Source organism: Phytophthora ramorum (assembly GCF_020800215.1).
Source record: "Phytophthora ramorum isolate Pr-102 chromosome Unknown Phyram_PR-102_s0011, whole genome shotgun sequence".
In the NCBI taxonomy this organism is placed as follows: Eukaryota; Oomycota; class Peronosporomycetes; order Peronosporales; family Peronosporaceae; genus Phytophthora; species Phytophthora ramorum.
The window spans coordinates 198,839-433,236 of NW_027150657.1; the positions used below are offsets into that span (position 1 = coordinate 198,839).

The 234,398-nt window shown below is 55.3% G+C and overlaps 81 protein-coding genes across 81 annotated transcripts; 39 read left to right on the top strand and 42 right to left on the bottom strand.

Annotated features, from left to right (window-relative positions):
• Positions 1-10,080: 10,080 nt before the first annotated feature.
• KRP23_10855 (uncharacterized protein) lies at positions 10,081-11,534 on the top strand (the record flags this gene model as incomplete). The annotated part of the gene is made up of 2 exons (XM_067881344.1): positions 10,081-10,291; positions 11,266-11,534. The coding sequence occupies 2 exons, from the start codon at positions 10,081-10,083 to the stop codon at positions 11,532-11,534; spliced, it is 480 nt and encodes a 159-aa protein (XP_067740663.1).
• Positions 11,535-24,004: 12,470 nt separating this feature from the next.
• KRP23_10856 (WW domain-binding protein 2) lies at positions 24,005-24,776 on the bottom strand (the record flags this gene model as incomplete). Its single annotated transcript, XM_067881345.1, has 4 exons — positions 24,005-24,229; positions 24,295-24,377; positions 24,435-24,604; positions 24,670-24,776. 4 exons carry the CDS (start codon positions 24,774-24,776, stop codon positions 24,005-24,007), a joined length of 585 nt encoding a protein of 194 aa, XP_067740664.1.
• Positions 24,777-24,869: 93 nt separating this feature from the next.
• KRP23_10857 (RING finger protein B) lies at positions 24,870-26,915 on the top strand (the record flags this gene model as incomplete). Its single annotated transcript, XM_067881346.1, has 5 exons — positions 24,870-24,891; positions 24,965-25,075; positions 25,138-25,638; positions 25,736-26,209; positions 26,293-26,915. The coding sequence occupies 5 exons, from the start codon at positions 24,870-24,872 to the stop codon at positions 26,913-26,915; spliced, it is 1,731 nt and encodes a 576-aa protein (XP_067740665.1).
• Positions 26,916-27,136: 221 nt separating this feature from the next.
• KRP23_10858 (Transcriptional activator Myb) lies at positions 27,137-29,762 on the bottom strand (the record flags this gene model as incomplete). Its single annotated transcript, XM_067881347.1, has 3 exons — positions 27,137-29,346; positions 29,425-29,666; positions 29,737-29,762. 3 exons carry the CDS (start codon positions 29,760-29,762, stop codon positions 27,137-27,139), a joined length of 2,478 nt encoding a protein of 825 aa, XP_067740666.1.
• An 803-nt stretch (positions 29,763-30,565) lies between these two features.
• Positions 30,566-31,597, bottom strand: KRP23_10859 (NFU1 iron-sulfur cluster scaffold-like protein, mitochondrial; the record flags this gene model as incomplete). Its single annotated transcript, XM_067881348.1, has 4 exons — positions 30,566-30,907; positions 30,990-31,073; positions 31,140-31,274; positions 31,337-31,597. 4 exons carry the CDS (start codon positions 31,595-31,597, stop codon positions 30,566-30,568), a joined length of 822 nt encoding a protein of 273 aa, XP_067740667.1.
• Positions 31,598-31,752: 155 nt separating this feature from the next.
• KRP23_10860 (Synaptotagmin-1) lies at positions 31,753-34,337 on the bottom strand (the record flags this gene model as incomplete). Its single annotated transcript, XM_067881350.1, has 8 exons — positions 31,753-31,852; positions 31,909-31,980; positions 32,050-32,396; positions 32,466-32,496; positions 32,561-32,625; positions 32,692-32,794; positions 33,803-33,991; positions 34,063-34,337. 8 exons carry the CDS (start codon positions 34,335-34,337, stop codon positions 31,753-31,755), a joined length of 1,182 nt encoding a protein of 393 aa, XP_067740668.1.
• A 410-nt stretch (positions 34,338-34,747) lies between these two features.
• On the top strand, positions 34,748-37,462 carry KRP23_10861 (Protein Hook-like protein 1; the record flags this gene model as incomplete). Its single annotated transcript, XM_067881351.1, has 5 exons — positions 34,748-34,783; positions 34,880-34,977; positions 35,059-36,898; positions 36,978-37,271; positions 37,337-37,462. 5 exons carry the CDS (start codon positions 34,748-34,750, stop codon positions 37,460-37,462), a joined length of 2,394 nt encoding a protein of 797 aa, XP_067740669.1.
• A 241-nt stretch (positions 37,463-37,703) lies between these two features.
• On the bottom strand, positions 37,704-38,952 carry KRP23_10862 (Vacuolar protein 8; the record flags this gene model as incomplete). Its single annotated transcript, XM_067881352.1, has 7 exons — positions 37,704-37,837; positions 37,911-38,033; positions 38,112-38,234; positions 38,307-38,429; positions 38,502-38,624; positions 38,705-38,824; positions 38,886-38,952. 7 exons carry the CDS (start codon positions 38,950-38,952, stop codon positions 37,704-37,706), a joined length of 813 nt encoding a protein of 270 aa, XP_067740670.1.
• Positions 38,953-39,061: 109 nt separating this feature from the next.
• Positions 39,062-39,742, bottom strand: KRP23_10863 (Ankyrin repeat family A protein 2; the record flags this gene model as incomplete). The annotated part of the gene is made up of 1 exon (XM_067881353.1): positions 39,062-39,742. One exon carries the CDS (start codon positions 39,740-39,742, stop codon positions 39,062-39,064), a length of 681 nt encoding a protein of 226 aa, XP_067740671.1.
• A 2,127-nt stretch (positions 39,743-41,869) lies between these two features.
• On the bottom strand, positions 41,870-42,355 carry KRP23_10864 (Coiled-coil domain-containing protein 86; the record flags this gene model as incomplete). Its single annotated transcript, XM_067881354.1, has 2 exons — positions 41,870-41,983; positions 42,047-42,355. The coding sequence occupies 2 exons, from the start codon at positions 42,353-42,355 to the stop codon at positions 41,870-41,872; spliced, it is 423 nt and encodes a 140-aa protein (XP_067740672.1).
• Positions 42,356-42,493: 138 nt separating this feature from the next.
• Positions 42,494-42,929, top strand: KRP23_10865 (uncharacterized protein; the record flags this gene model as incomplete). The annotated part of the gene is made up of 2 exons (XM_067881355.1): positions 42,494-42,742; positions 42,810-42,929. 2 exons carry the CDS (start codon positions 42,494-42,496, stop codon positions 42,927-42,929), a joined length of 369 nt encoding a protein of 122 aa, XP_067740673.1.
• Positions 42,930-43,001: 72 nt separating this feature from the next.
• On the bottom strand, positions 43,002-43,651 carry KRP23_10866 (Histone RNA hairpin-binding protein; the record flags this gene model as incomplete). The annotated part of the gene is made up of 2 exons (XM_067881356.1): positions 43,002-43,501; positions 43,606-43,651. The coding sequence occupies 2 exons, from the start codon at positions 43,649-43,651 to the stop codon at positions 43,002-43,004; spliced, it is 546 nt and encodes a 181-aa protein (XP_067740674.1).
• Positions 43,652-43,976: 325 nt separating this feature from the next.
• On the bottom strand, positions 43,977-44,766 carry KRP23_10867 (uncharacterized protein; the record flags this gene model as incomplete). Its single annotated transcript, XM_067881357.1, has 3 exons — positions 43,977-44,120; positions 44,185-44,633; positions 44,712-44,766. 3 exons carry the CDS (start codon positions 44,764-44,766, stop codon positions 43,977-43,979), a joined length of 648 nt encoding a protein of 215 aa, XP_067740675.1.
• A 1,166-nt stretch (positions 44,767-45,932) lies between these two features.
• On the top strand, positions 45,933-47,202 carry KRP23_10868 (uncharacterized protein; the record flags this gene model as incomplete). Its single annotated transcript, XM_067881358.1, has 3 exons — positions 45,933-46,187; positions 46,269-46,985; positions 47,059-47,202. The coding sequence occupies 3 exons, from the start codon at positions 45,933-45,935 to the stop codon at positions 47,200-47,202; spliced, it is 1,116 nt and encodes a 371-aa protein (XP_067740676.1).
• A 4,601-nt stretch (positions 47,203-51,803) lies between these two features.
• Positions 51,804-52,073, bottom strand: KRP23_10869 (uncharacterized protein; the record flags this gene model as incomplete). The annotated part of the gene is made up of 1 exon (XM_067881359.1): positions 51,804-52,073. One exon carries the CDS (start codon positions 52,071-52,073, stop codon positions 51,804-51,806), a length of 270 nt encoding a protein of 89 aa, XP_067740677.1.
• A 7,405-nt stretch (positions 52,074-59,478) lies between these two features.
• KRP23_10870 (Leucine-rich repeat-containing protein 40) lies at positions 59,479-60,924 on the top strand (the record flags this gene model as incomplete). Its single annotated transcript, XM_067881361.1, has 1 exon — positions 59,479-60,924. The coding sequence occupies one exon, from the start codon at positions 59,479-59,481 to the stop codon at positions 60,922-60,924; it is 1,446 nt and encodes a 481-aa protein (XP_067740678.1).
• A 200-nt stretch (positions 60,925-61,124) lies between these two features.
• Positions 61,125-62,692, bottom strand: KRP23_10871 (Tumor susceptibility gene 101 protein; the record flags this gene model as incomplete). The annotated part of the gene is made up of 5 exons (XM_067881362.1): positions 61,125-61,341; positions 61,417-62,182; positions 62,250-62,402; positions 62,474-62,552; positions 62,633-62,692. 5 exons carry the CDS (start codon positions 62,690-62,692, stop codon positions 61,125-61,127), a joined length of 1,275 nt encoding a protein of 424 aa, XP_067740679.1.
• Positions 62,693-62,827: 135 nt separating this feature from the next.
• KRP23_10872 (uncharacterized protein) lies at positions 62,828-65,710 on the bottom strand (the record flags this gene model as incomplete). The annotated part of the gene is made up of 1 exon (XM_067881363.1): positions 62,828-65,710. One exon carries the CDS (start codon positions 65,708-65,710, stop codon positions 62,828-62,830), a length of 2,883 nt encoding a protein of 960 aa, XP_067740680.1.
• Positions 65,711-66,025: 315 nt separating this feature from the next.
• Positions 66,026-68,899, bottom strand: KRP23_10873 (H(+)/Cl(-) exchange transporter 7; the record flags this gene model as incomplete). Its single annotated transcript, XM_067881364.1, has 1 exon — positions 66,026-68,899. The coding sequence occupies one exon, from the start codon at positions 68,897-68,899 to the stop codon at positions 66,026-66,028; it is 2,874 nt and encodes a 957-aa protein (XP_067740681.1).
• Positions 68,900-72,101: 3,202 nt separating this feature from the next.
• KRP23_10874 (uncharacterized protein) lies at positions 72,102-72,935 on the top strand (the record flags this gene model as incomplete). Its single annotated transcript, XM_067881365.1, has 1 exon — positions 72,102-72,935. The coding sequence occupies one exon, from the start codon at positions 72,102-72,104 to the stop codon at positions 72,933-72,935; it is 834 nt and encodes a 277-aa protein (XP_067740682.1).
• A 499-nt stretch (positions 72,936-73,434) lies between these two features.
• Positions 73,435-74,356, top strand: KRP23_10875 (uncharacterized protein; the record flags this gene model as incomplete). Its single annotated transcript, XM_067881366.1, has 3 exons — positions 73,435-73,839; positions 73,942-74,002; positions 74,112-74,356. 3 exons carry the CDS (start codon positions 73,435-73,437, stop codon positions 74,354-74,356), a joined length of 711 nt encoding a protein of 236 aa, XP_067740683.1.
• Positions 74,357-75,656: 1,300 nt separating this feature from the next.
• KRP23_10876 (uncharacterized protein) lies at positions 75,657-79,129 on the bottom strand (the record flags this gene model as incomplete). Its single annotated transcript, XM_067881367.1, has 4 exons — positions 75,657-77,918; positions 77,995-78,100; positions 78,167-78,357; positions 78,425-79,129. 4 exons carry the CDS (start codon positions 79,127-79,129, stop codon positions 75,657-75,659), a joined length of 3,264 nt encoding a protein of 1,087 aa, XP_067740684.1.
• A 471-nt stretch (positions 79,130-79,600) lies between these two features.
• Positions 79,601-81,045, top strand: KRP23_10877 (Potassium voltage-gated channel subfamily A member 3; the record flags this gene model as incomplete). Its single annotated transcript, XM_067881368.1, has 3 exons — positions 79,601-80,039; positions 80,117-80,144; positions 80,208-81,045. The coding sequence occupies 3 exons, from the start codon at positions 79,601-79,603 to the stop codon at positions 81,043-81,045; spliced, it is 1,305 nt and encodes a 434-aa protein (XP_067740685.1).
• A 300-nt stretch (positions 81,046-81,345) lies between these two features.
• On the bottom strand, positions 81,346-82,101 carry KRP23_10878 (uncharacterized protein; the record flags this gene model as incomplete). The annotated part of the gene is made up of 1 exon (XM_067881369.1): positions 81,346-82,101. The coding sequence occupies one exon, from the start codon at positions 82,099-82,101 to the stop codon at positions 81,346-81,348; it is 756 nt and encodes a 251-aa protein (XP_067740686.1).
• A 2,347-nt stretch (positions 82,102-84,448) lies between these two features.
• KRP23_10879 (Serine/threonine-protein kinase TOUSLED) lies at positions 84,449-86,638 on the top strand (the record flags this gene model as incomplete). The annotated part of the gene is made up of 7 exons (XM_067881370.1): positions 84,449-85,066; positions 85,128-85,222; positions 85,299-85,452; positions 85,539-85,769; positions 85,841-85,963; positions 86,037-86,117; positions 86,192-86,638. 7 exons carry the CDS (start codon positions 84,449-84,451, stop codon positions 86,636-86,638), a joined length of 1,749 nt encoding a protein of 582 aa, XP_067740687.1.
• A 225-nt stretch (positions 86,639-86,863) lies between these two features.
• Positions 86,864-88,081, bottom strand: KRP23_10880 (Ribosomal large subunit pseudouridine synthase C; the record flags this gene model as incomplete). Its single annotated transcript, XM_067881372.1, has 2 exons — positions 86,864-87,215; positions 87,297-88,081. The coding sequence occupies 2 exons, from the start codon at positions 88,079-88,081 to the stop codon at positions 86,864-86,866; spliced, it is 1,137 nt and encodes a 378-aa protein (XP_067740688.1).
• A 1,798-nt stretch (positions 88,082-89,879) lies between these two features.
• Positions 89,880-90,563, top strand: KRP23_10881 (26S proteasome non-ATPase regulatory subunit 10; the record flags this gene model as incomplete). The annotated part of the gene is made up of 1 exon (XM_067881373.1): positions 89,880-90,563. One exon carries the CDS (start codon positions 89,880-89,882, stop codon positions 90,561-90,563), a length of 684 nt encoding a protein of 227 aa, XP_067740689.1.
• Positions 90,564-91,963: 1,400 nt separating this feature from the next.
• KRP23_10882 (uncharacterized protein) lies at positions 91,964-92,602 on the top strand (the record flags this gene model as incomplete). The annotated part of the gene is made up of 1 exon (XM_067881374.1): positions 91,964-92,602. The coding sequence occupies one exon, from the start codon at positions 91,964-91,966 to the stop codon at positions 92,600-92,602; it is 639 nt and encodes a 212-aa protein (XP_067740690.1).
• A 1,733-nt stretch (positions 92,603-94,335) lies between these two features.
• Positions 94,336-95,019, bottom strand: KRP23_10883 (26S proteasome non-ATPase regulatory subunit 10; the record flags this gene model as incomplete). The annotated part of the gene is made up of 1 exon (XM_067881375.1): positions 94,336-95,019. The coding sequence occupies one exon, from the start codon at positions 95,017-95,019 to the stop codon at positions 94,336-94,338; it is 684 nt and encodes a 227-aa protein (XP_067740691.1).
• A 3,638-nt stretch (positions 95,020-98,657) lies between these two features.
• Positions 98,658-99,378, top strand: KRP23_10884 (uncharacterized protein; the record flags this gene model as incomplete). Its single annotated transcript, XM_067881376.1, has 2 exons — positions 98,658-98,882; positions 98,965-99,378. The coding sequence occupies 2 exons, from the start codon at positions 98,658-98,660 to the stop codon at positions 99,376-99,378; spliced, it is 639 nt and encodes a 212-aa protein (XP_067740692.1).
• A 105-nt stretch (positions 99,379-99,483) lies between these two features.
• On the bottom strand, positions 99,484-100,300 carry KRP23_10885 (Phosphatidylethanolamine-binding protein-like protein F40A3.3; the record flags this gene model as incomplete). The annotated part of the gene is made up of 2 exons (XM_067881377.1): positions 99,484-99,885; positions 99,965-100,300. 2 exons carry the CDS (start codon positions 100,298-100,300, stop codon positions 99,484-99,486), a joined length of 738 nt encoding a protein of 245 aa, XP_067740693.1.
• A 118-nt stretch (positions 100,301-100,418) lies between these two features.
• On the bottom strand, positions 100,419-101,729 carry KRP23_10886 (uncharacterized protein; the record flags this gene model as incomplete). Its single annotated transcript, XM_067881378.1, has 1 exon — positions 100,419-101,729. The coding sequence occupies one exon, from the start codon at positions 101,727-101,729 to the stop codon at positions 100,419-100,421; it is 1,311 nt and encodes a 436-aa protein (XP_067740694.1).
• Positions 101,730-102,828: 1,099 nt separating this feature from the next.
• Positions 102,829-104,514, top strand: KRP23_10887 (DnaJ protein ERDJ2B; the record flags this gene model as incomplete). The annotated part of the gene is made up of 3 exons (XM_067881379.1): positions 102,829-104,214; positions 104,289-104,349; positions 104,423-104,514. 3 exons carry the CDS (start codon positions 102,829-102,831, stop codon positions 104,512-104,514), a joined length of 1,539 nt encoding a protein of 512 aa, XP_067740695.1.
• A 200-nt stretch (positions 104,515-104,714) lies between these two features.
• On the top strand, positions 104,715-105,491 carry KRP23_10888 (ADP-sugar pyrophosphatase; the record flags this gene model as incomplete). Its single annotated transcript, XM_067881380.1, has 1 exon — positions 104,715-105,491. One exon carries the CDS (start codon positions 104,715-104,717, stop codon positions 105,489-105,491), a length of 777 nt encoding a protein of 258 aa, XP_067740696.1.
• A 75-nt stretch (positions 105,492-105,566) lies between these two features.
• Positions 105,567-106,295, bottom strand: KRP23_10889 (Chaperone protein DnaJ 2; the record flags this gene model as incomplete). The annotated part of the gene is made up of 3 exons (XM_067881381.1): positions 105,567-106,072; positions 106,142-106,185; positions 106,255-106,295. The coding sequence occupies 3 exons, from the start codon at positions 106,293-106,295 to the stop codon at positions 105,567-105,569; spliced, it is 591 nt and encodes a 196-aa protein (XP_067740697.1).
• Positions 106,296-106,519: 224 nt separating this feature from the next.
• Positions 106,520-108,811, bottom strand: KRP23_10890 (Elongation factor G-2, mitochondrial; the record flags this gene model as incomplete). Its single annotated transcript, XM_067881383.1, has 1 exon — positions 106,520-108,811. One exon carries the CDS (start codon positions 108,809-108,811, stop codon positions 106,520-106,522), a length of 2,292 nt encoding a protein of 763 aa, XP_067740698.1.
• A 1,172-nt stretch (positions 108,812-109,983) lies between these two features.
• Positions 109,984-110,910, bottom strand: KRP23_10891 (uncharacterized protein; the record flags this gene model as incomplete). The annotated part of the gene is made up of 1 exon (XM_067881384.1): positions 109,984-110,910. The coding sequence occupies one exon, from the start codon at positions 110,908-110,910 to the stop codon at positions 109,984-109,986; it is 927 nt and encodes a 308-aa protein (XP_067740699.1).
• Positions 110,911-111,167: 257 nt separating this feature from the next.
• KRP23_10892 (Vacuolar protein sorting-associated protein 27) lies at positions 111,168-113,432 on the bottom strand (the record flags this gene model as incomplete). The annotated part of the gene is made up of 1 exon (XM_067881385.1): positions 111,168-113,432. The coding sequence occupies one exon, from the start codon at positions 113,430-113,432 to the stop codon at positions 111,168-111,170; it is 2,265 nt and encodes a 754-aa protein (XP_067740700.1).
• A 515-nt stretch (positions 113,433-113,947) lies between these two features.
• KRP23_10893 (P-loop NTPase domain-containing protein LPA1) lies at positions 113,948-116,243 on the top strand (the record flags this gene model as incomplete). The annotated part of the gene is made up of 2 exons (XM_067881386.1): positions 113,948-116,090; positions 116,167-116,243. 2 exons carry the CDS (start codon positions 113,948-113,950, stop codon positions 116,241-116,243), a joined length of 2,220 nt encoding a protein of 739 aa, XP_067740701.1.
• Positions 116,244-116,337: 94 nt separating this feature from the next.
• On the bottom strand, positions 116,338-117,573 carry KRP23_10894 (UDP-N-acetylglucosamine transporter UGNT1; the record flags this gene model as incomplete). Its single annotated transcript, XM_067881387.1, has 4 exons — positions 116,338-116,864; positions 116,965-116,998; positions 117,071-117,137; positions 117,206-117,573. 4 exons carry the CDS (start codon positions 117,571-117,573, stop codon positions 116,338-116,340), a joined length of 996 nt encoding a protein of 331 aa, XP_067740702.1.
• Positions 117,574-118,906: 1,333 nt separating this feature from the next.
• KRP23_10895 (Long-chain-fatty-acid--CoA ligase ACSBG2) lies at positions 118,907-121,106 on the top strand (the record flags this gene model as incomplete). Its single annotated transcript, XM_067881388.1, has 3 exons — positions 118,907-119,035; positions 119,111-119,259; positions 119,333-121,106. The coding sequence occupies 3 exons, from the start codon at positions 118,907-118,909 to the stop codon at positions 121,104-121,106; spliced, it is 2,052 nt and encodes a 683-aa protein (XP_067740703.1).
• Positions 121,107-121,397: 291 nt separating this feature from the next.
• Positions 121,398-121,957, bottom strand: KRP23_10896 (uncharacterized protein; the record flags this gene model as incomplete). Its single annotated transcript, XM_067881389.1, has 4 exons — positions 121,398-121,546; positions 121,606-121,644; positions 121,730-121,777; positions 121,846-121,957. The coding sequence occupies 4 exons, from the start codon at positions 121,955-121,957 to the stop codon at positions 121,398-121,400; spliced, it is 348 nt and encodes a 115-aa protein (XP_067740704.1).
• Positions 121,958-122,204: 247 nt separating this feature from the next.
• Positions 122,205-122,570, top strand: KRP23_10897 (uncharacterized protein; the record flags this gene model as incomplete). Its single annotated transcript, XM_067881390.1, has 1 exon — positions 122,205-122,570. One exon carries the CDS (start codon positions 122,205-122,207, stop codon positions 122,568-122,570), a length of 366 nt encoding a protein of 121 aa, XP_067740705.1.
• Positions 122,571-123,697: 1,127 nt separating this feature from the next.
• On the top strand, positions 123,698-126,994 carry KRP23_10898 (uncharacterized protein; the record flags this gene model as incomplete). The annotated part of the gene is made up of 1 exon (XM_067881391.1): positions 123,698-126,994. The coding sequence occupies one exon, from the start codon at positions 123,698-123,700 to the stop codon at positions 126,992-126,994; it is 3,297 nt and encodes a 1,098-aa protein (XP_067740706.1).
• Positions 126,995-127,345: 351 nt separating this feature from the next.
• On the bottom strand, positions 127,346-131,266 carry KRP23_10899 (Calcium-binding mitochondrial carrier protein SCaMC-1; the record flags this gene model as incomplete). Its single annotated transcript, XM_067881392.1, has 1 exon — positions 127,346-131,266. One exon carries the CDS (start codon positions 131,264-131,266, stop codon positions 127,346-127,348), a length of 3,921 nt encoding a protein of 1,306 aa, XP_067740707.1.
• An 844-nt stretch (positions 131,267-132,110) lies between these two features.
• Positions 132,111-132,684, top strand: KRP23_10900 (uncharacterized protein; the record flags this gene model as incomplete). The annotated part of the gene is made up of 2 exons (XM_067881394.1): positions 132,111-132,242; positions 132,328-132,684. 2 exons carry the CDS (start codon positions 132,111-132,113, stop codon positions 132,682-132,684), a joined length of 489 nt encoding a protein of 162 aa, XP_067740708.1.
• Positions 132,685-132,991: 307 nt separating this feature from the next.
• Positions 132,992-134,182, top strand: KRP23_10901 (putative protein phosphatase 2C 59; the record flags this gene model as incomplete). The annotated part of the gene is made up of 4 exons (XM_067881395.1): positions 132,992-133,317; positions 133,387-133,489; positions 133,559-134,067; positions 134,149-134,182. 4 exons carry the CDS (start codon positions 132,992-132,994, stop codon positions 134,180-134,182), a joined length of 972 nt encoding a protein of 323 aa, XP_067740709.1.
• A 262-nt stretch (positions 134,183-134,444) lies between these two features.
• On the bottom strand, positions 134,445-134,975 carry KRP23_10902 (uncharacterized protein; the record flags this gene model as incomplete). The annotated part of the gene is made up of 1 exon (XM_067881396.1): positions 134,445-134,975. The coding sequence occupies one exon, from the start codon at positions 134,973-134,975 to the stop codon at positions 134,445-134,447; it is 531 nt and encodes a 176-aa protein (XP_067740710.1).
• Positions 134,976-135,995: 1,020 nt separating this feature from the next.
• On the top strand, positions 135,996-137,273 carry KRP23_10903 (uncharacterized protein; the record flags this gene model as incomplete). The annotated part of the gene is made up of 2 exons (XM_067881397.1): positions 135,996-136,018; positions 136,142-137,273. 2 exons carry the CDS (start codon positions 135,996-135,998, stop codon positions 137,271-137,273), a joined length of 1,155 nt encoding a protein of 384 aa, XP_067740711.1.
• A 1,410-nt stretch (positions 137,274-138,683) lies between these two features.
• Positions 138,684-141,815, top strand: KRP23_10904 (Tubulin glycylase 3B; the record flags this gene model as incomplete). The annotated part of the gene is made up of 4 exons (XM_067881398.1): positions 138,684-139,795; positions 139,864-139,969; positions 140,037-140,238; positions 141,226-141,815. 4 exons carry the CDS (start codon positions 138,684-138,686, stop codon positions 141,813-141,815), a joined length of 2,010 nt encoding a protein of 669 aa, XP_067740712.1.
• Positions 141,816-146,795: 4,980 nt separating this feature from the next.
• KRP23_10905 (uncharacterized protein) lies at positions 146,796-147,376 on the top strand (the record flags this gene model as incomplete). Its single annotated transcript, XM_067881399.1, has 2 exons — positions 146,796-146,919; positions 147,009-147,376. The coding sequence occupies 2 exons, from the start codon at positions 146,796-146,798 to the stop codon at positions 147,374-147,376; spliced, it is 492 nt and encodes a 163-aa protein (XP_067740713.1).
• A 1,304-nt stretch (positions 147,377-148,680) lies between these two features.
• Positions 148,681-150,834, bottom strand: KRP23_10906 (Coiled-coil domain-containing protein 22-like protein; the record flags this gene model as incomplete). The annotated part of the gene is made up of 3 exons (XM_067881400.1): positions 148,681-150,414; positions 150,476-150,680; positions 150,785-150,834. The coding sequence occupies 3 exons, from the start codon at positions 150,832-150,834 to the stop codon at positions 148,681-148,683; spliced, it is 1,989 nt and encodes a 662-aa protein (XP_067740714.1).
• Positions 150,835-151,068: 234 nt separating this feature from the next.
• KRP23_10907 (Transcriptional activator Myb) lies at positions 151,069-152,295 on the top strand (the record flags this gene model as incomplete). The annotated part of the gene is made up of 1 exon (XM_067881401.1): positions 151,069-152,295. The coding sequence occupies one exon, from the start codon at positions 151,069-151,071 to the stop codon at positions 152,293-152,295; it is 1,227 nt and encodes a 408-aa protein (XP_067740715.1).
• Positions 152,296-152,487: 192 nt separating this feature from the next.
• On the top strand, positions 152,488-153,855 carry KRP23_10908 (putative tubulin polyglutamylase TTLL1; the record flags this gene model as incomplete). The annotated part of the gene is made up of 1 exon (XM_067881402.1): positions 152,488-153,855. The coding sequence occupies one exon, from the start codon at positions 152,488-152,490 to the stop codon at positions 153,853-153,855; it is 1,368 nt and encodes a 455-aa protein (XP_067740716.1).
• Positions 153,856-154,109: 254 nt separating this feature from the next.
• On the top strand, positions 154,110-155,565 carry KRP23_10909 (Potassium voltage-gated channel subfamily B member 2; the record flags this gene model as incomplete). The annotated part of the gene is made up of 2 exons (XM_067881403.1): positions 154,110-154,585; positions 154,647-155,565. 2 exons carry the CDS (start codon positions 154,110-154,112, stop codon positions 155,563-155,565), a joined length of 1,395 nt encoding a protein of 464 aa, XP_067740717.1.
• Positions 155,566-155,824: 259 nt separating this feature from the next.
• KRP23_10910 (Chloride channel protein 2) lies at positions 155,825-158,591 on the bottom strand (the record flags this gene model as incomplete). The annotated part of the gene is made up of 10 exons (XM_067881405.1): positions 155,825-155,989; positions 156,050-156,118; positions 156,183-156,332; positions 156,393-156,458; positions 156,552-156,614; positions 156,690-157,430; positions 157,508-157,758; positions 157,829-158,241; positions 158,311-158,494; positions 158,576-158,591. The coding sequence occupies 10 exons, from the start codon at positions 158,589-158,591 to the stop codon at positions 155,825-155,827; spliced, it is 2,118 nt and encodes a 705-aa protein (XP_067740718.1).
• Positions 158,592-159,162: 571 nt separating this feature from the next.
• KRP23_10911 (uncharacterized protein) lies at positions 159,163-160,875 on the top strand (the record flags this gene model as incomplete). The annotated part of the gene is made up of 2 exons (XM_067881406.1): positions 159,163-159,754; positions 160,730-160,875. The coding sequence occupies 2 exons, from the start codon at positions 159,163-159,165 to the stop codon at positions 160,873-160,875; spliced, it is 738 nt and encodes a 245-aa protein (XP_067740719.1).
• Positions 160,876-160,992: 117 nt separating this feature from the next.
• KRP23_10912 (uncharacterized protein) lies at positions 160,993-162,217 on the bottom strand (the record flags this gene model as incomplete). Its single annotated transcript, XM_067881407.1, has 2 exons — positions 160,993-162,022; positions 162,099-162,217. 2 exons carry the CDS (start codon positions 162,215-162,217, stop codon positions 160,993-160,995), a joined length of 1,149 nt encoding a protein of 382 aa, XP_067740720.1.
• Positions 162,218-163,209: 992 nt separating this feature from the next.
• On the top strand, positions 163,210-164,583 carry KRP23_10913 (Protein cereblon; the record flags this gene model as incomplete). Its single annotated transcript, XM_067881408.1, has 2 exons — positions 163,210-163,347; positions 163,399-164,583. 2 exons carry the CDS (start codon positions 163,210-163,212, stop codon positions 164,581-164,583), a joined length of 1,323 nt encoding a protein of 440 aa, XP_067740721.1.
• A 108-nt stretch (positions 164,584-164,691) lies between these two features.
• On the bottom strand, positions 164,692-165,363 carry KRP23_10914 (Nucleoside diphosphate kinase, mitochondrial; the record flags this gene model as incomplete). The annotated part of the gene is made up of 1 exon (XM_067881409.1): positions 164,692-165,363. The coding sequence occupies one exon, from the start codon at positions 165,361-165,363 to the stop codon at positions 164,692-164,694; it is 672 nt and encodes a 223-aa protein (XP_067740722.1).
• Positions 165,364-165,599: 236 nt separating this feature from the next.
• On the top strand, positions 165,600-165,962 carry KRP23_10915 (Huntingtin-interacting protein K; the record flags this gene model as incomplete). Its single annotated transcript, XM_067881410.1, has 1 exon — positions 165,600-165,962. One exon carries the CDS (start codon positions 165,600-165,602, stop codon positions 165,960-165,962), a length of 363 nt encoding a protein of 120 aa, XP_067740723.1.
• A 173-nt stretch (positions 165,963-166,135) lies between these two features.
• On the bottom strand, positions 166,136-167,821 carry KRP23_10916 (Regulator of G-protein signaling rgs-2; the record flags this gene model as incomplete). Its single annotated transcript, XM_067881411.1, has 1 exon — positions 166,136-167,821. The coding sequence occupies one exon, from the start codon at positions 167,819-167,821 to the stop codon at positions 166,136-166,138; it is 1,686 nt and encodes a 561-aa protein (XP_067740724.1).
• Positions 167,822-170,866: 3,045 nt separating this feature from the next.
• Positions 170,867-174,546, top strand: KRP23_10917 (Sodium channel protein 60E; the record flags this gene model as incomplete). Its single annotated transcript, XM_067881412.1, has 7 exons — positions 170,867-170,953; positions 171,030-171,107; positions 171,169-171,309; positions 171,378-171,783; positions 172,798-174,081; positions 174,147-174,229; positions 174,289-174,546. 7 exons carry the CDS (start codon positions 170,867-170,869, stop codon positions 174,544-174,546), a joined length of 2,337 nt encoding a protein of 778 aa, XP_067740725.1.
• Positions 174,547-174,622: 76 nt separating this feature from the next.
• On the bottom strand, positions 174,623-175,102 carry KRP23_10918 (RNA-binding protein 8A; the record flags this gene model as incomplete). Its single annotated transcript, XM_067881413.1, has 1 exon — positions 174,623-175,102. One exon carries the CDS (start codon positions 175,100-175,102, stop codon positions 174,623-174,625), a length of 480 nt encoding a protein of 159 aa, XP_067740726.1.
• A 194-nt stretch (positions 175,103-175,296) lies between these two features.
• On the bottom strand, positions 175,297-176,454 carry KRP23_10919 (Protein DlpA; the record flags this gene model as incomplete). The annotated part of the gene is made up of 1 exon (XM_067881414.1): positions 175,297-176,454. The coding sequence occupies one exon, from the start codon at positions 176,452-176,454 to the stop codon at positions 175,297-175,299; it is 1,158 nt and encodes a 385-aa protein (XP_067740727.1).
• A 257-nt stretch (positions 176,455-176,711) lies between these two features.
• On the top strand, positions 176,712-177,386 carry KRP23_10920 (Protein DlpA; the record flags this gene model as incomplete). Its single annotated transcript, XM_067881416.1, has 1 exon — positions 176,712-177,386. One exon carries the CDS (start codon positions 176,712-176,714, stop codon positions 177,384-177,386), a length of 675 nt encoding a protein of 224 aa, XP_067740728.1.
• Positions 177,387-177,603: 217 nt separating this feature from the next.
• On the bottom strand, positions 177,604-179,268 carry KRP23_10921 (uncharacterized protein; the record flags this gene model as incomplete). Its single annotated transcript, XM_067881417.1, has 1 exon — positions 177,604-179,268. The coding sequence occupies one exon, from the start codon at positions 179,266-179,268 to the stop codon at positions 177,604-177,606; it is 1,665 nt and encodes a 554-aa protein (XP_067740729.1).
• A 195-nt stretch (positions 179,269-179,463) lies between these two features.
• Positions 179,464-180,899, top strand: KRP23_10922 (uncharacterized protein; the record flags this gene model as incomplete). The annotated part of the gene is made up of 4 exons (XM_067881418.1): positions 179,464-179,625; positions 179,691-179,835; positions 179,906-180,488; positions 180,893-180,899. The coding sequence occupies 4 exons, from the start codon at positions 179,464-179,466 to the stop codon at positions 180,897-180,899; spliced, it is 897 nt and encodes a 298-aa protein (XP_067740730.1).
• A 7,357-nt stretch (positions 180,900-188,256) lies between these two features.
• On the top strand, positions 188,257-191,762 carry KRP23_10923 (WD repeat and FYVE domain-containing protein 3; the record flags this gene model as incomplete). The annotated part of the gene is made up of 4 exons (XM_067881419.1): positions 188,257-190,813; positions 190,880-190,956; positions 191,025-191,258; positions 191,322-191,762. The coding sequence occupies 4 exons, from the start codon at positions 188,257-188,259 to the stop codon at positions 191,760-191,762; spliced, it is 3,309 nt and encodes a 1,102-aa protein (XP_067740731.1).
• Positions 191,763-192,258: 496 nt separating this feature from the next.
• Positions 192,259-193,601, top strand: KRP23_10924 (Leishmanolysin; the record flags this gene model as incomplete). The annotated part of the gene is made up of 3 exons (XM_067881420.1): positions 192,259-192,320; positions 192,402-193,484; positions 193,556-193,601. 3 exons carry the CDS (start codon positions 192,259-192,261, stop codon positions 193,599-193,601), a joined length of 1,191 nt encoding a protein of 396 aa, XP_067740732.1.
• Positions 193,602-198,332: 4,731 nt separating this feature from the next.
• KRP23_10925 (uncharacterized protein) lies at positions 198,333-198,722 on the bottom strand (the record flags this gene model as incomplete). Its single annotated transcript, XM_067881421.1, has 3 exons — positions 198,333-198,430; positions 198,502-198,594; positions 198,674-198,722. 3 exons carry the CDS (start codon positions 198,720-198,722, stop codon positions 198,333-198,335), a joined length of 240 nt encoding a protein of 79 aa, XP_067740733.1.
• Positions 198,723-199,347: 625 nt separating this feature from the next.
• KRP23_10926 (uncharacterized protein) lies at positions 199,348-201,114 on the top strand (the record flags this gene model as incomplete). Its single annotated transcript, XM_067881422.1, has 1 exon — positions 199,348-201,114. One exon carries the CDS (start codon positions 199,348-199,350, stop codon positions 201,112-201,114), a length of 1,767 nt encoding a protein of 588 aa, XP_067740734.1.
• A 158-nt stretch (positions 201,115-201,272) lies between these two features.
• KRP23_10927 (Inversin) lies at positions 201,273-204,050 on the bottom strand (the record flags this gene model as incomplete). The annotated part of the gene is made up of 2 exons (XM_067881423.1): positions 201,273-203,516; positions 203,595-204,050. The coding sequence occupies 2 exons, from the start codon at positions 204,048-204,050 to the stop codon at positions 201,273-201,275; spliced, it is 2,700 nt and encodes an 899-aa protein (XP_067740735.1).
• A 2,965-nt stretch (positions 204,051-207,015) lies between these two features.
• Positions 207,016-210,291, bottom strand: KRP23_10928 (uncharacterized protein; the record flags this gene model as incomplete). The annotated part of the gene is made up of 1 exon (XM_067881424.1): positions 207,016-210,291. The coding sequence occupies one exon, from the start codon at positions 210,289-210,291 to the stop codon at positions 207,016-207,018; it is 3,276 nt and encodes a 1,091-aa protein (XP_067740736.1).
• Positions 210,292-211,396: 1,105 nt separating this feature from the next.
• KRP23_10929 (putative vacuolar membrane protein) lies at positions 211,397-214,222 on the top strand (the record flags this gene model as incomplete). Its single annotated transcript, XM_067881425.1, has 1 exon — positions 211,397-214,222. One exon carries the CDS (start codon positions 211,397-211,399, stop codon positions 214,220-214,222), a length of 2,826 nt encoding a protein of 941 aa, XP_067740737.1.
• Positions 214,223-214,814: 592 nt separating this feature from the next.
• Positions 214,815-216,353, bottom strand: KRP23_10930 (putative E3 ubiquitin ligase SUD1; the record flags this gene model as incomplete). The annotated part of the gene is made up of 2 exons (XM_067881427.1): positions 214,815-216,207; positions 216,277-216,353. 2 exons carry the CDS (start codon positions 216,351-216,353, stop codon positions 214,815-214,817), a joined length of 1,470 nt encoding a protein of 489 aa, XP_067740738.1.
• A 1,968-nt stretch (positions 216,354-218,321) lies between these two features.
• On the top strand, positions 218,322-221,666 carry KRP23_10931 (uncharacterized protein; the record flags this gene model as incomplete). The annotated part of the gene is made up of 1 exon (XM_067881428.1): positions 218,322-221,666. One exon carries the CDS (start codon positions 218,322-218,324, stop codon positions 221,664-221,666), a length of 3,345 nt encoding a protein of 1,114 aa, XP_067740739.1.
• Positions 221,667-222,309: 643 nt separating this feature from the next.
• On the bottom strand, positions 222,310-224,631 carry KRP23_10932 (uncharacterized protein; the record flags this gene model as incomplete). Its single annotated transcript, XM_067881429.1, has 1 exon — positions 222,310-224,631. One exon carries the CDS (start codon positions 224,629-224,631, stop codon positions 222,310-222,312), a length of 2,322 nt encoding a protein of 773 aa, XP_067740740.1.
• A 715-nt stretch (positions 224,632-225,346) lies between these two features.
• On the bottom strand, positions 225,347-225,583 carry KRP23_10933 (uncharacterized protein; the record flags this gene model as incomplete). Its single annotated transcript, XM_067881430.1, has 1 exon — positions 225,347-225,583. The coding sequence occupies one exon, from the start codon at positions 225,581-225,583 to the stop codon at positions 225,347-225,349; it is 237 nt and encodes a 78-aa protein (XP_067740741.1).
• Positions 225,584-225,826: 243 nt separating this feature from the next.
• On the top strand, positions 225,827-226,527 carry KRP23_10934 (uncharacterized protein; the record flags this gene model as incomplete). The annotated part of the gene is made up of 5 exons (XM_067881431.1): positions 225,827-225,847; positions 225,927-225,957; positions 226,064-226,116; positions 226,228-226,421; positions 226,509-226,527. The coding sequence occupies 5 exons, from the start codon at positions 225,827-225,829 to the stop codon at positions 226,525-226,527; spliced, it is 318 nt and encodes a 105-aa protein (XP_067740742.1).
• A 4,485-nt stretch (positions 226,528-231,012) lies between these two features.
• KRP23_10935 (uncharacterized protein) lies at positions 231,013-233,298 on the bottom strand (the record flags this gene model as incomplete). The annotated part of the gene is made up of 1 exon (XM_067881432.1): positions 231,013-233,298. The coding sequence occupies one exon, from the start codon at positions 233,296-233,298 to the stop codon at positions 231,013-231,015; it is 2,286 nt and encodes a 761-aa protein (XP_067740743.1).
• Positions 233,299-234,398: the final 1,100 nt, after the last annotated feature.

The following is a 234,398-nucleotide window of genomic DNA, read 5'->3' on the forward strand; positions in this document are numbered from 1 at the left end:
CTTCTTGCTTCCCCAGCTCACAGGCGCACTCATCAGCATGAACGCGTAGCCTGAAGTGGACTTGCGGTCCGCGAGGTCGCCGGCCCAGTCCGCGTCCGAGTAGCCACGAAAGTCGATCTTGTCGCCCGGCTTGAAGCAGATGCCATGCGTCTTGGTGCCTTGCAGGTAGCGAAAGATGCGCTTGACCGCAACCCAGTGTTCCTCTTGGGGGTTCTCCATGAAGCGCGACACATAGCCAACGGCGTACGCGATGTCCGGGCGCGTGGCGGTCATCAGGTGCATCAGCGCACCAACAGCTTCGCGAAACGGAGCGTTCACCTTGGTCGCCGCGTCGCTTGGAACCAGTCGAGTGCTCATGTCCACCGGACTCACCACAGCCTTGCACTCGTCCATGGCGAAGCGTTTCAGGATGTCGTCCACGTAGCGACGCTGGCACATGGTCACGCTGCCGTCCGGGCCGTCCACCAGCTCGATCCCAAGAACAAACGCGCACTTGCCGCTGTCGGTCATCTCGAAGCGCGTCTTCAGGTCCGTCTTCGTGCGTGCGATCAGCTCGAGCGAACTCCCGGTAATCAGCACGTCGTCCACGTACACCAGCACGAGCACGCACTGACCGTCCACCACCTTGATGTAGAGGCACGGATCGAAGGCCGACACTTGGAAGCCGATAGAGCACATGAACTCGTCGAAGGTCTCGTTCCACACGCGCGAAGCTTGCTTGAGACCGTAGATGGCCTTCACCAGTTCCAGGCAGTCGAAGCCACCATCCAGTTCGACGCCTTCGGGAACCACGCAGAACACCACCTCCTTCATGACCCCGTACAGGAACGCTGTCACGACGTCGAGTTGGTCGAGGGGCCAGCCGAAGTACTTGGCGATCGCGATGATCATGCGCAGCGTCACGTACTTGACCACGGGCGAGAACGTCTCCGTGTAGTCGATGCCGTACTTCTGCTTGAAGCCCTTGGCCACGAGGCGCGCCTTGTACTTCTCGATCGAGCCGTCCGCTTTGCGCTTGATCTTGAACACCCACTTGGTGCCGATGGCGCGCTGGCCGCTGGGCAACTTGGCAGCTCGAAACACACCACGCAGTCGCATCGACTTGAGCTCCGCGCGGATCGCCTTGCGCCAGTGCACTTGATCAGGACCGTTCACAGCCTCTTGGAACGTCGTCGGCTCCGATAGATCGGCTGCTGCTTCCACAGCGTTGGCACTGGCACGCCAAAACACTGGAGGCGTCGAGTCGTCGTCTTCATCTTGGTCCCCAGACTTTTCTTCTTCGTCGGGTTCAGCTCGGCGCGACGAGGATACGTCCGGCGCACTTGCTTCTTCTAAGCCAGCTCGGTGGCGAACGGGGCGCGATCTTCTGGCAGTGTCGTCGTCGCCACTCGGTCGGCTCTTGCGCTTCCCCGCCTGCTTGAAGCTCGTTTGGCGCGGTCCATCGTTGTCGTCCAGGTCCAGCGCGTCCAGGTCCAGCGCAGCATCATCGACGTCTTCATCCGAAGTATGCGCCGAAAGTCCAAAGGCCGACTCATCGAAGTTGACATCGCGACTGACAACCACCTGCCCCGCCTCGATGTCATAAAGTCGATACGCCTTGGACACTTCTTCGTAGCCGAGGAACAGTCCGGCGCGAGCCTTGGGGTCCCACTTGCGCCGCTTTTCCTTCGGCGTCAGGATGTACGTCTGGCATCCGAACACACGCATGTGCTTGACACTTGGCTTGGACTTGTACACGATCTCGAATGGAGTCTTGTGCTCCACCTTGGGTGACGGCAGGCGGTTCTTCACGTAGATGGCCGTCATGGCCGCCTCAGCCCAGAAACACTTGTCCAACTTGGCGTGATGCAGCATGCTGCGGCCGATCGTGACGATGGTCCGGATGGCGCGTTCTGCCGTGCCGTTGGTCTGGTGCGCGTACGGAACCGTGGTTTGCTGCTCGATGCCTTCGACTTCGTAGAAGGCCTTGAGCGAGTTGGTCGCGAACTCACGAGCTCCGTCGTGCCGCACAAACTTGACCTTCTTGCCGAACTGCGTCTGCACCTTCGTGACGTACGTCTTGATGCAGTCTTCGCTCTCCGACTTGGCACGCAGGCAGAACCCCTTCATGCATCCGCTGGCTTCGTCCACGATCAGCAGCAGATACTTGCTGCCACCCAGTGACTCTTCTTCCATGGGGCCGCAGATGTCGAAGTGGAGCAGCTCGAACGTGTCGTAGCGACGCTTGTCACGGTTGCTTGGGAACGGCTTCTGGACCATTTTCCCTTGCTGGCAGCCGCGACACACGCTTGGTCCACTCGACTTGGAAGGTGCCTTCGCGTCCTTGATCATGTCGTTGTCGACCATCTTGCGAAGCACCTCCACCGGAGCGTGACCCATACGCGCGTGCAGGTCGACCGTCTTCCCACTGGTCGCTGCATTCGCCGATCGCTGAGGCGTCTGGAGCCAGTAGAGGCCATCCACGAGGTTCGCCGCCGCCACCACTTGCTTGGAGGCCTTGTGCGCAACGCGCATCTGGGCTGCCGTCGAACACGACTTGGAACAGACCACTCTTGTTGATCTGTGGCACGGAGAGCAGATTCTTGCTCATGCTCGGCACGTACAGCGCGTTCTTGATCTCGATGTCGCGCTCGTCGCCGTTGGGCAGAACCACTCGTTCCACGATGGTCCCCACACCCATGATGGCCGCCTTGTTGCCGTCGGCCACCGAAAGTTCGCCCTCGTTTCGCTCAATCAAATGGGCGAACTTGGCCTTGTCGTTGCAGATGTGGTGCGTTGCGCCGCTGTCGACCGCCCACATGCCGAGCATATCCTTGCCCGTCGAAATGCCACACTCCAGTGAGACCGCGAACGCCACTCGATCATAGCCGTAGCCGTAGTCGTAGCTGGCGTCGTCGTTCCTCCACTGGGCATTGTTGGCCCCGCGTCCACGGCCATTGCCATTGCCGCCGCGTCTTGGGCCCCGATTCTCGTCCTTCTGCTTGGTCCAGCACTTGTCGATCGTGTGCCCCAATTTCCCGCAGTACGTGCACTGGCGAGACTCTCGGTCGGTGTTGAACGCCTTGGCCGCGTCCTCCGTCTTCACCGTCGCCGTCTTCTCGCCTTGCCGCTTGATGTGCTCATTCGTCAGCACCTTCACGACGTCTTGCGATCGCAGCTCAGCGCTGCTCATCTCCAAGTTCAGCACGACGTTCTCGTAGCTCTTGGGGAGACTGCGCAACAGGCAGATCGCCACGTCCTCGTCCTCCATCTTGGCGCCGATGCTGCTGAGCTTGGCGCTGATGTTGAGGACCTCGTTGCAGTGATGCAACACGTTCCCGCCTTCCGACATCTCCATGCTGAAGAGTTGGCGCTTCAGGTAGATGCGACCAGCCTTCTGCGAACCACCGTACAGCGTCTTCAGGCGCGTCCACGCAACCCACGCTTCCTCGCAGTCGTCGACCACATGGTGGTAGTCCGCGTCCATGTGGAGCAACATCAGTCCGAACGCGATGTTGCTCGACTTGACGTACTCGTCCTTGGGCCGCGAGTCCGTGAAGCTCGGCGTCGTCTCTCGGTTCACGACATGCCACACCGACTTGGTCAGGAACACGCCACGCATGTAGCGGTTCCACGTCGCGTAGTTGTCTCCGTTGAACTTGTCGATGGAGACCTTGGTGGAGGCGTCGTGGGCAGAGGACATGGTGCTTGGGCTCATAACCTGATGGAAGGTATGGATCTTGACACCGGAAGCTTGACGGAGCGGAGGGAGGGCAGCACTCTGGGCGAGACCGGAGCGGAGACTGGAAACCACTTGAGGGGTAGAACGAAGATTCGAAAGTGATTGATTGAGGTCTTTAGCTCGCTAGCCTTCTCGCTACTCTAGACCTACTGGATACACACTACTTGATTCTTTACTGGATACTGAGTTACTTCAGCCAATGAGAGAGCGCCACGTCGAAGCCCATCTTGTACCTACAATCTTGTACCCACAGGTGGCGTAATCGACAGTGGCGTAATCGTCGGTGGCGTAATCGGCGTGGGTTCGGATTGGACCGGTTCGGGTTAACCGGTTCACGGTCAACAACCGATACCAAACCGGTAACCCTCCATACCCTCAATAGATACGCTAGCGGGGCTTGTTAGCAAGTACGTCGGGCTTGAAGTTGCCAAAGGAAGCGAAAGAAAGACTAAAAGTTTAGCTGAAGAAGCCAGCGCTAACATGTGTGCCTCACAAATAGTTTCCGAGGCTGTTACACGCAGATCACTACACGGAGAAGTGCTGTCATCGAGTGAATCGTCTATCGACAGTGACGGGGATGATGCATCCGTGACCTCCACGCCGTCTGTCAGCACTACGTCTACAGCATCCACACGGTAAATGGCTCATGTCGTAAAAGTGTCTTTCAGACTGAAGTTGATAGGCAAGAAAAGCGCATACGCGCAGATATGAAGATGCGACAGGAGCAGTATCTAATAGAATCTTCGCCAGAGAGTTGTTCACCACCTCCATCACCATGGTTCGCATACACACTTGCTTGTTAAATGTCACCACCCCGATAGTTTGTCGGGCAACAGTCGGGCTTGTTAGCCGAAGTCTCGGATGCTTCGCCCTACGTCACACTCATTATCCAACGTTTTTCTTCTCATTTTATCTCTTCTTGGGTATCCCTCACTTTGTATCTTGATCTCTCTCCTTTTCATTTCCCGTCATTTTTAAACCTTTTATCCGTCTTCGTCTGGACATTCACCCGTGCCCATAAACACGTATTCTCCTTCGATCGAGAGCTCGGCTAACTGTGGCAGCTGGATAGGGAACAATCCAATTCAGTTGGCTACTGCCAGTTTAAATGGGCGTTGAAGGAGTTTGCAGTTCGGGGGTTAGACCTTTCTTGTCGATCTTGTCTCGGACTGTGTTGGTGGGTTCTTGGAATACCTCACACTGTCCAGCGTCGTGCATTTGTTTGGTGTTTAGATCTCTAGCGACAATAGTGGGTGGACTGAGAAAGCGCCACATAGTCCGTATTGTCCCAGTCGTTCATCGCGAGCTCCTCGGTTGGTATTGGCTGTTCCCATCGAGGTTATCACTCCTGTTACCCACCTGAGTGTCGGTTATCACGACCGGAATCTGGGTTGGGTTCATCACCCTCGTTCCTGGCCCATCCAGGCAGTTTCTGTAGTCAGGGATATACTCTTTGTCGTTCCGCTTAGTAACGCCCGGGATCGATTCGATTCGACGATTTGAAAACTACGCACGAGTGAGCAATCAAAACCTCCGCGGAAAGGAGACGTGCGAAGTTGGCTCGGCGAGAAGCAGTGCGCGGGGTGAGGCCGTGAAAAGTAGGTAAGGACGTAGACCAGTGCTGCACAAGGTATTTCGAGCGGTGTGTCCCTTCTTCAGGACGGTGACGCCGTTGATGGTTTATGCACACTACTTTATATACCGGATATTCTTTATTATGGGATACACCCCACCGGAGAAGATACTACGCCGCTCCGTTTATGTACACAAAGACGACCGTGACTTGAACACATCTTCACTTTAGTAATATTACTAAAATGACCATATTTGCTCATCGTCTTCTTCATCTACTTCTTCTTCGGCATCTTCGTCCTCTTGATCTTCGTCTTCCTCGCCCTCATCGAAGTTTCTGTCGGGTCTGATTTCTCCGACGTCCTTGTCGATGGAGCCCAAAACAGCCAACGCACGCACTAAATCAGTAGCAAGGTCGGGCTCAGGATAAATGTCTAAGCCGCACTTACGATACCCGCCTGAAACGATGAAAGGTGGCATATCTCGCCACGCGGTACTGACCCAGCTGCAATTCGTGGCTCGTGTAGGTGGTTTGAGCTCAAACTTGATCGTAGTGTCTCGCGTCAAAAGCTGCTCGTGCAAGTTTCCCACCCAAGCGTACTCAATCGAGCTTTAAAGGGGCCATTCCACGTTGCATCAGCCGGTTGACAAACTGATGTGGCCCCTGGAGAAACTTTCAACAGCTCCACCTTGAGCTCTTTAGCACATTGGATGACTTCTTCGGACCGATGTCCTGAGAAGTCATCCCAAAGCAGCAGCACGGGCACGTTCATATCCTCTCTTGATCCAAAATTATACCGTAAAAACTCTGTAGAAAGATAGGAGTTCCACCAGCCAACACCACATTATTAGCAACTAATAAAATATTTAAAAAAACAATTGTTGCAATACCTTTCGTATTCCCGTGGACTTGGACGTCGTTGCTTTGCTGCGAAGGTCTGATTTCCCTCCACACCGTTACACCAAATCCATGGCGTAGTCGTGTGTTAGCGTCACGCCTCTCAGGGATTGTTGAGGATTTGGATTTGAATGTCATGAAAGGGGAAACTTGCGGCCATTTGAATCACCCAAAAGCATAACAGTAGCTCTTTCCTTGGTTTTCCCTGTTCGATCTAACGTTTTACTTGGTAGGAACTATAAAACGCGGCTGCAAATAACAAAACAATAGCATCCAGTTAATATAATGAGATAAAACATATCCGTTTTTACCAACATTCACCTGTTTGATCTGCGTTATATATAACAGACACCCCTAGCTCGGCTGCTTTAGCCTGGACCTTAGCAGAAACCTCTACTGCAACCTGAGCGTGCTCTTCGGGGGGAACTCGACCTTGTCTAGTGCGCGACCGGAGAGATGGCCGGTGGCGACGTTTAAATCGACGCTGCCAGTTGGGAGATGCTCGAAAACCTTGAATACCAAGCTCCTCCGCGGCGTCTAACGCCTTCAGTTTCAGCATTAAGGCAGTGACAGGGACATCTTCTGCTCGGAGGTCGTTTATCCAGCACAAAAGCTCTTTCTCCATGTCGGCGGGTAGGATCGTAGATGACCCACCTGCACGCGCCTTCTTCTTCAAGCGGCCGCCTGGTGAAGCACAGTTAGCGGCAATCTTGTCGAAATTGCGAGCCCACTTTAGCACGAGGACCCGTCTTCCTGGTTATTTAGTTTAAGGTAAATCAGGGGGAAAAAATCTATCGAGTGCCGCATTTTCCGATGCAGCCTTAAGTGCTCAACAACAGCTTTCTTCGTAGCAGCAGTGTACGACCGGAGGACGTGCTTCTTCTCCCTTCTTCCCTTGCCTCCAGGCAAGCGGGGGCGACCGACTGGTGGCGCACGCGCCATTGAAGAAATGAAAAATTGTAGCCGCTGTATCCCTTAACAAAGAAAGCATAGCGTATTGATTTCCTGACCTGTGGTTGGCTAACCTGAACCTGTATCCCATAACACAGAATATCCGGTAAGCGCCTATACCGCGAGGCCCTAGCTTTGCCGGCCGGCCAATCAGTCGTGAATTCCGTAGATTCTTTATCCTATTCTACGATTTTTCTACTCAACCGCCCAGTTCTTCCTAACGTGGCAGACGCAGCTGCTGAGCCCGAAGTGGGGTAAGTACATGGCAGAATAGAGGTCCGAACAAGATGGCGGAGCATGCAATGAATTGTGGTGTGTGTGGTTAGTTGTGATTTTGGAAGGTTGTTTAGTAATGTTTTGAATAAGGAAGGGACGTAATAGGTTGAAAGCAAAATGTAATCGCAAGGTGATCGAATTGCGGCTTGCAGCGATGCGTTAGCACGTCAGAATTCTGGCACGAGATCCTCCCACTACCAAGAGCGAGGGCTTTTCCCTGCTCTGTTATCCAGCCTGGGGCAGTTCACCATTCCTTAGTGACCTCGGTACAGTGTCTTACGACAATGTCCCAATGTCGACTCCTGGTTTGAGATGGACGCGCCTTCCACATCCTGGGGATAGTGACAACACAACGCATGCCACAACCCTCACACCTTACTACCCGAGCAGAAGCATACCCGTTACAAGTTGGCGCCACCCAACCCAGCGATTGGAATACCACATGCAGCACATACTTAAACTTCACATGGGACAGACTTCCAGAACCACTTTGCTCCCTGGAAACAGCACTACTATAGGTGTCTGGCCATTAAGGCAGCTGACGGACACCATACGCTGTCGCTGTCAAAGAGATGAGATTTGAAAGTCTGTACATGAAAACAAATCATATATCAACGGCGACAGCATCTCCATACCCCCAAGAATGGGCGTGGGTTGCACCGCGCAAAGCTTCGTGCATCAGCGCGCTAACTACCTATATCCCTCACTCACTCACGCACGCACTGACACTCACCCACTCACTCATTTACTCATTTACTGGACTGATTCTTGTAGCAATTTTCAGATATATTTTTCTGGCATCGTGTACAGCGCGTTGTTTGTGTGTATACATTCGAACTTGATGGCCAATGTTGCAGGCACCATAGTAAACCCAAGTTAATTTGGTTTTAGACACAATTCGAGACAGCCAATAAATCGTCGCGGGGAATCGGGCCACTCATTTACGCATTTACTGCTCCACTCACTCACGCATTCCTTGGCAAAGCTGCATATTCATGTTTTGGTTATGTTTATATAGTATCGTCCATTCATCCTTTGTATGTGATACGATGGCCGAGCGGTCTAAGGCGCTGGTTTTAGGCACCAGTCTTCGGGCGTGGGTTCGAATCCCACTCGTGTCAATTTTTCTCTCGGTTTTGCTCCGGCGTCCCTCTCTCGTCTCTTTATTGAAAGAGTTGCCGACAGACCGTGCTCTCATCGGCTACATCTCCACACTCCAATCTGCGCTATGCATCTGCATAGTAATGAAAACAGGAACGTGATTGCGTATTGAGTGATTGTCCACCAACGCGGGATTGCTAGTGGCTTTACGTATACAGTCACACCTCCCTAACTGAACCTCTCTACCTGACTACGCGTTCTTTATCTGGTTGTCGTCTCTGTGTGCAAAAGAGTTTATATGACTTTCACTATAAAAGTTCTCTAACTGACTAAAACCCTCATTATTCTCTAACTGACAGCCCCGGAGGGTCGGGGAACTCCCTAAATGGACGCCAAATCGGGTAAGCTTTCTGATATATTTGGCTAACTAGCCGATGACATCCGCTATTTTTACTCTTTGTCGTGGGTTATTTGGTGGCTGTACCACATTTCTCATAGGTATGGGGCGACCGTGCACCATCGGGAATGGCAAGCGCCGGAAACAGTACAAGCGAGTCGCTGTCGCGTACGGCGACAAAAAGCCTGAATCGACTACATAGAGAAGGTACATGCTGTGAATGATTGCATTAAGCATTTCTGTGGTGTGCTGCCCAGAAAACTGTGCTAATCAAGTTAATGAAACCTAATTTACCCAGAAAACTGTGCTAGCAGTACAGTTAATCAGAAGATGACCTACATTTGAGTAGTTCACCAAATCCGGCAGGAACCCATAGAAAGTGACCTACATCGCGGTTCATCAGGCGCAATTCATCTCTTCATACTTGCCGTACTTGTCGCGGTCGTTCACCTGAGCTTGTTCAGGTACAGTGAGCAGAGCACTCCACAGCGCAAAGTCGTACGTTGGTCCGCGCAGTCTCCGTAAATTCGCGTCACCAGCTACTAGTAGGTAGCGCGACAAAACCTCCGACATCATGCTCGCAATAAGAGCCACACTTCAGTCATGAACGTCCAGTCCACCATGCGGAACGGTGAGGTCAGCACCCAACCGCCGAGACAGCAAATCACAGTGGTGCAGTGGACCGGCAGCAATTCGGGGTCCACGTAGAGTTCTATTCAGTAGCTCAACAGCCCAATCATCGCCTTCCCACTTGTAAACCTCGAAGCAGCAGCGAAACTGTCTCGTAGTCCCTCTCCTAGCACCATGAGATCACTTCAACTCTCCAGCTCGCGTAAAAAAATCCTTCGCCTTGGGTCACAACGTATCCATTACTGGCGTTCCTGTCAGCGCAATGCAGGCAGGAAGTGACCAAGTAGCACCTCCGTGGTGCCGGCGGGTCGCACGTCGTCAGTCGTCAGTTGGGAGAAGTTCTTGAATGTGGTCGAAGACTGCCGTCTGATCCTTTTCGCAGTTCTTGTCACTTCACATCAACCGTACCCTTCGGGACCAAACACTACTACCATTTTCTTTTGGTTTCACATCGAGAACGACTTTAATCCCCCAACCCACCTCTCCTAGCGTCGAGCACCAAACTGACAGCAATGACCAGACAGTCAAAGGTCCATGAGCAGAGACTACCTCGTCGAGCGCATCGCGGCGCTAGTGAAGATGGGGCGGGACCTGAACGCGGGAGAGCTCACTTCAGCCGCTGCGCGTTACGTGATTCAGGTGTTCTGGGCAAAGATGCTCTCAGTTCTTGTCGTGAACAAGTTCTCCACGGGCATGCAGTACTTGGGCGCCGTGGCGTACGCCCATATCGAGGACGACCCTGCTGGTGCGGCGAAAGCGTCCGAAGGCGTAGTGTCGCTACTTTCGGCTCCATCTCAACAATGAGAAGGTAGCCAGGCCCCGGATCACCATGCCTTCTCCGAATTGACCAAGCGTGCCAACAACCCCGACGTCAAGCCAAGCCTACCGGTCGTAAGGTCAAGAAGCAGAAGACCGAAGCTCCGGCCCCTGACCAGCAGGCATTACTCAAGTCGGCGGTGGACTTCCCCTATTCACGTCGTGCACCTCCAAGCGTCATCTTTGACATGGAGCGAGTGTACGAAGGAGCGGCCAGCCCCGGTCAATTTCTCGAGCGGACAACGTACTCTTGCGAAGGCCAGTGTTTGTGGTACGACCCGAAGGAGTCCCCGAAGGTTCATTTAGCGCACTGGCGCTTCTACATGTGTTGTCGCTATATGGCGGCTGTTACTGAGCAATTAAGTTTCGTCAGCTTGTGCATCGAGACATGGGGGTACTATAGTTTCCTCCATCTTCTGGAATCCAGCGGCCACCGAAATGTGTTCTGGTGGGGCGATCAGCCGCCAGGCAAGGCCCGCTTTGACAAGAAGTACCAGCACCCTGTCGTCGAGAATTTGGGTGTGCTCTTTCGCCGCGACAAGCAAGCGTACATCCGGAAGATGCAGGGAGCTACGAAGCCGTTCAAATTGGACGAGAATGGCTTCAAGAATGTCACCGAGTTACTCGAGTACACGGAGGCCCTTGACCCAGACCAGCCCAAGGCCGAAAACCGACTCAGCGACTGCACCTTGTCCAAGATCCTCGTGGGCATCTCTTGACCCCTGCACACCGCTACACACTGGGTCAGCCACATGACCAGTAAGGTGTAGAAGACACTCTGTCGTAACGCTCATATTCACGATTTGCATGTCAGGATCATCCGAGAGACATCCGACGAGGTCCAGCAGGGACCAAGCGTTCCCGAGTTCGACCCAAAGGGGGCTGACTTACACGCCGTTTCAGATGAACGACGGCGCTTCCACTGTCCTGCTACCCGCACATGTGATTCCGCCGAGAGGGGCGTCGACGGCCCGGCTGAGACTGTCGAGGTCGAGGACGAGGTGACCAAATCTGCCGAAGAGGAGGACGAAGAGGAGGCCCTCGAGCGGGACAACGAAGAGGGCAGCGAAGCGACCATCTCACCCGATGCCACGCCGTCGCGAGGCTCCTCACCCCGTTTCACTAAGTCATCGCCCAAGTTGGCCAGCAAATCCTCGTCCAAGTCGAAGTAGGGAGCCACCTTAGTTGTAACCGGGTACACCGACGTGTACCCATGTTACATAATGAGTGACGGGATGTCTCTCTTTTGTGCCCATGGTACGTGGTACCGGTTGGCGGTGAGCCAACCATTGGGCACTTGTATAGCTTTTACTATAGTTGACTTAGAGTTTGTAAGGATCAAGCTTGGCTCACCTATAAAATATATTCAGTCTTTAAACCTACCGTCTAAGTCGTAGTCGGTTCCCATTTCGTACGCCGCCGGAGCGGTTGCCAACTCTCTGTGAGAGAGCATCGGCAATGGTCTGCATAGACCTTGCTGTCAGGTTCACATACCTGAACGGCTGCGACCCGTACGTGGTCGTGGACACGTACGGCGTCCGCTTGGGTGTGCCGTGTCATGGACGCACGCACCCTGAATCAATTGGTGTCGGAAAGCCATCGAGGCTAGCCGGCACCCAGCTTCTGGCAGAGCATTGGTGAGTCATGACCCCACGTCTGCCAGAACACACGGTATCCGAAAGGATTACCTGGACGCAATGGCGTCCGCCGACTTCTGGAAGTTGTCGCCGTGATCGGCGACTCCGTCGGAGTAGTTGCAGCGGAAGCTGCAACAGGTGTTGAGACACCGTCCACTGCGGACAATGGACCGCCACAGGCAATGCCGGTGGAGGACTAATAGTCCAGCGAGGGGAGCTGCAACGCCAGCAGCACCCACCGCTCCTGATCGTGGCACCATACGGGTCTCGACTGTATCGGCGCCAGGGGATGCAAGTCTCCCCAGTAGAACAAGTCCACCTGAGGCCAAGACGGTCGAGACCGTGACCAGGGCTGAGGTTGCCGAGAGCACCTCCTGTGTGGGTAACAATGTGCCACACGGAGTCGATGAGATTCCCGACTCTGCCCTTGAGTCACCACCGGCCGTGGGTAATGAAGAACCACGCCGGGGTAGGCATTGACGACGTCGTTGCCGCCGTAAGCCGAGTCTGTTGAAATAGACTGGAGTCGCCACGAGCGACTCGGAGTAATCAATGCCCCTCAGGCACGGCCGGCCGAAGATGCAATCACATCTTCGACGGCGAGGCCTGTTGTCAGGTCAAGGCGGGGGTCATAAGTTTGACCGCTCTGCTGGAGGTGTCAGAGTTTCTGAACCTCGAGGAAATGTCGCTGTACGACTTCCTGGTCAGACTGAAGGCTGGAGAGATGATACTCCTGTGATCGTAGACCTCTCCTGAAGAGTTGAACTCTTCTTCTGTTATGGACGGGAATGTCCTGGAAGAGTTCCGTTGACGTAGTTACACATAACTGCGTAACAGGTCGCAAGACCATGTCCATCGCGGGTAACCCTCGTGGGCCGCCAAAGGCTTAGCCGATGCACAGGGCGTCTTGCCCAGCATGTGCGGCTACAATATATCATAGCAGTCATCACCGAGAAGTCGTCGCGCCGTACGGGCTTCGATTTCAGTAGTGCCGAGCGGCACTACCGGACCGGTGGTTTAAGTCCACGGCCGAGATCGTGTCCAGCTGGAGGTTGCTATAAGGACCTCATGTGTGGGTAACCAAGTTCCACACGGAGTCAATAAAACTCTTGGTACCGCCACCAAGACGTGGGTAACTTAGCTCAACGTGCTAATGACCGCTGACGACACTGTCGCCGCCGAAAGTCGGGTCTGGGCACCTAGTCGCAATGAGCGACTCGGAGTTATGCTCATCAGACACGGTCGGCTCGATGGTGCAGCCGGTTATCAGCTGCTACCACAGGCCGAGGTGTCAGCATTGCTGACCCTTGTATGCTGAAGCGCAAGCTGCGCTTGGGTTCCAAAGAACCCAGTGTTTCACTTCACGGCATGAGTCATACAGTTGACGTCGTGCCTGGCGCAATGTATATTGCGCCTGGTCGCCCAGACCTTAACTGAAGAGGAAGACGCGGGTTGCGCTTCCTGTGTGGGTAACATAGTTCCACACACCAGTCATGGAAGAGGCGAGCTGTAATGGGGCCACGCTGGCCTACACCGTTGCCGAGCAAAAGAACTTGTGAAAGGGGGAGACCCATTGTTCTTCGGTGTGGTTCACACTGGTCACCTTAAGTACGAGTACGTACTTCACACGAGTTGGTGTGTGGCACTCGGCAGCACGTTAAGTACGATGGTGTACATCACACTAGGTACGGAGTCGGACTTACCGTAGCGGATCAAATGGGGGCCACCCATTTGGAAGATCGTCAGTTTAGACAGGAGTTCAGTATGCAGATAGTTTACAGTAGTTAGAACCTTACAAGTGAGATTAATACAGACAGTTTAACTCTAACCTGGAAGTTCGCAAGTCGTTTGGTACTCGGTACCCGGAAACGACTGGAAGGCAAGCTTACAACAGAGACGCCAGGCGTCTGTTGTGGTTAGCGCGTTAACGCTTCCTCTAAGGCTAAGGTGCGTGTGACCCCCCGTCTTACCTGGTAGCACTTGTAGTCACTCCCGCGACCGGCGCGGATCGCTACAATCAAGATCTCCCTGAGTATGGAAGACTCAGAGAGCAGGCTGCCGTCCCGGCAGGACTTTCCTCATCTTTCAGATGCCCACTGGGCTACACTGGAAAAGATGGTCAGTCTCCTGGGCGAAGCAGCGTTTGCTGGATTCCCCAACCTTCCTGCAGAGCAGCAGAGGTCACGCGTGGAACGCTTCGACAAGTACGAGTCGTCGCTGATTGCTCACGTGAGTGCTGCAGCACAGGAAGCTGCTCGCACGACGATGCGAGCTGAGGCGCAGAGTGTGGCGCAGGCGAACCCCTCGGGTCCTGCTTCGTACGCCGCACGGCAAGGAACTACGAAGCCCGTCAGGATGTCGGTACCGACGTTCGACGGCAAAGAAGCAGACAGTCTTGTCTTCTGGATTCGTGAGATCGAGATAGCGCTGAGCGCTGGGCAGATCTACGAGTCAAGAGCCCAAGTTGCCTTCGCGCTTTCCAATCTGGGAGGGCGTGCACGCGCATGGGCGATGGCACGAGAGACTTCGTCTCCGGGGTATTTCACCTCGTGGGCGTTCATGGAACAAGAACTGCGTTCGACTTTCCTCCTGGCCAATGTGGCCTACCGTTACCGGTCACTCTTTTTGCGGTGCAAGCAAGGAACGCGCACGCTTCAAGACTACGTCATGGAGCTGCAGAATCTCGAGGCTGCCATGGCAGGTGCTCCCCTCTCTGAGGACGTTAAGGTGACGGTCTTCATGGATGGCGTCCGTCCGGGTCCGGTTCGGACTGAGCTCTTCCGCAGACAGCCAACGACGTTCAACGATGCCGTGCACATCGCCATGCTGGAAGATCATTGCGTGCGCTCGGCGCAGGGTTACGCGGGTCGCGCAGAGGCGACGGAAGGTCCCACTCCTATGGAGATCTCGTCGGCCGAGTCGGCTCGTCCCCAGCGCAATCAACGCGCGAGTGGTCGCTGCTTTGGCTGTAATCAGCTTGGTCATTTCCGCCGGAACTGCCCAACGAATCCGTGGAAGACGGGCCGCGGCAAGGCCGCTCCGTCACTCAATGTGATCGAGTCTGCGGTTTCGGAAAACGGCGACTCCCAGTAGGTGCGGGACGCCCTGCTGAGAGACATCGCTCCTCCTCGAGGTCGGTAGCTCTGCCACCTCCACCTCCTGGGGAGCAAGTCCCAGGGACGACACTTCTGTGTCTCTCCGTGGCCGCCGCGCGGTCCAACCTCGTGGTTGTCACAGCCAGCGTTAAGGGATATGACGAGCCGTTGAAGGTCCTGATTGATTCGGGAGCGTCCTACAACTTCGCGACGAAGTCCAGTGTGGCTAGGAACAGTGCATTGTATGCTGGTGTTTTGGAAGCATCTAAGCGAAATACAAACGTATCTGTTCGCCTGGCGACTGGATCCATCGTGTCTACACGGAAGGTTCTACTATCTCTAAACGTCAAGTTTGACGACTTCAATTCGGTCGAACCGTTCATTGTCCTCGACATGGACGATCGGTACGATCTTATCCTAGGCATGCCTTGGCTTACTAAGCATGAGCCATGGATTGATTGGCGAAGTCGCACCATCGGTGCTAGTCACAAGCCCCTCGCGGACAGAGCCCTGGCGGGTCATGTCCCCTCCTCTTCCCGAGACGGGTTTGTGCACGAACATCGTGTGCCACGCGGCGAACGGCACTTTGCAGGTACTTCGGAAGTACTTGGACTGCCTTCGGCTATGCCGACCGCGAGTTCTACATCCTCGAGAGCTCATGTGCCTTCGGTGGGTGTGGGAGAAGCTATGGGATTTTTGTGTGCTCCTCAGGATGAGGCTCATGGAACTCTCAAGAACGAGAATGTCGCCTTTGCCCACGGGGCGGGTGGCATACAAAGCGTTCGAGCTGCGGCAGCTCACGCAAGAGAAGACGCTAGAGCTGGGGCTCGCGCAACCGAGAGTGGTCGAGCGGGGTCTCCCACTACGCAAAGCGTTCGAGCTGCGGCAGCTCACGCAAGAGAAGACGCTAGAGCTGGCACAACTACAGCGGGACTACGTCCAGGCGTAGTACGCCGCATTGCAGACCCCTCGGATAGGATGGTCGGACCAACGGTATTGGACGTGCTCACGGGCGAGTACAAGGACGGCGGGAAGTTAGCTGTTCTGCCCGCGGTAGCAGAGCTACTGGAACTCGAAGAGCTCTCGTATGTCGAGTTTCTCGACTCTCTGAAGGCGGGCGAGCTCGAGGAGATGGTCCTGATCCGACGCGAATTCGATTCGATCGAGCTCAACACCTCCTCGGTCATGGACCCCGAGGTGTTGGAGGACGAGAGGACCTCCTCGCGGCAGAAACGATATGGCGCGGCCATTTTGAAAGACCCGTCGGATCCGTACTACCCCCTTTTGAAGGAGTTCTCGGATGTGGTCAGCGATAACCCACCGTCGGTGTTACCTCCAGATCGAGGTGTGCGACACGAGATCGATTTGGTGCCGGGCACCAAATATTGCACCACGCGCCAATGGCCACTATCGAAGGAGCAAGTCGATGTGATCGACGCATTCTTCGCGGCGAAATATGCCGCGGGCATGGTGCGCGAGTCGAAGTCGCCGCACTCGTCTCCGACGTTTTGCGTGCGTAAACCCAATGGGAAGTGGCGTATGGTACATGCGTTCAACAAGTTGAATGCAGCAACCATCCCGGCGTCCACGCCAATCCCTCGCAAGGACGTGTTACAGAACAACATGGCGGGCTGCACCATCTTCAGTGCACTCGACATGGTCGATGGCTACTATCAGCTGCTGGTGCGGGAATCAGACGTCCCGCTCACAGCGGTGAGCACACCCAGCGGGATGCTGTGGGAATGGCTCGTGATGCCCCAAGGGTTGTCGAACGCACCATCCACGTTCAATCGATTGGTGACTCAACTCTTCCGGCCGATGCGGCAGTTCGTACAGACGTACTTTGATGATATCTTCGTGCACAGTCGTGCCTCAGGAGACAAGACGGCTGTCGAAGTGCACGTTAACCACCTCCGCGAGGTATTGATGTGCATGCGCGAGAATCGCTTGTATGCGAACATCAACAAGTGTATCTTCGGAGCCGAGGAGATTCCCTTCTTGGGATGTTTCCTTGGCAAGGATGGTGTCCGTGCGGACCCTGAGAAGATATGCGCGATCGCACAATGACCAGTGCCAGTATCCCAGAAGGACTTGCGCAAGTGGCTTGGCCTTGCCAACTACTTACACAAGTACAGCGCCAACTACGTTGAGATGGCACGGCCACTGACGAACCTCTTAAAGAAGGAGGCGGAATGGTCGTGGAACGATGAAGCCCAGCAGGCTTTCGAGGCAATCAAAAGCAGCCTGCAGAGCGCTCCGATTTTGGCTTTGCCCGACGATGATCGTCCTTTCAGTGTGGTATGCGACGCATCCGACTTTGCCATAGGCTGTGCCCTGCTGCAGGTCGATGCCGATGGCAGAGAACGGGTAGTATCTTTCCAGTCGCGCCAACTCAAGGCGGCTGAAAAGAACTACCCTGTCCATGACAAGGAGCTTCTGGCGATGAAGTACGCGCTCGTAAAGTTTGGGTACACCTGCTTGGCAGCGAACCCTTTGTGATCTACACAGATCATGCGTCTTTGCGGACAGCGACGTCGTCGCCCCACCTCTCCCAGCGTATGGCGAGGTGGCTCTCCTTCTTTGCGGAGTATAACTTCACGGTGGAGTACAAACCAGGGAAGCAGAACGTCCTCGCGGACGCGTTGTCCCGGCGCCCGGACTATGAGCTGGCGCACGTTGCGTATCTCGAGTCCCCACTCTATGAGCTGCTACGCGAGGCGTACACAGAGGATGGCGATCTCGCCGATCTCGTAGCTTCACTGAAGGTGCCTGAAAAGGCTGTGAAACTCACAGCTCGGCAGCGCTCACGGTTGCACCGCTACTCACTAGCGGACGGTCTCCTCTACTATCAGGTAGACGAAAGCGACGAGCCCCGTATCGTGGTTCCCAACGACGAGAACTTACGTCATCGAGTCCTCTACGAGGCACACGACACGCCGCTCAGCGGTCATCTTGGCCGAGAGAAGACGTATACGTCTGTGGCGCGCAACTTCTGGTGGCCACATATGTATAAGTGGGTGCGCACGTACGTGCAGACGTGTGAGACGTGCCAACGCGTGAAGCCCGCCCCATCGTCGTCGGCTCCATTGATGAGCTTGTCGGTGCCGGCTGACTGTTGGCGCTCGGTGAGCATGGATTTCATCTTTGAGCTTCCGGCGGACACGCGCGGCCACACTGGCATCTTGGTCTTCGTCTGCCGACTGAGCAAGATGGTGCGGCTTGTCGCGGTGAAGAAGAGCGTGACGGCGCCGCAAGCGGCACAGCTCTTCGTCGATAATGTCTTTCGACACCATGGCCTCCCGGAGGCGTTCGTGAGTGATCGAGATCCGCGCTTTGTGTCACACTTTTGGACGCACTTGTTCCGTCTTCTCGGTACGAGATTGGACATGTCCACAGCGGACCATCCACAGACCGATGGTCAGACGGAGCGCGTGAACCGAGTGTTGGAAGACGTACTGCGCAGCATCTGCACTGAAGACCCCACCAAGTGGAGCACGCTGCTACCCCAAGTGGAGTTTGCGCTGAATAATGCTGTGCATTCGTCGACAGGTTTCACCCCATTTTACGTAAATGGCTTGCGGCATCCGCGTACGCCGCTATCGTTGCCACCGGCTTCGAGTTTGGGTGGGGGAGAGGCTATCGCCGAAGATTCGCGTGGCCTTCAAGGCCTCCGTTCGTCCGTCAAACGGAACCTCCTCACGTTCATCGAGACAAGTGAAGCAGTACGACAGCGCGTCCGGGACGCTATGGCGGCTACTCAAGACACGCAAAAGGAACACAGTGACAGGCAAGGGCGTAAGAACACGCACGTGTTTAAACTTGGGGACCAAGTCCTCTTAAACGCTAAGAATCTCCCTATCCAGGCAGTCACTGCGGTGGGCAGCACCAAGCTTCGGCCACGATTCGTGGGGCCGTTCACGGTCATTGGGGTCCACGGCAACGCGTACACGCTGGACCTGCCATCGGCCATGGCCACGCATCCAACGTTCTACGTGGGCTTGATCAAGCCTTATCGCCCGGCTGAGGCAGACGACTCTGAGAGTCCGACGAGTTCGAATACTGCCGAAGGACGCTCGCCATCATCTGCATCAAGTCAGCTTGGGGTGGGGCTGGAACAGCCGGCGGAGCAGCGGCCCTCTGAGGGGTCTGATCCTCCAGTGCGCCCACGCGGGCATAGAGCTGTCGGATCCAGTGAAGATGATCCCGAAGGGCACCGCGGTCCTCCTGAAGGGCTCGTTCGCTCTCCGAGCAGCGGTGAGCGACCTGACGAAGCTCCTGCTCGAGGCCATCAACCCGCTGTTGCAGATCATGCGCTCCGCGCTCGAGACGACCTAAATCGTGAGGGACGTCCCGTCTTGACTCAACAGTCGACTCGACAAGATGCACGCGACCGCGTAGGGACACAAGATCCGTCCGTTGCATCTCCAGCAGCCTCTGGCAGCCCTCCACAGCAGTCAGGAGGCTCCCCCGGGCCGACGAGACGTCTTTCGTCGAGGTGTACGACACCGACGAGTGACGCGAGGCGTCCGGGTCCGTCGACACGTCCGTGGCGTCCCCCGCCCCCACTGATTGGTAATGAGGGCGCTCTCTACTATCATGTCGAGAGGATACTGAAGCGCTGCGGGCGTATCGGTCACTACCAGTATCTGGTGAAGTGGCGCGGTTATCCAGAGGATCAAAACACGTGGGAGTCTTGGAAGCCGCCTCTCGGAGGACTGCGCCGACCTCGTGGACGCTTATGAGCGTTCCCACGGAGCCGGTCGGCGTTAACCCGGCCAAGAACACTTCGAGGTTCTATCGGCTGGGACTGCCAGGACTTCTGGACCTTCTGAAGGACCTCCTCGAGGATGACCCCCGGGGTGGGCAGGTTGCGGTCGAAGCTGCGGGTGCGCCACTGGCCGTCGACGACCATCTTCGCCATACGAAACCGAAGACGTCGCTGGGCGAGCCAATCGAGGCGATACGGAGAATCCGGAAAATCAGGCATGGGATATCCCAAGTGGCGGAGCCACTGCGTGAACTCAAGTTCGTTGGATTGACGGGCCAGGCCCGTGTCGTCGTACAAGACGACCGGACACTCGTCGTAGTGCGGCAACCTGTGCCCGGGTTCCCGACTCCGCCGGAGATACTCGCTGTAGTCTCGGAAGGACCAGTATCGCAATGCGAGAAGTTGCTCTCGCGTTCGAGGAGTCGCAGACTCGTGATCGCGCTTCGAGTCTCGGCGCTGCTCGATGGCGACCTTCACATCTCGAGCGCGCTCGCTGAGATGTTGTCGGTTGTCGCGCTGCAGCAGCTCAAGCGGGACGTCGTCTTCACTACAGACGTTGGTGATGACTTGCGGTTCCCGCTCGGTCGATGGGATTCGACGCGCAGGCTCGGCCTTCGCTCGCTCCGTGTTGCGCTCAACGGCAGCCTTGCTGCGAGGAGTCATGGGACTTCCTGGATGGAGAGCGCGTTGCTGCTCCGTGAGCTTGGGGGAAGCATTGGGGTCGTTGACCTCCCCTTGCTCGAGTCCCTTCTCGGAGTCCGACTCGTCGTAGTCGACCTCGTTCGAGACGTCCTCCGGAGGCGAACGCTTCGCGTCCCGAATCGGGCCTTGATCAACCTCCATCTCCGTGACGGACGAAGTCCGATCGGCGGCAGCCTGCCCATCGTCCGCAGGTTGCGAATCAGGGGCGTCGTGCGCTGTGTGAGCCTCTCCTTCGTTTGTCGAGTCCCGCGGGGCACCCGGCTGGGTTTCATCAGGCGTAGAGGCCCGCCACTAGCTCTTGTAGTTTCCTTGCCGCTGGCCGAGGTCGTTGGAGGCGTTGCCGTAGATGCCGACGGCGTATGCTGGTCGTCCGCTCCTGGAGCCTCCTCCATGTCGACATCCGGGCTATCCTCGTCGCCAAGAATGAGCCCAGGGTTCGTACAGTCGGTGTCCGACTCGCTGCTGCTGCTGGCCTCCTGCGGACCGGGCTGCTGCACCGCTGTGCGCTTGCTGCTGGATCGGGACTTGGTCTTGGCAGGCTTGGCTCGAGAGGGCGGATCGCCCAGCTTCTTGGAAGCGGACTTTGCTCTCGGGTGTTTGGGAGGCTTCTGCGCCTGGGCGGCATCGCCTTTCTTCTTGGCATCGGCAGCGCTACGCGCTTTGGCTCCGCCTGTCTTCGCCATCCCGGATGTGGGCGTCTCGGTCGCGTGCCCGTTGGGCCTGGTGTGTCCTCGGTGCGTGTTCACTCGGGCGCAAAATGCGGAATGAGGCAGGGCCTTCTTCGTCGCTGGATTCCCCCTGGGACAGGTGCTTCCCGTTTGGGTGTGGGAGGGTGTAATGGAGCCACGCTGACCTACACCGTTGCCAGCAAAAGAACTTGTGAAAGGGGGAGACCCATTGTTCTTCGGTGTGGTTCACACTGGTCACCTTAAGTACGAGTACGTACTTCACACGAGTTGGTGTGTGGCACTCGGCAGCACGTTAAGTACGATGGTGTACATCACACTAGGTACGGAGTCGGACTTACCGTAGCGGATCAAATGGGGGCCACCCATTTGGAAGATCGTCAGTTTAGACAGGAGTTCAGTATGCAGATAGTTTACAGTAGTTAGAACCTTACAAGTGAGATTAATACAGACAGTTTAACTCTAACCTGGAAGTTCGCAAGTCGTTTGGTACTCGGTACCCGGAAACGACTGGAAGGCAAGCTTACAACAGAGACGCCAGGCGTCTGTTGTGGTTAGCGCGTTAACGCTTCCTCTAAGGCTAAGGTGCGTGTGACCCCCCGTCTCACGAGCCCATGGTGGCTTCACCCGACGTGGGTAATATCGTTCCCACGTCAAGTTGCACAGACTCAAACTGTTCCCGGGCTGGAAGAATTCCACCCGCGGTCGACCCGGTCATCCCGGAGGGGGATCGATCGTAAGAGGGGGGAGGGGTTCGGAAATACGTCTCCTCCCAAATCTCTAGGGAGACTAACTTCCTCACGGAAGCTGTTGTTGGCATGAGCCAACAACTGTACCAGCATCAGTGCTGCACGCTTGCGGCACTTGAGGCAGCCGTGGTACATTGAGCACGCGGCGTACCTCTGGCGTACAGCCCCGTACGCCGACGCGGTCACATGGTGATGAGTGCCGTGCATGCTTGCACGCATTCGGAACATCTCAATGTTCTAGTGGCAGCCGTAGTACACGGCGAACCATTGACGTATGGGCTCACAGGCCCGTACGCCGTCGTGGTCATGAAAAAGACCGAGTGTCGTGCAGGCTTGCACACACTCCGACCGTGCCCTGATCTTGGCGATGCACGGAGCAATCGCCGGCACCAGAGTGAAGGTGGTAGAGAGTGCAGGTAACTCTCCATCATGCTTCAAGTACCGATGGGTACCTCGGTGTCGATGCCCGACACCGAAGCGTCTATGGTACGACGACCTAGACGCGGGGTGGAGCTTACTGCTCTACCCGAAATGCTCTTAGTGATGAGTAGGCTGCTAATGGCAACCGTCGTATCACTACGACGAAGCACGATGCTTAGTGCTTTGGTCAACGAATGACCTGAGCGCGTGTACGGCGCCGATGCTCCACGCGCTCAACCATGACTAGCGTGGCCCATGCAGGTCCGCTATCATGGCAGGAGGTGAGCTGCGAGCTCCATTCACTCTTGGGCTATGTGATGCCCGGGATGGTGTCGACCCACACGGGAGACACAAGACACACGAAGTGTCAGGGAGGGCCCACGGCTCCTCCCAAGTGAACTGCAGATGGTCAACGAGAACCACCGCAAGTTTGGATGCAGTAGCATCCCGTGCCGAAGCACTGTGCGCTTGCTAGTGCTGCAACGCGAGTTGCTAAGGACGTCGGCTTCGCGGCCGACATCGTCCTTTGTGCAAGGAAGCACCTCGCAGCGATCGCCACGGACACAAGTTACTGCGTGACTGTCGAGAGGGCGCGCCAGCCGTGCTGTGGCTGTGCCCGGGAATTCCCAATTTGGGAGTTCCAAATTCTGACTGAAGAATAAGGTGTGATTCTCAGATATGTGGGGGAGGATGTAACGGGGTACACCGACGTGTACCCATGTTACATAATGAGTGACGGGATGTCTCTCTTTTGTGCTCATGGTACGTGGTACCGGTTGGCGGTGAGCCAACCATTGGGCACTTGTTTAGCTTTTACTATAGTTGACTTAGAGTTTGTAAGGATCAAGCTTGGCTCACCTATAAAATATATTCAGTCTTTAAACCTACCGTCTAAGTCGTAGTCGGTTCCCTTAGACCGGGAACCGTGAACTTGTTGTTCACCGAGAGCTTACGCTCTCTAGCACTTCCTCTGTGCAAGGTACTGTGTGCCCCGTCACACCTCTGATAGCGTACCCGATACGTTGTCTTCATGTATTCCTCTAGACCCCCCCCCCAGCCCTCCTCATGAGTTGAACTGCGTCCTCTGGAGAGGCGCTGCTTTCGTTTCCTCGTTGTCATCCGGCGGGATACGAGGAGGAGGCCCATCTGGACGGCCATACTTGACTGTGACGTGTGGCTGCTCGCATTGGACGTCTCTTGCTGAATCCACCCACTCTTCATCAGAATAAAGTATAATCAGGTCTAGGGTAGGTTAAAATATGATCCCAGTTGCACTTATTAATAACACTCTCTTTTGCCAATGTCAAGAAATTAGCAGAAGGCCCCTCCATACCAAATCCCAAGCCATATTTGATTTCGCGTATGGCCTCGGTCAAAGCTGTGGTCACTGGAAAATAACAGTGTTGGTACGGTAGAAGATGACTTGCTCTGTGGCTGAACAGGCTCTTCTTGGAAGTTGTCCATGGAATAGATTAGGCGCATATTTAGGTGAAGATGCTCGGATGCTCTAAACATTTCGTAGGAACTAAATACGAAGGCAATTTGAATTCAACTCAGCTGACTTCGCTGCATGGTTGTACGAAAGTCAATCATCCTTGCGACTTGCGGGAGCTCTATCAATTATAAACAGAGTCATAGGGTCGTCGGCGGAGCAGTACGCCAGGCGTCGAGAGCTTCCATCGTATTCCTGTAGTTTTCCTGGCACCATCAGCACCGATGGAGTCGTCAGGTCACGGAACTGGCGGTGCAGGGCTCTCGAGTTTTCTAGCAATGGCAAAAGATGGTTGCGAAACTCGTCGAAGCCAACGCTCTAAGAAAACACTTGAGTTAGCAATTGAGACGCCGATCACCAACAGGCCACCGCACGACACTCACCAGGAACTCCATCGTGAACCTTCCGGTCCCCACCAACCCGCCGCCTGGGACTTGATTGATATGGCCCTTCCAGCTCTTCGCACCTGCAGCCATCGCGTCAATCAACGAACCAAAACCCATACTTGCGATGATCTCCGTACCGAATAAACTCACGTCGAAGCTCCAGTCGCGGATGGCGTAAAGTGGCAGTGAGAAGGACTGGTACGCGCTGTTCTCCTGTGCATGGTCCGACACGAAGACGAGACGGTACTGCGAGACGTAGCAGCGGCCTTCGCCCCCATAGAAGCAGCCTCCCTGCCCCGGATAACCACTACAACACCCAGCTACAGCGTGAGAACCAGCACCGACCCGCCTATTGGCTACATCCAGACGCACTTGCCGCTCTCCACTGCGAGCTTCACGTGGTGGATGAGGAAGAAGAAGGTCTCGCACGGGGACACGAGGTACGGCACCGCTCCGTGGAGCTGCACGTTGATGCTCATTCCGAACTGACAAAAATGGGTAAAAGAGGGAAGTACAAGTACGCACGTTTTGTCAAATGATCGTTGGCGCGCAAAACCAAGTTTGTCCGAAAGATGCCGCTGCTGTCGTACGAAGGTGCGTAGATAACTACATGTAGCTGCCCCCCGTGAGTCCAACCGACGCAGCACTGACACCCGATTGCTGCCAGGTGTGGAGGTGGATCTGCCCGCGGATTTGGCAGGTATCCGCTTCGAATTCGCCGCGGGGTCGCTCACGATTCGCTGCCGCAACTTCACGGGGGACGTCGTGCTCTCCAAGCGTACGTTCAAGCCTAACGCCCATTTCAGCACTGCGGCTTAACGGATAGGTCTCCACTGATAGATGCAGGAGAAACATTGAGCCAAGCGGCCGCCTCTCCGAGCAAGAAGCGCACCATTGACTTGAGTGCCAGTGACGACGACGACGAAGCAGACTCCAAGCGGCCGCGACCCAGCTTCCTCAATGAGGTAGAGCAGTCCCTGCTGCTTGCCCAGTTGAACGGCAGTAGTCAGAAGCCGAAGGGGAAAGGAAAGAAGGTCAAGGCAGATGCTGTCGAGGTGAAGAGTGACCAGTCGGTCGCTTCAGCTGATGAAGCGGAATCTGCATCGACTGCTAGTGGAAAAACGGGCAAGAAGACGCCTAGCAAGAAGAACAAGAAGGCAAGTGGTACGAAGGGACTTGCAGGCGCCTTCTTCTCGCCGGAACCGAAGCAGTCGACGTCACGCAAGGCGACGCCCGAATCCAGCAAGAAGCGCAGTCAAACACCCAAGTCACGATCGAAGCCTTCGCCGGGTAAGTCAATCAAGGACATGATTAGCGCACCGCCGAAGCCAAAGCCAGCAGGTGCGTTTATGCGGAAACGATTACATTCACGTTTTATCTTGGAAGTGCAGCAGGCGATGAGCTTAACGGGGGCTGTGGTTTGTTTGCTTACTTGCAGTTGCCATGAAGTGGGAAATGGTAGAAGCTTTGGGTAGCATCCCATCTGAACGCTGGGGTCATACCGCGACGAAAATTTCGGAAGACCGTGTAGTAGTATACGGTGGCTCTGACGACGATGAACGCACGCTAGGTGACTTGCACGTGTTTGACTTGAAGACACACCGCTGGACAACACCACTCAACTGTGAAACGATCACGCGTACTTGGCATGACTCAGTGTACCTGGCCTCGAAGAATTTAGTGCTTGTGTTTGGGGGCGAGCGCAATGCGGTTGCCGAAGGCGATCTCGATATCTTGTCGGATATCGTGGTGCTAGACACCGAGTGCTTCCTTTGGTACCCGCCTGCCGTTCGTGGATCACCACCTTCTGCAAGAAGTGGCCATACCTGCACTGCTATTGGAAACGAAGTAGTGGTGTTTGGCGGCAGTGGAGGGCGAAACCGGCAGAGTTCGGTTCACATCTTGGACAGTGGTAAGCTGTCGAGATCACGTATTACATACGGAACGACTCGAGCAAATAGACTTACTCGGAATCGTCTTGTTCATTTACTGCAGATGATTGGAATTGGAAGACAGTGAAAGTGGAGGGAAAACCGCCCAGTGCACGCACATACCACAGCGCTGTGGCCGTAGGCGACGACAAGATCATCTACTTTGGAGGCAATGACTCGTCCAAAAGTTTCAACGCGGTGCATGTGCTGCAGAAAGAGGAGAGTAAGGGAAGCGATGCTGTGTGGACGTGGTTCCACCCTTCCGTGGCTGGGGAGCCTCCGCAGGAACGCACTGGTCACTCGGCGACGGTTTTGAGCGACGGCAAGGTTCTCATTTTCGGTGGCTGGGACCCGCAGCGCGATGACGCTAATGCACCTACCAGTGTGTTCAGCGATGCATTCTTGTTGGACACGCACATATGGGAGTGGCAATCCGCTGCCTTCGCGGATAATGGAGAGGCTGAAATCGAGTCGCGAGGGCGTGTGGGACATGGCGCTGTGCTAGGTAGCAATGGCTGTGTGCACCTTTTTGGAGGACAGAATGGAGCCGAGCACCGACTCAAAGACATCTGCACAATCACAATCTCGGAGAAGCTGGATGAGCAGCCACAGGAGTCGAACCACGAAGATCAGGTCTCCAGCAGCGGTGGCGCAACAGCGAGCATATTAGAGACGAACTCCCAGTAGGACAACGTGCTTGTGCTCATGGACATAACGACCTACACATTCCTCTCCTGTGCTAGGTTTTCTAGACGGTGTGATTCATTTTTTCTCTCCTAGTGCTAGGTTTTCTTTTTTTTCTGTCTCCTTGTGCTAGGGTTTCTAGACGGGCAGTTCACGTAGTGGGGCGTCGCAGCTTCACTGTCACCAAATAGTAGAGGAACCAAGAGGAAGGCATAGATATTCATTTACTCCATGATGTCGTCCAGTTCGAGAGCGACACTGTCAAGGAAGCTGTTCATGTTTTCGTCGTCCATGGGGACTGTCACGTCAGGCGCAGCGCCAGCCTCAGGTACTTCAGTTGACGTTTGCAGCACGAGATCATCTTGCTCGAGTTTTTCTTCTTTGAAGTGTTGGCCGTCATCTTGGTCACTACCTGATGTGCACTTTACGCGAGGTGTCATAACCACGGATGTATCCTGCTGACTGGGGAGAGTAGCAGTAAATGGGAAAACCGGCGTGGTGACAGCTTCACCACTGGCGGAGGCACTTGACGCATTATGGAAACTACGGCCAGCACCAGGTGAAGAATTGACCCCAGGGGGAGGGGGGAAGAGCGAGTTGAGTGGGGGCGGTACGAAAGCTGTTGGCGGTAGCGAGCATATCGAGTCACCTTTTCCACCTTCAGAGGCTTTGCCCTGATGGCGCTGCTGCTGCATGGATTGCCCACTCACCGGTAACGCTGAACGAAAACTGGGATGAGAATTGTCGACACTGCTGGGTAATAATGATGGGTTTCCTGGCAGTGCATAGTTCTGGACAAAGCTTTGGCGTCCCTGGGACGACACGACCTTGTGCGGGTAGTACTCCTCCATCTGCACTCCTAACGTAGCAGTTTTTGCACTTGGGGCCGAACGTGGCAGTGGTACTACCTTTCCGTTACCACCGTATGGCATGCCGTTGACGCTGTACATGGGCTCTTCTTCGGAGGTTGAGGATAGCTGCAATGCCACATTTTGCTGCTGTTGAAATTGAACGTGTGCTGACACTTGTGCCTCATTCTGAGCCGAGGACGTGGACGGTGACTTGTTGGCTTGGTTCATTAGCCACTTGCGACGGGCTGCCGAGTTGAACCGGTTCTTGACGGCATTTTCCGTACGCCCAGGGAGCAGCTTCGCGATCTCACTCCACTTATTGCCCAGCTTTTGCTGCCAGCGAAACACCATATCATCTTCCTCAGGGGTCCACTGTCCCTTGCGAATGCGCGAATCGAGGTGGTTGCACCAGCGTTCGCGGCATTGTTTCCCAATGCGCCCCGGCAAATGAAGCGCAAGATCACACCAGCGAATTTTGCCTACACCATAGCGCGTGATGAGGCTCGTCAGGATACGATCCTCCTCCGGTGTCCAGGGCCCCTTGATCAAGCCAGGTTTGAGCACTTTGTTCCAACGGTGAAGACATTGGACGTCTGTGCGGCCATTGCCCAACGTCTCTGCGATCATTTTCCAGTTCTTGCCGCCAAAGCGTGCCACAGCTACACGAAGCCGCTCGTCTTCATCACGCAGCCATTTTGTGGTCACTTGAGTTCCACCGGTGCCCTTATTTTGAACCGTTTTGTCCAGGGCTGCCCGTGGCGTACTTTGGTGTTGCTGGTCTCTTGGGAAGTACCCCGTCTCCTTCTGGTTCTGGACTGGATGCAAGTGAGGAGCTTGCGCCTGGCCAAACACTGGTGCACGATGCACATCCTGGTTACTTCGGTTATAACTGACATCGCGGCTCAGTCCGAACGGACCATGCGACGACGAAGGAAATGGCAGGTGGGATAAACCCGTCAACTCGGGCAGCCTGGACGAGTGTTGATAATGGTGCGGATTTTGATGCATAGCACCACGAATATCAGCCTCAAGCTCGTTGAAGGACATCTTGAGCTCCGTATCTGCATCTGAGATAGCTGCGCCATGACTTGATGAGCTGTGCTCTCGGTTATTGTTGCTGCTATCATCGCTGAAGCAGTCGTCCAATTCGTCCTTACTTGGTGGCGGCGTACCGTGCAGCTTAAACCCGCTGGGGCCAAAGGCTTGGACAAGATATTCTTCCCGTGGAGAACATTCGCTACCCGATGAGCGATGGAGTAAAGCGTTATGGTCGAAGTGCTTCACTGTGAGCGTGCCATAATCACGCTTCGGCCTGTTCTCCAGCGCATCGTGGGGCTCCTGAGACACCAAGTTGGGCGCGGAAAAGCTGCCGCTGTCCTTGTACTCGTGAAAACTACCATAGTTGGCATTGAGCTCATTGTTGAAATCGTCAGAGTGTTCTTCATCATAGTTGTTGTCCTCCTCGTCCGAATCACTCGAGTTTTGCTGATCAATCGCCTGAGGTTGGTTGGAAGACGCCTGAGTGTACCGATACCCAAACGACGACGACGCTGGTGGAACTAGATGGCCACTTGAGCTGTTCTCTACAGCGCGGGACATTAAATACGTGGGTGAACACAAGCTGTCCTCGCACGACGAAATAGAATATAGAAAGCACTTACTTTCGCTGAATGGGGGGAGCTCGGGGCGCCGCAACGCCCCAGGGTAGGAAGCCGGGGGCGGTGTGTAGTCGTGACGAGAGGGGGAGGATGATGCCTCAAAGTTGGTCGCCGCAAAGTTGTTATCGTTGTTCAGGCTCTGGTGGCGTTTGCGATTCGGGTGAGTACGCGCGTTGTCGCTGCCATGAAATAGACCCTCCAGGTCGTCCAGACCTGCACACGAAAGGCTTCTCTTGGGCGACGGCCTGCGAACAAATGGCATGCGTTAGCCTTCACCGCGCTGTAGCCAAACAAAGAGGCCCGGACAAACCATACCTGCTGAGCGCGGAATGTGGGTGCATGCCAGACAGGATGCGAAACGAGCGGACTCGCGGAGGGTGGGGCGGATTGGGACGTACGCAGATGTCGAAAGCTACTTGCAGAACTCACCAAGACGAAGAATACCACCGGCCATATCCTTGGCAGCCGTGTGCACCCTCGCGTTAGCTCTGGCAAGTTGAGTTGAACAGCTCTCGTGCTCTCCTCGCTTGCGAATGCGCTTTGGAGCTTGAGAGGAGGCTGTTGTCGCTTTTCTTCATCGTCGCACAACTCCCAAAACAAACGAAGCATAAAACACCAGCCAACGCAAGGGCCCGTACAAAAATAGTGGCGAAACAGCGGGCCCAACAGCTCTTCAATCAGGATTTCTCCGCCACCCAGTCCAGACAATTATCATTAGCGCAGAGGGCTTCGGAAATCTGACAGACAAGGCAGCCATCGACATTGCTCGCTGCCTCAGTCGTAGGATTAGTGCTGCTATACATGAAGGCCACCTATCTATCCACGCCAACCAGCAAGCTTAAACTGGCATCGACAAAAGAACCAAAGCAGCCTTCTTCTTTCCGTACCCTGCAACCATATACCCCTGCAAGACAAATCACAGCATCTTCAAGTACTCGCACCTTCATTCTTTTTCAGACTTTGCAGTGGCTGGGCGATTCCTTGCACACCGCTCTTCCTGTGCGATACCTGTCTCCCTCCGTCCTGCAGCGGTTGTGCTCTATGCAGTTGGAGTAATATCGCTCCGACAACGCAGGCGCCGACACGATGGTCCATATCCAGGACTCCCGCCTCTCAGTCTGCTATCCACACCCTGAAACTCTGCTTACTCGCTGGGAATGCCAACAGAGCGCAGCTTCTCCTCGAGCGTTCGGAACTCCTTATCATTCACGGCATTGAGCTCCTCGTCAACCCACTCCTCGATGCCGCGCACCTCGGGGATGTAGTGCTTCAGCATGTTCTCCACGCCGTGCTTGAGCGTCACGGAGGAGCTCGGGCAGCCTGCGCAGGAACCCGCGAGCTGGACCATGACCACGCCCGTCTTCTCATCGAACCCCTTGTAGAAAATGTCGCCGCCGTCGTCCTGCACCGAGGGTCGGATGCGCTGCTCCAGCAGCTCCTTGATCATAGCCACCACCTCGTCATCCTCCGGCAGGATCGTCGTGTCCTACAGCACGGTGCAAAAGCAACAACCCCATCAGCTCAGAACCCCCAACCATTAACAGCAAAGTCCCCGCCTCTCATCTCACCGTGACGACCGGCTCGTCGGACATCACTTCCTCGTTCGACGCGAAAAAGTCCATGATCGTCGCGAAGATCTCGGCGTTCAAAGCCTGTCATCATCAGCAGGATCAGTACCATCTCTCAGCTACAGCCACCTCAACAACAAGTCGACGTACATCCCAGTCCTCGTCCTCCGTCTTGGTGACCGAGATGAAATCCTTGCCGAAGAACACGCGCGTCACGCCCTCGATCTGGAAGAGTTTTTTGGCCAGTGGCGAGCGACGCACCTCCTCCGAGCTGAGCGTAAAGTCCTGCGCACAAAACATCCATTAGCCATTTACAAGACGCGCTATTGACGCCTAAAACAACGCACCACGCCCGTCGTGAAGCGCTCGTCCAGCACCGTGCGGCCAGGGAGGAACTTGACGCTCAGCGGGTTGGGCGTCGGCTCCGTCTGGATAAACATGGAGCGTAGCGCGCCGCCGCGAGCCAAAAACGGAGACGTGGAGCGACACTTCGGCGCGGAGAACGCGCGGCCGGCAAGCGGCTGCGAGTGCACCAAGCGCGTGGTCAAGGACGCCGCGGCACTGCGACGCGCCAGAGCGCGCAGGAGCTGGCGGCTGCGTGGGAACATGGTGGTGAGCTGCTTGCTGCGACCTGCGGTGGAGATTACGAACTGATAGGACTGTGGACGGATTGGCCGCCGTTATCAGCCAGTAAACAGTGGGAAAAATGTTATTGCCACTTGGTTCTGCTATTGCCACTGATCGAGGCACTGATTGTGGTTGTCTATTGTACGGGGTGTCCGTGCTCGTCCCAGAGCGGAATGTCGACCACGTTGGGCCACACGAAGTAGTCGATGAGCAGGTCGTACAGGAATGTGTGCAGCCTGGTGAGAAGTGTCAGATCGCTAAGTGAAATTGGTGCAGATTGAAGCAGACGTACCACTCGGAGACGAACGGGACGTTGGCGATGTTGATCTTCGCTGCGGTGAGTGAGAAGTCGAAGAACGGCCGGCTGCACGCACGTGGAATACGCATAAGGAAAATAGTCGGGTGTGCGGAGCCAGACAAAGTGTAGACTTACGTGGTGAACGACAGGCTGAGCCCACGGAAGCACGGCCAGTACTTGGCCAGCGGGTTGAGCGTGATCCGCAGCGTGCCGACGAGGAGAAGCTCGCGCAATGACAAACACACGGCTGCTCCAAGATGTGAAACCATCTTGAGGTCAGCAACAAAGCTCTTCTTGTCCATGACGACGCGAACCTCCACGTCCAGCGTCACTTCGTCTGTTAGAGTATTGGCGGAAACAAACTTGACACTGGAAATCTGCGGCGCCTTGGAGCCCAGATCCAAACGAACGAGCGACAGTGAGTTCATGAAGGCTGGCTTCTGCGCGTCCAGGACTGGGTTCAAACTTCCACACACCGAATTCTACACAGCGAAACCTGTCGTGGTCAGAGCGAGCAGATCACTCGCAAACGCAACAGAGGCCACACTCACCTCAATAGCTGTCTTGAGGTACGGCCAGCCACTGGACGCAGGTGAGGCAGAGGAGTTAGCTGGGCCAATTTCAAAGCAACTGGTGAGCAACGTACGTGGTAAACACTTTGTTGAGCCACTCGACTCGATCCACGTCCGGGTGTCGTATCCAGTTCGGGACCTAGCATCCAAGTCAAAGACAAAGTCTTCAGTACGAAACAAGTCAAGTATGATCATGGACACGCACTGCCAGAAACCTCGAAGTGAGTGATCTCGGGGCACGCTTGGCTTTCTGGAGTATCTCGAAATTCAACGAGAGCTCTTCGCTGCCAACGCCGTCGTCGCTGGGTCTTGAAGTCAGCGTATCCCCACATGTAAATGAAAACACTCGCAGTACCGATGCCAAATAGTAAATTGCAGGTACTGGCCAGATACACTGCTACGGAAGTGAGAGTCCATGATGAAAATGACTGCTGGTTGTAGAAGTGTGCAAGAGCCCCTGCCAACGCAAGAGGAAGGAAGACGGACGCATCCGACACACCAGCAATAGTAGCTACGCCAAGCATCACCGTCAGGACAAAAAGCGCTACGGGCTCTGGGTCTCCCACCAACTCTAGCGAGTTATTCTGCTGGTGGGTGCTAGTAGCGTCGATCCACTTGGACCTGGCTGCGTATCTACAGCAGTAGGTTTCATCTCGTCGTGTGTTTTAGTCGGACCAGTGCTCTTGACTGGCGAAACAGCGGTGGCCGTGGCTGTACTGCTGAGGCTGAGGGCTGCAGTGGGGCTCATAGCGCGAAAAGAACGAGATCGGGAGGACTCAACACTGCAAGTTGTGTCAGATGATACATCTGCAGGTGCTTTGGTAGAGCGCTTCCAGGGACTCGGCTTTGGAGACGCGGGATTGGATTCTACGGGCGACGAGGGTGTCTCTGTCGCCGTACTGCTCATGGGGCTTCGTGTGTGTTGCTGCTTGTCGTGTGAAAACATGAAGCTCCAGCGATTTAGCGCCGATGGCTGTCGCTCCCCAGTCACACTGGATGAGCGGGTCGGTGTCAGCATAGTTCGTCCAGCGATAGCAATTCGGGCTGCTGGATCGATCACAAGACGCTGAGTAAGTTTATCACGAGCTGCTGCAAATGCTGAGCTGGACGTAGGACTTGAACCGGGGCTAGTAGCATTGGATGCACATGCCCGATCGTCACCCGAGATAGCAGCAGCAGCGAGTGCAGCGCGCATTTCATCACTGTCGCTGAAGCGCCGGAGAGGCTCAACCGATGATGATGTCGTGGGGCTCCGGAATAACTCGCTATCTAACGTGGTGGCTCGCTTGATAGCCATGTGGATACACTTCACCCACAGCATGCGAGTTTGGTTCTCCTCGAAGAAAATAAAGCCTTGGGGCTGCAAGCGGACGGTGTTTTTCTTCTTCCAAGTTCTCACCTCCACACAGAAGCATTTTTCCATGACGATGTTGGCGTTGTCCGACTCGAAACTCAGCACCGCATCTGCCAGCGACAACAAGTACACGAGTTCCGTGCGGTCATTGCTGTAAGCAGGTGCACGACAGTTGTTAGCACCCGCACCCGTGATATTTGACGACAGCAGCCACGGACTCACTTGTAAATCTCGAGCGCGTGCTTCGTGGAGTTGGCCACCACGTAGTGCGCCGATTTGGACAGCAGAAAGCGCTGCCGCTGCTTTTTCTTGCGGTGCACGACCATGAGGCCTTCGATGGAGTCGTGGTCGAGCGAAGACGTGTTCTTGGCCGTTGTAGGAATCCTCACGGACCGAAGTCCATTGTTGTCTCCATCACCCGCGGCTTCAGTAGTTGGAGCCTGCGACTCGGAGCAGGTGGAGACCTCCGCCGTGGATGCAGCCGGCGAGAGCGACATTCCGACAGAAAAACACTGCACTGTAGGACGGAGCGTGAAGAGAAAAAGAGGGGCGCCACATTACTGCAGAGACTCCGCATATAGGCGGCGGTTGAAACAGCCAAGCAAGCCAATCCAAGCTTTCCTGCTGTGGATTTCTACCAGGTTATTGCAGCAAGCTCAATGATTAAAAGGCCAAGTCGGAGCTCGAGCGAGCGCCCGTGAATCACCCCAAGCAACTTGGCTTTGCGTTTGCTAGGAACCTTATCCGTAGTTGAAGTGATTCATTATGTGTCCTACATACTATTATGTGGTAGACACCACATATATTTCAGGCCCCCTCATACAAACGCAAAGAAGCGAGAGATACCGAGCAGCGCCGACGCTCTTAACTCACTCTCTCTCTCCGTCCCTTCGACTCCTCGAACGCCATGGACGATACCGCCCAGCGCAGTCTGCTCCTATGGGTACGCGCATCACAGCCACGTCTCGCTCTCCCCACAACCAGGGGATCCACCCCAAATTTCAACCATTCAAACCTTTTTTTTCTATTGCGAGTGTAGGTGCAGAGCTTCCACGAGAAGCTGGCGACGGACGTGCAGGTCTCAATCATGGAGGATCTATGCGATGGCGTCTTCCTGTCCAAGATCATGCACCACATGTGCGTGCTCCTGCCACCATCTGCATTGTTAGGCAAACGCACTGACTGACGCGATTGCTGCCCTTCTCTCTCTGTGCCCAGTGACTCGGAGTACGTGAACTTGGAGCAGATCAATGAGCAGCCGGGAGCCAACTGGGCGCTCAAGTCCAACAACCTCAAGACGCTGCTGCGAGCGGTGGAGCAGTTTTACATGGACGAGCTGGGCCAGATATGCCGTGCTGACGAGCTGGTGGACCCGCTGCTCATCGCCAAGGAGAACGATGTGCACGAGGTGGCCAAGTTCACGGAGCTGCTGTTGGGCTGCGCTGTGCAGTGCCCGAACAAGTCCGAATACATCCACCCCATCATGCAGATGGGCCCGTCCGAGCAGGCCAGCCTGATGCACGCGATCGAGAACCTCATGCACCGTTTCCAGCCCACATCTCCTGGCGGAGCGTCGAACCCTAGCCGTCGCAACTCCATGGCCCACGGTACGTCCTTTGACGAGATGGCTTCTCCTTCGTCGATGTCGTCGGTATCAGCCGCGACTTTGGCGGCGGGAAGCTCTACAGAAGCACTAGCTGCGCAGTTGGCGCAGGCACTGGAGCGCAGCTCGTCCATGGAGCTCAGGTATCTGGATATGGAACGGGACAAGCGAGAGTTGACGGAGCGCTTCGAGCGTACTTTGACAGAGCACCGGGAGCTTGCCGATAAATACACAGCCCTCGAAGGTGAACGCGACCAACTTCGCAGCGAGCGCCAGAATACTCTCACTCGTGACAACAAGAAGATCCAACAGATCGTGGACAATGAAGTTCACGCGCTCCAAATGCAGCTGGAGGAGAAGGATCTCGAGCTGAACCGTGTGAAACGCGAGTCTGGGGAACGTCTCATGATGCTGGAGAACGAAGTCCGTCGTCAGGCTGACGAACTCGATATTTCACGCTCCAAACTGGGGACGCTGAACAAACTTGAGGCTAGCGTGACCAAGTACAAGAAGAAATTGGAAGAGATGAACTCGATGCGTGCTCAGGTACGCGAACTGGAGACCCTCAACGCACAGTATTTGGACAAGGTGGTGGACCTAGAAAGCACCATCAAGACCATGCCCGGACTAAAGAACCTGGTGGAGAGGTACAAGAACCAGGTTGTAGAGCTTGAGACGGCCAATGTTCAGGCTAGTTCCAACGTCAATGTCAAAGAACAGAAGATTCGGAGACTGCAGGAAGAACTCGATAGTGCGCTGGGTGGCAAGGAGTTTCTCGAGTCGCAAGTGGAGGAGCTCCGAACACAACTCGCTAGTATCCAGTACCGCGAAGGCAACGATGACGGAATGGCAGCGGGTGAAAGTAGCGCAGTTAACGGAGGGGGTTTAAGTGCCGACTTGCTGCTAGGTCGCGACTCTATCAGTGGCTTGAGGGAGCGTGTTGCTCGTTTGGAGCGTGAAAATACCGAGCTGAAGAATGGCAATGCTGACGCAGGGCAGGCCGAGTTGGCAAATGATCTCGACATGGCAGTGAAGGCCAAGGAGGCGCTCCAAGTATCTCTATTTCAGATGCAGAAGCAGAACGACCAGTTTTCCGAAGATCTGCGCAACGCACGAATTCAAAACGAACAGCAACAGATGCTGTCGCAAATTCAACAAAATCAGACCCATCCTCATCAACTGCAGCAGCAATCGCAGCAGCAGTGGCAGACTGCGCCGGATGGATCGGAGCCGATGCAGGTCTCCAACGACTTTGCAGTCAGCGAGGGGGCAGCAGCAGCCGGAACTGCCGGCCTTGCGACGCCTGCCACACTCGAAGCTGGCGTTGCTATGGGCCCTGGTGGAGTTATGCAAGCGCCCGTGCCAACTCCCGGTGGTGCTGTCGTGGTAACGAGCAGCAACAATGCGCTTTCGTCGGCCCAAATCGCAGAGTATCAGGACAAGCTAGAGAAGCTGGTACGTGAGCGGATAGTGAAAAGCGGTGGGTTTGAGATTCGTTGTACTCACAAGTTGGTATGTTGTCCCACCGCAACAGGAAATCGAGGCAGAAGCCGTGGACTCGTTGCGCGCAACGGTGACAGAGCTGACGAAGCGTCTAAAGGAAAAGGAGTCCGTGATCAACGAGCTCTCGGAGCAGCGCGCGAAGCTGGAAAACTACACGAAGAAAACCCTTCACGCTGTGCAGACGAAATATATGGTGGCCGTGAGCTCGCACCGCAACCAGGTCAACGAGAAGCAGGAGCGTGTGGATTTCTTAGAAAAAAAGATGAAGGAGGTCCGCGCCTCATACTCTCGCGAGCAGGCTCTCATGATGTCATCATTCTACGAGGTACGGATGAACCTGGTGGTTGTTGTGGGCGATGTTTTCGATGCTGATGTTTGTTCGCATGACAGATTGGGACAGAAATGCAGCGTCGTACAATGATGCCCCAGGGCCCGGCTGTCGGGGCTCCGGGCGCCGGCTCGTGGCTTGCAAACAAGAGGACAGAAGAGCGCGCCAAAAGGCGGCAAGGAGCATGAGCACGGCAAAACTGCGTTTGCCGTGGCGTCCTTCACTCATAACGGTGAATGGGGCGTGCAGTCGTGCTTCGACGACAATACAGGAAGGGGGGCGCCTTTGTACGAGGTGAAGATATATCAATCCTGAAAGAGATTTGTGTCATGTATCTTGTCGGCTGCGGTCTGCTGTTGTTTCTCTTGCATGCATCGTCCAACTTGCTTACGATTGATGAGATAAGCATAGGAGGTGAGCTTTCTGTTGCTAGTCGACCACGTTCACGCCTAGGTTCACAAGCGCGCGAGTGGCCTGTTGGCATATCCGGTCGTTGGTGGAGCGCACGAGTGACTGAAGAGCCTCCACGCCGCCCAGCTCTACAATCGCTTGCTTGTTTTCCGCTGCAGACACAGATCGCGACTGTCAACCAATGTGCAACAAAGACAGCAATTGATCTGTGCTGTTTTGACGTACGATTGACCGACAGATTGCGTAGTGCGCGGGCCACTTGAGATTGCAACTCCACAGACTCTGAGTGCGCTCCGTCAATGATAGGCTTCAAGCCGCCTTTACGTGCAATCTCCACCTCATTGGCATCTATTGCTCACACACACAGCGATACCCCACGTCAGAAACAGAGCCAACAACGGAGGTCTTCGTATTGTCGCTCGCTACCATTGACGGCCAAATTTGCAAGCGCTGCGATGGCTTCTACAGCGACACCAATCTGGCGGGAGTTGGCCAAGTCAATGAGCGGCTTGATGCCGCCTGCCTTGGCAATCCGCTCCTTATTGTCCACTGTAGCAGCAAACAAGGCACCCGTCACTACCCGTATCAAGCGAATTCACCACTAAAAAATGGAGTTCGAACCGTTCACGCCGAGATTGGCGAGTGCCTTGGCAGCCTGCCGCTGCACGTGTTCGTTCGTGCTGCCCAGGAGGTCAATGAGCATGTCGATGCCTCCTTCCGTCGCCATCTTGGACTGGTTCTCAGCTGCACAACGCAACAAGCAAGTCCCTCAATTGCAGCACCAACCTAGCTAGCTACCCAAACGCTCCAGCTTACAGTTGACCGAGAGGTTGGCGAGTGCGTGCGCCGCCAGACGCTGCACCTCCGTATCCTTGGACTTGGTGAGCGGCAGCAGCAGCTCCAGCCCGTCCAGCTCCACAATTTGCACCTGTCGATCCGCTGCACCAGCACGAAGACCACCATGCCATCGATCAATAGTTTATCCCCATAGTTTATCCCATAGCTATCCTGCTACCCACGTTTCACGGCCTCGTTGGCCAACTTCTCGGCGACTTCTCGCTGCAGCGCCGTGTCCGCCGAGCGCGCGTACACGATCAGTCGCTGCAGATTCACGCGCAGCGCCTCGGTGAAGGCCTCATCTGGACGGACGCAAGAGCTCGTTAGACTCGCGACTGGAGGCGGAGACTCGGGCCCACGCACCGTCGGCTTCGTCGAACGTGAACTCGTCCTTGCTGCCCTTGGTGCCCTTGGCTCCGGCGTTCCCCATGATTAAGGAGGGGCTTGCAGTTTGGCGAGTGAGCCGACGCGTCGTCGGCAAAGTATCTTGGCCGATACATTGGTCCGGTTAAGTACGAGAATGACATGTATTAGCATTTTCATCGTTCGGAGATGCAGGGATACGGCCGAAGGGGTCTGAGTACATTGGATCTGTGTTGGCTGGCCGGTTGGGTCACGGGCGTCGGGAACAGCGTGTCTTGCGGCAGCTTGGTGCTGCCCGACAGTCTCAGATTGAACATTGACAACACGCCGATAGAACGCTGTGACCAACGCTGCCCTTGTTCGGACGACGTTGAGCTTCTCAGCTCGTGCCGTCGAAGGATTGCAAGGACCTTGTAGTGGCCCGCACTCGCAGCGAGACGTTCAGCATTCCACCCGAAGGCATCTCGGATTGAGGTGTTGGCGCCGCGCTTGAGAAGGAGGCGCACGAGTTTCGCGCCGCCGTTGGCAGCCGCTCGAAGAAGAGGCGTCTTGCCGGAGCTGTCGAGTGCGTTCACAGACGCGCCGTGCTCCAAGAGCAGTCGAGCGACCTCGTGTCTCCCCCAGGAGGCTGCGAAATGGAGAGCCGTCGCCCCGTAGCCGTTTCGAACGTCCACCGACGCGTTGTTCTCCAGAAGGAAGCGCACGGTTTTGACGTCTCCGTCTCGAGCTGCAAACAGCAGCAAGGTGTAGCCGTACGCGTCGGTCGCGTTGACGTCCTGGTCCGGGACAAGCTGCCGTTCGGACTCATTTGCCGACGTCGATCGCAGTGGTGCCATGGACCGGTTGATGTTCCCCATCGCTTGGCCCGTTGCGTCGATTGCACGAATGAGCCGCTACGTAGCGATGACCCATTTTCGTACGGGACGGAGTCGCGTAACGCACAGCATGCTGTGGACAGTAATAGTGGACAGTAACTCGACTAAGAGTTCAACGTTGGGGAGTGTGAACCCGCTGCACCACAGTAGGCAGCATTGGGAACGCGAAAAACGTAGGAGCTTTACTGAAAAGATAGTTGAGCGAGACTTCAATCCGAAAGTTGAAGTTCGCGGTCCCGGCCGTATCACATATGGCTACATTTACATGGCTACACCTAGACGTACCTAACCGAGGTTCTGAGAGAACACTTTGAGGAGCTTCATGACGGCGGGCTTGAGACCGCTGCCGGGCGTTTCGACAGCCGTGCACGCCGCGTTCCCCCGCTGACGGCTATCCCGCAGGTGGTGGAAGCGATCAGCTCGCTGCTGGACTATTCCGCGCTCTGGAACCTCGAAGACGCGAGCTCGATCGGCGATTTGCGTCTCGTGAAGCGCATCGCGGCCCACGACCAGCGCCGCTTGGCGATTGTGGACCCTCCGCCGTCGGATTTGGCTCGTCGCGCCGCGTTCACTGCTGCCGTTGCAGAGGCAGCAGAGGAGGGGCATCTTGCCATCTTCCAGTGGCTTGTGACGCACTATGCAGCCAGCCATTGGGACATCACGGACGCTATGATCCGTGCGTCGAGGCACGGCCGCCTGCACGTCTTGCAGTGGGTGCAGAGTCACGAAGAGCTTACGAACTTCCGCTGGACGACCAAGATGATGGTCGTGGCAGCTATTGAAGGCCACTTTGACATTGTGCGCTGGCTCCACGAACACTCGTCGGCGCCCGGGTCACCTCACGTGATGGACTGTGCAGCCGAAGCTCTGGATCTGCCCATGCTGGAGTGGCTACATGTAAACAGATCGGAAGGCTGCACACCCTACGCTATGGACAACGCTGCACGCAAAGGCAGCTTGGAAATTGTGCAGTGGCTGCACGACCATAGAACGGAAGGATGCACGACCGGTGCGATGACCGGTGCGGCAATGAACGGCCATCTGGAGGTGCTCAAGTGGCTGCACGCTAACCGCCACGAAGGCTGTGATACCTCAGCGTTGCACTGTGCTGCTGTGAATGGCCATGCAGATGTCGTGCGATGGCTAGACGAGAATATTACAGTGGGCAATCGACGTCGTGCATTCGCGTCTGCCGTGCGCTGGGGCCACCTCGAAGTGGTGAAGGTGCTAGCGAAGTACTGCGATATCGATGCCAGTGCCGACAGTAAGAGAACTGGCGACCGCTCGTCGCCGAGCTGAGACGGAGCTGCGTATCCCAGACAATGTCACCTTGCTTCGGGCGAGGAGGGATCGCATGCTGTACTCGCAGCGGATTTTGGATGGCCCTGCCGAAGAGATCGCCGTGTGGTACGACAGGTTGGAGGTGCTCCAGTTCCTCTTCTCGAATGGAATGGTCTCGAAAAATGGTCGGTCTCGAGCAGAACTGGCGACAACCGCGACGGCAAGAGGTTATGTGAATGTAGCACGGTGGCTCCTAGACTTTACGACCGATGCATGAGCTCACAAGCCTGCAAGCTTTGTATTTCCACAAATGTATTACTGTTTTTGATGTTGGCTGTCCTCTAGCGAAGGTACTCTCAAAGACCCTGTGGTGAAATGCAAAAATATATGCCAACACTCGATTCATGAGCGTTATGGACGCACTCCAGGCATGACTGCCTTTCAGAGCTTTGATTGACAACTGGCGGAACGGAGGCAAAGATCTCATTTTCAGCCTGTCGAACATGAAAAGATGATAGGAGCAACGAGGAAGAGTTGTCGCGGCGCTCGAGCAGCTACTCGGTTGACATCAAGGCCGAGGGGGGCATCACTGCGTTGGGAACTACAAACCAGAAGCGAAGAGCAGAGGCTGCGTTGAAGACGGAGCGCCGCGACGATCCCTAAAGTGCACGGAATGAAACTCGTGCATGACCCGCACAGTGATATACATTTGAACAGCACCACAGCAGTAAAATTCAACTCAACCAACGTAGCGTCAAAAATATGTTCAATATAACGTCTGCCTTTCGTTCCGTGCAGCGGCACTTCTGCAGCACCTGTCGCCAATCTCTACTTGGAGTACACGGGCACGTACTCGACCACGCCCTGCTTGTTCACAATGGTCTTCTTGACGTTGCGCAACTGCTTCTTGCTCATCGTCTTGATTCTGTGCGTGCGCGAGATCTATAAACAATCATTATTAGCACAGCACACAAAAGCTCCTACAGCAGCAGCCAGCGAACGCACCACTTGGACAGCGGCCGACTTGAGCTCGTTCTCCTTCCGGCGCTTCTCCTTATCCTCGCGCGCCTGGCGCTTGGCGTCACGCTCGGCCTGTCGCCGCGCCTTGATCTCCGACTGCAGATCCTTGAGCTCCTTGAGCTTGGCGCGCTTGAGCATTTTCTCCTCCCACGTGGTGCTCAGCACCTTGGTGCCCTTCAACGTCTGCGCCGAGAAGCGCGTCTTCTGCACCTTCTTCCACACGCGTCCGCTCACGGGGCGGCCTCGAGGCGGCGCCTCCGTCGTCGTCTTGCTGGGCTCCGCTGCGGTCGTCATGTTCTGCTCTGCTGCCTTTGGCGATTGCCTGTTTATTGAGTGGAGCCCGCTTGGCTCGCTACATGTACTTGGAATTTGTATGCGGGACATAACCACGTGCACCTAAGTGCTATGCGAACTTAAGACGCACAGAACACAATGGTGGCGCCGCCAGGCTGCTGCGAGATCTGCCAGATCGCCGAGGTGCTGGCAGACCCGCAGCTGCAGAACCGCTCGGTGCGGATCACGGGCAAATTGGAGGCGTACGACGCGCAGCGAAAGACGGCCGAGGTCTCGTTCCAGAACGTGGCCATGACGGTGGAGACGCAGAGACTGGCGCTCGGGAACCTGCGACTGCAGATCGGCTCCATGTACCAGTTCCTGGGCGAGACGTACAGCAGCAACCAGGTAGAGCGATGACCAGACACACAATGACGGGCTAAGAGGAGCTGACGATATTGTTGGGTGAGAACAGGGAGGACAGACACGAGTTCGACTGGTGGCTCGAGTCGCGCGCTGCGTGTCCACGTTGGACATCGACTTGTTCCTCGAGGCCCTAGCAATGAGGCGGCAATTCTTAGCGTCTCGGGGATAAGTTGAGTAGCTACATTGGTACCAATTGAATTCTATCGTCCTGCTATCGAACGCACCGACAACTTTCATCTATCTACAGCAAGTCGTCGTCCGAGTCCTCTTCGTCAAAATTGTCCTCATCGAAATTCTCATAAATGGAAGGCACTAGTGCCGACAACGATGCAGTTTCCTTCGTCGCTCCTGGCTCCGCTGATGTTGTCGTGGAGGCAGAGCTAGAGGCCATTACCGCTGACGATTTCTCCTTCACATCCGCTTTGGATCTCCCACCAATTGACTCTGGGGGTGTAACTTTTATCACTGTCGTCGTGGCCGCCTCCGCCAGCTCTGGCGGGTCGTATTTGTGCAGAGCCTGCCGCCACTTGCGCACGATCCCGTCGAACACCTTCTTGCCCATCTTCTTCGTCTTGTCTGGTGTCGTTGGGTGTCTGCCTGGCCGCCGCTGGTGCCTCGGGACTTGGGCGCAGTAGAGGTCGTAGCCGATCGTGTTCTTTCCGTAGTCGATCTGCTTCTGACGCTGCGCCAGTCGGTGGGGGTCCGCCTCCTTCTCGTCCGCCAGCGTCCGCACTTCCGCTCCTTTGGCCCCAGCGCCACCGTCGCGATTCGCCCTTCGTCTGCACGCCGCATGCGCTTGTGGTCCTGTTCCGGCCGCTTCCAGCCGCGATTGTCATTGCGCTCACCCCGTGCCGAGTCCCCAGCGTCCATGGCGTCGGCCCCACGCTTCATACTGAGAAAGGCAAAGTATTTTTGGCGGGAACGCTTTATTGACTGGTGCCCCCGATTGGGTATTGGTACAGTTGATACACGAAACACCACAGACCAAGTTGAAGGTGTTAACGAGTGCGTTGCGGCAGTAACAAACAAACGCTGCATTGGAGCTCGCAGTGGTCAAAACATGTTTATCGATGTGTTTATTTGTCGGTGTATGCTTCTACATCGATGCAGCTCGAGTGAGGGCTAGCACAGTTTGCGTCGCTGCTCCCAGCGGAGAGCGTTGGCAGGCAGGATCGTAACAGGAAGGCTAGAAGCGAGGGGATTACAGCGATATAAGTTAGTCGTAATCGTCCTCCTTGGACCACTTGGCGCCTCCTGCGCTCTTGGCGCCGGAGCTCTTTTCGTCGGCGCGACCGGCCCCGCCCTTGGCGCCGCTCTTATCGTCGTCGTCGTCGTCGCTGTTATAGTAGGACTTCTTGGCCTGCGCCCTGTCCTCTGGATGTACTTGTACTCGGCCTTGTTGTGCATGATGATTCATCGCCTACAAAGTAGAAGCTGTCGGAGACCGTGGCGTACGGCTGCGCGACCATGTCGCTGATGAGTTCGTCGTCTAGAGGCGGCATGGCGTAGATGGCCTCCCACGTGTTCACGCTGGATGGGATGCAGAAGCCAAAGTTGAAGTCGTAGCTTTTCACGATCTCGTCGCGGAAGTAGTGGCGCTCGATCATGCGCAGGTTGTGCACCTCATGGGGACCCACCGAGAACTCGAGCTCCGTGGCGATGGCCGGCAGTCGCAGCACGTCCTCGGAGAACTCGTAGCGGATCGTGCGGTAGGCGCCCTCTCCGCGCGCCTGCGAGAGGTCCATCTTGGGCACCGCTTTGCCCGGCCGGTCCTTGCCGATCTCGAAGATCTTGCGCTTGGACTCAAAGTCCGAGATGGAGAAGTGCAGGAACTCGATGCCATACTTGTTGGCGCTCAGCGGGCACAGGAAGGCTGCACAAGAGGGGCAAATGTACGATAATACAGTCAGGATCTTTATCCACAGACTACATTTGAAGAACGGCCACGTACACTCCGTGGGCGCTTCGAGCTCGAGGACGTCTTCGGGTGTGTATCTCTGGGACATGGTGCGTCTCAAGGTGCGATAGGGCGAGTGGGGGTCAGGCAGGTAGCACCGCGAGTGGCTAAGGCAATAACACGCGGACTTCGGTTGCAAGCGCGGAGTTGAGCGGAAGACGCGGGCGGTTATGCGTCTCCTCAGCGCGGCCGATCTTTTTCAGGCATGTGTGTGCCGCACACCAAGGATAACGGCTGAAGTTGAAGTGCCTTAGTTGCAGCAGCACGAGTTCAGGCGAGCTGAAAGCGGTTGCTAATCTCGTGAGCACGGCTGGGCTGTTATGAGCGGCGCAACCTCACACATAACTTATGTGTGGGGCTGCGCCGCTCACGCGTGTCCTCTCACTCATCACACTGGGCAAGCATGGATGCTGTAGAGGAGAGCGTCTGGATCAGCAGCTCACAAGCGGAAGTTTTTTCTGCTCTATAACTGCACAACGTCTTGGGTGAGCCTTTGGTTTGTGTTCGTACCAAGTCGACGGCAACTTGCTTTGATTTTCAAAACCTGCAGTAGTGGCTTGCCGTCTCCTGTGGCCGTGGCGGCATCTTATCCGCGACAGTTCACCAGGGACGACTGCAGCCAGTCATTTGTGCCCTTCCACTTGTTGGTGGTCAGCTCCAATTGATTCCTCGCCGCGGCGTCGGGGCTTCGTGCGACAGCAGCGAGCGACGGAGATATCTCCGTGTTGGACACAGGCCGCGAGCTGCGCTCTGCTTTGCAGGCATAGGCACTCACCATCCTTGCCGCAGCGCAAGATGACGAGTATCCAAGGCAACACACCTCACAAAGCGCCTATTTCGCTGCACGAGCTTAACTTTCGGCTGGCTCGGTTTCCGAACTGCTGAAACGCATGCCGGCGCTTCCGGCCCCATCTCCAGTCCGCCCCGGTGATTCGCCCATTTCCCGTCCAATAGTGTGCATCCATTGGTCAAAAGTCTGTTTTATCAACGGGAGGGGGCCGTTGCGGTCATTTCCACCGAAGCCTCCCATCGAGAAGCTAGCGCTGCGTGTGTGCGTGCCTCGAAGCGCTTAGCGGCAGTCCGCGAGACAGACAGACGGACGCAGGGCCCGACAGGCATGCTGCGCTTCTAGACCGGCGCCTTCCTTCTCTCGTCTCCGCCTCCCAAGAAGCAAGAGAGGAAAGAGCCCTATAGTCCCTATTGTCTCCCTGCTGGATGGCAGACATCGCCATGACTGGAGAAGCCGGCGCCAACCGCACGTTCCGCTCCATCTTCGGCGACCAGGAGCAGCGGCACGACGAGGTGCATAAGCTGGAGCTGGGGCAGAGCGTCAGCAGCAGACCCGTCGTCACCGACTCGGGTGCTGGACTGGCCATGGACGACGACGACGAAGCCATGTGGAGTGACGAGCCGCCGCTGGGCGATGCAATAGCTCAGGATAACAACGACCTGCCGGGGCTCCAGTTCGCGGTGCGTTGTTGGTTGTTGCGAAACGGCTAGGGAGTGCCAACCTTTGAATTGACTTTTGGTGTTTTTGCTTGCGATTCTCAGCAACGCAAGTCCATGGAAGAGTGGGCAGAGGATGATGACGAAGAGGAAAACTGGAAGGATGCACTGCAAGACCGCGTCAACCAGCTGGAGCTTGCGTTCCAACACAACAATGACACCGCTGCAGCAGACTCCCGGCGTCGCTTCGAGCAGCAGCAACTGCTGCAGTTTTCAGCGCCTGAGACGCATCACATCAACTTTGGCCAGACTCTCCCGGTCTCAGCGCGCTTCACCACGACGAACTTGGGCTCGGAGCGCTTGCGACCAGCTAGTCGCCATAAGATGCAGCGCACATCCTCGTCGCATGCATGCATCACTGGCGAGGCTGCCGTTCAAACTGCGTCTGGACGCTCAAACCACCTCTGGAATTTCCAACGCAAGGTAGCGGGAGGGACCACACCGACTCCGATCGCTCAAGATGCACGCAAGCGGTCAACCTCCATAGATTTCGTGGCCCGCAACATTCAGACAGTCGAGCACCATCGCAAGCGCTCCGGTTCTTTGAGTGGGGCATCCAGCAGGACCGATTCGCCTCGACATTCTCAGTCCCGGAAGAATTCCTTGGACAGTAATCACAGCAGCCTCGGCCGAAGTAATAGTAGTAGTCTCCACGGGAACACGGCAGCTGCACCAGCCGACAGCACATCATCAGGCGCGGCGGTATTTAACCTGAGCGACACGGAAGCCATTCGCCGTTTTGTGCTCGACGACGTCAAAACGGTAAGTCACCCCTCTCTGTCTTGGAACGCTTGAGGCTGCGCTCTGACATTGTGCTCTGCTGTGAATAATGCAGATGTCCATGGAGCGACTGGTAGGCGACGCCCAGCGCTTACATTTTTTAGAGGATTTCTACCAGAATCACCACGCACCAGGCCCCGGGCCGGCCGCCGCGGCGCCACCGTCGCCTTCCCCCTCCTCAGCTATGTCCACGTCCTGACCGCACTCTGTTCTATTACATTCCTTTGCCTTGCCTTGCTGTTCGGATGCGATATTTTGCTGCATGCTCTATTTAACGACATTTTAATCTTTGCTGCAACGCACGCCATGTGCGTCTTCATCTCGTTTCTTGGTTTGTGTTATGCTTCATTCCTCTGCGCAGCATCCTAACTACGCTACGTGCAGGCTGCACTGCAGCCTTGGGCTTGGTCACGCCACCTGGGCGCTGACTGAAATCGAAGGAAGCAGCGACCTCAATCGCCCGTACGATTTGGATGCAGCAAGAATCCTTCTCTATACACGGGCAGCGAGGTGTATTCACCTCCAATCTTTCGATCACAAAGCCGATTGATTCATCTACGACAGCTCGGAGGTGACCTCCGCCATCAACCTCCGATACACCGGCCCCTCCTTCTAGTTGGAGGTATGGGTAATGCTGACATCTTAGCTTCGCGTTCTTTTTGACGGACGTGGAGATCACTAACGCGTAACATGCTGACCTGTGTATTGCTTCCCAGGCTCGAATGCTCCTCGAAGGCGCTCTCGCTGTAGAGAAGACAATCAGATTTGCGTCGGCTTGAGAATTACTGCGATGATGTGGAGAGTGGCCAGTTCTCATACGAGAATACTCTCTGTGTAACCACGATATGCATGAAATGTAATGTGACTAGAGCTGTCGTGGTTAACTAACCTCACCTCTAATCGACCACACCTCTACCTCTGGCCTAACCTCTATATCTGTGGCCCACACATTATTATCATACAAAACCCAAGTATAAACTAGTGTTGGCGAACAAAGAACCCCGTCCGCAACGACATTGGCGAGATCAAGCTACTGGAGGCTAAGAGCAAGGAGGATGTCAAGCAAACCAACGAGCTGCCCAAGGGGATGAAGGCGCTGTAGCACAGCGACAAAATGATGGCGCAGTCGATGGCCTTGAGCGGCTGCAGCGAGACCAACTACCGTACCGTACAATCTCCAGACGTGCCAGAGGAAGTTCCTCCACGACATGCATATCTTCATGCAGCTCTGCTCCAAGGTACAGGGGAACTGTCGTACCGACGAGAGCGACGAGTTTGGAAATGCGCAGTGAAGAGACATTCAACTTCGTTGCGGCGGCACTTTAGTAACGCGTATTGACTTGACCAAGTATTTCTCCACTATGGCTAAGTCATCGTCTTCCTACATTCCTATCGTGAATCAACACACTCACACCGCCGTAATCGATCAAGGAACCCCATGCATGCCTTGCCTATCGGGTGAGAGCTCACCTGTTTCGGTTGCCTTCGTCATGCATCCCTGTGAGTTGAGGTCATCCGTGAATATGAATTCGAACGCAGTGCTTGTTCGAAGCAGATCCTCTTGCTCGACATCGGCACGACTTGCTTGCTATCAAGGCGGTATTGATGCCAATAAGGACCGAAGACATGTAGGGCACAAGTGTTGTGAAAATGACTCATGTAGTCCGTAGTTCCGAATCACGAAAGCAATCGTCATATTACACCGCTTTCAATACACGTAGAGTGCCGTTGTCAAACTCTTCGTCGGAGAGATACCAGTAGTTCGGATGAGGAAGCATTTGAACAAATAACCACAGTTGATACTTGTGCTGGCGTCGTGCCGTAAATAACCGCGTGGATCACTATGAAGCCGTGTCCCGGGCTTAGGAATGCTCCAGAAGCGTACAGCTAGGTCTAATTTGGATCGCGTTTGGGTGCGGCTGCAACCTCCGGAAGAGTGGCTGTGGGTCTACTGCTTGATGAGCTGGCAATGACGACATCACTTGCACCTGTCTACTGTTTCTTTAGCTGACAAGGTGAAGAACAGGACTGAGGATGCCGCTGTCGTGTAGGAACACGTCCAAAATATGTATGCACACTCCCACCACCAACACCCACCAAATCCACGAGGATTCAATGAGCTTTGTCGGGCAAATAGAACCCGGAGGCCCTAGTTCTCGCCCTTACACCGGGTTGGATGTTTCCTCTGCGTACTGTGGTTTCCGTAGGCTACTAACCAATATCCAGCACCACTAGCCACGAGCGACGGCTAGGATGCTCTTCTCACACTGAAACCTCGTTGTCCCTCAGAAAGGAAGGGTACGAGCCGGTCAAGGCCTTGTACGAGTGTGCCGGGGCTTAACTCCGGTGGGAAGAATATATGGGACGCACTCAGGCGTTCCCAAGTGCCAACGAGTTCTCGTTGGTCTTCTATCACACGCACGGCCACTCTCTCTCTTTTTCTTGGGCCCTACCAGATAAACACTAGCCCACACAAACTACGTGTTCACCAACATACAGTTCCTACCCTACCGAGCGGGACCAGACGCTCCGGACACTTACCGAAGCCGGACTTGACTCTTGAGTGGTTGAGAGGAAAAGATGTTCTGTTTGTTGTTGCCCAGTGGTCCATTCCTAATGCTATGCTTTCCTATGGTTCCTATACAAATACCTAGTGTAAACGAGTCCGTTACGGATCTTCTCAGTAACCTACGAGGACTCCACCGTCGCCGACGCTTCGGAACAGCCGAACGACGACTCGGACTGGTCGTCGGTTTTGGACCTTGCCTCTAAATACGCTCTGCGCCTCTAAGTACGGATCTCGCCCACTAAGTTCGGTTCACGTACTTAGCTGTTCGCTGATCACCATTCCTCGCCAATGTCCAATTTGTGGCCAATGAGCGAGCGGAGAAGCCTTTTATCAGTTTGACGAGGTTTCCCAAGTCATTCTTCGCAGCAACGCCAGCTTCCAACGGCAGGACCTACGCTGCGGTGAATTCCTACACCACACCGCTGTCGTTTGCTCTGAGAGGTTAGCGTATTGGGGGCTGCACCGTAATTGTTAGCTTGAGGTGTTCTGGAACGGCTGCGTAGCGGGTAGCGACCAGAGGTCGGAGGCAGACTTGAAGATCCAGACGAATCTCCCAGGCGCAGCCTAGGCTCCGAACGAAACCTAGAGTTGAACTGGCCTTTATAGAGCTACTGCGGCTGATGCTGCCGTGCATGGGCGAAGACGCTCCGGTGTGCAGAGAGGTGAGCGCGACATCCGACCGGAGCTCTTCCATTGTCTTCGATCGCGATTCTATTGCTTGTAGCCTTGAACTCAAGGATCCAAACTATGTTTACTTGGATTTGTATGGGTGTTAGCTAGAGGTTAACGCAGGCTTGGAGATCCGTGCAGGTTGTTCGAAAAGTAGTTGTTAAGCAAGTTAAGCAAGTTAAGCTTAACTATGGCGACAGCTCTAAATGTGACAGGTAATCTAACTAAATTGGTGTACAAATGCTGAGGATAGATGTCCAAATAAGAAACCCAGAAGCTGCACGACATGGTTGCCAACGACTACAGCCACAAAAGCAGCAATGATGTTGGTGAAGACGATATTCCAGACTTCGAGGTGGGTTATACTGACGGGGGCGGCAACTAGTGTCGCAGTCCACCTGCATGTGCGTACGCCATTCATCCCATTGAGCCGTAATTCAATTACTTTTTAGCAGCAAACGAGGCTTTCCGATTCACACAGAACAAAACTCAAGTCCACATGCTCCAGCCTCCAGACTGTTTAAATCCGTGGCAGATCAAGTTGAGAAGAACAAAACAACGATTTCCCATTGCTGGTTTCAATAAAATTCATTGCCACTACGTTACGATACAGCGTAAAGTGCAAACATGTCTTCAGGCTGGCCTAAACTAAATAGTAAACCTGGTCACTTGTTCATCAGGGTGGCTTGTCAGGGAATGAGTTAATTTTGTCGTCATCAAGCAGCATGTCACGATATGCGAGCGAAATCCAGGCACGAAGAAAGCCTCGGACGCAAGCACTGCAGCAGAGTAGAAGAGCAAGCGAGTGAACGATCAAAGTGATCAACCGGGAGTAATGAGCCCCTGTCGACCACTGCAAAAGCACATCACACCCGCACCTCACTCGTAGCACACCTGCATCTATAGCTTCAACGAGGGTAATGAGCCCCGGTCTACTGAGCCTGCTGGTGCAACTTCGAGTAAGGCCTACAAAGCCCTAGCCCTCCACGTCTAAAACCCTCCAGAATATTGAGCGACATAGAGAAATGAGTCTGTGACTCACCAAACGGTAGATCTGCCATGTGGGAGTAATGAGTCCCATACCGCGCAACTTCCATATCATATTCCCTCGATAAAAGGGAGACATGAGTGTCCCTCAACGCCACGCCAGCAATTCCCACAACTTGTCACCAATCAAAATCTTCTGCCATCTGGCAGCAGCAGCCATCCGCCATACAGGGGCCCTAGTTCAGGTTTCGTCGAGGACGATTAAGCTGCTGAATGCAGAGAAATCTTCGGCGATGACGATGTGGGCGTTGCCACCGCACACGATCCCCGTGTTTGACTCTTGCAGCATGTCCAAATCGACTTCACATCAGCCGCAGCTCTTTGATATGATCATGGTGGACATGCAACCCCATGGGCTTTTTCACCAGCGTCAAAAGCGACGATGACGAAATCTTGTCGTGGTTCTGGAGCTCGCTGTACTCTCTCCGCTCAGCTTGACTTTCTTCAGTTTCACCATTGTCTCGGTCTGGCCCACCTCCCACTTCCGGGACTTGCGCGCCGGTGTCTTGTGCGTCTCACGGTGTTGCTTGACTTTGGTCTTGGTCTGTGCGAACTGCCTCGCGAGTTTCTCCGTAGCCTTCATGTTCGTTCGGCGAGCTCTCAAGAGGAAGACTGGTCTCTTTGGACAGCGCATGCTCACTGTCCGCAGCCTTATGTTTGACCTTCTCAGTCTTTGCTTCGTACATGGTCCGAAGCTGCTCCACCACCCAGCATTTCTGCTGCTGAACAACCTGCTCACGACATTGGCGCAGATCCACGGCCAGCTCCGTGTTGCGCAGCTCCATTATGTCAATGTCCGGCTTCAACTTCTTCACATTCCGCAAGTACCAACTTGCCTGGATCAGCGCCTGCTCCCTGTCCGCGGCCACTTGGAGGGGTTCAGCGAGTTCACGCTCTACCTTGGGCACTTTGACCCCACATTGCCCTTCAACAACCCCTCAATGACGTTCGCCTCTTCCGTATCGGTCACACTGCTGTAGGTCTGGTACTTATTGATGGGGCCGCTGACGGATCCGCTCTTCTGCGGTTAGGATCCTATCCCGCGCGCGCACGTCCCACGAATAGCAGTAATGAATACAGGAATCATACGGACACTACTACTTGGACGAGCGGCCTTCAAGGAAGCCCAAATTGGCATCGCATAACTCCTTGGCTGATGGGGGATATAACTAGCACTATTTAAGGAGGCTAATGATACTGTAACAGGGCTGCTATTGAAGCGCCCGATGGCACATGCAATGACGGACGAAATGGACGGAATGGACGGAAGGTGGACGGATGGATGATGGACGGATGGCGGTCCGGCGGATCCTTGCGAATGAGCGGCTGGCGTGACGGCAAGGGAACTGAGCGAGTACCTCCGGCGAGCAGCCGGCACGCAAGTGAGCCTCGAGTCGAGTGGCTGGGCGGATGATGGCTGGACGGAGCCCCTCTGTGAGGGCTCACTTTGGAAACGGCGCTGAAGAGTGCAAGTGGTCGTAAAGGACTGCGAATTGGACGGACGGGCGGCCAAGCGAGCTGCTGGTAGCAATTTGTGCACAGGCGGTGCAGCTAGTCGTAGTTGATTGCATTGGCAGGAGACTAAATAAAGTAGGTCGTGTGTCAGTGAGGCACACACCGGCGCAGTGGATCTGAGTTGTCCACTGACGGTCAGACGGACTTTGGCGCAAATCGGCACCGTGTCGACCAACCCCGGCGTGCAGGGGATCATTAAGACACGTTGCAATACAGTAAGCGTGGACTGCATCACGCGGGCACTGACAGCAGCAACCCCAGGCGAGTGACATTGAAGTATGAGGCAGCAACTGCCGGCGGAGCGCCACACCAGACGTATGTGACAATCGATGGGGAACACGGAGAAGATCTCGGGCGGGACAACGCGTCGAGCGGCCATAACGAGGTGCACTACATGGGGCCGGGCGGTTGTGCCAAGTGAAATATGTGTGTGTGACTATGCCCGCAGCGAGAGAGTCCAAGACGTAGAGGACTGCTAGTGGTCTGCGAACAGACGTAGGAGGGCGGCGGGACGGTAGTTAGGATGGTGTAATGTGGGCGGTTGTCGGCCTTGCCTCCCAGTTACAATTTCGGCGGGAAGAGCTTACAGTAAGTAACTATAGCGAAACAGACGCACGAAACGACCCAGGGGTAAGCTGCAGAGCATAACTATCTAGGCTATCGAGGCGGGGTTAATAGACGGGTGGTTGTTTGCGACCACCATGGACAGGGGACTCTGAGGGTCTTCCTGGGTCCGTGTCACGATGTATAGTGAATGGTGAACTCGGATTACCTTGCGGTGAGCGAGCCTACAGACGAACCGAGCGTTGGGGACGCCGATAATGCTCACATCTGTGCCGTCTCCGTGCGTGGTAAGCCCTACCACCTGAGCAGCTGCGTGTATGCGTCGACAACCGGTCGGCCATGCTATCCGATAAGGGACAGGTTTGTGTATTCTACCTCAGTGGCGCTACCGTTGCTATTATACTGTACAATGAACACGACGATTCTATTTTCTCTAGTCGCACCTTGTGTACAGAATGTACTCTCACGTGCAAACCAAATAATCCTTGTAATTTTGCTCATTTAATAACATTAGTTCTCAAAACTAGTATAAATCCTGAGCAAGGTGATATCATATTGAACTGGGTATTTTCGCGTGCTCGGGAGTTTTGAGTCCAGACTCGCTCTTGACACGCGGAAGCATGAGCAAGTGGATGAGCAACGACAACAAGCGCGACCTCATAAGAAAGAGCTTAGAAGCCCCCGAATAAACGCAGACACAGTTGGCAGAGTGGGCGCAGAAAACGTTTCGTCTGCAGAAGGCACCGGCTCGCAACACTGTGTCGGACATCCTCAAGAATCGCAGCGCCATAATGACAGAGGGGTACGGCAAGGGCAAGAGGCGAAAGTCCCTCAAGGTAACTGCTCCTGTTCTCGAATCAAAGCTGGCTGAGTGGGTGGAAAAGGCGGAGGAGAAGGGGCTGTGTCTTAATCGTAAGGTTCTAATTAGAAAGGCACAAAAGCTGCGGTACGAAGTTGGTGGGCCCGCGCTAAACGTGGGCTTATCGGTAGGATGGCTCTCAGCTTTCATGAAGAGGCACACATTGATCTTTCGTGCGAGGCATGGGGAAGCTGGTTCCGCTGAGCACGATATAGTGCGTGAAGGACGGGCTGCGCTGCAAGAGCTGACGGACCTGTACGAGCCCAATGACACGTACAATATGGACGAGACGGGCCTAAACTACAACGCGACAGCATCACGCAGCATTTCCTTGGCCCGGACTCGTGGCGTCAAGGAAGATACGACACGGATCATGCTGGTCCTGACAACCAATGCCGACGGCACGGACACGTTGCCTGCGCTCTTCATCGGGCGAGCTGTCAAGCCACGATACTTTGGCAAGAAGACCGGGGAAGAGAACGGCTTCCTCTATAGGAAGCCAAATAAGGCGTGGATGAACTCGGGCGTGTATCAGCGATGACTGCTCGACCTCGACAAGGAGATGCGAGGGGTGGGGCAGAATATTTTTTCCTGGTTGATAATAATTTCTTCGCATGGGACGGGGAACATTACGCTGACAAATGTGACCGTCGAGCAGCTACCATAACCTACCTACAACCCCTAGATACGGGTATTATTGCGTCTTTCCAGGCCATATCTCGGTCGCTGCAGATTGAGAGAGCGGTTGAGGGGTTTGACGCCGGCGAAAATGTCGATGGACTCTCGGTTTACAAAATTAACCGGCTCCAGGCGATGAAGTGGAGCCAGGAGCTGTGGAACACGACGCCAGCAGCAATAATTGCGCACTACTGGCAGAAGACTGGGCTCACTGTTCCTCTCCGCGGCCTAAAGGAGTACGACGAGGACAAAGAACGCAGCGGAACTGACGAAGATGTAGTTGATTTGATGATGAAGGTGCCTTCAATCCAGCTGTAGACCCTCCAACAGATAATTTTGAACGTAAAAAATGCAAAAGATATGATGTCGGAAGTGAGAGTACATTCTGTATATGGGAGTTGGTGATGGCTTGCTGCAGCATCGGAAATGAGCTACACGTAAGGGAAATGGCCAATTAAGGGCCGTTTCAACAGTCCTCCAGCATATTGATCATATATTTGGATAGGCTTGCTCGAGAAAACAAAACATGGCAGGTACGAAAAGCCCTTGATCTCTGCTTTTTCTTTGTATTTTTTTCCTTGACAGACCAATCAAATGATGCGAGAGCTCTGCAAAGTTGGCTCTCCGTTTTGGCCTCATTGCCAATAATGGGCCGAATTTAATCTTGTCGTTTCTATGAGTGCCAGCATTCACGGTGGACAAGAATATCGAGGTGGTATAGGGATAGGTCCACTGCGATACCTAATATTGTCGTCTTTACATAAAATTAGACAATATATATGAAAGGGGAGTATGAAGCCATTTGCCAATTGTAAATGAGACTTGGTATTCAGTGCTGACAGCTCAGGTCGTTAAAGTGGCCAGCTAATTGAGAGCCTTTCGGGGAGCAGGGTTGTCGCGGGTTCGAGTCCACTCGATGCCGTTAATGCTCCGCACTAAATGGTAAGTCTTGTTCAATTGTTGATTGTGTCTGAATCCATACTAACCTCGTTATTTTCCTTTATACTACGGCTGAACACGCAACATCATGTGGCTCTGTTCCAACCGAAACTGACGTCGTTGCCACAGACTTGACAGATATCATCGGCGCGGTCTTAGCAGGAGTCACTAGAGTCTTGGCACGCTTGGCTCTCTTTGATTTTGAAGTAGATGCAGCTTTCTCCAGCCTGGCACGTGTCAACAGATGTCCACACAATGACACACGCTTGCGCTTCTTAGATTTTTTCGGCCGCGCTGGCAGCGTCGGGATTTCTTTCTCGACTATTGGTTTGACGTGTAGCCATGTTGCAAGATTAACATGACGGGGGGGGGGGGGGGGGGCACCGTTTTTCTTGTATTCTTGCAGCCGGTCGCTCATGTTCACCAGCGAAAGAGGAACAATCCCACACGCTCTAAAGCCGATCTTCATGTTGCGGCCAATCTTACTTGTTGTCCACGCCATACCTGCCAACCGAATTGCCGTGGGCTTGTTAATGGAATAACTGCCTTCAGATCCACCTCCACCATTTCATTAATCAAATTGCACAGCTTTTCCTTCAGAGTTGCAAACACAGCCACATCCAGTGGCTGTAGTAAGTGTGTTGCGTTTGGTGGCAGTAAAACTAGCAGGATATCCAAGCCCGCTGCGGTGTCGACCACACCGGTAGAGTAATGCGATCCACAACCGTTCTGTACGAGCAGCAGTGGGCGCTTCTACCGAAGATGCGAACAAGTGAAGCCATTTCTCAAACAAATAGGTGTTGATGAACCCACTGGGAGATGTGGTGATTGCCGCACCGGGGACGCCACATCCTGCGAGAATGTCCCATTCAGCGGTTTTTCCTGGTAGAATAAACGCCGGTGGTACCACGAAGCCGGCACGCAATAATGGAGAGATGGAAGTAGACTGCACCAAATGTTGCTCGACCCGCGAACAGCTACCACTTTCTTGCTCTTCTTCCTTGTCTGAAAAGCTGTTTCGTTCATGTTAAATACCCGGGAGCTGTCGAGGTTTAGCTCAACCACTAGCTTGGCGAGGGTAGCGAAAAGAGTCGTCATGTCAACGTCAGTAACACTATTTCGCTTCATTGATAGCGATTGGACCGTTCGGTTCGATAGAGTAGGATGTCGCTCAAGAAAACGACGGTACCAGCCGTCACCGACACTTTGGCCGCACACAAGTAGCGCCACCTCCTTAGCCTTGCGCAAAATCTGCCCTCGATCCGCAGGGAATCCAACAAGCCGACGACCGATTATCCAGTCGTATAGACGCCTTTCAGCCTCCTCGGGCAATCGAGGCTTTGGTCCACGCCTAACCGGGGTCAGGGAGTTGCCTTCCTTGGCTGACGGTACCCATTTCCGGATAGTCCGCTCCAGAATTCCTGATGAAGCGGCAACATCTGCAACAGACGCCCCACCTTGAACTTGTTGCACTGCTGATTTCTTCACTTCGGCAGGATACTTGGGCATGTTGCTCGATCTGAAGAATGGCGCCAAATACCCTGTTTCCCGCTATGAATTGATTAAGTCCTGGCAGGTTTCCGCCCAATAAAATTTTGTCCAGTCAAAAGCTCTAATGGATACGACTTCGATAAGATTGGCCATAATTAGTAGCGGCCTCAGACTGGTCGGCGGCCCTTTATTGGCCATTTCTCTTATGAATGGGACAAGGACCGATTATGTTAACTTTATGCATTCCTTGTGTGCAGAGATGGCGGATCCGTTCTCTGACGCGTCCACGCACCAGTGCATCAAGCATGACCTTCAACAATCACATCTTGTTCGCAGTTCATAAGAACTGTCGTTAGGGGGGGGGGGCTAGAAAACTTGCCATCAAACGACATTCAAGCAACATGCAATTCAGTCGCCTTTCTACCAGCACATTGTACTACTACATGTATCCCAGAAACTCGCATCGAGCGGTACAATGTAGCTTCGTACTTAAACAAATACTGAAATACATCAGCCGACACATTTGCTATACTTGCTGTAGAAGCAATGATAATGTCCAGCCGCTCGCTATCAGTTAATAATCGCAAGCGGCAATACTTGCTATCCGTACCTCCGCCGTGAGCGCCGCTGGTGAGAGTAGCGGAGGGTTGAAGCCGTCGGGTTAGCCCGTGGCTTCGTGTCGCATATTTACGGACGAGCTTGTACGCTTGGTATTTCCCGAAGAATCGACTGATGGCAGCCGCCACGAGTGTTATCTTGTGGTTCGACAACCTTGATGTCGAGGGGGGGATTTCACTGGATGCGAAAAACTACATGGCACTGCAACAAACACCTACTACACTTCCGCCACTCTAGCACTTCAGACGCTGGAGCTGTCGGCGACAAGCGGCGAATTCCGGGGAGCAGCTAACTGAAGAGGTAGAAAATGCAGTCTTTGGTGAAAAATGGTGCCCTTCAACTTGCAAATACCTAAACAATAGTAAAATCGATACCTGGTGCACACGAAGCATTACTACTCTTTGTAGCAATTAGTGTTAATATTGAAAGATCGACGTTTGACAGTCAAACTTCGAGCTCCACCGACCCCGTCAGGTCAACAGGCAGCTCAAGGTGCCAACATCGGATGACTACATGTCATCAATGGATCCGAAAAGGGTAACTCTGAACTGCGAATCAAGCGGGCCAACAGCCCGCGAACCAATCATCGTACTATACATGTTAGGTCCAAAGGTTTCCAACGACGATAGCACTGGGATGAACGGAGTTGGCAGAAGACGGTGTAGGTAGTAGTAGTGAAGAGACTTGGACTTGAAGCGGAAAGTTATAGAATGAATTCAAAGTGAACAGGAGTTCTAGTTCGCTAGGCTACATCTAGCTTCTACATGCAAGCCTCATATAGTCACATGCAGCGGGAAGAGGACAATACAAGCGATGGCCTCGATGACGACGAGTGTTCTGGCCGAACTGCTTGGGCGCGAGCTCGACCACGCCGTTGGCGTGACAACGCACGCTACCAGCACACCGCTGCCGAGCTCTGTAGCGTGAAACCTGCCAGACTGATTGGCAACATGGCTTCTTGACGCACTCACCGTCGGTAGCATCCTTACAGTACAGCTTAGGGAGACCCGGCTTGATTTGTCGCTTGGGCGCTTCAACTGCGTAGCTGTGTGGTAAAAATGCTGATCTAATCTGCAGCTTGACTTTGATCATCACAGATGCACCCCCCCCCCCCCCCCCCCCCCCCCCATCGCGCCTCGGGGGGTGATGGAAAGCGTCCGTCCGAGTCATGCAAACTGAATCCAAGAAGACAACGGAGCTGGACAAAACGACGAGCGTCGTAGAGAACAGGAACGGCAGACACATGGGCAAATAAAGAAAGAGGGGTTACTTGCTTTAGGAGAAGCGCACGCTTCAAAACAATTAGAGTTGCGATTTAGGCAGCGCCCCACAGTGACCGTCCCTATCGGCGCTAACATTAGGCTGGAGAGTTCCCTCACTTCCTGTATCGCTGGGGGTGCTCCCCAGTCTAACTTGTATTAATAGCAGCACCTACTGCTCCCCTCAGGACAGGTCTGACGTCGTCTTCAGCTCCTCTTGGCCCAAGGAGCAGATCAACCGACCAACCAAGTGCCCGAGCGACGGCGATGGGTGGTGCCGTTTCTATTGGCAAGAGCAACTCCAAGACGAGCAAGTTTGCAACAACGAGCGTGCTTCCTACCGCTCTAGGTGGCACCAAATTGACTACTCCGCTTCCGAATGGTGGAATGTCCAAGCGCAAGTTGACTATGCGGCATACGGTTCGATTAGACACCGAGCTCGCCCAAAAAGTGCAGACGATAGTGCTGGAGATGTCACGCACTGGTAGAGTGGAGCTCACTTCCACCGTGGATCGCGAAGGTTCGGGGGTGCCATCAGGAACACTGACTCAGCATGGCCTGCTCAGCCTCAACCATGTCCCGGAAATCGTCTTCTCAATGCCCCACCTCACAGAACTCAACTTGAAATGCAACGACATCTCCGAGGTTCCCAAGGAAATCGATGCTCTTGTGGCATTGCAGGTGCTCATCCTGTCAAAGAACAAGCTTGCGGCTCTTCCTGATGCCTTGACGAAGTTGTCCAAGCTTCGCGTTTTGGAGGTCGCGAGTAACCAACTTACGGCACTACCAGAAACCCTCGGCAACATGGAGTCACTCGAAGTGATCTTCGCAAATCGCAACCATCTCACGAAGCTCCCCGAGAGCATTGGCCGGTGCCGCAATCTACGAGTTCTCAACGTGTACAACAACGCACTCACCGAGCTCGAAAAGTCTGTGAGTATCCTTGCAGAGCTGGTGGAGCTCAATGTAAGCAACAACCAGATCACAAAGTTACCAAACGAACTAGTACGGTGGAAGAATTTGCGGCGGTTGCTCCTTCAAGTAAATCGTCTGCAGTCACTGCCAGCACTAGACGCTTTGTGCAACCTCGAGGTCCTGCAGTTGCAGCAAAACGAGCTTGAAGTATTACCGAGCATGAAGAATCTCGTTCACCTGGTAAAACTTGACGCCAACAGTAATACCATCGCTGCTATACCCCTGGAGGTAGCATATATGACGTCTCTCGTGCATCTGAACCTTCGTCGCAACCAGCTCACGGAGGTTCCTCCCCAGCTCACGCGTTGCTTGGCATTGGAAATCCTGGACCTGGGTGCCAACCCAATCTCTTCACCGATACCGTCAGGTTTTGCAGAGCTCTCCAAGCTTCGGACCTTGCTGTTGGATGGATGCAAAGTTTCGGTGCTACCCATCGAACTCATTGGTCTCGGCAACGTGTGCCGCGTGCATCTTGGCGCTTGCTTGAAAATGGATGACCCGGAAACGTGTGAAGTTGTGCTGGGGCTTCGAGACAACTGCTCCCGCAAAGGAGGTTGGCTCAGGACAGGTGACTGGAAAGCCGTCCGGACTGAAAGTATGTCTTCAGACTTCTGGGAGATCTATGACGAACTGGAAGGCCAAATACCTGACGAACCTGCGCGTAGAAGTAGAGTTAAAGGCGGGGAAGGCAGCACCGACATCTTTGCGGGTAGAACCTTAATCGCAAAATGTAAATAGGGCACAGTATTATGATATCAAACCTCACATCAAGGCTCGCCAGTGTGTCTGTCCATAGGCATCCAAACCATGCATACAACGTTAATGAAGAGCCATATAAATATGCATTCAAGCGCTCAGGACACCGCGGTCTGTTGAAGGTATGGTCGGGTGAGTTCGCAATTCTTGATGTTGATGGGTTCTACGACAACTTTTCCGGTCTAGCTTCGGGGACTACTATGGTACGAGGACGCCGCGAGCTCTTGCTGTTTGGCGTGTATTTTCTGCACGAGCGCCGAGCACATGAACTGCTTCCGCGCGAGTTTCCGTACCTCCTTCAGGAAAACAGATAGCTCGATTTCATCGTTGCTCAAAGCGCGATCCATGTAGTAGAGCGCGTCTTCAATCGAATAGTGCTCCGCAAGCGTCTTAATCATTCTGCGCAAGAAACCCCCAGATACAACGGTCAGATCTGTGCTTTTAGCACTTTCAAGCCCACGAAGCAACACGTACTGTTTTGAGAGAGCATCGCCTTCGATCAAAATCGTGTCTGGGTCCACTGTATCTTTACCCTCGTTCTCCTCGAGCCATGCAGTGACCTCTTTATCCTGTGCTTCCACAACACCTTTTGCGCGTGTGATGTCGTCTCGCAGGAAACGGAGCGACTGCAGACCTCGTTCAACATTCTCCCGTGACTGCGTGAGCTGGACTTCATGCTCGAATTGCAGGTCAATATCGTCACGCACGCGTTTGAAGATTTTCTCCAGCTGCACCTGGATCTTGCCTGTAACCTCAGTCTTTAGAGTCGTCGCACGGTCTTCGGGCCGTACCTCTCCCGATGCCCGTCCGACCGGATACACGCCCGAAGATGACAACGACGATGCTCCTCCCACCGAATGTTGACTGCCCCCAAAAAGTGACTCGCCCTCCCGGGGCCCTCCAGACGCCGCCAAGTCCTGTTCTCGCGCATGAGCCTGAAACTGAGCCGAATAGAACGGCGACGGCTGCGGTGGATGGGATTGAGCATAAGACCCCTGCTGGAAGTACCCACCAGTGCCGCTGCCATTAGCTGATGCAGAGCTGCCACTAAGCCTGTTTTGATATGGCGCCAGCCTCGAGTTCGCTGGTCGACGGAAAACCGGCGGCATGTTGCCAAAGATGGAGCACATGTGCGCCACCAGCTCCAGCAGCGTGAAGTCCGAGCGCCAGTCAGACGTGTACGGGATCTTGACGTATCCGTCACTCGTCACGTGCGGGTGTCCAGGCTTCACCATCATATCTGTAGCAACATAATACATCCTATCAGTACCAAAGCTTATAACATGTGCGCATTTCTCTCCCTGTACCAGCAGTAGGGCGCACAAAACACACTGGAGGCGCCAGGGGGTACGTCTCCACGACCCAAAACTCCACAGGGATGTTGTACTGGTTGCTCCTGTAGAAGATGGGGATCGTGCCCTCCAGATTCAGCAGCGTACTAGTCGTTCCGTCATTGTGAGCTGCTCACAAAACCCCGTTACCTTCCTGAAAATTGGTGCCCAGGAGCTCTAAACTGTCGCAGCAAACGCACCGAAAGTGCCGCAATTCGGCTGTAGCGACGGGATCTGCCCCAGGAGGTTGTACACGTCCCCACGCACGCGAGAACTTTGCTGGAGGTGGCAGAACAACACACAGGAGTGAGACATTGGGGCTATAGGACGCTAGAGACGGCGCTAATCATGGGACGCACCGGGTAGCACTGCAGCGACGACAGGATCTGGTCCAAGTTGCTCACGTTGTTGGCGTACATACCGCCAGGCTCTGATACTCTATTGTGCAGAAGCACTGCCTGGCGATTCCCCCTTTTAAGTTGCGCGCGGCGTGCGACACATTCCTCGCAACTTAAAACGGTGCACACTGGATTTTTGTATACTTATATTCGTACTTAGCGCGAGTTCGGACAAGTTGAAGTGAGTGTCTGCAAGATGGCTACACCACCAGAAGTGAAGAGATGGCGGCGATTCCGTTGCCGTGACTCGCTCTCGATAGCCTCGAGCGCTTTACGGCGTAAGAATGGCGTGTCTCGAGGACTGCCGATGACGAATTCGCCGTCCTGCACTTGGTCGTCGCTGTGTGGCACTCGCGTGGCTCGAGGCTTCAGTGTCTCCGATTGGAACTCGACAGCCGCGTAGAACCGCACGAGCTCATGCAAGAGTGCAAGACGCAGCGCAGTGGACACGTAGAAGTTGCCTGGTGGGAGGTTGGGCAGGTAGCGCCGCAGTTCAGCCACCAAACCCGCGGAGAGCGGGATTCCAGCCACCAGGTGCAGCATCACGACCAGTTCCTGCTTCTTAGGTGGCTGCACTTTGCAGACCGACGGGTAGCACGGCGAACCAGGCAGCACATAGCCTTCTAAGCTCTCTGGAGCAATGCGCTGCTCTGCTGGATCAGCCTCCGCCTTTCGCTCTCGGGGCACTGGGATGGCGTCGGTTTGGCAGCTCGCGTCGAGCAACTCCACAGTGTTTTTAGGCTTGTCCTCACGTAAGGCCGAGTGGATGGTCATGGCAGCGGCTACAGCTCTTGTGCGGGTATCTGGGGACGGGAGGATTTTTGCCAACTGCTCGTGGATCGCCTCGATCTGCGTCCTGCCACGTCCGTTGCGCTTAGCGGAGGTTGACATTGCCAAGATGGCTGCACGTAGAAGCGTCTTGAGGGGCGTTGCCGAGTTGAACGGCTGCGTGAAGTCCTCTTCGTGGTCTTCGGCCCCTCTAGCTGGACCAGTGTGCTCACGCAATGCATTGTACAGTACTTTCAGCGACTCCTTGGCATGTTTCAAGCGCTCGCTCCGCCGGGAAAGCTCCGCGTGAAACTTGGTCTGGATCAACCGCAGCAGGCCCTCAATCTCCAAGTGGTGACGCTCGCGCTCAATCGCCTGGCGTCGCCCGTATTGCTCGATAACCAACCTCTTGTATTCTTGCAGTCCGTCCACGTACTGCTGCTTCAGAGCATCGACCTCGTGCCCATACGCTTCTCGCAGCGTGTCCAGTTCCGAGCGAGAGACCATGTTCCCATCAGAGGTGGCAGCCGCAACATGGACAGCGTTTGGTTGGATTTCGCGGAGAGGGGATCGAGCTGGGTCTTCGTACTGAGCGATGCTTTCTTCGAGCGCAGATTCGCTCTCAACTGGTGAAAGGACGGGGAACACAGTGGTGACCACATGCTGCATCGCGCGATTCAATTCTCGCTCGTCCCTTTCCACCTCGTCCATTTCTTCGTCATCACTGTCGCCTGCTTCGCTTTCACTGCTCGACAGGTCGTCATCCTCATTCTTCGCGAAGACCGTTGCAGCAGGAGCAGGCTTTGAGCTCAGCTTGATCACAAGTCCACCTCTTTGCCGCTTGCGAGAGTTCACACCAGGAGCATTTTCACGCAACCTCAATGCAAACGTCGACACGGGGGCACCTGGCTCTTGGCTGCCTTCCTCTTTCGGGGAGAATTTAGATTTGCGAAGCTCCCCAAATCGAGCTTGCAGCTCCCGCATACGCTTCAAGAGCTCTGCGTTCTCCGCGTCTAACTCACGATTGGAGCTCTCAGCCGCTAGTAACGCACCTTCCAGCTCCCGCAGTTTGTCTTCCATTTCCTGTAGGTCCTTATTGCTGCCATCTGCAGTCGCCTTGGTCTTACGCTTCCGCTCGAGAGCCTTCGCTTTTGCTCTCCTAGCTTCGGCCTCGGCCTCGGCAAGCGCGGCAGCCTGCGCTGCAGCTTCAGCTCGACTGCGTGCAGCTTCACTCTCCTTGAAGCGCTCCATTTCTTGAATCTTGGTTTGAAGCACAAAAGTGTGCTTCATGATCTCTTCGCTCTGCGCCCGCACCTTGGCCTCGAGTTCTTGTACCCTTACTTCCGCTGCGGCGGCTGCCTTGGCACTCGCTTGGAATTTATCGCGCCATGATGTCGTTAATGCGTTAGCAGTCTCTGCAGCTTTCTCATTACTCTCGTGAAGCAGACGCAGTTCTTCCGCCTGGGCGCGCAAAGTTCGCTGGGCCTTCGAAAGCTCCAGACTTTGTTGTTCTGATGCCACGCAAGCATCTTGTTGCACACGCAACGCCTCCTGCAGTTGCGCTGCCATTGCTGCGTTTTCACGGTGCAAGGCGTCGATGGTACTCTTCAGCTGCCGCTCTCGAATAATGTGCGGAGAAATTTTACCGTCGTCTACATCATCTTCATCGTCATCTTCGCACGCCATCCCATTCCAACCCACAGAGTGCATTGCCTGCTGGATATGCGCGAGTCGCTGGTGCCGCCGTGCAGCCTGCTCCGCCGCCTCTGTAAACGCGTCTCCCATTTTCTGGGCCCCCGTACCAATCGCCGCGCTCACCTCGGGGTCGTCCCCAAATTCAGCAATGATTGAACGTTCCGTGTGGGTACTCGTGCGAGCTAGTGCGCGATGTGTTGCAAGCAAGACATCTCCTACCCGCCACCTCGCAGGAGCTCTTGCCACCTTATCATCAAAAGTGTCGTCTTCGTCCTCTTTTAGCCCTTCCTGGTCTACAGCAGCGACCGCATCGTCATAGCGGCGCACCAACTCCTCCACTCTCGACTGAATTTCTGCAATCTTTGGATTAGGAAACCCAGGCGCAGCTAGCATCGCAGCACTAGGGTAAGCTGAACTTGAGCCATTGATGACACCTCGGTGTTGGCCGGTAGGACCGCTGTTTGCAGCGGGAACACTGGCCGGCAGGCGCACGGCAACTTGTCTCCTTGGTGATGGCAGGTACCTACCAGGACCTTGGCCTGGCGGCGGCGGGCCACCACTGCTGCGGCTCGTCATGCTTCACGAGAGGAGGACACTGCAAGTAAAAGCAAACATAGCACTGAGAAGTAGGAACACGTCAGCGTTAGACTCGAATATTTATAGGCAAGTTGAGCGAAAGCAAGTATCAACAGCGGGGTATGCACAAGTCACATGGTCATTGCCGAGTGGGAGTAGGGGGTGGTCTGTGGTCTTGGGGTTCTCTGTGAACTTGCCCCGCTTGACTAGTCTGGGTGAGCGGGCGCCAATCTGGTCGAACCGAAGGGCGGGGGTTCATGTATGGAGAACCGCCGATAGCAGCACTCGGCTGGGCTGCTACCGCCGGCCACGGCTTTAAGAGTTGTCGTTGATACTGATCAGCTTCTTCTCCACGTCCTCAAAGCGCTCGGACCCGGATCGGTCGCGGTGGAAGTAACCTTGGATGCGCTGCTTCTCCGTTTCGCTGAGTGACTCGAGGCAGAACTTGAGGTGTGCAGGCGTCAGGTCCTTCCGTGTGATCACGCCACGGACTTCGTTGCGGCGGTTCAGCACAATGAGGTGTCGCAGCCCCAGCGATCGGAACAAACGGAAAGAACGCGGCACCGGGGTCTGCTCCTGCACGGTGTGCGGCGTCGGGTTCATGTATGGCGTCAGGTCCATCCACAAGTCTCGCTCCTCATCATCCAGTTGAATGTCGCTAACGGACGGGTATCGCGGATAGCTGCCCTCCATGTCCCGGTACGACAGCGCGTACTGGTCGTTGTACAACAGCGTCGTGTCGCTCGCAGGAGTGCGCACAAAGGGCTCTGGTTTCTCAATGAAGAAGTCCTTGCGCTGAAGCAGCACGGCCAGGTGGTGGCGGTAGATGATGCCGGCGAAGCGAGGAGATTTACCCTGTACTCCCAGATTCGGTCGGTGGCCGCCGCCTGCAGCATCCTGACTACGGGGAATGACAACTGGGAATCCACCGTGGTTGCAGTTCTTGAGGACATCGTAGATCTCACCAACCTTTGCGATCTGCGGTACGCATCTCGGGGGCGAACTCATGATGTTGAGCGCACGCAGGAAACGGGCGTAATAAGGCGGATCAAACTCGAGGAACGGCAGGTGGTTCAGGTGGATGTGGATGTCGTACAGACCCTCGTTGAAGCTGTTACCAACCCAGCGTGCAGCCATCAGCGACACCATAATAGGGAGACCCCATTCAATCACGCCCGTGCACTCCAGAATGATCACCGTCAGCGAAATCGTCATACGGGCCATGCCGCCAAGCATGCAGGCAGAACCAATAAGCGCAAACATGCCGTCTTGAGCACCCACAGGGAAGCCGAGGTAGTGCACGATCATGACACAGATGCGGCCGTAAGCTGCACCAGCAAGCAAGCTCGGCACGAATAAACCAGAGGGCACGGCAATGCCATACGTCCAGCACGCGAAGACGTAGAACACGACGAAGAACATACACAGCGAGAACGGCGTGAAGCTGCCATCGCCCGTGAAGTGAAGCAGCTGCTTCATACTTGTAGCGTAGTTGACTGTGAACAGCGATGCCAAGTCATTGTACTGACCTTCCGGGCAGTAGAACCGCGAGAGCGAGTCGCTGTAGTCGCCTGCAAGGTCACGGCATGTACCAAAGTGGTAGGACAACCAGAACGAAGCCGTGGCCATGCTAAACGCAATAAGCAGCGCCTCACCGAAACGCAGGAGGCGGTGGGTCACGTAGCGTTTGCGGAACTTGGTCAACACAGTGTTGGCACCATTGAACGCAGCACCAAAGAGCCCACCAACCATGCCCATCAGGATAAACACCGGCACGTCGAGCACCTCATAGGCCTTACTGCCGGCAAACTGGCCAAACGTGAAGGTACCCGTCTGAGTGCCCATCGTCCCGCCAATGAAGACGTGTCCCACGTTAGGCGTCGAGCCATCCGACTCGCTGGCCTCCATGAATGACATGAAGTAGTTGAGCACGAAGGCTGACACCATCGCGCAGAAGAACGTACGCCACGTGAGGTTCTGGTGCCAGAATGACGCGCCTTCCTCCAACGCGAAGAGGACGCCACCGATGGGGGCGCCGAAGGCAGCCGCGACACCAGCAGCCGCACCGCACGAGATGAAGTCGCGCTTCTCCTTGTCGTTGCGGAAGCCCTTGAACTTGGTCCAGCTCGTGTCCACTCCGAAGCTCGAAGACTTGCCCTGAGACAGGCCTGCGCCGATCACCGCGCCGCTGTGGATCATGGGCCCTTCCTTTCCGACTGGTAGTCCTCCAGCCACGCTGAAGAGAATGCCGAACGCCTTGCAAAAGAGCGTTTTAAGCCGCACCACGCGGTGGATCTTGATCCCGTTCAGCGTCGCCTTGATCTCCGAGATGCCGGAACCTCCAGCCACGGGACACAGGATCGCGACGCAGTAACTAGCAACAGCCACGAAGCCCAAGCTCACGAGGGCGTAGACCAAGTAGCCAGTGCCAAAGGCACGGGATCCGTCCATCTCACCCGCCACCAGCGCTGCCATGGTGGCTGTGCGAAACGTGGACAGCAGTGACGTCCAGAACTCGACGAAGCACGCGACGAGCGCTGTGCCCAGCCCCACGCCAAAGGTCATGACCCAGCGCGCGATGTTGAGCGAGCGGATGGCGCTCTCTGTCTGCTCCTGGTCGTGCTGCGTGTTGACGCGGCTCTCGAAGAAGTCGTAGTTGAAGGACTCGCGGTGCTGCGCCTTGGCGCGCTTCTCCTTGTCCTTTTGCTTCTGCTCCTGCTTGCGCGTGGCGGCCGAGAACGGGTTGCGCCCCTTACCCTTGAGCCAGTCCAGCAGCGTCGTGCCATTGCGCTGCCGCAGCGCTTCCTCGATCTCGAAGCGCGAGAAGCGCGCGCCAGAGTACAAGTCGCTCGGGAACGAGTGCGTGCGCTGCACGCCGTAAGTCGCGTACAGGTCCGTGGGGGGCTGCGGCGCTGCGCTGCGGCTGTTGGGCTTCCAGCTGGGGGAGCGCGCACCGTCCAGCACGAAGCGCGGCATAGGAGAGCGCAGGATCGACGACGGTGACCGCAGCGCCGACGCCGTGCGGGCCAGCGCCGGATAGCGGCGCACAGAGTTTTCCACGGCCACGTCCAGGCCCGAGGACAGCGTGTCGCTCTCATCTTCGGACGCGCCCGAGATGGACACGCGCACAGCGGGGGGCGACGGCGCCAGCAGCGCGTCCGTCTCCGAGGGCTCGCGAGGGGACGCCATCAAGTGCGGGCTGCGATGCGAATGGTAGAGTGACTGGTGGGACCAAGGTGTGCGGCAGATATGTCTGTCTGATACCAATGAGTCAAGATCGCGCTTTGCGATATCGGAGATGGCAGGAGGATCGCAAAGCTGATGCGCTGCAAATCGGATCGGAATCATGGAAATAAGGATGGGCTCGGAAGTAAGGGGTTGGGAACGTAACCTGTGGGATATGATTATATACGAGCAAACGGAGTTTAATGGGTGCTGGAGGGTTTTGTGCCAGGTGGTCCACAGCGAAAAAAGCTTGAAATTTGTATCGATATACTTTGCGCGGCAGAGATCGGACCAAAGTATGTGACAGGCAAAACGTGTCGGAGCTGCTCGCAAGCGCGCTGGCAAGGTGAGCTGGCGACGAGCCCGAGGCTGGCGGCGAGCGCGCTTCAGCGTGCTCTGAGGAGATTAGCGCGCCGCCGCGAATATTTGAATATTTGCGGGCTTGCAGAATCGCCTCCAGCTGTGAGCATCCAAACACCGAGACGCTGACGGCAGGAGGCGGCAGCAAAGGGCATGCTAATCAAGCGTTTGGGGGCAGTGTCCGATGTCAGAGCCAGCGAATGCAAGGAAACCCCTGCCGCAATGATATCGGATATACACGAATAGTACCTGCCTCTGCCGGGCGTCGTATACAGCAGCAAGCAGTGCAGCCGGCAGAGACTGCAAGCTCTGCAAAAGAGAAGCCGATCTCGCTGGTCGTAATGTCGCTCGTACCGTAGAATTGAAGGGCAACAACGACAAACGATTGCCTGCGCTGCCGCAGCGATACATTGCAAGGGCAAGAACTTGCAGCACTGTGCTGCCCTGCAGCAATACTTTCACCACATAATGGTAAGCTTATTCTCGGCAGCGAATATGTATTAGTCCATCCAGCTGAAACCTTCTGCAGTGTGCTTCACCGTATTACACCGTTGCAATCGAGCTAAGCGGGTTTCAACGTCTCAGTCGGATAACGCCGGCTAAGCTTGGCCCACAGACGGTTGACGACGCGTTCGCGTCGGGGGAAACCATTTTACTAACGTTACGCACGCGGCAACAGGTAGCGAAGGCGCCGGCAGAATGCAGTTCAGTCAGAACGGCTCTGCAACGGCAACTGCGCACAACAGGGAAATGTATCAAGGCATACGACGGCGCTGCCAGCGCAGTGCACCCGTTTACGGGAAGAAGGCACCACAGCCCGGCCACGGTGATTGCGCAGGGGGCAGCCCAGTCGGAGACCCAACTCTGCTTTCAGGCAGCAGTATTTGCAGCTTCAACACGCGGTGGCGACTGACCTGCTGCTGCGCACGCGACTTGGCTGCACTCGCGCATGCCAGCGGAGAATAAATCGCTGCCACGGAGTCGCCCACCAGCCAACTCGGTTGATCGCGTCGCATATGTTGCTCTGCGGCGCCGCGATCCAAATACGTTCGCCGACTGTCGCTGCGGCCACTAGATCTCTCGGCGGCGCAACGCTGGCGTTCGTCCGCATCTGGGCCGCAGTCTGCTGCAGCTCACGGCTGAGGAGATGCCTGTTGTCGACGTACATGTCGGAAAACAGCGCGCGCCCGGCGCTGCACGCCTTGGTACGTCAGCGTGCAACGGCTGCCGCGCTTCAACCTGTCCAGCTTGATATCCGCTCCAACAGGGACCTCCTGAATCGAATCCATTCGTGGTGCATTTGGAATCGCAGGTGCGCTGGAGCGTCTGCGGACTGGCTGAAAGTCGGCCTTTTCCACCAATCCCGGCCCGTTCATGCCAGGGTGGGTTCGGCGTGTTGCACTCGACTTGCACCCGCAATTGCCTTTGCCTGGGCGAAAAGGCCAGCAAGCGAGGCGCATTAGGGCACCGCCGTGCATCAAAGTTTGGCTTTGATTCAAAACCGACCAGGATGATTTGCGCTCCGCTCTATAGCAGCGAAATGAGCCCGCGATCATCGCGGCGATGCTCTTCGGATACACGCGCAGGATCGTCACCAGTGACCACCACCGTGGTGGTGACCACGATCTTCGTCCCGCCCACCAGGTGGCGGTTCAGCTATTATAATAGTAGCGGATACCGGTGGTTTGCCCCCCACCGAGTGGCAACAATGCGTTGCTGCATGCAATGCATGTACAGCTACAGCAGCACTCTCTTCCAACACTACAGCACTAGCTAGCAATGCTAGCCCAGCTCACGCTTGGATCGACCGACCGCCTTGGCGTAAAATGGGGAATTTGTGCAAGCGCAACGGCGCTCTCGCGGGCCTTCGCCGCGCACTCCCTGGTCCGTGCACGAAAGGCTGGGTGTGCCAGGGGCGTATCACTCCTGGGTTCGTTTACAGCCGCCGCAACCGCCGCCGCTTCAACTCGGATGCTTGCAGGTGTCCGCAATGCCTGAAGACGAGACAGCGCCATCTCGCCAATTTGGCCATGCAAATCGCGGGTCTTGCCGGCCTGCGCTCATACGTTCGATAGCCGGCAGCGCACGTACTGTTGTATGCAGATGATCCGCGACTGGCGTGGCCGCGGCGCTAGCGGCGAGATCCGCACGCCAGGCTGGCGGAGAAGGCGGCAACAGCAGCAAGCAAGGGCTTTCTCGCTCGAGGGCGGTGAACTGTGCGTTGCATCGAGGCGGACACAAGTTGCTGCAGATGAGCCGCCGCGCCCGCTCCGTTTCTTGAATCGGCTGCGTCGATTGTGGCGCAGCAGCAGCGATTGCCGCTGCAAATGCAGAGCTGGGCTCTTGCTTTGCCGTGCAAGTCGGCCGTGGCGCTTGCAGTGCAAGTTGCAGTCGGATCGCTCCTCAGATACAAGCCGTATCGCGGTGGGCGGGCATTTGGTTTGGGAGGGTGTCGAGATGGCCCGTCTGCGCGCACGCACACTTGCCGTTTGTATGAAGCGAGCGGGAGGGAGGCGCGGGTGGAAACGCGGCGCACGCCGGTCGCCACAGTCAAATTTGGAACCACTTCCCTCCTCCTTGACCTTCCCCTGCAATGGCGCCACTGCGGCTCCCTCCTGGCCCAGGCTCCGGCGCTGGCGTCAAAGTCGAATCCGCTCCCCATTCCGCGATCGATTGGGGGCTTGGCGGAGCGCCGGACGGACGCGTAGCACAGTAGACTCAGCAGCAGCAGGCCGACGGACGAGCAGGCACACGCCTCCTCCCACAGCCGTAGGCAGCAGCAACCACAGCAACGCGCCGCGCGTCGATGACCCTCAAGTGCTGGAACGCCGCCTCGTCGCCGCGGAAAGTGCCGGCCGCCATTGACACGAGCGAGTCCCTGCTGACCGCCGCGGGGGGCAACCAGGTCCCCAACCACATGGGCCGCAGTCGCGCGGCGCCCAAGTCGGCACGGTGCCGCGCGCAGTCGAGCAACTGGGACAAGGACGCCGTGGACAACTCGGGTGAGAGCGAAGACGACCGCTTCGACGTGACGGCCGCAACCATCCCGGCGCCGTCGCACCAGATCCACGCCATGCCCGCACTTTGGGTGAGCGGCCGGAGGCGGCACAGCCGGGGGCGATCTCGGCGACGCACCGTCAGCGAGAACTACAACCACGGCAACCACAGCAGCAGCGGCGGCCCCATCGGCTACAGCAACAACAGTACGCCCACGGGCTCCACGTCGTCGACACTCTCGTCGACGCTGCCCTCCAACCTGTCCGGAGGGGATGAGCAGCTCCGAGAGGCGGCGGCGGCCGCCGCGGCCGGAGGGAGCCTCAACCAGCGATTGCGCATTACGTCGCCCGACGGCCCGCGCTTTGCCGGCTGGGTACGCGGCCAAGCCGCCGACGTGCTGTGGGACGCGCTGGACCCGAGCGTGCAGTGCGTGCGGATCGACGTATGCAACGTGGCGTGGACCGTGCCGACCACCATTGCGCACCGCGTGACCAACGACGGCACGTTCCGCTGGCGCCGCGTGTATTGGGGCATGCCCATTGCCGAGGGCTACTATGTGAATATTTACGACGTGACGGAGCAGAAGGACCCGGCCGACATGCTGTTGCTGGCGCAGAGCGAGCGCTTCGCCGTCATCAAGTGAGCAGCGACCCAAGGCACTGGCAGCAACATCAGCGTAGCGACCCGGTTCTCTTCGTCGTGGCGTGGTGCGCCTGTGCGCGAGTGTGCGCGCGGCCCGGTCTCCTATGAGGGCTGCGCGGCCGCACGCCCGCGACAGACACGGACCACCACAGGCTGCGGCTCGTAAAGCCCGCGGAGAGGTATTTAATGAACCCAATGGCAATGGATGAAGTCAAGACTACATGTCGTGTTCGCCGCGCGCATAGCGTAAACCGCACCCTCACCCGCCCTGAGGCTAGCAGCGCCGCTTGTGTCAACCCAAGTAGCAGTAGCAGAGAGCATAGAGACCTATAGATGGAAGAAGAGAACAACAACCTCACCAGCACAGCTTGTATTGTTGGAGCCGGAATGCCGTGCGTGACAAACGGCACCTTGAAGCAGCCCGTGTCTCTGCTCAGTGCCACTACTACCATCGAGAGGAATAAGATTGCGATCCTCCGCCCTTTCACAAGTCGCCGCTAATGCCGACGTCGTCGCTGCTGGACCTGGAGCTCGTACGCGCGGTGCGCCGCGCGGTGGGGCGCGCGCCACGGCCCGCCGACTACGTCGAGGCGCTGGAGGCGTTCGCGGAGCCGCTGGCCGCCATCCCGCTGCCCGTGCAGTGCAATGTGGACACGGCACAGGCCTTCCGCGACGCCACGCGCGAGGAGATGATGCTCAACGGCGTGCGCTTCGTGGGGGACCACCGTACCGAGGCCTTCGTGGCGGCCGTCAAGCGTATCGTGGGCGCGCACGTGGGTGGCGACGCGCACCCGGAGCGCGCGCTGCTGGTGGCCGACCGCGTCATGCGCGGCTGCAGCCGCACGCTCAGCGGCGCCGACTCGTTCTTCGCCGTGCACGAGCTCCTGGCGGCGCCCGAGCTGCTGGTGAGTCAAGAGTCAGATCACGCCCACAATGACCCGTTATCTGACCTGCGTCGGTGCTTCTCTTTGTCTGCTTTGCCGCGTGCTCTATGCTGTGGCCGCAAGATCAAGCCGCGCGGGAGCGGCTCCGTTCCGCTGGACGTGACTCTCGGACGAGACTGCACAGGTACCTCGCGCGCTGGCCCGGCCACTTGCTCGGGGACCGTCTTCGACGCACTTCAACGCCGAGAAGCAGACGGACTCGTCTGACAACCAAATGTGCATGTGCTGTGCAGACCACCGCTTCAAGTGCCGCATCAAGTCCGTCAACTTCTTCGGGCTCTACGCGAACGAAGACATCGCGCTTCTGCTGCAGAGTGACCGCTGCGAGATGGATGCGCCGCTCCTGGCCGTGGACACGATCGTCGTGGAGACTATGGACCTGACGGCCGACAAGTCCAGTCGCCGGCTCACCATCCGCTCGCCAGACGCCAGAAAGACCCCGTCCAAGCTGGAGCTCGAAGCGCGTGAGCTGTTCTAATAGCTACGAAGTGCTAGTCTTGAGGCGAACGTCTCGGGGATCTGGTCGTCACGCTTTTAGCGTGCTGCAGTTTGATGTGTCCTCGGAGCTTCACTAGGCTTCGCTACGCTGGCGCTGGTCCACCGGGCTGCCTGACTATCCCATTCTTGTCGCTCCAATACTACTGATATTCACCGTGTTCGCAGCTGCAAAGCTGAAGTATCTGACAGACCAGACAGTTGGATGCTCGACGCTTTTGCCGAGACTTCAACAGAATCTTCATTGTTGACATGAGAGTCTTAATGCGAACACTGACCTAGACCACCGCAAGTTTTGGTTGTGCAGGCCAATTTCCTTCCAAAGCACACTGCAGTTTGTAAAGCAGTGTAGGATCGAGCGATACGCATTGCATTCCCAATAGTTCTACGACTGCTGCTGTCTCTGGCAATCAGCAGCACATTCCTGGATTTGAGGTCACGGGGCACGCAATCTCGAGCAAAGAGCTGTCGGTGGATTGATAGGTACATGTTGAGCAGAGACCGGAGACCTTTGCTGCTTGAAACATGCCATGAGTTTGACTTCGGCGAGGAAATCGTGGCTTTTTCGCGTGAACACAATCACCGGGTCTTCCCCCATATTCTGCACGCACTAGTCCCGTTAGTTTGCTCGATGGTTCGCTATGACCACCTACGTTCTGTCTATCAACGTCCGATCGATCCGAATTTGCTTTCTTCACGAGGCACCTCGTATAGCCCTGAATGCCAGCAATACCACACAATGTAACCAGCAACGATGCATATTATGGCTTCAGTATTGAGCGTTGACGCTGCTTCTTGCTCGGTCGTCGAGGATGGAGGGGCAATAGCATAGAATTGGAACTGCTGCCTTCAAAGCTCGATGAGAACGCGAGACGACAGAAGCGGTCGTAGCGCGAACGGCTGATGGTACAGGATGGCTCAGCTCCGATTTTGAGATCGTAATGGTGCTCGAATAGTGAATCAACTGCTGCCATCATAACGCGTGAACAGCGCCGCTTATTGAGGCACTGGCCCGCAACGGAGTGCAACTTTCATCCGCCAGGTACAGGGCGCTCTACCCGCTGTAGTTTCCGCCACTGCTTCCTTCTCCACCAAACGAGTCGCGCGCGAGATTGCATCGGATTCGACACTCGTTGGAGGATTGGTTATCGTACAGCTTTTCTTGCTGTGGAGTTTCTTTCATTGGCAAATAGTTATGCTACTCAAGCTGTCAGCTATTGTACCAGTGAATTTCAGGCTTAATGGAAAGCATTAAGGTTTCCACCCTTCTAGCCAGCAGTCAATTACACCTGGAGGTTGGTGAACTGTTCAAGCCGAGTCTCCACGAGTTGTACGAGGAAATGTCGCTGCGTGTTGGTGAGTGAAAAGTGGCGAGCAAAGCGCTTCACCACTTCATGCGGGTCATCGTGAATATTCAAGTAGAGTTGATGAGTTTCCGATGGAGATAAGTGAACGTCGAGGCACAGATCTGCCTCTTGGTAGTCGCTTGAGTCAACATTCTCGTGAATCTTCGCACGCGGATGCACTGGAGTCGGCACCTCTCGCTCTTTTCCCTCTGTTGGCGGGCGCAAGCCTTTCATTACGTGGTCACGGGGCCGATGAGCAGTTTTCGTTCGCTGCTGCTTCAATTCTGTGCTCAAAGACGCTCGGATTTCTGTGGCGAACTGGAACGGGAGCACGATGGTTCGCCCGTCGTTTGCTTTCTTGAACTGAGCAGGTTGGAGCCGCCGCTCCTTCATCTGCTCGTCTAGAGCTTTTATTTCGGTTGCGGTGCGCATGGCATCAATCTTCTTGTGAAAGTCTACAGGGAGTGCGTTGCCTGCGAGTGCGACGTGAAGATTTTCGAGCCGCTCCTCAATTGTCAAACCGTTGACGTAACTCGGGTGCACCCGGGACTCTTGTTTCTCCAGCTCTTCTCGATGCAGCTTAGCTTCCAAGTACTTTTCCACCACGTTGTTCTGGCGCTGGAACGCGTCACTGTAGAGACGTTCAAAAGTCGACACGGTAGCCGATGGTGAAGACTGGCGAGCAGAGCGCAGAGCAGCTACCTCAGATGGCACGGGGTTAATGCATGGGTGAAAGGTGCAGCCCTCAAGCTCCTGCTTCACCTTTGCATCGCGCATTTCGTCAATCTTTTCTTGCAACAATTGTTCTCGTTCACTTAGAAAGTCAGTCTCAGGAGTGCCGTTGTTCCGGATAGGTTTGCCATGCAGCGAATAACGGATTCGTTGTCGTCGGGATGAACTTCGCTGGCTGGTTTGACATTCTTTAGCCCACTTCTGTCCAGCTTTGCTGTCGTTTTGATGAGACTTGAGCTGCGTGTGCTTTCTCGAGTAGTAGTTCGCTCGATACATTCGAAGCAGCATTTGTACTTCGCGCGTTTGAAGACTGGAGGGCTCACCAGTTCGCCCACCAAGGATGACTGAAAACAGGACTCTCTCCAACACCTTCACTGCCAGTTTGGACCCCGGGGCTCCGGTATCATCTCGCGTGAAGGCTGTCCAAGAATGCCAGAGCAAGGTGATTTCACTGTCGTTGTCACCACTGGCGCTGCTTTCCCATGGCGTGTTCAAATCTGGCACAAAGCCGAAGTACAGCAGGGCACAGGAAAACTGGATGAACGTCACGAACAGTGAATCGCCGTCAACTGAGGCTCCTGCATTTGCAGTACGTTTTGAATCGGCACACAACTGTGCGAGTTCCTGCCGAATTCGCGTCTTCATTACTCGCAGCGATCGGCTGCTTATCTTCGGTCGGTTCCGTTGAAATTCAAGATCATGGACATCTTCTTGCAGTCGCTCCTGCTCACGTCTCCTTTGTTCGATTCCACGCTGATATAACGACTCGCAAGCCCTCGAGACTACTGCAGCCGCCTCTCGTTTCCTCTGTTGTTGCCGTTGACGTCGCCTCTTGGATCGTGAATCACTCACCTCAGTATTGGTGCGGTGTTGAGCCAATCTGTGGATCCTTTCGTCTAGCGACTCGGCCCACATCCCGTTTTTGAGTAGAATACGCTCGGAGCCCTTGGCAATGAGCTTGACCGACGACACGCTCTCCGCTTCTTTTTGGTCGTGCTGCTCCCGCTCCTGTTCATACTGTAATTTCTGTGAAAGACGGTGAGAGATGTCTTGCTGCATTCGAGTCGTGAAGTCTTCCTTGTTATGGTTGGAATCGCTCTTGCCGTGGTGGGGACTCTTCCTGTTGATTTTTGGTCGAAAGGTGAGCTCGCTGTCCTCGGGGTTGTACATCTTGCAGCGTACTCTGAGCTTTGAGGGGATATACTGCCGAATACGCACTCGAGGCTTCTTCGAACTGCTGGATTGGCCTGGCTGCTTTGATTTGGACGACTGATTTGACACTTTCATGGACTCACATCGCCTTGCCGGCATTTTTTCCGGGTGAAACGTGGCCCACCCTTGCAGTGGTGATCTCTTTTTCTCCTCGGGTTGCACTGGTGGTAACACCTTCGTATCTATCTGAAGATCAGTTGGTTGGTCGTGTGTGGGGCTGGGAGCTGGCACGGGCGGCCTAGTTTGTTCTCGCATCTGAAATCATTCGCACGACACAACTTCATCAACACTTTCCGAGTTCGAGAAATGGCAGACTATACCATTGGCTTACCTTAGCCAACAGGGGCAGCATATCAATCGTCTTGGACCACTTGATTGTTAAGCTGTGTGGTAAAGCACCAACCTTGTTGTCAAGGGCAACAATGACGAGTTCCAGTCTGTACGTCACAGCAGCACTCAGCATGAATTCAGGCCGTTACGTCAAGACTCATCGCTAAGCTCACCTTTCTTCGCGCGTAGGAGCAAAGGAGTTTACGAAATCTTGATCATAAAGAAGTTCTTCAAGAGAACAAACAGCCTTCGTCAACGAATTCAACGAAGAAATCGACTCGAACTTTTGAGCTTTGCCATCGTGGTCGACAAGACACAGCATGCGACCAGCAGCGTACAAGAGCGATGGCAAGTCCTGCTGCACCTAGAAATTGGTGCACATGTCTTAATGGTTTGCAGTGGCTCAGGAATAGTGAATATTGAACACTTACCTCAGTTGTCTTCGTGTAAATTAGTTTCAGCATGTCGAAGAGATCTGCAGGAACGTTTCCAGGGATGCTGTTATCAGCCTTGGTCGAGGAACATGCATCGTCCTGTTTCACCACTATTTGCTCGTCGGCACGCCTCGAGGCGAAGTCTTTTAGCCCGCTCTTGTGTGGGTTTACTTGTGCTGTTGGTGATGGCGTGGACAAGGCAATCACAGTTTCGCCGCCGTACATTTCCTCGAACAAACTTACAAAGTCGGCGTCGCCATGAGTGGGGCTGGCTGAACGTGATTGATGTTTCAGTTGTTCTTGTTCTTCCAGTGCCATCAAAGCCCACTCAACTTCGCATTCCGTGCTGCGGCTACGATTCTCATCGTTTTGGAGCTCTGCTGTCTTCACGACTTCTGCAATGACCTGAAGTTTCGATTCAGGATAGAGCTCGTCTAGCAGCTCCTCGTCAGAGTATCCACTAGTTGACACTTCCTCCACTTTAGCCGAGTAAGGATCGATTGCTTTTGGTGCTGTCGGGTGGTCTTTTGCTGCAGTGGAAAGTGGAATGGCATCCGTTCCGCCTGATTTGGTAGAATTCGCCTCACCCATGAGCTGCAAAATACTGGCACTCTCACCGTCTGTAAAGTTCCAGTCCACATCGTCGTCAAAGTCCGAGGCATCGGAGCCAAAGTCCTGGAACACGTCGCTCTCGTCCTCCATCTGGACCACTGCTTCCAGTGCGAATATAGACTGAGGAGATCAGTCGTTTCGTGGCAAAGGCATTGATCCCTTTTGTGATCTGAAAGTGACGCAACTTCAGTATCAGCTCAGGATAACTATTAAACAAAAAATTCCACCTTGCTCGCAAAGCAAAGCAAACACCTAAATAACATATCGCCGCTATGACCCACTTCTGCAGTGCAGAATCTGCATTGACAGGTTGGCACATTGCGGCCCTACGGTCGTTTGTCATCCAACTGAAACCTACAGTCGATACAACGTACATGAACCAAAGCGGAGCGTTGGCTTTGCAGAAAGCATTGTTGTTGATAGGTATTCGTGCTGAGTAAGATAGCAAAGCCTCTCGTTATCAGACCAAGTTGAAGTTGCTTCCTCTTCGCGCTCCGATTGGCTCGATTTTGTTTTAGTGGTCCACACAAGCGTGCTGTTGATTGGTCTGATTTTCAACCAATGGCTACAGTCCAGATATCGCCTCCTTACCACAACACGATGCTGACGCACCTGAAGGAGCTCAAGGCCGAGAAGACGAAGGAATCTGGCTATGGCCACGTGGACAGCGCCGTGGACATGAGTCCCGGGGGATTCATGACCACTCCAAGCGGCGCCGACAGCGTGGAATCCGGCAGTGTCCAGCAGCAGCAGAACAACGCGGAGGACGATGAAGACGAGGACGAAGACGCCGACGTGTCCAGCGACAAAATGGAGAGCGACAAGTTGGCCCACGACCCGCGATTCCGCGTGAACGGCATCGTCGTAGACCACGAGGTGAGGGGCGGTGCCAGACAGGGCTGGGAGGGCGTGTACGAGATCATGTTCAAGAGCTCCACGCCCACGGGGCAGCGCGTGGCGCTCGTGCTGCTGGTGATGGTGTCGATGAGCGTCGTGGTTGGTGAGTCACTGCTGCAATTGGAGAGACAGGAGAGAGGCTGACGCTGTGGCGTGCTTTGTGTTGGTTCCATTGGGAAGCTGTGTTGGACAGTGTCGACGACATTCGGTGCGTTTTGCTGCATTGATGGGTGGATTGCGTGTGTCTTTCTGACTTGTTTCTGGGCTGTAGGGATGATATTGGGGACTACTTGTTGGCATTGGAGGCATTCTTTACGGTTGTGTTCTCGGTGGAGTACGCCCTGCGAATGGTGTCGCTTCGCAATCCAAGTAGGTATGCCTTCAGCCTCATGGGATTCGTCGACGTGTGCGCGCTCGTACCGTCGTTCTTGGGCTTCATCCTCCCAGATGCACGACCGTTGCTGCATTTAGCGGTGCTGCGTATTTTCAGAGTGATGCGCGTCTTCCGGCTGCTTCGGCTTGCGCGGTTTGTCGACGCAGGTGCCGCGCTGAGTGACAACATCCAATCGAACAAGCGGCGCATTGCAGTGTTCCTCGTGGCACTCTTCACCATGATTCTTGTCATTGGATGCGCCATGTACCTGATTGAAGGTGACCGACACGACTTCTCCAACATCCCGATCAGTCTTTACTGGACGGTGGTGACCATGACCACCGTGGGGTACGGTGACATCTCGCCGCAGACCATCGTGGGCCGTATGCTCGCTACCGTTGTGATGTTCGTGGGTTACGGAATCATCGCGTGCCCGCTGATTTTGAACCAGGCGGGATCGCAGGACATTTTGACTGAAGTAGTGGAGTGCCCGCGCTGCTTCCGGCGGCTGCACCAAGATGATGCCAATTTCTGCCGAGTGTGTGGTACATCGCTGCGTCAGCCTCGCGCCAAGAATATTAAGGCGCGCCACGACCGCCGTCTCCGCCTCGCGAAGCTGCGACTGCCAATTCCGGAAGACGGTCTGCCGCTGTCTACGACTTCGACAACGAGATCCACCATGCGCTTGCTCTCCGAGGAACCTGACTCGACACGGACAATTGGCCCGAGTTTGTAACAAATCGGCCCGTTGGCATTTTGAAATTGAGCTCTTGCCTCGTGTCGGAAGGCAGAGTGAGCGGCATGTAGGATACCACAGAGCGGAGGAGCGCATGATAGACTGATAATGTATGCGTTTCCCGTCACCTAGACACTCTCAAACCGCAAGATGACCAAACCAAATTTCGCTGTTTATAAAATTGCTCACTTGTTATCAGGAAAATTGGAAATCCTCGCTGAAAATTGCGCTGCAGTACCTGCGTGGCTAGAAATAAGTTATGTACACCCGTGGGCGTGGCAGACACTTGCGGCAGAGTATTCACGACGGCGGTGCGAACGATCCTGGGATGGCCGTGCGGTAGAACCGTCGTCTGCTTTGGCGTCTCGTGGCGCAGGAAGACTGGACGCTGAAGCTGCTGCGGCCGCCGTGCATCAGCATGGCGCTGTTCTGCGCGCAGCAGTGGGTCTCCTCGTTGCTGTAAACCGAGTACGTACCTAAGTACGAGTGGTTACTGATGCTCTGCAGCATCTCTTGGAGCTTCACGAGGTCGTCGTGGGTGGCCGCCACCTGGACGGTGTCTCTCCAGCCGTAGCGGTTCCAGAACTTGATGTTCTTGACCCAGAGCTTCTTGGCCGCATCGTCAGCGGCGGTGAGGATGAGCGAGTCGCTCAGTGTGCTGCTGGAGCTGCCGTCTGGTCGCAAGTGTACCTTGTACGTGTTCACCTGGAAGGAGCAGGGCAGTGACGGCTCGTCCAGCTCCTCGTCCTGGTCCAGCACCTCGATCATGTACCCGCTGAGCTGCAGCAGGCGCTGGCGTTTCCTGGGCTCGTCCTGCGGCTCCAGCTCGTCCTCGGGCTGCTTGGTCTTATGCTCCATCTTCTGAGAAGACACGCGCGTGGTGCAGACTTGGAGTTTGGCCATGCGACGCGGCTCCAGCGGCGGCAGCGAGTGCTCCGCCGACTCGGCGGCCTCTAAGCGATTGTCCACGTCCAGCGCGCACACCAATACGCCCGTGCAGATCTCCACGAAGGCGGGGTGGCTGTTGCCGACCACGAGGAAGCCCGCGCATGTCATGACTCTCACTGAGGAAGATTTGGCGACCCGCTATGCTGCTCTCGACACAGCTCAATATTCAGAATGGCCTCGAGTCGAACGTCGCAATAACGATTCAGCGACTTTGTTCCGTAAAAAAGGGGCGTGCGACTCTTTAAAATAGCAAAAGAAGCCCTATGGAGTGGGCAAGTCATAGAGATAAACAGCTGCAGATGCAATGTGTTGATAAATTACTCGACGTAGCCCGTTGCCGTCAACATGAATAAGATGCCTGGAAGGGTGTTGCTGGGCAACTACATGTATCCCACCGGAGGACACCAGACTAGCTGCCTTCCCTTATCGCGCCAGAGGACACCAAACTAGCTGCCTTCGATTCAATTCGGCGCTTGTGCGACACCCTACGGCTCCTACAATGCATCCGGCGCCCAAAATCTGCCGGATGCATGTCATAGAGTCACTGGACACCATGCGACGTTGCGGCAAAGGTTGCGTCGATCACCTAAAAAGAGTGCTATGTCGCGACAGCACTTGCTTCTCGACGATATCGTTTTCCAACTTTGAACATTCTTCCCGCGCCAACGGCTTATTCCGCTGAGACCCGTTGGGGATTACATGCAGGGCCACTTCAAACGCCGGTCTGTACGTTGGTGAATATAGCTGCTGGTCCAATCTGGAGAGCTGCCTAGCCCAGCAACATGCATTCCTCGTAATCGACCTTTGCATGTCCACCTAAATTGTTGTTGGATCACTCGAAGGCACGTTGGCTGCGACTCTAGAGCTGCGATGCAGTGGACTAGCCATGGCTGTATATACACTGACTGCGTTTAGAGCTTGAACTACGAAGTAGGCTGCTGCAGCTTGCACCACAAGTACATACTCTCGAGTGCATCAACTCAAAGTCGATCGAAGCACGTATGGCAACAGGGCTCATGCACTTGGGTCTCCGTTCCTGCGGGACTTAAGCGACCTGACCACTCCCGAAGCCAGCGTCAGCGCGGAATGAAAGACCATGGAGCTGCCATCGGACAGTGGGCGGAGTTTTGGGCCGGTCAATGACATCGGATACGGACAGATGCTCAGACTCGCACTGTTTCACAAGAGGAGAATCTCATGCGAGCATGTTGGCTGCACGCCGGTAGACTCCAGCAGCGCAAGTTTTATTATTTGTAGCGATACGACGGCTATGGAAGGATTTGGAGGTAATAGCTTAGCAAGTACTGGAGCTTGGCCGAGCTTCAGTTCGTGCACTGTTGATGCCAAGGCAACTTGATGCTGCCAGCTAAGATACGAGACGTGCTGCTTTCTACAAAACGCCCTCGCGGCCCTGTGCGGCGAGGCAGCCTTTACCCACGTCAATGTATCTCCAATTTCTTTAGTGCGACGTTCATCGTGGCTGTCAAAAGCATTCACTTGAGTCAGCTCGCGACTTTCTGTCGCCGTTTCGCGGCCGACCACACAGCCTGACTTGAGCGGTGGTACTGAGACCCTCCGGCACTGCACAAGCAACACCAAGTTGCTAGCAAGCGCTGCTAGCGGCATCTTGCATCAACAGCTTCCTACGACGCCTCGAAGTTGTTCCCCCACACCGTGTCTTCAGCTTGCTCACCCCAATATATCGTCGCCCACGCTTGAAGACACGCTACGCTGCAAAACCGAAGCCCACACGGTCGCAGCCGAGCTCTGGCCAAAGTCTGCCAGCAACAGCCTGCCGAGCCTTATTCTTAGCACTCTTAGCAGCTCCTGCTCTCCGCCATCCCAATCTCAAGTGACAGGAGCTGGACTTCTACTGCGCTTCCTTCAACTGGCCATTGCGCCAACTCGACCTGCGACGTGGGAGCGCGCTCGTTTGGTTGTGACTCGGCCATTGCATCGCATGGCCAAAACTGCGTTGACGGCAAAGGAAACTCCTAGTTGCCTTTTGATCGGCAATGGCCGTCGCACGCCAGTGTGGCTACAGTTTCGAGAAATGACTTGGCTACAGTATGGGTCCTTGAAGTTCTACGGAAAACGCGCTTCAAAGAGCCGCCCAATCACTTTCGCCGCACGGTTTCACAAGGCGGGGCGACATTGTGGCTTGATCTTCGCCTCAGTATGTTTTGGCAAGTGTTCTTCAGCCGCGTCGACCTCCCATCAGATCCCGTTTTCCGTGAGCTCTCACTCGCACTTCTGCGCTATAAGTAGTAGAACGCTCAGCCAGGAAGAAGAGCGGTTGCACGTCCGCGCGTGATCGCATCGCCTCGCCACTCGAGCGCCACGCTCAGGTCGGAAGAAACGGAGAAACGACTTTCAGCGTCACTTGCACTCTCGCCCACCGCCCGCAGGAACTCCGCGCGCCCATTTCCGCTTCCTTTTCGAGCCCTCGCCCGCCATGTTCGGGGGGTTCAGCGCCAACAGCGACTCGGTGCAGTTCGTTGCCGGCAACTACAGCGGCGCCGCGGTCGACTCGGACGACGACATGTTCTGTGACGAGCCCAACGTGGTACTCACGCGCTCGTCGCCTACGCCCAACCTGCTGGCTGTGGCGCCCGTGGCCCGCGTGGCCGAGGTGAAGCAGGAGGCCGCGCCCTACGACGGCACCATGGTGGACGTCGAATACTCGGCTACGGTCAAGACGGTCGTCGTGCCTGCAGCCGCCGCCACCGACGCGGCTGGAGGCTTCTCGTCCATCTCGGACCGCTTCCCGCTCTCCAAGGTGGGTCGAGTCAGCTGCAGCATGACCAAGCACGTCTTCTGCACCCCACAGGAGCCCAAGGTGCAACCCATCCCCATGAGCCGCTTGCTCAACGCCACGCCCGAGATGACGCAGATGGACCAGATGACGGTGCTCGTGGAAGACACGGTGGACGACAATACCATCAAGGCCGAGCCCGAAGGAGCGACGGCCACGACGTTCGTGGCAGGATCCAACCACATGCAACAGACTATGCCGGTCATGAACGACTTGTACCGGTACCAGGCTACTGACGTGGAAGAAAACGAGATGGAGGTGCGTCAGTTGTCTAGCTGTACCCAGGCGTTTGGTTGAAGCTGACCAATTGATTGTGTAGCAACTTCGATGGAACATCCAGGAGCAGGTTTTCCAGCGCTACTTCGAGCAGGGACAGAAGTACGAAGAGTGGGGGAAGCTGGAGGAGCAAGACACGTACGTACACGGTTATAAGAGAAGGAAAGAAGTCGTGGGTTCTAATAGTCGTGACTTGCGTTGCTTACTGCTGCAGTCGCGTATTCTTCATTCCAGGTGGAAGACGGGAAAACATTCTGGCTGAGAAGCGGTTCCACGACAACGCTGTCCGAGACGCAATGGGAAAGGGCAATGCCACTTGGGTCAAGGAACGACGCACTCAGTTCGAAGCGGAGATCCGCCAATTCTACGTGAGTCGCTTGGTTTGCTTGGAGTTTGTTGACTCGAAGACACGAGATCATTGTTTCTGACGTTATTTTCTGATTCGAATGCGCAGCGAGAAGAAACAAGGCACAAGCAGGAACTGATGCTGACGCGCCTTGAAAAGGTGTCTCCGTTCTCCAAGTTCCCGATCCTGGGCAACCGCTTTTTGCTGCTTCGCCTACGAGGAAAGGGGGGCAACGGAGAAGTATGGGACGTCGTTGACTACGCCAACGGCAAGCAGCTTTGCGCTCTCAAACTTTCCACTTCAATTCGACACGCCCAACGCGAACACCACACGCACTCGGTACGCTTTTGCACTTCTCGGTTTGATACATTGTTGGTTCTCTTCCTAACGGCTCTTCTTTGAATCTACAGAAACTCAACCACCCAAACATTGTCCAGGTTGGGGATGTTCCCTTCTTGATTCGATACCAACAGCAGCAGTACACGGCTTTCACTGTGGCAAGCGTTCAATCTGACCTTCAGCAGCTCATCGAGGTATGGTCACTTATTGCTCGAGTTGTTTTGGACACGAGTCGCTGACTCTTGCCGTGTTCTATTTGACTTGCAGATGTTGGAGTACTTGGACGATGACTCTGCGTACAAGGTGCTCTCTCAGCTTCTAAGCGCGCTGAAGTACTTGCACGAGGAGGTACGTCACGATTCACAACGCAACTGATACGCGTGGGAGTAGTGACTGACCTACTCTTTCGGTTTGTCTAATAGATGGGCGTTGCTCACTATGACCTGAAGCCGTCGAACATTCTGATCGACCACGACGGGTGTGTGAAGTTGACCGACTTCGACTTGACGCGCGACGCGAAGGCGGCCACATCTAACTCGACGGTTGGAACTCTGCGGTATCTTCCCCCCGAGTGCTTCCGCCCGAACCGGGGCGATTGCGAGGCCACGGCGGAGAAGGCAGACATGTGGATGGTGGGCATCGTGTACTGCATGATGGTGACCGGAAAACACCCGATTTGCCCCGACAAGTCAACGCAGGCGGAAGTGAAGACGATGATGGCCCAGTACACTGGCGAGCTACGATACGAACGGCCGATTTCCGACCTATCTCGGTGGATCTTGCAGGGATGCCTTCACCCAGACCCCCGGTGCCGACCAACGGCCGCGCAATTGCTGGTGGCGCTCCAGAATGTGGTGCCGCAGCAGTAGAGACCTATGCGTTGAGCAGCCACGTTACAGCGATCAGGCTGCTGTACATACCACGACCCAAGACTCGTCGTATTTTGAGCGTGTACACTAGACGCACAGGTTCGTTGCTCACGGCCTGGCAAGCCGTGGGAGCAACCTGCCACCGTACCATACGAAACACCGATCAATTATTAAGCCAGCGAAGCACGAACTACTTTTCACTATCCGCTTTCTGTCCATGAATGTCTATTGGTCTTGCCGCGCAGCTTGCCGCGTCCAATTCAAGTCGCAATAGTGCCGAAAGCGCGTGAACTTGTGTGGTTCGTCGATACGGAAGCTGCGTCGGTTGCCGACCGCGTCTTCAAACGCCACGCCGACCGAGAACAGGAACAGCCCCATGCCACGCACTACCGCGGGCTGATGCTGCACGCTGTTATCACCCGTTTGATCAATCTCCTCGTGTTCCTCGCTACAAGCATCATGATACAGATCGTCGCCAACGATCGGGTGTCCATATCGTGCTGTATGAATCCGAAGCTGATGCTTGCGCCCTGTAAGCGGCCACAGGTCCACAGTAGATAACCACCCGTACCGCACACTAGATCACATCGTGTCAGCAGATCAATTGACAAGTCAAGCCAATGGCAATAAACGTCATGCAAAACCAAGAAGCACCGACCTTCGCGTCGTGCTCACAACTCGCAAAGCAGTCACGCACAGCCTTCCATCAATGGGACCATCCACGAAGTACAACTCGTCGCGGATCTCCTGCAGAGCCTTAGGTAGACCCATTGGCTCCAGCAACGCACAACTTCCACGGCTCCCCAATATCTTCTCGCTGATATTTCCCACCAAAATCGCGCGGTACTGCTTCGTGACAGAATGCCTTTCCAACTGAGTCGACAGCTCCACTTCCATTCTCCTGGTCTTCGCTACCAATAGCAGTCCGCCTACTCGGTAGTCCAAGCGATGCACCGCGTGCGGCACAGCCAGCTCAAAATCACCATTTGAAACAGCTTGTTGTCGCTGCAGGAGCATTGGCAACGCACGCTCCACCGAGCGTTTGCCTCGGCCTTTCACATGGATACCAACAGGCTTGACCACCACCGCAAATTTGTCGCCTTCGTACACTATTCGAAGCCCTTGTGTCTTACAAACTTTCAGCCACGCGAGAGCTTCTGGGTCGCTAGTGCCTCGATCGGCAACTGATTGCGATTGCTTCTCCGGACTCGAATATGCCAAGACATCGGTCACACCAGCGCAAACGAGAGTAGGCACATGCGCCTGCCCATTAAGTAGCAAATGCCCCGCTTTTCGAGCGCGCTTGGCCTTGGAGACGGTGCCCAGCTCGGGAAACACTCGCGCGGCCACCTGCACCCACTGCTTCGCTCTGGGCCCTTCCAGGAGGTCCTCGGTCGTCACGACGTGCTCGTCTGGCGCACTCGCCATGGGTGAGATCGACATAACGATCGGCCTGACACAAATACAGACCAACGTTGACATCGCGCCATAACGATCGCCCGCACACATTATGGACACAAATCCTGGACCAAATTACGAGCACAATCTGGGAGGACCAAACTGAACGTGGCAACGACGGGCGGACACGCTGCCTGGATCGCTGCCTGCGCTGCCTGCCTGCGCCCTTGTTCCCCCTCCACACTCGACTGATGATGCCCACGGAGTGACAGCGCCCCTTGATGGCACGAACTGTCTGCGCGCAGAGCAGAGAGCGAGACGCACACAGCGGACGGACGAAGAGAGGCGGCGACTGCTTTGGTGAGTCGCCACGGATCATCCGACCCTCGCCGCTGCAGTCTGCAGTCTGCAGGCTCGGGTGCAAATTATAAGAAGAGGAGGACATGGCGGTCTGCTATCGGAGGAGCTGCAATTTACAGCCTGCAAGCCGAACTGGCGGGCTATCCCCGCCTCGGAAGCCATTGGCAGGATGCAATTCAGCCTTGGGGACGCATGGCGGTCTGCTGCATCGCTTGCTGGGTCTCTGGCTGCATGGACGCGAGCATGTCGGCGGTGTGGCGGCTTATCCCTGAGCGCTGACTGTTTTTCCCACGCTTCCCTCAAGGCAAGCATCGTTGCGTGGAGAAGAGAGCAGGCATGCCCAGACCATCGGCCGTGCCTGCCGACTCCGAGCGCGTTGGCCGTGCATTTCGGCGCGCGCGACTGGTGAGTGCGCGGCGCCAGGACCAGCGGACATGAGCCAGGTCGTTGGCGGACTGCAATGCGAGCGAGCGCGAGTACATCCACGGCACGATTGAATGCTCAGGCGGAGCGTCAATCCAGCCCGCAGTGCACTCGCTGAGCAGCGCCTCGACAAGGGAGGCCCCCGCCTCGATCCTCGGTGGCTGCACCCCATCGTTCGCGAGAGTTCGTCCCACACTTTCCGCACCGCGAATTGTCCGCCGCCATTGGCAATATGCGCCACTACGTGCAGGGCAATCGCGCCGCTGCAGATGTGGTTGCAGTTGAAGGCGGCCGACAGCAGTCCATGAAGACGCTCTCGGCTGGGCCCCGTTAAAATTTAGCTGCGATTTCCACCGTGATCGGCAAACGGGTGGGCTCCCTCGGAATTGGAGGCACAGGCAAGGCTCGCATCAGCATGAGTAGCCGCACCTCATGCCGTAGCCGTCCGGATCGGACACGCAGCAGGTGTGGTGCCGCGGAGCAAGCACACTGCCGGTGGCGGCAGTGGACTCGCGGGCGGCCAGCAATCCAAGCGCCAACGCCTTGACTGACGCACTGCCACCGAAATATCGCAGAGCGCGCATGCTCTCCATCTGTCGGGCCGAGCAACGCATCAAACAGCGAGAAAGTCCGGCGTGAAATGCAAGGCGCAACCAACATGCGGGACCCGTATTACGGGTCTTGGTCCAAGCCCAACCCAGCCCGAGAGAGGTTCAATCACCGCTGCGTGTTGACCAGCGCCGGCGATCTGAAGCGCAATGACCAGGTGGCCGCGTCGCTTCAACTTCGAGCGATCCTGATAATTGCCTGCGTCGCCGAGCGCTCGCAGTGCTGCAATCAGGTATAGCAGTGCGAGCGCTGTCCGCGGCGACAAACAGACCGAGCTACGCCTGTCTTGGCTCGCCTGCAAATCCCCCCGTCGTGCGCTACCACTAACTATCACAGTTCGCAGACGCGGGCGCCATCGCCTCCGGCAGGGAGAGCGGCGTGTCAAACTCAGCGGTAACGTCCCCAAGTCACTCGAACAACAGCCGTCAGCCCCGCATCTCGCCACGCAATCATGACGAGCCACGAACCTCACCCGCAGCAGCAACAGCAAGAGGAGTCTCTCCAGGTGGGCGTGGACGAGCTGCACGAGGAGCTGGACACGACGCCCGTGCACGCGGCGGCGCGCGCCGGTCAAGTGGAGGAGTTGCGCGACATCTTGCGGGCCGACGAGGCGCAGGCCGTGGCGCTGGACAAGTACGGACTCACGGCGCTGCACTGGGCTTGCGACCGCGGGGAGACCGCGGCGGCTCAGCTGCTGCTGCAGCACGGCGCAGACGCCGACGCCGTGGAGAAGCGCATGTTCAGGCGGCGGCCGCTGCACTTTGCCGTGCTGGCCAGCTCCGAGGCCACCGTGCGCACGCTGCTGGCGCACCACGCCGACGTGTTGGCCGTGGACTACCGCGGGTGGGCTCCAATCCACGGGGCGGCATACAGCGGGAATGTGGCTGTGCTGACGGCACTGCTGGACGCCGGGGCCAGCGCCTCCACGCAACTGACGAAGCGGCGCGAGACGGCGCTGCACGTCGCAGCCAGCCGAGGGCGCGTGGAGGCGGTTCGCCTGCTGCTGAAGCGCCACCCAGAGGACGAGGGGCTGCTGGGGCTGGAGGACGACGAGGGCTCTTCAGCGGCGCAGGTGGCCGCTCGCAGCGGCTTTGAGGACGTCGCGCGGCTGCTGTCCTTGGCGGGCGGGCATTAAGGCCCGCGACGAACGAGCTTCGGCTCGAGGCCCGTGGTGGTGCGTGGCACAGGAGAATGAGTCCCCGGTAGGATGGGCGAATTGTCATCGCTGACGAAGTGGCCTGCAACCGAACCAGGATATCAGATGGCCGCGCAATGAGTCTTCCGATGGTGCGGTGCGGCACTGCGGCGGCAGGTGTTGCAGTCTGTTTCAACCAGGGACAGCCTGGAAAGCGAGGCTGTTGCTGTTGCTGTTGCGCTGGGAGACAGCACGTCGGGTCGGCAAGCGCTGGCCGGCGTGCAACATGTAGTGAAGTAATCTAAACACGCTGATAAAACATGAAGACGAACGAGAGCGGCATCGTCGAGTATACATGTACATGAGAACAGCTCCCAGAAGCCGATCATCCCCAGCAGTGCCAAGAGAGATTCAACGATCGACAACACAGATACTGGCCGACGCCTTGCAAGCGGCAGCGGTGGCAGATTGAAGCTCGCGTTAAACGCAAGGCATCTGGGCGCACAAGACAGCGACACCGCTGGAATCGCAACAATAGCCAAAAACAAGCTGCCATGTGGCCTTGTGGCCTCCTCCATGCTCAATGTCAACGTATAAGCTGTACGTTAAACTACAACGGAGCTCGTCGAGGAGAATGGTTTGCGCATCGGTCGGGGAAATGGTCACATCGAAAAGGACTAAGATGGTCGACGCCGCCGCGACGACTTTTGTTGTGGGAAAAAGCCAAAAATGCCAAAAATTGCTCTAATTCCGGTCCTGCCTCTGGCAACTTCAACATGCGTTTCGTAAGATCGGCGATTTACGCGATGAATTACATGTATTTTCTAAATCGTGGGTCGTAATATTGCCTCTCTCCAAGCCGCTTGAAGTTGCTGTAGCGCACGAGAAACGCTGGTCGAGCCTGCCGCTATTGCTGGCAGCGCTGCCGTCGCGAGAGCCTCCGTCTCAAGGCCCGGCTTCGACTCGGCCATGCTTTGCCGAGCCCACCCTTCACAGCGGCAAAGCGGGCCATGCCAGCGCGTGTTTATCGCTGCTTGAAGCAAGGACAGAAAAAAGGCAGCAAAGATTTGACGTTTGAGGTCGCGATGGGAGGTCGCCCACACAGCGTTTGTGTGGGGCCGCGCGCGGTGTCTGCCACACATATCAAGTCTCGCGTCGGGCGTTCCAGTTCCTCTGGTTCAAGTTGCGGGAAGAGCCGTGGTTGAATTGGACGACGACCCTAGCCCGGGCGCACCGTCTGCTCCCGTACTTGCCTTGATTCCTCGATACAAAGCGGTGGACGCCGCCTACCTCGCTCATTTCCGCTTTTCTTCTCTGCCAGCGAGGACGCGCAGCGCAATTTGCTGCCGGCGGCCCCACAGCACTTTCAGACAGACAGGAGCAGCGTCGACGTGCATGACATGAAGCGATCTCGAGCATGCGAAGACCTTGTGGCGCTGGCCGCTGAGGCTTGTAACGGAAGCAGCAGCAATGGAGATTCACGCCACGCCTGGACACCCTCGCCCTTCATGGAGGGCCCGACCCACCGCTTTAAGCGCTCGCGCGCCACAATGGACAGCCCCAGCAGCAGCGGCGATGAGGCTGACACCCAGGAAATGCAGGAGCGGCACTCGCTGCAGTTCACGCTGGAGATGAACGACATGGAGTGTCTCAGCGCGGAGGTGACACTGAGCTCTTCGGCGCCGTCGCGCTCGTCCGTGCTGGATGACGACATCTTGCCGCTGCGTCGGAATTCGCGCGAGAATATGCTGCAAAGGAAGAAAAAGCAGCGGCTGGCGGAGATGACCAGCAGCTTCAGTGACTTTGGCATTCACGACGAGGACATGGGAGCCACCGCGAGCCGACTGCGGCATATGGCCAAACCGCAGCCTGTGGTGCTAATGGAGGCGCCCGAGACGCCCGAGCCCCGCATTCTCCGGAGCCTGTGCTTCCCGCGCGAGTCTAGGTGCATCGACCCGCTGGACAAGCGGCAAGCTCAGCCGTTTGACGTGTCAACGTTCATCATGCTGTCCATCTCGCCGCGCGTTCAGTCCAAGTAAAGTAGCCAGACTTCCCCTGCAGTATTAGAGCGGTGGAGTCACGGGCATCAAACAGGACCACACGGGTAGCCGCGACGCAGGAGGCAACTCGTGCAAGCCACCAACGTAGCCTATTCATTATTCCTCGAGCTGCCGCCGTAGTTCGACGCAGTCTCAATACACTATTTATTGGAACCACGGTAACACTCAAACGAAAGAAGCTTTCATGCCCAGACCTCGTTCCTTCTTCTCGATGCGGCGGGTCGTGTGTTCGCGGCTGGATTCTCCTGCGCAGAACTGCAACGCTAGAGCGATGTGTCCTCGGCAAGGCTTGCCCTACGGCAGCCACAGGCTATGGCCCATAGCGCTGCAGGTAGTTCAACCGGGCCATCATTTTCGCGGCAGCTTGGAAGAAGGCGCCCCTCTACATGTAGCTTGCTTTACGAAAACGCTGCCGGTGGTCTGACAGGCGAAGCAGGCACTAGCGCCAGAGGCGGCTGCTTGAAGTTTGCCAGGCCATACTTGGAAATTGGGGCATGAAGCAGAGCTCCCAAAAAAGGCAGAGTTGAAGTTCGAAGACGATCTGGGCTTCTTCGCCAGCAAACGCACGCCTTCGCAGCATTAGCAGCGAAGAAGACGACAGCAGTCGACCCTGTTAGCGTTCCTCCCACGTGTTTAACATGCCTTCAATGCCGCCGCTAGGCATACCAAGAATCTTGGCAAGACGGCGCTGCTGTTTGCCATGTCTGTCTCACCTTTCGGGAGCAGTTCTCGATTGGAAATTCGTCTGCATGTTTCATCAGCGTGTTTAGATTACTTCACTACATGTTGCACGCCGGCCAGCGCTTGCCGACCCGACGTGCTGTCTCCCAGCGCAACAGCAACAGCAACAGCCTCGCTTTCCAGGCTGTCCCTGGTTGAAACAGACTGCAGATGACAACAGTTGCCGCAAGCTGCAGGCATGCAAAGGAACAAAAGAAACGTTAGTCCACGTGATGTGGGGCTGTCCGTGCGCTAAAGCGTGTTGGCAGAAGCTCCTCAGTAACTGGACGGGCAAGCACTGGGCAGGAAAAGACATCGAGCGATTCGTCACTAACTGTGCAAGTCGGACAGCACCGGAGCTCGCACAAGGCATAGCAGACCGCTTCAACCGCGAACATCCAGATGATGCACAGAAGTATGCGGCGATCTGGAAAAGGATATGGCACATACTTTGCAGCGTATGCATCACAACGCTATGGATCCAGCGGAACCGTGTCGTGTTCCAACAAGAGGATGTCACAGAGGAAAGCAGTGTCCAGGAATTCTGGACCACAGGAATGAGGCAGCTCAAGGCGCTCGCTAAACGCGAGCGCCGAAACCCCGACACAGTCATTCAAGGAACGCGGTTGTTTGTGTGCCAGCAAGCACTAGAAGAACAACCACGAGAGCAGTCAGCAAAGACGATAAGCCCCGTACAACCACCGGATCTCCAGGAGACACCGGCGTTGCTAACCAGGCTTAGGCTGTACCAGACATCTAGAAGCTGATAAGGTTAAATAGACCAGTCTGTCTCTCTCTGAAACAGACTGCAACACCTGCCGCCGCAGTGCCGCACCGCACCATCGGAAGACTCATTGCGCGGCCATCTGATATCCTGGTTCGGTTGCAGGCCACTTCGTCAGCGATGACAATTCGCCCATCCTACCGGGGACTCATTCTCCTGTGCCACGCACCACCACGGGCCTCGAGCCGAAGCTCGTTCGTCGCGGGCCTTAATGCCCGCCCGCCAAGGACAGCAGCCGCGCGACGTCCTCAAAGCCGCTGCGAGCGGCCACCTGCGCCGCTGAAGAGCCCTCGTCGTCCTCCAGCCCCAGCAGCCCCTCGTCCTCTGGGTGGCGCTTCAGCAGCAGGCGAACCGCCTCCACGCGCCCTCGGCTGGCTGCGACGTGCAGCGCCGTCTCGCGCCGCTTCGTCAGTTGCGTGGAGGCGCTGGCCCCGGCGTCCAGCAGTGCCGTCAGCACAGCCACATTCCCGCTGTATGCCGCCCCGTGGATTGGAGCCCACCCGCGGTAGTCCACGGCCAACACGTCGGCGTGGTGCGCCAGCAGCGTGCGCACGGTGGCCTCGGAGCTGGCCAGCACGGCAAAGTGCAGCGGCCGCCGCCTGAACATGCGCTTCTCCACGGCGTCGGCGTCTGCGCCGTGCTGCAGCAGCAGCTGAGCCGCCGCGGTCTCCCCGCGGTCGCAAGCCCAGTGCAGCGCCGTGAGTCCGTACTTGTCCAGCGCCACGGCCTGCGCCTCGTCGGCCCGCAAGATGTCGCGCAACTCCTCCACTTGACCGGCGCGCGCCGCCGCGTGCACGGGCGTCGTGTCCAGCTCCTCGTGCAGCTCGTCCACGCCCACCTGGAGAGACTCCTCTTGCTGTTGCTGCTGCGGGTGAGGTTCGTGGCTCGTCATGATTGCGTGGCGAGATGCGGGGCTGACGGCTGTTGTTCGAGTGACTTGGGGACGTTACCGCTGAGTTTGACACGCCGCTCTCCCTGCCGGAGGCGATGGCGCCCGCGTCTGCGAACTGTGATAGTTAGTGGTAGCGCACGACGGGGGGATTTGCAGGCGAGCCAAGACAGGCGTAGCTCGGTCTGTTTGTCGCCGCGGACAGCGCTCGCACTGCTATACCTGATTGCAGCACTGCGAGCGCTCGGCGACGCAGGCAATTATCAGGATCGCTCGAAGTTGAAGCGACGCGGCCACCTGGTCATTGCGCTTCAGATCGCCGGCGCTGGTCAACACGCAGCGGTGATTGAACCTCTCTCGGGCTGGGTTGGGCTTGGACCAAGACCCGTAATACGGGTCCCGCATGTTGGTTGCGCCTTGCATTTCACGCCGGACTTTCTCGCTGTTTGATGCGTTGCTCGGCCCGACAGATGGAGAGCATGCGCGCTCTGCGATATTTCGGTGGCAGTGCGTCAGTCAAGGCGTTGGCGCTTGGATTGCTGGCCGCCCGCGAGTCCACTGCCGCCACCGGCAGTGTGCTTGCTCCGCGGCACCACACCTGCTGCGTGTCCGATCCGGACGGCTACGGCATGAGGTGCGGCTACTCATGCTGATGCGAGCCTTGCCTGTGCCTCCAATTCCGAGGGAGCCCACCCGTTTGCCGATCACGGTGGAAATCGCAGCTAAATTTTAACGGGGCCCAGCCGAGAGCGTCTTCATGGACTGCTGTCGGCCGCCTTCAACTGCAACCACATCTGCAGCGGCGCGATTGCCCTGCACGTAGTGGCGCATATTGCCAATGGCGGCGGACAATTCGCGGTGCGGAAAGTGTGGGACGAACTCTCGCGAACGATGGGGTGCAGTCACCGAGGATCGAGGCGGGGGCCTCCCTTGTCGAGGCGCTGCTCAGCGAGTGCACTGCGGGCTGGATTGACGCTCCGCCTGAGCATTCAATCGTGCCGTGGATGTACTCGCGCTCGCTCGCATTGCAGTCCGCCAACGACCTGGCTCATGTCCGCTGGTCCTGGCGCCGCGCACTCACCAGTCGCGCGCGCCGAAATGCACGGCCAACGCGCTCGGAGTCGGCAGGCACGGCCGATGGTCTGGGCATGCCTGCTCTCTTCTCCACGCAACGATGCTTGCCTTGAGGGAAGCGTGGGAAAAACAGTCAGCGCTCAGGGATAAGCCGCCACACCGCCGACATGCTCGCGTCCATGCAGCCAGAGACCCAGCAAGCGATGCAGCAGACCGCCATGCGTCTCCAAGGCTGAATTGCATCCTGCCAATGGCTTCCGAGGCGGGGATAGCCCGCCAGTTCGGCTTGCAGGCTGTAAATTGCAGCTCCTCCGATAGCAGACCGCCATGTCCTCCTCTTCTTATAATTTGCACCCGAGCCTGCAGACTGCAGACTGCAGCGGCGAGGGTCGGATGATCCGTGGCGACTCACCAAAGCAGTCGCCGCCTCTCTTCGTCCGTCCGCTGTGTGCGTCTCGCTCTCTGCTCTGCGCGCAGACAGTTCGTGCCATCAAGGGGCGCTGTCACTCCGTGGGCATCATCAGTCGAGTGTGGAGGGGGAACAAGGGCGCAGGCAGGCAGCGCAGGCAGCGATCCAGGCAGCGTGTCCGCCCGTCGTTGCCACGTTCAGTTTGGTCCTCCCAGATTGTGCTCGTAATTTGGTCCAGGATTTGTGTCCATAATGTGTACGGGCGATCGTTATGGCGCGATGTCAACGTTGGTCTGTATTTGTGTCAGGCCGATCGTTATGTCGATCTCACCCATGGCAAGTGCGCCAGACGAGCACGTCGTGACGGCCGAGGACCTCCTGGAAGGGCCCAGAGCGAAGCAGTGGGTGCAGGTGGCCGCGCGAGTGTTTCCCGAGCTGGGCACCGTCTCCAAGGCCAAGCGCGCTCGAAAAGCGGGGCATTTGCTACTTAACGAGAAGGAGATAATGTCTGTTTTGAGTTAACTGACACCTACACCGCACGCGGCAGCTCAATGAACGCAAGGAAATGCATTTTTCACCCCAGCGACCACTGGCATTGGCCACCTGGAGGCTGTCGGCGGCTCGACGTGGTTGACGAGACGTTGGATGAGGCCGTCGAGATTCCAGCTCGAGAAAAAGAGGCGCCCGCAGGGTATCCTTGACCTGGAATCTGCGATTGCGTTGGGTACGACTGGTGCATGTAGTTGCCGCCACCGCTGCTGCCGCTTCGAGTACTGCTGGCCGTACCCAGTCGCTGGTAGTCAACGCCAGGAGTTGGTGGCGGCTGTTGCTGCTGTGCGTGCTGGTGCATGAATTTCGAGAGTGGAGACGGAGGGTTGATACTGTCATCAAACGCTCCTCCGGCAGGCCCACTGCTCCAAGTTGATGAGGAGGTGGTCGGGCGGTCGCCGTAGTTGCTGCCGTTGCTGCTGTTCTTGCGCGCTAACCAGAGTCGTCGCTTCTTTTCCCAGTTCTGGTCTCGCTTGGAGGACGTGAGCGGCGGTTGGGAGCCCCAGGAGCTTGAGCTCGAGCTCGAGCGGATGCTCGACCGAGAGCTCGGTGTGGGTGACGAAGAGCGGCCGACTTGGCACCCGTTGGTGGTGTACCCAGAGCTGTTGCCGTAATTGTAGCCGTTTTGGTTGCTGGCAGTGTGTGCGGTCTGGTACTGGTATGGTTGCTGTTGCTGGTACATTTGCTGCGAAGAAGTGAAATTGTTATATGGGACTGGGTCGGATTGCTGCATAGAGGAGTAGCTCGGATAGCCATTGCCCGGTGCGTTGCCATTGTTATTGCTGAAGCTGGTCGTCGAAGGAGTATAGCGACCGCTATTCGGACGTGTGTATGCGGGCTCCTCCTTGCTGGGCGCTTCTTCTGCCGGCTCTGCTGTGCCGAGTCCACCACAACCTGAGATACGACGCGAGTTAGTCAAGCGTTTGGAACCTGAGGCACGTACGCACTCACCGAAGGAGAGACTGGAGGCACCACCAGGTGGTGCGTGAAGGCGTGTGGAGCTACGTTTGACGTGCAATTGTGCGGATGTGAGCGTCGACATGGTTCAGGCAGTACTCGGTTGTGTTGCCTGGCTTCTTCTTCTTACTGGACTGGATGGTTGGATGAGCGCGCGGGGAGTTCTGCTTCTCGATTTACTCGGGAGCGCAGGCATCATATTTATATCGCAGTGCCTTGCGCTGGGGAAGCAAGCGCCCAAGAATAGGCAGTCAAGGCGAGTTGGAGGGTTGGGAGATGCGATCTGCAGCGCTTGCACAAGTTTTTGCTTCTCAAGTTCCTGCTCGCCATAGCTATGGCGAGTCTGTTTGACATCGCTGCAGATTTAAGTCAGTATAATGACGACTGTGGAGACCCTGCCAAAGCGAAGTTGCAGGCAGTGCATCCTCAGTCCGCGCTTGGCATTTTGGACGAGACATTTGAGACCATCTACGGCGCACGGCAGTATCGATCAGCCACCCGGCATATCCCTTTAATACGATCGACAAGTATGATTCAGCTCCAGCCAACTCGACTTGCCGAGGCGAAGAGCTCTGAAGCGTTGGATGCACGTCTTAATCGGCTGACAAGTTTGAAGTCTTCAGTGACAGCTGCGAGACGAGTGACCGCTGCAATGGCCGTTGCAAGCTTGATCATTCCACCTCCGCCAGCGGTGCCTCCTCCTGATAACCCCCGCAAGAAGAGCAGTGTCGGCAAAGACCCCGATGTCACTGCAAAGGCTGTACTGTGCGAAGTCACAAACGAAATTGACCAGCTGATGGCGACAGATACCAGCTCCGCTGAAGAAGGTGAATCTCTACTTCGTATGCTCTCAGACAAGTACATCAACACGCGATTGGTACGGACGCGCATATAAAAGGAAGGAGTGATGGCTGGTGAGGCTACTGACATTGATGTAACGTGTTCTATGTTGTCCACAGAGTAAGCTGCCCGGGACACCGTTCGTATTGCTAGTGCGCAAGAAGGTTGCGCAAAGGCTTCAGCAACTCGAGGATCACCTTAGCGCTCGAAAAACTATTGACAAACACGTGGAAAGCAGCAGCGGCAATAACAACGACCCATCAGCCACCGGTTCCGATAGCTGGAAGACACTGCAAAAGTTGGCGCCAGCTCAACACGAAATGCTACAGAATCTGCTCCGTTTGCCTGAGAAACAGCTACTGAAGCTACCAAAGGCCCAGCTTGAGCTCGTGCAGTTCGCCAAGCGATATGACAAGCTCATCAAGGCTACACCCGACCAGCTTCGCCATCTGCCGATTGAGCACCAGCAGCTTGTTCGAAGCATGCAGCAGCAGCAGCAAAAACATGTTCCTCGCACTGACGAATGCAGTTAATATGGAAATTAACGCTTAGCTAAAACTTCGTCAGACCCTACAAGCATGTAAAAAGTAAAAAGTAATACTAGTAGTATCTGTGAAGCCACATTTCGTTCATTTCTGTCAGTTGTCTTGGCCAGCCGGGTGCGAATGAAAGCTGCTGGTAGCAACAAGCACGAGCTTGTGCTTCGCGACAAATCCAGCAACATCAAAATTCGAGCGCTTTTCAGTTAGGTCGTCATCCGGCGCATCGGGAGCACTTCCTTCCTGGCGGAAAAGCAGCGAGACGTAGCGGTGTTCCCCCACGGGTGGTGTCACCGGGTAGTACGGCACTACTACTACGTTTTGCGGCTGGTCTTGAACACTCTGCCCGTCCACAGCTAGGCCCGCCAAGATATAGTGCAGGAACGGCGCGTGCGTCGGAGACTTGGGATCCGGAGCATCAATGTCGATCAGCACGTACGTGTAGCGCCCAGCACTGCCAGCTGGGTTGCCTTCAATAGAGACACTCGGTGCTTCTTGAGCCTAGCAGTCAAGACGAGCATGATGTGAGACTTGCACTTCGTCCAACGGATTAAAAGGTAAAAGATCTGGTGGTGCCAACCTCCTTCATGGGCACAAATTGCCCCAGGGTCACGGGGTGGCCGCCATTGAACGCGATAGCGATGTGGGCACTGCTCCCGTCCTGGATTTGGAGCTGCAGCTGCTGCAGAACTTGCACGGGGACAGAGACGGTGTCCATTTCGGCTGCGAGGCGAAGCGTCGTCACAGATCCGTCCTCATTTCGGAGCTGGTGGGAGGCAACCCCCACGGACTGCATGACAGCCCCCATCAGCGCCATACTCACGAGAAAAGCGGTCGCGACGAGGACACCCGCCCCGCGCAGCGAGAACGAGGCAGGTGCCAAGAGCGGCGGCGGGAGCTTGGAGCCGTACGACATCTTTTGAAGAGCTAACCGGAAATGCGCGTGCGACCGTTAGTTTTACCTGAGTTGAGTATGTTTTGTGTCGAGACCACCTCAAGTGCATTATTTTTGCTTACGTCTACGCTACTGTTAGTTAGTTGACAGCCTCGTGCTTTCTGGCCCGGGCGTCGATGACCGCAAGCCATCGCTGTGTGGCCATTGTGCGGGGCGTGCTTTTTTGAGTGCGTCGCTGGCGTTTCTCGACGAATGCGTTGGCAGCGAGACGGCTTTCGGGGGACATGATGTCGTCCCAAGCACGTGTTCGCCCGGTGGTTTTTGCAGGCGGCTCGATGATCTCCATGTCCAGAGCAGGTGGAGAGTGTCGCTCCGGCTCATGCACGCTCTGCGTGACATAGATCTCTTCCGGCTCCGTCTTGTGCGGCGAAGGAAGTGCTGCGACAGAGTAATTTCTTGTGTTGTCGTTGCCCGTCTGGTTGGAGTGACTGCGGTGCTCATAAGGACGGCGAGCAGGGTCATCGAGAACAGGATAGTCAAGGTGATCGGCATGCCGTGTCGGGGAGGGCTCTCTTACTTCATAAGCAGCTTGGTTGTCGTAGTCATGATCACGGTCCTTCCAGGTGTAGCGTTGGCGTTGGAAGTCATCCCGGCGGTGCATCTGGTGCGGTGAGCTGCTTGGTGTTGTCAATCTGGGAGATGGCAAAATACTCTTAGATTCTCGGCTGTGACGCATGTAGTCAGCGTTGTAGTCAAAGTCTTGCTTTCGATACCCTCGCGACGCCGAAGAGTGTGTGGGGCTCGGAGCAGCACGAATGGGGCTTCTGCTCATGGAACTAGATTTGCTCGGCGCTGCGGTATACTCGGAGCGATGCCAAGGGGAGACAGCGCGATTTTGACTCGGGTGTTTGCTGACGTAGCCTCCTCGAGACGGTGGTTCATAATGCGGTTGTTGCTGTTCACGGACGCGTTGGTGGCTGTGGTGGCGTCGCCGAGTGTGACTGTGTTGCTGCTGCTCAGGACGCGGAGGCAGGCCGTATGCGTCCAGTTCGCGACATTGCTCGCGCGGGTAGCGAGAATAGCGCTGCCGGTTGCGATCACCGTGGCTACTACTGCCGGGTCCGTACGAAGTTGAGGGAGGGTAGTATCGGTCGTCTTGCTGCGATGGGACAAGGTACGCTGACGGATCGATGTGCGTGTGCAGGCGCACAGGGTAAGTGGGCTGCGTTGGGTTACTGCGCCGCGTGATAGGTCCACGGGAGCTCGAGCTCACGAGGACGTCTTCATCGTCGCCGCAACTGCTGATATCGTACGCGGTAACCTCCACGGGCTGTCGAAGCAGGCGATCCGAGTCGCACGCGTATTCGTCGTCCAAGTCGTAATCTGGGCCTTGGCGTACCATCTTAGCCCGTAGCCGCTCTTGGATCAGGGCCTTCAGAGGGGTTGACATACTGCGAGCTCTCTCGCGATGAACGGCACTTTAAGTCGCAGAGGACTGGATCGACGATGGCCGGGAAGAAAGGGAATGAAGCTCCAGTCACTGTGGGGTTCTCCTGCTTGTGCGCTCTCTGGGTTGCCGAGCTGGGATTGTGCGTGGCCAGCAGAACTATATGTGGCGCCGACAGAGTCTGTGGGCCATTTTGGGCGGGCGGTTTTCGGTTTTCAGGCTGCGAATAGCCCTCATCCAGCTTTTTATGGCCCTGTAAACGTTTCTTGTCATAGTCATTTCTGCTGGCGTTGCCCCGCACCAAGACAGCGATCAGATTGGCACGCTCGCCGACTAATTAACTGACGGCCGAGGCTAGTTTCACAGTTCGTATGATGCCTATGTTTCGCGCCGTTCTTAGTTGGTTTCTCCTTCTTGGAATGAAAATGTATGTGACTATTCCAGGCCGAAAGTTAAACACCGAGGGTCACCGGCGTCCTCGTGGTGTGTGCTCCAGGCCGAAACGTGAGTCGATTCTAAATCAACAGTCTGTAAAATGGTGATTGATACCCGGGCGCTATTTAAGCTCCCATTCTCCGACGTCAGGCGTGTACAACAAAGGCAGAAACCCGATACGTTGGCTATTATTCTCATGTGATGAACTTTCGTGTGTTCACAAAGTGTAGAAAAAGTGTAAAGCTCTAGCGAAGGGAGCTGGCCTTGCCCCCGAGGAATTCTTGTCGTGATGTATGGGAAAGTCTGTCCGTGGGTCTGCTTCTTAGCTGCGTGCTCAATCCTATGTTCTTTCCTCTTCAAAGCACTTCAACATCACTGACCAATTATAGTAGAGCCGCCTTTGGCCTGTTGAGGACAATGCGGGCGGAGCCTTGTCGGCATTTAAGAGGGAGAATGGCTCAGCCGACTCGGTTTGACTGTGGCCAACTTCGGAGATCCAGCCCTGGATTCAACTGAGGTGCTGGTCGGATCGGCGACAAGCAGATCGGTCGCCATGCCGAATGAGCGCGTCTCCCATTGGTCAATTTGCTTCAAGGTCACTGTTTTTGATTCCCCCTCTCCGAGTGCCGTGTCGACGTGGCAATGAGCCATCCACAGACCATCAGCAATGGCGGCGGAGTTGCTGTCCGAGGCAGATGGCGCCTTCTACGCGTTCGCGGGCGTCATGCTGGCGTTGTACGTCGTGCCCGCCACGGTCTTCACGCTGTACCGCGTGGTGCGCACCCCCGAGAAGCTTCGTTCGCGCGGGTTCGCGCTGCACGTGGCGCTCTTGTCCATCGCAGGGGTGCTGCTATGGCGCTGCCTCTCAGCGCTGCAGAGCGTGGACACGTCAGGCATGTTCGACCCGTACGAGATCCTGGGCGTGAGCGACTCGGCCTCCTCTCGCCAGATCAAGAAGGCCTTCAGGGCGCTGGGCAGGCAGCTGCACCCCGACAAGAACCTGCACAATCCGCTTGCAACGGCCCAGTTCGCGCGCGTGACCAAGGCGTACGAGGCGCTCACGAACCCGCAGAGCATCGAGAACTACCGCAAATATGGCCACCCGGATGGCCCCCAATCGATGCTCATGAACGTGGCGTTCGCGTCGGCGTTCAGCGGCACCAGCGGCAGCACCGGCTCGGTATTTGTGCTGCTGTACTTCGGGCTCATCTTCGCCGGCCTCGCGTACCTCGTGTACTGGATGCAGAAGCGTGCGGGTCGACGTGATCGCACACAGATCTCGCGTGCTACACGCGCCAGCTTCGTGGACGCCCTGACCGAGAAGATGAGTGTGCACGATGTGGTCGAGCTGCTCTTGTCGTGTGACGAGATGGCCGGACCGGGAGCTGGTATCCAGGACGAGGCGCGGAATCAGGCTCAACTCCGTGCAAAGACGCACGATAAGCTGGCCAAGAAGATGGAAGCGGCCAAGGCACTGCCGAGTGAGGTCATTGGGCGTATCCGCAAGCACTCGGACCCTGTGGCTCGTGAGAACATACTGGCGCTATACCAGTACCTCCGTCGGGACAAGCTCCGTGGCGTGTCACGGCCGTCGTGGGTGGATCAGCGATTCCAAAAGGTGCTGCTGGAGCTGCCGTTCCTCGTGGACATCTTCGCGACGATCGCAGCTGAGAACTTGGTGAAGCGGGCGTACCCTGCGATCCCACTGCTGCGCGCGCTATCGCTGCAGTCCAGCATTGCACAGGGCAGTTTTGTCCCTGATGAGATCGCATTGCGCGACCAAAATGAGCGCATTGCTGCTGTGGAAGGGAAACTCCCCAAGCTGCAGCTGGAAGGCACGACGGTGGCTGTTCTGGACGAGCCCAACATCCAGCCTGGAGACTGGCTTACTCTGCAGACCACCCTGCAGCGTCAACACCTCGAAGCAGGCGAGACGGCGCCGCTGGCTGCTACAATGTACGACCACGTCGACCCGAAGAGCCCGTTCCGCAAGGAGCATGTGTGGTTCCTCGTCATGGACAAAGGAACCGGTCGCCTGTATGCGGCTTGGAAGGTTAGTGTCCGTTTGCCTTATCGCTGCTCGTTGTAGTGCTTCCTCTCTGACGATACTCTTTGCTGTGATAATAGTGCGTGGACTTATCGCAGCAGGCCGCTCAAAAAGCAGGCTTCTTGGGCCCCGAGGTGCCAGGTACGCTCGCTTCCTCGATCTGTTGGAATTTGAGGTACTGATAACGTGGTGATTTGGCTTTGATGGTCCGCAGGCAAGTACGAGTTCGAGGTACGTGTGGTGTGTCCGGCGTACCTGGACGTGCAAGCCAAGGTCTCCCTTCCTGTTGTCGTGGAGAACCGCTAGAGAACCTCCAATTCGGTAAAGCGTGGATAGAGAAACTGAGCAGCACTTGATGCTCTTCAACAGCAATTGACACCGACCTAAATTGCTTTTCACTTGACTTCACTATCGCCTCTTACCCTATCGGTTGTATAATTGGTGTGCGGTTCACACAGCTCATCACCGTCAATGCTGCGACTTGGCCGCCGCTCTGATCACCGTCAATGCTGCGACTTGGCCGCCGCTCTGCGCGCCGCCATGCCACCGTCCTCTGCGCCCCCACAGCCTCGCCAAGTGCTGCTTCGTGTCTCGCCTCTTTCTCCTCCTCTGGACGCGGCAATCGGCAGCTCCCGCGGGTCGTCTCGGAGCACACGCTGTTCGAGAACCCGTGGATCCGCCTCAAGCGCATCAAGTTCCTGGACGCCCAAGGCTCGGAGCGGCATTGGACAGGCCTGGAACGCACGACCACCTACCCAAAGAGCTCATCCGATACAGACCCAGAGGCACTACCGACTCAGCAACTGGAAGTCTGTGACGCGGTGGTGGTGTTCCCGTTCCTGACCAAGCGAGGAGCTCCGACACGCGTCGTTTTGATCCGCCAGTTCCGTCCGCCGGTGGGTCAGTGGGTGCTGGAGCTGCCGGCCGGGCTAATTGATGCCCAAGAGGAACCTGAAGTAGCTGCCATGCGCGAGCTGAAGGAGGAGACGGGATACGTCGGCTCGCGCGTGCTGCGCATGGGTCCGCCCATGGTGAACGACCAAGGCATCACCAATGGGAAATGCAGGTTGTTGCTGGTGGAGGTGCGGGAGGAAGAGCAGCAACCGCCGCTCAAACAGCAGCTGGAGCCTGACGAGATCATCCACGTCGTGCACGCGCCGCTGGAAGGTCTCGTGGATTGGCTGGAGGCTCGCAAACTGCGCGAGAAAGATGCCATTGATGCCAGATTGTACTCGTACGCTCTCGGCCTTCACACATTGCCTAGCGGGCTTGGGAATAGCTGAAGCTTGTTGGTAGCTCAAATTCGGAATAGATAGTCGTTCTCTAGTGGTCGATCTACATGGTCTTTCAATGCCGTCTCAGGAGATGATGCAGCCGTTGGGTTTATCGTTCCCCTCTCCCCGCTTCTCTTGACCCTCCGCCTGCTCTTCCTCGTGCTTCTTGAGTCGAGCTTCGCGCCGCATAAAGTACCCAGACGTGCGGCTCATTTTGAAGTGGCGTTGGCGACGTCGAATGCGTTCCCGTTGCTCCTCGAGCTTTTCCTCCACCACGTTCATGCCGTAGTAGCGCGGCGGCATTCCGTTGCGTTTCGCAGCTTCTGGCCCGTAATGGTGTGCGAGCCACACTTCTTCGTTGATGCCGTACATGGGACGTGCCCTGAAATCCGGGGCTCCTCCTGTAGCCGCGTACGGGTGCTGTGTCATCCCCGATGTGTCGTAGGAGCGGAAGTTCTGTGCTGGCCGAGTGGCGTCGTATTCACGTCGTCTCTGAGGGTCTGAGAGGACGGAATGCGCCTCACTCACGTGCTTAAAGCGCTCCGCCTTGGTCTCGTCATTGCCAGTCACATCTGGATGCAGTGACTTGGCTGCAAGCGGCCACAGAACACTCGTTAGAACGGGTACGGGCACAGTTCACGATCCTTTGACAGGCGCACCGAGCTGGAAGTAGGCGGCCTTGATCTCCTTGGCTGACGCAGTTCTGGGGTTACGCGTGTACACGGTGAGTCACAGCACAGATACGCCGAGCGATGGCAATGGGAGGCTCTACCTGGCGATGTTGAGCACGCGATAGTAGTCTACTGACACCATAGTTCGGGTGTGGGGCTGACAGTAAAATGAGACGAGAAAAAGGAATTGAAACGTGGGCCGCGACTTGGATAATACACGTATGGGATCTTGTTTAGTCCTGGTCGAGACCGTTGAGTGTGTTCTATCTGGTCTATTCCCTAGCTACAGCATCAATCTATCGTCGTCCTCAGTCCATGCATCTGCCGCAGCAGACGCCCAAGGCAGAAATCGGAGTGCGACTACACCTATTTGTTCTTGGCAGCCTGCGCCTTCTCGTACTCGGCCATCAGCTTCTCCTGCATATCGCGCATGACGACGCCGTGGGTCTTGTACTCCATCGTGAACTCGCCCTTGCCCTGCGTGGACGAGCGCAGGTCCGTCGAGAAACCGAACATGTTCTGCAGCGGCACGTCGCACTTGACCACCGTGTGCATTTCGTCGGCATCGCTGCTGTTGATGAGACCGCGGCGGCGGTTCACCTCGGCAATAGCTGTGCCCTGGAACTCGTTGGGCACCTCCACCTCCACAGCCATGACGGGCTCGAGGATACACGGCTCGGCCTTCAAGAACGCCTGGCGGATAGCCAGCACCATGGCCGTGCGGAAAGCAAGCTCGCTGGAATCCACCGAGTGCGACTGACCGTCGTTCACCACCACGCGCATGCGCTGCACCGGGTGGCCAATGAGCCAACCCTTCTGAATAGCATCGTTCACACCCTTCGAGCAAGCCGTGATGTACTCAGGCGGAATGGCGTTACCAATGATGGCGTTCTCGAACACGACGCCCGAAGTGTTACCCTCGGCCTCAAGCTCTTCCACCTCCTCATCCGTAAGAGGCTCAACGTAGCCCACCACACGGGCGTACTGGCCCGACCCACCGCTCTGCTTCTTGTGCAGGTAGTTGAACTCGCTGCGCTGGCGGATCGTCTCACGGTAGTTCACCTGCGGGGCGCCAGTCTCCACGTCCACAGTGTATTCACGCTTCATACGCTCCACGTAGATCTGCAAGTGCAACTCACCCATGCCGCTGATGATAGTCTCCTTGCTGTCATCGTCCACGCGCACACGGAACGTAGGGTCCTCCTTCTGGAAACGGTTGAGCGCCTTAGAGAAGTTACCGATCTGCTGCTTGTTCTTGGGCGTCACGGCCAGCGACATCACCGGCTCCGGTACGTGCAGACTCGTCAATGTGAACTTGCCCTGGTTCGTATCGCTGAACGTGTCCATACTGGCACACTCGACACCGAACATGGCCACGACCTCACCAGCGCTGACTTCCTCCACCTCTTCCATCTCGTTCGAGTGCATCTTTACCAGACGCGGCACCTTAATGCGCTTCATGTCACTCATGTTGTAGATGAAGCCACCGCGCTTGAGGGTACCCGAGTACACACGCATGTACGTAAGCTGACCGAACTTGCCCTCCTCCAGCTTGAAGGCCAGAGCCAGCAGCGGCGCCTCCGGGGAGCACGGCACACTCACACGGGCCTCGCCGTTCGACTGGTCCAGAGCAAAGTTGTCCACCTCCGACGGGCCCGGCAGGTACGAAATGACACCGTCAAGCATGGGCTGCACCCCGCGGTTCTTGAAAGCCGACCCCATCATAACCGGCACGAACTTGTGCGAAAGCGTGGAGCGGCGGATAGCCTCCTTGAGCTGCTCCACACTGGGCTCCTCCTCCATGAGGAACAACTCGGCAATGTCGTCGTCGACATCGGCAAGCGCCTCGATCAGCTCCAGGCGCTTCTCCTCAGCCAGAACGCGGGTCTCAGCGGGGATGTCGTCCGACTCCTCGATAGTCTCACCGCTCTCGCCCTTATTGCGCAGCGCCTTCATGGTGAGCAGGTCCACCACGCCCTCGAGGTCGTTCTCAGCGCCAATCGGAACCTGCAATGCCCACGCGTTCAGCTTGAGCTGCGTACGCAGGTCGCCAATGACCTTCCACGGGTTGGCTCCCATACGGTCGAGCTTGTTGATGAAGGCAATACGGGGCACGCCGTAACGCTTCATCTGCTTGTCCACCGTGAGCGACTGACTCTGCACGCCAGAGACGCCGCAAAGCACGAGCACGCCGCCGTCCAGCACGCGCAGCGCACGCTCCACCTCAATGGTAAAGTCGACGTGGCCGGGCGTGTCAATGATGTTGATGTTGGAGTCCTTCCAGGAGCAGTAGGTGGCGGCGGACTGGATGGTGATGCCCTTCTCGCGCTCGAGCTCCATCGAGTCCATCTTGGCGCCGACACCGTCCTTGCCACGCACGTCGTGGATGGCGTTGATGCGTCCCGTGTAGAAGAGGATGCGCTCAGTCAGCGTCGTCTTGCCCGAGTCAATGTGCGCCGAAATACCGATGTTGCGCAGGTTGCTCATGTAGCCATCGGGCACCGGGAAGCCCGGGGCGAAGGGCGGCACTTCGGCGTCGGCCACGGCGGCGCTGAAATTGCGCGACGAAAGCAGCGACGACGTCGGACGCAGACGCAGTGTGGAGGGGGTGCTGCGGCGCAGACCGGCAGCGGCGCGAGACAGCTGCAGCCAACGCATAGAGGTTCGCGGACGTGAAGAGGTGCTTGAGCTGGAGACGGCGAGGTGCTCAATGGCCCCACGTTTTTGAGTGGCGGAAACTGAAGGTGATGCATCAAGTTTGACAGGGGTATCAGACATCATCAGATTTGCGCGGCCAATCGTTTGTAACCACTCGCGCCGCTTCAACTTGCCCTTGCACGAAGCGCGCCTCAGCACGTCTTGCTGGCCAAGCGGTAGCTTTACGACGCGTGAGAACGACGTATGCTCTCAGTTGCTGCAACAAGTGGCGGCGTGGACGTCTGGACCGACCTGGTGATCGCCTGCATCGTGGTGTTCGTGGTGCTGGCGCCCGCCTTCTGCTTCCGAGTGCCAAGCGGACGCCGAAGCTGCTGAGTCCCCGCGCTCCGACAGACCCTCCATGTACTACCACAGCGACAGGAGCGAGCGAGAGCAGAACGGCGTCCGTCGACCGAGTCAAGTGCAGCAGCGACCCAGAGACTCCTTGGTGGCCAGAACGATCAAAGACAACGGCATTGCCATTGGCGGCATGCAGAAGAAAGCGCTCTGAACGACGACGCCTCCGTGGCGCAGCATCACATCAGAAACACACAAACCTGCCGCGTGAACCAGTGTGCGACGAGTATTTATCCTGGGGGTCGAAACACTTCGGGAGATAACCTCAAGAGTTTCTCCTCACCTTGCTGCTCAGTAGATCATAGAAACATGGAACGCTTTTGACCTGTTAGCACGAGTTGTGTACTTCTTCCTCTCTGCTCTGCCCTAAACTTGTGTCCCTAATTCCATGGGCTTCTTCGTTTCCGAGGTAGTCGGGGTAGGAGTCGACTTACCGTCTTGGTCGCAGCAGAAGTAGGAGCCTCAGTCTTTGTCGCGATCGGAGCCGGGGTAGCGGTCTTCTGCGCCCTGCCGAAGACGCAGCCCCAGGCGCCAGTCGTGGGAGTGGTTAGAGTGCCCCCTTTGCCTCACACGTGCAAAAGTATACCTCCCTCCCCCCAACCTCACAAATTTGCAGCGAGTAAAACGTCAACGATCACCACATTGCATCATGGTTTCCTCAACCATAATATCCTGCCATGACCACTGAAGTCGCTTCGATTCGATAATTCTTGCTCAGTCTCATCATCGCGCCGTGAATTCCTGCCATGACCACAACAATGTAGAAGATTGGGGGTCTACGCCTGCACCACACGCTCGAATTCCGCGCGCTGGGCAGTGGCTTGCTGAGCGCAGAGCTCGTCGACGTTGTACGCTTCGAATTGTCGATCTTCGTGGTGGCGCGGAGCGTATGGAACGGGTCCATACTCCGGTGTGAACGTGGGAGCTTTGTCCTTCTGCTTGGTCCAGATTGCGTCCCAAAGTCGCTGGAACCGCTCGATCTCGTTGCGCGAGAGCTCTCCATCATTAGGATACGGCAGTTGAGCCGCCTGCTCGGTCCCCACGCGTCCGTGAACGTGTCGGACCCGAGGCACAACCTTCTCGAGCAGCCACTCGTTGTCCTGCGGCATGTCCAGAAGCCGCTCCGTCACCACGCACCAGTGGCTGAAGTCCAGCGTGAGTTTCAGGCTCGGGAACTCCTCGAGCAGTGCTAACGTGGGCCACGGCGAGTAGAACATGCGGCCACGATGCGTCTCGTGCGCCAGGATGTCGTCGCAGCCGAACTGCCTTTCAATATCGTGCACACGACGCAGGAACTCCATTTGCTCACTCGGTCGCCAGTGGTCGCACCCGGAGTGGGCGTTGATGCGAACAGGACGTTGCCTGAAGCTGCAGACCTGCTCCAGCTGCGTTCGAAAGCGGTTCACATGGTTCTCCACGCCCTCGTATTGCTGGTGCAGCTTCTGCAGCTCATAGTCCACCCACCCAGAGTAGACGCCCACAATGAGCTCCAGCTCGTTCTCGGTTAGCAGTGGCAGCACCAAATCCGTGCCGCCCAGTGCTTCCAGATCTCCGAGACTCGCCTCGATGCCGTCGAACCCTTGGCGCCGGATATGCGCGAGCAATTGCGACGCATACGTTGACCCCGCAGTACTGTTACTAGCGAGCTTCAAGGCACTGGGCGACCCCCACAACGACCGGAAGCAGCGAAGAACTTGAGGCATGGAGAGGGAGCTTTCGCGACGCTCGACTAGCGAAATGATACTTCCCACAGTACTACAGTACTCGGATAGTACTGACTGGTCGGTATGGATAGCATTCTTACACTGCCTCGCGATAGCTCAAAGGAAGCACTCACAACTGCCCTGCGGCACCATCTATCGGTCTGAAATCTCTGTTACTGCGGTTGACGATGCTCTCCGAAAAACGTCACGCTTCGAGCACGCCCAACACTTCTACCTACCTACTCATCTCGCGGTCACTACTTCTGCATGTCTAGGGATCGCTGGTAGGCAGCGATAGCCTTTTCGTGGTCGCCCTTCTCGAAGAGGATCTTGCCCAAAAGGGTCGAATTGGTTGCCGACGGCTCCAGGTCCAGCGACTTTGCGATGGAAGCAACAGCAGCGTCCAGATTTTCATCGGCATAGTAGGCACGACCAAGCAACGAGTGGAGAGCGGGGTCGTCCGGTCGGATCTCCACAGCGCGCGTGAATGCTTGCACAGCAGCACTCACACTGCCCTTCTCCATCATGACGTGTCCAAGGCTCACCAGCACGTCCACTTCCGGTAGTGTGTCGCCGCCCACTTCATCCTCGCTCTCCGCTTCCACTTCGTCATCAACTGCACCATTTGCAGCCTTGGCCGCCTCCACTACTGCCTCTTCGTCATCATCATCGTCGTCATCGTCGTCAATAAGGTACTCACGAGCGGCACTGTCAATGATAGCTTCAGCCTCAGTCTCAGCTTCAGCGTCTGCCTCGGCATCGTGAAAGTCGCCAATGTCTGTCTGTCGCCCCTCAATATCCGAGTCCGATCCTTCGATGTCATCGTACGTGGACTCTACAGCAGCGATTGTGTTTAATGCGTCCTGAAGCCGTGTCGTCCTTTGCAGTGCAGGATTAGCTGCCGTTGAATTGGATCGTGATGGCTGCTGTTGCTGTTGCTGTGGTTGGGCGTCATCAAAGTTGGGACTATCGATATCTATCTCTCGTGTCGGTCGGAAACTGCCTACACTCTGCGTTCTGTTCAGCAGTTGACCTGTAGAACGGTACATTGCAATGCCAGGGTTTGGAACGGGGCCCACATTGAGCGGAGCAGATGGAGTGGAGCCTGTGCGCATCTGCATCGGAAGAGAATTCTGCCGGTCGCGGGCCATGGGCATGCTAGTAGCACTGCCGCCGCTGGTATTGCTGCTGCGAGAAACGTTGGTGAGTCGATCGGGATCGCTCAGCATCTCGGCCTGAACGCGCAGCTGTGTTTCAGCTTGCTGCTTCTCCTCCATGAGTTGCGAGACCTGCTTTTGCAGGGTCGCGACCTGCTCATTAATGGCTGCCTCATTTCCAGGTCTGTAAGGCCCAGCGCCAGAATTCGACGCACGTGCCGGGGCCGAGACGTGACGCTCCAGCATGCCTGGCGGTGAGCGCTGCGCCTCGTCCGAGCGACGGGCATCACCGCTCATAGCCTGACTAATTCGCGTCTGCGGAGCCGCACGCTGTGCAGCCTGCATCGTGATCTGCTGTTGCCGTGCTTGGCGACTGGCGTTGCGCAGCATGTCATGGCAGACTACACAGACGCGGTGGCGGTCGCTGAGTCCGTAGTGCGGCAGCTTCATGCGCTCACGCGCCGAGTGGTCGCGACAGATGGACTGGCCGCAATTACGGCAATGGTGGCGCTTCTTGAACGTGCCGAACTTCTGTGCGCAAATGCTGCAGCTCGGTGCGTTCATCCAGCGAGGCGGCAGCGACACGGCGGGTCGCGCCGTGGTCGACGGCCTCTGCGCCATGGACTGGGGCCTCGAACTCTCGGTCGTCCTGCGTGGAGACCAGGGACTCGGTCCGGGCGGCATGACATTAGGCCCGCGCGTCCCGTTCATCTGCTGCGCGTAGAAGTCGTTGTCTGAGAAAGATCGCATCTTGAGCGACGCAGTGCTGCTGAGTCTGCGTTGTCGCTGTCCGTACTGCACGCCGCTCTCTAGGTGGGGCACGGGGAGGTCGCCCGCGATGGCTTGGAACCTCTCGGAGGGTCGCAATTGTCCCTCGTCGTCCTGCTCCTGTTGCTCCTGCAGCTTCTCCTGCTCCTCCAAGGCCAGCTGGTCGGGCAGCCCCTCCTTGGCGCACACGTGGTGGTACATCTCCTCCAGCAACTTAATGCTGCGACTGGGAAGCGCCGCCTTGCGCGCGAGCTGCACAGCATTCTCGCCCGACGGCGCCTTCTTGAGCACCGCGTCCGGGTACGATGCCAGCAGCGCCTGCAACCACTCGATACGCGCCTGCGCCTTGATGGCGATCTGCAGCGGCAACATCTCGGCCGTGTTGGGTGCGCGCGCGCCCTGCGGGAAGGCCTTGAGCAGCGCCAGCAGCACGCCCTCGCCGATGGACTGCGGCTCTGTGCACGCCCAGTGCAGAGGCAACATGCCGTACGCGTCCACTTGCTGCGCCGTGACCGGCTCGGCGTCCACGAGGCGCCGCAGCTCATCCCAGCGCGAGCTCTTGGCCAGCTTGACGGCGTCCAGGCGCTTGCTCGCCATGGCTGCGGCCGGCACGCGACTTGATACTGAGGGGAGGTTCGTTCACTTCCGTGCCGACGACGCCACGAAGCGCGCTAGTATTAGATACTGGGCTTCAGTATGCAGTGGCCGCTTCTTGAGAGCCGTGTCCCGCACAGAAATGTCCCGTTTTGCGCAGGAAGCTCCACGGTGACAAAAGGGGGTGCAGAGAATGTCATTAAGACGAGGGATACGAGAGAGTGATGTCGAACCCATGACTCCCGTTGAAGTATCGATTTATCCGCCACTCGCTCGCACAACATCCTGTCATACACTTACCCAATCACTCTCTGTAGGCCCCATGAAATCGACTGCTCAAGCACGTCAGGTGCGTCTGCTAAACCAGACCTGGCAGCCATTTTCCATCGGGAAACGTCTCTGCAAAGGTGACTGGCCACGCCCCCGCCCCCGCGCTGGGCACCGCCGGACCCCAAGCCCAATTCGTGGCCGTGCAGTCGCCAGTGGCGTCGCCCGTAAAACCCGCGCCGTCGGCCGCCATGGACGCCGTGGAGACGGAGGCCGACAGATCTGACCCTATGGAACTGCTACACGTCAAGCGTGAGGGCCAGCGCGAGAGCTTTACTCGCTACCGAGTGCAAGAGACGCTCATGCTCATGGGATGCCGACCGAAGGACGCGGTCACTGTCACGCAGGAGGTCTTCGCGGTGTTTTGCAAGCACTTGACGACGAGGCAGAGCAACGGCAGCTGCGACAGTTTGTTCAGTAGCAATAGCGATGAGGAGCAGCAGGAAGAGGAGAAGCAGCAGCTGCCCGTGGCTCTACCCTGGCACTTGCTGCATCAGTGCATCTACTCGTCCCTAGCCAGATTGGACTACGTGAAACCCCATCATTTGCTGGACTTTGAAGTGGCCAAAGAGATCACGCAGAGAAATCAGTCCTTTGCGGTGTTACTGGGAGGGACGTCAGGAACGGGGAAGTCGACGTTGGCGTCGTTATTGGCGGCCAGATTGAGACTCACGACTGTACTGCCCACTGACTCGGTGCGCCATGTACTGAGGTCGTTCACGTCGAAAGAGGAGAACCCGTGTGCGTTCGTGTCGACGTACCAAGCTGGAGACGCCTTGTCGCCTGACATGGTGGCGGCGATTCAAGGAGACCGAGAGGACATGTCGGCGGCGAGATTACACAAGAAGATGGTGCTGAGAGGGTACAAGATGCAGTCAGAGCTGGTGCTGGAGAAGCTCGATCGAGTGCTCACGATGTTTGAAGAGCGCAAGCAGTCGCTCGTGGTGGAAGGGGTGCACTTGAACACGGACGACCTGCTGACGCTCGTGAAGAAGCACCCGACGTGCGTCCCGTTCGTGATTTACATCAGCAACGAGAACAAGCACCGCGAGCGATTCGCTGTGCGCGCACGCCACATGACCATCGACCCCCAGGAGAACAAGTACATCAAGCACTTCGACAACATCCGCATCATCCAGCGCCATCTTTGCAAACACGCGGACCGGTATCTCATCCCGAAGATCGATAACACCAACGTCGACCGCAGTATCGCAACGATTCAGAGCACGTTGGTGCGTGTACTTCGAAAGCTGGACCGTGGCGAGAAGCTTGTGGAAGAAAAGATCAGCAAGTTTGTTATGCTCTCGCGTGAGCATGAGAATTCAATCAAGAAGGCCTGGTCAAGCAAAGGTGTTCGCAAGGCCATGCGTCCTCTTATCAAGCAGAAGGTATCCAAGCGGCTGCTGCTTCGTCGACTGCTTGCCGAACAGACTACGGATACGTTTGGGGATCCTGACCCCCATCAGGGTGAGGATTCATCGAGCAGTGAAGAAGAAGACGAGGAAGATGCGGGCCGAGAAGCAGACGATGAACGAAATGCCGATGAAGAAGAAGACGACGATGAGCAAACCACCGTTGTGGGTAGTCTGCTCAGTGGTACGAACACACGAGACCACGCATCCACTGCAGGTCAGGTGTCCCCAATGCAGCCGCAGGGGCTAGCGACGCCAACTCGTTTAGCCGCACAGAAACGAATGTTTTTGGACGAGATTGAGGAGCACTCGGCTGGCACAAGTGACAACGCAAAGCTGATGCGCTCACTTTCTCAGGCCATCCGTCAAGCGGCGGTCTGGCGGGCTAGCCAGCCGTTGACAAATTACACAGATTGGGATTCCCACCTCCCACCTCCCAGCCCAGAAGTCACCTTTTCGGACGTCATGGAGAACATGCCGGGCTTTGCCGCAGCGGTGGAGAAAGGAAAGCGGCCCACGTGGGGGTTCGAGGAGCGGAGAAAGTCGTGGATGGCTGGAGACCAGCCCGCTGACGCGCCCAAGAGCCTTGCTGCCCAGATGGGTACCAGTCGAACCCCACCACCGAATGCCTCAAGACAGTTCAAAGCATTTATAGAGAGCCAACGTGTTGAAGGAGAGGCTCAGCTACAAATGAAGCGAGCGCAACAGCAACTCCAGCAGCAGCAAGCGCTTCCCGTGAACCACCAGCTACCGCCTATTGGAAGGCGGACGAAGGTAATCGCCCGACGGGTGCAGTCTCTGGCCCCGGAACAACTTCAGGATAGCGCCAGCAGCTTGGACTTTGACTTCGACAGCGTGTCAATGGCGGACGCCAACGAAGATGTAGACCATGTGTCGCAGACGTCATCTCCGCGCGATGGATGTACGTATTTGGGCTTGCTGCGTGTTGTGGCGTTGGTTCCCTTCATTTGCTAACTTGTGTTGCTCGTCTCCTAAAGGTGTTTCGCCATTGGACCACAGTTATGCTGATACCGACAGCCACTTCGAGGTCAGCTCGCAGAGCTCCGTGGAGTGAATGATGATTTATTGATACAGCCTAATGCGAAAACGAGCTTGAACAAAATGGCGTGTCAAAGTTTTATCATCTATCTACATGCGTGGCGGTACGATCAAAGTTCTTTGCGGTGCGGCGGCGTGGGGCTCACCAAAGCGCGGTAGCGAATGTACGAAAACGAGTACGCTCCAATAAAGGAAAGCGCGACGCCCGCGATGTTGGCGGCTTGGGTCGGCGCATCAGGGAAGAGGAGGTAACCACCAACGGTGGCGAAGAGGTCCTTGATGTTGCCCGTCACCGACGTCGTGAGTGCTGAAGTGCGGAGGGTGCAGAGCTGCACAGAGAACTGGTAGAGCACGCACATGCTGCACATGATCACCATCCCCGCGATGAAGCGCGGGTCGCCCAAGTACGGAAACGCCAGCACCTCGTCGCGTTCAAGCATGAATCCAAGCACTGAGCAGCAAACTGCACCAGCCGTGCTGTTGAGGATCACAAGCTGGCGCGGACTCAGCGCGCTTTCTTTGGAGAATGCAAGTGACATCGCAGTGCAGAGATTCTGCAGCAAAACGAGCGTGTAGCCCCCGCGCACGTCGGACATGATGTCCGTACTACCTGCAATGAGACTGCCCGCGGAGCTAACTACAAAGCGTAAAGAAGTTCAATGCCAGAGACGTTAGAGCCATCATGAAACCAGCATGCATCCGGCGACATAACAGCCCGTTCAACCCCAAATTCGCACCGAGAATCGTCACCTTGATCGATCCCGAAATGGTCTATCGAATAGACAGCACCATAATCATAATGTTAAGCCACATACCATACACACCAGAAGGGCTTTGGCGCACCTTGTGCAGCACGAGCCACTCGATCAGCATGACAGTGATAGTCGTCAACCGCCGCAGAACCAAGTACCTGCAGCAATAAAACCCCGGCATGAGCTATCTCCCCCAAACTGACAGCGACAGTGGCCCGACGCTTACATGGGCAAGTTCACCACCCGCAGACTCGCGAACCCCAGCAGCATGTTGCTCAAATGCAGCGCCATGAGGGGAAGCAGCACGCGCAGCACGTAGGAGGGGCCTCTGTGCTTGATCTTCACAGGCTCGTCGGCACGCAGCTGCTGCTTGGGCTCCGCCACGAGCGCCAAGACGCGCTGCGCCGTCGACAGCAGCGCGAGGCTCGCCAGCGTGAAAAGGCTCTGGATCGCACCCAGAGTGTACACAGAGCGCCACTGGAACGTGGTCACGAGCGTCTTGGTGAGCAGGTTCATGACCAGCGAACACAGCAAGTAGGAGGCGCAGGGCCACAGCGCCACCACCAGCGCTCGCGGCGACGACGTCCCCTTCATCGTCTCGAGCGCTTATCTATGTTTGTCGACTCGTGGGACACTTTGAAATGAGGGCCTCGGATACTTTGTGGGAGCTAATGCACCAGCAAGAGCTGCAACTTGTAATGCAAATCTTTGCGTGGAGCAAGGCAATCAAGTCATTCGCGCCAGCATCACTATTGTCTCGGCCGCCTTGGGTGTTTCTCATGGGCTGCAAGGCCGGAAGCGATGGTCGCAGACGCAACGGGTGACGGCTCAAGTCGACTCAGTGACTGAATGGCAGGCGAGCTGCTCGAGCAGCACAGCACAGCACTGCCTCAGAGGCCGAGGCCTGGAATACGCGCGTCAATCCACGGCAACTGACACGTCAGTGGACAAGGGCACGAAGCTGAAGCACACTAAACAGCGGCGATGTTGACTCCTCCAGTGACACGAGTTGCCCTCGCCGGCGGTCTCGTCGCTCCATGGACGCGGCACATGGCGATTCCATGCTGCGGCTGGATGGAGTCACCGTTCTGCGATGGCGGTGACAGCGCTTGCGAACGCCCGCTGCTGTCTCGCAAGCGTTCTCCCAGACAAGAAGGCCGCACCATACGCGGGGTGATACGTCCTGCGACGGCGGAGAGCAAATGGCCAGCGCCAAGCGGAGACCAACCCAAGTTGAAGTGGCAGTCCTGGCCCGCAATCAAGTTGGAGATTAAAAGTCAGGATCGCAGGTCAACAACAACAAGGGTTGTATCGCCCTACACATTTAGAACCATGCCAGACGACAGGATTGTCGAGCAGGAGCGCTCTTGAGACAAACTCGTCAGTCAGTGTCTCCGCTTGGCTGTTTAACACCTGCGCTGCTATTGTTGCTGTGGCATTGGCTGGGTTTAAGCCTACAGGCAGTGAAGCTGGTGCTGCTGGTGCTGGTGCTGCTGCCTGCGTTCACTGCTGCAACTGCCGTTTGCGGACGTCCGGTTCGGCGGCCGCCCCGACCACGACGTGGCCTTCAACACATTCATTTCCCGATCATGCGCGCTCCCACTGTCGCTGTTGACTTTGCCTCGGTCGAGTGACAAACGCTTGTTTCCGTCCTGTACGCAAATCCTGCCGAGAATTGCCTGCGACTGGAAACTCGGCTGCCTGCGACTCGAGCTTCTCCGCTGCGGGGATAATAAACATGGGTGCTCTCTGCAGCTGGCATGGCATGGCTTTGCCTTTGCGGCGCGTCATCGACTGGGATCAAGTCGGGATCGGGATCGGAAACGGCCCGGCCACGCACGACGCCCATTGGCCGAAAAGCGCAGAAGTTGCACACTATACAAACTCCGAGACAAAGGGCTGATCGAGCGCGGCTCTTGGTCTCACTATGGGCCGCGGCGCACCCTCGTCGACTGCCGCCAGTGCGGAATTTGCGACAGCGAACGCAGAACCCAACGGCCGACGGAAGACGACCCCCCTCTTCAGCTCAGCATCCATCATGGCCATCAACTACACGGTACGCCTGGATACGCCCCCTCCCTCCCCGCTACTGCAGCCCGTGACTGACTGACATGTTGCTGCCCTGCTACAGACGTGGAAGATCGAGGAGGAGGTCAAAGTCCGCATGACCGAGTCCGGCGTCGGTGCGCGCCCCGCCATCTCGGCCCCGCAGGCCTTCCAGAACACGCTGGCTAAGTACGGCTCGGCCAACGCGCTGCACTTCAAGAAGGACGGCGAGTGGTACGTGCTCGAAGAGCTCCATATCTGTAGGAGGTCGCACCTGTTTTAACACCGCTATCGGTGTATCTTGCAGGACGTCATACTCATTCCAGACGTACTACGACAAGTGCTGCCAGTTCGCCAAGTCGCTGCTGCACGTGGGCCTCGAACGCTACCAGGGCGTAAGCATCATCGGCTTCAACTCGCCCGAGTGGGCCATCGCCGACGTCGGCGCGATCTTTGCCGGCGGCGTGGCTGCTGGTATCTACACGACCAACACCCCCCAGGCCTGCGAGTACATTGCCAAACACTCGGACTCTGGTGTCGTCGTGTGCGATGGCGTGAAGCAGCTGGAGAAGTTTCTCGCCATTGAGAAGAACCTGCCCAAGCTCAAGGCGCTTGTGGTGTGGAACGACGTCGTCCCCGAGGGCATCCAGAGCAACGTGCCCGTGTACTCGTTCGAGGACTTCATGGAGCTTAGCAAGGAGGTGAAGGACGAGACACTCAAGGAAGTGATGGACTCCCAGAAGCCTGGCAACTGCTGCACGCTCGTGTACACGTCCGGCACGACGGGCAGCCCGAAGGCCGTCATGATCTCGCACGACAACGTGGTGTGGACCATCATGAGCGTTATCGGCATGATCAAGCGCAACTTCAACCACCAGATGCACAACGGCGACCGCCTCGTCAGCTTCCTGCCCATGTCCCACATTGCCGCGCAGCTGATCGACATCTGGTTGCCCATTTGCGGCGGCCTGCAGATCTACTTCGCGCAGCCGGACGCCCTCAAGGGCTCCCTGGGTGTGACGCTCAAGGAGGCGCGCCCCACGTTCTTCTTCGGTGTTCCGCGTGTGTGGGAGAAGATTGCGGAGAAGATGTGGTCGATCTCGGCCCAGACGACGGGCATCAAGAAGCGCATTGCGACGTGGGCCAAGGACAAGGCTGCGCAGAAGACGTCCCTTGCTCAGTACGGCAACTCGGGAGGTGCCCCGTGCGGTTTCGGAGTCGCCAATGCGGTTGTGCTCATGCGTGTGAAGGAGGCGCTGGGTCTGGACCAGTGCATTGCCAACTTCAGTGGCGCCGCGCCCATCAGTCGCGAGGTTGTCGAGTACTTCGGTTCGCTGGATCTGCCCGTGTACGAATTCTTCGGCCAGAGCGAGTGCTGCGGCCCCCAGACTTGCAGTATGCAGGGCAACTGGAAGATCAGCACGTGCGGCCGTACCATCGACGGCTCGGAGACCAAGGTGCTGCCGGGCACGGACGAGCTTGTCTTCGGTGGCCGTAACATCATGATGGGCTACCTCAAGGGCGAGGAGCAGACCAAGGACACGATCGACGAGGAGGGCTGGCTGCACTCGGGCGACTGCGGCAAGATCGACGAGGACGGTTTCATGACCATCACTGGCCGCATCAAGGAGCTTCTGATCACTGCTGGTGGCGAGAACGTTCCCCCTATTATCATTGAGGACACGCTCAAGGAGGAGCTGCCTCTGCTGTCGAATGTCATGGTGATTGGCGACCGTCGCAAGTTCCTGAGTGCGCTGTTCACGCTGCGAGTGACGGTGGACAAGGAGGGCCACCCCACGGACAGTCTGGACGAGAAGGCGCTTAGCATTATGAAGGAGATCGACAGCTCGGCCACGACCGTCGCAGAGGCCCGCGCTGACGAGAAGGTGAAGGCCTACCTGGATGCTGGTCTGAAGCGCGCCAACGGTCGCGCTACGTCGCGCGCGCAGAACGTGGGCAAGTACGCTGTGCTGGACCACGACTTCTCTATCAACGGCAACGAGCTGACGCCTACGCTGAAGCTGAAGCGCAAGGTCGTGTACGAGAAGTACGAGTCGGTGATCGAGGGCATCTACGCGTAAGTGTTACCTTCGACCCATGCCGTAGAGCGTATGGCCACTTCCGATGCGATACATCGGCGCCGAGCAAAAACGAATGCGCGCCCGTGCGAGCGCGCAAATAAGCGTCTGGGCTGACCGGCCGACGGACACGACTGTTTCGCGTCTTACCTGCGTGTGAATTGCATTTTTCTAGGTAGCTCGCTTGTGCTCACGAATAAGTAAAGGGAGTATAAGTTGCAAAACTTTTGTGGCTTGTTACATCGGCGCTCTCATCGCCAGCATGCTCGCAGCGGTTGCCTCGTTTATCAACGCCTACGCTCGCTTGCTTTTCTGACGCAGCTTGAGCTGCTGCTCCTGGAGCTGGTTGTTCTTCTGGATGGCCTCGTAGATGGCGACCAGCATGATCACCACCGCCATCATGAGCACGTGCGACACGTTGAACTTGAACGACGACGCCTTGCCTGCAGCACACGTAACCAGTCAGAACATCACCCTAAAGCATCAGCCGCCCGGAACGTACCGAGCACTTGCTCCAGAACGTAGCGCAGCTTGTCAGCGTCTGCAAGAGTGTCAGAAGCACAGGGAACCGTTGGCATAGGACAATTATGGAGTCGAAGAGCAAGGCTCTGCTGTTGTGTACGTACAGGGCTTGAGTGTCTGCACAACGGGGATCGTCATGTAGCTCTTGAGGTCTGAGAGCAGGAGACACGCTTATTAATGATTTACGCCCTCAATTACAGCGCACACAGGGAATGCGCACTCAGGGTGAGGAAGCGGAAGGCGTTCTGGAAGTTGAAGAGCGCCAGGCCCGACACCAGCAGCAGCACGGGCGGCAGGAACAACAGCTGCAGCGCGCTCAGGTTAAGGATCATCTCGGCGTCTTCCTGGGCTTCAGTCGGTAGGTTTGAAAGTGAGGGCGATTAGTTTTGTCCAATCAGAGCGCACCCATGTTGTTGCTGAGCCACTTCAACTTGTGTCATACAAGTTGTACGCCATGCCGCTCGGAGTTCTCGTGCGAGGCTGTTGTTGGTGGGCATTTCACCCGCGGCACGCAGGCCAAATTCCGAATTGCCCATTTTTTGGAGAAAGGCCTTGACGGTGTCAGTGACCCTTTTCGTGATGCAGTCTCCTAGCCGCGCTATACTGGCGCGGTTGGCTAAATTGCTGGCCGTGCGCTCCATTCTCGACGGCGCTGGCACGGATCTGAAGCAGTGGTACGACCTCCTGAGCGCCAAACTCCAGCGCATCGATCGAGGCTTGCAATTCCTTGTCAAAGACGCGGATAGGCACCCACGTGATGAAGTACGACGCCGACGCAACTCCCGAGCTATTGAACTACTTCAGGAGCAATTCGAGGAGACGAAGACGGCAGTGGCGCGTTTAAACGAAGGCTGCCGCAAGTATCAAAACCAGGTGAGGATTTACAACCTGCTGGTGGTGCGACTCCGAAGGCTAATGCATCTAAGCTTACCAACCGAGAACTGAGGACGCCGTCAACAAAACCCGTATGCAGATTTCCTAGAGCACTATGCAGTGAGATATGGAGCGATTGCCAACAGTAGAGTAGTAGTAGCTCTGCCATAACGAACATGAACGACTTTACTAGCAGATTTGGAGGCGATGGTGGTGGAGTTGCGATGAAAAAGCTTGATGCTCGATTGGAGCTAGCACTTTTACCGGTATAATTTGATTCTACGAGAAAGGCTTCACTTTAAGAGCACCAGTGTGGCAAACGACATGCCTTACCTCTTTCTCCACGCTCTCGAAACCATGTCATCTGCGCGTGGACTGCTGACAGACGGTGTGATGAAAGTCTCCATTGACACTGTTAGACTCAAGTTGAATTCTCTGCACGGACGGGCGGTAGCCGCTGTGCACGATGCCGTTGCAAAGGCCTGTCTGGAACTCCGCTTTGTCGTGCTTATGAGCGGACTTTACTCCATCGAGTTCGTATCGGCTTTCATCGCGGATAACTTAGAGGCGTGTGCGAAGGGAAGTGACAGCAAGCGGCGTCATCAATACCTCGCTGCCGCAGGAGCTTTCTGGGCGCTGACAGCGCAGATCCTGGAGTCGAGAACGGCAATGCCCGATGCGGAACCACAAAATTGACTGGTAAGTTGGACGTCAAGTAAGCTTAAGACCAGAGAAGCCATGGCAGTACAATCTGGCAGTCGTAGGACGTAGCGATTTCCTGTGCACGGAATATGCTCTTAAACCATAATCCAGCTCTTAAACCAAAATCCAACAGAACAGAAAGCTCAAGTGAGCGTTGCCATTTGAAATTTGAACTGACCAATGAAAGTGTTGGCGCCAAGCTGAACTTCAACATCAGGAGTTGCATCCATTGGCACTGCGGGCTGCAACGCGGCAACGTGTCGCCCCATACACCATCGTCTCACCTCCTTTAACTGCAGCAACAGTTCGAGCGACCTCCTCGAGGCAAGTACATGTAAGCTACTGAACAAGCTGCCGATTCAGGTCCGTTATCCGTTGCAACTTCAGTGTCTACCACACGATGTTAGGGTACTGCACACCAAGCGCTTGCATGGTCCGCCCACACAAAAATAGTAACGAGCCAAAGCATTAGCGGAGATCGCCTCTCTCCCCCGCCCATGCAGACCCCGGAGCGTGACGGCGGCGGCGGGATGCTCTCGGGATCGCCCACGCCCACACGCGAGCACTCGACGCTGCTGCGCGAGCAAGAGGCGGAGCGCGAGCGACTACGCATGGACAATTTCAACCAGGCGCTGCGCATCAATTTCCTGGAGGAGCGACTGCTGCGCGTGAAGCAAGGCACGGACTTCACCAGCGAGGACCTGGAGAACGAGCTGGCACAGCTGCGCATCGCGCTAGAGGAGCGCGAGCACGAGCTACAGCAGCGCAACTTCAGCATGATCCGCGCCACAGAGGCCATCGACATGCTCAACGCGCAGCTGCACGAGGCCCGCGTGGCGGCTGCTAACGCTCGCGAAGACGCACAGAGAGATGCTGAAGCGCAGCTGCAGCAGATGATCCAAGCGCGCGGGGACGTGGACGCCGAGAGATGGCGACACGAGCTCGAGATGGCGGAGAACAGGGAGCGGCAAAGTCTGCTGAAGGCACAGGAGCTGGAGCAACAGCTGCAGAGACAAGGAGACGCTGTGGCTACACTCAGCAACCAGGTGCAGGAGCTGCAGGACGCGAGGACGAGAGACCAGAGAGAGACGGAGCTCAGGACGCAGAGAGAGCAGCAGAACATGCAGCAGGTGGAAATGGCCAACGTCAAGCTCTCAGCTGAGGCGGAGCACTGGAAGGTGCTTGCCAAGCAGCGTGAAGAGCAACTTGCAACACTCCAGGTGCAGGTGGAGGCCATGAGACAGGAGAAACAGACACAGGACGCGCGCTACCAGGCCAAGCTGAAGCGCATGGAGGAGCAGGTGCAGCACCAGATGAAGCAACTACAGCGCGAGAGCGACAACTATCGCACTGAGCACACGAGGCTGCTGACGGACCGCGAAAAGACGCACTTTGACAAGGAGCGGCTCGCGATGGAGAACGAGAGCATTAAGCAGGAGCGGGTGAGACTGCAGGCAGAGATTGAGCGTATGACCAACGAGAGGCAGCAACTTGCAGGCGAGACGGAGCGGCTGCGTCTGCAGAATGCGAAACTGACAGCAGCCTGTGAAGAGCAGAACAAATCGCTGGAGAGCTTCAAGGCTGAGCGGGAGGCTACTATGGACACGATTCACCAACTCGAGTCCGAGCTGCATCAACGACGCAAGCTGGAGCATGAGCAGGAACTGAAGCTCAAGACATTGGAGAGTCGATTGGAACATGCTGAAGCGGAGACCCACCGGATGAAGGAGCAGTGCGACTTGGCCGAGTCTCGTTGCCAGCAAACGTCAAACGAACGGCTGCTGGCTTTGGAAAAGGATCGCCAGGCAATGGAAGAAGACAACCGAAGACTTCGTACCGAGTTATCGGCCTTCCAGTTGGACCTGGAGGCGATGGAGCGTAAGGTTCTGGATAGCGAGGAGAGGTTCTCCAAGGAGGCTGCAAATTCACAGGAGCAGCATCAGCATCTTTCGGCTTATGAAGAGGAGCTGGAACAGCAGTCTGCCCAAGTGCAGAATTATCAGAAGCAACTTGCGGACTGTGAAGATGAATTAGCTCACCGTGGGGCCCGTTTGCAGGAGATGGAACAGCAACATGCTCAAGTGCAGGAGTACCAGGAGCAGCTGGCTGCGTGTGAAGATGAGTTGACTCGACGTGCAACTCGTTTGCAGGAGCTGGAGTGTCAATTAGCTGAAGCGGTGTCGGCCAGCTCGTCGACAAGCATTGCAGCTCGACAACAGCAGACAGAATGGCACAATCAGTTTGCAATGGAGAAGACTGGATTGTTGCGGCAACTGGAGGAGGAACGACGACGAGCAGATGACGTAGAGCGAGCGGCGTCCGCATTAAGAAATGATAGCTCGTCAGCACAGAGAGAGCTCGAGGCTGTGGAAATGGAACTTCGCTCGTTGCTAATGAGCCGCAGCCGGGCTATCGGTGACGGTCGACACCAGTCCGTGGTAAGCCTGGCAAGAGAGGCCATCTCCGCTTTAAAGAACGAGTTCAAGGCAGAGGCTGCAGCGTTGCAGACGGGCTGGAAGCAGCAATCATCGTTGATGGGCTCTAAGCTTGATCGCTTGTCGACTCAATTGCGGTCAAGTCAAAGCAAGCTGGAAGTCCTGGAGCGCTCTTCTTTCCACGCGAAGGATTCCAAACAGTCATCGGAGAAGACGTGGTCTATCCGGTATGAGGAACTGCGCTTGGAAAAAGAGGACGAACATCGATCACTCGAAGAGGAGATTCATTATTTTCAAACCAAGGCTGCAGAAGCAGAGGAGGCACTTTCCCTGGCGACTAGCAATATGCAGGCACTAAAGAGGGACCAAAAGGGCTCGCGTGAAGAATCGGAGCGTGACTATCACGGCCTGAAGGAAAGCAACCGTTTGCTCTTCGAAGAAGTTCAGGAGCGCCGACGTTCTGCCGAGCATGTTCGCAAGCAGTATATGCACGCGATTCGAGAGAACAAGGAGCTGCTGAAGGCCATTGACATGTACAAGGATGCGATTGCTGACCGCGACGAGAAGTACAAAGCTGCGGTCATGAAGCACGCTCAGCAGCTGAAACGACGTGTTGAGTTCGGTGAGGTGAAGCAAACGTTGCTAGAGCAGCTCGAGCAGACCCAGTACATGATTTCGGAGACATACAAGCGGTGGGAGGACAGTCCCATCGTTCGTGGCCCTACAGTCAACGCTGGTGGCAGGGACGAGAGCTACGAGGCTGCTATCCTGCAACTGGACGAGTACATTGGTCGGATGCACTTGGTCTCGGAGCGTTGGGGTGAGTTTATGACGCAGTCTCAAGAATTGCACCACAGGTACGGTGATGCCTGGAATTCAGCCTCTCGTGGTTTCGATCGCACGAAGGACCAGCCGCGCTGGGTGAGCGACGTCGAGCGGAAGTGCTCCCGTCTTCTTACCGAAGCACTGCGCGTCTCAGAAGCGATGCGCAACGTGGTAAACAACATCGCAGGTGTTCTGCAAAAGGAGCGAGACGAAAAGAAGCGCATTGAAAAGGAGCGCGCCATTGCTATGGACAACAACGCATCGGTGAAACGGAGAGAGGACACGTCCTCAAAGTGGGCGCCACTTGGTGCTGCCGTCTTTGACGAGCACCAAAACCAGTCGAGCTCACGAAGTGCCAACCAACCGCAGTCTCGTGCTCAGAGCGGCTTGGATGCACCGCGTCGCAGCTCCAAGACCTTGAATCCAGCTCATCGCAGTGTAAATGCGCTGTATCGCAGCTCCCTCTCCTCTTTAGGCCGCGTGGGTATGAAGATGCAAGATTTGGAGAAGGAGATCCGGAGTGCTCATGACTAGAGCCTGAATCGCCTGCATAGAGTAGCTGCGCCAGATCCAGCGCCACGGTCAGTAGTACTATACTACTGCCAGTATTTTATAGTGATGCTCGCGAGTGGTGTTTAACCAAGACGAAACGTACTCAGTAACCATCCACAGTAATCAACAACCATACGTTGCATTCCGAGGAGCGCTTTGCTTGCCTAGAAGTGGAGGCTGCCCATACTGGCGTAAACGGTGCTGTACTTTACCATCTTCTCCAAGAATGCACACGTCATGCACAACAACTGGAGGCAAAATGAGCTTCTCCGTCCGTCGTGTCTGACGGCACACCACGTTTACCACTCTCTAGAAGACAATACTACAGTAGTATTACGCATCGTCCACGCTGTGCTTCATCTCTCGCAGCTTCTCGCAGCTGAGGAACGAGATGATGGTGGACGGCAGAGCCTTCACAGCGTTCACGAACAGGCCGCGGTACAGCGACCGCAGCCCCCTTACGCCACCTCCTTCCTCCAGTACAGACGATCGTACGCAGTGCCACGCGCTATCGTACGTCGGAAACGCGAGCTCCGGATGCCACGTCGCGCCTTGGAGCTGCACACGCCGTCGAATGACGTCGAACGGATAAGAGATGCACTGCGACGCGAGTGAGGCCGTGGTGGCGCACAAGATTTGACCGGGCACGCTCGGGTGGCCTAGCTGGTTGCTTGTGTCCTCCGTGTCGTACAGCACAAACACTGGCCGTAGCGACTCGTAGAGAGCAAAATTGCAGCCGATGTACGTGAAGACACCGAGACTCGCAGGCACAAACCCCCGGTAGAATCCCCGCAACCCCTCCTTGTCGCGGATAGAGCGTGCGCAGTCCAGGATGCCACCCGAAGGGCGATTGGAGTTGTAGTACTGCTGGATAGTAAGCCGGCCACGTATGACATCCAACGGGTAGAACAAACTGTTGAGCGTGAGACCGGCGAGACCACCTACAGCGAGGTTGGCCATACTCGCAGACACTCGAGGACCGCCTACGCCGGTGGAGCTGAATGGGGACGAAGACTCGGGCAGTAGACGCGCGAGCTGCTCTTGGTAGACATGACACAGAACAAACTTGGTCGGCACTGACGGCACTACCCAAATGCAGTGCGCGAGATTTCCACTGAACAAGCTGCGCGTCCCGCTGAGCTTCACCATGTTCAAAAATCCCCTTGTCAGCGACGCGTACGGTGCCGAACTGGACAAGAGCTTCGCAGTTGCTATCGCTGCAGCCGACGTCGGCTTCGGAGTGGAGAGCTGCATGAGCATCTTCAGCCTCTCCAGAGGAGCACAAACAGTGCGTGCCAGCGCGCCAGCTGAAATGGCTGCAGCGAAAGACGTGATCTGCGCCATCAGCTGCTGTCTCCTGAGCGTCGCGTTGATCTTGTTGTACGCCTTGCTGCTTTGACTGTCTTCCATCTCCGGCTGCAGGTATTCCCAGTCACCACCCGTGGGGTTCTGCCGCAAAGCAGATAACCAACCAGACTTGAGGTTGGCATCAAACGTGAGCTTCTTTTGGTCATTTTCCACGCCAGTACGATCACCGCCGTGTGCTTGCAGTTCAGCTGCACGCCAGATCGTCCGCAACGAGTCAATGTCGGACTTCAGGGCAGCCAAAAAAGCACGGAACTCCTGCTTGGCTGCGGTGACGTCTGCAGATACAGGGTGGTCATCGTCTTCATTGCCATCAGAACGAGCGTCCTCCACTTCGAAAGCTGCAATTCCACGCACCAGATCATCGTGCGTAACATACTGATCACCTAGCTGGTGCACCGGCAAGTCGAACAACCGCTCATAGAATGCTAAGCGGTCACGCGTCACCCGATTCGGTGTCTCCACCTTAGCCAAAGCGGCCCTCGCGGACTCACTCGTGGACACATACTCGCGAATAGCACGCGGGAGATCGTTTAGCTTGATAGCAGCCTGGTCAGCGTTGTCCTGATCGAACAGTGGTGGCATTGAGGTAGGCACGCGCTTGTTACCACCATCATAATGATCCGTCACCGACTTCAACACACGAAAAGCCGCTTCTGGAAGAAGCTGGTCGATATTGGAGGCACCGAGAGCGATGTGGAAGTGCGCAAACTGCGAGAAATTGACAAGACCGGACGAGTCGTTCAGCAGAAGCGACAACGCGAGCTGTATTGCACGATCGTAGGCCTGCGGTGGTGGCAGCGGTACGGGATGTACTGCAGGCCTTCCTAGCCCCTCCTCATCGCCTTCATCTTCATCTTCATTAGCACTATGTCTCACCAACATCATTTGCTGCGGATCCGTGAGCATGCGGCGTAAGTCGCGCTCTGTAGCAAAGCTCTCGTTGGAACCGGAAACGGCCGTGGTGCCCACTTTCTTGAATAGTTTGTGCAGTGCAGTGGAGCCGCTGCGAGTGATAGTGAGAAAGCTTGCGCGATCCATACACCAAATCTTGGCATCCTCGAGTGCCTTCACCGATGCACCACGGCGGCTATTGTACAGCAGTGCAGCTTCGCCAAAACTTGCCCCTCGGCCAATGACGCGATCTACAAAAGGCTTGGTCGCCTTCGGCTTTCGCCGTGACACCTCACAGCGACCACTCTCAACCAGGTAGAAGTAATCACCCGGGTCACCTTGCCGAAGAATAGTTGTTCCTGCACGAACACTAAGAGGAAAGCATTTGCGAACTGCTAGTGCCTTTGCACGATCGTCCAGCTCAGCAAAAAGTGGGTGGTCCTCCAGTGCTTCAAGCAAAAATCGTCGCTCTTCCAAAGACTGCTGGCTTCCCGGATGGCACGCTAAAACCTCGCGGAACGTACGCTTGTCCAGCTGCCACAACACTGCAGCCTCTTCGTCGTCGTCTGCGTGGCAGGTGCTAGCTTGAATCGTAGCCCGCCGCGGAGTGTCATAAATGAGTGCTGATTCTCCAAAAGCGTTACCAGGACCGTTTGTAGCAACGTGAACGCGCTCATTCTTGCCCACGAGACTCGACGACGACTTGAACTCAGGTAGTGCAATGGTTTTTCGTTTCCGCAACTGCACGCGCCGCTGAAGCTCTGGGTTGGCAGAGTTCTCTGCGTCCGCTGCATGTAGTGCTGCCTGCGTCTTGAGCAGGTGGTCATAATCGACGAAGACGTCGCAATCTCCGCGCTCGATAATGTAGAAGCAATCTCCCGGAGCTCCCTGATAGAAAACAACTTCTCCTTTCGCTAATACGCGGCGTCGAAACCGGGAAGCTATTGCCAATAGCTCCGGCTCACTGAGCGTGTGGAAGAGCTGGTGGCGACGCAAGCAGTGCACAATAGCAGCCGTTTCCATCCCAGTTCGTGGCCCGCGCTCCTTGGCCTCCTGCGCACGCGTCGCAAAGCGCTCCGTCTCCTTCTCCAGCTCCTGCCGCAGCGAAATCTCCGGCAAGAAAGTCGCACCCTGCTGCAACTTGAGGAAGTCACCTCCATCTCGATCGCTAAAGTGCTTGGGCAGATACGAGTTCGCCGACGGGTACGGCAGTAAGAATCCTAAATGCTGGTACATCCCCGCTACCAGCTGGGAGCAGAACATCTTGGTGGTCTTCACCTCTCCTTCCACAACTGCGTTCTCGAACACGGAGCGTTCCCTGCCTCTCAACTCGGCGCCCAATGCCTGGTATCGTTCATGAACCGCTTCTCGTTCCTGGAGCAGCGCCTTCCTCTCAAACACAGACATTTTGTCCCTATGAGCGAGCTCCGTGTCCAGTCTCGCCAGCTCCTTCTTGGTGGCCACCAGCGCCGCGAAAATCCGTTCACGAGCGATTCTCGTGGGCACGGAAACCCCTGCATTGAAGAACCTGGCCGGGTTGTCCTCGTAGGGGGCGTCTAAGCTGCTGAGCGCAAATTGCACGGCCTTGTTCTGCAGCTCCGGTGAGCGATTCACCTGCAGTTTGCGCACTGCGACCTCGTGGCCGCGACTGAGCAGCACGCGAGCCACGAGCGGCCGCAACTTGACGCCGGTGAGCGCCGCCTCCAATAGAAACAGCTCATCCTCGGGCGATTTGGCGTCTAGAGCCAGCGATGGAGCACGCACCACGACGCCGTTGTGGTCCCATTGCGTCTGGCCGAAGAACTTGGCACACACGCAGATGGCGCCGCCGTAGAGCCCCATGGACGAGCATTTGCGGTCGAACAGCACCACGTCGCCCGTGTCTACGCGCAGATCTCGCAGCAGTTGACGCACGCGCAGCTCGTCTTGGGATAATGGCGTGGACGGGGCGTCAACGGGCCCTGAAGCCGCAGGAGATGATGCCACGAACGCCATTCCGTCGAGGAATTCACGGTGGACTTGTGGAGAAGGCTCTAGCAAAGGCTTGAAAGTGCTGCATATACTGCATGAGTGACTATGGAGATGTATGCTTCATGGTAGGTTTTGAGTCTGCACTATTTTGATGGCGGCAAATGAGCATCTTGCCAAAAATGCCCTCGAAAGCAGTTGGTAATGTCTTGAATGTGTATTATATACAAACTCAATTTTTTCTCTTAGCGCTTCGATAGTGATGGTGGTTCAAATGTAGAAGAGAATGATGTAGAACGCGATGCTGGGGAGGTGATGCCTTTGAAGGATTGGACGGCAAGGGTCCAAGCAGGAGAAGTATTTGACTAACTTCTTTGGACCGTGTTCGTTGGCCATAGTTTTAAGCCTCTCGATAGGAAATTTTGCAATTTCTGTCTTCGGCAGCACATGCGCAGACGACACAACGGTTGCCCTTAGTACTTCTACTACAGTAACCAAGAAGAGCCGAACAGACTTTGAAATACTACCATTAGTTTGGCGAACTACTGGTAGTAATTCAGAAGAATACCCGCTACTATCAAGCCCGGCTTGTAAGCCATCCTTTCTTCATATAGTACGCTAAGAGATATTACGCGCATTAACAGAGCGGACGCGACCTAGTTCGTTAATGGCGCTGCCCCATTCAGTGAGTGCATGCTCAAGTTGAAGCCACGTCCATCACTCACACTGTCACTATTTTATGTCACTCAAGCCCGGACGTCGCTGCCAAATGCGATGGATGACTGCGCCAGCATGGCGTCGCTGCTGCCTCGCCCCGAGCCGCGCTAGACATGGTTCTCCTCTACGGCGGCATCTTTCCAGTGATCCAGATATGTTGGGGACCCTCCGTACCAACCGTGAAAAGGGCCTGGCGTTTGAGCAGCAGGTCGTGAGGCTCATGCAGACGCTTAACTGCGAGCTGCAGGCCACGCAGCAGTCACGAGACGGCGGCATCGACCACCAAGTACGGACTCCAATATATACGCTGTATTATATGGGTCGATTCATATTCCACGGGGCCTAAGTATCGATTGTTTGCTGGTTCACAGGGTTTCTGGACGCTGCCAGACCTAGAGGTGGACGTGGTCACGCAATGCAAGAACGAGAGCAAGCCGGTGGGCGTCCACTACGTGCGAGAGTTCCATGGCGTGCTGAGTTTCTTCCCACGCACCACCATGGGCTTGTTCGCATCCGCATCCGGCTACAGCCTCTACGCACAGCGGTTCTTTCTGCGGATGACCCACCCGGCGATCCTGTGCACTGTGGACACAAAATCTGGTCGTCTCACGTCCTTCCTGCTGAACGACCGCGCCCAAACGCTGCTGCCCAAACTCACGGTCGGCTCGCTGTTCGTGAACCAAGAGCACGCGCTCGCGCTCACGTACGGCGATAAAATCCTCGGCTGAAAAACATCGCAATGCGTTACCACTGTGTTTTTCTCCATCTCCAGTCAATTGATCACCACCCACACCAACGACCACGAGCGTGGCCATCGCTCTAAGATGCGACAAATCTGGCTAAGCCGGTCGACCATTATTCCCGACAAACACGGTACTCTTCTCTTCGCCCTCATAGGTCAAAATGTGTCTCTATCATCCGCCATTGGTCAAAATCTGCTCTGAAAAGTTACTCACCCTTCACAACCCGACTCGAGCGGCTCCCGAAGGTGTCGCTATCGTCGCCGCGTACTGAGCCTCCGAGCTGCTCCACGATATGGCTGCGACGCTGGACCTCGCGAGTCTACAGTCCATGGCGCAAACGCTCCGTGGAAGCTTCCTGAGCCAGGCGCTGGTGCTGCTGGTGCTGGTGCTCGTGCTGCGCTACGTGGCCGCGGCCTGGCGCGCCGGCTTGGCGCCGTACGAGGTGCAGACGTGTCCGCCCATCAACCCGCACGTCCATTACCGCTACGGCGTGTCGCAGATGCAGGGGAGACGGCCGTACATGGAGGACCGCCACACGGCCATGGCGGATCTGAACGGGGACCCAACGCAGAGCTTCTACGGCATCTTCGACGGCCATGGAGGAGACGGTGCCGCAAAGTAAGAGAGACAATGTTGGTTCTGTGTTGGTGTAAGAGTGCTGGTAGCTCATGCAATTGGTTGCTGCAGCTATTGTGTGCAGGCGATGTGCCAGAATGTGATCCGAGAGCCGTCGATCACCAAGGAACCGGTGGAAGCGCTGAAGAACGGATTTCTACGCACGGACCAAGAGGTTTGTGAGGCTGTTTCAAGGGTTTTAGAGAGGTGGCAGTTGGATTGATTGCGATTTTGGATGCTGCAGTATCTGCAGATTGCCAACCGCAAGAACTCGGAGGACGGCACGACGGCAGTTGTAGTGCTCACAAAAGGCGACGAGATTTTCGTGGCACATACAGGCGACTCGCGAGCGGTGCTGGTGCACGGGAGTGGTAAAGTGTCGGTTTTGACGTCGGACCACAAGCCGAACCGACCGGATGAACGCCGCCGGATCCAAGAACTTGGAGGATCCGTGGTGTTCTGGGGGGTATGGCGCGTAGAGGGCATCCTAGCTGTGTCCCGCGCTATTGGCGACCGCATGCTGAAACCCTTCGTGGTAGCAGAACCTGAAGTGAAGAAGTTCACGCGTACGGAGGCGGATCGCTATGTTGTCCTCGCCAGTGATGGAGTGTGGGACACGATCTCCAACGACGACGCAGCACAGTTAGTGCTCAAATACGAAGACCCCCAGGTTGCAGCACAACGGATCATGGAGGAAGCATACGCTCGCGGGAGCATGGACAACATCTGCGCCATGGTCATTGACTTGAGAGCGTAAGTGCGTGTGAATTTGGGATTTCCCACTACGCAAAAGCAATGTTGTAATTGTTCCTACTTGAATATTGATGTGTGCAGGGAGAAGAACGAGTGCTCAGCAAAAGAAACATAGTTTGACCACCTAGTGGGCCTGATGATAGAGCGATACGGATAACAAGTTGTCGATAGCGGCGATGCAAACGACTACAACCGAACACGAGAAGCAGATTCGCTGATAAGCATGCATGCATCTGAACTCTGGTCATGCCCTCCCAATATCCACAGCACAAAATCAAAACAAGAGATGCCAATAGAATAGTGCTTCCATTCGAACACCTCAAGTGTCGCTATGAACTATCGACTGGGTAGTCTAGCCCACCAGGACGTTGCATCTGTTACTTAAACGTTGGCGGGGAAGGCTTGCATAGCTCCTTGCGAAAGTGGGGCTTTACAACGGGGTCCAAAGACGCGGAGTTATCGGTGACGTAGCGCGCCTTCACGAGCACCTCACCTTCGTTTGTCCAGCGTTCGCGGTGCTTCTGGAGCTCCTCGCCTTCCATTTTACGACCCTTCATCTCTCGGGGTGCAGCAAATTCGGTTGGTGTTCTGGAATTGTTGTACACTGATTGAGAAATGGACTCCCACGTTGAAGAGCTTCTGGTCTTGTCAGCACCCACCAACTCGTGGTAATTGTACTTGGCTGTGTCGTTGCTATTATGGAGCCCCGCCCCAAACTCCTGCACCTTGATGCGTGCGCCATCCTGCATCTGAATTCGCGTGTTGCTGGTGTAGTTGGCGCCTCCATCTCTTGTGTCCTTTACGGCGCCCGGGCGGTACGCTTCCTCCACAAAGTTTCCTACGAGCGTCTTGCATTCGAACGACCGCTTGCCACCACGCAGGATGTTCGATCCACCGCCTCCCAACATGGTGGTGTCGACAAGTTGGCGATGAGACCTGAAATGGGCTGGTTGGTGAAGCCCTGCGTCCTCAATGAGTGTAGCCATTCATAGCTCCCGTCTGATCTGCTAAAGATGGCTTCACAATATGTGATTGGCCAATGAAAGGGCACTTGTTGAAGTGGAAGCACTTCGCCGCCAAGTTGGCGAGGTGGTCGATACCGATTGTCTGTCGATCACGAATGGATTGCGCCACCGTTTTGTGGTAGTGGTTGCAAGACAAGCGCTCAGAAGCATGAAAGGACCCGACCACGGTGACCAATCACTACTGTAGAGCCGTTAATTTCGACTGGACGTGATACAAACTTCTACAAGTCGGTGCAACGCTCAAAATCTAAGCTAGATGGCTTGCGATTCACCGAAAAACGTAACCCGGACCTGGACTCTCAGACCGTTGGCCAACCATCCCCAAACCTCACAGGGAAAGCGACTTGGTGCCCACCTGATTGAAGTCGCACCCATTCATGACAGAGCTTACAGACCGACCCACTGCAGGCATCCCAGTGCTGCGCGTTGACAAACGTGTTGCACATAGCGAAGGAGTGGGTTACTTACAACGCGAGGCACCTCTCCCGCGCAAAAGCAAAGCATCGCATCACCTCGCGCTTGCTCAAATGCCGACTTGCAACCACGGACAAGGCATCCGTTTTCGAGCAGCATGAAGAGGTGCCCATGTAGCCGCTACGGTAGGTAGCGGTCTCCAAACCCTCGAAACGGCCAGGATCTCTGCAGACCACGCATTGGCATAAAATAATCCAAATAATTTGGCGCGTGTCGACTCCTTCATACAATCCCTAAGAAATCAGACCTCTTGGCACGCATAGTAGTCTAACTTCGCATACTTGGATTTTCTCTCCTCCCCCACATACAAACGCGCAGTCATTCTTGGTCGCGAAATCTCTTTTATATCCGCTCGGGTGGCACCCACAGCTCAATCACTTGCCATTCCGAGACGCCGCGCTAAGAAGCCTTCTGCAGCTCTCCTTCACCATGGGCGAAAGCTTGACCGTCAGGTATGTGCTGCTCCTGCTTGTGCACGTGCAAACCCCGCAGGAACGAGGGGAACCGCCTCGAACTCGTCGAGAAAACGCATTGCTAAATATTCTTATTTGTTTGACTAATATATTCCTTGTCAGACTCTTTGTGCGCACGCAGACGTACGATATCCCGTGCGACCCGCGGCAGCCAGCCAAGTGGCTCCTGCAGCAGGCCAGGACCATCCAGCGCTCCGGTCAGAAGAACACGCCGCCCGAGGACGAGCTGGAGGTTCTCTTCAATCGCACAAGTCGCCGGGTCATTGAACTGGACGAGTCCATCGGCAGCAGCGTCTCCGCCATGGACGTAATCGACGCGCGCACGCTGCTGCAGACGCCCGACACGTCGTACAACAGCGCCATGTTCCCGTGGCTACGCTCGTACCCGGGCGGGCTGCAGCTCTCGTCCGACAAGATCGACTCGTCCAACGGTCTCTTCTTCCAGCAGCTCTACGCCTTCACGCTCATTGGCAAGCGCACGCCTGTGTCAGCGGCACAACGTAAGCAGAAGCAGGACAAAGACGCGTTCCTGTCGCTGCTGCACACGTACGTCGTGGGCAATTACGACCAGGATCACAGGGCTCGACCGCAGCAGACAGGGAATGGGCGGTACTCGACGCAGACCAATGGCAATGGAGGTCGGGCAACGACCTCTTCGAGTATGTACGTGACGTCGTCCAGAGACAATCACAACACTGGAGCGAGACGAGCTGCGGGGCTGTCGTCGCCCGCGTACCCGCCCGAGCATGACCCAAACGGCTTCTCAGACTCCGGCTCAGATAGCAGCGTGGAGGGCACGCCGTCATACCCGACACGCTCTTCGCTGACGAATGAACACGGAGGACCGCAGCGTATCCCTGCTCCTTTGAGTCCGGTGCAGGTGCCGATGGTCTCTTCGCCGTCGGTTCCTCGTCCCCAAAATGCGCTGGATGGGATGGAAAACGTTTTCGACATTGTATTCAAGCAGCAGGCTATTGGTATGAAGCTCGGTGCAGATGAGACCAAGCAGTTTGCTATTGTCAAGGAGTGCTTCGAAGGGTCCGAGGCGAAGCGGTATCCAGAGATTCAGAGTGGTGTGGTCATCCTCGCAGTAAATGGCCAGGAGGTGAGTGGTCTGGGGCTGTCCCGCGTACTCTACCGATTGAGAGAAGCACCGCGCCCGGTAGTGGTCCGATTTGGTCGCATGTCGACTCGTCAACTGCTGGAACGACGCAAGGCTCGCGGCCCATGGTAATTTACAAGACGAGAAGCTTTGACATTAGTGTGGCCACGGTCTGAGACATCAGGGTCCTCGTGGAGGATGCCACTTCGAGTTGGTGTTCGTATAAGAGACGACGACCATCGTTTTTGCGAGGCTGGCTATTGTGTACTTCGCTACAATGGATTGACGCTGTAACCCAAAGGTAAAGTGAATACTCAATTGTTTTGACTTCCTATTCTGTTGCGGTTCGTGAAGTCCAGGTGTGAAAACACGGCTCTTCGTTCTCCTAGCTAGCTAAACTGCCTAGGTATACCAGTCTACGGGTCTTGCGTCGAGGCCCTGGCGGTTCATCCTCATTGATTGTAGTGACAACTATCCAAGGTATCTTGTTTAGGCGCACCATTGGATCCTGAAATTTCTCGCAGTCTCGTCAACCTCGTTAGTTCTCGTGCAGCGTGTTGCATTGAGATTGAGATCGAGCATTTTGAGCATTTCCCAAGTCGAATTTTCCAGGCAGCACCAAGTCCTGCAGCTCATCGAAAAGGCGATCTAACGGATTTCCCCCTCCACAAGTTCGGGTGGTGTCGCCTTTACTTAGTTCACACAGTGTGGTTGGTGGAGTCCGCGTACGCCGGCTGGGGGCTAGGCGCCTGCGACTGCTGCTACCTCTCATTGACCCCCCCCCCCCCCTGTGTACCAGATCAATATGCATTCGTGTCAAACCTGACGCAGCGAGAAGTTGCGCAACTTTCGGGAGATCACTGACATCCGTGTCACTGAAAGACTCCATCACGGACTACCGCGTTCTGACGGGTGCGGTGCACGCTGACAATGTGTACGAGTACCCGATCACGGGCGATCTCCATGCTGCATTCGACTACGAGCTCATGACGTACTATCCAGGAGAGGAAACGGTGGAGGCCTACGTGATGACGCAAAGGCGTCAAGTGCATATACCAGAGGCTGCGCTGAAAGCGGGCGCGTGCCGTTTTTTCTTCCGCGACCTGTACGATATACCACTCGGTGCGGCAGACTACTTGGCAATCGCTAAATTGTGCTAAGGCGAACAATTGCGGTCGAACAGCACCACATCGCCCGTGTCCACGCGAAGATCTGTTGACGCACGGCAGCTCGTCAACGACCTTGGTGTCCGCTGTCTGCTCAGCACCCGTGCCTCGTTGCCGAGCTGCTTCTGACTCCTTGCTCTCGTTCTTGCATTGTGTCACCACGTCCACCTCTGGGTCCGGCAGCGTCCAGGAACCCTGTGAACCAACAAAAAACGATATTTAGCCCTATATAATATAGCGAGTATATTGCAGCTATGGCGGTCGATGCCGCTGCCTCGTGACTCCTGCGTGGCCTGCAGCTCGCAGTTAAGCGTCTGCATGAGCCTCGCGACCTGCTGCACATCCCCAGCTAAAATCTACGAGTTGCGATAATTCAATGGCGCAACTCTTCGCCGCGGACGACAAATTTGCGGATGTCGTGTCCGAGCTGGAGGCGCGTGGGTGGCGCCGCCTGCCGTTCGTGGGGTGCCCCAAGTTCGACCTCAAGTGGACCAACTACTCCAAAGTGGCGTGGGGGCGCGTGACGCCCCAGCAGCTCGTGAACCACTTGCAGCACTCGATCCTCTTCTCGCAGAAGGACAAATTCACGGAATTGCTGTACGATTACGCTCATTGTCAGGATCAAGGGCAACTTCGGGTGGATCAATGCTTCCCGAGGACATTTGACTTGAGTAAAGCACGAGACCAATTGCTGCTGCAGCGGTGGGTCTTGTACAGCGAGGCGGTCGCTGTGTTAAAGAGGAGTTTAAATGGGAGTTTGGCAGTGGATGGAGAGCAATTGGAAGCTGCTATGAAGGTGGTAAGAGAGACACTTGATGATGAAGGTTTCTTCGAGAATTGGAGGAGACTGGACAAAGAGTTGGGTGACGTTGATAAGTATGAGGAACCATTGAGTTTGAGGGTGCTTGACTGCAGCAGGAGGGCAGTTGAAGAGCTGTTGAGTGAGTCGGAGCAGCGAGACCCGCAGTTTCATGCTGTTGCTGGTGAAAATGGTGGAAATGTTTGGATCTGTAAACCGTCGAATTTGTCGCAAGGTCGAGGGATCGTGCTGTGCAATTCACTGAAAGCGTTAACTGAGATCACTGCACCCGTTGATGGGCAAGAGGGTGGAGATACGTTGCGGAACTTATCGGCGTTGCCGACGACGTGGATCGTGCAGAAGTATATTGAACGACCGCTGCTACTGCAGAATGGCCGCAAGTTTGACATTCGTCAGTGGGTTCTGATCACCAAGCTCGAGCCGAAGCCAGTCGCATTTTGGTTCGATAAGAGCTACCTGCGTTTTTGTTCTCGGAAGTTTGAGTTGACGCGACTGCAGGATCCGTTCACACACCTCAGCAACTACTCGGTTCAACAGTACTTCACCCCCGGAAAGGTGCCCGATGAAGGTCGTACAGGCCCGGACGTTGGTGCCGCTATGCCAGTTAGTGCTGACCCTGACGCGTTCGAGCCGATGTGGATGTCGGACCAGTTTCGGGAAGCTCTCAGGTGCGTTTGGTTTTGCCTGTACGTATTGCAATCAGTCTCGTTGTCTTCATCTTCGCTACTGAAAACAGGCAAAAGCACGGACGGGATGTGTGGACAGAAATGATTTTGCCTCAGATGCAGAGTACTGCGCGCCTCGCACTGGTTACAGTATTGTCGAAGCTCAAAGTTGTCGGGGTACGTCAAGGGTTGTTGGCGTCTGACAAACCTGAACTCTAATCAAAATTTGATGTGGTCGATTCAGCGAGGCTTCGAGTGGCTTGGTTTCGACTTTCTTGTAGATGAAAACCACCGTGTATGGTTGCTCGAGGTGAATGTGAGCCCGGATGTTAGCCACAGTACCCGAGTCACTGCCGAGCTAGCGCCAAAAGCTACGACTGACGCGTTGAATCGTACGAATTTACTGGGAAACAGGTTTTGGTTTGATCACCAGACTAATATGCGATGTACTTCGCTTACCTTTTTACAGTGGTGCTGGACGCATCGCGATCACCCGACAACGGGTGGCTTCCGTTTGCACTTGAGTAATACGAAAAACCAGTCCTTTATTTCATTGACTCGCGCTGAGCTACTTCGTAGACGTTTTGGATGTCTGTACGAACGAGTCTTGCTTTGTGTACGCTCCGGGGCTGGCATGCTGAAGCCTCGTTTCAGCTCGATTTCGCCGAGTCCTTGAGACTTGGACTGGAAAATCGACGAGGCCGGTGCCTTGCTCTTCGTAGGCGACTCCCAAGTTGTCTAGCTAGTGGTCACGTACGATCCAGACCCCGGAGTGATCATGGCCAAGCCGTTTGTGCCACACCAAGAACGGAGCCATGAATACAGCCACCAGTTGGCAAACAAAATGCAGAGCTCGTTCCCACCCATCCACGGAAATGATCACCACGGTAGAACCACCGTTGGATGGCACAGCCATACTTTGACGTTGCCTCGCTCCTCCATTGGCTGCGTCCAGTTCTTTGATCTCTGGGGCATGGGCACGGGTCGAAAGTAATGGAAAAGTCTCCATCCATCCACTGAAGGATTGACGTGTCTTCCAGAGTTGTGCTCTGTGATAACGGCGCGCGTCAGGCGCTGACACGTCATCGGCTCGACTGCAGCAAGCAGTAGTACTTCAGCATGTAACATTAAGTCCCATACGTCCGCACCATCAGCGTTTGCACCCCTTGCTTCAACCTACAGTACAAAGTCAAGCACTAGGCGCCACATGCGGTGTCCCAACGCGCGATCCAGATCTTTATCTTCGGCCTCCATGTCATCACTGTCTGGTATCATGTAGCCCCGCAATCTGCACGTAATGTGGGGAATGTGTTCCTCAAGTGATGCGCCAACGGTAACGCCGCAGTGAACAGCGAGGTGTGCAAGCCATCGCCTACCACCTCTACCATGTGTGTGTGTGTGGGGGGGGGGGTTCCTCGCCGCTTCCTGGGCAGCACGGTGCGCCACTGCCACTCTGGCTTCCCAGCTGTGCATCGTCTTGGCCATCTTCACGGCGCCGTCCAGCGTGGCCCTCTCTCTAGGAGCCACCGTAGTCAGCAGCAGCTCTCAGCAGTGTCTCCTCATCCAGGAACTGCAACTACCAGCCCATGAGCACCGTGCGCTCCACCGTGCCCACGCCTGCGAGCCTGGGCGGCTGGCAGAAGTGGCGGCCGTGCACTTCGTCCAGCAGCGCGGCCCGCAGCTCATCATTCAGCAGCTCGCCCACGATCTCCGCCGCTGCCTGCTGGGCGTTGGGAAGCTAAGGGTTCCTGACGACGCGCAGCAGCTCGATCCGCATGGCGACAACGTCTACGCCAGCTTCCCGGGCGTCTCCGGCACCGTCCGCGTCCCCACGCGCGCGCTGTCAGAGGCTCCATGTCCGACGCAGAGCGAATGGAGTCCAGCACACGCGCCACCAACAGCTCCTCGAGGCGCCAATCACGCAGCCACGCCGAGACGTCGGAGCGTGGCTCTCCTACGTTTCCTCTCTTATCAAGATGTGGATGTGTGGTCCACATACGATGGAGTGTTGAAGGCGAGATAGATCTGCCAGTCAGGCTCCTTACTAATACTCCAGTGCTGAATGAAGGAGGACGGGGCTGCTGTGCGGCCCGAGCAAGTCCAAGGAGGCCACGCTCACCTTGGCGCACATCCCTTGTGCCTCGGGTTGAGCTCGTGCGCAGCGTGGAGCTGCCGCACATGTACAGGAGCCAGGTGAGTCGCGATGCCGAGTGGCTGCATGCAGAGGTGCGCTGTCTGTTGCTGTGGAGAGGGAGCTGCCACTGACTTGTTGCTGATGCTTGCAGTAAACAGGCTCCTGGTTCATCTGCTGCAGCTCTGGAGGCAGGTGCAGCATGAGGTGTGTATCTGGGCATCGCCCCGACTACATGCTGCACGAGCCCCCGGCCGACGTGGCTGCTGCTGTAGCGGAGCTCACCACCATCTTGTCGTTGCTTGCGTGTAACAGGTCGCTCGTGTTGGGCATGCACTCATCAGTTGGCTTGCAGGATGCTCTGGCGCTGCGGCGATTTATGCTTGGCTAGTTTCCTTCGAAGTCTTCTGACACGCAACGAAGCTGTCGGACGAAGGTGGTGTCCGCTGTTGCTGTATAGAAATTGCAGCTTGGCCCGTGCATGTAGTTGATGTAGTTGGTAGCGCACCAGTAGGGAAACAGCACGGCTCAATGGAACAACAACCGTGAAAGCTCAACGCCATTATAAATTCGAACGCAGCTAACGCTACACATACACATCGCGAACTTGTCTTCGGACTGGTCTTCGCAAGCGTGGTCGGCTGTTCGGCAGAGTTATCTTGCCAGCAGTGTCCATTTGGCGAGCGAACTCCAGGCACCTCACACGACGAAAGCCTCGGACGCAAGCGCCGAAGCAAAGTAGGAGAGCAAGCGAGTGGACAAGCGCAGTGGTCGACAGAGAGCAATGAGTCCCTGTCGACCACTGCAAAAGCCCACCACACTCGCACCTCACGCGAGGCACGCCAGCATCTGCAGCTTGAACGAGGGTAATGAGCCCCGATCAGCTGAGCCTGCTGGCGCACCTCACGCAAGGCCTGCTCGGCCTCGGCACTCCACGCCCAGAAACCTCCATTGTAGAATAGCCACAGAATCGCGCAGGACAGAGAGAGACGAGTCTCTGCCCCGCCAAACTGGAGAGGCCTTGGAGAGCCGACCACGCAAAGAGGCAGAGATGAGTGCCTCCAAGCGGGTCAGTTCCCCACGCCAACCATTCCAGCTTGTCGCCGGTCATCATCTTGACGCAGCCGCAGTCCACGTAGCAGCCACCACGCTGTAGTCCACGCAGCAGTCCACGCAGCAGGCCACGTCCAGCTTTCGCCAAGACGACTAAGCTGTCGACCGCCGAGAAAGCTGCGGCGACGACGTCGTGGGCGAAGGCGCCAACGTCTTGGTCTTGGTCTTACCCGCCCAACCAAACTGCCCTTTTGCCGCAGCACTCATCGTCTGCTTGGGCTGCTGCTGCGTTGCCGCCGTCGACTTGCTCGTAGTCGTGGACTGCAGAGTAGTCTCGACGCCGGTTAAAACATCCCTAAAACTTGATATAGATTTGTTCTAAATGCACTAAAATACAGGTAAGCTTTCACAGTAGGCTATCGGTATTAGAACAGTTTTTAGAAAAACGTAGTAGAGCTCTATTAGTGCAAATTCCGTCTGACTACCTTTCACTCGAATTCATCGTAGTCGGGAGGGATTACGGGCTCGACGCACGCAGCATGTGAAGGAGGCTCACGGCGATGGTTCTTGACATCGTCAATGAGGCGAACGAAGCGACGGGCCTCCTCCTTCGTGATTTCCACAAACGCCACCAGGCTCGGATGGTTCACGCTGAATTTTTCGCTGAACACTCTGTTATATGATTCTAACGGGTTGTTTGTGCGGTTGTGCACGTCAATACCATCCTCGATCATGCTGTTCACGTCCCATAGATCAACGTCGTAGTTTTTCATCCACGTCGACCGGAAATAGCGCCAAAAGAGGTCCCATTTGGTTTTACTTCCAGTTTCCGTGATTCTGGAGCGTACAAATCTAATTCCCTACAGAAAAACAAAACTTATTAACCATAAATCTAAATCAAGAAATATCATAAGTTGAAGTGGATACAGTACCTTGTCAGCAATTTCAGCGACGGAAATTATGGTGAGCACGTCCACCATACCTGGGCTCAGAGCTGCAGCAATCTGGTTCTGGGGGATACGGAGCTCTACGATCTTGCGGCGGAGTGCCTGTTTCCAATGAAACAGGCAACCCACGATTTTGACTAGCGGGAATTGCTCGATGACAGCATTCATTAGCCCCCTTTCAAAATCGCACGTCACAGTCGCTGGCTCCAGAAGCCGACCCGTCTGGATGATCACAAAATTCAGTGCATTCCAGTAGGTGTCTTGATGCTTGGAGTCCATCAGCACGTACATGGCAGGCACGTAGACATCCACGCCGAGGTCTTTCACCATCACGATCAGGCACTGCCTGAACGGCGCCGGCACCATTTTGAACGTGCCATCAATGTAGATGGCAGCATTAGAGTACCGTAGCAGACGGATAAGTTCCGGGCGCCCAAATCCGACGCATCTATGCAGGTCGCACCCAATTGTGTGCACCACACTGAACTGCAAGAACGGTCTGGGGTCGTTTTCGGCAACGTTCCGTGTCGGAGAGCTCTCGATGGCGCGAAACGCATCACTACCGGTAGCTTGGGTGCGCGCGTACTTGATGATCGCGATGCTGGGAGCCTGGCGATCGTTTGGAGCATGGCATTGGGGTGGGCTTCGTGGAGGGAAGCCATTACCTGCTCCCACACCAAGCTTGGTGGCAGGGAGAGGTTGGCGATGCCAGCCTTCTGCAGCTCAGAGCGCATCCTGCTGCGTACGTCGGTGAGAGTGGCAGCTTCCTCGTCCTCGTCACAGCTGTGGCTGTTGCGAGCCTTGATATCGCTGTCCCGGACGATCAGCCGAGCCCTGCAGCCGGACCGATAGCGGGAGTAGATGAAGTAGGTAGTGCCGGTCTCGGCGACTTCGCGCTGACGGTAGAATTGGTAGCCTTTGTACTCCATCGCAAGATTCTAAATGCTGCTGCTGGACGTACTGGCGCTTATCAAAATGGGTGGTTTTGAGTGTCTCAAGGAAATTTCTTGAGTTTTGTATAGATAAATTACGAAATTTATAGCAATTTTAGATCAAACTCGCCAGATCATTCCCTGATTGGTAATTTATTTTAGAACTTTTAGATCGGTTTAGATCAGTATTAGGCATGTTTTCTCCTGACCCGTAGTCTCTTCGCCCAGCTTCAGCTTCTGCAGCCTCTCCCTAGTCTTCGTCAGCCCCAACTCGCGCCTCCGGGAACAGCGCTGCTGCGCCTGCACTGACTCGGTCGCTTCCTCGGCCACTAGCTTCGTCTTGGTGGCGGCAGCTTCCCAGCTGGCCACAGCCGTCGTCGCGCTGGTCAGCAGTGCCGTCATCTGCGCGCACAGTGTCATGTTCGCCTCGACGTGCTGCTTGATCTCGGCCTTGGCGTCTGCCAGCGCCTTGGCCAGTCCGTCCGTCGTCTCCTCGCTGGACAGGCAGGACTTGGCGAAGCCGGCACGCATCTGGCTCATGGTGCTGCTGAGCCTCGCAGCCTCGCTCTTGGATGTCGCCTCGCTCTTGGACGTCGCCTCGAGCGCCGCAACTTCGCTCTCGAGCGCCGCGACCTTGTCAGTCAGCGCTTGCTCTCGCTCCGTGGCCAACTGCTGGGCCTCCGCGAGCTTGCGCCCCAGCTCGACCTCGAGCTCGGCCACCTTGGCCACCGGCCAGTGAGTCTGGCCATACTGCTGCTCCAGGTAGGCCATGTACTCCTCCTCCAGGATCTTCTGCTGCACCTCGTTTACGAGCGACTCGCATGCCGCCTTCCACTGCGAGAGCTCGTCCTGGAGCTTCTTGTGCTTGGCCTGGAGCCTGTCGTGCTGCATCATCCACAGGCATACGTCGGCCTCCTGATCGTTGCGCTCGCCCTCCAACAGCGCGTGCTCCTCCTCGAGCTTCGAGTGCTTGCTCTTGACCTCGGCGTGCTCGTCCTCGAGCAGCGCGTGCTTGTTCTGTAGCTCGGAGTGCGCGTCTTGGAGGCTCGCGTACTTGATCTTCGTGTCCGCCAGCGCCTTGCGAAGGTACGTCTCGCTCACCATGGTCCAGTTGGAAGAAGTCTCTTGCTTGTGCTCTGCTGGTCCAAACGGAGAATGACTCGTTTGGGCCTGGGGCGGGCGTTTGGGCGCCAAACTGAATTCAAACGGAATAAAGATGCGACATCTCTCGTTTTGTGTGGCTCTGGCGCTAAGAATGGCATGCTCTGGAAGCCCCACACTGTTGGGCCGAAAGCGATCCCAACCCACTCGCTGCTGTGGCCCCACACGGCCAGCAGCAAACCTCTGCGTGGGCTCCAGCGCTCTGCGACGATGGGATCAGCTGCTGCTGACAGTCGCGAGCGGTGGAAGCGAGCTGTTCAAGCCCAAAGAAGAAGGAGAACAACAGACTCTGCTTCGCTGAGCCGTGCTGCTGCTGCTGCTGCTGGCACATACCTGTTGCAGCTAGTCGAAGCTGTAGCCATTACACAGTGGGGTCATTACAGTGGGGTCATTACAGTGGGGTCATTACAGTGGGACTTGTAATGGCTACATCTTAGACTAGCTTCAGCAGGGATGTGTAATGGCTACCTCTTCGACTAGTCGCGACTTAGCACATCTTCCACCGAGCTCAGGCCCATCGAGACGAAGGTGCAGGCCACGCAGCAGGAGAAGGACTTGTGGGCCTCCACAGTGGACACACGACCGAGCAGTTCGAATTGCTGCAACAGACCGTCATGTCTCAAGAGACAGCCATACGGACCGTTCGTGGAGACAGCGTCCAGGCGGACGACGTCTACGTGCTGTTTAGCAGTGTCCCGCGCACTACTGAGTCGGTGCTGTGTCTGTTTCGAGGCTTCTTCGAGCAGCAGAAGGTTCCGTAGTTCTATGTGCACACGTGCATGGTCACCCGCACGTTGCACGCGCACAACGTGCTGGTGACCATGCACCCGCTGCAAATGTTCGACGAGGTCGAGTTCATTGCACACGACGACGTGGTGCAGCCTAGGAGCAAGATCGAGCGAGGTGGGCTGTGGTAGCGACTGTGCCATCGCAAGGACTTTTGCTACGGCGCGCTCAAGGATAGCGTGAAGGCGGTGCACGGCTTTGCCAAGGCGGTGGCGGACAACAAGCAGCAGCCGAGCACTACTTCTTCCCAGCGCACCATAACTCGATCGTGGCGCTGCTGGGCGTGTTCCAGATTGATGTGGGGTCGCAGCTGCCTCAGTACGGCATGATGCTGGCGTTCAAGGCGTACGAGGACAAAGCCTCGCACGAAGTTTTTTTTCTTCATCAAGCCACGCTACGAGAGCGAGGAGGTCGTCACACGCAGGACCCGCTTTGTCCATTCTCGCACTTCGAGTCGCTGGCGCTCGAATTCCTGTCCTACAGCGTAGCGCGCCTCGGGCATAGCCGCCATAGCCGCAGCAAATACAAATACACATCGAATTCCTGTCCTACAAGGCCTAAATGGATCAGCTGACGGCTAAAGAGTGTGTATTACTTCTTGAGCGTCATCGAAGCTGCCCAGGTGTGGTGTGGAACTAGTGGACTCCGCGGTGTCTTGGAGACACCATCTACAGCCTTGTCATCGGTCAACACAACACCCGTGCACTGATTGATCGCATACCACTTCTAGTTACTTTTGCACGTGCCAGGAACAAATTTCCGGCACAAACCGTACAGCTTTAGCCAAAGACAAATTCGCTCTCCAGGTCCAAGATTTACACGATCCCATTCACGTGTCCGTTCATGCACTGACAACCCCATCGCCTGCTCATTCCAGTAGCCCACGGGCGAACGTGTTGCCCAAGACCCAGTCCGACACATCAAGCGCGGATAATTGAGAAACCTCACGATGGCCTCTAGTCTGCAGAATGCTCTGCGTGATCCATCAAAGTTAGCCATCCATAGCCTTTGGCTGCACCCAGGCTACCTCATGCGACCAGGACCTTGCAGCAGCTTGTCCTTGGTGAACTTCGGGCCGAGTGTCAGTACAGCTGCAGCATCCGGCAGGAGTTTTATGTCGGATCCTCTCGAGCGAGCTTCGTCAAAAACCACCAACGTCTCCTTTTCGAGCGTCGACGAGTTTTACGGCATCACAACTTGCCGAGCCTGCTCTGCTACCTCGAAGTATCATGCAGCAGTTGTGCTCTTGGTGGATATCTAAATCTAGTACATCACGCCAGTGAAGTCAAAGTCAGGCAGTCCAAGAAGAAAATCTGCTGCGTTTTGGTTTGTGACACCAGCAAGAAGAGTGTCCGTATCGTTGTGAGCTTGAGCACCTTTTCTCATCGCAAAAACCAAGACACTCTGCCACGAAATTACTGTATCTTCGGCTAGACCGGACTTGAAGAAGCTTGTACTAGATTTTATCTCAGCACCTTTTTCAGGATACTCAGTAGCACCCACAGCGCTTGTCGTGAACGGTGTAAAATCTTGCAGCAGGCAGGCCGCAAAACGCTGAATTCCGAACGACGAGCCAGTAGTTTATCCTTCGCACGTACTGCAGTAGTATTCAGGAAGAAGTTGATCAATCCCATACACAACTCGAAGACCCGGCAGAGTATCTTGAACTGTCGGGCATCGACAAGACGTATATGACGCGAGCCCTTTCGGTTTTCTTCGTCCGATCCAACACAAGCATACCAGCGATCGGTCAAACTGTTGCTGTGCTCTAAGCGTAGCAACATTTCACAGTTTGGGAGATATTCACCACCGTTAGCTTAAAGTAAGTACCAGAAGGTTACACGTAGCACTCATTTCAACACGTACATATGCCCCATCCTACGCGATACGTGCATGCAGCTCATTTTGCAGAGTCCCGTTTTCTTGGCGAACACTTTCAAGATCAGCGAGGACCTTGTCCAAATTGCTCCTGCTGTCGCGTGCCTCCAGCTGCGAAATCCAATTATGCAGGTCGCGAGCCGCGTTCTCTTTCTTCCCAACATCACCGATAACCAAAATGAGATCCTCGAACAGTTCGCGTACCTGTGCAAACTTTCGGTAGCAATCAACGTAGGCCTCGGCTTTCGTGCTGCTTGAACTTTTGCTCTTGCTGGCGGCACTATATATCTTTTCGTCGGCCACAGCTTCTGTCCTCTTGAGCTTCTCCGCGGAGATGTTCAGTTGCTTTTGAAGGCCCTTGATATCCTCCAAAATCTTTGCAATATCCTGCTTTTGCTTGTGAACTTGCTTGATGATATCCATGATTCGTGACGTGTACATGTTGCGTGTCATGGGGCCGCCGTCGGGGTGTTTCTTCTTGCCGAGTTTGGCCAATTGCCGTTCTTGTATTTTTTCCAATGCACCTACACTCTCCATCTTCGAGTGAATAATTCCAGTGATCTCTAGCATCTCCGTCCTGAAAGTTTTAATCTCGTGAATGAGCTGTCGGCATCGCGCCTTGCGGCTAGATTTCTGGCCTTCCAACTCAGTGTACTCCTTCAGCAGCGGCCCACGTGCGATTTCCATCTGCTGCACTATCTCCGCCTTCTTTTCCGCGTTTGTTTGGCAAATTGCCTCTAGCTTTGCGATGTTTGCTTGAGCTTGAGGGAGCATTGCCATGAGTTGCTTTTGCCTTGCGACCTGCTTCTGAATGTCTTGGCCGGTGGTTTGAGTTTGACGTACATGCTGCTCGACCGCTTGTAGTTCGCCACGCTCACGATCGAGTACCTTTCGCATGGCCGCAATGCGATGCTCCGTGTCGTCCACCTGCTTTTGCACCTCTTCGAGGGACTGTTCCGACTTCTCCTTTTGTTCTTGCCCCTGAATCACGTTCATGTCACCGACAGCCTTCTTTGAATCCAAGCTACTCGATCCCCCAGACTCCACCAATGATCCTTCTTCCGGCGCCACCCCCGCTCCTGAAGATGATGAATCTAGCGAGAGCGGCACATCTGGAAGTCCACCAGCTACAAAAGACTGCGATTGAATAGCCGCAAACTCGTCGCCCTCCGCTTCTGTTTCTTGTGGAGCTAAAAAACCACCCTCACCAGCACTTGTAGCAGCCTTCAGCTCGCCTTGAATTTCCACCTCTCCCATGTCAACTTCCTCATCAAATTCGTCTTCTCTTAGCAGTATCGTAGCACCACGCTTCTCCACAGCGAGAGCTTCCAAAAGTGACGTCACCTTGACAGAATCACTTGGAAATCCTTCAAAAAGCTTACGTGTCGATTTTCCTGGTCTACTCCACGGAAGTTCAAGCGGCGAGGTCCGTAGAGGCAGTCGTTGAAACCCTCTGAGCTCTTCAACGTCGTTGCTCGGCAGTACATACAGCGTCTTCTCCCGTTTCCAGCTCGAGAAAATATCCGCCAACTGCTTACTCTCCAGCACTGAGTCCTGCCACCCCGCAGTGTCTACCCCAGCCACCAAAACTTCACTTTTGCCCCCGTCCTCCTCATTTCCCTCTAATTTTGACCTCGGCAGCTTCCCCACGAGCCAAGACAAAATGTTCCTTGTCTCCTTCTCACTCGGATACAGAAAGTGATTGTACCCGCAGTCGCCAGCATACCCCAACTCCTACAAAACAGATTCAAAATTCAGTTTTCAAGAAAATAATAAATAATAACTATGAAAGAACCTTGAGTATGTTGGCGAGCTGCGAACCCACGCGGTGCCTCGCCGCGACGCCCACTGGAGCCTTGACACCGGCAGAAGGCAGAGTGAAGGTAGCACTGTCGTCTGCGTCTTGCAATTGCTTCAGGAACCGGAGAACCACGCCGATCAGCGCGTCAGAAGAGAGCTCTGTGACTGTCCAGGACGAGGTCTGCTCGGCAGCTTCCAACCTGAATATTGGGCGTGATTCGACGTTAAAAATTATGGAAATCACATGAGCAGAATCACTATACTATTTTATAGAATGAGGGTAACATGAGGGAGACTAACGCACCATCCGCTCTGCTGCAGTGCCGCCAAGATGAAAGCGTCGGCTTCTGCCATGGTTCTCAGACGCAAAGATTTGAAATGGGTCTAGCATCGCAAAATTGATAGGTAGCCTCTCTAAATTGTTACGTTACGTACTTAGTGGTGATATAATACAACGACGCAAATAAAAAGTATCTTCGTCTGCGTCGCTTCGCCGGTAGTCCCAGTTACGCCGACACGAGGAGGAAGTTTCTGAGTCTCCAGCCCCCGCCGCCAAGCCCCAATCCTCTCACGACCGTCGAAGACCGAATGGAAGTGGAGAGCGTCATGCAGCCCGAGTCAGAGCCCGTGGAGCAGGTGGAAAGCACCTCCCTCAAGGCCAAGCCGTCCCCTTTCACTTCAGAAGCTCCCACTGACACACCTTTGAGTTTCGAGGCGCCTGCAGAGGAGAATTCCGCGATTCCCAGTGCCATTTCAGTGGATGTACAAACGCCGCTGCCGTCAGAACTGGGCGTGACGTCGCCCTCGTCGTCCATTGAGATTCTGGTCAAGAAGATGCAGGAATTGGTGCACAAATACAAGACCAAAAGTGCTGCGAACGCAGTTACAGCCAGAGATGAAGAAGAGGAGGACGTCCTGCAACTGAGGAGCCGGCTGCAGACCCAGGAGGTACTTATCCAGCAGTTGCTGGAGAGAGAAGGGGAACAGGAGGCCGAGAGGGAATACATGAAGAGGAGCGTGTTGGCCTTGCAACAGGACCTGCTCCGACTCATGAACATCGTGGAGCTGCAGATGCAGATCCCCACCACCATGACCATGTCCATGATGCCCATGGCTGGTATGGAGATGCCGTATAGAGGACTCTCACCTCGGTACGCCGGGTACGTGGGGGTGGGTCCGACCTCGACCTCGCCGGGAAGACAAAGTGCTATGAAGCGACCAGCTCAAGGAGATGGTGGGCAGGTTCGACTGGCGGAGACGGCGCTGATCTCCCCTGCACATGATGCAACCACTTTGGTGAAGGAATCCATGTCGCCACACTGCAAACGTGCCAAGGTGTCGGCGGCTTCTACGCCCAACAGCAAGCTGAGCAAGCGTCCATGGAGTGCTGACGAAGACGGAAAACTGGAGATCGCTGTGCACACGACTGGTGCAAATGACTGGTCAGCTATTGCCAGGCTGCTGCCTGGTCGGTGTGGGAAGCAGTGTCGCGAGCGGTGGGTGAATCACTTGAGCCCGGCAGTAAACAAGGAGGCGTGGACGGAGGAAGAGGACGAGCTCATCTTCTCGACGCGAGACCGCATCGGCAACCACTGGGCGGACATCGCTCGCTTGCTGCCTGGTCGGACGGACAACGCTGTGAAGAACCGATACTATTCCACCATGAGGCGTCGCGGACGTCAGCTACGCAGCAGTGGCAGTAACAAGAGCCGATCACCCGATTCGATGTCGGAGACGTCTGAACTCGCTGGTATCACGGGCTCTCCTGCATCATCGGAGACGAGCGCCACTGAACTCCCCTTGGGAGACATCTGAGCTTGAGATGACCACCAGTTCCTGATGTTTTACCTCTGTATATACCGCCAACAAATGTATTCCCTTTGCACTAAACTGCACGTGTATGTGCTGCTAGGACGATTTCTTGGTCTTGATCTCGCTGTAGTCGTTGCGCATGAACCGTCGCCTCTTCTAGTCCAAGTCTCAGCTATGCATTTGTGAACCCCAACGATGACTACAAGAGCTTCAACGCCTTCCTATACTGCTACTGGATCGTCCAGTGGGTCAGCTGCGCCTTCATCTGCCCCGTCCTATTCGACTAGCAGCGGTGGTAAATTTCGGTGGCGCGTAGACTCCGAGAAGAATGTGGTGGTGTGGAACTTTGAGCGTCGAGGCTGGACGAAGACGGAAGGCGACGACTGGAACATCTACTGGGCCAACAAGACCACGATCAAGAACATGTTCAACCCGGAGAACGGGATTCGGTTGGTGGACGGCCAGTACGTGAACCATTTCCCAAACCACTACGAGCTCACTCGAAAAGACCTCATGGTCAAGAACATTAAACGCTACAAGAAGGAAGCAGCAGCAAATGCTGCGAGCGCTTCAAACCCGGCGGTGACAGGACCAAATTCCAATTTGAATTCCGCTGCTGCAGCCGCTGAAGTTCCTGGATCTCCCGACGCGCTCGACTTCTTACCGACGACGTACACTCTACCAGCAGATTATTCGCTGTTCGTGGAGGAATTCCGGCGTAACCCGAACGTCATGTGGATCATGAAACCTTGTTCAAAGGCCCAAGGCAAAGGGATCTTTATCATCAACAAGCTGTCCCAGACCAAGAAGTGGGCAAACCAGCGGTGGACCAATATGCCCATCAAAGAAGGATATGTGGTCTCGCGCTACATTGAGAACCCGTTGCTGGTCGGCGGCAAGAAGTTCGACCTGCGGATGTATGTTCTGGTGCTGTCGTATCGGCCTATGCAAGCTCTTGTGCATCGCGAGGGCTTTGCTCGGTTCTGCAACGTCAAGTACTCAGCCGCAGCCGATGACATGGACAACCCGTTCATGCACCTCACGAACGTAGCTGTGCAGAAGAATAACGAGGACTACAACAGCAACCACGGCGGCAAATGGAGCGTGGCGAACTTGTGTCTCTACGTGGAGGCCACGCGTGGTCGTGGTGCGGGCGAGAAGCTCCTTCGCGACATTCATGCAGTCATGTTACACGCTCTGAGAGCTGTACAGAACGTGATCATCAACGACCCGCACAGCTTCGAGTGCTATGGCTACGACATCATCGTGGACGACAACCTCAAGCCGTGGCTCGTGGAAGTAAACGCGTCGCCATCGCTGTCGACCACTACACGAGAAGATCGCAATATGAAAAGTCGACTGCTTCGAGACGTGCTCGAGTTAGCGGTGGCAGCGGAGGCCGGGCCCGATCAGCGTCGTGTAGTGATACCACCACCTGCACTCAGTCCTACCACGGGGTTCACGTGGCTACTCAACGAGACGGCTCAGCTCGAAGCGGATCGATTACGAACCGATGCACAGCGCAAAAATGCCAAACGAGCATCGAGTGCTCAGTGGCGGTGATAGATGTTGGTACTTTGAAAGTTACTTCACCTAACAATCCACTAACTTCGCTTTCGTTTAGTTGTTTGTCTTCGGACCTTGATAAAATCTCCATCGGATCGACAATGAAGGAAAGCAATGCAGCGGATCAACATGGCGGTTTTTCATGCGAAAGCAGTTGGAAACGAACGGGGTATCACTATTTTCATGCCTACAACCAACCCGTTCAGAGACTGCAGTTGGCTAACTACTGGGTATCTGTCACAAGTGCCGCGATGGGGTCGGAGAGAAAGTTGGAGAGGAAGCTGCGTCGAAAGGAGGAGAAGAAGGGACTTTGCGATGACTCTGAAGCCTCGAGCAAGGTCGAAGTGGACCTAGAGGGCGTACCTGTCCCTATTGATGCCCTCGCTACATCTGATGCTCCCTCAGACCCGTCGAACCAGGGCAAGGCTCAGCGTGTGATGCCGATCGGGGAACTGCCATCCCGTCAGAAGCCCAAAACAGGAAAGTCTCCGAAGAAGAAAAAGAAAAAACCCGAGGAGGATCAGGAAGGCGAGCCAGTTGAATTTCGAGTGAACGGCATACTTGTCGACCGCGACGTGACAGGAGGAGCCAAGAAGAACTGGATGGGCGTCTACATGGTTCTCTTTCGAACCAGCACGCCCTTGGGACAGCGAGTGGCTTTTATCCTGATTGGCCTGGTGACCATCAGTGTCTCTGTAGCTGTTCTGGACAGTGTGAAGGAAATTCGGTACGCATTATCACCATTCTTACCTACGTACAGATTCGCTGCTAACTTGTTGTTTTCTCAGAGATCTATTCGGCGATTACCTGCTGGTCATCGAATTCGGATTCACGATGCTATTCACTGTTGAGTATGGCCTCCGAATTGCCTGTCTCCGCAGACCAGGCAAGTTTATCTTCAGTCTGTTAGGCTTCGTGGACATGTGCGCTCTTGTGCCGTCATACTTCGCCTACATTTTCCCTGAAGCGCGGCCACTGCTGCATCTAGCGGTGCTGCGGGTCTTCCGCGTGATGCGAGTTTTTCGATTGATGCGTCTAGCTCGCTTCGTGGATGCTAGCGCTGCACTGACCGACAACATCGAGACCAACCGACGGAACATCGCAGTCTTTTTAGTCGCATTGTTCACTGTGATACTCGTCATTGGGAGTGCAATGTACCTCATCGAAGGCGACCGTCAATTCGGCAACATCCCCGTCAGTCTTTACTGGACAGTGGTGACCATTACGACTGTGGGCTACGGTGATATCTCCCCGCAGACCATCGTAGGGCGAATCCTAGCCACAGTTGTGATGTTTGTTGGTTACGGGATTATTGCTAGCCCAACGCTGCTAAGCGCTCCACCGGCTGCACCTGTCACATCAGAGTCGATTGACTGCCCGAAGTGCACCAGAGTACAAGAGTGTCAGCGGTGCTTCCAGAAGTTTCACCAAGAAAGCGCAAATTTCTGCTGCATGTGCGCGGAGCCACTGCGGAAACCTGAAGTCAAGGCTCCCAGGACAGGTGGTGAAGAACGGAGGCGTCCTTCAAAGGCACGAACAACAAGACCTAACGAAAATGGGGTACTGGTGACACCTACACAATCGCAAGCGGTTACTGAGGCAGCCGGAACTGCCAATTCGTTTTTCGAAGAGATGAAGCCTGCAGTGCCTCTCTCAGCACACGCTGAAGAGATGGAACCCGCAGAGCCCACTAGCATGATTTGCTAAATGAATTCTCGCTAGGAGAATTTGTCTTTCAATTCACAAAACGAGGAGATGAGGAATAGTTTTGCCTATTGTTTGTATGACATTGCAACTTACCTGAACAGATTGGCTGGTGTGATAAAAGAGGAGTAGGCTAGCTCCATGATAGATAGATGCTACCTTTGTAGCACAGACAAAATTATTCGTCTGACAGTGGAGTGAATAGTTTGTGTTATGCAAAAATGCATTCGTGATTAAGTTTTCTGATCTTTTGGTATGTTGGTTACGGAGCTAGCATAGCTGGATCTTCTTCCGTGCGCAGCATAGTGAGAGATGAATCAAGGTTGATCACGCCCAGCAGTTTGCTGAGTCTCACGACGTAGACCTTAGTCCATGCGCTCATAGCTGCAGTCTTGTGCACACGGTAGAGGTTCACATCCTCTCCGACCTGGTAAAGCAAGTGTCTTAGCAAGTCGAATGCACCGCTCTTTTCCGCAAAAGGTATTACCTGAGGCGGGTAACTCTCCACGGGTACTGACGTGAACGAGAAATCGTGAAATGGCGGTCCTAGCTCCAGCTACACCACAGCAAAGAATATCGTGTCAGCATTTGGGGGTAATATAAAGATGAAAGGTCCTTACCGGGCTGGACAGAGAAGTAGCATCTTTAGGTTGGAAATCGACGAGTGAATAGTCCTCCACCATGGCACTCTTCTTCTTGTCGATGTCAAGAATTTTGGACACTAAGTGCTGGATCCTTAGCGAAACATTCGGGTCCTTGGCATCAGGCATCTGTAGAAGCACAAATGCGTCATTCCTGTGTTCAATCGTCCCCGAAAACTCATGCCTTACCTGTTTCCGATGGGCTGCGATGAAACGCGCCACGGCAATTTCAAGATCATAGCGCCGAAGACATCCCTGCAACGAAGACAACAGCAACAACAAAACCCATTAGAACGACGTCATAAGCTGCTACCTGGAACACTTTGAGTGGCTCCAACCGGGACATACAATCAACATCTGCGTTTCGGCACCGTCGCACAGCGGGAAGTATTCCTCCTTCTTGTGGGTGTCCTGTAATTCAATAAGCACAATGCTCTCGTTAGTCTTCTCACGTATTTCAGGGGACTACAAACCCGATGTCCTTACCAGAGCTTGGATGGCCTCCTCGTACGATGTTTCTTTCGTGAAGAAGGCAGGGACAGGGCTCATGTAGTCCTGGGCGATCTTTTGGCTCAAGACGTGCTCATTCAAGTCGTAGCACACCGAGTGAAGCCCCGCCCATCCAGCCATAATGTCGTAGATAGAAGGCGAGATCGCTCCGCAGACGAAATAGGACACTGTGCATGCCGTCATAACCGGAACCATGTGGCTCAACTGAGACGTGAGCTCGAAGAAAATCACAGCCGTGGACACTGTCTGCGTTGCTGAGGCGGCAAAGCACGCTGCCCCCACCACAGCGTACGTGGCTGGAGACTGAGTTGGACTCCAGTACCTCATGAGTGTTTCTCCGTACAGTCGGCCGACAGCAGCACCGAGCGTGAACAGAGGTCCGAAGACTCCGACTGAGATCGGGGCGCCACAAGGCAATAAGGATGTCAAAAACTTGAGGATGATGTAGACAAACAGCGTCACCTGCGGGTATTCCGAGATCTGCGTCCACTGGCGGAAGCTCAAGTTCTGGTCACGGAACACTTCGTTCACAATCGACCGGTCCGAGAGGCGCATGATGCCGAGCGGGTACGTCAAGACTGCAGTGGCAAAACAAATGGACACGATGTGGACTGTTCGACGCTTCAGTGAAGGTCCATTGAGGCCGAGCTTCGCGAAAAGCTTCATCTGCGTCCACCGAAGCAGTATGGCGAGCCTGCAAAAAATGCCAGCGCCGATCTGAGAATCAATACACACCAACGTAACCATTAATGAGCAAACGCATCGAGCACGGCGTGAAAGTGCTTGGTACGTACGCCAGTGACAACACCCAGCAGCACAAATGCGAAAATCTCGTAGTCCATGTCGAAGCCAGCGAACGTAGTCCGTTCAAAAAGCACGTCGCGCTTGAGGAACGTGATGACGTTGAACACCAGGATACAGACCGAGGAGCAAATAATCCCTTCCCACAGGCACTTGATCTCGTAGTACTTCGCCGTGACTTCAATACTAAAGAGCAAACCCCCAAGCGGTGCACCAAAGTTCGCAGTGGTGCCGCAAGCCACGGCTATCGCAAGCAGCGTAGCAAACAGCTGTGAGTTAAAGGCGCCTGCAAGTACAAAGCTTGAGTTACGCACCTGCACGGATGAAGTTGTAGTTTTCCTGACCAAAATTGACGCGACGAAACAGTGCCAGCTTGCCCATGAGGAAGCCGATCATTGCCATGAGATGGGTGAATGGTCCTGCTCGCCCGACGGACAGGCCAGAGCCCGAGGCGATCACTGTGCTGAGCGACTTGGCAACAAGTGTCCTAAACGACAGCATGTCACCCGGGTTCTGGTACACGCCGGCAAAAAGCGCACGCATAACGGGGATACCCGACCCATCCGAGGCTGGCGAGATGAAATGTCCGCAGGAAGTTGCAAGCATTGCCAGAGTAATGCACCAGCACAGCCAGCATAGAAAGCCCGCAAATGAGTCCGTCCCCACCGATTCGATGATGACACGACGGAATCTGAAGAGCGTCCGGACCCAATTGTCGACCAACAAGCTGCAGTTCATACAGGAGGATGGTCAACTCAATAAAGGCGTCTTGCAGTAAGAAAGCACCAACGTTTACCCGTAAGCTGCTGCCATGGACCCAAGCAGAACCAGGAACAACCAAGTGACCGGCGAATTCGGAAGTTGCTTACACAACCGAAGCGACCGGAGGCAGAGCTGCCGCATTGTCAGCTCCACCAGCGGTCGCTCGCCTCGCAGCAACTTATCGTAGTGCTCGGGCGAGTTCGCTCGGTACCAGCAATCTACCCAACACGCGATAGCAACAACTCACATGTCAGACATCATTTATCAAAGGTTCAGGTCGGGGTGTCGTGGGCACGTACCATAGTTGCCACGCATCGTCGGTCCTTTTCACTTGGTGCTGATGCTGGTCGGTCTCCAATTATGCTCTCGCAAGAGAGAGGATCGCTCCAAGTGGAAAGGTCGGTAAGGCACAGGCTCGACTGTTGGTGTCCGTCGTCCGTTTCAACGGCGAGCTCCACGACACATAACTTCGTTGTCGTGTATTCCTCAGTGCTCGATGGTCAGACTTGAATCTGCAATCCCTGGTGGATCGTATTTGAATACTCTGACGGATGCTGCGCATGTCCACGAGGCAATTAACAGAAGGTGCTACGACCCCTACCAGTTGTTGCTGTCGTGGTGGCTGCCACTCACTTTGGTTGAAGACTCGAATGATTTTCACTACTGTTGGTGGCACCTTGGCGGTTGAAAGAGCCGATGGCGACGCATATGGCTCGATGTCTCTAGTGAAAAACCCTGGCTCTTCGAGTGCTTGAGAGCTCGATATCACATGACGGGGGCAGTGGTGAATTTGCGGGGTTGCGAGACACTGGAGCTTGCTACGTATCGTGTTCCGCTTTGAATTCGGGGCCTCAAGAATCGAGAGCAGCTTTCAAACAGGGGAAAGATGAAGTTCAGAGCTGCTAGAGAGGCGACTTGTGCTCTACTGATCCTGGCATGGCGACCGGCCATCTCCAGGCCAATGAGGTCAATTGTCGTGTACTCGGACACGAACTGCAAGGGCACACCAATCCGGGTTACTCTGGTGGGGGATGAAGAGTGCACGAGCGACAAAGCTGTCTGCACCTCCGACGGGCAGAGTGTCGGCACGCAGTACACTTCATCTCACTGCGTCGATGTCGACCGCCACACTTACGTAGCTGAAATCTTCAGCGAGTTTTCGTTCGTGACGATGGAGTACTACACGGACGACGGGTGCGATACCTTCCAGGGCCTAAATTCGTTCCTAGCGGCAGGCACATGCCAGCACGTTGGCTTTGGCAACGACACGTCATCTTCGATCGTCAGACTCTACTCGAACGGCTCCGCGGTGCTTCAATTATTCGAGGACACGTTTTGCGGGATCGACGCAAACTCCACCATGCACATCGACAGCAGTGATATCACTGAGCACACGTGCTTCGGCTCAAGTTCTGGTGTCAGGTTCTTCTCGAGCCAAAGCCCCACAAGCAGCTACTCTTCGCCAGGCCTTAGTGTCGGTGAGATTATAGGCACCGTTGTTGGCAGCGTCGTGTTCTTGCTGCTTGTCGCTGCAGTGTTTGTCTGGCGACGCAGGTCCAAGTCAAAGCGGTGGCATCCGTCCGAAGAAGTGGAGAGCCCCATTGACCACCAGTGCGACGACAGCAAGCTCAATACCTCGTACGAGTCGGACGCAACGGAGCGAGGCACCATGGCGGAGGTTCACGTACCCAGAGGCTCGAGCATGAATTCTGGCGTCGGTGGCGTCTGGGACGATGAAGCGATCGTCGCAGTGAGGATTCCGCGGAAGAAGGTCTTCGTGCACGAACTCATGTGTCGTGACGGATACGCGGAAGTGTTCAAAGGCACGTTCAATGGGCAGCTCGTCTCCGTCAAGACGCTGCTGCCTCAGACACGGAAGAACGTCGAGTGCGTGACCAACTTCTGCTCCGAGGTCAAGATGCTGACCACGATGGACCATCCTCGCATCGCTCAACTTATCGGCGTCGCCTGGGACAACCGAATGGATGTGTGCATCGTGTCCGAGTACTTGGATGGAGGTGATGTGCGCGGGCTTCTCGACTCATTTGCTCAACTGCAGCATCCCGCTGGTTTCGACTACGACAAAGTGAAGATCGCGCTGCACATTGCGCATGCTCTCACGTACTTGCACTCGCTGGAGCCGCCTGTCATCCACCGCAACCTGAAGTCCAAGAATGTCCTGCTGAGCTACGAGTTGGACGCCAAGCTGACTGACTTTGGCATTTCTCGAGAGCAAATGGACACAACGATGACCGCCGGGGTCGGATCAGCGTTGTGGATGGCTCCGGAGGTGGTAATGGGGCACCGATACGATGAGAAGGCCGACATTTTCTCGTTCGGCGTCGTTCTCTCCGAGCTCGACGTGCATGCGTTGCCGTATTCGCACGCAGAGGCACAGAACAAGTCCCGTCACAAGATGCCCGAGTCGCTCATTCTGCAACAAATGGTGGCAGGCAAGTTGCAGGCACAATTCTCGCAGACCGGATCAGGATCAACACAGCAGCTCGGACGAGACTGCGTAGCGGTGAATCCAGATCAAAGACCAACCGCTGCAGAGGTGCTGTACAAGCTTCATAAGATTCTGACACTGGAGATGTAACCGTGAGTTGGTCTCTTCTTATAATTCATGTGAATAGTTAACAACTTCGGTTGACACAACATTTATTCTACATGCACAATACAGCAAATATCTCCACAAACTATCGTGCGCTGCCAACTACGCGAACGACCCCAGCGGAATGCTATCAGCGTCCGTCAACAGGTTGTTTTGCACGTTAACCATCAGAGCGGAGCCGCGACTGGCGAACTGGGTCACAAGTTCTTGCATCTGCACATGCCCGCGCTCGCCGATAAAGTTTTGCGACAGATCCAACAGAGCAAGGCGAGACTCGCCAGCAATTGTATCCCGAGGTAGCGCAATGGCATCGTAGAGGTCTAAGACGCCATCATCCGAAATGCAGTTGCCAGCAAGTGACAGAGTGCGCAGCCTCGGGAAGTTGCTGGATGGTCCAGCCAACACGTTGGCAACTTGACTTGTCACGTGGTCCTTGAGCCCCTCCGAGTAGCAGAAGTTGAGCGAAAACGCTGTCAGCTTAGGCAGCCGAGCGTTGCTCAGTGCACCCAGCATGCTGCGAACGAGCACATTGCGCGAAACCAGCATCTTCTCGTCCTGAAAGTTGAACTGCCGCGCCTGTATACGACCCGTCAACGAGAAGCTCTCGAGGTTGGGGAACCGTTGGAAGAACGATGCGCGGGCTAAAGATGAGAGCTTCAGCAGCGACAACGTCGTCACTTTGATCGACGTAACAAATGTCGGGAGCTGCGAAGCTGCCTGCGAGCAAGTAGCTGCGCACTGCAGTGTATCAGGGGCGGTCAGAAAGGAGCACACGTGATGCAGCAAGTCGCCGTTGCCATCGAAAAACAGCGGACTAGTGGCAGTCACAACCGACTCATACCGAGCACGTTTCCCACCAACAGGAACGTCGTTCATGGCACTGCACTTGCGCTTGCGGATCATTGCAACATCAGTACGGGCCTGCTCCACGGCAAACGCCGCGTCTTCTGTCGCCGCAAGGTTGTTCAAGTGAAGCTTGACGACCAGCGAGTGGAGACGGCGACTGAGCGTCTGCGGGTTCCGGTACTCCCACGCTGAGAAGGCCTGGCTGTAGAGCGCGAGCTCTGCACGCCGACCGATGTACGAGATCTTGGCGTCCACTTTGCCGTACTTGGCCTTGAGCAGCATCAAACTGAACAACAAATAGCAGAAGATTGTCAATGCTAATGATCTCGAGGAAGGACAACGTACATCGAGGTGAGACGTACATTTGCAGGAGAATGGTGCGTCGAGAAGACAGGTCGATGGACGTGTGCCAGTTGTGCTTGGTATCGGGACTAGTGGTCGTCCATGTTGAGGCGTTGGGGGCGAAAGCGGACGTACTCATGGCGGAAGTAGATGGAGGTAAGTACTGACGCGCAGTAAGTAAGGGAAATTGGACTCCGGTTGTCACGGACCGGAGTAAAGCACAAGTGAGCTGCCTGGGGGTCAAATGAGTCAACGACAAGCAGCGCCATTTGACGCCGTGCTCTCCCACCAGCAGGTGCCGCCCAGAAATCGTGGAAAAGAGAGCACTCGAGCTGATCCCACATCCTCACGCGGCACAGAATGCAAATTTCGGGAACCTGTTCGTCAGCATGAAGAGCGATATCATAGGACCTGTAATAATACAACATGTTTGCATCACGTAAACTACACAGGTTATCCGCATCTACGATCAATAAAACTGTACACTGTATCACAAACAATATTATGTACCCACGATATCATCATATAGTAGAGGCATTACTCACTATCCGCTTATAGAGTTTCTAGGAACCCATCTGGCCGGTGGCAGGTGGTGTGACCGAAAGCTGACCCCGTCACGTTGCAGCGCCATTGCTTGCTTGCCGCTCGTCAGCCGCTTGTTCAACTACCGCACAGCAAGCTTGGAATGATACTGGTGGGTTTCGTTTGGGTGATGCTTGGTCAAAAGGTCATCAGACACTGATGGCATTTCGCTACAGAGCAGGACCCATTCGTGATACGATCACGCTGCCTTGAAGCGCCCGCCACATGGGCGCTGTGAGAACGCTGCTCGTCCAGCTGCAGGGTGCCCGTCTTGAAACTAACCTAAAGAAGCTCCCGTCTTATGGATACGAACGATGGATACTGCTGGGCTCTCACCAAGGTGTCAAGTGCGAGTCTGCTACGGTATCAGCTTACAAACGCCAGCTTCCAGTCGTGTGTCCTTACCGATAGAGTGGAAGTCCTCCTCACATCTGCGCTTCACTACATGTATGCTTAGTGCGCAACGGCAGCAACTAGTGAGCAAGTTGAAGAGGAGTGATGGTCAGTTGAATGCATTGTGTACCAGACACCACACTCTCACTTGCGAAAATGACGAGTTCTGTCGATGATGGCGATGGCGGTGCCCACGCGTATCTCGGCACGTTGGAGGCTGTAGACCACCGACAGCTCTCCGTTTATCCGGAGGGCAAAGTACTGACGCTGCCACTCATCTACCTGCCAGATATTGTAAGCAGAAGCGCACCGCATTGCCGCAGCGCAAGTCTAACCGGTTTTTAGGTTTTGTTCCCAGGCGATGATCTGCCTCTTCGGCTGCTGTCCGAGTCGGTGATTGGCGGCATTCGCGAGCTCCTGTCAAGCGAAGGAGCCCTGTTGGCTGTGCTGCCTCCTCTCCAGACCGGGGACCAGTACGGCTCGACTGTCCGCGTTGAGCGGTTCAGTGTGGAGGACCGCAGCGCGAGGATGACTGGAGCTGCTCGGCAGCGCTTCCGCCTCAAGCAGAGGCTACGAGCTGAGCCGAGTGCTCCGATACTGTATGGACAAGTGGAGATTTTGCCGCAGGACAGAGCGCAGCCGCTTCCCTTCGACGATCTGTGCTGGCATCGAGAGGGAGGCGAAGAGGAGAAGCAAAGCAGGAAGAGGAGTCTGCGTCGGCTGCGTGGACGGCAGTGTCCAGCGTACTGGGGACGTAGCACGTACGCGTTGTATGATGCACGAGTGCTCGTGCAGAAGATTCAGAATATGCTGCTGTCGAACATCCACGGCGAGTGGTTTCGCAAACCACGGACGGATCGATCGAGGGAACGAGATGGTGACGAGAAGTCGTCGTTGGTGCCCTACTTGACGGTGCCTAGCGACCGCCAGGACCCGAACCTGTTCGCGTATTGGGTTGCTGGTAACTTGCCATTGGGCACGGCTCAGCGACTTGAACTGCTGGGCATGAATTCTACTGTCCGCTTGCTGCGGCGCGAAATTGAGCTGCTTGGACAGGTAAAGGAAGACATTTTCTGCTCCATGTGCAGCTCTTTCCTGGCAAACACGCGCGACATCTTCAGCATGACGGAGCGTGGTGCAGCAGGCGGCACCTTTGTCAATCCTGGCGGCCACGTCTTCCAAGTGCTGACGCTGCGGGAGGTGGACCACGCACACGTATTCATGGACATGATGCGCAGTACCGAAGACACGTGGTTTGCGGGCTACTCATGGAGTGTCACGCACTGCAATTCCTGCTACCAACACCTTGGCTGGCGCTTCGACCGAGTTGATTCAACGCGTCTGCCCGCTTCCTTCTTCGGGTTCCGGCGAGCAGCGCTTACTCGTTCAAGAGGTTCTCGACGGGTTGACCCCCGCTCGCTCGGCTTGGACGGATACGACACGGACGACTACGCTATGTCCGTGGGTTCTAGTGAGGGCAGCTCCACCGCCAACAGCGAAGAGATGCCATTGCTGACGAGGCTCGATTAACAAGGTCATGGAAGGCTGCTTCAGCGTCATTTTTATTGTTTTAGTGTATTGGAAGCAAGGTCTCTGATTGCAGTCAGGAGTTGACCTTTAGAGCTGTACTGAGGTGGATTAGTTGTCCGAGACAATCCACGAGTCGAGGGCGCGCTCGTAGTTGCTGACCTCGGCAGGGGTGAACCACATGGAGATCTCGTGCTTGGCCGAGTCGGGGCCGTCCGAGCCGTGCACGAGGTTGCGGCCCGTGGAGATGCAGTTGTCGCCGCGCAGGGTGCCGGGGGCAGCCTGGTTGGGGTTGGTGGCACCGAGGATCTTGCGGCCCGTGAGGATCACGTCCGTGCCCTCCCAGACCATGCAGACAATGGGGCCCGAAGTGAAGTACTTGACGAGGCCCGGGAAGAACGGGCGCTCCGACAGGTCGGCGTAGTGGGCCTTAGCGCGCTCCTCGGTGGCAGACATGAGCTTGAGCGCCACGAGCTTGTAGCCCTTCTTCTCGAAGCGGCCGATCACCTCGCTCACGAGGCCGCGCTGCACGCCGTCGGGCTTGATGGCGATGAACGTGCGCTCCTTAGACGTACCCGGCACGCCGGCCAGGGGCGTCGCGGGCTTGGCGGCGTTCTCGGCCACGGGGGCGGTGGTCAGCGCGAAGGCGACGCCAGCCGCAGCAGCGACGGCAAGAGCGGCAGGGGCCTTGATGGCCGAGGCGGCGCGCGCCTGCGTGGCGAAGGTGCGGGAGGCGTTGCGCTTGGCGGCGGACGCGACGCGGCGGGACACACGGGAGAACATCTTCAAGGCTGGAGGAACGTGCGGCGCAGAGGGCAGAAGCGTAAGTGAGCCTGTGGCGTACGTCAGCCGGATCTTGTCGTCCTGTCGACTCAAAACCGCCGGATCGCAAACACCAAGTTTACACAACTTAATATGGGGATATGATTCGTTAAAAATGCATCGAGTTTTCAGCGAATCAAGTGACGGCATAGATGTGCCATGGATCGGCTGGTCATTCAGGGATAAAGGCGGCGACAATGACTGAGGAGGACAAGAAGCAGCAGGAGGGCGAGGCCTCGGATGACGAGGAGCAGGTGGAGCAGGTCAAGAGCAAGCAGGACGAGAGCAGCGCTATGGACAAGCTCACGGACCTCGTGGAGGAGAAGCAGATGGACGAGAACAAGATGAAGGAGGCGTTCCAGGCGCTGCGCAAGCAGGAGGAGGCCGACAAGGAGGCGGAGCGGCTGCTGGAGAAGAAGCTGGCGGCCGTTAAAGTGGACAAGGACGACGTGGCGCTCGTGGCGCACGAGATGGAGTTGTCCACGCAACAGGCGGACCGGAAGCTGCGCGAGGCCGACGGAGACGTCGTCAAGTGCCTGCAGACGCTCCTCGCCGCCTAATCCGCAGAATGTGGGGACGGATTCAATAGACTGTGACGTCCCTTTGTAGTGGTGTTTTGTGTTGCCAATAGAGAGGAAGGAGCAAGAGCTGGAGAATGGTGGGGCTCTAGTTTTGTTGTATTGGTTGCAGGTTACTTACACGCCACGCCCACGCACATGGAATTACAATGTGATTACTGTTGAGCTAAAGCACCGGAGGACATTTTTCTCCTGGCGTGGGACTTCTGGATCGTACTCATCATGCGTTCGAGCTGCATGTGCTTCATGTCGACGTGGCCCGGGCGTAAGACCTGCAGCGAGTCGCGGAAGTGGTGACAGGCAGCGACTAACTTGGAGCCTCTCCGGTTTGTGTGCGGGTCTAGCATGTCGACTACGTTCTGGAACTGCATACTCTTTTTGAAGCGCGGGAAGCTGTCTTTGACCATTAGTCGCATGATCTCATCGCAAGCCTCGTCAAAGAAGGTGGCCTCGATGGCGTCTACTGGAGACCGTTTGTCCATTTGCTCAAGGATGCTGTCGCGTATCCCCGCCGGGAGGTTGACTTCTTTTGGAGCGTCTGGCTGAACGTATCGCTCGCGGATGTGCTCGGACATCTCACGCCTCTCGTTGTCACCCTCTATCACGCGGAACTTTTCAATGTCCTGGAAGAAGAGGAAGTTCTCGTCACTGTGTTCGGACTCAAGAAATGCCTGAAATCGCTGTGTCAGGATACCGTGGCGCAAAACACTGGCAAAGTCACAGCGCTCGCCGAACCACGCTATGTTTGCTGCTGCACCGGCTGCAGGGTATTCTTCGAACAGCTCTTGAATCGTGCTGAAGGGACAGGTGAGCAATACTGCGGATGAGCGTGCGATGACTTTTCCTTTGCGCAAGTTCATGCGATCAAACGTGAACGGACCCATATAACATCCAGGTGTAAGGAACACGGAGTTGTCGCGCCCGAACGTGCTAGGTTTCCTGTGGTTGCCCGTGATTTCCAGTGCTCCGTACACGAGGAACACAAACTTTGGGTCGTGTGGATCATGCTCGTCGTGTTGCCGAAATACGATGTCACCTTTATGAACTTGGTCCTCGATGTCAACCTCGTGACTGAACCGGATCATTCTTTCACTGGGTATTGACTCCAGAAATGGCAAGACGCCGCTCAGTATTGCCTTGAGCAGCAGTCTTTCTTTCAGCAGTTTACCCACGCTTACTCTCACGTCAGGACATTGGTCCAATAGCGTGTGGAACGCTTTCTTCTCGATGCTCATGAGCATACAGCTATCGAGGGCTTTGACAGTAGCTGCACGCGGAATATTGATCAACAACGACATTTCACCGAAGAAGGAGCCTGCCTCCAGCTTCGCTAAAGGCCCCACTGCCCGAGAGCTCGTGACTTCGACTGATCCAGCCAACGTAACAAACATTTGCGTGCTGATACCTTCATCTTCGCGGAAGATCACGCTGTTGCTCGGGTACACGCGTATAGTCGACATTTCCGTGAGAACGGCGAGTTTGTCTTTCGGTAGATTTGCGAAGAACGGGATGGTACCAAGGAGACCTATAAAATCTGCGTTGGTCAGCGCATTGAGCGACGAGTCTTTTCTTCCTTGAGTAGCGTCAGGAAGCGTATGGGGAGGCAGAAGCAAATACCGCGACTGGTTCTGCAAATCCACGCGAGCGCACATGATTGACTGAAGTATGACTTCATCTCCACCGCCTTCGGTCACGTATCGACAGACGACTTCCTTTTCAGATTTCCAGAAGAGAAACACTTCCGACGTGAGGAGGACCTCCTTATCTTCAAGCTGAGGGTCAAGTTTGTACCCGAGACCAGGAGAATTGGGCACCACCGCTCGCGTGCGTCCAAGTTGCATGAATGCTCGGATATTGAGCCTGTTTTTCCCGTTCGCGTCGAAGAGACTTGCGCACCCGTCGAAAATCACAGCAAGTTGACCGGCCTGAGCCGAAATCGATGTGCGATAGCCGGTCTCAGCTGTACGATGGCCTGCTTCGGCCCCCGCTCTTTGCACTTGAGCATAGCGGATCACTGTTTGAATGCTGTCTGCTCCAATGAGCTGGAGGAATAAGCTGCCTTCGAAGACACGCCGAACCTCGACAAGTCTCTTGCCTTGGGTACCGCAAATACCACCCATGCTCCAGACTCGTCACGCCGCATCAAGACACTGCGTAAAGAACTCGGTGGAACGCACGCACGTGTAGCGACAGCACCGTCGTATAGATAGAAGCAGCATGGCTCTATTTTCGACATGAGGCAGGCACCATACTTATCACCGCTCCTTAACACAATTTCTCGGAGGGTTTTGAGATTGAACGAATGCTAAAACGTGCGAGGGCAAGAAAGGTGACCGCTTTAAAAGCAGCGTGTGGGCGAATTGGTAAACTGGCACCGGAGTGGTTGGCCGCGTACATTATGGTAAGCATGTGTTGCTTTTAGTATTTGGGATTTTGCCTGCTCTGACGGGTGTATTCGATCGCACACGGCAAGCTTGGCAGTCTCCCGAGTCGGCTGAGCAGACCTTGAGCATGACAATAGTCTCAAGCGCTCCAGACTGAGCAGGAGCAAGAGCAGAAGCGGAAAGAGCATATATTTAGTTGGACATCATTGCTGCATATTTGGCCAAGTGCGATCAGACAGCTCGCTATTCCTAGCGATGTTTGCTTGTGGTTTCGCCTATTGCAGCCACTGGGAGAGGCGGTGGCAGTATGTAACTCCTTTTTTGCCAGGCCGGGTGGAGCTGAATCAGCGACCACGGCCCGTGTGAACTGCATTTCGTGCTACGGTTCAACGTCCGGGACCGTCGAGCGCTCGCCCGTCCCGCACGTGCTGAGGCATCTACCAGGCAGAATTAAGCGCGGGTTTGCGGTCGCGCCGACAGCTTCTGGTGGCTCCTTGGAAAAGGATGCGTTTGCGTTGATTCCTGACATTCCCCGCACGACAATGACTCCTCCACCAGAAGCAGGAGCCCAACCAACGAATAAACCACCGACCATCAACGCTTCTGAACATCCCGATAAACCATCAGATTTAAAGAGAAGACTCGGCTACGTCGTGCCGACAAAGGTGAGTACGGGTGGTCGGTCTGGTGTAGGAAGGATTCATCAACCTAATGCTTGAAAACTTGTGCAATTAGGGATTCGGCGCAGATTATGTCATATTCCGGCTCTTGCCGAGGGAGAACGCGGTACGTCGGTGGTGTGTTCGTTTAGTTACGCATCGATACTTCGACCGCTTCATCATCGCGGCCATCGTGGCAAACTCGGTGATACTGGGATTATCGGATTTCTCCGTGGTGGACTCCGATTTAAACCCTGCAAGTTCAGGGAAAAGATTTGAGGGGGGTGTCCTCGTCAAAGCGTATTCGCTCCAAAACTTCGTCGTGGAGATTTCCGAGATGCCGTTCACGATCATATTCACGACAGAGTGTGTACTCAAAATAATCGCGATGGGACTCCAGGGCAAAGGCTCGTACGAGCAAGATACGTGGAATGTCCTCGACTTTTTCGTCGTCGTATCAAGGTACGAAGCCGGTATGATCGCTTGACCGCCCCGTATGAACACTTTGTGAACTGACGTCTTGTTTCCGTATCATTTCCTTAGTCTTGTTGCATCACTACCGGGGATGCCAAACGTTTCAGCCATTCGAACGATTCGAGTGCTTAGGCCGCTGCGATCACTCTCGGTTATCCCCGGAATGAGGCGCCTCATCGCTGCACTGTTGAAGGCGTTGCCTGCACTCGGAAATGTTGTGATTCTTCAGATTTTCGTGTTTTTCATTTTCGGGATTTTAGGCATCCAGCTTTTCGGGGGCACCATGAATCGTCGATGTCGCACGACAATGTTCCCAGTGAAACTCCCGCTTGATGACACAAACGAAATAATTTGGCCAGTTCCCAGAGACTACCTTGACGAAGTGTATGCTAACGAAGCCGCGTTTTACTGCATCGACGGCCAACTACTCGACTACGAAAACAGCACAAGTGGATTTGTAAAAGAAACGTCACCTTGGAGTACTGCCCAAGACTGCTTCTGGCCCGTTGACGATGACGACGAGCTTCTGTGTGCTGCACCGGGGCAGGCAGGAAATCACGCTTGCAACGATGGCATGACCTGTGGCTCGGACTACGACGCGTTTGGAAACCCTCGCTTTCGACACCACAAGGCAATGGTAAACGCTTTGTATCGGCCGAGCTTGGACTGGGGCCTCACAACTTTTGACAACATTGGGCGAGCATTTTTTACAATTTTCCAATCCATTACACAAGAAGGCTGGACTGGCATCATGTACATGGTGATGGATTCATCGCAGCCAATAATCGGAGCGGTTTTTTTCGTGGTGCTCATAATTTTCGCGTCATTCTTCGTGATGAACTTGACACTAGCAGTCATTTCCGAGGAGTTCAATCTTGATCAGAAACCTGGAAAGACAGCGGCTCAGAAACGAGAAGACGAGAAAAGGGCGAAGATTGAGAGAGAAAAGGCCGATAAAAGGGCTCGCGAACACTGGCTGAATGCTATTGTGTCTCATAAATTGTTTGCCGCGTTTATTATGGCTGTGATTCTTGCAAACACAGCTATTTTAGCACTCGACCATTACCCAATGCCTACATCCATGGACGAAGATCTAGAAATTGTAAATTTCGCGCTCTCCTGTGTGTTCGTCGTGGAGATGGTGATGAAACTATTTGGTCTTGGGTTACGCCAATACTCACGCGACAGGTTCAATTTGTTTGATGCATTCATCGTAACAATGGGAATACTGGAGACTGTTGCATCCCCGCCATCGTTCATGTCGAATAATCCCCCTAAAAAGGGAGCAGTGTCAGCGTTGCGATCATTTCGGCTTTTTCGTGTCTTTAAGCTCGCTCGAGACTGGAGATCGCTTCGTGAGCTCCTTGAAATGATCATTCGCGCTGTTGCGAGTATTGCAAACTTTGGCGTGCTTCTCTTCCTATTTATCTACATCTATGCCTTGGTGGGCGTCCAGGTAACCAGGCTGAGCAATGTTCTTCAGCAAAGGATGAATATTAGAACTAACTTGTGCGTTGTCCTGTTTACTGTAGTTCTTTGGCAACACCATGCGCTTTGATGATGAAGGCTATCCAACACCGTTCACACTAGAAGGGTTCTGGGCTGGAACCGTAAGGAATCATAATTTGATTTTGTACGTAGCAATGACTAACAACTCTCAATCGTGACCAGGTTCCGCGAAACAATTTCGATACCTTGCTGTGGGCTGCTGTCACAGTCTTTCAAATTATTACCGGGGAGAATTGGAATAACATCATGTACTTCGCTATCCTCGGTAATGGCATGCTTTCGTGCATTTACTTCATCTCACTGGTAAGTACTTGCAGTCCTGCTTCGTTCACTACTAGAACGCAGTCCCTAACCCATGTTTGGCTGTACAGGTGATCTTAGGTGATTTCGTGCTTATGAATCTGTTTCTGGCGCTGCTACTCGACAACTTCGGCGGCGATGGCGACGAAGAGCAGGCGATGGAAAAACAAGAAGAAACAAAAAAACTCGCCCAGAAGATGTCCGTCATGAGTATGAAAGTTGTTCCCGTTACCTCAGAGAACGAGCGAACAACGACCACAAGAGGAAGTTTCTTGCTAGTATCGACAGCATTTTCGTTGGGGGTTCGCCGGCAATCTATACTTGAAATGGACGAGGAAGGGGATGAGGAAGATGTTCGAGTAGTCAACATGGAGAAGTTTGCAGACGAACTTACACCGAGTGTACCTCTGGCAAAAACGGTCTACATTGAGCCGCCCGGCCGACTCACTCTTCCGAGCGCCTCCACTAACCCGGACGGTACGGACGGCAGGCAAGGCAGCTTGAGGGAGAATTCCCTGAGCAAGTTAAGGAAAAGAGTCAGTACTCGCGGCAGTATTTTTGCGAGCGCGCGGGCGAGTATTGTCTCTGCCATGATGCTTGGCACTGGTGCTCAGCCGCCTCCAGAGCAAGCAGAAGGACAAGACGAAACAAGCATATCGGAGCCAACGATCGACACAGGAACGTCCTTGTTCCTTTTTGCAGGTAATTCACGAGTGCGCCGTGTCGCTTGCTTCCTATCTGGCCATCGGTGGTTTGATTCGACGGTCTTTGGCCTTATCGTCATATCTTCCATTGCACTGGCCGTCGATAACCCACTCGCCGACCCCCAGTCGGGTCTTGCTACTTTCTTGAAAGGACTGGACAAAGCTCTCGCCGTGATATTTGCGCTTGAAATGGTGATTAAAATCGTTTCAATGGGTCTCGTCATGCACAAAGGAGCCTATTTACGCAATAGTTGGAACGTCATCGATGGCATCATTGTGATTTCCTCGATCATTATGCTCGTAGCGGAGTCGTCTGGGCAAGGAAAGAACCTCAAATCTCTGCGGTCGCTACGTGGTCTCAGAACGTTTCGCCCTTTGCGAATGATTAGCCGTCGACCAGGTCTGAAGCTGGTGGTGAACGCCTTATTCGAAGCCATTCCAGAGGTGATGAACGTATTGTTCGTCTGTATGCTCTTCTTCCTTATCTTCAGCATCGTGGCGGTAAACTACCTGAAAGGAACATTTTATGCGTGCAGCGGGGATGTATACAGCGCGTTATCGGATGCCAAACTAAATCTTCTTGTCACTCCAGCAGCTTGGGACACACTTTCCGATCTCCAGCGCAGTTGGTTTACGGGTACATCATGCGAAGGATTTCCTACTGACACCCTGACATCTCAATATATATGTGGGTGCTGGGGAGCTGATTGGGGTGCTGTGCTTCCCCAAAACTTCAACAATGTTGGAGCCGCCATGCTGACATTCTTTGAGATTTCTACTACGGAAGGCTGGGCAGATGTAATGATGGCAGCAATTGATTCGAATGGCATCGGCATGCAGCCTATTCGCGACAACAACATGATGTGGGCTCTATTCTTCGTGCTCTTCATCATGGTTGGCAGCTTCTTCGTCGTCAACCTTTTTGTGGGCGTTATCATCGACAACTTTAATCGCATGAAAGCTGCCTTGGGTGGAGACTTTATGCTGACACCAGAACAGAAGAAGTGGATCGAAGCACAAAAAGCTGCTTCTCGGGTTGGCCCAGTTCGCATTTTGAGGCCTCCTAGAGAGAAATTCCGACGCATCCTGTTTTATCTGGTCAAGATGCAGCGCTTCGAATGGTTCATCATGATATGCATCATCGTGAACACGTTTCTCATGGCTGCTCAATACTTTGGACAATCTACGCTGCAAGCCTACGCCATTAATATTATAAACGAGATCTTCGCGGTGATCTTCACAGTGGAAGCTTTGTTCAAGCTGACAGCGTTCGGGTGGGAGTATTTCGAAGACCAGTGGAACCAATTCGACTTTTTTGTGGTACTGGGGACACTGCTGAGCGTTGTGGTGGAGCTGTTTACCGGAGCTTCCGTTCGATCACTCGCTATGCTGGTGCGTGTTTTTCGAGTCACACGTATTCTGCGGTTGGTCAAAGCATCGAAAAGCATCCGACAGATTCTACTGACGCTGTACATTGCTCTTCCGGGTCTCAGCAATATCACATCCATCCTGTTTTTGATGTTGTTTATCTACTCGACCATGGGGGTTCAGATCTTCGCCAAAGTCGCGCTGTCAGACAACATCGACAGTCACGCCAACTTCCAGGATTTTGGTAATGGATTCCTCTTCTTGCTTCGCGCTGCAACAGGTGAAGCCTGGAACAGCTGCATGCATGACCTAGCGTCGAGTACAGCAGGCTGCGTGGATGACCCGCCCTACGATCCAAACATGTGCGGTTTTAACACCTTCGACGGATGCGTACCTTTGAACGGTTGCGGAAACCCAATCGCCTACGCTTTCTTCTGCACCTTCACATTGCTGGTGACGTACGTCATGCTCAACCTCACGATCGCCGTTATCCTCGAGGGTTTCTCTTTATCGCATGAAGACGAAGAACCGTTGTTTGAGCCAGAGATTCTTGATGAGTTCCAGACTAAGTGGGCTGACATCGATCCTAAAGCCACTGGGTTCGTCAAGGTCGACAAAATGCTGCTGCTCGTGAACCTGCTTAGACCACCTCTGGGGAAGCATGGAGTCCCCTTCGATATGGCTCACTTCTTCAAGTACATGTGTACGTTTCGCGACTGCCGTGGCAACCATCTCGTCCTCCTTTCTAACACATTTGTGGGTTTGCAGGCCAACTCAAGGTCCCTCTATACGAAGACGAATACGTCCATTTCCGCGACGTGCTGCTTGCCATGACCCGGGAAATGGTCAAAGTACGTTTGCTCTTGACAATGCTGTAGAAACGTCCTCCCCACTAACGTGTCCACTGCAGCTCAACGCAGGCACCATCTCCGATATGCCAGCTGATCAGGACGTCACGAACGGGGGCGTCCCTGGCGCGAAGCGGCGCATCGAGTTCTTGGCGCACCAATACTTCGGCGCGCGCCGCATCCAGCGCCAAGTGGCTCAGTGGCTGCGCATCAAACGGCAGCTCGAGAAGAAGTACATGGAAGAGTACAAGAACAAGATCAAGAAGCCCAGCGGCCGCCCCAGAAAGCAGCGCGACGCACGCGTTTTCACCATAGGATAGCTACAAATTCTACAACCCACGGTCGTCTCGTCCCCTTAAAAGAAACACAAAGGACAAAAGTCTCGTTTTCGCTGAATTACCGTCGACTGACACGGCGGCCTCCACGTCGGTCCGCGTCCTTACGGAAGGCCCAATCCACCTGGATCGTACTGCCCAGGATTTCCTGGCCGTCCATGCGCTCCATGGCCGCCTTGGCGTCCTCGAAGCTCTCAAACTTGACAAGCGCGTAGCCCTTGACGAAGCCTGAGCGGCGGTCCAAGTTCAGGTGCAGGTCCTTCACCTGCGCGTCCTCCGCGAAGGCGTCCATGACGTCCTCCTCCTGCGCCTCTTCGTGCACGCCCGTGACGAAGAGCAGCCAGCCTTCCACGGACTGCAGCGCTGTCGAGTGGTCCCTGGGTGACGCCTGGAGCTTCTCGAACACGCCGCTCTCGGCCGGGTAGCGGTTCGAGTCCATCGCCGCGGATCCGGCGCCGCGTCCCTTTACCACGCGCGGCTTGTCCTCCTCTTCCTCCACGGCCATGGCCGTGTCGCTCTCGTAGTCCACCTCGTCCGCCATGGTAGTTGGATTGTGGTTGGAGCTTATTGGCGCTGCTCTTGTTAAGTACGATATTGGATAGATACATGTAGCCATGTTGAGAGATTTTGAGACGGATACATGCAGCCATGATGAAAGGCAACTTGTGTCGCTAGTTAAATACTTCCGAGGAAGCGGGGGAGCTGACGCATGGATACGTGGTGGCTGCAGGGAGTTCAGACGTTTCTCGAGGAGCGGAAGCGGTGTAAGGAACGCTGCAGCGGCTCGCCGTCGTGCAGGGCCTCGAGGATCTTGTTGTCCTGGTCCTCGATGATTTCCGCCTTGGTCGCGATGTCTTCTGCACGCTCGGCCGGGATCACGAGCACGCCGTTGATGTCTCCGCGGATGATGTCGTTCTGGCGCACCACGCAGCCAGCCACCACCACGGGGCAGTTCACGTCGGCGATGGTCGTTGAGCCGTACTCGCCGTGCACTGACGTCCCCGTTGCAAACGCCGGGAAATTCATCGTGCAGAGCTCCTGCACGTCTCGCACGCACCCGTCCGTGACGACACCGGCCACACTTCGCGTCTTGGACGCCGTAGCGAGCAGTCCACCAAACACAGCCGACCTGACCCCCGTCGGGGCGCTGATTACCACCACCTGCCCCATCTCGGCCGTGTCCATGTAGTCGTACGAGCCGTCGCCGTTCATCGCGCCCGTGATCGGCATCATCTTGACCGTGAGCGCCGGTCCGCAGATGTTCATGGCCAACGGGGCGTCATACCCGCGCACGAGGTTCACATCCAGCAAATGTCCCTGGATCTTCATCTGCGCCATGGCGTCTGCGATGACACACGTGGAGAGTTTGGCCAGGCGGAGCAACACTTCCGATAGGTCCAGCGGCTCCCCCTCGGCCTCCAGCATGTTGGACAGCAGCTGCTGCTCGGACCGTCTCAGAGCCAGCGACTGGGCCGTCTCCACCCCCGCGTTTGCGTACACGTCCGCGTTGGCGGTGGGCACTGCCAGGGACGCCACCGTTGCGGCCATCGAGTCGGCCGCATCCGCCACCGACTCCGACTCGGTGGGGGCGGAAGTGACGATGCTTGGGGTCGTGGCTACGTGGAAAGTTTTCTTTTTCTTCTTGGACTTGGGCCCCTCGTACGGCTCGAAGGCCACGGGCGGCAGGTTGGACGGGAGACTTGTCGGCCGCGCGATGCGCTGGTTGTGCTGGAACGTAGGCAGACACTGCGACTTGAGGTGCTCCACCAGGCGCGTGGCGTTGCTCGCGTACTGCTTGTTACACTTCTTGCACTGGTAGCGCACCATGCCCTTGCCGACCTCGGGCTCCAGCCGGGTGAAATAGTCGTACACGTTGCTCGGCTTGCGACCCATTCTTGCGGTTGTTGGCGATGTAGTTTACCGGCACGATGATTTATGACCACTTGCTGAATTATATGGAGGATTGTATGACTACATATCGGCCAATCGAAATGGATTGTAGAACAGTGTTTTGACGAATCGGAGGGAGGGAGAAGAGTGAGGGTCGACACTTCAACTTGACATTCAGTCTGAAACTCGCCCAAATCCCCTTCGAAAGCGACCCTCAGGATTGAAACGCAAGTCGCTGCTCTGGAATCCAACTTGCCTCCATGACGACCCCTTCGCCTGTAGACCGCGACGCGCTGCAGCGTTTGGCGAAGCTCTCCGTGTGCGCGATAGCCGATGCTATGGCCAAGCTTAAGATCCAGGGCCACCTCGTGGACGTGCGTCTCGTACGCGGCTTCGACACCCCTTTGACCACGGACATGTGCGGCCCTGCCTTCACTGTGCAAGTCGTGCCTTCCACGGGCGTCACAGTCAAGAAGCTGCCGTTCCACTACGTGGACAAGACTGAGGAGGGGCAGGTCGTCGTCATCAGTGCTCCGGACGGCAGCACGTCGGGCGTGTTCGGCGGACTATTGGCGACGGCTTCCAAGGCTCGCGGAGCTGCAGGCGTCGTGACGGACGGACGTGTGCGAGACGTGCAGGAGCTGTGCACCATGGGCTTCCCCGCCTTCTCTTGCGGCACGTCGGTGCACGGACAGCAGGGCGCTACCTCCGTCGTGGACGTCAACTGTCCCGTGGTGGTCGCTGGCTGTGTAGTGCGTCCAAACGACGTCATCTGCGGCGACATCAACGGGGTGATTGTCGTCCCCGCCGAGCGCGCCGCAGAGGTTGCAGCCAAGGCGGAGATCATTGAGGAGCAGGACAACAAGGTCGCAGCCGCCGTCAAGCAGGGCGAGGGCTTGCAGCGCTCGTTCCAGCGCTTCCGCTCGCGACTGTAAAGCGAACGCGCTTTTGTGCGGGCACACTGGTTCTCTCTCTCCAGTTCACGCACCAAATCGGTTGTGGCATTATGCTGTACTTCGCTTTGTCGAAGCTAAGCAGGAGCCCCTCTTGATGACGAGTTCAGCTATATCCCACAGCGTAGCAATGGAACCGCCCAGTCAGCAAGAAATGTACACTTTGTCTAAGTTTGCACCCTTTTTCGTAACTATCTTGTTACATAACAACCTGAAGATACCCGTGCGCCAGCGCTCTTTCCGGGGTCATCTGGAGCTCACGCAGCGTCTCTGACAGCCGCACACCGTCCAGCAGACACTGGCGCAGCTCCACGGCGCTCTGCGGGCTCTGCGCCTGCGCCGCGAGGTACTGCAGCGCGTCCTCCAGGAAGCCGCGCGAGTCGTGGACGCTCACGAGCTCCAGCTCGCGCACCACGACGGCATTCATATCCATGGGGACGCTCGCTCGCGGGATCAACTCCAGCCGCGAGCGGTCCACGAGTACCACGCAGCCCATGGACTGCACCAGCGACGTCGCTAGCTCGGCGGACGCTTCTGAGCCGATGAGATCCACGACGGCGTCCAGCGCCAGCTCCGTCTGGCGCGAGAGGATGGTGCGCACAGCTGCAGACTGATAAATATCTAGAGGGGTGACGGAGGCGTGCTGTGTCCCGTTGTTGCTGGCTGTGGAGAACACGTGCAAACTCTGCGCGTTGAGCTGCACAACTTGGTGCAAGTACCTTGTCAGCAGGTTGGAGAGAATCGTTGCAGGACCGTCGCACAGGATAGCAATGCTACGGGTGTGTCGTTGTTGCAACTCGCTGGCGACGGACAGTACCACAGACATGTCGTCAGCCAAGAGTGCCAGGTCATCGGGAACGACAGAGGGCACTACGCAGAGGTTGGAGACTGGCACCACGATGTACTCGGCGAGCGCCCCACTGGCTGCACTCACGCCGATGCATGAAGTGGGGCTCTGCGAGCTGTGAAGGGAAGGCTCTGCGTGGTTATCTTGTTGCTGTTCTCCTTCCTGCTGGCTGGCCGTCGCGCGGGTGATGTATGGTGATGCAACGACCTTGTCGAACAACTTGACGGGGTCATGCGCTGTCATGGTAACGTCGGTCTGGTACGGCTGCATCTCACTGACAACGCCGACGAAGGACCTGCCCAGCACGCCATTCTTGCCCAGGTTTTTGCCCCGGCACGTCTGTGCGTCAAAGAGCGACGCTGCAGCCCGCAGCACGCGCACTTTAGCTTCCCCACTCCCAGCGATGTCACACGGGACGCGGCTGATTGCAACCACCGACGAGTCTTCATTACAGCGACACGTCGCTCGTAGCGCCGTCATCTCCACCGCTGCAGCTAATTCAGCGTTCGTGACCATAGCAAGTTTGCTGTCATCCTGTCCAGTCACCAGCGAGCCCAGCAGCGCACGCAGCTCGTCGCTCTTGGGCGGACAGAACTGCTCGTTGAGAGCCTCAATGAACTCTCGGAAGCCGGACTTCTCGATCAGATCAACGGGTAACTGCTCCTGTGCGAGCCATCGGGCCAGCGCGAGCTTGGCGTCCCCAGCCTTGAGCATCGTGTCCTCTACGTGTTCCGCCGGCTGCCTGGCCACCGCCATCTTCTCCTGCTGGGCGCGCCTGGTTCTGGAGGCCAAGACGCTGGGTGACGCTTGGTTGCGTTGCTCCAGCAGCTGCAGCAGCGCGCCGGCGTGGTGTCGCTCCAGATGCCGCGTCAGGTTGTGCGTCTTGTCCTTGAGCTTGGCCGCGCACAGCAGACACATGCGCGAGGTGGCGTCTTCGGGTGCCAGGTCCGGGTACAGGTCTCGGATGTCCACGGCCTGAATGCGCGTGACCGTCTCCACCTCCGTCTCGTCCGCCATGGGATCGTTCCAACCTGTCGGCGGTGCTGCACTCGAGCAAGTTAATGAATCAGTTGTGCATGAGATGGCTACATCTGAATATACACTGGGTCTGAGTATTAACATACTTCGACGTAATGAGAACGCTTTACGAATCTTGATTGGCCAAAACCAAGATGAGATTTCCGGAATTGTTCACTTCAACGACCATTCGCCATGAAGAAGCTCCTGGGCGGCATGTTCGCGCGCTCTCCGTCCGCCGAGAGCCCGCGTGCGGCCTCTACGCCCACAGGAGTTTCAGACACGTTTACATCCGCCCCCAAGCGCTGGGGTGCCTTCCTGTTGCCCTCGGCGCCGCCTCCTCCCACCGCTGACCAAGTGCGGAACTGCGTTATATTATTTGATGATCGTGTAAGAAATAACATATTTTAAATTTCATCCAGGCGACGTTGAAACACTTGGACGCGGCCATGCGCGGTGTCGCGGCTCACGTGAAAGCGGTGATAGCGAGGATCGTAGACGGCGAGGAACACCGCGAAGAGCTGCTCGAGTTCGCACAGTTCGTGGAGAAGCTACAGGAACAGTCATGTCGGTCCACAAGTGCTGATATTTTATTTTTCTCTCCTTGTTGACTGTTGTATGACATGCAACTTTGTAGGCGAACCTTCGTTGGAGGTTCTAAGGAGCTACTTCTCGTGGCCGGAAGGGATCGCGTTCTGTGAACAGACCGGATTCCCGTCGCTTGTGCTGGATTTTGTTTCTAAGATGCGCGCTTTTGCCGTGATGGAAGAGTTGCAAGGAATGCTAGGAGCTGGTGGTGAGAGAAACCACATAAGTGAGCACTTGACGGGCAGAGAAGATGCTGCATTGCAGGCCGAGGCAGCGCTTGGTTTTGCAAAGCTGGTGCCTTCGCTTGATCTGTTGATGAACTGTGTGCTTGCCATCGGATCAAATGAGACATTGATGGATACGTTTCGGTGTGAGTTGCCGAACCTACTTGCTCTGACGGCAGAAGAGTACCCGCCAATGGCGTTATTTATTCGTGATTTCTGCGGCCGTGCGCTGACGTCTGTTTCTGAGCGAAATTTCAATGCTGGACTGGCATGGTATTTGCTGGACTGCAATACCATTCCCAAGTCGATTCAGCTGATGACCAACTATGCTCTAGCTACAAACGTCACTCCGGAAACAGCAGCACGAGCGTTGGAGCGATATCAAGATACGGCCCGCAAACGCTTGAAGTATGGTAATAATGACACCGGTATCGATAATTCTGCTGCTGCCGCCGCTGTCAGCGAGGCACTTGGTCTCAGTCGGATTATAGGAGGTACGAGCGATCGTGATGGAGTCGTGACACCTACAGCATCGCAGACGGTGCCTCCGAGTCTGAGTGATAATAATTCTGCCATATCCGAATCGTCCGAGATATTCTGCTTACCATGTTACGACGTGCGGGTGGGCCTCAAGGCGGTCGTTTACATGTTGGAAAAGACCCATCGATATACGCCCGTTTTGTTGGATGCGTTCCAGACCTCTGGTGGCTATACATTACTGCTACGTCTCTTAGATACATGCAGTGAGGAGGAGATTCCAGCATTTCTTGATTTGTTGACGTCACTAATGCTGTTTGGACCCCGTTTGTCAGATGCTAACCATAGCAGTGAGCGTCTGGAGAATGGAAACGTGCTATGCGCGCGGAATGTAAATGCCTTTGCGGCAATGAGAGATTTGTTGTTAAACTACGTCGCCGAGCCGGACAGAAGTGCAGAGCTTGACACGGAGTGCTCTTCTGTGGCTAAACGTAGAAATGAGCACCTCATTTTACAGCTCCTTACCAACGTTTTGCACATATACACGAGCGATTACGACAATTTTGCGTTTCTTGAGCCAAAAACCCGTTCGCTGGCGCTGCTGTTGACAAAGTTACCGTTTACGGCGTTTTATGACGCGCAAGTCATTATCTTGCGCATCGTAGAGTATGTTTGTTGCTCTGCAAAGCCTGACGACCCACTGCCTCACGAAATATTATCAATTGTATGCGGAATGCTTGTTGCATATGGCCCTCTCAGCGATCAACGGGATACAAATATGAAAGCACAAAATACTGACGCCGGTTTATCTTCCACACTGATTACGCCCAAAGATTTGGTGGGAGCTTTCGATGAAGGACCGAGCACGTTGATCTCAACTTTAATGTGCGAGTGTCTAATAAAAATCGTACGCAATTGTGAAGCGGACAGATATAAACAAGAACTGAGTGGCTTTGGATTGATGGACCGTGGGATTTATCTATGGCTAGAGCAGATTGCTGCTGCTTTCACCTCAGCCCCAGTTACGGACGTGTCAACTTTACAGGAACTTCTGACCGCCCTCAAGCCTCATCTCGAGTTATATGGCAATGTAATGTGCTTAATGTTACGCAATAACGCCCGCGAATGCATTCGGTATCGGGAATCGCGGATAGATCAGTCACTGTACGTTATTATAGAAGCGTTGGTATCAAGCGACTTGTTGGCGACTCCTTTCGATGAAGTTCGGTCATTTGAAAGCAGTCAATTGTCAGTTGTGTCTGCCTTTGTGGAGCCTGCGGGTGTTTTGCGATCCGTGAGTAGTCGTGGAAGTGAGTTTGTGTCGAGTACCATGCTTCTACAGACTGGAGTTGAGTCGGATTTAAGCTTCATCTTAGAGCTGTTGCAACGATTTCGTGGAGCTGTTTGGAGGCAGGTCTTGTTACTTTATATTTTGATGGATACTTTGAAAATGGGTGGGCTGATGATAGCTTCACCATGGAAAGGATGCCAAGGCTACGAAATTCTCCTCGCTATGCTCTCATCTGTAAATCTTGCACAGAGTGACATGCTTGATCGCTCGTTTCAGATGATGGATGTGATTCTTATGGCCATATGCATCACGCTTTGCTCGCCAAGTAACGTCGAGTACTTCAAAAGTATTGAAGGTTATTCCACAGTTGCAAGCTGTATAATCACCTCTGGAGCTCTTGACAGTGCTAAAAAAGAAGCGATTCTACTGCGAATACTGGAGATTATCGCTGGCGATGCTCAACAACGTGAAATACTCAATGGAGACGCAGTTCAGATAATATTTTGTCTTCTTCCAATCTTACCTTCTCGGGATGCCGTCGATATAATGACCAAATTATTCTCCATGCTCGAAACCGCAGGAGATACATCGATTCTTCGCAGGAAAGAGCAAGTCGGCCGCCTCGTTCGTGCTGGCGCCCTTCAATGGGCTCAGGAACCAGAGCTAATTAAGAGAATGCTACGAACTGAGGACCAGTTAAAGCCTTTTCTTGCCAAGTGGATTGTGTCGATTGTATTAGAGGAAGATCTTTCAATCCCTCGCTTGCAAGAGTTTCTGGAAATCGCAGGGAAGACAATGCCGAGGCTTCTTGGGGGCTATAACACCCTGAAGGAAGCACCAGAGGCGAGTACTGGCAACGACCTTCCTGAAACAGGGCTACTCTTGCTGCAATGCGTTTTACGAAACCCTGCCATTCGGCACATATCTGTGGGTAAACCCCAGGGAACAGAACAAACTGGGCGATACGTTCATATTGTGAACAGTGCTGATCGTGTGTGGCCTCCGTCATCTGGATACTCCTTTTCATGTTGGCTCCGATTTCCTCTAGCTCCCGTTTCAAACACTACCAAAACCGATTCAAGTGCATCAAACGTTACGCTTGAAAATAATTCGTGTTCTATAGTGTCTGTTCCACTATGTGAAGGATATTTAAGTGTGACGTTTGATGCTGCGGATGGAGAACGAATGAATGTTTATGGAGTCCTGGTGGGAGCCACTTTGACGCTGTTTAGCTCGAGTGATTGTGCCGCTCAAAATCAAGAAGCCATCGCTGAGTTGGAAGTATCAAACGTTTCTCGAGCTGGGCCCTTAGACTGGTCCTTTTTGTCCACTAGGGGACGTTACCTGGCAAGCTGTGTCGATGCAGACAATATGGAGATGTGGTGGCGTGCAATAGATCAATCTAGAAGTTTCACTAGTCCAGATTCTGGGCCCGACTCAGATGATACTCTTCTTGCGTCATTTGGAGGCGCTAGTGATGGTGCTGCATCTACACCAAGTCCAGCAAGCAATGTGACCGGCGATGCAGAGGAGGGGTCTGCCTGCATCGTTTCCATATATTCTTTAGAGTCTTCCGGGTGTTTCGTTCGAGCATTTTTCGAGCAATCTACAGGTTTTCTTCGCTTCAATACCGGTGCTGTAAGTTCGGGACCCAGCATTAATGCGAATCCCAAGCGCACTTCAGTCGTATTCGAGTCTGTGGCAATTGGTGATCTTCGACCCTCCGTATCTCCAGACGATCGCTCTTCTTGTAGTGACGATACCAGCCCCAATTGCGATGATACTACTAGTATAAATGTTTCACAGACGACCCAGACAGACCGAAAGCGCGACTGGCATCACTTCGCATTCACGCATCGGAAATCTGTGGTTGGGAGTTCTGTGGTTACGGTGTACATTGATGGAATGGAAGTAGCAACAAAAAAGTTGAACTACCCATCTGCTCCCTCTGTGGGCTCTTTTCAAGCCTTCGTGGGTAGTGACGCGCAAGTATGTAGTCCTCATTCAGCTTTATCGTGGAAAGCAGGACCGATGTGGCTAACGGATGAAGTCGTATCAAGCAGGACGATTGCCGCTATCTTCTCCCTGGGTCCCACGTTTGCACACCAGTTCAGCGGTCATGCATATCGATCAGTGGGGGATTGGCCAGAAGCGCTTGCGAGCTCGCACTTAGCTCGAGCAGCTGACCGCGGAATTGAAATCGTACAATTTGCTCAGAGACTGCAGCTTTCGAGGTTGGGGCGGTCTTGCCGCCGTCAGTGGCGCGACTGGAATGACTTGGGTTCCGGTTCTGGCTCAGCACAGAACACAGCTAATGATATGGTCGCGACTAGTGCCGCTTCGATTGCGGAATCTATGATCGCAAAAAAAGAGGAACTTGCTGAAGGATTGCGTCTTGCTGCTGGAGGCGTCGGTGTTCCTTCGCGAAAAATGAAGAATAAGGTGGCAGCTTTTCGGAGCTTCATCAGCGATGATTGTGCCCTGAGCGCGTTTGGAGCTGAAATTGAATCTCTTCTCGGAAATTCCAAGCTTCCAGCAGATACCGTTCTTTTCACTCTGAATACCTCGTGCAGCGACCGCTCCAGCACGCCAGTATTAGTGAACACTCAGGCACATTATATTAACTGTGCTCAATCTTGTCACTTGGATTTGGCCCGATCTCTTCCTTATGTCGGAGGTATAGGCCAAGTCTTATTCCCGCTCTTAGATCGGGCCAACCATCAATGCGACTTTTACCTGGTTCTGAAGATGCTGGTAAATGTATTGCGCCGCAACCCAGCGTGCTTAGCAGAGTGTATCGGTTCCAACGGTTATGCTTTCATTACATCGCTTCTCTGCACGCGTGTGCACTTGATTAATGAAAAAGCGCTTCGGTGCGTCGTACGACTAGCGGTAGCAGGAAAGCTTGTGCCATACGCAACAACCCATGCAGATACCACCACTAGCACGAAGCTGGCGCACCCAGTGGTTGTAAATGTTGTTGCTCTAACCCAAGTTGTGCTGAGTACCGAGCTCCGCAAAAAATTGCCGCATCATTTGCAGTGCCAGCTAGTTTCACTTTTAATGGACTTGCTGGTGGCGTCGAATCCCAACGCAGTGTTTAATGCTCGCCAATTACGAAGAGCAGGGTTGCTGCAGTGGATTCTAACGTACCTGTCAGAGCTAGGAAACGAAGAGTGCGAAATGAACCCAGGTACGGCTCTAGAAATGCGGTGGTGCTTTCCAAAGTTCACAGAGCCAACATTTGAAGCAATTTTGCAGTATGCTTTGTCATTATTGCGCGCCTTTTTGAGAATTGAAAGCCACGCGGATGATTTCTATGGTATAGCCGAGATTATGTTACTTTCAATGACGAGCACCGCCATACACACTCATGAAAGTCCAATTCGCGTGATACTCCTTCAATTCATGCTCCACGAGATTGAGAATGATTCGCTAATTGGTCCGAACAATGGAAAAACAGATCCAGCCCCGAGTGGTGGATATTTGGGTGCACAGCGTCTCTCCGATACTATTATCGAGGCTATTTTGCACCGTGAAGGTACTGTTTCAGCAATTAAGAAGCGAGATGACAAGCGTGTTGAAAATGGAAATAGTCTCGAGGCTGCTTCGTTGGGCTCTCCAGTATCAGAAAGTAGTGCAAAGTTCGGAAAGGGACTTTCCTTGACTTACCCCGTTGACGGTTTTGCAAGTGTACTTCTTGACGTGATCGATCAAGAGAGCAACAGCGGTCGCTGGATTTCTGTAGAAGCACTTCTAGTGGTGCGGATTCTGTTATCACTTGCTCAATTGCGCGTGGCATTCGCAGAGCATTTGCTGTGTAAGACGGTGCTGATGGAGAAATTGAAGAGGGTACTGTTGAAATATAGCACCGATTGCTATGTATATATCCCCTTACTGGCTTACGTTTTCAGTATTCCTGTCAGTGATACCAGCTACAACGATCCTGATACCCTTTCAGCCACAGATGTACCTTCCCGTTCACTTTCGTCGCCCCCTCTAGCCAAGGCGCTAGAATGCACTGAAAAGTGCGTTGACCACGTTTGGGATTTGATTGGAGAATTGCTGCTACAAAATTGTCAGTTGATCTGCAGCCCATTTGCTGTGGAAGTGAACGTGAACGTGCTGGGGAAAATAGCGTATCAGGTGAAAACGAGTCCATCCTTTTTTGGTGCTATGAGCAAGTCAAGTGGGACGATCTTTCGAATCATAGTGGAATGTCTGTGCACTTGTTTGGATAATACTGCAGACGCTAGAGACAAGACCCCGCGTTCAAGCAGTTGCCAAACAGAAGCTGGCAGCTGTTCTATCGTTGATGCTCCATACGCGTCATTTGAAAGACTAGTTGAAACTATGAGAGCTGAAGTAAGTGGACCGAGCTCCATAGTTAGCGCCTGTGTGAATCTGACTCAAACGATCATGGTCCGAGCTCTATTTGGGAGCGAAGAGTTCGGGTCCTTGATGATGCTCTACTTGGAAACTCTTGACGAGAGTATTTTAAAGCTAGATGACTCAATGTTGTCACGTGTGAGTGGCCAAACGTTTTGGTTGGCTCTGCTAAATTATATCATTGAGAATGAAGCGGCGATAACAACGAATTGCGCGTTGGTATCGATGAAGAACGTCTGCACTGTCTGTGTTGCACTTGCTCGGTATCTAGCGGATGAAGATAATCATGTGAAAGAGATGGCTAGAACTGCTTCAGCCACAGATATGCCTGGAGAGGATACCTGTCATTTAGGTGCAACTTTTGCACACGCCGAAAACCTTGAAACAGCACATGCCACTTGCTTCGGGGAGAAGGCTTTTCATTTCTTAGTGAGCTGTTGTAAAAGTTGTGCTGATCCAACGACTACGCTAGTGCTCGGTGCCGATGAGCAACAGTTTTTCTATGGATCCCTAATTTATTCTGCACAGATTGTGCTATTGAACGAGCTTGGGGGTGCGCATAAAGATACAGCTGTAACATCACAGCTTTTGGATTATCTAGTGGAGTGGAAATATATTCTTCTGGAGAAGCCTAGTTGGCAAGGGCTAGTGATTTGTGGCATTCCGTCACAAAGTTCGACGAGCGAGGTCACTGGAGGACTTGATTCCAGTAGTAGCAATGCATCATCAGGACGGCCACGCCGGATACACCGTGTCCGAAGCCTGAGCGCAAACGCTCCCAAAGAGTTTGGTCTTGGCACCGAGTCGGATCGCAGTTTTATCCTTACGCTAGCTTCACTACTGTTCAGAATGCTGATGGATGACGCGGCGAAAGTTCGCCACACAGCAATCGTTATGTGGCAGTTCCTAATCGACCAAAGGTTTAACGTGCTGAAGGAACTGTTAATTGCAGAGCCACGCACTTCTCTTTTGCATACGATCACGTCGACAAAGAAAGAAGCTGCTGTTGATGTATTCCATGGCGGTTTTGATCGACTACTCTATGCGTTACACACTACTGAAACAGAATCGGAGAGTTCGAGGACTGAAGGAAATAGTGACGCTATTGGACTCAACCAAGAGATCTGGTGCCAATTCCAACTTTGGCTTGTCGAAAATAATGCTTCACTGACAGATCTTTTAGTTACAAGAACTGACACGATATACCGCCATCTACAAGACGTCATTTTGTCGTGCATCAGCCTCCAACAGCTTCCGAATAGTGTGGACGCTCGAGAAAAGCTTCAATTAAATTTCCCGGTCCGACTTGACGTAAAAAAAGTGATCAATGCCAGTCAAATGTACGATAGCTTTGAGGCTGAGCTAGATCGCCGCGACATGATAGCAAAAAAGGCTGTTGTAAAGTTTTCAAGCCTCAAAGATAGCGCTCTTGAGTCTATGAATGATGGTTTATCTCAGTGGCATGAAACGTCGTTGCGCCTCGCATTGACGCGAAACATTTGGCGAACGGGAAGGTGGCAGTCCGTGTCGTCAGGAGACTGTGCATCAAGTTTTGTCTCTGAAGAACGGAGCTTATTCCAGCACAAATCACTTGGTTATCGCCTGGACACCACGGAGGGCCCCCAACGGATGAGACTTCGACTTATCCGAGATTACGTTTCCGAAGAAAGTCCAAAGCAACATCTGACTGAGAATAACGAGAACAAGCCAGGTAAAAGAGATGACCAGCCAACGCAGAGCACGGAAGACTCTATGTCGGCGTCTCATCTAGCGACTTCCAGTAATATTATGAACGCTGAAAATGAGGCATTCCGACAAAGTTTAGAATTTCACGAAGCCGTGGACGTATTCAGGGAATTTGTGTACCAACAATCCATAATGACTAGTGGAGATGGCATTCTCCACACTCTTGAAAACATCGTGAATAGTTGCAAGCTGGATTCAACACGAGGGCTCTTTGCCAGCATTAAAGAACCAGTGGAGAGCGAATGCAACTATGGAGAATTGACACCACTTGCAATGGCGCGTTTGCTTTATTCTTCATTCTTCAATGGATTGGAACAGAATGACGGCAAGCGCGCTATGGGCGTTTCAGCGTCTATCCTCGCTGATATTGATCGCTTAATTCGAGAATCTGGAGACAATCCCGATGAAAATCCTATTCAGTCGACAATGTTTGATGCGGCTGATGCCGAGGCGACACAATATGCGCTTTGTTCTGTGCGTGAGGAGAGTATTCGATCTATGCATCTCAAAATGCATGTTTTGGTAGAGAACGACATTGAAGTGGAGCGTGATGGTTCAGACGATGAGGCTGAAGACGAAACACCAATTGGATCAGGAAATCTGGCTGATGAACTAGAAAGTGATGACTCTGATGATGGGTCTGCAGGTATTAAGGGGGTAGACACAACGATCTCTGGACAAGAAAATGTAACCCACGCTGAAAACGAAGAAGATAGCTCCATCGAGGTTTCGCTACTAGAGCCAACATCACCGAAAGCAGAGCAGAACAGGCAAATGGATACGTCATCGGATGGCGTCTACGGAGCTATTGCACGCTTCCTTCGACGCGACGACTACCCGCCAATACGAAGCTACAATGCAACGTGTATCGCGGGTATGGGAGGCATTCCAGGTCTCTTCACCATTTGTAGATCCGGATTGTACTTTATCGGCGGATATGGTAAGTTGTACAACGACCAGGTTACCGATGGTGACACGAGCGTAGAAACCGATACTGCAGACAAGGCCACCACAATGTTTTTCAGTGTCGAGGGAGAAAATGGTGCTAGCCAGCGAAACTCTCAGAGTGATAAATCAACGAGCACTCCAACAGGAGGGAAGAGGAAAACTACCAAGACATTATTGCGCGCAGCGTTGACTGATCTGGGATTCTCTCAATCTAAAGCCAGTGGTGTACAATTCTTTACGGTTGTACCTTTGACAGAGCTGCCTACTTATCCTGGAGATGCTATACCATCGGCCTCTTCCTTTACAACAGCGACAAGCTCTCGTTGGAGTATCAAGTATTCGAACGTCAAACAGTTCTGCCGCATCAAGTATCAGCTTCGCCCAGTTGGTATCGAGTTCTTCGACACATTCGGCTCCACTTATTTTCTCCAACTAGAAACTTGTGCTGACCGAGAAGAGGTTATAAAGTCGCTCTTCCAAATGCCATTGGTTAACAGCATTTTCTGGAGCCCTGTATTTCGTACGGGATCCCTGGTGCCGTCTAGCAAGCGAATACGCCAAGCGGTAACAAAGCGGTGGCTACGAGGGTCTATGTCTAACTTCGAGTACCTTATCCACCTGAACACATTGGCTGGGCGCAGCTTTAATGACATCACACAGTACCCGGTATTTCCATGGGTGATCGCCGACTATACAAGCGAGTTTCTAGACTTGGATACGCGTGATACCTTCCGCGATTTATCAAAACCGATGGGAGCGATTGGCCCAAGTCGAGCTGCACAGTTCTCTGAGCGCTACACAGCCATGAACCAGGACATGGATGGCGATGGACCAATGGGGACACCAGCTTTTCACTACGGTACACATTATTCGTGCTCGGCGTACGTGGTCAACTACCTGATCCGTCTAGAGCCTTTCACGGCCTTAGCGTTAGAGTTGCAGGGAGGGATCTTTGATCACCCCGATCGCCTTTTTCGGAGCGTTTCGTCGTCCTGGGCCTCGGCCTCGAGAGAGAACCTGCAAGACGTGCGTGAGCTCATTCCAGAGTTCTTTTATCTCCCTGAGTTTCTGTACAATGCCAACGACTGTGCATTTGGCACGACGCAAAGTGGTGAGGAGGTTTGCCATGTTATTCTGCCTCCATGGGCACACGGAGACCCACGCGAGTTCGTGCGTCTGAATCGGCGAGCTCTCGAATCCAAGCATGTATCAGAACATTTGCATGAATGGATTGATCTTGTGTTTGGCGCCAAGCAAACTGGGCAAGCTGCAGTAGATGCTCAGAATGTGTTCATGCACTTCACATACGAAGGCACAGTTGACATCGACAAAATCTCGGACCCGGTAATGCGTACAGCAACATTGGCACAAATTGAACATTTTGGGCAAACTCCATCACGACTCTTTTCAAGCCCCCACCCACCGCGGAAAGTACCCACGCTGCTAGCCGCTACACCAGCTCCTGCTCAAGTTGCGGAGTCTCCATCAATGAACCCCTCGGTTGGACATCAATACGATGGAATCACGCTGAGCACAATTGAGACTTATGTCAAATGGCATACGCCTTTGGCACCAGCGCTTGTGTCGATCGGGAAAGACTACGTGTTTATGAAGAAGCACTCGGTAGTCTCTGCGCAGCTAAACGGAGGAGCAGTCGGTGACGTGAAATTAATTCACGACAAGATGCAATCCCAAGGCTTCGGATGCACCTTTATGCCGCCGCGATTCGCTAAATATTTGGATTGGGGGAATAACGGTGGCCTCATGAAGCTTCGTGTTCACCAACAGAGCGCTGGTCGGTACCGCGAAGGCAACAAGGCTCTAGCCGTTATTGAGGGAGCTCACCATGATGGCGTTAACTGCGCGGCAGTCTCTGAAGATGGTACATTATTGGTGACTGGGGGCCAAGATGCAGTTGTAAATTTGATTGAGTGTTCAAAATCTTCAGACGGACGTCGAGTATTCAAGCAAGCAGCAAAGCTCGTTGGGCACACTGACTTTGTCGTCTGCGTCGCTATCAACAAGGTAAGTTCCTGACGTACTGATCACCAATATATTTCTGGAGGCTGATGTTCCATTGTTGCATGCTTTAGGAATTCAATTTGATCGCAAGCTCCTCTGCAGACCGCAGTGTGCTGCTGTGGGATCTGCGAACACGTGCGTTGCTACAGGAATTGGCAGGGCATGCTACAACCGTTGCTCACGTCTCTATCAACGGCGCAAATGGAAACGTATTAACGACTACTCACTCGGAGCTACGGCTTTGGAGTATCAATGGCGATCTGCTCGCAGTATCGAGCTCATCTGCGTTTGGACTCCAAGCAATTGTAAGCAATTCACAAATACTTGCCTCATGCTCACAAACTAATGATACTGTGGTTTCTGGTTAGACATGTGCGGTATCGACTCGCTGCGAGTCGTGGCAAAGCGGCGTAATAGCCGTCACCGGGCATACAAATGGCGCGATAGCACTTTGGGGGCTCCGGTATCCTGCTGACTTGGCCCGCCAAAAGAAGGATGCCCTGGATGCACAGACTACATCTGCTGAAAAGCTCAACCCTCTGCAATCCGCGAGTGAGTCTGGGGTCTCACCAAGCAGCTCAAAGAGGACAGACCCGGCCAGCATACCAGTATCGGTTAGTGCTTCCCCGAGTGCACGCAAGCAAGTTGCTCCATCCTGTCAGCTTTACATCCTGAAACTGCTGCTCGACCATCGCGCGAAGGTGACCGCACTCACACTCGGCCCAGAGCAGCGCCAATTACTTTCGGGGGATGCAGAAGGCAACTGCATCCGCTGGGTGGACGACAGTATTAGCACAAACATCCACTAAAGCTGGACAGCATGCCAATCAGGTGGATAACCGCCGCCCTCAAAATATTTGCCGACAGTTTTTGTGTAAATGAAACTTCCGAGTGGCACTTTGCTCGCGGTTGCCAATGCCAGGCAAACCGATTCGAGCCGCGATGACACAAAGCGGATTGGTTGAGGCTTTAAGGAAGACATCGGACGCCAGGCTTTCTCGGTCACGGGCCTCGAAACAGATATTGTGGTACGCGATAGCATGGCTCATTGCTGCAGCCTATTCTGTATCGCTGGCAGCAGCTACACCTATCGGATCCCAACATCGCCATCATCACGACTGCATTCATGACAAGAAAGCCGACGAGTTTGAACGCACGGTGGACATGAGTTCGATCGTGAATCGACAGATATTTGTCGCCGAAGATGCATCTCCGACACAGACTTCCACGCAAAATTACTTTGTAAACGCTTTTCTCGATGCGATTGGCATAACAACAACGAGTTCTCAACGCAAACTCGAAGCAATGGCCACTTCTACCGCGTACCAACCGCTTCGAATTGCCTTCGATGTGTCCAAGCTCTACTCGTAAGTGACTAACCGATCTCTTATTGCTGTAAGTGGCGATGGCTTACTCTTGTGTTATCGTGTTGTGTTTGATATTTCTAGTGATCCTGGCTTCAAGTGCGAAGAGCCTGGAGATATTGTGGAAGTGGATAATCTTAACTACACGTGCTCTCAAGGAGACGTCCTAACTCCGGCCAAGAAGGAGTTCCTCACGACCATTCTCCTCAAAACGATCGCGACCTACTTTGGCAGTATATTGTCCGTGAAACGCGTGGCAGGAAATTTGGTGGTGTCTGGGATGTCGTGCTCCAACCAAACCGATTGGGCTTGCTGCAAGCGCTCCATGCCAGCTGAGTATCGCTCCGTTGGTGTGGCTAACGCAGACTATTTGCTGCACGTTACAGCGCGCCCTACTACGGGCTCCGTCATAGCCTGGGCATTGCCTTGCAACCTTGACCAGTTCGGTAGACCCATTTCGGGCCAAGCCAACTTCAGCCCTTCACGTCTCAACCCGTCGGGTACTGTTGGTGCGAGCCGCACCGAACAAGTGGGTACTGCACTGCATGAAATGACGCACGCGCTCGTTTTTTCCCAGAGGTTATTCACAAACTATCGAAAGCCGCGTAATGGTGCGTTATGGGGGTACAATAACGTAGTCTCGCAGGTGCAACGCAACGGAGGAGTTGTCGTGAGTAAAATCATAACCCCGCAGGTGGTGAAGTATACCAAACAGCACTTCAACTGCTTCGATTGGGTTAATGCTGGGTTAGAGCTGGAAAACGGGGAAAAGGGAAGTGCTTCGTTCAGCTCTCACTGGGAAAAGCGTGTCGTTATGAACGAGTACATGAGCGCAATAAGCGCATATGATCCCGTGTATTCTGCTCTCACACTAGCATTGTTTGCGGATAGTGGTTGGTACGAGGTGACTGGGTTCGCACAGGCGCAGCCGTTAGCCTGGGGATACCACGAAGGCTGCGGCATGGCACAGTCCAAGTGTTCCGAGTGGAGCGACCGATACATCTGCACCGACAGCTCCGAACGCGGTTGCACGGCCGACTTCAATGTCAAGGGCTATTGCAACGTTGCTAGCTACAGCTCGAGCATCCCAGCAGGGTTTCAGTATTTCCAAGACCCTAAGTTTGGTGGTCGTGACGCCTATGCGGACTATTGTCCATTCTATCGCGGGTACAATAATGGAGATTGCCGTGGCATTGGACGTACGTCAACTCTCACTGATGTCGACATGGAAGAAGTAGGTTCATCAAGCAAGTGCTTCGAGTCCAGCCTGCGTCGTTCGTCTAGTGAATCGTCAGACACGCGCCCCACCTGCTACAAAGTGCTAGAGTGCTCTTCAACAACGCTGATACTATCCATCGGTGGGGTGAAGGTCCAGTGCCCCGTTGAAGGTGGCGAAGTGAAGGTCGATGGATATAAAGGGAAACTCATATGTCCGCCTAGCACGCGGCTTTGCCAATTGTTGGAAGACAAATGCTCTGGCAACGGCGTACTCCTTGCCAGTGGAGTTTGCGAATGTTTCCCAGGATTTGTGGGAGATGATTGTGCAGGAGTTGAGTGTCCGAGTAATGACAAAGGGGTGGAATGTGGAGGAACTCAGAATGGTGTGTGCAACCGCAGTACAGGACAGTGCACGTGTTCTAGTGGGTATTCGGGACTTAGCTGTTCAGATCTGGTATGTCCTAGTGGTGATAACAGCAAAAAGTCATCGCAGTGCTCTGGGAATGGAGCGTGTGACGCGGATACCGGGACGTGTACCTGCCGCAAAGGTTACTGGGGTGATCTTTGTGAGTGTGTGCCTGGCTGTACTACTACATCCTGTGGTAGTCATGGAAGCTGTAGTTGTGAGTCTGGTGCATGTACATGCGTTCAAGGCTACAGGGGCGCCAGCTGCTCCGTTGCTCAAGCTCCTACCGTGATTGAGCTTAGTGAAGCATCCAGTGGAATTTCCGTCACTGTTAACTCCAAGGAGTACGCATTCTTCAAATTTTATCTGGCATCAAGCAGCTACGATGTTACATTTGTTGTTGGCTATCCATCGGGGGCTGCTATCACAAGTGATGTAGACTTATACGGCTCTTTTGATGACAAGTTCCCAACCGCTCTAACATCTAGCAGTGTACGCTTTGAAAGTACTAACGAAGCGAAAGTCAAGGATGAAATTCACCTCTGCGGGACACTTAGCGAGTTTCCACGTGGGATCAACTCCACGTCCCGCTATTGTAGCAAAGCCACGGAGGCTTTTGTGCAAGGAGTTCCTGGTTACTTCTACGTATCACTCCTCGGGTTTTCGACTGCAAACAGTGTTATCAACCTACGCGTGGAGACAGACAAATGTCGAGGTGTCACTTGTTCAGGACACGGTACCTGTGGTCGAATAATCCCTGGTGTATGTAGTTGCCATCGCTATTGGAGTGGCGACGATTGCAGCACGCCGAAGTGTGGTCCGGACTGCCAAGATCTAGGAATATGCTCAGACGCTACTGCATGGAGCGGTTCGTTGAATCTGCCAAGCACTTCATCGTCCGATCCTTCCATCGCATCAGTATCTATTGGCACGAATGCGCTACGCAGCACTTCCGAGTGCTATGGGAATGGCGTGTGTCAAGTAAGTGGAGACGGTGAACCAGCGTGCGTTTGTGATGAGGCGTTTTCATTTGATTCTCCAGCGACATCCAGTCAAGCTCTATGCCAGGTACTTCGACCATCCGTGACATATGTACAGCATTTCACAAGTCCTTTTCGGGTTGAGGCAGGTCTTTTGGACTTGCAGATCGCACGCGGTGCCTGGGCATTCTACACGCTTCGGGTTAAGGACAGCTGGAAGGTTCTTGTCGCCAACCTCGACATTATCTCGTCAGAAGGAGATGCCATGTTTTTTATCCGTCGGGATACGCTGCCCAAGACATTCCTAACTTCTTCCACTTCGTCCGACTCGGTGCAATTTACTGATGTAAACGGCTGGGCTTCAGCAACCTCGACTCAAAAAATTGTACTCACTCGTTCAACTTCCACGCTCAGCTCGGGACTCTACTACATCGGCGTCCACAATAGTGAATATGCCCGTGGGCCTCTCGGATACCGTCTAACCGTCAACGTAGCTGCGAGTTGCAGGACACCAGCACTCGTGGCAGCCTTCAAATCCGTCGTGGATAAGGCTAACGCGTCCATATCAAGTGGCAGCGGCAGTTATTTGAGTGACGCTGCTGGAGATGACAGCAGTTTGAGTGTCTGCTTAAACGGAGGGGTGTGTAGTACACAATCAAGTGAGTTGTGTACATGCAAGGGAGGGACTGCAGGTCGATACTGCGCACTCAAGCCTACGCGGGTAGTGTTATCCCAACGTACGGGGGCTTCGAGATTGAATGGGGGTGACTCGTCTTCATACGTGGCATTTCAAACCTCAGACAACACTGCACTTGCAGTTGGCGAGTGGGTCTACTTTTCGTTTGACGTGAATGACACAACGGCCAAAGCTGTTGAGTTTAAACTTGATATACAGAACGAAATGGTCGACGCTGCTACTCCACCACGACCTGTGCTTCTTGTCCGTGGGCCCGACGAGGCAGGATTTCCTTCCCTAGCATCAGCTTCATTGCAAGATTTCGAGGCTGCGGGATCTCGTTCATCGACTCAGCGCGTGGCAGTGGCAGTAACCACGGCCTGTTCATATTCGACAACCGGTGCAGACTGTTACAAAGTGGCTGTGCACAATCGAGCTGTCTCCGGGGCCGCCTTGATGTATAGCTTGGAAGCGATTGTGCACACGCGCACGGCAAATACGCTTCCAGTCCCGGACGCATGCGGCAGTGATGGAGATACTACAAACTGCCACGGTCATGGCCAATGTCTTCTACAGGAGGCGGTTGCTTCGTGTCAATGCGCTACTGGATGGTCGGGTCTTTCTTGTAACTCTCCTACGGGTTTTGAGCTGGTTCAGCTCTGGGGCGCCCTGGCCAATGTGACAATGTTGTGTTCTACATGCAACAGCAACTTCACTCTGGCACGTGGCGAGGTGAAGATGTTTCGAGTTCCAGAGCCACTTCGAGCAGGAGTTGGGCTACGTCTGGCACTGCAGTCAGTTGGTCAGTCTAGTGGTGAGGCACCGAGCGTGTACGTGAGTGAAGTGCTCCCACGGTCCATCTACGACTTCACGTACATTTCGCTTGCCAGTGACAATGCAAGTGCTCAGACGGAGAGTCAAGTGGTGGAAGTAGACAATCCCTCGTTCTCAGGGGACTTTTGGGTGGTTGTTCACTCGGAATACTTGTCGTCAAATACTAGCAGCCAACTCACGGTGGCTGATACAACCTCAGCTCAGGTTCGCAATAGACGACTAGCGGACAGTTCGTTAGACAGCTTCTCGTTCCAGCTCGTGGCGCAACAGTATGAATTGCCTGACTCTACGTTGAGCAGTTCTTTGCTGACGGATCAATCGTTCGCCCATGCGATATTCTCCTGGGTATTTGATAGCTCAGCAGGAATTGCTGTGTTCACTTTTGCCGTGGCATTGCTGGTTATCGCACTTGGCTTCTGTGCTTTCCGGGTTGCCAGAGCACCAGAAAATCAGGACAAAGTTCTCGCTCGGCTTTATCCTTCTCAAAGCACTGGTGCAGCTGCTATTAACAGCAAGAACACAACGCCTGGCCGTACGAGGAGGGCCAGTGGCGCTTTGATTATGGACATTGAGGATGTTGTATCAGGTCAAGACATTGAGCTTTCGAAAATGGCGAGCAGCACAAAAGATAATGGACACGTGAGTGCTGTGGAATCACCAGCAATATTGACAGTAGAAGAACTGGGATTAGAAGCATGAAGCTGGGAGGTTTGCTTTGACGTGATCCAGTAGCACATTTGGATTGGCGTGTCACCAGCAACAGCTACGCGGGGAAGCTGCAGGACATGGAGACACGCTACAAGAAGGGTACGCCGTACCTGATAGAGGAGCTGGTGACACTGCAGCACAAGGAGGGAAATGAGGCACCGTCAGGAGAGCAGCCATTATCACAGGTGGGCTCCTGAAGTGTAAGCGAGACGACGGCGACGCCTGTGGCGTTGATGGAGGTTTCGAGCAGGCCCACAAGACTTCTTCTGTCGTGACATGCTGCTAGATGCCGACAAGATCGACTCAATCCTTGACAAGAGACTCTGATGTTCAAGTGACCAAGTTTGTTGGCTAGGAACGGGCTGAAGACAATGTGTACTTTACGTATGTGTGGTAATACTTTATATTGAAACTAGCAGAGCGTTTTATCTCAACCAATGCATACAAGGGGAAACTCGTATGTCCGCCTAGCACGCAACTTTGCCGATTGTTGGAACCCGAACATGTGCAGACTCAGTGACGCAGACGATTGTGTACCGCTCAAAGGTTGTGGGAGTCCCATGGCGTGCTTCTTCTTCTGCTCGTTCACGCTGATTGTCTTGTCTTGTGATGCTGAATCTCATGGTGGTCGTCGTTTTGGGGAGTTTTGTCTCCAAAAGGAGGAGGGGTCAGTTCTTGTACCCGAGCGGCTTGAAGAGTTCCAGTACAAATTGATCCAATCGTTCGTTCAAGTGGATAAGCTGCTGCCGTTGGTTCATGCTGTGCTTCCACCTCTCGGTGGCGCGGTATTCCAATGCCAATACCTTAATTCTTCCACTACATGCGTACATACAAAATAGAAACGATAACTACGAGGCGTTCTAATGTTTTGCATGGTCAGGGGGAAATCGGGTACGACGATGATGCATGTTTACTTCGATCCCGTCGTGTTAGCGATGTGGACTTTTCGGTTCCCGGCAAAAAGCTCACAAATGTTGTGCTGGTTGGGGGTTAAAATGCCACTTATGAACACGTCCATTCAATACCTGCAAGTTGGATAAAAGCTCTGAGGCGCCTGGCCAATGTGACAATGTTGTGTTCTACATACAACAGCAACTTCACTCTGGTACGTGGCGAGGTGAAGATGTTTCGAGTTCCAGAGCCACTTCGAGCAGGAGTTGGGCTACGTCTGGCACTGCAGTCAGTTGGTCAGACTAGTGATCGTTGTTGTCGAATTGAATTGGTCTATTGCTCGCAATGAGACGATCCTCATCCCCTGAATTGGTGTATCGTTTAGAGCCCAGTGGTTCATCTAGTAAAGGAACATTTGGAGATCGTCAGAGGATGAAGCAGTGCATCCTTGCCTTGTTTAGCTGCACGTACCGCGAGCTAGAATTACATCCTGAAAATGAACCAGATCACCTTCATCCAAAGGAAAATGAAGAGAGCCCGACCAGAATTTGCTAGACCGACAACCTGAATTGCAGAGGTAGAATTCAAGGGTTAGCATCGATTTGAGGGGTTGCTTTACTTTACGAAATTTCTTGCGACCAACCTGTACTTTGGACGACGGCGCCGTTGGATAGACAGCAAAATGGGTCCATTTGACGCAGGAGTTGGTGGTCAGTGTGAGTTGACTCCACGAATGCGCAACCCAAACTCGTTCTCCCCTGGACGTCAACATGGCTCCCACAGGAGGAGCTTTCCCGTCGAGGTGGGCCCCGGTCCACTACGGAGGTCAGCATGCCGGGTCCCCAGCAATTCGCCGTTTCACTGCGCTCCTGGCCGTTTGAAAGTGCAATGGCGCTTGAAACCCCTGCGACCTTGACCACCACGATAGCATGACGGAAAGCTCGATGGTGCCGGGAACTCGGCCTCTGCTCTCGCGGAGGTCCTTTGGCGAATTTAACTGGCCCCTTTGCGTAGCCATCTCGCTGCCGCACATTAGTTAATCGGCCAAGCCGATTCCGAGCCTGGTTCAGTCAAGAGGGTTCCGACTTGGAAGTCCCGACAGCGGCCTGGCCTGTCGGAAGCGGGAAAGCCTCGGCCAGCGGCGTCGTGGTCAGAGCTGCTCGGAAATCCGGCCATCGATCACAATTACTGCCGTCGTTTTACTTTTTGGCCGACCACTTGCACTTTTTAGGTCCGGAAGTGCACTGAAACTTGCACGCGCTGCATGCCAGCGCTCAGTTTGGAATTCGCACAAAGCGTAGCAAGTCGTCGCTGGTCATGGGGTTGAGTCGTCGGGCCAAGGCGGCCGAGGGCGATGCCGCTACTTCCTCCGCGTCGTCTCGCTTCCTGGCCTTCTTCTCGCACAAAAAGCAGGACGCAGGCCGCGCCAGGGCCAAGAAGACCAGTCACCGGGCAAGGCGCAGCCGGAGCCGCAGCTTCAGCGGCGGCGAGGAGGAGGACGAGCCGCCGGCCAGGGCCAAGCCGGGCCAGTCCCCGGCCAACGTGCAGCTGTCCGCGCGAGTCGCGCGTGACGCGTGCGACGGCGTCTTCCCGCAGCGGTCGTCCCGCTCGTCGTCGCTGCAGTACTCGACGCGGTCGTCGTCCTCATCGTCGTCCTCCAGGTCCTCAAGCTCCTCGCTGAGGAAAGAACGCAGACAGAACCTAGGCCTGGCTGTTGGCCGGGATCACGACGACCTCAATCGCCGACGGAGCTCGTCAGCCGACGACACGTCCGTTGCGTCGGACACGCAGGTGTCGTTCCAAGCCCGAGAAATGTGGCGCGAGAGCTCCGTGGACGAGTTCCTGGCCTGCTTCCCGAGAGACCTGACGGCCGACGTGCGCGTCACGTGCAATGTGGTGCGTCCGCGCGCGTCCAAGCGCTACGTGCGCGGGCTCATTTTGTCGCTCGAGTTCGAGATCCGCGCGACCAAGTGGGCCGCCTACTTCCTGCAGCTCGTGCGCCGCGCGCGCAAACAGCATCGGGTGTCGCTGCGATCGGCCATCTCGCTCAAGTGGTCCATTTGCGCCCACGTGCATGGAGAAGCGCGCGCGAGACAGGAACAGCAGAAGCGGCTGGACGTGGCCCTGCAGCGCAAAATGACGGAGTACCGCGTGGCGCTGCAGTGCGTCGCCGGCACGAGCGTCGTCAAGTTCGGCCGCAAGGGCAAGCCACACGCCACAACTCTGTGCGTGGAGAACGGCGACACGCTGCGCTGGACGTCCAAGCTGCTGGCGCACGCTACGCACATTGCGGTGGACGGCATGACCGCCACCACGACCATGGGCAAGAAGCGCGTCAAGGCCAAGAACGCCATCCCGCTGGCCAGCATCCTGCGGGTCTCGACGGGGCCTTCCACGAGTGTGTTGGCTCGAGCACTGCACAAAGGCACATTGGTTCTGGGCGACGCGGGTTGCACGCTGTCGGTGGTGACGCACACGCGCACTCTGGACCTCAAGGCAAAGACGGCGGAAGAACGTGAGTGGCTGCAACGCAGCTTGGAGTTCCTCGTAGACCTTGCGCGTGACCATGAGCGGCGAGTGGCGCAGCAAGTGGAGCTGACGATTATGAAGCGCATGGAGACGTTGTGTGTCTGGAAGTTCGGCCGCAAAGGCCGGCCCCACAAGACGCGCGTCTTCGTGGACCGCTTCGGAGAGGTGTCGTGGATTGGCCGCAGTGGAGACTCGCTGCAGCTCGACGAGATTATCTCAGTGCATGAAGGACACCGCACGCCCGTGTTTGCGAGAGCAAGAGCGGCAGGGCGGGTGTCTCCCGCCAAGGCGTCACACTGCTTCTCTCTGGTGACCTCGCTGCGGTCTCTTGACATCCAAGCAGTGAACGAGCAGCAACGCGACTGGTTTGTGGTAGCCTTCCGATACCTGCTGGACAAAGTGCACGAGAAAACTGCCGCCATGCAGCGCGAGCGAGCTGAGAGGCAGCTTCGCATGTTGCAAGACCTCTGTCGCGAGGACGAAGAAGACAACTTCCTCACGGGCGATGGAGACGATATCTACTACGACGACTGCCCGCCGGCGCGGCGTGCTTAGGTCTTACGTCACGGCACAAGACCCTCAAACTATTGTTGAGGGGAGGGCTAGTGTCGCGCGCCCACCAACCATCTTTGACAAGCAGAAGATAAAGTACAAAACTGAAGAGTATCTATCTATTCTATGTCGTTCAAGGTTTCTTCCACTTATTAACTATCTCACCGCGAGAACTGCAATACGTCCCGCTGCATCTTCAGCCACTCCTCCATCTGCAGACGCTCGAGCGAGCGCGCGTTGGTAAGGCGCTGCTCCACGATCTGCGCGAGAGCAAGTTGGTGGCCACTTTCCAGCACCTCAAGCTGGCCGTTGCTCAGCGTACTGAGATCCGTTCCCGGAACCAAATGGAACGCACGCAGATCTACAGCGGACGCCCGCGGTTCCGAAGACTCCAGTACATGCTGCATGTTCTCCATAGAGTAATGAACCGAATCGTTCTCGCTTGACATGGAAAGACCTAGCGCCGCCGCTTGGGCCTGCGCAAGACTATTGCGCGTCATGGACCCCTTTTCGATCACTTCGTGGCAACTCACGCACTTGAACATGGCTGAATTGACCGTCAGGAAGGCCGAAGACTGCAAACACGATGCACAGTACAACTGCGTGCACGACGTCTTGTCGCCAGCACTAGACGCACCACCGTTGCACTGCAGATTATCATTCACGAGCTCGCCACACAGTCCGCAGGCAAGGTAACCCAGCGTTTCGGCCACATTCTCGTTGCTTAGACGCAGCTTATTTACCCAGCGCTCCCGGGCCTCACGCGCCACTTGATGGTTACCACTGGCGCGCTGCTGTTTCCATGTCAAACGTCCTGCTGAGGAGTAATGCAGACCAGCCGACGCCGACGACGCTACGGTGTACGGAACCATCGCAGGTGACACACTAAAGCCTGGTCGCCACGGTGAACCAGACGAAAACGGAAGCCCACTTGAACTAATTGCTGTCGACGACACGCTTGGCGTATTGGTCGATCCGGTGGCCAGTCCAAGCGATCGGAAGTTCATGGCATTGGGATTCAACGACGACGCGATTGACCGAGGAGTATGGCTAGTCGCAATGAAGCCACTCGTCTTTCCCCACCGCTCTTCTTGAGCTCTGGCGGATGTGTGAGCAACAGCAACAGCTTCCTTTCCCGAAGGTGCAATGGACGCTGACGTTTGCGGATTTCGATCGATCGCACTTCTTAGTCGTTGATTGATCTTTCGCCGAGGCATCTGCGGGCTGGCTTGCGCAGGAGAGGCAGCCGTGGACTTTCCTCTTGCTGGGGTCGACAGCGGGGCCTTCTCCTTTTTCGGCGAGCTACTCGATTTTGTCGCAGCGCTGGCTATTGCTGCAACGGGTGAGCGATGTTTCTTGCCTACTGTTGTCCACGCACCAGCCGACGGGGTAATAGTAGTATCAACTACTTGGGTAGGTTGTTCAGCATCGGCACCTGCCGCCTGGTTTATCTCCGAGTCTGATGTATTCTCGTCAGCCTCGTCGTCGCTATGCTCATGACTGATGGACACACACGAATCGCGAAGGGTATCCTCCTCTTCCTCACCCGAGCTAGCAGAACTTGCTTCTTCATCCTTCAACTCGAGTGTACCCGTCATATCGCGATCGGGTGCTGCAGAAGGCTCTTCGACAGCAGGTTCTGGCACGGCGGGCTTGTCACTATTGACGTGGCTCTCATCTTGCTCTGTGGCTTCGCTGGAAACTTGGCTCTGGTCGTGCTCAGAATCTTTCTCCTGCTGCAATTGTTGCTGCTGCTTGGCTGCCGCCTTGCGTTTTGCTTTCTTGTTTTTCTTCTTGCTCTTCTTGCCGCTTGTGGCATTGCCAGCCCCACTGCCAACTGTAGCATTCTTGTCCGCCTCCTCTTCCATCTCCAGCATCGCCATCATACGCGCCGCCGCCTCCTCTTCCAACTGTCTCCAGATACCACGCAAGTGCTCCACACACAGGCCACTCTGGCGCAGCTCCGAGTCCTGCGCTTCTTCCAGCGGAGTCTGTCCAATCGCGTTCCTCAGCGTGATATCTGCACCAAATGCCAGCAGCGTCTTCACGCACTCTAAGTACCCGCACGCCGCCGCCAAATGCATGGCCGTGCTACCCTCTCGGTCTTGAAAGCTCACCAACTCCCCGTTCTTCTCCAGCAGCATAGTCAAAATCTCCGCTCGGCGCGCATCGCTCTCCGCGTCCTGTTCCGGGTCCTCTCCAATCATCACGGCGCACAGCAATGTCGACGCGCCGAACTGGTTCAGCACGTTCACGTCTGCGCCGTGCTTCAGCAGCACCTTCACCGCCGCGGCCCGGCCTTCAATGCAGGCCCAGATCAGGGGCGTGTCCGCATTGACATTCCAGCAGTCCACCACGGCCGTGTCACACTCACACAGCGCGGCCACGATCTCTGCGTCTCCGTTCTACAGCAAAAAATGGCAGCATAACGCCTCAGCCTCCGCTAAAAGTTACAGCTCCCTATGAACAGACAGCGACTCTACCTTAGCCGCGAAGTGCAGCGCAGTGGAGCGAAGCTCGTGAGTGCGCACGCCAACGTCGGCGCCACGCCGCAGCAGCGCGCGCACCACATCACGATGGCCCTCGGCCGCAGCTACCATGAGGGCGGTAAAGCCGTCCACGTCGATGTCGTTGACGCCCACGTGGCCACTCTCCAGGATCTCCTCGAGGCAGTCGATATCGCCCTCGGCCGCGCACTCGTAGAAGTTGATGGCCCACGTCTGGCCGTCCGCCAAGTCCACGGAGAACTCGGCGGTCGTCACTTCCTCTTCGTCCGAGTCAGCCTCGCCTTCCAGAGAGATTTTCGCGGTGGCCAGCACAGTGGCTGCAACACTTGTGTCTGAAGAAGAAGGTGTTCGCGGTGGCCTCGATGGAGACGCTGATACGGCAACGCTAGGTGGTGGCGCAGGGCCGGCATCTGCATCCGCTGCCGCCTCCATTGCTTAATGATGGCGTTGGTTGTGTCGGAGTGATGACGGGCGTAATAGTTTGTCTCCAAATGGACTCGCGACGGAAATGTTGGTACAATAGTAGTATTAGTTTGATAGTAGTATTAGATAGTATAGTAATTTCGCAGTCCGTATGGTCTGTCATGATTAAGACTTAAAATACAATAATAATGATATAAATAATAGTAATATTGGTAACAATTTCAATGGGTTTCAAGGACTGCTTTTTGAGCAGCCTCCTCATACATGCACACGGCAGTGTCAATGTTGTATAAGAATAGACTTAATATTTGCTTTGAGCAGCGACAGTGGGCGCACAGACACGGGACCGAGCGTCGTGCGCCGCACGGAAGACGAGAAGTTTAACATTCAAAAGCGAATGATATTACTGTCATTTTAATATGATCAGAAACGAGTGGTATCAATATAATATTAATATGATCGGTGTTTGAGAGATGCGAACTGGAATAAGAGTCTCTCTGCGTCAGGTTTGTGCAATTGACGTTCAATTCCGACATTCCATCGGAATAGTGCTTGAATGGGTCAGAGCTCATGGAGCTAGGCAATGCTTTTGAAAGCTGCTGCTTTGAGCATTTCGAAGTGCTATGTCGTATCCATTTTCCCCTACAAAGAGACATCTGTCGTCGCGATCGATGCTTCCTCTTCATGCAACTAGAAATACGCTGAACTCGGTTTTGAGAAATGCACCCAGTCCTTGCCAAAAAGGGCAAGTTCCTATCCAGAAACAACCGAGCGATCACAATGGCGTCTTGCCCAAGCACCCAGGTCACCCTTGCGACTCGTTAACGTCGGCAAGTAGATAACAAACTTCTGGGTACAGCTTGCAACAGTAGTAAGCCCTTGCAGATTGAAGCTGTGGCACAGAGCCTGTGATCCAATTCCGTGTGAGCGCTGATCAGGTAGTCCTTCGCAAGGAGTAACGAGGTGTTTGATGTATCGTGCGGCTCTCTGCCGAACCGCTTGCTCTCTGCTGAGCAAGTTCCAAACTGTCTTTGCTTTTTATGGTTTGTCTTTCTTTTTCTAGCTACCTCTCCTACGGGTCACAGTTGCGAACCTGGACCTCCAGCTGTCGGGTCCTAGATGCAGACAGATCAGTGTTTGCTCTTGCAATTTCAGCAAACAACTGCCCAATTTTGTTGGGCTGAGAATACTGTGCCCGTCGCAGAGTCGACGACTGCTTTCCCGGCTGCTCAGGCTTTTAGTCCGGACAAGGCAGCGTGTAGTTCCGCTGACTTAGTATCGATGCTTTTACTATTTAATCATTGCTACTCGTGTCGCTAGCGAACGACTTGACAGGGAAAAGGCTCAATACTGGCAGAGCGCCACAGCAAAAGGCATCGGCTCAGCGCTGGCGAGTTTATGGGGACAAAAGCTTACGGGGCAGTCGGTAGCAACCGTTGCCTTGCATTCCCGTCCTGGAGTTTACGGAAGTCCAAGATTACGCATCTTCTCGCTAGGAGAGTCTTTTTTCGCTAGGCGAGCCGCAGCGAGACTTCAACTGGTGCAGGAAACAGGGACACCCTGTAGGCCTGTACCGCGCACGTAGCCAGAACAAAATGAGGTGTGCAAGCCTACGCGCGTCAAGAGCCGACGTGCTCTCCCTGCTTCTTGATGTAGTCGCTCGAAGAAGGCCATTCCCGATTTTACCGGCTTCGGCTCAAGTCTCTCAACAACTTTCAACATGGTCCGCATCCTGTCGGCTCTAGTGTCTAGCGCAATTGCCCTGGCACGCATCACCTCGGCGTCCTCGAAGCTCCCGGTCATTTTCTTCCACGGTGTTACTACAACGTGGCAGTTTGGCCACAACTTCGCTGCAAATCTCACTGCTGAAGGACGTGAGGTCGTGTCGCTCTCATTCTGTGACGCCCAGTGCTCCATTGAGTCGCTCCTAATCCAAATCCCTGAGGCCGTGAAGGCCGTCCGCAATACGGTTGCCAACAACTCGGTATTTGACGATGGATACATGATCATCGGACACTCGCAAGGAGGGATCATCGCCCGTGCCACAATCGAAGAAATGGACGACCACAAAGCCAAACGCTTCATCAGTCTCGCTGGTCTCCAAAACGGGCAGTTCATCGGACACAACGCGGTCGATATCGCCATCGAAAAGGGTGCGCCATCCCTCACTAACGTCGTCCCGGAACGAGTGTTCAACTACACCAAGTATGTGCCGAAGGACTACTACGGCAAGATGCAGAAGGACTTCACCATCTTCTCCATCGAAAACCCGGACACTCAGTACGAGTACGCCCAATTCAACGTCCAGCGCTGGCCCCAGTTCGGAAGCTGGTCCACCACGAACAAGTTCCTGCCCGTGTACAACAACGTGAACCCGTGTCTCCCTGGCAACGACCAGTGCATCAGCGACCAGCAGCGTCGCCGAGCCAACTTCCTCAAACTCGAAGAAGCCCACTTCTTCGCGTCTCCCGTCGACGATGCCATCATGCCGTGGGAGAGCTGCGTCTTCGGGCGCTACACCGAGGTGGACACGCTCGACGAAATCGAGACCAGCTTCATGAACATGACCATTGTCAATATAACGGACACGCTCGAGTACAGGGAGGACACGTTCGGACTGCGCACACTGGATGAGCGCGGTGGTCTGCACCTCCATATCGCTCCCAACGTGACGCACAGTTGCTGGTGCGTCGACGAGAAGTACTGCAAGTGGGCTCCCGTGTACGACGAGTACATCTACCCGGCTTTGAATTGAGCTTCGACTGGGGAGGGGGGGTACAATTCGTGCTGGAGTTAAAGACCAAGAAGCAATGAAAAGTGTGGTTGAACACTAAAAAAAAAGCAATCGATCCTTCCTTGAATCCACGTACCGGTTCTTGAGACGCACAAGTTGTGAGTATCATTCTAGGCAGCAATGCGAGAGCTTCACCACGACATAGTAAAGAAAATCAATTGTAAACGCTTTGGCTGGTCCTTAATTCAGCAATGGAAAGTACATGTCGGAGTCGGTCTGCGCAGAGGCTAAAGCAGTATTACTGCGACGACGAATAACTACAAGTCCAACTGCAACGGCCAGCGCACCTCCACTTAACACCATCATAGCAGTAGGATGCTCTTGAGTGACCTCGGAGAGCAAGGTGACAGGAAAGTAGTAATAACTGCTGTACGGCCCTGAGGTCACCGGTTCACAACGCATGAGGTCCGCGTCCGTGTTAGGCGTGTCTAACAGCGGTGTGCAAGCAACATCCGTCTGTGTACAGCCCTGGCAGCACTTCTTCTTAGCTGACTCCACGTACGTGCTGGTCTTCGTGCTCTTGATCATCGTTCCACCGCATGCTTCGTACAAACCAGCCTTTTCATTGCCCGCGCATGCATCGTATTCACACTTAGCTCCAGGTACGTCAAACTGGGGGCCTTTGCAGTCGATAATGGAGAAGGAGCGACCACAGGTCTTCGTATGTGTCGACTCGCTATAGTCCAGATACGTAAAGTCGCACGACACGTCAAAGTTCGTAATCGCCTCTGTGCTTGGAATGTGCAGCATTTCCACACCAAAACGAGTTACGATCTGTGGCGAGTTCTTGGTTACTCTGAGGATCTCAACTGGCGTGCGGTTCTCCAATGTTCCCGTGCAAACTACTTCGGACACATTCATCCGCAGTGCAGTCCGTGAGTATTGAAGCCCAACATTCGGGTGGAAATCAAAGGTCAGCTCCGCGAAATCGCTGCCTGGGTACGCGCACATTTGCGCGGCGATGGGAAGCCGTGACACCGACGTCTGGTACCACATATTGCTGAAGTCCTTGCACACGTCGACAGCGCTGTTCACATGTAGGTGGACGTAGAAGAAGAAAGTGCGAACAAGTCCACATTGCGTCCATGCTTCAATCGAGATTTTCGTTTCTGGGTCCGAGAATGTGATCACGTCGTCGTTGTCGTACACAGCTTCGCAAGTCGACCACTTGCACCCGGTTTCCGCGCTTGTTTGGCGCCGAGTCTTCCACAGCTGCCACTTCTCCGAGTCGCCGTTCACTTTGTAACGCCAATGAACAAAATCATTTACGCGATAGTCTCCATCGAAGTTCAGAGTCTGTGTCGTCTCAACGAGCTCAGAGATCTTCGCCATGTAGACACATTGGCCGTCGTCGCCGTAATACGACGTGCACTCGAGTGCACGATGCACCTGCGTCACCGTCTGGGAGTCTTCTTGATGCAACTGCTGCAGCACTTTCTTGGACTCAGCTACTACGTCAGGCTTGATATGAGCCGTGACTGTCGCGAGCGTATCCCCCTTGATCACAAGACATTGCTCGAAAGCACAGGACTGATCGCTGTCGCCCTCGCAGTAGCGTGCGTCATAATCCGATCCGCACCGGTAGTCTGTCCAAAACTCCCTCAGAGTGGTGGTCATTTTGCAGCAACGTTTGCACTGGCCAGCCGGCGCTGGATCGATCACGTCGAAGCATTTGCCATCGCTCTGCTTTAGTGGGTTCACGGTCGCCTTCGCATGGTTTAGGAAGTCCCCCAGCACCAAATCCTGATCAAAGCACGATAGGCCCTCGTCGTGCGAGTATCGAGTGAACTTGCTTTCGAAGAAATTTTGCTTGCTGAATTGGTGCAAGTCGCAGCGGTTGTTGCCACTGCAGCCATCGTTCTCGGCTTGGTCGCCATACTCAAAGTATTGCTGGATCAAGTTGTTCGCTCTGGCTACGCTTTCTACTGTCAACTCAGCCGTGCATCCACAGTTTGCAGCACCTGCTGCTGAGTCGCAGAAGCTGGCGGGGCATTTGGTGGTAGCTTGCGGTCTGTAGTTGTCAAGAATGGCGAGGCAGCCTGCGCATGTAGCACTTGAGTAGTAGTCGTACGCATCCATCTCCAATCGGTACTTGCCGTAGTCGTTGAACACTATACTGTTCATGGCATCAGCTCGGTTCGACTGATAGTCCTTCCATGTCTTTGCCGCATCATGTATGGGAAGATCGTCATTGCCGGGGACCATTGGGTCAAATTTTGCTGCGCTTGGAGCTTTCACGACAACATCTTTAAATTTCAGAGGCCAGGTCGACGGAACGCTGCCGAGTGCGCTGCTGAGAAACTCTGAGTAGTATTCAGGCTTCTGTTCCTTCACAGCAGTCACCCGCACACGTGGATCCAGCGAGCCATCGGCAAGAAGCAGGAGCTTGTTCGAGCCATAGCCACTCGTCGGAAGCGGAAGTGGGATGCCCCACTTGTCCACGACATGATCGAACGAGCAAACACTGGCCTTCGAGTTAACGCGGTGGTAGTAGCCACTAACCTTGCTCCACACACAGTTCGAGGCATTGCCCCCAACCTTCACGCACGCTTTATCACGTCCTTTTGTCTGCATTTCGTAGCCTGCAGGACAGCCACAGAAGCACTGGCGCGCGCCATCATCGCCGACAAGGGTGACTGGAACCCCGTTCTCGAGATCCGCACAATCCAGCGACTGGGTAACAGTGAAAGGGTTGTACATGAAGAGATCTTCCTTCTCTTTCAGCTCGATGCAGCTTTCCGGTCCACCTTCGCAGTTCTCTCCACTGCCACTCAGCTGGAAGTTGATTGTGTTGACGATTTGAGCTGTACTCTCGAACGTGACGATCTCGTTGTACGAAGTTTCGTCCGTTGCGAACGAGATGGCTGCAGTGAAGCCGTCGGTGGAGCCTGTAGCTAGATCCAGCGGATACGCATCACCCAGTGCTGGGAATGCAGTGAGTCGGTCCAAGTCAGCTTCGGAAACTTGTTGAGGCGAGGCCGTGGTGGTGCAGGTTCCAGATACCATTGTGGCCTTGAAATTCAGGGCCACGCCGTCATAGTGGCCGACCGTATCTTCCACAATGTTCTTCATATCCCGGGCCCAGGTCTCCACTGTGGACAGCATCGAAGACTCGATACACTTAGAAAACATCAGCAGAACGTCGATTGCGCCGTCGTACACTGCGTCCGGATGCTGTGAGCACATGACCATTTCCTCTACAACCGTCTCGTTGCTACCGTAACTCTTCTTCATCTTCTTCTTGGTCACTTTCTTGTCCGTCAACTGTGTCATGAGCAGGTCGCTGCGCAGCTCTTCCGACGACGCAGCGAAGGAAATGCCGTTGCTCGCGAGGGACACGGCCAAGTGGCTGTTGAATTGCAGCGCCGCGGCCTCAATTGGGTCCGTTAGCTGGAGCAAGGCCAGGAAACTCCACAGCATCAGCAGCTCCGTCCCCCGCGCGGATGCAGAGCTCATACTGAAGAGGCTGGCCGAGAATTGCTTGATTGACAAGCAAAACGACTGATGGCCATCAAATCTTGGATCTTTTCGGGCGGACGCCTCTTCGCGGACGTTGAGAGACCACGATCACCATGAATCATGGTCCATGATTCACCATTTGAGGATCAATTCGAGTTGGTAGCTGCGCGCTACGATAGCTCGAGTCTGGCTGCTACACTACGGAGGTGTTGGTAGTGCGCCGTCCATTAGCCAAAAGCGGTTGCCACAAAAGACTTGACGTCGCCACGTCGGTGATGTGGGCAAAGCTCCATCGAAATATTGCCCCAGGCTGAGCAGCAATTTTCACAGCGAGCAAGTGCAGGGCGGACCAACGCGGCAGTCGTTCGTCGTCACTTGGCAGCCGAGAATGCTGCTGCTTCGACTGTCCCAGCAAGACGATCCGGCCCAGCAATTGCTCCGGCGAGCTTCCTGAGTCTGCACCAAGAGCAAAGCGGGTCATCGCCGCTCCTGTAGAAAAGGGTTCGCTGCCTTGCCCAGGATAAACAGACGTCGTCGTCCATTCCGCCGACGAGGACAAAGACTCGTCTCGGCCAACACGGAGAATGCCGGTGAAGCGGGCGCCCTTGTTATGACAACCAATCTCGCAAGTGCAGGAGACTGGGAGACCGCAGCATCCCGGTCAAGTCATGGTCGGAGTCGGCAATGGCTGGCTGTCGCCGTACATGTACATGTAGAACCGGATCCTGCCGACAAGCGACCCGGTCTCCGCTGGACAACCATGAACATGTGTGTACGGTGGCCAGCCAGCCGCACAGAGATTTGAGGCGCGCATTTCATGGAGCCCAAGTAATTTTTCGGCCCATGAGCGCTGCACTAATAATACAGATATGCACGCTTACATGTAGCCGCGCCGCCGAGTCAGGGCTGGCGATGCACGCGCTTGGTCGCGCTCTGCGTCAAGGACCAGCTGCCTGGACCTACAGCTTCAGCTTCGGCAAAAATTACCTCTGTCGACGTCCGGAGCTGCTTGGGGGATGCCCCCCAGACAATAGACAGGCTCATATAAATTCTCGTCGTGCGTGGCGCCACTTGTTGATTCACCTCCTGCCTCGCACCCGCCATGGACAGCACGGGCGCCACGGCGCGCACGCCGCGGATGCGTCGGTCACCGCTGCCTGGCCGCCGCGACTTCAGCAGCTTGTTGCTGCCCGAGTCGCCGGGCGTCAGCATCAGCCGCACGTACGACGGCTCCACGCCGCTGTCGATGCGCGCCGTGAACATGAAGACGCCGCGCCACTCGTACCACCCGCGCCGCGCCGGCGCCGCGGCCACGAGCATGGACGACCTCGTCGTGGATGTGGAGGAGAACACGGCGCTGCTGCGGCCGCGGGACGGGCCCGTGCTCTCCCCCACGCAGCGGAAGATCAAGATCGGCGTCTACGGCGTGCTCAACACGGTCATCCTCGTGCCGCTCATGATCAGCTTCGCGCAGATCATCTTCCGCGACCCCGAGTTCCAGCCGTACATGAACGACCTCGTCAAGCTCGTGCTCGTGTCGGCCGCCGTGCACCAGATCTGCTTCACGTGCGTGAGCTCGCTGCCCTTCGCCATGGGCCAGGTGCAGGACGCGGGTCTCATCTTCCTCTCGGCCATGTGCTCGTCCATCATCAAGTCGCTGCACGAGAGGAGAGGAGACGACTTCTCCATGGAGGAGGTGCTGGCCACCACGCTCTTCACCATGGCCTTGTCCACGGCCGCGCTGGGCGCGGCACTCATTGTCACGGGCAAGCTCCGACTCGCCAGCTTCGTGCAGTACCTGCCCATGCCTGTGGTCGGCGGATACCTGGCCTTCATTGGCTTCTACGCCATGGAGGCCGGCCTGTCGATGATGACCACGCAGAGCATCAAGGAGCCCGCCGACTGGATCAAACTGGCCGACTGGGATGCGCTGCTGCTGTCGGTGCCGGGCGTCATCGCCGGCACGATCATCTTCTGGGTCAACTCGCGCTGGGATCACATGGCAGTGATGCCCTGCTGCCTCGCGGCAATGCTCATTGCCTTCTACACGCTGCTGCTCGTGACAGGGACGTCTCTCGAGGACGCGCGCGCTGCTGGGTGGGTCGCAGAACCGCCGCCGTCGCCGCGTTCCCTCACGCAGATCTACGGGTTTTACGACTTCTCCAAGATCGACTTTTCTCACTTGACCGCGCAGATCCCGACGTGGGTTGCCATGTACTTCGTCGTTGCGTTCTCGTCCTCGCTGGATGTGGCTGCCGTCGAGACGGCGCTGGGCAAGCCGCTGGACCACAACCACGAGCTGCAAACGGTGGGCGTCAGTAACTTGCTCTCGGGTCTGGGTGGCGGCTTTACGGGCTCGTACCTCTTCTCGCAGACCATATTCACTCTGCGCGGCAAACTCGAGTCCCGCTACGTGGGACTCATCGTGTTCCTCCTCGAGATCGCCATCGTGCTGAGCCCGTTCTCAATTATCGCCTACGTGCCCAAGGTCTTCTTCGGCGCGTTGCAGATGCTCGTGTGTCTGGACCTCATGACCGAGTGGCTCTGGCACGCTCGCAACAAGCTTCTTTCGCGCGAGTACGGCATCGTTTGGCTCACGTTCTTGTCTATGGTTTTCGTGAACCTCGAGCTGGGTATTGTTGTCGGCATCATCATTGCTGGCTTCAACTTCATCTACTCGTACATTGCGACGTCCAGTGTTCACCGCGTGATGAAGCGCTCGCGCGTGGAGCGTGACCTTCGCGAGCGCGTGCTTCTTCAAAACATGCGCATGTCTATCGTTACGCTGGAGCTGGAAGGCTACATTTTCTTCGGCTCCAGTGTGAAGGTTATGGACGAAGTCCGTCGTCACGTGCTGGTGACGACCATGGAGAGGCAAGAAGCAAAGACTAGCACCCTCTCTGGTGCTTCGCCCTTGATATCTCGACGCAATGCGTCATCTCCGTACGTGGCCCGGTCACTAGAGGACACATTCAACGACGATCTCGCAACGCTAGACTCGGTTTTCGACGACCAGGAGATTCACGGCTACTCGTCCACGCCCAGGGCAGGGAAGAGTGGATCTGCGGCACTTCATGCCGCTCGTACCAGGTACTTTATCCTGGACTTTGAGAAGGTGAGCGGCGTGGACGCCACGGCTGTGCGAAGCTGCTTCAACGCTACAAAGGAATTGCTGGCGCAACACGGTATTGCGATGATCTTTGCAAGTGTTCCGTCAGACGCTGAGCGACTGCTCCGAGTTCACGACGTGATTGAGAAGGAGGACGGCTCTGGCACGGGCTCGCTTGTGTTCGACACGCTCGACAAGGCATTGGAGTGGTGTGAAGACGAGCTGCTCGTATCTGAAGGAGTGCTGCCGCTCAGTGAGTCGGCACCGGCCGGTGGAAACGATGGTCAGCACTGGCAGTTGCTGGACGAGCTCTTGCCTCGCCCGGATGGCTCGCATCGCAAGGAGGAAGAGTCTGTCCTTACGAACGCGCCTTCGGACAGCTCACCGACTAAAGGGGACAAGAGCGCAGTGCTCACGAAAGAGCTGGGTGAGATGTACGTGAGCCATTTACTGAAGCAGGAAGGCGAGACGCTGTATCGCGCCGGTGGATTCGTGAATGGTGTTTACTTTATTGGTTACGGCAAGGTGGACGTGTTCATGCCGTCTAAGATTCACGAAGGTTTGGGTCCAGGTTTCCGGGGGCGCAAGCGCATCACGCGTGTGTGCCAAGGCGGCCTGGTAGGAGCGTCCGAGATGATCCTGCACAAGCGCCACCAGTTCACCGCGCAGGCTCGGGCATCGAGCTCCATCTTCTTCCTGAGCAAGTCTCACTACGCCCGAATGCAAAAGGCCCACCCCGCATTGGCTGCTCGCTTCCAGCAGGCCATGCTGCAGTCCATGGCCATTGGTGTGCTCGAGTCCAACATGACTGACGATTGAGCTTCTCGCATGAAATAGTGGGCCAAAGCTCAGATCCAATTCCTGAATATCAATGCTTTAGGCTTTCGCTGTCATGTCTTCTGAAGCAATGCAAACTTTTATTACAATGTAGAATATGAATTTCCTAACGCACTGAGTGCACGTGGGCCAGCCTTGCCCCCACCTCCATAATCATCGTCGGCATCGCAACCTGCTTTGCTAGTCCCGGACCTCCCCACCTCGCCTTCTAACGACACTGAACCAGAAAGCGGTCGGGCTCACCTCTCGGCTCACTCTTTCTTTTGTTTTTCATTTCTTCATTCAGACGACGTGGTCACTTCATTCACAGGCAGACAACGTTCTCGCTGACTGCTCTGCTACCGGCCTCTCCTGTTTCTGCAGTTTTTTCTGGTGTTCTCTCTCTCTCGGGTCGAATAAGTAATTAAACAGAGGCGCGGGAAGTCGAGTCCATACGGTGTCGAGCAGGTCGAAATCCCAAGCATCGGCTCTTGATGGTGATGGTACAAGAGCGGCTCGGCCGATGGCGGCGGGGGCGGGAAGTCGCACGCAACGGAATCCGGTCCAAGCCCACGAGCGCGCACATTTTGCGACGTTACAGATCTAAATTCTGCATCTGCGTCTGCAAGTTCTGGCGTGTTGCTTGCTGCGGCTGCTGTTGCTGCTGCGTCGGCATCACCGGCACCTGCTGCTGCGCCGCGTGGTTGTAGTATCGGATTCTATTGTTACGAGGAGTGGACGTGTTTGACAGCTCGTCGTCATCCTGAACGCCGCTGTCCTCGAGCCGCGAGCCGCTGGCGTGCAGGTGGCCAGCCGTGCCGAAGAAGTGCGGCAACCGGATCTTCTTCGTCGGCTTGATCGACAACACTGTGCGGCCAAACTTGACGTGCAGCGACTGGTTGTTGTGCAGGGTCAGCGGGCGATAGATGTACCGCAACGTGCCGTTTGAGCTGCCGGCGTCCTTGAGGAAAAACTCTCCTTTCGAGTAATGAATCTCGGCGTGGATGGTGGACACAGTGCGGTATTTGAGCACGAGGTCGCACTGCGACGAGCGGCCCACCATCAGCGGTCGGTGGATGTCGTTTTCCATGAGCATCTTGTAGCTCAGCTGGTAGCGCGTGGACAAGTTGAGCGTGGACGACGAGTGCTTCGTGACCACCTGGAACATGATGCAAGGCGGGTTGAGGCGGTCCGGCAGGAGCGATAGCACCTTGCCGCTCGGCAGGCGCGTCTTGCTCGGGTACGGGGCCTTGCAGATGGAGCACGTGCGCGCGTTGCTCTCATCCAGCACGGTGCAGATCTCGTTCTTCTCCCCGTTTGTGTTCCAGCGCTTGAGGCAGTTGAGGTGAATGTACTTGGTGTCGCCTGAGCACTTGCAGGGCGCGATGAGCGGGTTGTCGTCCTCCGTCTCGTCATAGCACACGTAGCAAATGGCGCTCGTGCTCTGCCTCTGCAGGGACGAGCGCGGTTTGGACTCGTCGTTGCCCGACGCGTCTCCGTTCTCGTCGTCCGTGTCCATGCCGCTGTCCACGTCAGCGAGCGCCTCGTCATGGCACACGACGCGCTGGATGAGGCTGTTGACTTCCGAGGGGCTGAGCGTGGCGTCGTTGGGGCCCACGCCGCCCGTGTCGATCTCCGTGACCAGCAGGCCGACACTGCCGAAGCGGATGATGTCCCCCACGCGCACGCGGTGCTTGCCCCCGCGAATGCACTTGGTACCGAGAATCTGGCACACGCCCGTGTGCGCTGAGAACTTCTCGGACGACGGCAGCAGACGGTACGCGTCGTTCGAGTAGTCGATGTTGAGGCACGGCGCACGCGGGTCCTCGATGAAGATTTTCTCGCGACTCGCGGCGTCTGACGACGAGGCCGCGGCCGAGTGCTTGGGCCCGTAGATGGCCACGCCGCAGCGCGAGACGCTCTTGCGGAACTTGTCGCGCTTTCCGGCTGCGCCCTTGGTTACGGCCGTCATGCCGCGGATGTCGAGCCTACAGAAGAGTATTTCGGTAAGAATGCGGCCTTTACACTATATACAAACAAGGAGAGAAGGCACGCACATGTCGGGCTTGCCGTCGCCGCTGAAGAACTCGGTGGCACGCGCGAGGCTCCACCTTCGGTCGGAGTTGGCGCTCATAGCTGTGAGAAGGGGAGGGGGGGGGAGGGGGCGTCTGGCTTGCGGTTGCTTTGAGGACTGGCGCTGCAGAGTGCGGAAGGCTTCGGGGCTTCCTCGCGCTTTCCTTCCAAATGGCGAGTCGGTAGTTTTGTCGACAGCGCGGAGAACACAGAGGGGGAGAGAGAGCCCGAGAGCCCACTGACTCCACATACTGAGCACCAGATCTTATCGATCTGGTCTTTGCTCCCGAAAAATCGTCTCGCCTTTTCGGCCAATCGGAGCGCGCCGCCGATCTCGACCGCACGAAGTAACACACATGGCGCAAAGTATGGGACCAACGTTCCGCCTCACCAGCAGCGCCAACACCCAAGTGGTGGGGAGTGCTTGCAAACGCCTGCAGTTACTGCCGCTGGAGGGGGCATGTCGACGCGCTGGCCCCATTTCCTTTGCCGACTGCAGGCCGCAAACTCAGGCCGTTCGTTTCTTTTTTTCAGTCGCCATTTTTCGAAACGGTCCATAGTGTGGCAAATATTATCACTGCCCGCGACCGCGGCCAGAGCTCTGGCAGACAATTTCCGTGGGCGAAATGCGGGCTGCGCTATTGCGAGCGTTCGCTCGCGTGCGCCACACCAAAACCAACTTCAACGCCGCCAGCCAATGGGAGTCGACTTCAATTCGCAGGCTGGGAAGGGGTGGTCGGCGTTGGAGCTCGCACTTGCTCTTGACATGATTGGCATGATGTCACCCACCGCAACGATACCGCTATCCAGTTAACGCTGGGGTGTTGGCGAGGTGTCGGGGATGTTCGCCAGAACCATCGCCGTTTGATGTGCAGCGAGATTCGCTGGTTCGCGTATTCGGGCACTGATCACGGACCACCCTCATCCGACGAAGGTGGCATCCCGAGGCACTGCTGCAAGCTAACAAGCTGATCCTGGCGCTAGCCTTTGTCAGAGTCGAGTGCATAACCCATTTTCCGCCTTTCAACGACCCCCTCCCCCCAGGGAACACGCTGCTGATACCGGAACCCGGTATGACTTTCTGTAATTCCGGTATGAAAAATTGTATCTGAGCCTTTGCAAGCGGGAGGGGGTGGAAGCCGACTAGCTTGGCAAGCCGAAACAACGCCTGTGGTTTAAGATCCGTGTGCGCAGTACGCGGGCTTAAACCCCAAGGACCAAACGTGGTCACATCTCGCTCGGTTTAGGGTTCTGTTACCGCGCTCGTAGGGGGGGGGAGGGGGGGGGGGGGGGTTGAGGTGAGGCTTGGGTGTAGATTTCCTGTCGGCATCTCCAATTTTGTCCTGTGTAGCGAGTTGACACCTGTTCTCGTTTCGACATGCCTTCATTAAAGAGGACCGAGGTGGTGCAATCATTTCGCCTAATTGTGCCAATCATTCGGCAACTTTTTCGGTATCAGTAACATATGCCCCCCCCAGACACTCGTCCCCTTCAAGCTGCTGGGATTGCAACTTGCGATTCACAAGACCGAGGGTAGCACAACTTGTACTCCACAGAACTCTCGTGACTGTTTGATCATTTTCCATGCGGGCGACTGAGTTGACAACGGGTAACTAACTAACTCGTCCGTCGTAGCGGCAAGTAGCTGCAAGTACAAACAATGCGAACCGCTCGCACAAGTCCGTGACCGGCCTGGCGAAAACGGGTCCAGGCAGATCTCTTGCAGCCTCGGATCTCGGGCACCCCTCATGCCAATCAACCCCATGCCAATCAAATCCCCGTTATGCTTGTCAATCACTGTTCTCCAAAAAGATCTCGCCAAAACGACCCTCCAGAGCAGATCTTCCGGGCAATGGACGGTTGCGAGCCGCCTTCGAGCCGCAAGATGACGCTTCGGAGCTCGATATCTTCTCGATGCCAATCAAAGTCGCGATCCCAATCAAAGGCAGCTCGTTGCCATTCCCGGATTTGCCGCTCATCGACCACTTCCAGCGCTCGATCTTCCAACTAAGCAAGCCCTCAATCCGCCATGAAATTGCTAGGGTTGCTCGCTGCGGGCGCTCTCCAGCTGCCTCTCGGGGCATTGGCCTTGAGCGCCTCGTTGGGTGTCAAGGACACGCTGCTCGCTGAAAGCCGGGAGCGCAGTGTGTCGTTCGCTGCGCTGCCTTTCGACCTGCCAAGCACCACGCTCGTCTCGGAGGGCATTGCCATGCACGCCTTGAAGAACGACTACTACTCGGACGTTGTGGGGCCCGACGGCCACATCGCCTGCACAGAATCGACTTCTGTTGAAAATAACGGGAAAGTCGCAGTGGTCTTGGCCTTCTCTAAGTGTCTGAACGACTCGGCGTTGACTATCGTAGAGCAGTGGGTGAACCAAGTCAAGACGACAATCTCGACCATCGCCTACGTGGACAACCTTCAAGTCGAGTTCCAGTCGACAATGGTGCCGGGTGTGTGTGAAGAGCTCAGTGAGAAAACCAAGCGCGGACTCAACGATACCGCCATGCAAAACCAAGGCGGTGCCTCGTATCCTGTTGCGGTAACGACTCAAGGACGAGCGCTACTCGCCGACGCAGTGCTCCCAACCGATCTCAAGCGACTGGAGGCATTCCCTGGACTCGGCACGGCCGTGGACCTTGCCGATGATACCGTTAGTCTGACAGTCAAGCCAATTGCTGTCATCTCTTTTGTGACCGGAGAGAAATCGTACGGCGAGGTGATGCAGTTCGAGGCCACTGCGCACGTGTCCAAGACGTTCAATTTCCAGATCTGCAATGGGGGCGCAAACTGCAATGGGCACTTCGAGAATTGCATCTATCTGGCGCAAACGGTAGACCTGTTCATGTACAACCCGTTCACCGTGACGCGCTCGCTGCAGTGCGCAAACTTGGACGGTGGTGTCCCCGTCACGTACCTGGACCACTACGGGGCCCGTAAGTGCTTTTGCAACTGCCCCGCCGGGTACGAGTTCGGAGAGAATGAGTACGGCCATGCTGCTTGTAATAAGGTCGTGGAAGACACGTGCCCCTGTGTGTGGGCAGAATGCAACGGGTTCAAACACGAAGTGAAAACTAACGAGGCAGTGTGCTCCTTCAAAAATGTTGCTACGAATTGGGGGCTGCCGGTGCCTTTCCCGAATGACGGCTACGTTGCTGACAAGCGCGACACATTGACAGAAGGGTATTATTTAGACCCTCGCATCACCTTGACCGCGAGTCGGGAGCAGGGCAAAGAGTACAAGGGGTCCGACGTGCGTAGTATCGTAGGCCTCGAAGTCTCGTTGCCACTGACTTTCCAACAGGTTGTGGGGGTCAACCCGAAGGCCTCCAACCTGAAACCCATAGTGAACGCTGGCTCGGATACCGCCGTCAAACACCAAGATTTCACATGGAAGGACTACCAGATGAACCGCGACGCCCACATTAACGACTTGGAGTTCACGTCCTACGGCAAGTACCATCTCGCAATGGAAGCACAAGACTACTATTCGAGCGCCACGTGCTCGGGGTGTCTTGTGATCGTGGATCAGAACCGCCCGAAGGCAACGACGCAATGCCCCAAGAGCTTCTCTGATAATGTGGTGGACGCCGTCCATCGCGCGGATTCGGCTGAGCTTACCGAAGCCAACATGGCCAAGGCAAAGGATCTGGTCACGCAGTACTACGACTTCGCCGGCAAGGCTAAAAACGATGCGTGCAGCGTCAACAACCGATGCGACTCGGAGTCTTTCAGCCGGCGCGACTTCTTCGAGGACAAGTACAAGGACTGCAGTAAGAGCGCCGAGTGCTTCGACAGGAACAAAGTGATCGAGGACCTGCTGAACGACAAGCATGCCAAGAAGAGCCCGTTGGTCAAGAGTAGCAACGACAAAGACGGCAAAGATAGTGCCGACAAGGGGTGCGATAACACGGCCGAGCCGGTGCCTGCTGGCCAGTGCACGAGGTGCTGCCAGATGCAGACGGCCTTGAAGGAGTGGTGGACGGACTACCGCTGCGGATCGGACTACGACGCACGCTACTGCGAGGGAGACAGCGCAGAGACTTGCGAGTTCAAGCAGTGTCTGGTGATGAACGGTGATACGTTGGCGACCGTGAGCGCACACATTTCCGATGACGCGAAGGCGGAGTCGGAGTCGGTGTTGACGCAGGTGGAGGACGAGGCGTACCAGACGGTGACGCAGATCCACCGCGCTCTGGAGTGCACTTCTTTCGGTGCTGACGATGGCGTGTGCGACTTCAGGGCGAAGCTGTCGGAGCTCATCGACACAACGGCGCAGTTGAACTTTGGTACGGACTCCGGACACTGGGAGGCCACGGACTACGTGTACTGGCGCTTCAAGCTCGTGTCGGAGGGCGAGTCTTGGCAGCTGTGGAAGACCGCAAAGGCCGTCGACTACGGACACGACGTGTACGAGAACGACCCAGTACTGACGTTCTCGAACCCCGAGACGAAGATCGCGATTGAGGCGTGGACGCAGTGCGGCCTCGTGCGACGCTTCTTCTTCTACGTGCACCTGCACGTGAATAGCCCCGTGAGCGTGTGTGAGAAGTTCAACGACATGTGGTACCAGACGTCGGTGTCGAGACTGCCGATCACGACTGGCATGTGCGCGTACCCGGGTAGCGACTTCGCCGAGCTGACGTTCGACTTCCACCCGAACGCCGGTCTGCAGTACTCGCGCACCGAGCTGAAGATGAAGGTGTCGAAGGTTGAGTGCACGGGCGCGCTGGAGAAACGCTTGCCCATTGACATCCTAAATGTGACGAGGGACTCTCCTGAAATCGTGACTCGGTTCGCTGTGGAGATGCTACACAAGGCTACAACCGAGGCAGCCACGGACTTCCACGTTGAGTGTAGCTTCACGTACTCGAAGTACGGCGGTACGACGGCTATGGAGACGTGCGAGCGCGACTTTGCCATCAAGGACTGCAAGGGACCCGCGTTCGACACGCCCAATGCCAAGTGCGAGTACGATGCATGCGCAGGTAACGTCAAAGCTGGCCTATATGAAGCGTGCGGCGGGACAGTTGTCAAGGCCGACGATAAATGCACGATCGTCGAGACGGGCGACAAGGAATGTTGCCAGGGCTGCGGCGACACGGAGGTTGTCTGCAATGCACTGTTGGACCTGCCGGATGCTTCAACCGACATCAAGCGGTGTGAACCGAGCTCGGACGGAGCCTACGCCAGCTATAACTACTACGCAGCAGTACTTTTGACGGAGACTGCCCAGGAGCACCCAGCCGCCACGGCCTTGCTAGGAGCTACGGCATTGATTGCTGTGGTGGCGCTCATTGTTGTTCGTCGCAGAGTGGTGGCTTCCCACTCGGCGCCGACGGCCGACGACGCGTACTACCCGTTGCTTCACTAGACTCGGAAGTCTAGAGAGCAAACTTTCGTGACATAGCATCTCGACCTCTGTTCGGCTTCATGCGTTTGCTTGCCACGAACTATCGTGGTGACCGGGTCGTGTAGTAGTAAAAGAAACAAGTATGCAACATAATACATTGAATACTCTGGTTCACAACAGCGTTCTTCAGCGAGAAAACTATCTCCTATTCTCGATCAGGAACGTCGATATCCGAAAGCCTGTGAAAATAATGAATACCTGTTCTTCACAGCATGTTGTGAACCCTGGATACCTGTTGCAGAATCAGTGATTCGGCTTGGAGTGCATTAACTGCTGATTTTATCGCCTCTTGCTGCAAAATAGAGCCAGCATGACCCTCCATATCCACACCGCAGTGATTGTGAACATTGTGGTGACCGTCGCGGGTTGTTAGTCATAAGCGTGGAAATTAATGTTTCTGATGCGTTTTGGCGGAGGCTCGAGCATACGCATACAAAGTAAAGTTTAGCGAACGCCAACAGTTCGCAACCTTAGTTTTATTGCAGTGAAAAGGAGCTGTAGTGTAGTTTCCTCCGTGGTGCCTGTGTCTTGTGAACTCTGTGAACATGTTATGCAAATGAAGCAAAATGTGTACAAGCTCAACACATGCATCGAAAGCTTCTGTCTACTCCAGAAAAGCGTAGTACGCGTCCTGCTCCACACCGGCACGGGTAGCAGTGCTACGACGCTTAATGACGACGAGCGCCACTACGGCCACCAAAGCACTTGCGCCCAGAAGTAACGTCGTCGTCGAGCTAGCAAGGCTGGATTTCTCCCTGTCAACCATTTCAGACACCTCGGCCATCAAGAGCGGCGTCGGCGAAGGTTCGCACCTCATGACGTCTGTCGTGCCGACACTACTACACGTGAGTGCTTTTGTGCACTTGGAGCAGCAAGTTTGCGGCGTCGATGGCTTGAGGGTTGTGCTCACATCAGACGACGTCACGATCGAGCCTCCGCAGGCCTCAAGCATGCCTGGGGCAGTGTCACCCGCGCACGCATCGGCGCAGACATCCTTCTTCTGGCCTAAATTCAGCTCCGGTTGGTCACAGTCCATAATCGTGAACGTGTGGCCGCAGTCGAGTGTATTGTTGTCTCCCGTTGCGGCAGACGCGAGCATGAGGCTGTTACTACGCGGCGTACGCGTGAACTTGCAGTGGATGACTCCAGTTGTCTTCTGCGCGGTGGTGGGGCTGGTGACGAGCTCGACACCGTAGTATTTGTTAATGGTAGCGGATGTCTGGTCGTCCACGAACGTGACAACCTGTTTGTCCGGCCCACCCGTCTCCTTCACCATGATGTCACACTTCACACCCGTATACGTGCCCGTGACGGTACTGCTGGCCTGCTGCAGGACGTCTGCGACCGCCATGTTAAGCTTCAGGACTGCAAAATCACTGCCTCCATACGCGCAGTAGGTGCCCTCCGTCCCTTGCACGCCAGGCTTCTCCACCACTGTCCACATCGTGTCGAATTTGGAGCATGCCAGCGTGCTGTGCAGGAAGAGATTGACAGTGAAGGTGGTCGTGTACGCCCTTCCGCACGCCGTCCATGCCTCCAGCACGATGGTAGTGCTTGCATCCGTGAAGGAAATCATCGTGGTGTCCGTGAGCGGGTCCCACTTGACGAAGGTCGTGCCATCCTTGTTGTAGCGCCAGGACACGAAATTTTTGCTATTTGCCGCCTCGCTAGTCGGAGTTGGGAACGCTGTCACGAACCCGGTCGTGACGGTAAGCAGCTGCGATAGCTTGGTAGTATACTGGCAGTTGGCGTTGGTCTTGTCGAAGGTGGTGCACGGGATACTATAGTAGACGTTCTTGACAGGATCACTGCCTGCGGGTTTGCTGGGCAGAGCATCGAGGACGTTGCGGGAAGCCGCCTGGACAATACTGTTGATTGTGACCGATGCTGCGATGATATCGGTGCCTTTCGCTTCGAGGCTCACGTCGATGGAACACATCGTTGGGATTCCTGTTCCTTCAGTGCAGATAGAGTCTGGTGCATGGGGCTCAGACTCGTAGTCTGAGGGGCACTCGTAGGGGGTGTAATTCTCCTTGAGCGTTCTTTTCTTCCTGCAGCTCCACTTGCACTTTAGATTGAGCGAGGACTCCAGGGTGGCAGCCGCTGTCTGTAGAGAGGCGGGGAAAGGAAGGTTGCTCTTCAGTTTCGACACAATTGTCCCGAAGGTCGTGCTATCGAAGCAGGAAGTGTAGCAATCATTTTCGCTTTCGTAGAAGAGCGTTCTCTTGGAGAATCCGTCGGCACTGGTTTCTTTGCAAAGACTGCCGCTGTTCGGGTTATTCACAACGTTATTGTCGGCCACATAGTTCTTGTACGCAGTGTCGTAATTCTGGAAGGCAGTGAGTGACGTTGTCGTCAGCGTCTGCGGGCTCATCAACGGAGTTGGGCAGCTACAGGCGCTTCCGAAACGCGGGCGAAACATGTCCAAGATGGCGACGCATCCGATACACGAGACCTCGTGGTTGTAGTCGTTTGCGACAATGGACAAGCTGTACGTGCCGGGTGCGTCGAATACAATCTCACTCTGCACCAAAGTCGGATTCGTCACGTATTGATACCACGATGTCTTCTTGGTCTTCTTCGGCGTTGATACTGTCCCTTCTTTCTGCAACGTAGCCGTGAGCTGGATGAACGGTTGCTGGGACGCCACCTTCTTGGCGGGGTCGTCGTACTTGTTGCGTCGTAGATCCGCCACGTAGTTGTCGGTGGGGATGGGGACCGGCAGGTCGCACTTGTTTGCTTCTCCAAGCTTGAGGTTGTTGTCAACTCGATCCAGTAAGCAATCGAGCCCCATGGGCCAGTAGCAGATCGGTTCGTCGTCGTCCGCCGCCATGAGCTCTAACTGCGTGTCATTCTCATCCAGAGCCTTAGCGACAGCACCACAGGCGGCCCCGATCGCAACCAGCAGCACCGGAGTTACGCGCATGAGTCCAGGCGTCGATTATGTTGACCTTACGAAGGAGATCCCGAAGTGCCCGCCAACCCATGGCGAAGGTTTTGGCGAAAAGATATTCAAGCACCAGCGAAGATCGCGGCCGGAGAAGTCGCGCGACTTGGTGAAGCGTCGTGGGTTTCCAGCCCTTGGATCATGCAAGTTACATGTTTTGGATGAGCGCCTTCTAGATTGAGAATGCATTTCAGTAAAAGCTTGGACGCCACCTCACCCTGCAAAGCCAATGATGGTAATTTGGCCTTCTATTTGGTGTAATATTAAATTTGCTATAGAAGCCTTGTAATACGTAAGACGCGACTTGAGGCCAATGGTTTCTTTTCAATGAAGACCTACACGTACTTGCTGATTGAACTCCACTCCTTGACGAAAGAGTTGAGCTGCACTGCATTAGTCATGCACAGCTCAGTTTTGGACGTGAGTAGGGCTCCAACGCTGCAAAGGTTGTCTAGGACCTCCTGGAACAGCCACCAACTTAACTGGAACAGAAATTGATCTGTGGGGGGGGGGGGGGGGGGGGGGGTTCCTCGCCGCTTCCTGGGCAGCACGGTGCGCCACTGCCACTCTGGCTTCCCAGCTGTGTACCGTCTTGGCCATCTTCACGGCGCCGTCCAGCATAGCCCTCTCTCTAGGAGCCACCACAGTCAGCAGCAGCTCTCAGCAGTGTCTCCTCATCCAGGAACGGCACCTATCAGGCCACGAGGGCCGTACGCTCCACCGTGCCCACGCCTGCGAGCCTGGGCGGCTGGTAGAAGTGGCGGCCATGCACTTCGTCCAGCAGCGCGGCCCGCAGCCCCTCATTCAGCAGCTCGCCCACGACCTCCGCCGTCGCCTGCTGGCCGTTGGGCGTTGGGAAGCTAAGGGTTCCTGACGACGCGCAGCAGCTCGATCCGCATGGCGACAACGTCAACGCCAGCTCCCCGGGCATCTCCGGCGCCGTCCGCGTCCCCACGCGCGCGCTCTCAGAGGCTCCATGCCCGACGCAGAGCGAATGGAGTCCAGCACACGCGCCACCAACAGCTCCTAGAGGCGCCAGTCACGCAGCCACGCCGAGACGTCGGAGCATGGTTTCCTTTCTTATCAAGATGTGGATGTGTGGTCCACATACGATGGAGTGTTGAAGGCGAGATAGATCTGCCAGTCAGGCTCCTTACTAATACTCCAGTGCTGAATGAAGGAGGACGGGGCTGCTGTGCGGCCCGAGCAAGTCCAAGGAGGCCACGCTCACCTTGGCGCACATCCCTTGTGCCTCGGGTTGAGCTCGTGCGCAGCGTGGAGCTGCCGCACATGTACAGGAGCCAGGTGAGTCGCGTGAGTCGCGATGCCGAGTGGCTGCGTGCAGAGCTGCGCTGCGCTGTCTGTTGCTGCAGAGAGGGGGCTGTAACTGACTTGTTACTGGTGCTTGCAGTAGACAAGCTCACGGGTCATCTGCTGCAGCTCTGGAGGCAGGTGCAGCATGAGGTGCGTATCTGGGCATCATTGCCCCGACTACATGCTGCACGAGCCCCCGGCCGACGTGGCTGCTGCTGTAGCGGAGCTCACCACCATCGTGTCGTTGCTTGCGTGTAACAGGTCGCTCGTGTTGGGCATGCACTCACCAGTTGGCTTGCAGGATGCTCTGGCGTTGCAGTGATTTATGACTGGCTAGTTCCTTCGAAGTCTTCTGACACGCACTACGGTGGGTCATCGCCTGAGTTCCCGACGTGTTACCGCAGAACGACGCTATCGCGGAGCTGCCGAATGCCAAGCACTATGGTGTCAAATGAGTACGTCTGTATTAGCTGTATGTATTGTGAGTCGTGCCTAACCTATTGGCATTCACATTGTGCTTTTGTGACCAACTACTCAACTAGGTCAACGTCATCGACTTGAGTCGTATCCGATACATCTTGATGGGGTGAATCGCCCCCAAGGAGAACCCTGCTGTGCTCGTGCGCAACAGCCTCACGTCGAGCGGCTCTAAGATCAGCGAAGTCGGCATCTTCGTCCCTAGTTTGTTCGACGTCGAAGGAGTGCGGATCGTGAACAAGCACGCAGGCCACGAAGCTGTCGGACGAAGGTGGTGTCCGCTGTTGCTGTATAGAAATTGCAGCTTGGCCCGTGCATGTAGTTGATGTAGTTGGTAGCGCACCAGTAGGTAACCAACACGACTGAATGGAACAACAACCTTGGAAGCACAAAGCCAGTATAAATTCGTACGCAGCTAACGCTACACATACACACCGCGAGCTTGTCTTCGGACTGGTCTTCGCAAGCGTGGTCGGCTGTTCGCCAGAGTTATCTTGTCTTCATCAAGCAGCAGTGTCCATTCGGCGAGCGAACTCCAGGCACATCACACGACGAAAGCCTCGGACGCAAGCGCCGAAGCAAAGTAGGAGAGCAAGCGAGTGGACAAGCGCAGTGGTCGACAGAGAGCAATGAGTCCCTGTCGACCACTGCAAAAGCCCACCACACTCGCACCTCACGCGAGGCACGCCAGCATCTGCAGCTTGATCGAGGGTAATGAGCCCCGATCAGCTGAGCTGCTGGCGCACCTCACGCAAGGCCTGCCAAGCCTCGGCACTCCACGCCCAGGGACTCTCCCCGTAGAATAGCCGCAGAATTGCGCAGGACAGAGAGAGAGATGAGTCTCTGTCCCGCCAAACTGGAGAGGCCTTGGAGAGCCGACCACGCGAAGAGGCAGAGATGAGTGCCTCCAAGCGGGTCAGTTCCCCACGCCAACCATTCCAGCTTGCCGCCGATCATCATTTTGCCGCAGCCGCAGGCCACGCAGCAGGCCACGTCCAGCTTTCGCCAAGACGACTAAGCTGCCGACCGTCGAGAAAGCTGCGGCGACGACGTCGTGGGCGAAGGCGCCAACGTCTTGGTCTTGGTCTTGCCCGCCCAACCAAACCGCCCTTTTGCTGCAGCACTCATCGTCTGCTTGGGCTGCTGCTGCGTCGGCGCCGTCGACGCGAGTAGGTTGGGGTCGCTTTCGGCCCAACAGTGCTGCGTCGAAGCCCCACACTGTTGGGCCGAAAGCGATCCCAACCCACTCGCTGCTGTGGCCCCACACGGCCAGCAGCAAACCTCTGCGTGGGCTCCAGCGCTCTGCGACGATGGGATCAGCTGCTGCTGACAGTCGCGAGCGGTGGAAGCGAGCTGTTCAAGCCCAAAGAAGAAGGAGAACAACAGACTCTGCTTCGCCGAGCCGTGCTGCTGCTGGCACATACCTGTTGCAGCTAGTCGAAGCTGTAGCCATTACAACGGGGTAATTACAGTGGGACTTTTAATGGCTACATCTTAGACTAGCTTCAGGAGGGATGTGTAATGGCTACCTCTTCGACTAGTCGCGACGTAGCACATCTTCCACACCGCACGAGCCCATCGAGACGAAGGTGCAGGCCAGACAGCAGGAGAAGGACTTGTGGGCCTCCACAGTGGACACACGACCGAGCAGTTCGAATTGCTGCAACAGACCGTCATGTCTCAAGAGACAGCCATACGGACTGTTCGTGGAGACAACGTCCAGGCGGACGACGTCTACGTGCTGTTTAGCAGTGTCCCGCGCACTACTGAGTCGGTGCTGTGTCTGCTTCGAGGCTTCTTCGAGCAGCAGAAGGTTCCGTAGTTCTATGTGCACACGTGCATGTTCGACGAGGTCGAGTTCATTGCACACGACGACGTGGTGCAGCCTAGGAGCAAGATCGAGCGAGGTGGGCTGTGGTAGCGACTGTGCCATCGCAAGGACTTTTGCTACGGCGCGCTCAAGGATAGCGTGAAGGCGGTGCACGGCTTTGCCAAGGCGGTGGCGGACAACAAGCAGCAGCCGAGCACTACTTCTTCCCAGCGCACCATAACTCGATCGTGGCGCTGCTGGGCGTGTTGCAGATTGATGTGGGGTCGCAGCTGCCTCAGTACGGCACGATGCTGGCGTTCAAGGCGTACGAGGACAAATCCTCGCACGAAGTTTTTTTTCCATCAAGCCACGCTACGAGAGTGAGGAGGTCGTCACACGCAGGACCCGCTTTGTCCATTCTCGCACTTCGAGTCGCTGGCGCTCGAATTCCTGTCCTGCAGCATAGCGCGCCTCGGGCATAGCCGCCATAGCCGCAGCAAATACAAATACACATCGAATTCCTGTCCTACAAGGCCTAAATGGATCAGCTGATAGCTAAAGAGTGTGTATTACTTCTTGAGCGTCATCGAAGCTGCTCAGGTACTAGTGGACTCCGCGGTGTCTTGGAGATACCATCTACAGGCTTGTCATCGGTCAACACAACACCCGTGCACAGATTGATCGCATACCGCTTCTAGTTACTTTTGCACGTGCCAGGAACAAATTTCCGGCACAAACCGTACAGCTTTAGCCAAAGACAAATTCGCTCTCCAGGTCCAAGATTTACACGATCCCATTCACGTGTCCGTTCATGCACTGACAACCCCATCGCCTGCTCATTCCAGTAGCCCACGGGCGAACGTGTTGCCCAAGACCCAGTCCGACACATCAACCGCGGATAATTGAGAAACCTCACGATGGCCTCTAGTCTGCAGAATGCTCTGCGTGATTCCATCAAAGTTAGCCATCCATAGCCTTTGGTTGCACCCAGGCTACCTCATGCGACCAGGACCTTGCAGCAGCTTGTCCTTGGTGAACTTCGGGCCGAGTGTCAGTACAGCTGCAGCATCCGGCAGGAGTTTCATGTCGGATCCTCTCGAGCGAGCTTCGTCAAAAACCACCAACGTCTCCTTTTCGAGCGTCGACGAGTTTTACGGCATCACAACTTGCTGAGCCTGCTCTGCTACCTCGAAGTATCATGCAGCAGTTGTGCTCTTGGTGGATATCTAAATCTAGTACATCACGCCAGTGAAGTCAAAGTCAGGCAGTCCAAGAAGAAAATCTGCTGCGTTTTGGTTTGTGACACCAGCAAGAAGAGTGTCCGTATCGTTGTGAGCTTGAGCACCTTTTCTCATCGCAAAAACCAAGACACTCTGCCACGAAATTGCTGTATCTTCGTCTAGACCGGACTTGAAGAAGCTTGTAGATTTTATCTCAGCACCTTTTTCAGGATACTCAGCAGCACCCATAGCGCTTGTCGTGAACGGTGTAAAATCTTGCAGCAGGCAGGCCGCAAAACGTTGAATTCCGAACGACGAGCCGGTAGTTTATCCTTCGCACGTTCTGCAGTAGTATTCAGGAAGAAGTTGATCAATCCCATGCACAACTCGAAGACCCGGCAGAGTATCTTGAACTGTCGGGCATCGACAAGACGTATATGACGCGAGCCCTTTCGGTCTTCTTCGTCCGATCCAACACAAGCATACCAGCGATCGGTCAAACTGTTGCTGTGCTCTAAGCGTAGCAACATTTCACAGTTTGGGAGATATTCACCACCGTTAGCTTAAAGTAAGTACTAGAAGGTTACACGTAGCACTCATTTCAACACGTACGTTTTGGATGTCTGTACGAACGAGTCTTGCTTTGTGTACGCTCCGGGGCCTGGCGTGCTGAAGCCTCGTTCCAGCTCGACTTCGCCGAGTCCTTGAGACTTGGACTGGAAAATCGACGAGGCCGGTGCCTTGCTCTTCGTAGGCGACTCCCAAGTTGTCTAGTTAGTGGTCACGTACGATCCAGACCCCGGAGTGATCATGGCCAAGCCGTTTGTGCCACAGCAAGAACGGAGCCATGAATACAGCCACCAGTTGGCAAACAAAATGCGGAGCTCGTTCCCACCCATCCACCGAAATTATTACCACGGTAGAACCACCGTTGGATGGCACAGCCATACTCAGGTCAGGTACTCGTGCTGTTTCTTGTCGACGGTGGCTTCGCCGCAGAGTTATCCTCGGTATTCGCGCCTGAAAACGCACATGAGTAAAGCGTCTCCAGTAAAATGACCACTATTAGACGAATGACATACAGCCACGTCTCACTACATACGAGGCCTCTATTTAAGCTCAACTGGAAGGCCACTTAAAACTCAAGTAAAATAGCCTCTATAGCAACCATGCATACATCAAGTCACGTCTTGCATATTATAAGGCTTCCATAGGAAAAAGTCACATAAACATCAAATAGAAGACCTTACCACCTATAGCAACCATGCATTTTCCAAGCTTTGCTAACTATTTTAGCTTTTGTTGTTGTAGCAAAATAATATGCCGGAATATGTATTGGTCTTTAGTTGTTAATCTCCTGCAAGCACTCAACAACTCTCGTTGCCGTTGTCATCGCGATGATATTCAAATAAAGCCTCGGATTCATATACAAGTTCAGCACATGCAGTACCACGTCATGGCCACGACTGCAAGAGCAGGATGGCATCCTCCAGCTAGCCGCTCTTGTTATCAGCACCGTAGCCAACAGCCATGCACCTCTTACTCGAGCAGTGGGTAGTACGCGTCGTCGGACTCTTCCGCGCGCGCAGCAGCATCGGCACGGCGCTTCACAACAATAAGAGCCACGACAGCGATCATGGCACTCGCGCCGAGTAGTGCCGTCACCGTCTCGCTCGAAAAGACTTTCTCCTCCGCAGCAGCCAATTCCGCAAGGAAAAGTGGCGTATCCCCCTCGAAGGCGCAGCGCTTGACAGACACAGACGTACCGGTGGCGCGGCAGGAGAGATCGGGGCCGCACTTATCGCAGCATACTTGATCGGAACCCGGCACGTTGACGGAGGTAGCGACCGCGTTAGAGGTGACAGTCAAACCGTTGCAGAGCTCACCAAGACCAACCGCCGAAGGTGTCGAGTCGTCTGCGCATTTGTTGGCGCAGACATCCGTGTCGGCAGTGTGCAGCTTCGGCTTGTCGCAGTCGGTTATGGCGAAGTCGTGAGTGCACGTGAGCTCGTGCGGGCCGTTGTACCCAGGTGCCACAGAGTCCTGGTTGGCCAGCATCGTGTTGGTGTGCGCCTCACGCGTGAACGTACACTTGACTTGGGCGAACGTCTTTTGCGCGGTGTTGGGCTTGTGCACAAGCTCGACAGCGAAGTCCTGGCTCACTGGCAACTGCGTACCTGTACGTTCCAGGAGCGTAGCAGGAGTCGTGTCCGTTGCACCGTTCTCCTTTGCCATAATCGTGCACTTGAACCCCTTGAACGTGCCCTGCACCTGTTCTTCGCCGGCCGGCACGATTTCCTGGGGTGTTTGAAAGTTCAGGTGTAAGACGGTAAAGTCACTCCTTGGAACGTTGCAATAGGCTCCTCCGGCTTCCATCTCCACGCCCACACCTGCCCACATCGCATCAAAGTTGGCACACGTCATCGTGCTGTGCACGAACAGGTTGACATTGAACGAAAGCGTTGCGCCGACTTTTCCCACCATCGACCACGCCTCGATGTGCACGGTGGTGCTGGACTCGCCGAAGACCATCTTGTCAGTACTGGCCGGGTCCCAATCGTGCCACGTCAAGCCGTCGTAGTTGTAGCGCCATTTCACGATTCTACTGACCTCCTCATCTGTCAACAACTGAGTATCTTTGGACGTTGCCTTGACTGTGATCAGGTCTGACAGCTTGACGTTGTATTTGCACGCTTCAGTTCCGTCCAAAGATGTGCATGGGATGCCGTAGTAGACGTTCTTGGATGCGTCGGCACCAATAGGTACGCTCGCAAACTCATGAATCACGTTGTTAGAAGCCGTCTGCACTTCTGGTTTGATGGTGAACGCTGAAGTGGCAAGGGTGTTGCCAGTCGCTGTCAGGCACGGATTGAAAAGGCAGTCACTGTTACTGTTCCCGAGACCAGAGCAAGATGCTGTGGGCTGTGTCGCGGTGCTGGGACAGACATAGGGAGTGTAGTTCTCCTGGAGAACTTGAGATTTGGTGCAACACCACGAGGACCCATCAGGGACCGGTTGCGCTAGTTGGAGGTTGGAGCCGAAAGGCGAGGCTTCGAGGAGGGTCTTTGTCTGGGTCCAAGCGGTGGCACCAAAACACGCACCTGGGGGGGCACTTCCCGTCGTCGCAGTGAACGGTTGCCACGATTCCGAGTAGCTGCCACAATCACCCCCGCTGTCCGCGTTGTTTTCGACGTTGTGTACGTGGGTGTCGTAGTTCGACTCGGAGCTGCTCTGAGCAGTCAGAGCAGCCGCGGATAGCGTCGTACTCCCTCCGGCAGCATTGCAAGACCAACCACCCGCAAACCGGGGTCGGAACGTATCCTTGATGTTGATGCAGCCTGGACAAGTCGTCTCGCCGTTATAATCGCTCGCGGCGATCGACACATCATAGACTCCAGGCTTGTTGAAGGTTACTTGGCTCTTTGCCGGGCTGGGGTCGGTCAAGTACGTTTTCCACGCCACCTTATCGGTGTGCGATGGATTCGGACCGGTGGACGTGATCTGGATGTACGGCCTGCTGCTCGCTACGCCACCAACGTCGTTCTTGTTCAAGCGCTTGTCGGCCACGTAGTTATCCGACGGGATGGGCACAAGCACCGGACAGGTGGTTCCAAGCTGCAGGCTGTTGGTTGACGCCGACAGAGTGCACTCGCCACCCCAAGTTGTACAGATCGAGGCTCCGTCCGCCATGAGCAAGTGACCGGGCGCCGAATAGTTTTGCGCAGAGAGGTCGCGCAGCATCGAGTGGCCGGGCTCATCTTGCGCCAGGGCGTCGACGAACACGCCGTACGCGGTCGCCACAGCGAGGACAGTCGCGATGCGCATTTAGAAGTCGCTTGGGCTCTTTAGCTTGACTTGGTCTTGAGGCTTGCACGACGAGTTGCAAAGTGACTGCTAACAGATCACGCGCGGCCTTAGCAGCTATGAGCCCTTTGGAGGCGACTACTGGGGAGCCCATTGCGCGGACCCGAGGCAAGATCCCGCCCTGGCCGGCCGCTCGAATGTCGTCCCGCAAAGATCCGCCGGTGGTGGACGGAGATCAATCGCCCGAAAGCGTCCGTCCAAAGCGACGGAGGTTTCAAGGGCGAAAATCTAAAACCGACTTTAGATTCGTGCTGTTTGTTGACTTTTCAGCAGCACTCGAATCGAGCAATGTTGTTAACGCTGCCGTGCTCGAGTTGGATATGCTACCCTAGGGATAAATTGTCAAATTGTCTGCAAGGAGGAGAACTTGTTTCGTTTTGATTCCAAACCACCCCCACGAAGAGTCACCAAAAACCATCGTAGCGACTCGATCGTGAGATCCATTGTTGGCATGGCCAAATCAAACATTATTCTAGAAGAGCCTCTTGGCACATCTGCGTAGTACCCAACATTTATCAGCCCCCGTAAAATACCAGTGTGCATTGCGCTCTCATTTGAATATCAGAGGGCGACAAAAGGGTTTCGAGATCGTAGCAAGCTGCTGCAACTGTATGGTGCTCAGTCTTACCGCGTTGCAATATAGTACAGTACATACGAGTTCTGTGATCGAATTTCGCCAGCCGCTTTTCACCCACGCCGCATTTTCAACACCAAATGGTGAATACTGCCCCACACCTACAGCTAATACACTCTGCCGCGCATGACGCGATCGATAGGATTGGACACGGCACAGCAAAAGTCGGAGAATCGATAGCATATCTCGTACCAACAGCGCAAGACGACTAAGCGGATCAACCCGGAGGTAGCGATGGAGTTCATCAACAAGCTTCTAGTGTTTGTTCTCATGGCGTTAATCATCCCCTCGATTGCTGCTACCATGACGAATACGATCACCATCTACTCCGACAGCCAATGTAACGGGACACCCGTGCGCGTGTACATGACGGAGGCCTCGAATTGTACGAATTCAGAATGCACTGAAGGTGATTTCAATGGCGGCG